Source organism: Pseudophryne corroboree, chromosome 2 (genome assembly GCF_028390025.1).
Source record: "Pseudophryne corroboree isolate aPseCor3 chromosome 2, aPseCor3.hap2, whole genome shotgun sequence".
Taxonomy (NCBI): Eukaryota; Metazoa; Chordata; class Amphibia; order Anura; family Myobatrachidae; genus Pseudophryne; species Pseudophryne corroboree.
Window position 1 is genome coordinate 537,528,921 of NC_086445.1, and position 288,358 is coordinate 537,817,278.

Consider the following 288,358-nt stretch of genomic DNA (forward strand, 5'->3'; position numbering starts at 1 on the left):
TCCTCGCACCGCCGCTGATGTGAGGGAAGGAGAGCGCAGCCTGTGCCTCTCCTTCCCCTCAGTCTCCGGCGGGTGTCATAGTTTAATTCAGCGCCGATCCGTGAGCCAATCAGAGCTCGCGGTGCGAGCTCTGATTGGCTCACGGATCGGCGCTGAATTAAACTGTGAGACACCCGCCGGAGACTGAGGGGAAGGAGAGGCACAGGCTGCGCTCTCCTTCCCTCACACAGGACGGCAGCGGCCAGCGGCAGCGGTGAGCAGGGAAGGGGGGGCATGTTATACCTGGCACTGGGGGATATCTGGCACTGGGGGGGCATTTCTATCTGGCACTGGGGGATATCTGGCACTGGGGGGGCATTTCTATCTGGCACTGGGGGATATCTGGCACTGGGGGGGCATATATACCTGGCGCACTGGGGGATATCTGGCACTGGGGGGCATATATACCTGGCACTGGGGGATATCTGGCACAGGGGGGCATGTATACCTGGCACTGGGGGATATCTGGCACAGGGGGGCATGTATACCTGGCACTGGGGGATATCTGGCACTGGGGGGGCATGTATACCTGGCACTGGGGGATATCTGGCACTGGGGGCATATCTGGCACTGTAGGGGCATTTCTGTATCTGGCACGGGGGGCAATGTATATCTGACACAGTGGGAGCATTTGTGTATCTGGCACTGTGGGGCAATGTGTATCTGGCACTGTGGGGCAATGTATATCTGGCACTGTGGGGCAATGTATATCTGGCACTGTGGGGCAACGTGTATCTGACACTGCGAGGCAATGTATATCTGGCACTCTGGGGGCATTTCTGTATCTGGCACTGTGGGGCAATGTGTATCTGGCACTGTTAGTCAATGTGTATCTGGCACTGTGGGGCAATGTATATCTGGCACTGTGGGGCAACGTGTATCTGGCACTATTGGGGTCATACGTGTATCTGCCCCTCCCCCATATGTGTATCACGCCCCCATTTTCATTGGCCACGCCCCATGTGGCATTTGGCCACACCCATTGCACACAGTACCCGTAAGACATTTTTTCTACTTGCACCACTGGGAGGCAGTAAATCTATGATCCCCCGCCAGAAGCTGCATGAGGAAAACGCTGGCTCCCTGGTCTCTCCCCTGCTGAACTCACAGGCTGGAAAAAAGAGGAGGGGGGCACATTAGCGACGCAGTGAGTGGGAATTGGCATAATATATATAAAAAAGCGCTATCTGGACATATTTTTTCCAGTGTTTTTAAGCGCTGGTGTGTGCTGGCATACTCTTTCTCTGTCTCTCCTTAGAACCTGGTTGGGGTTTTGTCCCCTTATAGGTTAATCCCTGTGTGTGTGGGGTGTCGGTACGTGTGTGTCGACATGTCTGAGGCGGAAGGCTTCTCCAAGGAGGAGGTGGAGCAAATGAGTGGTGTGTCCCCGTCGGTTGTGCCGACTCCAGATTGGATGGACATGTGGCATATGTTGAATGCAAGTGTGGCATCTTTACATATAAAGGCTTGATAAGGCTGACTTAGGGGGGACATCAGGGGGTCAATCCTCAGATTGGACCGACTCACAGGGCCCGTCGGGGTCTCAAAAGCGTCCCTTAACGCAAGACACTACTACCGACACGGATTCTGATTCCAGTGTCGACTATGACGAAGTAAAATTGCACCCTAGGGTGACTAAAACCATTCAGTGTATGATTGCGGCAATAAGGGATGTGTTGCATATTGTGGATGAACCCTTGGTCCCCGACACAAGGGTACACATGTTTAAGGAAAAGAAACAGATTATTAACTTTCCCACATCTCATTAATTAAATTAATTCTTTGGAAAAGCTTGGGAGACTCCGGATAAGAGACCGCAGATCCCCAAAAGAATTTATATGGCATACCCTTTCCCTAAGCAGGACAGGGAGATTTGGGAATCACCCCCCACTGTGGACAAGGCCCTGACGCGCTTGTCCAAGAAAGTGGCGCTACCGTCTCCTGACACAGCGGCCCTTAAGGACCCTGCAGATCGCAGGCAAGAAACTACCTTAAAGTGTATTTATTCTCATACGGGTGCTGTACTAAGACCGACAATTGCGTCGGCATGGGTGTGTAGCGCAATTGCAGCTTGGACAGATGAGCTGACAGATCAATTTGATAATATGGATAAGGATACTATATTCCTAACTCTAGCCCATATTAAAGACGCAGTCTTATTTATGAGGGATGCTCAAAGGGACATTGGATTGCTAGCTTCTAGGGCCAATGCCATGTCTGTCTCAGCGAGAAGATCTTTATGGACTCGCCAATGGACGGGTGATGCGGATTCCAAGAAACATATGGAAGTACTACCCTATAAGGGGGATGTATTGTTTGGGGATGGGCTGACGGACCTGGTTTCCACAGCTACAGCAGGTTAATCAAATTTTTTACCATATATTCCCCAACAGCAAAAGAAAGTAACACCCTATCAGATGCAGTCCTTTTGGTCGCACAAGTCCAAAAGAGGTCGGGGATCCTCTGTCCTCGCCAGTGGTAAGGGCAGAGGCAAGAGAGCACCTGCTGCGGCAGGTGCCCAGGAACAAAAGTCCTCCCCGGCTGCTCCAAAACCCACAGCATGACGCTGAGGCTCCCCTGAGGGAGTCTGCACCGGTGGGGGCACATCTTCGACTTTTCAGTCAGGCCTGGGTCAGTTCGGACCTGAATCCCTGGGTGTTGGAAATAGTTTCCCAGGGTTACAAATTGGAATTCGAGGAGATGCCCCCGCGCCGATTTTTCAAATCGGCCCTACCAGCTTCCACATCGGAAAGGGATGTAGTGTTAGCTGCAATTCAAACGCTGTGTATACAGCAAGTGATAATCAAGGTTCCCCTGCACCAGCAGGGAAGAGGTTACTACTCAACCCTATTTGTGGTCCCGAAACCGGACGGTTCGGTCAGACCTATTTTAAATCTGAAATCCCTAAACCTGTACATAAATAGATTCAAATTCAAAATGGAATCTCTCAGAGCGATAATAGCCAACATGGAGGAGGGGGAGTTTATGATGTCTCTGGACATAAATTATGCTTACCTTCATGTCCCTATATATGCCCCCCATCAGGAATACCTGAGATTCGCTGTACAGGATTGTCATTACCAATTTCAGACGTTGCCGTTTGGACTCTCCCCGGCCCCGAGGATTTTCACCAAGATAATGGCGGAAATGATGGTGGTCCTGCGCAAGCATGGAGTCACAATTATCCCATACTTGGACGATCTCCTGATAAAAGCGAGATCAAGGGAGAAATTGCTGAGCAGTGTGGCGCTCTCTCTGAGAGTGCTCCAGCAACACGGTTGGATTCTAAATCTACCGAAGTCACAGTTGATTCCGACAACTTGACTACCGTTCCTAGGTATGATACTGGATACGGAACAAATGAAGGTCTTCCTCCCAATAGAGAAAGCCCAAGACATCCAGAACATGGTCAGAGACCTGCTAAAACCGAAAAGGGTGTCAGTTCACCAATGCACTCGAGTTCTGGGGAAAATGGTGGCGGCCTACGAGGCCATTCCCTTCGGAAGGTTCCATGCAAGGACTTTTCAATGGGACCTTCTGGACAAGTGGTCCGGGTCCCATCTGCACTTACATCGGAAAATAACTCTGTCCCCAGGGACCAGAGTGTCCCTCCTGTGGTGGTTGTTACAAAGTGCTCACCTCCTGGAGGGTCGCAGGTTCGGAATTCAGGATTGGATCCTGGTTACCACGGACGCGAGCCTCCGAGGATGGGGAGCGGTCACACAGGGAAAAAATGTTCAGGGTCTTTGGTTAGACCAGGAGTCCTGTCTACACATCAATGTGTTGGAACTCAGGGCCATTTACAACGACCTTCGACAAGCGGAGAGTTTTCTTCGAAACCTACCGGTTCTGATTCAATCAGACAATGTCACAGCAGTGGCTCATGTGAACCGCCAAGGCGGGACAAGAAGCAGAGTCGCGATGGCGGAAGCCACAAGGATCCTTCGCTGGGCGGAAAATCATGTAAGCGCTCTGTCGGCTGTCTTCATTCCGGGAGTGGACAACTGGGAAGCAGACTTCCTCAGCAGACACGATCTCCATCCAGGAGAGTGGGGACTTCATCAAGAAGTCTTTGCAGACGTAACACGTCTTTGGGGAACTCCTCAAATAGACATGATGGCGTCACGCCTCAACAAAAAACTTCGGAGGCTTTGCGCCAGGTCTCGGGACCCTCAGGCAGTAGCAGTAGACGCTCTGGTAACACCGTGGGTGTTCAAAACGGTCTACGTGTTTCCTCCTCTCCCTCTCATCACCAAAGTGTTTTGGATCATAAGACGAAGAAGAGTACAGACGATACTCATTGTCCCAGACTGGCCTCGAAGGGCCTGGTACTCGGATCTACAAGAGATGCTCACAGGAGATCCCTGGCCTCTTCCTCTGAGGGAAGACCTGTTGCAGCAGGGGCCCTGTGTATTTCAAGACTTACCGCGGTTACGTTTGACGGCATGGCGGTTGAACGCCGAATCCTAGCGAAAAAGGGGATTCCGGAAGAGGTCATCCCTACTTTAATAAAGGCTAGGAAGGAGGTGACGGTAAAACATTATCACCGTATCTGGCGAAAGTATGTGTCTTGGTGTGAGACCAAGAATGCACCTACGGAAGATTTTCATCTGGGTCGTCTTCTCCACTTCCTACAGACAGGAGTGGATATGGGCCTGAAATTAGGCTCTGTTAAGGTACAGATTTCGGCCCTCTCGATTTTCTTTCAGAAGGAATTGGCTTCTCTTCCAGAAGTCCAGACGTTTGTAAAGGGAGTGCTGCACATCCAGCCCCCTTATGTGCCTCCAGTGGCACCATGGGACGTGAACGTGGTGTTGCAGTTCCTAAAATCACACTGGTTTGAACCGCTTAACAAGGTTGAGTTGAAATTTCTTACCTGGAAGGTGGTCATGTTGTTGGCCTTAGCATCAGCAAGGCGAGTGTCAGAATTGGCGGCTTTGTCACACAAGAGCCCCTACTTGATTTTTCATGTGGATCGAGCTGAATTGAGGACACGTCCGCAATTTTTGCTTAAGGTGGTTTCTTCATTCCATGTGAATCAACCTATTGTGGTGCCTGTGGCTACAAGTGACCTGGAGGATTCCAGATCCCTGGACGTAGTCAGGGCCTTAAAGATTTATGTAGCCAGGACGGCTAGAATTAGGAAAACAGAGGCTCTGTTTGTCCTGTATGCGGCCAATAAGATTGGCGCTCCTACTTCGAAGCAGACTATTGCTCGCTGGATCTGTAATACGATTCAGCAGGCTCACTCTACGGCTGGACTGCCGGTACCAAATTCGGTTAAGGCCCATTCCACTAGGAAGGTGGGCTCTTCTTGGGCGGCTGCCCGAGGTGTCTCGGCATTACAACTTTGCCGAGCGGCGACTTGATCGGGGTCAAACACTTTTGCTAAATTCTACAAGTTTGATACCCTGGCTGATGAGGACCTAGTGTTTGCTCAGTCGGTGCTGCAGAGTCATACGCACTCTCCTGCCCGATTGGATGCTTTGGTATAAACCCCATGGTCCTTACGGAGTCCCCAGCATCCTCTAGGACGTAAGAGAAAATAAGATTTTAAACCTACCGGTAAATCTATTTCTCCTAGTCCGTAGAGGATGCTGGGCGCCCGTCCCAGTGCGGAAACTCTGCAAGACTTGTATATAGTTGTTGCTTACATAAGGTTTATGTTACAGTTGACATCGGTCTTGGACCGTTACTGTAGTTTGTTCAAACTGTTAACTGGTTATGTATGTTCCAGGTTACATGGTATGATTGGTGTGGGCTGGTATGAATCTTGCCCTTGGATTGCTAAATCCTGCCTTGTATTGTCCATCTCCTCTGGGCACAGTTCTCTAACTGAGGTCTGGAGGAGGGGCATAGAGGGAGGAGCCAGTGCACACCCATAGTCAAAGTTCTTTTTAGGTGCCCTATCTCCTGCGGAGCCCGTCTATACCCCATGGTCCTTACGGAGTCCCCAGCATCCTCTACGGACTAGGAGAAATAGATTTACCGGTAGGTTTAAAATCTTATTTTCTGCTGCGGGGTACACTGGGCTCCACAAGGAATGACATAGGGGTGTAGAGTAGGATCTTGATCCGAGGCACCAACAGGCTCAAAGCTTTGACTGTTCCCAGAATGCATAGCGCAGCTTCCTCTATAACCCCGCCTCCCTGCACAGGAGGTCAGTTTTGTAGTTGGTACTGCAGATAGCAGGCACATAACAGTGGCTTACATAAATCATCAAGGCGGCACTCAAAGTCGTTTGGCAGTAAAGGAAGTCTCACGGATTCTACGTTGGTCGGAACGCCATCTACCGGCCATATCGGCAATATTCATTCCGGGAGTCCTGAATTGGGAAACGGACTTTCTCAGTCGTCAGGACGTACACGCCGGAGAGTGGGGCCTCCATCCAGAAGTGTTTCAACTCCTAGTGGAAAAGTGGGGCCTTCCAGACGTAGATCTGATGGCGTCTCGACACAATCACAAGGTTCCGGTCTTCGGAGCAAGGACGAGGGATCCTCAAGCAGCATTCGTGGATCCGCTGGCGGTGCCGTGGAGGTTTTGGCTGCCGTACGTGTTCCCTCCGGTGTCACTCCTGCCCATGGTAATTCGTAAGTTCAAGCAAGAAAGTGGAATTCTGCTTCTCATAGCTCCAGCGTGGCCCAGAAGGCACTGGTTCTCAGACCTGCAGGGCCTATTGTCAGAGCGTCCAATTCTACTTCCACAACGCCCAGACCTCTTCGTTCAGGGCCCCTGTGTCTACCAGGACCTAGCCCGGCTGTCTTTGACGGCGTGGCTCTTGAAGCTTCCATCTTAAGGGCTAAAGGGTTTTCTGAGGCGGTCATTCAAACTATGCTGCGGGCCCGGAAACCGGCTTCTGCTCGGATTTACTATAGGGTCTGGCATTCTTACTTTGTTTGGTGCGCATCTAACGATTATGACGCTTCCAAGTTTAGTATAGCCAAGTTGTTGGCCTTTCTTCAGCAGGGCCTGGACTTAGGCCTGCGTCTGGCATCCCTCAAGGTTCAAATATCTGCCTTGTCGGTGTGGTTTCAGAGAAAGATTGCGACCTTACCTGATGTGCATACCTTTACTCAGGGTGTGTTGCGTATCCAACCTCCCTATGTCCCGCCTGTGGCTCCTTGGGACTTGTCAGTGGTTTTGGAGGCGTTACAAGAGTCTCCGTTTGAACCTCTTGGTTCAGCTGATCTTAAGTGGCTTTCCCTTAAGGCGGTGTTTCTGCTGGCTATTGCTTCAGCTAGAAGAGTGTCGGATTTGGGTGCCTTGTCTTGTAGTTCCCCATATCTGATATTTCACCGTGACCGGGCGGTTCTTAGGACTCGTCCCGGATATTTACCCAAGGTGGTTTCTTCGTTCCACCTTAACCAGGAGATTGTGGTTCCGGCACTTGTTTCTCCTGATCTGTCTCCCAAAGAGCGGCCTATGGATGTGGTACGGGCTCTCCGTATCTATGTGAAGAGAACTGCTTCTCTTAGGAAATCTGATTCTCTCTTTGTGCTGTTTGGATTTCACAAACGTGGCTGGCCTGCTCACAAGCAAAACTTTGGCCAGATGGATTAGAATGGTGATTGCACATGCTTATGTGAGGGCTGGTCTATCAGCTCCTGCTCACATTACAGCCCATTCTACTCGGTCTGTTGGACCTTCTTGGGCGGCACGCCGTGGTGCGACCCTTGAACAATTGTGCAAGGCGGCTACGTGGTCCTCCGTGAACACGTTCATAAGGTTCTATGCCTTCGATACTGCCGATTCCCAGGATGCTTCATTTGGACGCTGGGTTCTTGTGCCCGCTACAGTGCGTCCCCTCCCATAAGGAACTGCTTTAGGACATCCCCTATGTCTTTCCTTGTGGAGCCCAGTGTACCCCGCAGCAGAAAACGAGTTTTATGGTAAGAACCTACCTTTGTTAAAACTCTTTCTGCGAGGTACACTGGGCTCCACAAGGCGCCCACCCTGACGCACTTAGCTTCTTTGGGTTGGTATGGCATTAGCCGCTGACACTTCTCCTGTCGTGAGAGAGTGGTGTATGTGGCTACTAACCGTTGTCGTCTCTTTTCCTGCTACTGCATTGGGCTGGTTAACTAAAAACTAAGCTCCTGTGCGGGGAGGCGGGGTTATAGCGGAGGAGGCGCTATGCATTCTGGGAAGTCAAAGCTTTGAGCCTGTTGGTGCCTCGGATCAAGATCCCACTCTACACACCTATGTCTTTCCTTGTGGAGCCCAGTGTACCTCGTAGAAAGAGTTTTAACAAAGGTAAGTTCTTATCATAAAACTCGTTTTTCCGGTGCGAGAGCAGCTTTCTTGACTGCAGATCTCTCCAGTTCCTCGAAATAGATTTCTTAGCATTCAATGGGATAAAAAACAAACAAAAACAAAATAAACTATCAGGAGGTGCTGGGGACTTGGGGATCAGAGCTCAGGAGCCAGAGCAACCCACTGACGAAAATGTAAAACTGCATACCAGGCATGTGGAGCTGGAGCAGGAACCAGCTGCTGGAAGGCCAATATCTCTGGTAGAGCCAAGATGCCAGTGTCCACCGAAAGGGGAGAGTCACCGCTTTTGCAGTATACTCTCAGAAAAACTTAAAGTTAGACAGAACTCGGGCTATCTGGATGGGGACCACTGCTTTGAAGGCATGTACCCTAGGGACGATTTTCAAATATCTGGTTCCCCTGGAAAAAGGGGACCCTCAGCTATCAGTCTAGAGCCCTTATTCTCCTGGAGCCCTTTTTTAACTGCCCATTGAGCCCATACGAAAAGACGGCCATGCGGTGCCTCTCCTGTAGTGTACATACATAATGTAGTCTGTGATGCTAGTGGGTGTGTGTATAATGAGGAGAGCTTCTCTCCTGTAGTGTACATACATAATGTAGCCTGTGACGCTGGTGGGTGTGTGTATAATGAGGCGAGCTCCTCCTGTAGTGTACATACATAATGTAGCCTGTGATGCTAGTGGGTGTGTGTATAATGAGGCGAGCGCCTCTCCTGTAGTGTACATACATAATGTAGCCTGTGATGCTAGTGGGTGTGTGTATAATGAGGTGAGCTCCTCTCCTGTAGTGTATATACATAATGTAGTCTGTGATGCTAGTGGGTGTGTGTATAATGAGGAGAGCTCCTCTCCTGTAGTGTATATACATAATGTAGCCTGTGACGCTGGTGGGTGTGTGTATAATGAGGTGAGCTCCTCTCCTGTAGTGTATATACATAATGTAGTCTGTGATGCTAGTGGGTGTGTGTATAATGAGGAGAGCTCCTCTCCTGTAGTGTACATACATAATGTAGCCTGTGATGCTAGTGGGTGTGTGTATAATGAGGCGAGCTCCTCTCCTGTAGTGTACATACATAATGTAGCCTGTGATGCTGGTGGGTGTGTGCACAATGAGGCGAGCTCCTCTCCTGTAATGTACATACATAATGTAGCCTGGGATGCTGGTGGGTGTGCGTATGAGGCGAGGTCCTCTCCTGTAGTGTACATACATAATGTAGCCTGTGATGCTAGTGGGTGTGTGCACAATGAGGCGAGCTCCTCTCCTGTAGTGTACATACATAATGTAGCCTGTGACGCTAGTGGGTGTGTGTATAATGAGGTGAGCTCCTCTCCTGTAGTGTACATACATAATGTAGCCTGTGATGCTAGTGGGTGTGTGCACAATGAGGCGAGCTCCTCTCCTGTAGTGTACATACATAATGTAGCCTGTGATGCTAGTGGGTGTGTGCACAATGAGGCGAGCGCCTCTCCTGTAGTGTACATACATAAATGTAGTCTGGGATGCTGGTGGGTGTGCGTATAATGAGGCGAGCTCCTCTCCTGTAGTGTACATACATAATGTAGCCTGGGATGCTGGTGGGTGTGCGTATAATGAGGCGAGCTCCTCTCCTGTAGTGTACATACATAATGTAGCCTGGTATGCTGGTGGGTGTGCGTATAATGAGGAGAGCTCCTCTCCTGTAGTGTACATACATAATGTAGTCTGTGACGCTAGTGGGTGTGCGTATAATGAGGCGAGCTCCTCTCCTGTAGTGTACATACATAATGTAGCCTGTGACGCTGGTGGGTGTGTGCATAATGAGGCGAGCTCCTCTCCTGTAGTGTACATACATAATGTAGCCTGTGATGCTAGTGGGTGTGTGTATAATGAGGCGAGCTCCTCTCCTGTAGTGTACATACATAATGTAGCCTGTGATGCAAGTGGGTGTGTGTATAATGAGGTGAGCTACTTCTGTAGTGTACATACATAATGTAGTCTGTGACGCTGGTGGGTGTGCGCATAATGAGGTGAGCTCCTCTCCTGTAGTGTACATACATAATGTAGCCTGTGATGCTAGTGGGTGTGTGTGCATAGTGAGGTGAGCTCTTCTCCTGTAGTGTACATACATAATGTAGCCTGTGATGCTAGTGGGTGTGTGTATAATGAGGCGAGCTCCTCTGCTGTAGTGTACATACATAATGTAGCCTGTGATTCTAGTGGGTGTGTGCATAATGAGGCGAGCTCCTCTCCTGTAGTGTATATACATAATGTAGTCTGTGATGCTAGTGGATGTGTGTATAATGAGGTGAGCTCCTCTCCTGTAGTGTACATACATAATGTAGTCTGTGATGCTAGTGGGTGTGTGTATAATGAGGTGAGCTCCTCTCCTGTAGTGTACATACATAATGTAGCCTGGGATGCTGGTGGGTGTGTGTATAATGAGGCGAGCTCCCCCTGTAAATGTACATACATAATGTAGCCTGTGACGCTGGTGGGTGTGTGCATAATGAGGCGAGCTCCTCTCCTGTAGTGTACATACATAATGTAGCCTGTGATGCTAGTGGGTGTGTGCATAGTGAGGCGAGCTCCTCTCCTGTAGTGTACATACATAATGTAGCCTGTGATGCTAGTGGGTGTGTGTGTATAATGAGGTGAGCTCCTCTCCTGTAGTGTACATACATAATGTAGTCTGTGGCGCTGGTGGGTGTGTGCATAATGAGGCGAGCTCCTCTCCTGTAGTGTACATACATAATGTAGTCTGTGATGCTAGTGGGTGTGTGTATAATAAGGTGAGCTCCTCTCCTGTAGTGTACATACATAACGTAGCCTGGGATGCTGGTGGGTGTGTGTATAATGAGGCGAGCTCCTCCTGTAGTGTACATACATAATGTAGCCTGTGACGCTGGTGGGTGTGTGCATAATGAGGCGAGCTCCTCTCCTGTAGTGTACATACATAATGTAGTCTGTGATGCTAGTGGGTGTGTGTATAATGAAGTGAGCTCCTCTCCTGTAGTGTACATACATAATGTAGTCTGTGATGCTAGTGGGTGTGTGCATAATGAGGCGAGCTCCTCTCCTGCAGTGTACATACATAATGTAGCCTGTGACGCTAGTGGGTGTGTGCATAATGAGGCGAGCTCCTCCTGTAGTGTACATACATAATGTAGCCTGTGACGCTGGTGGGTGTGTGCATAATGAGGCGAGCTCCTCTCCTGTAGTGTACATACATAATGTAGTCTGTGATGCTAGTGGGTGTGTGTATAATGAAGTGAGCTCCTCTCCTGTAGTGTACATACATAATGTAGTCTGTGATGCTGGTGGGTGTGTGCATAATGAGGCGAGCTCCTCTCCTGTAGTGTACATACATAATGTAGCCTGTGACGCTAGTGGGTGTGTGCATAATGAGGCGAGCTCCTCTCCTGTAGTGTACATACATAATGTAGCCTGTGACGCTGGTGGGTGTGTGCATAATGAGGCAAGCTCCTCTCCTGTGGTGTACATACATAATGTAGTCTGTGATGCTAGTGGGTGTGTGCATAATGAGGCGGGCTCCTCTCCTGTAGTGTACATACATAATGTAGCCTGTGACGCTAGTGGGTGTGTGCATAATGAGGCGAGCTCCTCTCCTGTAGTGTACATACATAATGTAGCCTGTGACGCTGGTGGGTGTGTGCATAATGAGGCGAGCTCCTCTCCTGTAGTGTACATACATATTGTAGTCTGTGATGCTAGTGGGTGTGTGTATAATGAGGTGAGCTCCTCTCCTGTAGTGTACATACATAATGTAGTCTGTGACGCTGGTGGGTGTGTGCATAATGAGGCGAGATCCTCTCCTGTAGTGTACATACATAATGTAGCCTGTGATGCTAGTGGGTGTGTGCATAATGAGGCGAGCTCCTCCTGTAGTGTACATACATAATGTAGTCTGTGATGCTAGTGGGTGTGTGTATAATGAGGTGAGTTCCTCCTGTAGTGTACATACATAATATAGCCTGTGATGCTAGTGGGTGTGTGTATAATGAGGCGAGCTCCTCTCCTGTAGTGTACATACATAATGTAGTCTGTGATGCTGGTGGGTGTGTGCATAATGAGGCGAGCTCCTCTCCTGTAGTGTACATACATAATGTAGCCTGTGACGCTAGTGGGTGTGTGCATAATGAGGCGAGCTCCTCTCCTGTAGTGTACATACATAATGTAGCCTGTGATGCTGGTGGGTGTGTGTATAATGAGGCGAGCTCCTCTCCTGTAGTGTACATACATAATGTAGCCTGTGATGCAAGTGGGTGTGTGTATAATGAGGTGAGCTACTTCTGTAGTGTACATACATAATGTAGTCTGTGACGCTGGTGGGTGTGCGCATAATGAGGTGAGCTCCTCTCCTGTAGTGTACATACATAATGTAGCCTGGGATGCTGGTGGGTGTGTGTATAATGAGGAGAGCTCCTCTCCTGTAGTGTACATACATAATGTAGCCTGTGACGCTAGTGGGTGTGTGTATAATGAGGCGAGCTCCTCTCCTGTAGTGTACATACATAATGTATCCTGTGATGCTAGTGGGTGTGTGTATAATGAGGCGAGCTCCTCTCCTGTAGTGTACATACATAATGTAGCCTGTGATGCTAGTGGGTGTGTGTATAATGAGGCGAGCTCCTCTCCTGTAGTGTACATACATAATGTAGCCTGTGATGCTAGTGGGTGTGTATAATGAGGCGAGCTCCTCTCCTGTAGCGTACATACATAATGTAGCCTGTGATGCTAGTGGGTGTGTGCATAATGAGGTGAGCTCCTCCTGTAGTGTATATACATAATGTAGTCTGTGATTCTAGTGGGTGTGTGTATAATGAGGTGAGCTCCTCTCCTGTAGTGTACATACATAATGTAGCCTGTGATGCTAGTGGGTGTGTGCATAATGAGGTGAGCTCCTCCTGTAGTGTATATACATAATGTAGTCTGTGATGCTAGTGGGTGTGTGTATAATGAGGTGAGCTCCTCTCCTGTAGTGTATATACATAATGTAGTCTGTGATGCTAGTGGGTGTGTGTATAATGAGGTGAGCTCCTCCTGTAGTGTACATACATAATGTAGTCTGTGACGCTGGTGGGTGTGTGCATAATGAGGCGAGCTCCTCTCCTGTAGTGTACATACATAATGTAGCCTGGGATGCTGGTGGGTGTGTGCATAATGAGGTGAGCTCCTCCTGTAGTGTACATACATAATGTAGCCTGTGATGCTGGTGGGTGTGTGTATAATGAGGCGAGCTCCTCTCCTGTAGTGTACATACATAATGTAGCCTGGGATGCTGGTGGGTGTGTGCATAATGAGGTGAGCTCCTCCTGTAGTGTACATACATAATGTAGCCTGTGATGCTAGTGGGTGTGTGTATAATGAGATGAGCTCCTCCTGTAGGGTACATACATAATGTAGTCTGTGACGCTGGTGGGTGTGTGCATAATGAGGCGAGCTCCTCTCCTGTAGTGTACATACATAATGTAGCCTGGGATGCTGGTGGGTGTGTGCATAATGAGGTGAGCTCCTCCTGTAGTGTACATACATAATGTAGCCTGTGATGCTGGTGGGTGTGTGTATAATGAGGCGAGCTCCTCTCCTGTAGTGTACATACATAATGTAGCCTGTGATGCTGGAGGGTGTGTGTATAATGAGGTGAGCTTCTCCTGTAGTGTACATACATAATGTAGCCTGTGACGCTGGTGGGTGTGTGTATAATGAGGTGAGCTCCTCTCCTGTAGTGTATATACATAATGTAGTCTGTGATGCTAGTGGGTGTGTGTATAATGAGGTGAGCTCCTCTCCTGTAGTGTACATACATAATGTAGCCTGGGATGCTAGTGGGTGTGTGTATAATGAAGTGAGCTCCTCTCCTGTAGTGTACATACATAATGTAGTCTGTGATGCTAGTGGGTGTGTGCATAATGAGGCGAGCTCCTCTCCTGTAGTGTACATACATAATGTAGCCTGTGATGCTAGTGGGTGTGTGCATAATGAGGCGAGCTCCTCCTGTAGTGTACATACATAATGTAGCCTGTGATGCTAGTGGGTGTGTATAATGAGGCGAGCTCCTCTCCTGTAGTGTACATACATAATGTAGCCTGTGATGCTAGTGGGTGTGTGCATAATGAGGCGAGCTCCTCCTGTAGTGTACATACATAATGTAGCCTGTGATGCTAGTGGGTGTGTATAATGAGGCGAGCTCCTCTCCTGTAGTGTACATACATAATGTAGCCTGTGATGCTAGTGGGTGTGTGCATAATGAGGTGAGCTCCTCCTGTAGTGTATATACATAATGTAGTCTGTGATGCTAGTGGGTGTGTGTATAATGAGGTGAGCTCCTCTCCTGTAGTGTACATACATAATGTAGCCTGTGATGCTAGTGGGTGTGTGCATAATGAGGTGAGCTCCTCCTGTAGTGTATATACATAATGTAGTCTGTGATGCTAGTGGGTGTGTGTATAATGAGGTGAGCTCCTCTCCTGTAGTGTATATACATAATGTAGTCTGTGATGCTAGTGGGTGTGTGTATAATGAGGTGAGCTCCTCCTGTAGTGTACATAAATAATGTAGTCTGTGACGCTGGTGGGTGTGTGCATAATGAGGCGAGCTCCTCTCCTGTAGTGTACATACATAATGTAGCCTGGGATGCTGGTGGGTGTGTGCATAATGAGGTGAGCTCCTCTCCTGTAGTGTACATACATAATGTAGCATGTGATGCTAGTGGGTGTGTGCATAATGAGGTGAGCTCCTCCTGTAGTGTACATACATAATGTAGCCTGTGATGCTGGTGGGTGTGTGTATAATGAGGCGAGCTCCTCTCCTGTAGTGTACATACATAATGTAGCCTGTGATGCTAGTGGGTGTGTGCATAATGAGGTGAGCTCCTCCTGTAGTGTACATACATAATGTAGCCTGTGATGCTAGTGGGTGTGTGTATAATGAGGTGAGCTCCTCCTGTAGTGTACATACATAATGTAGTCTGTGACACTGGTGGGTGGGTGCATAATGAGGCGAGCTCCTCTCCTGTAGTGTACATACATAATGTAGCCTGTGATGCTGGTGGGTGTGCGCATAATGAGGAGAGCTCCTCTCCTGTAGTGTACATACATAATGTAGCCTGTGATGCTGGTGGGTGTGTGTATAATGAGGCGAGCTCCTCTCCTGTAGTGTACATACATAATGTAGCCTGTGATGCTGGTGGGTGTGTGTATAATGAGGTGAGCTTCTCCTGTAGTGTACATACATAATGTAGCCTGTGACGCTGGTGGGTGTGTGTATAATGAGGTGAGCTCCTCTCCTGTAGTGTACATACATAATGTAGTCTGTGATGCTAGTGGGTGTGTGTATAATGAAGTGAGCTCCTCTCCTGTAGTGTACATACATAATGTAGTCTGTGATGCTGGTGGGTGTGTGCATAATGAGGCGGGCTCCTCTCCTGTAGTGTACATACATAATGTAGCCTGTGACGCTAGTGGGTGTGTGCATAATGAGGCGAGCTCCTCTCCTGTAGTGTACATACATAATGTAGCCTGTGACGCTGGTGGGTGTGTGCATAATGAGGCGAGCTCCTCTCCTGTAGTGTACATACATAATGTAGTCTGTGACGCTGGTGGGTGTGTGCATAATGAGGCGAGCTCCTCTCCTGTAGTGTACATACATAATGTAGCCTGTGATGCTGGTGGGTGTGTGTATAATGAGGCGAGCTCCTCTCCTGTAGTGTACATACATAATGTAGCCTGTGATGCAAGTGGGTGTGTGTATAATGAGGTGAGCTCCTCCTGTAGTGTACATACATAATGTAGTCTGTGACGCTGGTGGGTGTGCGCATAATGAGGTGAGCTCCTCTCCTGTAGTGAACATACATAATGTAGCCTGGGATGCTGGTGGGTGTGTGTATAATGAGGAGAGCTCCTCTCCTGTAGTGTACATACATAATGTAGCCTGTGATGCTAGTGGGTGTGTGTATAATGAGGCGAGCTCCTCTCCTGTAGTGTACATACATAATGTAGCCTGGGATGCTGGTGGGTGTGTATAGAGGCGAGCTCCTCTCCTGTAGTGTACATACATAATGTAGCCTGTGATGCTAGTGGGTGTGTGCATAATGAGGTGAGCTCCTCCTGTAGTGTATATACATAATGTAGTCTGTGATGCTAGTGGGTGTGTGTATAATGAGGTGAGCTCCTCTCCTGTAGTGTACATACATAATGTAGCCTGTGATGCTAGTGGGTGTGTGCATAATGAGGTGAGCTCCTCCTGTAGTGTATATACATAATGTAGTCTGTGATGCTAGTGGGTGTGTGTATAATGAGGTGAGCTCCTCCTGTAGTGTACATACATAATGTAGTCTGTGACGCTGGTGGGTGTGTGCATAATGAGGCGAGCTCCTCTCCTGTAGTGTACATACATAATGTAGCCTGGGATGCTGGTGGGTGTGTGCATAATGAGGTGAGCTCCTCTCCTGTAGTGTACATACATAATGTAGCCTGTGATGCTAGTGGGTGTGTGCATAATGAGGTGAGCTCCTCCTGTAGTGTACATACATAATGTAGCCTGTGATGCTGGTGGGTGTGTGTATAATGAGGCGAGCTCCTCTCCTGTAGTGTACATACATAATGTAGCCTGTGATGCTAGTGGGTGTGTGCATAATGAGGTGAGCTCCTCCTGTAGTGTACATACATAATGTAGCCTGTGATGCTGGTGGGTGTGCGCATAATGAGGAGAGCTCCTCTCCTGTAGTGTACATACATAATGTAGCCTGTGATGCTGGTGGGTGTGTGTATAATGAGGCGAGCTCCTCTCCTGTAGTGTACATACATAATGTAGCCTGTGATGCTGGTGGGTGTGTGTATAATGAGGTGAGCTCCTCCTGTAGTGTACATACATAATGTAGCCTGTGACGCTGGTGGGTGTGTGTATAATGAGGTGAGCCCCTCTCCTGTAGTGTACATACATAATGTAGCCTGGGATGCTGGTGGGTGTGTGCATAATGAGGCGAGCTCCTCTCCTGTAGTGTACATACATAATGTAGCCTGGGATGCTGGTGGGTGTGTGTATAATGAGGTGAGTTCCTCCTGTAGTGTACATACATAATGTAGCCTGTGGGTGTGTGTATAATGAGGCGAGCTCCTCTCCTGTAGTGTACATACATAATGTAGCCTGTGATGCTAGTGGGTGTGTGCATAATGAGGTTAGCTCCTCCTGTAGTGTACATACATAATGTAGCCTGTGATGCTAGTGGGTGTGTGTATAATGAGGTGAGCTCCTCCTGTAGTGTACATACATAATGTAGTCTGTGACACTGGTGGGTGTGTGCATATTGAGGCGAGCTCCTCTCCTGTAGTGTACATACATAATGTAGCCTGTGATGCTGGTGGGTGTGCGCATAATGAGGAGAGCTCCTCTCCTGTAGTGTACATACATAATGTAGCCTGTGATGCTGGTGGGTGTGTGTATAATGAGGCGAGCTCCTCTCCTGTAGTGTACATACATAATGTAGCCTGTGATGCTAGTGGGTGTGTGTATAATGAGGCGAGCTCCTCTCCTGTAGTGTATATACATAATGTAGCCTGTGATGCTAGTGGGTGTGTGTATAATGAGGAGAGCTCCTCTCCTGTAGTGTACATACATAATGTAGCCTGTGACGCTAGTCGGTGTGTGTATAATGAGGCGAGCTCCTCTCCTGTAGTGTACATACATAATGTAGCCTGTGATGCTGGTGGGTGTGTGTATAATGAGGCGAGCTCCTCTCCTGTAGTGTACATGCATAATGTAGCCTGTGATGCTAGTGGGTGTGTGCATAATGAGGTGAGCTCCTCCTGTAGTGTACATACATAATGTAGCCTGTGATGCTAGTGGGTGTGTGTATAATGAGGTGAGCTCCTCCTGTAGTGTACATACATAATGTAGCCTGGGATGCTGGTGGGTGTGTGCATAATGAGGTGAGCTCCTCTCCTGTAGTGTACATACATAATGTAGCCTGTGATGCTAGTGGGTGTGTGCATAATGAGGTGAGCTCCTCCTGTAGTGTACATACATAATGTAGCCTGTGATGCTGGTGGGTGTGTGTATAATGAGGCGAGCTCCTCTCCTGTAGTGTACATACATAATGTAGCCTGTGATGCTAGTGGGTGTGTGCATAATGAGGTGAGCTCCTCCTGTAGTGTACATACATAATGTAGCCTGTGATGCTGGTGGGTGTGCGCATAATGAGGAGAGCTCCTCTCCTGTAGTGTACATACATAATGTAGCCTGTGATGCTGGTGGGTGTGTGTATAATGAGGCGAGCTCCTCTCCTGTAGTGTACATACATAATGTAGCCTGTGATGCTGGTGGGTGTGTGTATAATGAGGTGAGCTCCTCCTGTAGTGTACATACATAATGTAGCCTGTGACGCTGGTGGGTGTGTGTATAATGAGGTGAGCCCCTCTCCTGTAGTGTACATACATAATGTAGCCTGGGATGCTGGTGGGTGTGTGCATAATGAGGCGAGCTCCTCTCCTGTAGTGTACATACATAATGTAGCCTGGGATGCTGGTGGGTGTGTGTATAATGAGGTGAGTTCCTCCTGTAGTGTACATACATAATGTAGCCTGTGGGTGTGTGTATAATGAGGCGAGCTCCTCTCCTGTAGTGTACATACATAATGTAGCCTGTGATGCTAGTGGGTGTGTGCATAATGAGGTGAGCTCCTCCTGTAGTGTATATACATAATGTAGTCTGTGATGCTAGTGGGTGTGTGTATAATGAGGTGAGCTCCTCTCCTGTAGTGTATATACATAATGTAGTCTGTGATGCTAGTGGGTGTGTGTATAATGAGGTGAGCTCCTCCTGTAGTGTACATACATAATGTAGTCTGTGACGCTGGTGGGTGTGTGCATAATGAGGCGAGCTCCTCTCCTGTAGTGTACATACATAATGTAGCCTGGGATGCTGGTGGGTGTGTGCATAATGAGGTGAGCTCCTCTCCTGTAGTGTACATACATAATGTAGCATGTGATGCTAGTGGGTGTGTGCATAATGAGGTGAGCTCCTCCTGTAGTGTACATACATAATGTAGCCTGTGATGCTGGTGGGTGTGTGTATAATGAGGCGAGCTCCTCTCCTGTAGTGTACATACATAATGTAGCCTGTGATGCTAGTGGGTGTGTGCATAATGAGGTGAGCTCCTCCTGTAGTGTACATACATAATGTAGCCTGTGATGCTAGTGGGTGTGTGTATAATGAGGTGAGCTCCTCCTGTAGTGTACATACATAATGTAGTCTGTGACACTGGTGGGTGTGTGCATAATGAGGCGAGCTCCTCTCCTGTAGTGTACATACATAATGTAGCCTGTGATGCTGGTGGGTGTGCGCATAATGAGGAGAGCTCCTCTCCTGTAGTGTACATACATAATGTAGCCTGTGATGCTGGTGGGTGTGTGTATAATGAGGCGAGCTCCTCTCCTGTAGTGTACATACATAATGTAGCCTGTGATGCTGGTGGGTGTGTGTATAATGAGGTGAGCTTCTCCTGTAGTGTACATACATAATGTAGCCTGTGACGCTGGTGGGTGTGTGTATAATGAGGTGAGCTCCTCTCCTGTAGTGTACATACATAATGTAGTCTGTGATGCTAGTGGGTGTGTGTATAATGAAGTGAGCTCCTCTCCTGTAGTGTACATACATAATGTAGTCTGTGATGCTGGTGGGTGTGTGCATAATGAGGCGGGCTCCTCTCCTGTAGTGTACATACATAATGTAGCCTGTGACGCTAGTGGGTGTGTGCATAATGAGGCGAGCTCCTCTCCTGTAGTGTACATACATAATGTAGCCTGTGACGCTGGTGGGTGTGTGCATAATGAGGCGAGCTCCTCTCCTGTAGTGTACATACATAATGTAGTCTGTGACGCTGGTGGGTGTGTGCATAATGAGGCGAGCTCCTCTCCTGTAGTGTACATACATAATGTAGCCTGTGATGCTGGTGGGTGTGTGTATAATGAGGCGAGCTCCTCTCCTGTAGTGTACATACATAATGTAGCCTGTGATGCAAGTGGGTGTGTGTATAATGAGGTGAGCTCCTCCTGTAGTGTACATACATAATGTAGTCTGTGACGCTGGTGGGTGTGCGCATAATGAGGTGAGCTCCTCTCCTGTAGTGAACATACATAATGTAGCCTGGGATGCTGGTGGGTGTGTGTATAATGAGGAGAGCTCCTCTCCTGTAGTGTACATACATAATGTAGCCTGTGATGCTAGTGGGTGTGTGTATAATGAGGCGAGCTCCTCTCCTGTAGTGTACATACATAATGTAGCCTGGGATGCTGGTGGGTGTGTATAGAGGCGAGCTCCTCTCCTGTAGTGTACATACATAATGTAGCCTGTGATGCTAGTGGGTGTGTGCATAATGAGGTGAGCTCCTCCTGTAGTGTATATACATAATGTAGTTTGTGATGCTAGTGGGTGTGTGTATAATGAGGTGAGCTCCTCTCCTGTAGTGTACATACATAATGTAGCCTGTGATGCTAGTGGGTGTGTGCATAATGAGGTGAGCTCCTCCTGTAGTGTATATACATAATGTAGTCTGTGATGCTAGTGGGTGTGTGTATAATGAGGTGAGCTCCTCCTGTAGTGTACATACATAATGTAGTCTGTGACGCTGGTGGGTGTGTGCATAATGAGGCGAGCTCCTCTCCTGTAGTGTACATACATAATGTAGCCTGGGATGCTGGTGGGTGTGTGCATAATGAGGTGAGCTCCTCTCCTGTAGTGTACATACATAATGTAGCCTGTGATGCTAGTGGGTGTGTGCATAATGAGGTGAGCTCCTCCTGTAGTGTACATACATAATGTAGCCTGTGATGCTGGTGGGTGTGTGTATAATGAGGCGAGCTCCTCTCCTGTAGTGTACATACATAATGTAGCCTGTGATGCTAGTGGGTGTGTGCATAATGAGGTGAGCTCCTCCTGTAGTGTACATACATAATGTAGCCTGTGATGCTGGTGGGTGTGCGCATAATGAGGAGAGCTCCTCTCCTGTAGTGTACATACATAATGTAGCCTGTGATGCTGGTGGGTGTGTGTATAATGAGGCGAGCTCCTCTCCTGTAGTGTACATACATAATGTAGCCTGTGATGCTGGTGGGTGTGTGTATAATGAGGTGAGCTCCTCCTGTAGTGTACATACATAATGTAGCCTGTGACGCTGGTGGGTGTGTGTATAATGAGGTGAGCCCCTCTCCTGTAGTGTACATACATAATGTAGCCTGGGATGCTGGTGGGTGTGTGCATAATGAGGCGAGCTCCTCTCCTGTAGTGTACATACATAATGTAGCCTGGGATGCTGGTGGGTGTGTGTATAATGAGGTGAGTTCCTCCTGTAGTGTACATACATAATGTAGCCTGTGGGTGTGTGTATAATGAGGCGAGCTCCTCTCCTGTAGTGTACATACATAATGTAGCCTGTGATGCTAGTGGGTGTGTGCATAATGAGGTTAGCTCCTCCTGTAGTGTACATACATAATGTAGCCTGTGATGCTAGTGGGTGTGTGTATAATGAGGTGAGCTCCTCCTGTAGTGTACATACATAATGTAGTCTGTGACACTTGTGGGTGTGTGCATATTGAGGCGAGCTCCTCTCCTGTAGTGTACATACATAATGTAGCCTGTGATGCTGGTGGGTGTGCGCATAATGAGGAGAGCTCCTCTCCTGTAGTGTACATACATAATGTAGCCTGTGATGCTGGTGGGTGTGTGTATAATGAGGCGAGCTCCTCTCCTGTAGTGTACATACATAATGTAGCCTGTGATGCTAGTGGGTGTGTGTATAATGAGGCGAGCTCCTCTCCTGTAGTGTATATACATAATGTAGCCTGTGATGCTAGTGGGTGTGTGTATAATGAGGAGAGCTCCTCTCCTGTAGTGTACATACATAATGTAGCCTGTGACGCTAGTCGGTGTGTGTATAATGAGGCGAGCTCCTCTCCTGTAGTGTACATACATAATGTAGCCTGTGATGCTGGTGGGTGTGTGTATAATGAGGCGAGCTCCTCTCCTGTAGTGTACATGCATAATGTAGCCTGTGATGCTAGTGGGTGTGTGCATAATGAGGTGAGCTCCTCCTGTAGTGTACATACATAATGTAGCCTGTGATGCTAGTGGGTGTGTGTATAATGAGGTGAGCTCCTCCTGTAGTGTACATACATAATGTAGCCTGGGATGCTGGTGGGTGTGTGCATAATGAGGTGAGCTCCTCTCCTGTAGTGTACATACATAATGTAGCCTGTGATGCTAGTGGGTGTGTGCATAATGAGGTGAGCTCCTCCTGTAGTGTACATACATAATGTAGCCTGTGATGCTGGTGGGTGTGTGTATAATGAGGCGAGCTCCTCTCCTGTAGTGTACATACATAATGTAGCCTGTGATGCTAGTGGGTGTGTGCATAATGAGGTGAGCTCCTCCTGTAGTGTACATACATAATGTAGCCTGTGATGCTAGTGGGTGTGTGTATAATGAGGTGAGCTCCTCCTGTAGTGTACATACATAATGTAGCCTGTGATGCTGGTGGGTGTGCGCATAATGAGGAGAGCTCCTCTCCTGTAGTGTACATACATAATGTAGCCTGTGATGCTGGTGGGTGTGTGTATAATGAGGCGAGCTCCTCTCCTGTAGTGTACATACATAATGTAGCCTGTGATGCTGGTGGGTGTGTGTATAATGAGGTGAGCTCCTCCTGTAGTGTACATACATAATGTAGCCTGTGACGCTGGTGGGTGTGTGTATAATGAGGTGAGCCCCTCTCCTGTAGTGTACATACATAATGTAGCCTGGGATGCTGGTGGGTGTGTGCATAATGAGGCGAGCTCCTCTCCTGTAGTGTACATACATAATGTAGCCTGGGATGCTGGTGGGTGTGTGTATAATGAGGTGAGTTCCTCCTGTAGTGTACATACATAATGTAGCCTGTGGGTGTGTGTATAATGAGGCGAGCTCCTCTCCTGTAGTGTACATACATAATGTAGCCTGTGATGCTAGTGGGTGTGTGCATAATGAGGTTAGCTCCTCCTGTAGTGTACATACATAATGTAGCCTGTGATGCTAGTGGGTGTGTGTATAATGAGGTGAGCTCCTCCTGTAGTGTACATACATAATGTAGTCTGTGACACTGGTGGGTGTGTGCATATTGAGGCGAGCTCCTCTCCTGTAGTGTACATACATAATGTAGCCTGTGATGCTGGTGGGTGTGCGCATAATGAGGAGAGCTCCTCTCCTGTAGTGTACATACATAATGTAGCCTGTGATGCTGGTGGGTGTGCGCATAATGAGGAGAGCTCCTCTCCTGTAGTGTACATACATAATGTAGCCTGTGATGCTGGTGGGTGTGTGTATAATGAGGCGAGCTCCTCTCCTGTAGTGTACATACATAATGTAGCCTGTGATGCTAGTGGGTGTGTGTATAATGAGGCGAGCTCCTCTCCTGTAGTGTATATACATAATGTAGCCTGTGATGCTAGTGGGTGTGTGTATAATGAGGAGAGCTCCTCTCCTGTAGTGTACATACATAATGTAGCCTGTGACGCTAGTCGGTGTGTGTATAATGAGGCGAGCTCCTCTCCTGTAGTGTACATACATAATGTAGCCTGTGATGCTGGTGGGTGTGTGTATAATGAGGCGAGCTCCTCTCCTGTAGTGTACATGCATAATGTAGCCTGTGATGCTAGTGGGTGTGTGCATAATGAGGTGAGCTCCTCCTGTAGTGTACATACATAATGTAGCCTGTGATGCTAGTGGGTGTGTGTATAATGAGGTGAGCTCCTCCTGTAGTGTACATACATAATGTAGCCTGGGATGCTGGTGGGTGTGTGCATAATGAGGTGAGCTCCTCTCCTGTAGTGTACATACATAATGTAGCCTGTGATGCTAGTGGGTGTGTGCATAATGAGGTGAGCTCCTCCTGTAGTGTACATACATAATGTAGCCTGTGATGCTGGTGGGTGTGTGTATAATGAGGCGAGCTCCTCTCCTGTAGTGTACATACATAATGTAGCCTGTGATGCTAGTGGGTGTGTGCATAATGAGGTGAGCTCCTCCTGTAGTGTACATACATAATGTAGCCTGTGATGCTAGTGGGTGTGTGTATAATGAGGTGAGCTCCTCCTGTAGTGTACATACATAATGTAGCCTGTGATGCTGGTGGGTGTGCGCATAATGAGGAGAGCTCCTCTCCTGTAGTGTACATACATAATGTAGCCTGTGATGCTGGTGGGTGTGTGTATAATGAGGCGAGCTCCTCTCCTGTAGTGTACATACATAATGTAGCCTGTGATGCTGGTGGGTGTGTGTATAATGAGGTGAGCTCCTCCTGTAGTGTACATACATAATGTAGCCTGTGACGCTGGTGGGTGTGTGTATAATGAGGTGAGCCCCTCTCCTGTAGTGTACATACATAATGTAGCCTGGGATGCTGGTGGGTGTGTGCATAATGAGGCGAGCTCCTCTCCTGTAGTGTACATACATAATGTAGCCTGGGATGCTGGTGGGTGTGTGTATAATGAGGTGAGTTCCTCCTGTAGTGTACATACATAATGTAGCCTGTGGGTGTGTGTATAATGAGGCGAGCTCCTCTCCTGTAGTGTACATACATAATGTAGCCTGTGATGCTAGTGGGTGTGTGCATAATGAGGTTAGCTCCTCCTGTAGTGTACATACATAATGTAGCCTGTGATGCTAGTGGGTGTGTGTATAATGAGGTGAGCTCCTCCTGTAGTGTACATACATAATGTAGTCTGTGACACTGGTGGGTGTGTGCATATTGAGGCGAGCTCCTCTCCTGTAGTGTACATACATAATGTAGCCTGTGATGCTGGTGGGTGTGCGCATAATGAGGAGAGCTCCTCTCCTGTAGTGTACATACATAATGTAGCCTGTGATGCTGGTGGGTGTGTGTATAATGAGGCGAGCTCCTCTCCTGTAATGTACATACATAATGTAGCCTGTGATGCTAGTGGGTGTGTGTATAATGAGGCGAGCTCCTCTCCTGTAGTGTATATACATAATGTAGCCTGTGATGCTAGTGGGTGTGTGTATAATGAGGAGAGCTCCTCTCCTGTAGTGTACATACATAATGTAGCCTGTGACGCTAGTCGGTGTGTGTATAATGAGGCGAGCTCCTCTCCTGTAGTGTACATACATAATGTAGCCTGTGATGCTGGTGGGTGTGTGTATGAGGCGAGGTCCTCTCCTGTAGTGTACATACATAATGTAGCCTGTGATGCTAGTGGGTGTGTGTATAATGAGGCGAGCTCCTCTCCTGTAGTGTACATACATAATGTAGCCTGTGATGCTAGTGGGTGTGTGTATAATGAGGTGAGCTCCTCCTGTAGTGTACATACATAATGTAGTCTGTGACGCTGGTGGGTGTGTGCATAATGAGGCGAGCTCCTCTCCTGTAGTGTACATACATAATGTAGCCTGGGATGCTGGTGGGTGTGTGCATAATGAGGCGAGCTCCTCTCCTGTAGTGTACATACATAATGTAGCCTGGGATGCTGGTGGGTGTGTGTATAATGAGGCGAGCTCCTCTCCTGTAGTGTACATACATAATGTAGCCTGTGACGCTAGTGGGTGTGTGCATAGTGAGGCGAGCTCCTCTCCTGTAGTGTACATACATAATGTAGCCTGTGACGCTAGTGGGTGTGTGCATAGTGAGGCGAGCTCCTCTCCTGTAGTGTACATACATAATGTAGCCTGTGATGCTGGTGGGTGTGTGTATGAGGCGAGCTCCTCTCCTGTAGTGTACATACATAATGTAGCCTGTGATGCTGGTGGGTGTGTGTATGAGGCGAGCTCCTCTCCTGTAGTGTACATACATAATGTAGCCTGTGATGCTAGTGTGTGTGTGCATAGTGAGGCGAGCTCCTCTCCTGTAGTGTACATACATAATGTAGCCTGTGATGCTAGTGGGTGTGTGTATGAGGCGAGCTCCTCTCCTGTAGTGTAAATACATAATGTAGCCTGTGATGCTGGTGGGTGTGTGTGAGGCGAGCTCCTCTCCTGTAGTGTACATACATAATGTAGCCTGTGACGCTAGTGGGTGTGTGTATAATGAGGCGAGCTCCTCTCCTGTAGTGTACATACATAATGTAGTCTGTGACGCTGGTGGGTGTGTGCATAATGAGGCGAGCTCCTCTCCTGTAGTGTACATACATAATGTAGCCTGGGATGCTGGTGGGTGTGTGCATAATGAGGCGAGCTCCTCTCCTGTAGTGTATATACATAATGTAGTCTGTGATGCTAGTGGGTGTGTGTATAATGAGGCGAGCTCCTCTCCTGTAGTGTACATACATAATGTAGCCTGTGATGCTAGTTGGTGTGTGCATAATGAGGTGAGCTCCTCCTGTAGTGTACATACATAATGTAGCCTGTGATGCTAGTGGGTGTGTGTATAATGAAGTGAGCTCCTCCTGTAGTGTACATACATAATGTAGTCTGTGACGCTGGTGGGTGTGTGCATAATGATGCGAGCTCCTCTCCTGTAGTGTACATACATAATGTATCCTGTGATGCTAGTGGGTGTGTGCATAATGAGGCGAGCGCCTCTCCTGTAGTGTACATACATAATGTAGCCTGTGATGCTGGTGGGTGTGTGCATAATGAGGAGAGCTCCTCTCCTGTAGTGTACATACATAATGTAGCCTGTGATGCTAGTGGGTGTGTGTATAATGAGGTGAGCTCCTCCTGTAGTGTACATACATCCTTGTTAATATAAACCAACACAAGAAAAAGTATTACAGTAGGTACACTATTGACCACTTAGTATAAAACGTTAAACCTTTATTGATATGTCTTAAAAATATCTATTGATATCAAATCAAACACATGTTGAAATATAAAATATATTTAGAAATTGTGACTAAAGATAGAAATGTGACTAAGACCAATAACCAATGGCTGCCGTCTGTTATTTCTTTGACGTTTAGTCTATATTACCTTTCTCCAATCTGTATCTTTAAAGTCACTTTGCATAAATTATATCGGTGTTAAATAACCGATAACCACAGTGGAGAAGATAACAGCAGCAAGCATTACGTTGTACAACAAGTGTTTTATCTGTTGGAACACTTAGCAGCACGTTCTCCATTTAATCACAAAAGATGCAGCACAGTTTTCTACCAACTGCACAGTTTTCCAGCATCTCACAGAGATAAATTGGTAAGGCTTGTGGTAGACATTCTGGCTTCCATATTTGTTCTGGGATGAGGTACAATGACCTAATCAGTTCTGGGTCTCCAGCTTTTGTCTTACCATTAGATACTGCAAGGAAGAGAAGATGATGTGTTACACAGGCTACAGAAATTACTAAACACCAATATGTTGAGGCTTTGGGGTTATAAACATATATTTCCGTTTAAAATGAATGCTTGAGCAAATATAAATAAAAAACAAGAAACTTTTCTTTTGCTATTTACAAGAACACAATCTATGTGGCACGGGATGGACGGGGTGTCGGCGGTCATGGGACCAACACCAAAATCCTGACATCGGGGGGTTGGAGTTAGGCATTAGGGTGGGCTTAGCCCTAGCCGCCACCACCCAAGGGTTAGCCCCAGCCGCAATCCCATGAGGGTTAGGATAGGGGAGTAAAATCACTTACCCCCTCAGATGTCGGGCTTTTTAATGTCGGGATGTCAGCCATGTTACCGCCGGCATCCCAATGACTGGGATAACATAACCCGTGGGGTGTTTGTATTTTCTCCCACTATTTTTTACATGTGCTCCAGCTTGCTCCCACAGTCCTCAAAAACATCCTGGCAAGTTAACGGACTGCTGACACAGTGGACCACAGTGTGCGTATGTGTGGTAGGGAATTTGAATTAAACTCTTTGGACAAGGACAGATATGAATGAATCAATATTATCTATTTATTATCCACTGCATAAAATTGTGGCAATACAGAAATATTAAAATTGTATGTATCCTTATTAACATGAATTTCAGCTGCCACATTGACTTTATTAAGCCAAGATGCAATGTCATACATAACTCCATCTTGATGGACACCGACATCATCCAAGGGCCTTTAATAAGAAATAGTTTACTAAAGAATAATTATATACAGACTCCAATATTGCCATTAAACAATGGTCCCTAAAACGAGTTTTATGGTAAGAACTTACCCTTGTTAAAACTCTTTCTGCAAGGTAGACTGGGCTCCACAAGTCTGGACAATGCGGTGTAGAGTAGGATCTTGATCAGAGGCACCAACAGGCTCAAAGCTTTGACTGTTCCCAGAATGCACAGCGCCACCTCCTCTATAACCCCGCCTCCCAGCACAGGAGCTCAGTTTAGATAACCAGCCCAATGCAGTAGCAGGAAAAGAGACAACGGTTAGAAGCCACATACACCACACTCTCACGACAAGAGAAGTGTCAGCGGCTAATGCCATATCAACCCAAAGAAGCTAAGTGTGTCAGGGTGGGCGCCTTGTGGAGCCCAGTGTACCTCGCAGAAAGAGTTTTTACAAGGGTAAGTTCTTACCATAAAACTCGTTTTCTGCTGCGGGGTACACTGGGCTCCACAAGTCTGGACAATGGGGATGTCCCAAAGCAGTTCCTTATGGGAGGGGACGCACTGTAGCGGGCACAAGAACCCGGCGTCCAAAGGAAGCATCCTGGGAAGCGGCAGTAGCGAAGGCATAGAACCTTATGAACGTGTTCCCGGAGGACCACGTAGCCGCCTTGCACAATTGGTCAAGGGTCGCACCACGTTGGGCCGCCCAAGAAGGTCCAACAGACCGAGTAGAATGGGCCGTAATGTGAACAGGAGCTGACAGACCAGCCTTCACATAAGCATGCGCAATCACCATTCTAATCCACCTGGCCAGGGTCTGCTTGTGAGCAGGCCAGCCACGTTTGTGAAATCCAAACAAAACAAAGAGAGAATCAGACTTTCGAATAGAAGCAGTTCTCTTCACATAGATACGGAGAGCCCGTACCACATCCAAAGACCGTTCTTTGGGAGACAAATCAGGAGAAACAAAAGCTGGAACCACAATCTCCTGATTAAGGTGGAACGAAGAAACCACCTTAGGTAAATATCCGGGACGAGTCCTAAGAACCGCCCGGTCACGGTGAAAAATCAGATATGGGGAACTACAAGACAAGGCACCCAAATCCGACACTCTTCTAGCAGAGGCAATAGCCAGCAAGAACACCACCTTAAGGGAAAGCCACTTAAGGTCAGCTTGAACCAAGAGGATCAAATGGAGGCTCCTGCAACGCCTCCAAAACCACCGACAAGTCCCAAGGAGCCACAGGCGGGACATAGGGAGGTTGGATACGCAACACACCCTGAGTGAAAGTATGAACATCAGGTAAAGTCGCAATTTTTCTCTGAAACTACACCGACAAGGCAGAAATATGAACCTTGAGGGAGGCCAGACGCAGGCCTAAATCTAGACCCTGCTGTAGAAAAGCCAAAAGTTTGGCTGTACTAAACTTGGAAGCGTCATAATGGTTAGATGCGCACCAAACAAAGTAGGAATGCCAGACCCGATGGTAAATCCGAGCAGAGGCCGGTTTCCGGGCCCGCAACATAGTTTTAATGACCTCTTCAGAAAAACCCTTAGCTTTTAAGACGGAAGCTTCAAGAGCCACGCCGTCAAAGACAGCCGGGCTAGGTCCTGGTAGACACAGGGGCCCTGAACGAGGAGGTCTGGGCGTTGTGGAAGTAGAAGTGGACGCTCTGACGATAGGCCTTGCAGGTCTGAGAACCAGTGCCGTCTGGGCCACGCCGGAGCTATGAGAAGCAGATTTCCTTTTTCTTGCTTGAACTTCCGAATTACCCTGGGCAGGAGTGACACCGGAGGGAACACGTACGGCAGCCGAAACCTCCACGGCACTGCCAGCGCATCCACGAATGCTGCTTGAGGATCCCTTGTCCTTGCTCCGAAGACCGGAACCTTGTGATTGTGTCGAGACGCCATCAGATCCACATCTGGAAGACCCCACCTTTCCACGAGGAGTTGAAACACTTCTGGATGGAGGCCCCACTCGCCGGCATGCACGTCCTGGCGACTGAGAAAGTCCGCTTCCCAATTCAGGACTCCTGGAATGAATATTGCCGGTAGATAGCGTTCTGCCCAACGTAGAATCCGTGAGGCTTCCTTCATTGCCAAACGGCTTCGAGTGCCGCCTTGATGATTTATGTAAGCCACTGTGGTGGCGTTGTCCGACTGTACTTGAACAGGACGGTTCTGAATCAAATGCTGGGCTAGGTTCAACGCATTGAAGACCGCCCGCAATTCCAGAGTGTTGATTGAGAGGAGAGATTCCTCCTTGGTCCACCGACCCTGCAAGGAGTGCTGCTCCAGCACCGCGCCCCAACCTCTTAGACTGGCATCTGTCGTCAACAGGACCCAGTTGGATATCCAGAAGGGACGGCCTCTGAACAATTGTCGGTCCAGGAGCCACCAGAGCAGCGACAGACGGACCTCCGGAATCAAAGAGATCATGTGAGACCTGATACGGTGAGGCAGGCCGTCCCACTTGGCTAGAATCAGCTTCTGAAGGGGGCGAGAATGGAATTGAGCATACTCCACCATGTCGAATGCTGACATCATGAGGCCCAGAACCTGCATTGCCGAATGTGTCGACACTTGCGGACGAGAAAGGAAGCAACGAATCCTGTCCTGAAGTTTCAGGACTTTCTCCTGAGATAAGAATAACCTCTGGTTGTGAGTGTCCAACAGCGCTCCCAGATGCACCATGCTCTGAGCAGGGACCAGGGAGGATTTCTTCCAGTTGATGAGCCACCCGTGGGCTTGTAGAAACCGGACCGTCATATCCAGATGACGCAGGAGAAGATCTGGGGAATTTGCCAGGATTAACAAGTCGTCCAGATACGGCAGTATCCTGACCCCTTGACGGCGGAGTACCACCGTCATCACCGCCATAACTTTGGTGAAGACTCGCGGAGCCGTTGTTAAACCAAACGCCCGAAACTGGTAATGGAGGTTGCCAATAGCGAACCTCAGGTATTGTTGATGTGACACTGCTATAGGAATATGCAGGTAAGCATCCTGTATGTCCAGGGAGACCATGTAGTCCCCCGGTTCCAAGGCCAGAACTATAGAGCGAAGGGTTTCCATGCGGAACTTGGAAACCTTCACAAATTTGTTCAGTGCCTTGAGGTTGAGAATGGGCCGGGAGGACCCATTCGGTTTCGGGACTAGAAACAGCGGAGAATAGTACCCCCGGCCCCTCTGAACAAGAGGCACCTGTACTACGACTCCTGTATCCAGGAGGGTCTGTACCACCGAATGCAGAGTGTTTGCCTTTGTCTGGTCCGACGGGACGTCTGTCTGGCAAAATCGATGAGGGGGTCGGTTTTTGAATGCTATGGCGTAACCTCGAGTGACGACTTCCCGTACCCAGGCATCTGAAGTGGTCTTCAACCATTCCTGGGTATACCCTAGAAGCCAGCCCCCCACCCTGGGATCCCCCAGGGGGAGGCCCGCCCGTCATGCGGCAAGCTTATCGGTCTTGGCTGCTGGCTGACGGGCAGCCCAGGCTCTTTTGGGCTTCGGCTTACCAGGTTTGAAAGTGCGGGCCTGCTTATGGTACGCCTGACCTTTTGCTTTACCTGAAGGACGAAAGGGGCGAAAGGACGTGCCTTTGACCTTCGACACAGAAGGAGCTGTATTAGGCAGACAGGCAGTTTTGGCAGTAGCCAAGTCAGCCACTATCTTATTTAAGTCCTCCCCAAACAGAATATCTCCCTTGAAAGGGAGTACCTCCAGGGTTTTTCTAGAGTCCAGATCCACAGACCAGGATCTCAGCCGCAATATCCTGCGAGCCAGGACTGACGTAGTAGAGGCCTTGGCTGCTAGGATACCGGCATCAGAAGCCGCCTCTTTAATATAGCGAGAAGCTGTGACAATATATGACAAGCATTGTCTAGCATGGTCAGAGGAGATTTCAGCCTCTAACTCCAAGGCTCATGCTTCAATAGCCTCTGCTTCGCCCATGTAGCTGCAATAGTGGGCCTTTGTGCAGCACCCGTAAGGGTGTAAATCGCTTTTAGACAACCCTCGACATGTTTATCCGTAGGCTCTTTTAGAGACGTGACGGTAGTGACAGGTAGAGCTGAAGAAACCACCATCCTAGCCACATGTGAGTCTACTGGAGGAGGCGTTTCCCAATTCTTAGACAGCTCTGCGGCGAGGGGATAGCGAGCCAGCATCTTCTTTTGAGGCAGAAACTTCGTACCCGGGCTTTACCAGGGTTCCTGACGTATATCCACTAGGAGGTCAGAGTGAGGTAAAACTTGTTTAATCACCTTCTGACGCTTGAACCTATCTGGTTTCTTAGGAGGAACGGATGGCTCGGGATCATCCGTAATCTGCAGAATTAACTTAATAGCCTCCAAAAGATCAGGAACATCCACATGTGAACTACCCTCCCCATCAGCCGTATCTGAGTCAGAACCTGTGGGGTCAGTGTATGTGCTATCTTCATCAGACAAGGGGGTAAATTTACTAACATTCGTAATTTTCGGAAAAAGGTCAAAGTTCAATCACGAATGACATCGAAAGTGTAAAACTGCAACTTTTTGAATTTATTACGCCTAATTTACTAAGCTGTCGTATTCGGATTTTTCATTTGTTCCGATGTCGATGTCATTCGTGTTTTTTCCCCGTTTTTTACGGCAGTGATTAGCCAAACACTGCCGACTTTATCACAATGAATCTCGGCCGGATCTGTGTGATCCGTGCTGGGGTTCATTTTTTTTTTTTTTTTTAAATAAACACTGTAAAACTTAAAAAAAAATTGCGTGGGGTCCCCCCTCCTAAGCATAACCAGCCTCGGGCTCTTTGAGCCGATCCTGGTTGCAGAAATATGGGGGAAAAAATGACATGGGTTCCCCCATATTTAAGCAACCAGCATCGGGCTCTGCGCCTGGTCCTGGTTCCAAAAATACGGGGGACAAAAAGAGTAGGGGTCCCCCGTATTTCTAAAACCAGCACCGGGCTCCACTAGCTGGACAGATAATGCCACAGCCGGGGGTCACTTTTATATAGTGCCCTGCGGCCGTGGCATCAAAAATCCAACTAGTCACCCCTGGCCGGGGTACCCTGGGGGAGTGGGGACCCCTTCAATCAAGGGGTCCCCCCCCCAGCCACCCAAGGGCCAGGGGTGAAACCCGAGGCTGTCCCCCCCCATCCAATGGGCTGCGGATGGGGAGGCTGATAGCCTTTTGTGATAATGAAAAGATATTGTTTTTTGTAGCAGTACTACAAGGCCCAGCAAGCCTCCCCCGCATGCTGGTACTTGGAGAACCACAAGTACCAGCATGCGACGGAAAAACGGGCCCGCTGGTACCTGTAGTAGTACTACTACTAAAAAAATACCCAAAAAAAGACAAGACACACACACCGTGAAAGTAAAGATTTATTACATACATGCACACAAACATACATACATACTTACCTTATGTTCACACGAGGGTCTGTCCTCTTCTCCAGTAGAATCCAAGGGGTACCTGTTGAATAAATTCTACTCACCAGATCCAGGGTCCCAGGGTCCGAGGGGCAACCATTTGTAATCCAGGTACTTGAATAAAATAACAAAACGGATACCCGAGCCACGCACTGAAAGGGGCCCCATGTTTTCACATGGGACTCCTTTCCCCGAATGCCAGAAACCCACTCTGACTTCTGTCTAAGTGGGTTTCTTCAGCCAATCAGGGAGCGCCACGTTGTAGCACTCTCCTGATCGGCTGTGTGCTCCTGTACTGAGTGACAGGCGGCACACGGCAGTGTTACAATGTAGCGCCTATGCGCTCCATTGTAACCAATGGTGGGAACTTTCTGCCCTGCGGTTGACCTAAAGTGACGTCACCGCTGAGCAGAAAGTTCCCACCATTGGTTACAATGGAGCGCATAGGCGCTACATTGTAACACTGCCGTGTGCCGCCTGTCACTCAGTACAGGAGCACACAGCCGATCAGGAGAGTGCTACAACGTGGCGCTCCCTGATTGGCTGAAGAAACCCACTTAGACAGAAGTCAGAGTGGGTTTCTGGCATTCGGGGAAAGGAGTCCCATGTGAAAACATGGGGCCCCTTTCAGTGCGTGGCTCGGGTATCCGTTTTGTTATTTTATTCAAGTACCTGGATTACAAATGGTTGCCCCTCGGACCCTGGATCTGGTGAGTAGAATTTATTCAACAGGTACCCCTTGGATTCTACTGGAGAAGAGGACCGACCTGCGTGTGAACATAAGGTAAGTATGTATGTATGTTTGTGTGCATGTATGTAATAAATCTTTACTTTCACGGTGTGTGTGTCTTGTCTTTTTTTGGGTATTTTTTTAGTAATAGTACTACAGGTGCCAGCGGGCCCGTTTTTCCGCCGCATGCTGGTACTTGTGGTTCTCCAAGTACCAGCATGCGGGGGAGGCTTACTGGGCCTTGTAGTACTGCTACTAAAAACAATATCTTTTCATTATCACAAAAGGCTATCAGCTCCCCCATCCGCAGCCCATTGGATGGGGGGGGACAGCCTCGGGCTTCACCCCTGGCCCTTGGGTGGCTGGGGGGGGGGGACCCCTTGATTGAAGGGGTCCCCACTCCCCCAGGGTACCCCGGCCAGGGGTGACTAGTTGGATTTTTGATGCCACGGCCGCAGGGCACTATATAAAAGTGACCCCCGGCTGTGGCATTATCTGTCCAGCTAGTGGAGCCCGGTGCTGGTTTTAAAAATACGGGGGACCCCTACTCTTTTTGTCCCCCGTATTTTTGGAACCAGGACCAGGCGCAGAGCCCGATGCTGGTTGCTTAAATATGGGGGAACCCCTGTCAATTTTTCCCCCATATTTCTGCAACCAGGATCGGCTCAAAGAGCCGAGGCTGGTTATGCTTAAGAGGGGGGACCCCACGCAATTTTTTTTGAGAAAATAATCACTTTCCCACCCCTTCCCACTGATATACATGCACGGATCTCATGGATCCGTGCATGCCTATCCAATCACGGGAAAAAAAAGCAGGTCTGTTTTTTTTAAGCACTTTTTTACGAGTTGTAATTTTTCACGGCAGTGTTTTGTTTTTTTTTGCTTTGCACTTCTTAGTAAATGACCGAGATTCATACTTAAACAGCCGCGTTTTGACCGATGGTGTATTCATTTGTATTTTTTTTGTTGGACTTCCATAAAATTACGAATGCCCTCATCACTGCCGTGATTATTGCTTAGTAAATTACCGAGATGACACTTTGATGAAAAAACGGCATCTCGGTCAAAATCGGGACCTTAGTAAATTTACCCCAAGGTGTCAGTGACAGCAGTGGATTGTGAGGAGACGAGCACTCGCTTAGAGGGCCTCTTGGACTTAGGCGAGCATTGGTCAGACTTTTTAGTAGTCAGGGACTGGTTCAACTTCTTTAATTGAGCAGATAAATCGTCCGCCCACGGCGGGTTAGCTGCAGGGACCACATACGGTTGTACCGGCATTGGGGGTCCCATAGGGGGTGTTAGTTTATGAACTAGCGTATGCAGAAGCAAGGAAAAAGCGGCCCACGGAGGGTCAGTATGTGCCTCCGTTGCCACAGTCCCACTGGGGGGCAAGGAGCCCCCAGAACCAGAGCCCACAGCTGCTATATTCTCCCCATATGTGCCTGTGGCTTCAGCAACACCAGCAGTGTGTTCCGCCCCAGAACCGTTACCCTCAGAAGCAGACATGATATAACTTGCAGTATGAGGTAACACAGTACAATTATTAGCAGCACTATATCCCTAAACCCAAACCCCTGTGCAGTGTAGTCAGCACCAGCAGAGATAAAGGAGAGATATGGTGACTAAATCACAGAGAAAAATACGTAATACAGTATATCTTTGTGAAAATAAGAATTTACTTACCGATAATTCTATTTCTCATAGTCCGTAGTGGATGCTGGGGACTCCGTAAGGACCATGGGGAATAGCGGCTCCGCAGGAGACTGGGCACATCTAAAGAAAGCTTTAGGACTATCTGGTGTGCACTGGCTCCTCCCCCCATGACCCTCCTCCAAGCCTCAGTTAGGATACTGTGCCCGGACGAGCGTACACAATAAGGAAGGATTTTGAATCCCGGGTAAGACTCAAACCAGCCACACCAATCACACCGTATAACCTGTGATCTGAACCCAGTTAACAGCATGATAACAGAGGAGCCTCTGAAAGATGGCTCACAACAATAATAACCCGATTTTTGTAACAATAACTATGTACAAGTATTGCAGACAATCCGCACTTGGGATGGGCGCCCAGCATCCACTACGGACTATGAGAAATAGAATTATCGGTAAGTAAATTCTTATTTTCTCTAACGTCCTAAGTGGATGCTGGGGACTCCGTAAGGACCATGGGGATTATACCAAAGCTCCCAAACGGGCGGGAGAGTGCGGATGACTCTGCAGCACCAAATGAGAGAACTCCAGGTCCTCCTCAGCCAGGATATCAATTTTGTATAATTTTATAAACGCATTTGCTCCTGACCAAGTAGCTGCTCGGCAAAGTTGTAAAGCCGAGACCCCTCGGGCAGCCGCCCAAGATGAGCCCACCTTCCTTGTGGAGTGGGCATTTACAGATTTTTGGCTGTGGCAGGCCTGCCACAGAATGTGCAAGCTGAATTGTACTACAAATCCAACGAGCAATAGTCTGCTTAGAAGCAGGAGCACCCACAGCTTGTTGGGTGCATACAGGATAAACAGCGAGTCAGATTTCCTGACTCCAGCCCTCCTGGAAACATATATTTTCAGGGCCCTGACAACGTCTAGCAACTTGGAGTCCTCCAAGTCCCTAGTAGCCGCAGGCACCACAAATAGGTTGGTTCAGGTGAAACGCTGAAACCACCTTAGGGAGAAACTGAGGACGAGTCCTCAATTCCGCCCTGTCCGAATGGAACATCAGATAAGGGCTTTTTTAGGATAAAGCCGCCAATTCTGACACGCGCCTGGCCCAGGCCAGGGCCAACAGCATGACCACTTTCCATGTGAGATATTTTAACTCCACAGATTTAAGTGGTTCAAACCAATGTGACTTTTGGAACCCAAAACTACATTGAGATCCCAAAGTGCCACTGGAGGCACAAAAGGAGGCTGTATATGCAGTACCCCTTTTACAAACGTCTGAACTTCAGGGACTGAAGCTAGTTCTTTTTGGAAGAAAATTGACAGGGCCGAAATTTGAACCTTAATGGACCCCAATTTCAGGCCCATAGACACTCCTGTTTGCAGGAAATGTAGGAATCGACCCAGTTGAATTTCCACCGTCGGGCCTTACTGGCCTCGCACCACGCAACATATTTTCGCCAATTGCGGTGATAATGTTTTTGCGGTTACATCCTTCCTGGCTTTGATCAGGATAGGGATGACTTCATCCGGAATGCCTTTTTTCCTTCAGGATCCGGCGTTCAACCGCCATGCCGTCAAACGCAGCCGCGGTAAGTCTTGGAACAGACAGGGTCCCTGGAGCAGGTCCCTTCTTAGAGGTAGAGGCCACGGATCCTCCGTGAGCATCTCTTGAAGTTCCGGTTACCAAATCCTTCTTGGCCAATCCGGAGCCACGAATATAGTGCTTACTCTTCTCCATCTTATCAATCTCAGTACCTTGGGTATGAGAGGCAGAGGAGGGAACACATACCCTGACTGGTACACCCACGGTGTTACCAGAGCGTCTACAGCTATTGCCTGAGGGTCCCTGGACCTGGCGCAATACCTGTCGAGTTTTTCCCAACGGTTTATAATCATGTGGAAGACTTCTGGGTGAAGTCCCCACTCTCCCGGGTGGAGGTCGTGCTGAGGAAGTCTGCTTCCCAGTTGTCCACTCCCGGAATGAATACTGCTGACAGTGCTATCACATGATTTTCCGCCCAGCGAAGAATCCTTGCGGCTTCTGCCATTGCCCTCCTGCTTCTTGTGCCACCCTGTCTGTTTACGTGGGTGACTGCCGTGATGTTGTCCGACTGGATCAACACCGGCTGACCTTGAAGCAGAGGTCTTGCTAAGCTTAGAGCATTGTAAATGTCCCTTAGCTTCAGGATATTTATGTGAAGTGATGTCTCCAGGCTTGACCATAAGTCCTGGATATTCCTTCCCTGTGTGACTGCTCCCCAGCCTCGCAGGCTGGCATCCGTGGTTACCAGGACCCAGTCCTGAATGCCGAATCTGCGGCCCTCTAGAAGATGAGCACTCTGCAACCACCACAGGAGGGACACCCTTGTCCTTGGTGACAGGGTTATCCGCTGATGCATCTGAAGATGCGACCCGGACCATTTGTCCAGCAGGTCCCACTGGAAAGTTCTTGCGTGGAATCTGCCGAATGGGATTGCTTCGTAGGAAGCCACCATTTTACCCAGAACCCTTGTGCATTGATGCACTGAGACTTGGCTCGGTTTTAGGAGGTTCCTGACTAGCTCGGATAACTCCCTGGCTTTCTCCTCCGGGAGAAACACCTTTTTCTGGACTGTGTCCAGGATCATCCCTAGGAACAGAAGACAAGTCGTCGGAACCAGCTGCGATTTTGGAATATTGAGAATCCAACCGTGCTGCAGCAACACTACCTGAGATAGTGTTACACCGACCTCCAACTGTTCCCTGGATCTTACCCTTATCAGGGAATTGTCCAAGTAAGGGATAACTAAAATTCCCTTCCTTTGAAGGAATATCATAATTTCGGCCATTACCTTGGTAAAGACCCGGGGTGCCGTGGACCATCCATACGGCAGCGTCTGAACTGATAGTGACAGTTCTGTACCATAAACCTGAGGTACCCTTGGTGAGAAGGGTAAATTTTGACATGAAGGTAAGCATCCTTGATGTCCCGAGACATCATGTAGTCCCCTTCTTCCAGGTTCGCAATCACTGCTCTGAGTGACTCAATCTTGAATTTGAACCTCTGTATGTAAGTGTTCAAAGATTTTAGATTTAGAATCGGTCTCACCGAGCCGTCCGGCTTCGGTACCACAACAGTGTGGAATAATACCCCGTTCCCTGTTGCAGGAGGGGTATCTTGATTATCACCTGCTGGGAATACAGCTTGTGAATGGCTTCCAAAACTGTCTCCCTGTCAGAAGGAGACATCGGTAAAGCCGACTTTAGGAAACGGCGAGGGGGAGACGTCTCGAATTCTAATTTGTACCCCTGAGATATCACCTGAAGGATCCAGGGGTCTACTTGCGAGTGAGCCCACTGCGCGCTGAAATTCATTGAGACGGGCCCCCCACCGTGCCTGATTCTGCTTGTAAAGCCCCAGCGTATACTGAGGGCTTGGCAGAGGCGGGAGAGGGTTTCTGTTCCTGGGAACTGGCTGATTTCTGCAGCCTTTTTCCTCTCCCTCTGTCACGGGGCAGAAATGAGGAACCTTTTGCCCGCTTATCCACGAAAAGACTGCGCCTGATAATACGGCGTCTTCTCATGTTGAGAGGCGACCTGGGGTACAAACGTGGATTTCCCAGCTGTTGCCGTGGCCACCAGGTCTGAAAGACCGACCTCAAATAACTCCTCCCCTTAATAAGGCAATACTTCCAAATGCCGTTTGGAATACGCATCACCTGACCACTGACGTGTCCATAACCCTCTACTGGTAGAAATGGACAACGCACTTAGACTTGATGCCAGTCGGCAAATATTCCGCTGTGCATCACGCATATATAGAAATGCATCTTTCAAATGCTCTATAGGCAAAAATATACTGTCCCTATCTAGGGTATCAATATTTTCAGTCAGGGAATCCGACCACGCCAACCCAGCACTGTACATCCAGGCTGAGGCGATTGCTGGTCGCAGTATAACACCAGTATGTGTGTAAATACATTTTAGGATACCCTCCTGCTTTCTATCAGCAGGATCCTTAAGGGCGGCCATCTCAGGAGAGGATAGAACCCTTACAAGCGTGTGAGCGCTTTATCCACCCTAGGGGGTGTTTCCCAACGCACCCTAACCTCTGGCGGGAAAGGATATAATGCCAATAACATTTTAGAAATTATCAGTTGTTATCGGGGGAAACCCACGCATCATCACACACCTCATTTAATTTCTCAGATTCAGGAAAACTACAGGTAGTTTTTCCTCACCGAACATAATACCCCTTTTTGGTGGTACTCGTATTATCAGAAATGTGTAAAACATTTTTCATTGCCTCAATCATGTAACGTGTGGCCCTACTGGAAGTCACATTTGTCTCTTCACCGTCGACACTGGAGTCAGTATCCGTGTCGGCGTCTATATCTGCCATCTGAGGTAACGGGCGCTTTAGAGCCCCTGACGGCCTATGAGACGTCTGGACAGGCACAAGCTGAGTAGCCGGCTGTCTCATGTCAACCACTGTCTTTTATACAGAGCTGACACTGTCACGTAATTTCTTCCAACAGTTCATCCACTCAGGTGTCGACCCCCTAGGGGGTGACATCACTATTACAGGCAATCTGCTCCGTCTCCACTCATTTTTCTCCTCATACATGTCGACACAAAAGTACCGACATACAGCACACACACAGGGAATGCTCTGATAGAGGACAGGACCCCACTAGCCCTTTGGGGAGACAGAGGGAGAGTTTGCCAGCACACACCAGAGCGCTATATATATACACAGGGATAACCTTATATAAGTGTTTTTCCCCTTATAGCTGCTGTATAGTTAATACTGCGCCTAATTTGTGCCCCCTTCTCTTTTTTAACCCTTTCTGTAGTGTAGTGACTGCAGGGGAGAGCCAGGGAGCTTCCCTCCAACGGAGCTGTGAGGGAAAATGGCGCCAGTGTGCTGAGGAGATAGGCTCCGCCCCCTTATCGGCGGCCTTATCACCCGTTTTTTTATGTATTTTGGCAGGGGTTAAATGCATCCATATAGCCCAGGAGCTATATGTGATGCATTTTTTTGCCATCCAACGTGTTTATTATTGCGTCTCAGGGCGCCCCCCCCAGCGCCCTGCACCCTCAGTGACCGGAGTGTGAAGTGTGCTGAGAGCAATGGCGCACAGCTGCAGTGCTGTGCGCTACCTTGTTGAAGACAGGACGTCTTCTGCCGCCGATTTTCCGGACCTCTTCTGCCTTCTGGCTCTGTAAGGGGGCCGGCGGCGCGGCTCTGGGACCCATCCAAGCTGGGCCTGTGATCGTCCCTCTGGAGCTAATGTCCAGTAGCCTAAGAAGCCCAATCCACTCTGCACGCAGGTGAGTTCGCTTCTTCTCCCCTTAGTCCCTCGATGCAGTGAGCCTGTTGCCAGCAGGTCTCACTGAAAATAAAAAACCTAAACTAAAACTTTCACTAAGAAGCTCAGGAGAGCCCCTAGTGTGCACCCTTCTCGTTCGGGCACAGAGATCTAACTGAGGCTTGGAGGAGGGTCATGGGGGGAGGAGCCAGTGCACACCAGATAGTCCTAAAGCTTTCTTTAGATGTGCCCAGTCTCCTGCGGAGCCGCTATTCCCCATGGTCCTTACGGAGTCCCCAGCATCCACTTAGGACGTTAGAGAAAATCCTATATTAAATAACACCTGACGCACCAAGCCCCCTCAGGTTATAGAATATAGGGATAGCAAGTTGTGTGAAAGACACGAGATGGACACCACTCAGCTATCAATGCACACACAAATAGTCACAGTTTGTACAATGCAGGGGTTATTACAGACAATAATACTGCACTGGACTAGCTTACACAGCTATATAGTCAATAGATATAACACTACACAGTAAGAAACTGGATGTATATCACAGGGTAATTGTACTATAATCCCCTGACTAAATGCACTCTTTCTTACTAACCCTGACTAAAAAGGCAGGTAGAATACTTAAGTGTCATGTAAAGTCACAGCACTGACAACCAGGCGACTTTACATAGGAGGATTTGCCCAAGCAGTCCCAGGAACAGTGAGCTGAGGAGTAATGGCGCCGCAGACACTGACAGGGAGTGAGAAAAGACAGATGCAGCTCCAGGGCGGGAACACTTGCTGGAAATGGCGCCCTGGTGCTGGGGGAGGGGCTTCAGGTCTAAGCCTTATCCCCCTTGCTGGCAAAACCACCGGGTACTGTGGGCGATATTAAAATCGGTTTTAAGAGAAAACCTGACCTGCGCCCATGCCCTGGTGATCTAGTGGGATCGCCTGTATCCACAGTGTCCACCGCCACTGACCGCACCGGATCGCGAGCGGGACCCACTTACCACCTCCCGAAGCGCGGCCACGCGATCCTGGAGAGCCCCAGCCGTGTGTGCCGAACGTGAAGTAAACCGGAGCCTCCGCTGTAGGTACCCGGCAACCAGAGCTCGGGAGTGTACAGCGCCGCTGGGGAGAGCTGGAGCTGCAGCAGTGAATGTCACAAGACATTTACCACCGCTGCTGTCCTTGAAGTCTTCACTTTTTACCTCATAAAAAGCTTTTCTCAGGGCTGCTTGGAGCAGCCCCTCTGTTAAGTGCCTGCTTACTGCAGCACCAACTGACAAACTGACCTCCTGTGCTGGGAGGCGGGGTGATAGAGGAGGCGGCGCTGTGCATTCTGGAAACAGTCAAAGCTTTGAGCCTGTTGGTGCCTCGGATCAAGATCCTACTCTACACACCATTGTCCAGACTTGTGGAGCCCAGTGTACCCCGCAGCAGAAATATGTATTACACTGCAATAAGAAAGGTAACTGGGCTCATTGGGAGACAAGCCAGATACAGATGTGTCCTCATACATTTAGCCTCAATACGCCATGCAACACAAGATGCTTGGGGTGAGTGAGCCGCCAGGTCCTGTGCAAATCTGCTAACATCGGGCGTCTTTTTTGCTGTAAATGCGTCACAATTAAATGGGCCTAGAACGCACAAGGAGACTGTGCTGAGTAACTGATATATGACCGTTGCATAATGTGTGTGTGACTGAGTCTGTATACGGAGCAGAAAAGAACTTGTATTGGACAATAGCTGCTACACCCCAACAGAGTTGCCACGGACATTTAACTTATTTCTGCGCTCTTTTTCCCCCTCTACAAAATGCAGCCTGGCTAAATGCTTTGAGACTTCAGCAAGGAAAGGGTTAAGAACATTTTCTATGCTATAGCTGTCATGCGCTTGGAAAGTTAACAGCCGTGTGCCGAGTCTGTTGGCAGTTGGGCGGCGGCCATTTTAGGAGGATGGGCAGAGTGGAACAAGACCTAGAAGCAGAAGGTGCTGAGCTGATTTGGTGGTGTACATGGTGACCAAAGGAGACTCCTTACCTGATCTTCAATAAATCAGAGTCCAGCAGCTGACAAAGAGAGTGTCTATGGAGTGGTTACGTCAGGCCTTAGGCAAAATAGCCACTTCTAGTGAGATCCAGGAGCCCCATTGCAGATTATACATTCTCACACTCCATAGTAGCAGTCTCAGTAATTGCTGAATGATCTAATTGACTGTCACAAACTCCCTGCTGAAATACCCTGGTATACTAGAGATCACAGTTTCATACAGTAAATTAGCCAGTTTCTATAGTACCAACACCCTTTATGAGACTGATAAGAGCCATCAAATAGCAGTAAGCACCTCTGCGCAGAAGCGGACAGTCAAGTGCTGCAGTTTTCTCAGCACACAGCCAGATCTTTGTAGCGCAGTAAGGAACAATACTGTCTTAGTTACACAGACAGCTTAAAGGATTCAGGACTCAATATCACAGGGGCCTGCAGCTAATGTACTGCTCTCAGTCAGACAGTGTAAATGTAACAATTGAGTACAGTATCCTTTCTCTATCGTCCTAGTGGATGCTGGGGTTCCTGAAAGGACCATGGGGGAATAGCGGCTCCGCAGGAGACAGGGCACAAAAAGTAAAGCTTTTTCCCGATCAGGTGGTGTGCACTGGCTCCTCCCCCTATGACCCTCCTCCAGACTCCAGTTAGATTTTTGTGCCCGGCCGAGAAGGGTGCAATCTAGGTGGCTCTCCTAAAGAGCTGCTTAGAGAAAGTTTAGCTAGGTTTTTTATTTTACAGTGATTCCTGCTGGCAACAGGATCACTGCAGCGAGGGACTGAGGGGAGAAGGAGTCAACTCACCTGCGTGCAGGATGGATTGGTTTCTTGGCTACTGGACATCAAGCTCCAGAGGGACGATCACAGGTACAGCCTGGATGGTCACCGGAGCCACGCCGCCGGCCCCCTTGCAGATGCTGAAATCAGAAGAGGTCCAGAATCGGCGGCTGAAGACTCCTGCAGTCTTCTAAAGGTAGCGCACAGCACTGCAGCTGTGCGCCATTTTCCTCTCAGCACACTTCACACGGCAGTCACTGAGGGTGCAGGGCGCTGGGAGGGGGGCGCCCTGGGAGGCAAATGAGTACCTATAAAGGCTAAAAATACCTCACATATAGCCCTAGAGGCTATATGGAGATATTTAACCCCTGCCTAATTTTTCTAAATAGCGGGAGACGAGCCCGCCGGAAAAGGGGCGGGGCCTATCTCCTCAGCACACGGCGCCATTTCCTCTCACAGCTCCGCTGGTCAGGACGGCTCCCAAGTCTCTCCCCTGCACTGCACTACAGAAACAGGGTAAAACAGAGAGGGGGGGGCACATTTATGGCGATATTTTGATATAACAAAGCAGCTATAAGGGAGCACTTATTATAAGGCTATCCCTGATATATATATAGCGCTTTTGGTGTGTGCTGGCAAACTCTCCCTCTGTCTCCCCAAAGGGCTAGTGGGTCCTGTCTTCGTTAGGAGCATTCCCTGTGTGTCTGCTGTGTGTCGGTACGTGTGTGTCGACATGTATGAGGACGATATTGGTGTGGAGGCGGAGCAATTGCCAAATATGAGGATGTCACCCCCTAGGGAGTCGACACCAGAATGGATGCCTTTATTTATGGAACTACGGGATAGTGTCAACACGCTAAAGCAGTCGTTTGACGACATGAGACGGCCGGACAATCAATTAGTGCCTGTCCAGGCGACTCAAACACCGTCAGGGGCTGTGAAACGCCCTTTGCCTCAGTCGGTCGACACAGACCCAGACACAGGCGATGACTCCAGTGGTGACGGTGACGAATCAACCGTATTTTCCAGTAGGGCCACACGTTATATGATTTTGGCAATGAAGGAGGCGTTACATTTAGCTGATACTACAGGTACCACTAAACAGGGTATTATGTGGGGTATGAAAAAACTACCTATAGTTTTTCCTGAATCAGAAGAACTAAATGACGTGTGTAATGAAGCGTGGGTTGCCCCTGATAAAAAGCTGATAATTTCAAAGAAATTATTGGCATTATACCCTTTCCCGCCAGAGGTTAGGGAGCGCTGGGAAACACCTCCTAGGGTGGACAAGGCGCTAACACGCTTATCTAAACAAGTGGCGTTACCCTCTCCTGAGACGGCCGCACTTAAAGATCCATCAGATAGGAGGATGGAAAATATCCAAAAAAGTATATACACACATGCAGGTGTTATACTACGACCAGCTGTAGCGACTGCCTGGATGGGCAGTGCGGGGGTAGTTTGGTCAGAATCCCTGATTGAAAATATTGATACCCTGGACAGGGACAATATTTTACTGTCGTTAGAACAAATAAAGGATGCATTTCTTTATATGCGTGATGCACAGAGGGATATATGCACACTGGCATCACGGGTAAGTGCTATGTCCATTTCGGCCAGAAGAGCTTTATGGACGCGACAGTGGACAGGCGATGCGGATTCAAAACGGCATATGGAAGTTTTGCCGTATAAAGGGGAGGAGTTATTTGGAGTCGGTCTATCAGATTTGGTGGCCACGGCTACAGCCGGGAAATCCACCTTTCTACCTCAAGTCACTCCCCAACAGAAAAAGGCACCGACTTTTCAACCGCAGCCCTTTCGTTCCTTTAAAAATAAGAGAGCAAAGGGCTATTCATATCTGCCACGAGGCAAAGGTCGAGGGAAGAGACAGCAACACGCAGCTCCTTCCCAGGATCAGAAGCCCTCCCCGGCTTCTACAAAAGCCTCAGCATGACGCTGGGGCTTCTCAAGCGGACTCGGGGACCGTGGGGGGTCGTCTCAAAAATTACAGCGCGCAGTGGGCTCACTCGCAAGTAGATCCCTGGATCCTGCAGATAATATCTCAGGGATACAGGTTGGAATTAGAGACAGATCCACCTCGCCGTTTCCTGAAGTCTGCTTTACCAACGTCCCCCTCCGAAAGGGAGACGGTGTTGGAAGCCATTCACAAGCTGTACTCTCAGCAGGTGATAGTCAAGGTACCTCTTCTGCAACAAGGGAAGGGGTATTATTCCACTCTTTTTGTGGTACCGAAGCCGGATGGCTCGGTAAGGCCTATTCTAAATCTGAAGTCCTTGAACCTGTACATAAAGAAGTTCAAGTTCAAAATGGAGTCACTCAGAGCAGTGATAGCGAACCTGGAAGAGGGGGACTTTATGGTATCCTTGGACATCAAGGATGCGTATCTCCACGTTCCAATTTACCCCTCACACCAGGGGTACCTCAGGTTCGTTGTACAAAACTGTCACTATCAGTTTCAGACGCTGCCGTTCGGATTGTCCACGGCACCTCGGATCTTTACAAAGGTAATGGCCGAGATGATGATTCTTCTTCGAAGAAAAGGCGTATTAATTATCCCATACTTGGACGATCTCCTAATAAGGGCGAGGTCCAGAGAACAGCTAGAGATGGGATTAGCACTGTCTCAGGAAGTGCTAAAACAGCACGGGTGGATTCTGAATATTCCAAAATCCCAGTTAATGCCGACAACTCGTCTGCTGTTCCTAGGGATGATTCTGGACACGGTTCAGAAAAAGGTTTTTCTCCCGGAGGAAAAAGCCAAGGAGTTATCCGAGCTTGTCAGGAACCTCCTAAAACCAGGAAAGGTGTCTGTACATCAATGCACAAGAGTCCTGGGAAAAATGGTGGCTTCTTACGAAGCAATTCCATTCGGCAGATTCCACGCAAGAATTTTCCAAAGGGATCTGTTGAACAAATGGTCAGGGTCGCATCTTCAGATGCACCTGCGGATAACCCTGTCTCCAAGGACAAGGGTGTCTCTTCTGTGGTGGTTGCAGAGTGCTCATCTATTGGAGGGCCGCAGATTCGGCATACAGGATTGGATCCTGGTGACCACGGACGCCAGCCTGAGAGGCTGGGGAGCAGTCACACAAGGAAGAAACTTCCAGGGAGTATGGACGAGCCTGGAAACGTCTCTTCACATAAACATTCTGGAACTAAGAGCAATATACAATGCTCTAAGCCAGGCAGAACCTCTGCTTCAGGGAAAACCGGTGTTGATCCAGTCGGACAACATCACGGCAGTCGCCCATGTGAACAGACAGGGCGGCACAAGAAGCAGGAGTGCAATGGCAGAAGCTGCAAGGATTCTTCGCTGGGCAGAGAATCATGTGATAGCACTGTCAGCAGTGTTCATCCCGGGAGTGGACAACTGGGAAGCAGACTTCCTCAGCAGACACGATCTTCACCCGGGAGAGTGGGGACTTCATCCAGAAGTCTTCCACATGCTGGTAACCCGTTGGGAAAGACCAATGGTGGACATGATGGCGTCTCGCCTCAACAAAAAACTGGACAGGTATTGCGCCAGGTCAAGAGATCCGCAGGCAATAGCTGTGGACGCGCTGGTAACGCCTTGGGTGTACCAGTCGGTGTATGTGTTTCCTCCTCTGCCTCTCATAACAAAAGTATTGAGAATTATACGGCAAAGAGGCGTAAGAACGATACTAGTGGTTCCGGATTGGCCAAGAAGGACTTGGTACCCGGAACTTCAAGAGATGATCACGGAAGATCCGTGGCCTCTACCTCTAAGGAGGGACTTGCTTCAGCAGGGTCCCTGTCTGTTTCAAGACTTACCGCGGCTGCGTTTGACGGCATGGCGGTTGAACGCCGGATCCTAAAGGAAAAAGGCATGCCGGAAGAAGTCATTCCTACTTTGATTAAAGCAAGGAAGGAAGTAACCGTGCAACATTATCACCGAATTTGGCGAAAATATGTTGCGTGGTGCGAAGATCGGAGTGCTCCGACGGAGGAATTTCAACTGGGTCGATTCCTACATTTCCTGCAATCAGGATTGTCAATGGGTCTCAAATTGGGATCTATTAAGGTTCAAATTTCGGCCCTGTCGATTTTCTTTCAAAAAGAATTGGCTTCAGTCCCTGAAGTCCAGACCTTTGTTAAGGGAGTGCTGCATATACAGCCTCCTGTGGTGCCTCCAGTGGCACCGTGGGATCTCAATGTGGTTTTGGATTTCCTAAAATCTCATTGGTTTGAACCACTAAAAAAGGTGGATTTGAAATATCTCACATGGAAAGTGACCATGCTTATAGCCCTGGCTTCTGCCAGGAGAGTGTCAGAATTGGCAGCTTTATCTTACAAAAGCCCATATCTGATTTTCCATTCGGACAGGGCAGAACTGCGGACTCGTCCGCATTTTCTCCCTAAGGTGGTGTCAGCATTTCATCTGAACCAGCCTATTGTAGTGCCTGCGGCTACAAGTGACTTGGAGGACTCCAAGTTACTGGACGTTGTCAGAGCATTAAAAATATATATTGCAAGGACAGCTGGAGTCAGAAAATCTGACTCGTTGTTTATATTGTATGCACCCAACAAGATGGGTGCTCCGGCGTCTAAGCAGACGATTGCTCGTTGGATCTGTAGCACAATCCAACTTGCACATTCTGTGGCAGGCCTGCCACAGCCTAAATCTGTAAAGGCCCACTCCACAAGGAAGGTGGGCTCATCTTGGGCGGCTGCCCGAGGGGTCTCGGCATTACAACTTTGCCGAGCAGCTACGTGGTCAGGGGAGAACACGTTTGTAAAATTTTACAAATTTGATACTCTGGCTAAGGAGGACCTGGAGTTCTCTCATTCGGTGCTGCAGAGTCATCCGCACTCTCCCGCCCGTTTGGGAGCTTTGGTATAATCCCCATGGTCCTTTCAGGAACCCCAGCATCCACTAGGACGATAGAGAAAATAAGATTTTACTTACCGATAAATCTATTTCTCGGAGTCCGTAGTGGATGCTGGGCGCCCATCCCAAGTGCGGATTATCTGCATAAATTGTACATAGTTATTGTTAACTAATTCGGGTTATTGTTGAAGGAAGCCATCTTTCAGAGGCTCCGCTGTTATCATACTGTTAACTGGGTTTAGATCACAAGTTGTACGGTGTGATTGGTGTGGCTGGTATGAGTCTTACCCGGGATTCAAAATCCTCCCTTATTGTGTACGCTCGTCCGGGCACAGTACCTAACTGGAGTCTGGAGGAGGGTCATAGGGGGAGGAGCCAGTGCACACCACCTGATCGGGAAAAAGCTTTACTTTTTGTGCCCTGTCTCCTGCGGAGCCGCTATTCCCCCATGGTCCTTTCAGGAACCCCAGCATCCACTACGGACTCCGAGAAATAGATTTATCGGTAAGTAAAATCTTATTTTTTGGAGTCCAGGTCAGTAACCCTGTTTCACCAACTACTCATCGCAAAACCTTCCAGAGATAGAGACTGCTCATAACAGGGACAGAGACACCTTAGCTGCCTACATTGCGTTTAAGGACGAGTCAGGATCAAGTGGCACAGTTGTAAACCTAGTTATTGCCTGACACAGCCATGTGGATATCGCAGAGAGCCTCCTTTAAGAAAATAGCACCTACAGTACAATCAGTTAATATTACATCCAGACTAGCAAGATAGACTCACAGTTGCCTAGAAATAGTGTGCTGCATCATATTAGAAGTTGCAAAACTGCCTGGTTGGACAGAACCAGCTACACTTCATTTGTTGTAATCCATCCATTGTTACATTAACTATTCTCAGGATATAACTTTCCTAGAAAGGTGCACTATACTCAATGTAGCTAGCTACAAAACTAAAGGTTTTTACGAGGCCCCAATTACAGGTTGAGTATCCCATATCCATATATTCCGAAATACGGAATATTCCGAAATACGGACTTTTTGGAGTGAGAGTGAGATAGTGAAACCTTTGTTTTTTGATGTCTCAATGTACACAAACTTTGTTTAATACACAAAGTTATTAAAAATATTGTATTAAATGACCTTCAGGCTGTGTGTATAAGGTGTATATGAAACATAAATAAATTGTGTGAATGTAGACACACTTTGTTTAATGCACAAAGTTATAAAAAATATTGGCTAAAATGACCTTCAGGCTGTGTATATAAGGTGTATATATAACATAAATGCATTCTGTGCTTAGATTTAGGTCCCATCACCATGATTTCTCTATCGTCCTAGTGGATGCTGGGGTTCCTGAAAGGACCATGGGGAATAGCGGCTCCGCAGGAGACAGGGCACAAAAAGTAAAGCTTTTCCAGATCAGGTGGTGTGCACTGGCTCCTCCCCCTATGACCCTCCTCCAGACTCCAGTTAGATTTTTGTGCCCGGCCGAGAAGGGTGCAATTCTAGGTGGCTCTCATAAAGAGCTGCTTAGAGAAAGTTTAGCTTAGGTTTTTTATTTTACAGTGATTCCTGCTGGCAACAGGATCACTGCAACGAGGGACAGAGGGGAGAAGAAGTGAACTCACCTGCGTGCAGGATGGATTGGCTTCTTGGCTACTGGACATCAGCTCCAGAGGGACGATCACAGGTACAGCCTGGATGGTCACCGGAGCCGCGCCGCCGGCCCCCTTGCAGATGCTGAAGTAAGAAGAGGTCCAGAATCGGCGGCTGAAGACTCCTGCAGTCTTCTAAAGGTAGCGCACAGCACTGCAGCTGTGCGCCATTTTCCTCTCAGCACACTTCACACGCAGTCACTGAGGGTGCAGGGCGCTGGGGGGGGGCGCCCTGGGAGGCAAATGAAAACCTATTAAAAGGCTAAAAATACCTCACATATAGCCCCCAGAGGCTATATGGAGATATTTAACCCCTGCCTGGATTCACAAAATAGCGGGAGACGAGCCCGCCGGAAAAGGGGCGGGGCCTATCTCCTCAGCACACGGCGCCATTTCCTCTCACAGCTCCGCTGGTCAGGACGGCTCCCAGGTCTCTCCCCTGCACTGCACTACAGAAACAGGGTAAAACAGAGAGGGGGGGCAAATTTAATGGCAATATTTTGATATATATAAAGCAGCTATAAGGGAGCACTTATTATAAGGCTATCCCTGTCATATATAGCGCTTTTTTGGTGTGTGCTGGCAGACTCTCCCTCTGTCTCCCCAAAGGGCTAGTGGGTCCTGTCTTCGTGTAGAGCATTCCCTGTGTGTCTGCTGTGTGTCGGTACGTGTGTGTCGACATGTATGAGGACGATATTGGTGTGGAGGCGGAGCAATTGCCAAATATGGGGATGTCACCTCCTAGGGGGTCGACACCAGAATGGATGCCTTTATTTGTGGAATTACGGGATAGCGTCAACTCGCTTAAGCAGTCGTTTGACGACATGAGGCGGCCGGACAATCAATTAGTGCCTGTCCAGGCGCCTCAAACACCGTCAGGGGCTGTGAAACGCCCTTTGCCTCAGTCGGTCGACACAGACCCAGACACAGGCACTGATTCCAGTGGTGACGGTGACGAATCAACCGTATTTTCCAGTAGGGCCACACGTTATATGATTTTGGCAATGAAGGAGGCGTTACATTTAGCTGATACTACAGGTACCACTAAACAGGGTATTATGTGGGGTGTGAAAAAACTACCTATAGTTTTTCCTGAATCAGAAGAATTAAATGACGTGTGTGATGAAGCGTGGGTTGCCCCTGATAAAAAGCTGATAATTTCAAAGAAATTATTGGCATTATACCCTTTCCCGCCAGAGGTTAGGGAGCGCTGGGAAACACCTCCTAGGGTGGACAAGGCGCTAACACGCTTATCTAAACAAGTGGCGTTACCCTCTCCTGAGACGGCCGCACTTAAAGATCCATCAGATAGGAGGATGGAAAATATCCAAAAAAGTATATACACACATGCAGGTGTTATACTACGACCAGCTATAGCGACTGCCTGGATGTGCAGTGCTGGGGTAGTTTGGTCAGAGTCCCTGATTGAAAATATTGATACCCTGGACAGGGACAATATTTTACTGTCGTTAGAACAAATAAAGGATGCATTTCTTTATATGCGTGATGCACAGAGGGATATCTGCACACTGGCATCACGGGTAAGTGCTATGTCCATTTCGGCCAGAAGAGCTTTATGGACGCGACAGTGGACAGGCGATGCGGATTCAAAACGGCATATGGAAGTTTTGCCGTATAAAGGGGAGGAGTTATTTGGAGTCGGTCTATCAGATTTGGTGGCCACGGCTACAGCCGGGAAATCCACCTTTCTACCTCAAGTCACTCCCCAACAGAAAAAGGCACCGACTTTTCAACCGCAGCCCTTTCGTTCCTTTAAAAATAAGAGAGCAAAGGGCATTCATATCTGCCACGAGGCAGAGGTCGAGGGAAGAGACAGCAACAGGCAGCTCCTTCCCAGGAACAGAAGCCCTCCCCGGCTTCTACAAAAGCCTCAGCATGACGCTGGGGCTTCTCAAGCGGACTCGGGGACGGTGGGCGGCCGTCTCAAAAATTACAGCGCGCAGTGGGCTCACTCGCAGGTAGATCCCTGGATCCTGCAGATAATATCTCAGGGGTACAGGTTGGAATTAGAGACAGATCCACCTCGCCGTTTCCTGAAGTCTGCTTTACCAACGTCCCCCTCCGAAAGGGAGACGGTTTTGGAAGCCATTCACAAGCTGTACTCTCAGCAGGTGATAGTCAAGGTACCTCTTCTACAACAAGGGAAGGGGTATTATTCCACTCTATTTGTGGTACCGAAGCCGGATGGCTCGGTAAGGCCTATTCTAAATCTGAAGTCCTTGAACCTGTACATAAAGAAGTTCAAGTTCAAGATGGAGTCACTCAGAGCAGTGATAGCGAACCTGGAAGAAGGGGACTTTATGGTATCCTTGGACATCAAGGATGCGTATCTCCACGTTCCAATTTACCCCTCACACCAGGGGTACCTCAGGTTCGTTGTACAAAACTGTCACTATCAGTTTCAGACGCTGCCGTTTGGTTTGTCCACGGCACCTCGGGTCTTTACAAAGGTAATGGCCGAGATGATGATTCTTCTTCGAAGAAAAGGCGTATTAATTATCCCATACTTGGACGATCTCCTAATAAGGGCAAGGTCCAGAGAACAGCTAGAGATGGGATGAGCACTATCTCAAGAGGTGCTAAAGCAGCACGGATGGATTCTGAATATTCCAAAATCCCAATTAATGCCGACAACTCGTCTGCTGTTCCTAGGGATGATTCTGGACACGGTTCAGAAAAAGGTTTTTCTTCCCGAGGAAAAAGCCAAGGAGTTATCCGACCTGGTCAGGAACCTCCTAAAACCAGGAAAGGTGTCTGTGCATCAATGCACAAGAGTCCTGGGAAAAATGGTGGCTTCTTACGAAGCAATTCCATTCGGCAGATTCCATGCAAGAATTTTCCAAAGGGATCTGTTGGACAAATGGTCAGGGTCGCATCTTCAGATGCACCTGCGGATAACCCTGTCTCCAAGGACAAGGGTATCTCTTCTGTGGTGGTTGCAGAGGGCTCATCTATTGGAGGTCGAGCCTGGAAAAGTCTCTTCACATAAACATTCTGGAACTAAGAGCAATCTACAATGCTCTAAGCCAGGCGGAACCTCTGCTTCAAGGAAGACCGGTGTTGATCCAGTCGGACAACATCACGGCAGTCGCCCATGTAAACAGACAGGGCGGCACAAGAAGCAGGAGTGCAATGGCAGAAGCTGCCAGGATCCTTCGCTGGGCGGAGAATCACGTGATAGCACTGTCAGCAGTGTTCATCCCGGGCGTGGACAACTGGGAAGCAGACTTCCTCAGCAGACACGATCTTCACCCGGGAGAGTGGGGACTTCATCCAGAAGTTTTCCACATGCTAATAAACCGTTGGGAAAGACCAATGGTGGACATGATGGCGTCTCGCCTCAACAAAAAACTGGACAGGTATTGCGCCAGGTCAAAAGATCCGCAGGCAATAGCTGTGGACGCGCTGGTAACACCTTGGGTGTACCAGTCGGTGTATGTGTTTCCTCCTCTGCCTCTCATACCAAAGGTATTGAGAATCATACGGCAAAGCGGAGTAAGAACGATACTAGTGGCTCCGGATTGGCCAAGAAGGTCTTGGTACCCGGAACTTCAAGAGATGGTCACGGACGATCCGTGGCCTCTACCTCTGAGAAGGGACCTGCTTCAACAGGGTCCCTGCCTCTTTCAAGACTTACCGCGGCTGCGTTTGACGGCATGGCGGTTGAACGCCAGATCCTAAAAGGAAAAGGCATTCCAGAAGAAGTCATTCCTACCTTGATTAAGGCAAGAAAGGAAGTCACCGCGAAGCATTATCACCGCATTTGGCGGAAATATGTTGCGTGGTGCGAGGATCGGAGTGCTCCGACGGAGGAATTTCAACTGGGTCGTTTCCTACATTTCCTGCAATCAGGATTGTCTATGGGTCTCAAATTGGGATCTATTAAGGTTCAAATTTCGGCCCTGTCAATATTCTTCCAAAAAGAATTGGCCTCAGTCCCTGAGGTCCAGACTTTTGTCAAAGGAGTACTGCATATACAGCCTCCTGTGGTGCCTCCGGTGGCACCGTGGGATCTAAATGTAGTTTTAGATTTCCTCAAATCCCATTGGTTTGAACCACTAAAAAATGTGGATTTGAAATATCTCACATGGAAAGTGACTATGTTACTGGCCCTGGCTTCCGCCAGGAGAGTATCTGAACTGGCGGCTTTATCTTATAAAAGCCCTTATTTAATTTTCCATTCAGATAGGGCAGAGCTGCGGACGCGTCCGCATTTTCTCCCTAAGGTGGTATCAGCGTTTCACCTGAACCAGCCTATTGTAGTGCCTGCGGCTACAAGCGACTTGGAGGACTCCAAGTTGTTGGACGTTGTCAGAGCTTTAAAAATATACATTTCAAGGACGGCTGGAGTCAGAAAATCTGACTCGCTGTTTATACTGTATGCACCCAACAAGTTGGGTGCGCCTGCTTCTAAGCAGTCGATTGCTCGTTGGATTTGTAACACAATTCAACTTGCACATTCTGTGGCAGGCCTGCCACAGCCTAAATCTGTTAAGGCCCATTCCACAAGGAAGGTGGGCTCATCTTGGGCGGCTGCCCGAGGGGTCTCGGCATTACAACTCTGCCGAGCAGCTACGTGGTCAGGGGAGAACACGTTTGTAAAATTCTACAAATTTGATACCCTGGCAAAAGAGGACCTGGAGTTCTCTCATTCGGTGCTGCAGAGTCATCCGCACTCTCCCGCCCGTTTGGGAGCTTTGGTATAATCCCCATGGTCCTTTCAGGAACCCCAGCATCCACTAGGACGATAGAGAAAATAAGAATTTACTTACCGATAATTCTATTTCTCGGAGTCCGTAGTGGATGCTGGGCGCCCATCCCAAGTGCGGATTATCTGCAATACTTGTACATAGTTATTGTTAACTAATTCGGGTTATTGTTTAGGGAGCCATCTTTCAGAGGCTCCTCTGTTATCATACTGTTAACTGGGTTTAGATCACAAGTTGTACGGTGTGATTGGTGTGGCTGGTATGAGTCTTACCCGGGATTCAAAATCCTCCCTTATTGTGTACGCTCGTCCGGGCACAGTACCTAACTGGAGTCTGGAGGAGGGTCATAGGGGGAGGAGCCAGTGCACACCACCTGATCTGGAAAAGCTTTACTTTTTGTGCCCTGTCTCCTGCGGAGCCGCTATTCCCCATGGTCCTTTCAGGAACCCCAGCATCCACTACGGACTCCGAGAAATAGAATTATCGGTAAGTAAATTCTTATTATCTCACTATGGTATGCAATTATTCCAAAATACAGAAAAATCCCATATCCAAAGTACCTCTGGTCCCAAGCATTTTGGATAAGGGAGACTCAACCTGTATAAGAGTATTTTCAGGTGATTGCTTAAAACTTTATATTAGTGTGTAAGGATTGTCAAATGTGGATATTGTTTCTTGTTCTTTATTGTTCTTTGCATGAAAATGGTATGTGACAAGCATACGCATTGAGGTTAATCTAAATTGCCATGATATGAGATAATCTCAAATTTCTACAGCTGAGAAAAATTTATAGCAGTGTTTCAGTAGAATAAAAAATTCATATAGAGAAATTGTGTAATTAATGTCTGTGTGCCATATATCCTGAACTATATTGCGAGTTGCTGGTGAAACTTATGCCTGTTAGAAGCTACAGACACTAGGTTCAGGTGAGGAACACCAGAAAAGATAAAGTAACACATTAAAACAGAGGGTTAGACTTCCTAATACTTACCTGTAAATTGTTGACTTAAGTGATACCTACTTTAGGGTGTCACACTGCTACATTACAGCAATTCATGTACAAGATTCAGAGACTCAGACGTACACAGATATACAAGTGTCATATCAAAATAATCAGCACAGTCTCTCAGTGCATCCTAGTCACATTTCATTGCGAATAAGTAGGATATTAGCGCTGTATAACTGGCTCCTTGGAGAGGTATACAGGGAGACTGAACCCAGTGTTTCCGGAGACCTGTAGCTGCGCTGAAGATAGCTGCCCTGGGTCGCTGAGGGGGAGGAGGGCAGAGGAGGAGCAGCTCAGCAGCGGGAAGACCGCATGGAATGGTGCCCTGAGATGGGGGAGGGACCACAGGCAGAGTGCTGGCCTCCCCTACATTATAGCAATTCATGCACAAGATTCAGAGACTCAGACACACACAAATATACAAATGTCATATCAAAATAATCAGCAGTCTCTCCGTGCATCCTAGTCACATTTCATTGCGAATAAGATGCATTTTCAGCAAAAAAATATGCCAAGCGCTAAAAGAATCTTGCGCAACCTGACGTGCCAAGAGTGTCTGTTTGGTGCGACTGCAGCAAAGATATATGAGGACACATATACAGTATATGCCTGGTGACAAAAGCTCCAAGAATATACTGATGCTGGCGATACCCATCTGGCCCCATTAATGATTGCTGTGGCAGTGAAGACACCGGTGGTTTAGTGGAGTCCTGGTGCACCAGTGTCCACACCAGCAGGACTGATAAGAAGCTGCCTTACCTAGCCCCCGGTGTCTGCTCGCAGGCCTGGGGTCCCCAGAATGAGCAGCGCTAGCCTCCACTCCCCTTGCCCCGCAGGAAGTACCTGGCCTGCAGCCGGAGTTTTGGCACCAGCGGGGAGTGATGGAACAGCAGTGCTGGCATCCATTGGACAGCCTAGCGCTGCTACTCAGATGTCAAACTGAAAATAAAATAAACCATAAAATAAAAGCCTGGGGCTGCATAGAAGCAGCCCCACTGTTTAAAACGGTGATTTGGCTCTTGCTGGCACCAAATTGAAATAAATCTGCCCGAGCATGGAGGCGGGGTTTAGGGGAGGGAAATCTTAACTGTTTGGTGCCCAGTCCTTTACCACCACCTACACCCCATTGACTCCCCTGCGGAGCCTATGGAACCCAAAGTAGTATTGTATTTTCTTCTTTTTTTTTTTTTTTTTACGGGCATACGAATAGGATAGCTTGAAAAAACAAAACAAAAAAGTCAGCGAAAAATCAGGATACAAACTGCAAAAACTTCAGTTTTTCACTCCTGAATATATTTTCTTCTAACTGGATACCCCCCTAAGCACGTTAGTGAAATAAACTAAATTCCATCTTGCAGGATGTGAATACATAAGAGCTACAGGGAGGAGAAGATTCGGTTAGGAAGGCATTCTCGATGTTTTTGGTTAGGCACACAGCCACTTTCCGCTCTGTAAAAGGATATGAATTCTAAGGAAATCCCACCCAATCTCTAGAATTTTAAAATTGGATGCATTTAACATTTTCTACAATCACTTTGATAAGCACTTTAAAGCACAGAAATATGACACACGTAATTAAGATAGTCACTATTACTCTTGTCCCAAAGGGGTGTAGTATGGTTTGCCGGCGGTCGGCATACCGACAGCTGGGTGAGCGCAAATGAGCCCCTTGCGGGCTCACTGCGCTCACCACTCTGCGGGTACATATTCTCCCTCCAGGGGGGTCGTGGACCCCCAAGAGGGAGAAAAGATGTCGGTATGCCGGCGGTCGGGATTCTGGCGCCGGTATGGTGGTCACCGGGAGGCTGGCCGCCGGCAACCTGAAGACCACCCGTCCCAAAGGACATACAGAATATCAAATTAGAAGAAAAAATAAAAATAAGAATTTACTTACCGATAATTCTATTTCTCGGAGTCCGTAGTGGATGCTGGGGTTCCTGAAAGGACCATGGGGAATAGCGGCTCCGCAGGAGACAGGGCACAAAAGTAAAGCTTTTACAGGTCAGGTGGTGTGTACTGGCTCCTCCCCCTATGACCCTCCTCCAGACTCCAGTTAGGTACTGTGCCCGGACGAGCGTACACAATAAGGGAGGATTTTGAATCCCGGGTAAGACTCATACCAGCCACACCAATCACACCGTACAACTTGTGATCTAAACCCAGTTAACAGTATGATAACAGAGGAGCCTCTGAAAGATGGCTTCCTAAACAATAACCCGAATTAGTTAACAATAACTATGTACAAGTATTGCAGATAATCCGCACTTGGGATGGGCGCCCAGCATCCACTACGGACTCCGAGAAATAGAATTATCGGTAAGTAAATTCTTATTTTCTCTATCGTCCTAAGTGGATGCTGGGGTTCCTGAAAGGACCATGGGGATTATACCAAAGCTCCCAAACGGGCGGGAGAGTGCGGATGACTCTGCAGCACCGAATGAGAGAACTCCAGGTCCTCCTTTTCCAGGGTATCAAATTTGTAAAAATTTACAAACGTGTTCTCCCCTGACCACGTAGCTGCTCGGCAGAGTTGTAATGTCGAGACCCCTCGGGCAGCCGCCCAAGATGAGCCCACCTTCCTTGCGGAATGGGCCTTAACAGATTTAGGCTGTGGCAGGCCTGCCACAGAATGTACAAGTTGAATTTTGTTACAAATCCAACGAGCAATCGACTGCTTAGAAGCAGGTGCACCCAACTTGTTGGGTGCATACAGTATAAACAGCGAGTCAGATTTTCTGACTCCAGCCGTCCTTTAAATGTATATTTTTAAGGCTCTGACAACGTCCAACAACTTGGAGTCCTTCAAGTCGTCTGTAACCGCAGGCACTACAATAGGCTGGTTCAGGTGAAACGCTGATACCACCTTAGGGAGAAAATGCGGACGCGTCCGCAGCTCTGCCCTATGTCGAATGGAAAATTAAATAAGGGCTTTTATAAAACAAAGCCGCCAGTTCAGATACTCTCCCGGCCGAAGCCAGGGCCAGTAACATAGTCACTTTCCATGTGAGATATTTCAAATCCACATTCTTTAGTGGTTCAAACCAATTGGATTTGAGGAAATCTAAAACTACATTTAGATCCCACGGTGCCACCTTAGGCACCACAGGAGGCTGTATATGCAGTACTCCTTTGATAAAAATCTGGACCTCAGGGACTGAGGCCAATTCTTTTTGGAAGAATATTGATAGGGCCGAAATTTGAACCTTAATAGATCCCAATTTGAGACCCATAGACAATCCTGATTGCAGGAAATGTAGGAAAACGACCCAGTTGAAATTCCTCCATCGGAGCACTCCGCTGCTCGCACCACGCAACATATTTTCGCCAAATACGGCGATAATGCTTCGCGGTGACTTCCTTCCTTGCCTTTATCAAGGTAGGAATGACTTCTTCTGGAATGCCTTTTCCTTTTAGGATCTGGCATTCAAACGCCATGCCGTCAAACGCAGCCGCGGTAAGTCTTGAAAAAGACAAGGACCCTGCTGAAGCAGGTCCCTTCTCAGAAGTAGAGGCCACGGATCGTCCGTGACCATCTCTTGAAGTTCCGGGTACCAAGTCCTTCTTGGCCAATCCGGAGCCACTAGTCTTACTCCTCTTTGCCGTATAATCCTCAATACCTTTGGTAGGAGAGGCAGAGGAGGAAACACATATACCGACTGGTACACCCAAGGTGTTACCAGCGCGTCCACAGCTATTGCCTGCGGATCTCTTGACCTGGCGCAATACCTGTCCAGTGTTTTGTTGAGGCGAGACGCCATCATGTCCACCATTGGTTTTACCCAACGGTTTAATAGCATGTGGAAAACTTCTGGATGAAGTACCCACTCTCCCGGGTGAAGGTCGTGTCTGCTGAGGAAGTCTGCTTCCCAGTTGTCCACGCCCGGGATGAATACTGCTGACAGTGCTATCACGTGATTCTCCGCCCAGCGAAGGATCCTGGCAGCTTCTGCCATTGCCCTCCTGCTTCTTGTGCCGCCCTGTCTGTTTACATGGGCGACTGCCGTGATGTTGTCCGACTGGATCAACACCGGTCTTCCTTGAAGCAGAGGTTCCGCCTGGCTTAGAGCATTGTAGATTGCTCTTAGTTCCAGAATGCTTATGTGAAGAGACTTTTTCAGGCTCGACCACACTCCTTGGAAATTTCTTCCCTGTGTGACTGCTCCCCAGCCTCTCAGGCTGGCATCCGTGGTCACCAGGATCCAATCCTGCATGCCGAATCTGCGGCCCTCCAATAGATGAGCCTCCTGCAACCACCACAGAAGGGATACCCTTGTCCTCGGCGACAGGGTTATCCGCAGGTGCATCTGAAGATGCGACCCTGACCATTTGTCCAACAGATCCCTTTGCATGGAATCTGCCGAAAGGGATTGCTTCGTAAGAAGCTACCATTTTTTCCCAGGACTCTTGTGCATTGATGTACAGACACCTTTCCTGGTTTTAGGAGGTTCCTGACCAGGTCAGATAACTCCTTGGCTTTTTCTTCGGGAAGAAAAACCTTTTTCTGAACTGTGTCCAGAATCATCCCCAGGAACAGCAGACGAGTTGTCGGCATTAATTGGGATTTTGGAATATTCAGAATCCATCCGTGCTGCTTTAGCACCTCTTGAGATAGTGCTAAACCCATCTCTAGCTGTTCTCTGGTCCTTGCCCTTATTAGGAGATCGTCCAAGTATGGGATAATTAATACGCCTTTTCTTCGAAGAAGAAATATTATCTCGGCCATTACCTTTGTAAAGACCCGAGGTGCCGTGGACAATCCGAACGGCAGCGTCTGAAACTGATAGTGACAGTTTTGTACAACGAACCTGAGGTACCCCTGGTGTGAGGGGTAAATTGGAACGTGGAGATACGCATCCTTGATGTCCAAGGATACCATAAAGTCCCCCTCTTCCAGGTTCGCTATCACTGCTCTGAGTGACTCCATCTTGAACTTGAACTTCTTTATGTACAGGTTCAAGGACTTCAGATTTAGAATAGGCCTTACCGAGCCATCCGGCTTCGGTACCACAAAAAGAGTGGAATAATACCCCTTCCCTTGTTGTAGAAGAGGTACCTTGACTATCACCTGCTGAGAATACAGCATTGTGAATGGCTTCCAAAACCGTCTCCCTTTCTGAGGGGGACGTTGGTAAAGCAGACTTCAGGAAACGGCGAGGTGGCTCTGTCTCTAATTTCAACCTGTACCCCTGAGATATTATCTGCAGGATCCAGGGATTTACCTGCGAGTGAGCCCACTGCGCGCTGTAATTCTTGAGACGACCGCCTACCGCCCCCGAGTCCGCTTGCGAAGCCCCAGCGTCATGCTGAGGCTTTTGTAGAAGCCGGGGAGGGCTTCTGTTCCTGGGAAGGAGCTGCCTGTTGCTGTCTCTTCCCTCGTCCTCTGCCTCGTGGCAGATATGAATAGCCCTTTGCTCTCTTATTTTTAAAGGAACGAAAGGGCTGCGGTTGAAAAGTCGGTGCCTTTTTCTGTTGGGGAGTGACTTGAGGTAGAAAGGTGGATTTCCCGGCCGTAGCCGTGGCCACCAAATCCGATAGACCGACCCCAAATAACTCCTCTACGCATCGCCTGTCCACTGTCGTGTCCATAAAGCTCTTCTGGCCGAAATGGACATAGCACTTACCCGTGATGCCAGTGTGCAGATATCTCTCTGTGCATCACGCATATAAAGAAATGCATCCTTTATTTGTTCTAACGACAGTAAAATATTGTCCCTGTCCAGGGTATCAATATTTTCGATCAGGGACTCTGACCAAACTACCCCAGCACTGCACATCCAGGCAGTCGCAATAGCTGGTCGTAGTATAACACCTGCATGTGTGTATATACCTTTTTGGATATTTTCCATCCTCCTATCTGATGGATCTTTAAGTGCGGCCGTCTCAGGAGAGGGTAACGCCACTTGTTTTGATAAGCGTGTTAGCGCTTTGTCCACCCTAGGAGGTGTTTCCCAGCGCTCCCTAACCTCTGGCGGGAAAGGGTATAAAGCCAATAACTTCTTTGAAATTAGCAGTTTTTTATCGGGGCACCCCACGCTTCATCACACACGTCATTTAATTCTTCTGATTCGGTAAAAACTACTGGTAGTTTTTTCACACCCCACATAATACCCTGTTTAGTGGTACCTGTAGTATCAGCTAAATGTAACATCTCCTTTATTGCCAAAATCATATAACGTGTGGCCCTACTGGAAAATACGGTTGATTCGTCACCTTCCCCACCGGAATCAGTGCCTGTGTCTGGGTCTGTGTCGACCGACTGAGGCAAGGGGCGTTTTACAGCCCCTGACGGTGTTTGAGGCGCCTGGACAGGCACTAATTGAGTGTCCGGCCGCCTCATGTCGGCAAACGACTGCTTAAGCGAGTTGACGCTATCCCGTAATTCCACAAATAAAGGCATCCATTCTGGTGTCGACCCCCTAGGAGGTGACATCCTCATATTTGGCAATTGCTCCGCCTCCACACCAATAACGTCCTCATACATGTCGACACACACGTACCGACACACAGCAGACACACAGGGAATGCTCTATACGAAGACAGGACCCACTAGCCCTTTGGGGAGACAGAGGGAGAGTCTGCCAGCACACACCAAAAAGCGCTATATATGACAGGGATAGCCTTATGATTAAGTGCTCCCTTATAGCTGCTTTTATATTAATATATTGCCATTTATTTTGCCCCCCCTCTCTGTTATACCCTGTTTCTGTAGTGCAGTGCAGGGGAGAGACCTGGGAGCCTTCCTGACCAGCGGAGCTGTGACAGAAAATGGCGCCGTGTGCTGAGGAGATAGGCCCCGCCCCTTTTTCGGCGGGCTCGTCTCCCGCTATTTAGTACATTTAGGCAGGGGTAAATATCTCCATATAGCCTCTGGGGCTATATGTGAGGTATTTTTAGCCTTTTTAAAGGTTTTCATTTGCCTCCCAGGGCGCCCCCCTCCCAGCGCCCTGCACCCTCAGTGACTGCCGTGTGAAGTGTGCTGAGAGGAAAATGGCGCACAGCTGCAGTGCTGTGCGCTACCTTAAGAAGACTGCAGGAGTCTTCAGCCGCCGATTCTGGACCTCTTCTTGCTTCAGCATCTGTGAGGGGGCCGGCGGCGTGGCTCCGGTGACCATCCAGGCTGTACCTGTGATCGTCCCTCTGGAGCTTCATGTCCAGTAGCCAAGAAGCCAATCCATCCTGCACGCAGGTGAGTTCACTTCTTCTCCCCTCTGTCCCTCGTTGCAGTGATCCTGTTGCCAGCAGGAATCACTGTAAAATAAAAAACCTAAGCTAAACTCTCTAAGCAGCTCTTTATGAGAGCCACCTAGAATTGCACCCTTCTCGGCCGGGCACAAAAATCTAACTGGAGTCTGGAGGAGGGTCATAGGGGGAGGAGCCAGTACACACCACCTGACCTGTAAAAGCTTTACTTTTGTGCCCTGTCTCCTGCGGAGCCGCTATTCCCCATGGTCCTTTCAGGAACCCCAGCATCCACTTAGGACGATAGAGAAAAAGGTGTAATGTAGATCTTAATTTGCATTTTATTTTATTGTCCTATGTATAACTGTACTCCCTACTCATCAGCGCTGAGAGATTTATACTGGATCTAACTGCGCTGAGTCTATCAGATCCAGTTTCTATGGATCTAGCTTCTAGGCAGAAGGCAGCAGCAGGTCTGCAGACTGGACTCACATTCTTCCTGCTGGCAATTGCTTGTTGCACCCACAGCATCTCCATAGCTAAATGGCTCCTGTGCTTTTGAAGCTCATTCACATTCTTCAAAGACAATTCTAAAAAGTAAATAAAATGGCACAGAATTACATTCCAACAAACATTTACATGTGATTTGTATACAGATTAGATGCAATAAAAAGGTATAAAAATTTTCATTACACCAGTGTCTTATTTTTATTACAACTATGTACCGGTAATGAACAGAAACATTGTAAGGGAGAAAATAAAACTCCTTTAAATGGGCACTGGGCAACATGTAGCCATTATGGTCACAGTATCAGAGCACTCAGTCTTCTAGTATCTGGACTTCAAGTTGCTGCAAGGAGAGCCCAAGACCTATTCACTTTGGTTCTGCATGTCCGCATGTTAAGAGGGTGCAGTTAACCAGCATTCTGGAAAATCCAGGGTAAATACACCCTCTGGTGTTTAACTGCCAGGGAAGACCATAGATTCCAGCACTATGGTGGTCATTCAGAGTTGATCGCTCGCTAGCTGCTTTTAGCAGCAGTGCAAATGCTAAGCCGCCGCCCACTGGGAGTGTGAACAAATTACAGCGGTCACTTCATCAAACTCACTTAGTGGATATTTGGCTGATACATTTCCAATACTGTGCTAAGTGATTTAAACATCTGAGAAAGTTTGAAGGGAACACTTTTCATATATTCATGGCATCAAAGTCGTGAAATTTATTGCTACCAATGTTTTCTTACATAACTGTCTCATGACACTGTCATGATTATGTAATGGATCACAAGATATTGGGCAACAATGTGGATTAAATGTACAGTATAATACTTTTACTTTACTGACAGCAGCATCGCGTCTGCCGGAATCCCAGCAGCGAGTCCCCTCACGTGCTAGCTGTGCTCTTCATGCATCGGGCCCAGTGGTTCGCTTCGCTCGCCATAGTTCTATTTACCACTCGGATGTTGGCATGGACCCACCAACCGAGTGGGAATACCCAGCGTGTGTCGGGATTCCAGGCATCGGTATTTCACCGACTGTCGGGATTCCTGCATTAATCTCTTGAACGCTGGGATCCCGACAGCCAGTATATTGTCTGCATCCCATTTCTTCTATTTGGGAGTAGGTCGAGGCAAAGCCCTGAAATTACTGATCACTTGGACTAACCTATAATAAAACAATTCCTATGAGAGAATGAGCTTTTCTATCAGCCCGAGTGCAATTTTCTTGGTTCTGTTTGTGTATAATCAGAGAGGGGCAACATATAATGAAATAAAAGGTTAATGCACTTTGGTAACAAGGGTGTCAGGAGCACTGAACCTTTATCCAAAGTGTCTGATCACATCTGCTCACTCTTTGTAGATCTAGCACTCACATTGATATACTAAACTAATATGTTGGATCAGTCATTCGACAGTTCACTAGCAATTCTGGATACAATAGAGTCTCATTCCCTTTGTTGCTCTCCAGCCCAAAAGTACTTTACAACCTCATGTCCCATCTGCCTCTCCAGCCATTTGCCCTGCCCGTGTTTCTCCAGCCTCATGCCTCCCCCTGTGTCTCTCCAGTCTCATGCCCTCCATGGGTCTATTTCGTCTGTTCCCATCATCGGTCACCAACCAACTTTCATCACTTTTGCCCTGTCTACCTTATCTTTCAGGGGGGAAATTTGTGGTGCCACAGCAGGGAGATATTGTAAGGGGCATTGCCAGCTCCAAGCACTGACAAGTGCCTTCCCATCTTTGCCCCCACATCAACCCATCTCACACCTATCTGTCCTTTTTTCCACCAACTTTCTACTCTGTCCTCTGCGCCTCCTCTATCAGCTGCACCCCCATCTTTCATCCGTGGCCCCCATCCTCCCATTTCTCTCATCTGCTCACCTGCTCCCCCGCAATCTCTCACTTCTTTTTGCAAGTGGGGGGCTTAGCCCCACAGGTGCCACAAGGAGGGAGAGGCGTCACGAGCGCTGAGAGTGGGAAATGGAGATCACAGCTGATGCCGCGAGTGGGAGTTGGACTGAAGAGGGGACGGCGACGGCTCCATGTACTAACATAACTCAGTGCAGGCATTGCTGGCTGTGTCTGCGAGGCGGGGCGGGGCTTGGCCTCGAGCCCAACCCCCACCCACAGCACCAGCAACTGTGCGCACCATTTCCCACTTGCGAGACCTCCACCGGCTGTCTATTAGCCATAGAGAGCCTGGAGTGGGACAGGGCCCCCAACTGTGTAGAGCAGTTCAGCTATTCACTTGTACAAAGGACTTTTACGGGACACTCAAATTATTAGATTTCTTCATTTATAAAATGGTATTTTATATCTTAAAGTCCATGCCAAGTTTGATTTATAAAAGGTGTCAGTTAAACTGGGCATAACCATTTTATTAACTGAAGTAACCAAATGTTAATAGGCTTTTTATACAGAACAAATAGCCTATTTTTTAGGATTCTACCACTTCTCCCTTGGAGCAATGCGATGACCTTAAAAGTTGCTGGATCCTTGATGTATATTACAATACAAAATCTTTCTTACATTACCCCTCTTCAGCTGGAGTAATCATTCCAGACTCTCATGCCCATGTTTGCTCTCTAGGTTTTTGTCTATCATGTCTTAGAAGAAAATCTGTAGTTTATTTCCAGGACGTGGACTGCACCCACACCTCCAGCCCATCTTTCTTTGGTTTGAAAAATTAGAAATTGAATGTTGTTAAAAGCACTGCAGATTTGTTCAATCATTAGTTCTTCCTCGTGTCTTTTATGCAACTAATTGTTATTATATAAAGTATTCAATATTTCCTTTAGACTGGCAAATTGTATCAGCAACTCCGCTATATTGTAATGTATTTCTACCCAACTATGGGGGTCATTCCGAGTAGATCACACACTAGTTGTTTTTAGCAGCCGTGCAAACGCATAGTCGCCGCCCACGGGGGAGTGTATTTTTGCTTTGCAAGTGTGTGAACGCATGTGCAGCCGAGCTCTGCAAAAACATTTTGTGCAGTTTCAGAGTAGGTCTGAACTTAGCCCTTGTGATCACTTCAGTCTTTCTGGTGCCGGAATTGACGTCATACACCCGACCTCCAAACGCCCGGACACGCCTGCGTTTTCCCTACCACTACCAGAAAACGGTCAGTTGACACCCATAAACACCCTCTTTCTGTCAATCTTCTTGCGATCGGCTGTGCGTATGGTTTCTTCATTAAATCCATAGCTCAGCAATGATCCGCATTGTACCCATACGATGCACGTGCGCATTGCGGTGCATACGCATGCGCAGTAGAGACCTGATCGCAGCGCAGCGAAAATCGTCAGCATGCGATCAACTCGGAATGACTCCCATAGTTCAATATGTACTATATTTGCCAATTGCATAACCTGTTAAGATGCATATGCTTTAATAAAAATATAATACTAATATAAGAAGTGGCTATTGTAGGTAAAAGCCGGTGTATAATACCACATTTTGTACAAATCAACATGACCACTCATAAGGGGTAGTTAACCTGTGGTAGTCCAGCTACTGTGAAACTACTGAGCCCAGCATGCCTTACTACAATTTTGCTCTTAAGGTATACTGGAATGTGCAGTTCCACAGCTGGAGTGCCAGAGGTTGACTACCCTAGCTTCATAAGCAAAGTGCATGGAGAAGAAGCCACGATCCAACTAAATGGTGGCTATATGGACATTTTTTTAGATACAAAATGTACGTATACAATTTAGAAATTTCAGCCTATTAGATAAAACACGTTAGTGACTCTACCACCAAACATCTCCAGATGCCATCAGTTGCTGCAGTGTCTTCACGGCCGCACAACTAAAGGGCCCTACAGACACGGCGATCCGGCAGACGGGCGACCCGGCGGCGGGAAGGGGGGGGCAGTTTCTTCACTCCGCCCGTCACTCGGCTCCATACAAGTGCCGGCAATTATGGACGAGATCGTCCATATTGGCCTGCATGCACAGCCGACGGAGCACCAGCGATGAACGAGCCCAGGGGCCGCGCATCACTCATCGCTGGTGACTCCACACTCAAAGATATGAACGTTATCGCGTTCAATAATTAACAAGATCGTTCATATCTTTGAGGATTGTCGGCCAGTGTGTAGGGCCTATAAGTATTTTTAGCTTTCAGATGTCTCTTACTTCATCTACTGCGGCAGCAAGTCAGAGACCAGTAAGACTCCCTGCAAGGGAACTTGGCCCAGTTTCTTTCAAACCAGGTAGGGTGGCCAGACCTATGCAGGTAATTACTGTATTCACCTGGCCTGCTAACAATTTACCATTGCCTTTACATACCACCTCTACTTATTACCTACGGGCTGATCACCTGTTCGTTTTAATATTGGGGGGTAATTCTGAGTTGATTGCAGCAGGATTTTTGTTAGCAGTTGGGCAAAACCATGTGCACTGCAGGGGAGGCAGATATAACATTTGCAGAGAGAGTTAGATTTGGGTGGGTTATTTTGTTTCTGTTCAGGGTAAATACTGGCGGCTTTATTTTACACTGCAATTTAGATTGCAGATTGAACACACCACACCCAAATCTAACTCTCTCTGCACATGTTAAAGGCCCATACACACTGGCCGATATATCGACCGTTCTCTTGAACGGGCGATATATCGCGGGTCCGTCTGCCAGTGTGTACGTTCACAGACGTTATCGAATCGGCCCCGCAGCACAGCCGATGGGCAATTATATCTAGCAGTATATTGGCGCGTCGCTGTGTGTGTACAGCGGTCGGCCGACTGCCCGTACACATGCGGCGGCGGCCGGCGGCGATTGACCGCTGAACTGGGCATCAGTCACAGACGGATCGGGCAGTGTGTATGCTCAACACACTGCCCGATCCATCCATAGATATATCTACAGCTCAATTGATCGGCAGATATATCTTCCAGTGTGTACCCACCTTAAGAGATGAGATTGATTATGATAACCTACAGTCTGGGTTGCCGCAATGGCAGCAACATTTTCCTGACATAACAATGGATATGTTTATTGGTTTAAAGGCCACTACAGTTTATTCCACAGGTCACCCAGAGAAACATACAGCTACTATGAGGACGTAAATCTTACATTAAGGCTGTTTCTATTGTGATTGTAACTCATTGGGGTTCCATTAAACACAAGCACTGCTTGAGCTGGTGAGATGGGATAACACTGCAGTACTGAAAGTGTCTGCAGTTTATCATTTAACCTACCTAATTGTAGTTCACCAGAACATATCTAATTTTTTCAAGTTAATCTTATTTTATTTGATTTGGAATACTGCTTTTTCTTATGTACCGGATGTATTAAAAGTTAAGTTTTAATTCACGAGACATTATACACTATCACTTTTATTATACTAAAGAGTGCGCCCACACAAGAGAGTCTTCTTTTTCTCTTTTATTTTGTTTGTAACTAACACTGACTCAGGGCGCACCACCAGGTGGGTCTTATATAGGATACAATCCTTAGAAATCACCCAATTCTGTCTTCAATCTTTGACCAGTGCTGAATCAACAAACCTTCTGTTGCGAAATCCACTCACTGACCCTGGGTCAGTTTCTGATTCTTGCACGGTCTCAATATACTTAATTATAATTTTCATAGGAGCTCTTTTCCTAGTACATTTCAGCAAACTCTACCACGTTTTAAATAATACTGTTCTAGTATTTTCCTGCTAGCCTACTGGCACTGCATCTTTTTACCTATTATGACCACCTTCTCCTTAAAGAATGAACTCTCTCGCCGTCGTAATGTAGATCCCTTTGAGGATCTCCTTTCAGATCAGTCCGAAATAGGAAGTACCTCAGATTTTAAAACATCCCTCTCCAAGTTACAGAAGACCCTACAAAGAAGAATCCGCTTAACTTGGGACATCACAACCATAGAAAATTACATTAAACACAAAATTGCTCCCAGAGGTGTTAGACCCAGAATATTTCCCTCTTTCCCATTAGCCACAGACAACCTAAAAACCGAATGGGAAACCACATTATTAAAATATTCCCATGATTTACTTCACATCCTCATTAAACACGACACTTTAATTCTAGATCAGGTAGAAATAGAAAATCGAGGACCTGGGCAAGACTTTGGAGAAATGGTAGAAAGACTCCACATTTCAAAACACCTTTGAAAAGTACAAACAGGACCTAGAATCCTATGAAAGGACCATTATTGATCGGAAACGTACCAAACTTCAAAGAGATAAACGGGATTTCGCTCAAGGAAACGTATTCAGATGGAACACATTTTTTCCGGAATCGCGATAGGAGATCAAGGGAGGATCCCACTTTTTCTGAGTTTGAGTCATCCAATAGTGAGGATTCTTCTAACGACCTGAGTGAAGTCCCGCGAGGGACGTACAATCAAGGAGACCGTGAGAATTCTCCTTATTTTTTAGGGAGAGGTCAGAGAACCAGGGGCAGAGTAAGATCCACAGGCCGACAAGGAGGGGGGGCAAGAGGAGAAACCGGAAGGGAAACCGAATGGGATACCTCGCGAACATCAAAATACCCCGCTCGCCAGAGGAAAGCCCGGTAGAAATCCCCGCATCTAACCATCTTAAAAATTATCAACCTTACCAATCGAGTCATTTCTCCGTTACAGGGAGAAGTATTGGGGAAAGATCTGTCATTCTCTCCAACGAGGCCCTTCAACAGATTCCTCTGGGAGAAAGATTTAACAATTATTTGGGAGAAAATTACTCCTGAAAAAATTCTTCGCCAGAAGAAATCCCTCCCAGACAACCACAGTTGAGCAACCAGATTGGGATCAGGAGGACATGAACATGTTAGCGATTTTGGAAGATCTGCAATCAGAAACTGACTCCACGACTCTGCACAAACCACGTCCGGTATGCAGACCTAAATCAACTTTCGTTCCCACCAGACAACGATAGCCCAGAGATTCAAGTCTTCATGAGCATGGTCTCTAAGGAATTCAACCTAATCAAGATCAATACTCGGAAGAGACTTCATCACTTCCCACCCAATCTTACCAAAGGGGAGAAGGAAGCACTCATGGAGATTCAAACATGGAAGGATACAATTATAAAACCTTCCGACAAAGGCGGTAACATTGTCCTTTGGCCAGTGGAAATGTACGTGACTGAAGCCCTACGCCAACTCAGACAAGTGTCCTGTTATAAGAAAGTCCTAAGCAATCCCAAGTAACGATTTCAGAAGGAATATAATCATCTTATTCTGGAGGCTTTTACTCAAGGTACGATTACCAAACAAGAGAAATTGTATCTGACGACAGATGACCCTAAGACTCCCACTTTCTACCTTCTTCCGAAGGTGTATAATAACATCCTCAGGCCTCCAGGTAGGCCGATAATGTCGGGGAATTGTGGCCTCCTGGAGTAACCCAGCCGCTTTTTAGACCTGCACCTTCGTGAACACATGTTATGCCTCCCTTCCTATTTGAAGGATACCTCAGATCTTTTGCGCAAAATTCATGGAATCACCTTTGAAGAGAATTTCCTTCTGGCCACACTGGATGTGGAGGCCCTGTATACCAGTATTGATCATCTATCTGGTATACAGGCCACCAAATATTTCCTAGACCAGGATGGTGAGTGATTTTACCAACTTATTGCTGAACCTTTTGACCTTTGTGTTACAGAAAAATTACTTCACTTTTCAAGACCAATTTTACTTGCAGATCAGAGGTACAGCAATGGGGGCGGCATGCGCACCAACTTATGCTAACTTGTTCTTAGGCTGGTGGGAGGAAGTACATGTATTTAATGACAACAACACAGGGTACACAGAACATGTCATTTTGTGGTTGAGATACGTAGATGACATCCTCATTGTCTGGAATGGTGATCCTGAACTTCTAATAGACTTTATCTCACTTCTCAACAAAAACGATCTTAACATAAACCTGACCCATACCATCAGCCAGGAGGTGGTATCCTTTTTGGATGTCAATATTTATGAATCACATGTGGGTACTCTTGAAACTGAGCTGTATTGAAAAAACACCGCAACCAACAGCATTCTGTTTCAAACTAGTGCACATTTCCCGTCTACAGTGAAAAGTATTCCTAAGGGAGAATTTCTTAGGCTGCGACTGAATTGCTCAGAAGAGGGTACCTTTAAAGTTAAGAGTCAGGAATTAACCTCCCGCCTCCTAGAGAGAGGATACAGCAAACGATCATTGAAGAAGGCCTACAAGGAAGTAACCAAGATCAACAGGGAGACATTAATCTTTCAGGACAAGACCAAATCCAAAATCAAAACCAAAATGGTTGAAGATGGCCCCATCAGATTTATAGGGACCTTCTGCCCCGAATGGAAACTCCTCAAGCGAGCCATTGAAAAGCATCTTCCCATATTACATCTGGACAAAGAATTAACACCGCATATTGAAGAAAAAGTAGAAATGAGTTGACGGAGATCCGGTAACCTCAAAGATCTGCATGTACACAGCCATTTCCAGGGTGGGAACACCAAACTAAAATCCAAATCGCAAGAGATTACAGGATCCTTCCCTTGCGGACAATGCAAGGCATGTCCACAAATACTGAAGACTAACTCCATCTTAGATCGCTATGTGGACACAATCCCCATTAGACACTATTTCAACTGCAACACACAGGCACTAGTTTATTGCCTGTGTAGTTGCAATTTGAAATACGTAGGCATTACCACTCGCAAATTCAAGGAGAGGATCCTTGAACACGTGGGAAATTGCCGAAATGCGGCCACTGACCTCACCCGCATGAGAAAATTAACTACAGTTGCCAGACACTTCCACTTGTGCCACAAGGATTTTGCCAAGGACTTGAAGATTTTTGATCTAGATAGAGTAAATCTTGGGATAAGGGGAGGTGATGTAACTAAGGAATTGCTTAAAAAAAGAGACCAAATGGATTTTTAGACTGAACACACTTCGACCAATGGGTCTCAATGAGAATACCAACTACGGAGCCTTCCTATGAGACAGATTTTCAATACTTAACATAACATTTTTTCTTTAACAACCTTCTTAAAACCTATCAATACCTAGGGTAAATCGACCCCATTTTATCCTCCCTTCCCCTGCTCTCCCCTCTCTTCCTCATCCTCATCTGTTCCAATAGTGCACTCTTCCTTTACACCCTGAATCTATCACCATATGTGTTATGTTTTTAACTAGTGACTTTTTTTTATCACCCCTCACATGTTTGTACCTTTCCCCATCTCTTCTCTGTTACCCACTTTTCCCCCCTTTTCCCTATCCACATATCACCTCATTTAGTCACGTTTGTCTGGTATCCTTTTTCCACACCAAAAAGAGGGGGGGGGGAAACAAACAAAAACAAAAAAAAACCTACTACTACCAGTCCAAAACTCAATTTCTCCGGCTCAGTCATCAACACCTATCACCTTTATTCAATCACAGTCCCATCTATTTATTCATTTTTTATTTTATTTAATGGTCTTGTTATCATCACCCATGTATCCTTTCAGATCATCACTTATTCCATTTTGGCGTTTCCCCTTTTTCACTCTCAATACATCACACTTCATAATATATCCTTCCCCTTACCAATTCACTAATTATTATTATCTTCCCTGACGCATGTCAGCCGAATGTTCCACCTTTTTGCACCACTCTACACTCATATATCAATACCTAATCATGTCACGAAAAGAAAATTACCAAGGTAATAGGCCTGGCGCTATTAAAATGGGATGCTTATCCTAAGCAGCTGTTTGAAGGGATAGTTAGTCCCCGAGAGGAACAAATAGTAAAAAGGTATATACAGCGCTCTAAACTGGATATGGAAAACCAATTGTTTATTACATAAAAATTGTTGCAACAAATAAACAAACAATTAAAAATTAATAAATAAACCATTAGATTATACTGATAGGGCAAGCACAGCAATTTCTTGGTATATTGCCACATATGGAAGCCGGACATATTCCACTATATATAGAGTCCATGGAAATGTGCCACAGTCCTGGGGATGGATTTAGTACCAGCAGATGACAATCCACATAAATTCAGAAGACAGACCTTTGTGTGCTTGATTCCAGACAAAGTTCACTCCTGTTTAGAGGAGCCAGGCACCACAGATTTCATCATTTAAACCTGGAAACCGCCTAGAAGTCTACTGCACAAACAGGGAATTGGCAGATATCCACAAAGGCACGAGACCCAGCTTTTAATTAGTGATGTGCACCGGAAATTTTTCGGGTTTTGTGTTTTGGATTCGGGTCCGCGGCCGTGTTTTGGATTCGGACGCGTTTTGGCAAAACCTCCCTGAAATTTTTTGGTCGGATTCGAGTGTGTTTTGGATTCGGGTGTTTTTTTTACAAAAAACCCTCAAAAACAGCTTAAATCATAGAATTTGAGGTTCATTTTGATCCCATAGTGTTATTAACCTCAATAACCATAATTTCCACTAATTTTCAGTCTATTCTGAACACCTCACAATATTATTTTTAGTCCTAAAATTTGCACCGAGGTCGCTGGATGGCTAAGCTAAGCGACACAAGTGGCCGGCACAAACACCTGGCCCATCTAGGAGTGGCACTGCAGTGTCAGGCAGGATGGCACTTCAAAAAAATAGTCCCCAAACAGCACATGATGCAAAGAAAAAAAAGAGGCGCAATGAGGTAGCTGTGTGACTAAGCTAAGCGACCCAAGTGGCCGACACAAACACCTGGCCCATCTAGGAGTGGCACTGCAGTTTTCTAGCGAGAGGATGAGTGCTTCCATCCTCATGTGAATCTGAACCACTAGCCATGAACATAGACCAGGGCCTCAGCCGTTCCTTGCCACTCCGTGCCGTAAATGGCATATTGGCACGTTTACGCTTCTCATCAGACGCTTTCAATTTTGATTTTTGGGTCATTTTACTGAACTTTTGTTTTTTGGATTTTACATGCTCTCTACTATGACATTGGGCATCGGCCTTGGCAGACGACGTTGATGGCATTTCATCGTCTCGGCCATGACTAGTGGCAGCAGCTTCAGCACGAGGTGGAAGTGGATCTTGATCTTTCCCTATTTTACCCTCCACATTTTTGTTCTCCATTTTTTAATGTGTGGAATTATATGCCAGTATCAATAGCAATGGCCTACTACTATATATACTGCGCATAACTGAAATGCACCACAGGTATGGATGGATAGTATACTTGACGACACAGAGGTAGGTAGAGCAGTGGCCTTCCGTACCGTACTGCTATATATACTGGTGGTCACTGTCAGCAAAACTCTGCACTGTACTCCTCCTATATAATACAGCTGCTCCTCAGTCCCCACAATTAAGCAGTGTGAGCACAGATATATGCAGCACACTGAGCACAGATATGGAGTGTTTTTCAGGCAGACAACGTATACTGGTGGTCACTGGTCAGCAAAACTCTGCACTGTACTCCTCCTATATAATATACTGGTGGTCCCCAGTGCCCACAATAAAGCAGTGTGAGCACAGATATATGCAGCACACTGAGCACAGATATGGAGTGTTTTTCAGGCAGACAACGTATACTGGTGGTCACCGTCAGCAAAACTCTGCACTGTACTCCTCCTATATAATACAGCTGCTCCCCAGTCCCCACAATTAAGGAATAAGCACAAATATTTTTGCATCAAGATTAATAAACGTTGAGGACACCAGCCACGTCCTCTCCCTAACATTTCCAATGCACGAGTGAAAATGGCGGCGACGCGCGGCTGCTTATATAGAATCCGAATCTCGCGAGAATCCGACAGCGGGATGATGACGTTCGGGCGCGCTCGGGTTAACCGAGCCATACGGGAGAATCCGAGTATGCCTCGGACCCGTGTAAAATGGGTGAAGTTCGGGGGGGTTCGGTTTCCGAGGAACCGAACCCGCTCATCACTACTTTTAATAGGACTGAACTTTGTCATAATCTTATAATTTCTATATGGATATGTTCCCATGTCACTAATTTCCTGTCAGTTATTACCTTTCAGTTATTTTCTTTATTAGACTATCCAATCTTAATATGCAATAATCGCTCATAATCCATTTACATGGTTTAGTAAACGGTCCCATTACAACACTAGCATTGTTCGGTCTTATTTTGCCAATATAATACAATAATTTACTAATATTTTACACGATTTATTCCCATGTTCTTAATTGTTCACATTTTATAATCCCCCCTCCCCTATTGTAAATGTACTAATGAATAATCATCCACCTGGCGGCTCATGCGGCTATATTTACTTCCGCCAGCATCGCATTGAGCCCCTCAGTCTTGACGTGCCCACACTTAGGATGTGATTAACACAGCTTCCGCCCGTATCAGCAGCCGAGGTGATATTCACTTCCACCTGCAACTTATGCAGCCTTTACACTCACTCATGCACCCATACCCAGGGTGCAACAGATGCGGTCTCCGCGTCAATATAGTGATGTGAGCGGAAGTTTGTTTACTTCCGCCAGTCACTATACCCTGGCGTGTGCGGCATTTGTTTTTTGTGGATCGTTAACGCGATCCATCCCATATAATGTGTGCATACCTTCTGGAGTTCCCTCTCTCCTTCCCTCCCCCACTCAGGTCCTAACATTATCAATTGATATGCGCGGCGCTTGCCCGAGGTGGTGACGTGGTGGAAGTCTTTGTTTACTTCCACCAGTCACACTATCGCAGTACAAGCTGAGCAGATCACCCTGTGGTCTGCTCTTATGATTATATTTGTTTTAAACTCTCCTCGCTCTCCACTGTGCCCTCATGTGTTTTTATACAGATATGCAGTGCCTATGGCTATCATTGATTTTAATTTCAACTTGCTGGCGGGGTTGAATATCGTCACTTCCGCCAGGAGTTGTGACACACCCCATCTGACCTCATTGATTGGTTGAGTCAGACACCATATTTAAACCTCAAACTGTGCCAGTCACAGCACAATTGGAAGTAAACAAGCCCGGCTATACGGGGGAATACGCGTCTTCCTACACGACATGGACTCAGCATCTTGTGGTTATAGGATTGTGCCTGATCGTCCACTGCAATTTTGAAAGGATTCTTCTTTCAATACCACTCAGGGACCTGGGAGGTATCAGGTACCTCTGTTACCTTCTTTGTCATTATTGGATATTACTATTTTTTACCCTACTAACGTAATATATTTTTACAGCACCTGTATTCAGACATTTGTATTTTGCCTTTTGTCCGTTTCTGATTTAGGGCTGCCTGTCCTGACTCATATTGAATTCTCTTTTTCTAATACGGATTTAGCAAACTTATGCTAGATAGATTTGTGAATACTCTCTACTGTCAGCCTAAGGTACCATTTGGGACCTACACAGTACCAGGTATTATTTACCTCCTCTGCTCTATTATACATTAGTGATATTTAATCAGCTAATCACACCCTATAAAGGGAATTCCGGCAGCAGTTTTACCAATTCAGATATAAGTCTTTCTTTGATTCAGGACTTCAGGTATTAATTAGGCTACAGATTGGCAATACCACAACTATCACCGTTAGGGAGTACACACTAATCGGTATACACGCCCCTAAGGGGGCATCATTTGGTATCTGTATATCTCTTATCTAGTGTGATAATTCCTTTTAAATCTGTCTAGTGCACATAGTCCAGTGATATAAGCCCATTATTCACTGGATACTTTTTCATTGTGACAACAGATAGGTATTAAATTCTACCTCAACTTACACCCTGAATACCTCCATGATATCTTATGTACTGGCCGATTTAACCTATTTATTTAGACTCTGTTATACCTAAGACTCGGGTACTATCTTTCTTTCTGACTTGTGGACTCTCATCCACGATTCAGGGGAATCCCTGTCTAACGTGGACAGCAGATCCACACTTCACAATCTGTGATTCAACCTACTTACTCTTTCTCTCAGTACTATCGGAGGCAATACTTCCTCTTTTTTAGGTGCACTCTCATTAGTGTACAGGGCAGTGTTTTAACTACCATCATACCACATCGCCCATGCCCAATCTCATCTGATCTTGGAAGCCAAACGGTGTGGGCCTGGTCAGTACTTGGAAGGGTGACCCCCAGGGAATACTATGTGTGGTAGTTCTACACTTTTCAAATTCCTGATTTTACACTAACAGCAGGATCACCACTGTCTCTTCCTTCCTACTGGATACTATTGTACTAGGAGTCTCAGGACAATATTTTGCTTATTTATTGGTTTAAAGGCCACTACAGTTTATTTCACAGGTCACCCAGAGAAACATACAGCTACTATGAGGACGTAAATCTTACATTAAGGCTGTTTCTATTGTGATTGTAACCCATTGGGGTTCCATTAAACACAAGCACTGCTTGAGCTGGTGAGATGGGATAACACTGCAGTACTGAAAGTGTCTGCAGTTTATCATTTAACCTACCTAATTGTAGTTCACCAGAACATATCTAATTTTTTCAAGTTAATCTTATTTTATTTGATTTGGAATACTGCTTTTTCTTATGTACCGAATGTATTAAAAGTTAAGTTTTAATTCACGAGACATTATACACTATCACTTTTATTATACTAAAGAGTGCGCCCACACAAGAGAGTCTTCTTTTTCTCTTTTATTTTGTTTGTAACTAACACTGACTCAGGGCGCACCACCAGGTGGGTCTTATATAGGATACAATCCTTAGATATCACCCAATTCTGGCTTCAATCTTTGACCAGTGCTGAATCAACGAACCTTCTATAACAATGGATATGTTGCTGAAGAACTTATCTGATTCATGCCGTATCATTCCTGCTAGCTCATATAGGGAGTTATTCCTGAACACTCATCATCGAACATATATTAGTCTACATAGGGGATATCGGATAGGCTCTTCTTCCTCACTTCGATGTTATAGATGTCAAGAAAATAACGCAGATTTATACCATTGTCTATGGTCCTGGCCAAAAGTTAGGCCCTTCAGGCTTAAAGTTTATAGATATGCCTTAGATAACTTGGTCAATTACATACCATTTACCCCTGAATGGGCTATCTTCGCGATTTTGCATCAAGGTCAACGGGTTTCCCGAGGTTGCCGTAAATTTTTATTAATCTTAAGTTCAGCAGTTAAGAAAACCATCTTGCAAGTATAGAACCAACCAGAAACACCCCAATTTTCCTTATTTAAAGAAAAAGTTTTTTATTTATTTCGAATGGATTGGTTAGAGGCATCAGTAGATAAATAATCCAGAGTGGCTACAATTTTGGAACTCTGGGAAAGCTATATTTCACTCCTTCCCGACCAAACTAAACTTTTACTTGTCAAGTGCTTTTCGACAATTGCATGGTATTTAACAAGATTGGTAGATAACGACCCACCAATATAAAGTGGGGATTTGTTTACCTATTAATTCAGAGGTTCCCAAACGCGGTCCTCAAGGCACCCCCAAAGGTCCAGGTTTTAAGTATTTCCATGGCTCAGCACAGATGGTTAAATCAAATTGACTAGGGGGCTAATTAAGTCACCTGTGGCCAGGCATGGATACATTTAAAACCAGGACCGCTGGGGTGCCTGGAGGACCGAGTTTGGGAACCTCTGTATTAATTTATTCTGTTTGGGGTCTTGCGCGGTGTGTCATATTATTTCTACGTGATTATTCTTAACTTGTTCATGTGTGGACTGGTAAGCACGATGGAATGTTATACTTTTCTTTGGTAATCCACTGCTGGTATTATACGCGATGAATTGTATTTATATGCACATCTTTGTTACGCATACAATGGAAATATTTGTTATACGTGATGTACGCTACTAAGTCTCTAATAGAAATATAAAAAAAGAAAAAGAGCACAGAGAAGCTATGACCCAACTGATTGGCGACTACATGACCATTTTATAGATAGAGTATGTATCTATTTGAGGGCCCTGCGGACCATACCAGCACATGTACAGCAGTACTGCAAGTTTTTTATTGTAGCTGGAAGAGGGCTTCTCCAAACCAAGATGCTTAAAGATCTATTCATACTCTAAAATAATTCTAGAAAGACAATTATGTATTGGACAATATTAAAGGCAAAAAAAAAACAACACAAAAAAAAAACACTTAATGAGGATCCCATGACATCTGTCTAAATATATTGCACTTTCCCATTTGCATCACCTGGGGAGCTGTACTGATTCTTATAGTTAGTCTTCCTATGGCGTAAAAGTTCTTCAGCCTGGGTTCCAAATGAATAGAGTATACAAAGGAAAAATAGGATTTTAGTACCTACCGGTAAATCCTTTTCTCCTAGTCCGTAGAGGATGCTGGGGACTCCAAAAAGGACCATGGGGTATAGACGGATCCGCAGGAGCTTGGGCACACTATAAAGACTTAAACTGGGTGTGAACTGGCTCCTCCCTCTATGCCCCTCCTCCAGACCTCAGTTAGAAAACTGTGCCCAGGAGAGACGGACATTTCGAGGAAAGAATTTATAATTTAAACACCGTGAGTGTCATACCAGCTCACACCACGAACATACCGCAAGACATGGCCTTCAACAGAATACCAGCCCACGGTATGAAAACCATACAGCCATACGCTGAGAGAATATGTAACACAACCTGTGTGTCAACCCAACCAATAATAATAAACCACATGCCATAGCATGAATAACGTCAGCGAAAGCCTGACAGAGAAGAAACACCACAAAGTGCAACCAAAATCAATAACTGCAGACACAGTACGCACTGGGACGGGCGCCCAGCATCTTCTACGGACTAGGAGAAAATAAGAATTTACTCACCGGTAATTCTATTTCTCGTAGTCCGTAGTGGATGCTGGGAACTCCGTAAGGACCATGGGGAATAGACGGGCTCCGCAGGAGACTGGGCACTCTAAGAAAGAATTAGGACTACTGGTGTGCACTGGCTCCTCCCTCTATGCCCCTCCTCCAGACCTCAGTTAGGGAAACTGTGCCCGGAAGAGCTGACACTACAAGGAAGGATTTGGAATCCCGGTTAAGACTCATACCAGCCACACCAATCACACCGTACAACTCGTGATAACTATACCCAGTTAACAGTATGAATAACAACTGAGCCTCACTGAACAGATGGCTCATACCAATAACCCTTTAGTTAAGCAATAACTATATACAAGTATTGCAGACAATCCGCACTTGGGACGGACGCCCAGCATCCACTACGGACTACGAGAAATAGAATTACCGGTGAGTAAATTCTTATTTTCTCTGACGTCCTAGTGGATGCTGGGAACTCCGTAAGGACCATGGGGATTATACCAAAGCTCCCAAACGGGCGGGAGAGTGCGGATGACTCTGCAGCACCGTATGAGCAAACTTAAGGTCCTCCTCGGCCAGGGTATCAAACTTGTAGAATTTTGCAAACGTGTTTGATCCAGACCAGGTAGCAGCTCGGCAAAGTCGTAAAGCCGAGACCCCTCGGGCAGCCGCCCAAGAAGAGCCCACCTTCCTCGTGGAATGGGCTTTTACTGATTTAGGATGCGGCAGTCCAGCCGCAGAATGTGCAAGTTGAATCGTGGAGCAGATCCAGCGAGCAATAGTCTGCTTAGACGCAGGAGCACCCAGCTTGTTGGGTGCATGCAGGATAAACAGCGAGTCAGTCTTTCTGACTCTAGCCGTCCTGGAAACATAGATTTTCAGGGCCCGGACTACGTCCAGCAACTTGGAAGCCTCCAAGTCCTGAGTAGCCGCAGGCACCACAATAGGTTGGTTCAAATGAAACGCTGATACCACCTTAGGGAGAAATTGGGGACGAGTCCTCAATTCTGCTCTGTCGATATGGAAGATCAGATAAGGGCTTTTACAGGACAAAGCCGCCAATTCTGACACCCGCCTAGCCGAAGCCAAGGCCAAAAGCATGACCACCTTCCACTTGAGATATTTTAATTCCACGGTCTGAAGTGGCTCAAACCAATGTGATTTTAGGAAATCCAACACAACGTTGAGATCCCAAGGTGCCACTGGGGGCACAAAAGGGGGCTGAATATGCAGCACTCCCTTAACAAACGTCTGAACTTCAGGCAGTGAAGCCAGTTCTTTTTGAAAGAAAATAGACAGGGCCGAAATATGGACTTTAATGGATCCCAATTTTAGGCCCATAGTTACTCCTGACTGTAGGAAGTGCAGAAATCGACCCAGCTGCAATTCTTCTGTGGGGGCCTTCATAGCCTCACACCAAGCAACATATTTTCGCCATATGCGGTGATAAAGTTTTGCGGTCACATCCTTCCTAGCTTTTATCAGCGTAGGAATGACTTCAACCGGAATGCCCTTTTCCATCAGGATCCGGCGTTCAACCGCCATGCCGTCAAACGCAGCCGCGGTAAGTCTTGGAACAGACAGGGCCCCTGCTGTAGCAGGTCCTGTCTGAGAGGCAGAGGCCAAGGGTCCTCTGAGATCATTTCTTGTAGTTCCGGGTACCAAGACCTTCTTGGCCAATCCGGAACGATGAGTATAGTTCTTACTCCTCTCTTTCTTATTATCCTCAGCACCTTTGGTATGAGAGGAAGAGGAAGGAACACATAAACCGACTGGTAGACCCACGGTGTCACTAGAGCGTCCACAGCTATCGCCTGAGGGTCCCTTGACCTGGCGCAATATCTTTTTAGCTTTTTGTTGAGGCGGGATGCCATCATGTCCACCTGTGGCCTTTCCCAACGATTTACAATCAGCTGGAAGACTTCTGGATGAAGTCCCCACTCTCCCGGGTGGAGGTCGTGCCTGCTGAGGAAGTCTGCTTCCCAGTTGTCCACTCCCGGAATGAACACTGCTGACAGTGCTATAACGTGATTTTCCGCCCATCGGAGAATCCTTGTGGCTTCTGCCATCGCCATCCTGCTTCTTGTGCCGCCCTGTCGGTTTACATGGGCGACCGCCGTGATGTTGTCTGACTGAATCAGCACCGGCTGGTTTTGAAGCAGGGGTTCTTGCCTGACTTAGGGCATTGTAAATGGCCCTTAGTTCCAGAATATTTATGTGTAGGGAAGCCTCCTGACTCGACCATTGTCCTTGGAAGTTTCTTCCCTGAGTGACTGCCCCCCAACCTCAGAGGCTTGCATCCGTGGTCACCAGGACCCAGTCCTGTATGCCGAATCTGCGGCCCTCGAGAAGATGAGCACTCTGCAGCCACCACAGCAGAGACACCCTGGCCCTCGGGGACAGGGTGATCAGCCGATGCATCTGAAGATGCGATCCGGACCACTTGTCTAACAGATCCCACTGAAAGATCCTTGCATGGAACCTGCCGAATGGAATTGCCTCGTAAGAAGCTACCATCTTTCCCAGGACTCGCGTGCAGTGATGCACCGACACCTGTTTTGGTTTCAGGAGGTCTCTGACCAGAGATGACAACTCCTTGGCCTTCTCCTCCGGGAGAAACACCTTCTTCTGTTCTGTGTCCAGAATCATACCCAGGAACAGCAGACGCGTCGTAGGAACCAGCTGCGACTTTGGAATATTCAGAATCCAGCCATGCTGTTGTAGCACTTCCTGAGATAGTGCTACTCCGACCAACAACTGCTCCCTGGACCTCGCCTTTATAAGGAGATCGTCCAAGTACGGGATAATTATAACTCCCTTCTTTCGAAGGAGTATCATCACTTCGGCCATTACTTTGGTAAATACCCTCGGTGCCGTGGACAGACCAAACGGCAACGTCTGGAATTGGTAATGGCATTCCTGTACCACAAAACGGAGGTACACCTGGTGAGGTGGGTAAATGGGGACATGTAGGTAAGCATCCTTGATGTCCAGTGATACCATGTAATCCCCCTCTTCCAGGCTTGCAATAACCGCCCTGAGCGATTCCATTTTGAACTTGAACTTCCTTATATAAGTGTTCAAGGATTTCAAATTTAGAATGGGTCTCACCGAACCGTCTGGTTTCGGTACCACAAACATTGTGGAATAGTAACCCCGTCCCTGTTGAAGGAGGGGAACTTTTATTATCACCTGCTGGAGGTACAGCTTGTGAATTGCCGCCAGCACTACCTCCCTGTCCTGGGGAGTAGCTGGCAAGGCTGATTTGAGGTAACGGCGAGGGGGAGACGTCTCGAATTCCAGCTTGTATCCCTGAGATACCACTTGTAGAACCCAGGGATCCACCTGTGAGCGAACCCACCGGTCACTGAAGTTCCGGAGACGGGCCCCCACCGCACCTGGCTCCACCAGTGGAGCCCCAGCGTCATGCGTTGGATTTAGTGGAAGCAGAGGAGGATTTTTGTTCTTTGGAACTGGCTGTATGGTGCAGCTTTTTCCCTCTACCCCTGCCTCTGGGCAGAAAGGACGCGCCTTTAACCCGCTTGCCTTTCTGGGGCCGAAAGGACTGTACCTGATAATACGGTGCTTTCTTAGGCTGTGAGGGAACCAGAGGTAAAAATGTCGACTTCCCAGCTGTTGCTGTGGAAACGAGGTCCGAGAGACCATCCCCAAACAATTCCTCACCCTTGTAAGGCAAAACCTCCATGTGCCTTTTAGAATCCGCATCACCTGTCCACTGCCGAGTCCATAACACTCTCCTGGCAGAAATGGACATTGCATTAATTCTAGATGCCAGCCGGCAAATATCCCTCTGTGCATCTCTCATATATAAGACTACGTCTTTAATATGCTCTATGGTTAGCAATATAGTGTCCCTGTCAAGGGAATCAATGTTATCAGACAGGGAATCAGACCATGCTGCTGCAGCACTGCACATCCATGCTGAAGCAATAGCAGGTCTCAGTATAGTACCTGAGTGTGTATATACAGACTTCAGGATAGCCTCCTGCTTTCTATCCGTAGGCTCCGTATCCTGAGACGGCAGTGCCACCCTTTTTGACAAGCGTGTGAGCGCTTTATCCACCCTCGGGGATGTCTCCCAACGTAACCTGTCCTCTGGCGGGAAAGGGTACGCCATCAGTAACTTTTTAGAAAATCACTAGTTTCTTATCAGGGGAAGCCCACGCTTCTTCACACACTTCATTCAACTCATCTGATGGGGGAAAAACCACTGGTTGCTTTTTCTCCCCAAACATAATACCCTTTTTAGTGGTACCTGGGTTAATGTCAGAAATGTGTAACACATTTTTCATTGCCGTAATCATGCAACGGATGGCCCTAGTGGAATGTACATTAGTCTCATCCTCGTCGACACTGGAGTCAGACTCCGTGTCGACATCTGTGTCTGCCATCTGAGGTAGCGGGCGTTTTTGAGCCCCTGATGGCCTTTGAGACGCCTGGGCAGGCACTGGCTGAGAAGCCGGCTGTCCCACAGCTGTTATGTCATCGAACCTTTTATGTAAGGCGTTGACACTGTCGTGTAAAACCTTCCACATATCCATCCACTCTGGTGTCTGTCGACCCCGCAGGGGGTGACATCACATTTATCGGCACCTGCTCCGCCTCCACATAAGCCTCCTCATTAAACATGTCGATACAGCCGTACCGACACACCGCATACACACAGGGAATGCTCTGACTGAGGACAGGACCCCACAAAGTCCTTTGGGGAGATAGAGAGAGAGTATGCCAGTACACACCACAGCGCTATATAGTCAGGGATTTACACTAACACAAAGTGATTTTCCCTATAGCAGCTATACAAATACAGTTTGCGCCTAAATTTAGTGCCCCCCCTCTCTTTTTTACCCTTTGAGCCTGGAAACTGTAGGGGAGAGCCTGGGGAGCTGTCTTCCAGCGGAGCTGTGAAGAGGAAATGGCACCAGTGTGCTGAGGGAGATAGCCCCGCCCCCTTTTCGGCGGGCTTCTCCCGCTCTTATATTAATATTATGGCAGGGGATTTTTGAACATATATAGTTTATTAGACTATATTATGTGCTGTTTGCCAATGTAAGGTACTCTAATTGCAGCCCAGGGCGCCCCCCCCAGCGCCCTGCACCCATCAGTGACCGGAGTATGTGGTGTGCATAGGGAGCAATGGCGCACAGCTGCAGTGCTGTGCGCTACCTTAATGAAGACCGGAGTCTTCAGCCGCCGATTTCCAGGACGTTCTTCTTGCTTCTGGCTCTGCAAGGGGGACGGCGGCGTGGCTCCGGGACCGGACGACCGAGGCTGGGCCTGTGTTCGATCCCTCTGGAGCTAATGGTGTCCAGTAGCCTAGAAGCCCAAGCTAGCTGCAAGCAGGTAGGTTCGCTTCTCTCCCCCAAGTCCCTCGTAGCAGTGAGTCTGTTGCCAGCAGATCTCACTGAAAATAAAAAACCTAATAAATACTTTCTTTACTAGAAGCTCAGGAGAGCCCCTAGTGTGCAACCAGCTCGAGCCGGGCACAGATTCTAACTGAGGTCTGGAGGAGGGGCATAGAGGGAGGAGCCAGTGCACACCAGTAGTCCTAATTCTTTCTTAGAGTGCCCAGTCTCCTGCGGAGCCCGTCTATTCCCCATGGTCCTTACAGAGTTCCAAGCATCCACTAGGAAGTCAGAGAAAAGGATTTACCGGTAGGTACTAAAATCCTATTTTCTCTTACGTCCTAGAGGATGCTGGGGACTCCAAAAGGACCATGGGGTCTATACCAAAGCTCCAGAACGGGCGGGAGAGTGCGGACGACTCTGCAGCACCGATTGAGCAAACATGAGGTCCCCATCATCCAGGGTATCAAACTTGTAGAGCTTAGCATAGGTGTTTGAAACCCGACCAATTAGCCGCTCGGCAAAGTTAACCCGCCGAGACACCTCGTGCATCCGCCCAAGAAGAGTCCATCTTCCTAGTAGAATGGGTCTCCCCCAACTCTGGTAACGGCAATCCAGCCGTAGAACCAGCACACCGAATCGTATCACAGATCCAGCGTGTAACGGACTGCAGAAACGCAGGCGCCGCAAGCACGCTGAGAGCATTCCGGACAAACAGAGCCTCTGTTACCCCAAACTGAGCCCAATTGGCGACATAAATCTTCAAAGCCCTGACTACATCGAGAGACATTGAATCAGCCAATGCTGAAATTACCACAGGCATCAAACTAGGCAGGATTTTGATAAACCCTGCAAACCCTTTTAGGCAGAACTGCTATCAGAGTTCTCAATTCTATCCACTTGGAAAATCAAACAGGGGCTCTTGTGAGACAAAGCCGCTACTTCAGACAACCGCCTTGCGGTCACCCAAAAAGCAAAAGCATGACCACTCTCCAAGAGAGAAATTTTAACACAACCTGTAATAAAGGTCCCAATCAGTGAGACACAAGAAACGCAACACCACGTCAAGATCCCACTGTGCCAACGGGGCACAAATGGAGGTTGGATGTGCAGTACTCCTTTAACGAAAGTCTGAACTTCCGGAAAGGTGGCCAACTCTTTATTTTTATTTTTTTAAGAAAATTTACAAGGCCAAAACTGCCCTGAAACGGAGCCTAACTGTAGGCCCGCATCCACAATTGCTTGCACAGAATGGAGAAGAACGACTCAGCTGAAACTCCGCCGTAGGAAGCTTCTTAGATTTACACCAAGACACATATTTACGCCAAATACGGTGTTAAGGCTTCGCCGTTACTTCATTTTTAGCCTGAAGAAGTGTGGAAATGACCTCACTTGGAATACCCGATCGGACTAGGATATGGTGTTCAACCGCCACGCCATCAAACGCAGCCGCGGTAAGTCCTGAAACATGCCCGGATCTTGCTGTAACAGTTCCTCCCGTAGAGGAAGAGGCCAGGGATCTTCTACAAATAAATCTTGAAGAACTGGATACCAAGCCCTCCTTGGCTATACTGGAACAATGAGGATCGCCAGAACCTCTGTTCTTCTTACGTTTATCACCTTCAGCAGAGTTAAAACGGAGGGGACACATAGGCCGACTGAAAACACCCAAGGTGTCACGAGGGCGTCCACTGCTATAGCTTGAGAGTCCCTTGACCTGGAACCATATTCCTGAGGTCTCTCGTTGAGGCGAGACGCCAACATGCCCAATTGAGGCACTCCTCAAAGACTTGTCACATCTGTAAAACTTCTCGATGAAGACAGTATTTCTCCCGGATGGAGAGCGCGTCTGCAGAGGAAAACTATTTCTCCGTCGTTTACGTCCGGAACTAAGACTGCTAATATAACGTTCACCAGTCTTTCCACCCAGCGGAAAACTATTTCTGCTTCTGCCATTGTCGCTTTGCTCCTTGTTCCGCCCTAGCGGCTCACTTACGCCACTGCTGTCAAGCCCTCCGACAGAATTAATATGGGCAGATCACGAAGAATATGTTAGTTGAAAATAGCTCTTAATTCAAGAAAGCTCAGTGTAGACAAGCTTCGCAGCTTGACCTTTTACTCTGGAAATACTTCCCATGCAAGGACTGCTCCCCAGCCTCGGAGATCTGCATACATGGACACCAGGATCTAATCCTGGATCCCGAACCTTCGTCCCTCTAGGAGGTGAGAACTGAGCAGACACCACAGGACCGATATCCTGGCCATTAAAATTATATTCCGGTGCATGTGCCGGTGAGACCCGGACCACATTCCCAACAGGTCCCGTGAAAACCACTTTGGCAATCGACCTGCTCACCGAAAAGGCCTCTTAGGCCCCACCCAACTTCTTCATCAACGGAACATATAGATGGATTGGCACTGCAAACCTGATCCGACTCAGGATCCTCAGACCTCTTTCCACAGGAAACCACAGAACCTCAACCGTTCAGTATCTACCTTGATACCACCTCCGACATCTGCGTCGTTGGGAACAGCCCTTCCCTGTGTTGAAGAACAGTCAGAGAAAAAAAAATTCAATGATTTGCACCACTTGTTTCTTGACCTCGCCTTAATCAGGCGAACATCTCAGTACATAATAACAATGGCTCTTACTATTGAAAGAAAACCATCATACTACCATCACCCCAGTGAAATGGCAAAGACCATCCTGGCTATCCCTCCAGGTAATCTGAATGCGTAGAACAACGCATGTAAAACTTTTTTTTTTTTTTTTTTTTTTAATAACCGGAACAGGAGGACAAGGCCCTGAACCTGACGCACCTCTGGTGTGGGGTCGCGTATTACCTCCCCTTCCAGAGGGGAAACGGTAAGATCGATCAGAAAATCAGTGAGGGGAAACATCTGTAACGCCAGACAGTCTCCCTCTGGATTGTATAACTAACTCACGGGTCCTGGTCTATTCCCAGACTAACTGAAAGGTAGCAGACGAGTCCCCACGGGAGTGGGGTCCAGGCAGGTAGACTCAGCACCATGTGGTGGATGTGTGAGAAACAGAAAACGACATCCGCTTCTGCGAACCTAACAAGGCTGCAGAACACTTACCTTTTCACCTTCCATCTGCACAGAAAAGGAAAAATAAGATTTTAAACCTACCGGTAAATCTTTTTCTCCTAGTCCGTAGAGGATGCTGGGGACTCCGTAAGGACCATGGGGTATAGACGGGCTCCGCAGGAGACATGGGCACTATAAAGAACTTTTGAATGGGTGTGCACTGGCTCCTCCCTCTATGCCCCTCCTCCAGACCTCAGTAAGAGAAACTGTGCCCAGAGGAGACGGACAGTACGAGGAAAGGATTTATGTTAATCTAAGGGCAAGACTCATACCAGTCCACACCATCCACACCGTATAACCTGGAATATACGCAACCAGTTAACAGAATGAACAAACAGTATCAATCAACGACTGATCTTAACTGTAACATAACCCTTATGTAAGCAAGAACTATATACAAGTCATGCAGAAATATGTCCGCACTGGGACGGGCGCCCAGCATCCTCTACGGACTAGAAGAAAAAGATTTACCGGTAGGTTTAAAATCTTATTTTCTCTTACGTCCTAGAGGATGCTGGGGACTCCGTAAGGACCATGGGGATTATACCAAAGCTCCAGACCGGGCGGGAGAGTGCAGATGACTCTGCAGCACCGATTGAGAAAACATGAGGTCCTCCTCAGCCAAGGTATCAAACTTGTAGAATTTAGCAAAAGTGTTTGAACCCGACCAAGTAGCTGCTCGGCAAAGCTGTAAGGCCGAGACGCCTCGGGCAGCCGCCCAAGAAGAACCCATCTTCCTGGTGGAATGGGCCTTTACAGAATTTGGTAACGGCAATCCAGCCGTAGAATGAGCCTGCTGAATCGTGTTACAGATCCAGCAAGCAATAGTCTGTTTAGAAGCAGGAGTGCCAACCTTGTTGGCTGCATACAGGACAAACAGTGCCTCTGTTTTCCTAACCCGAGCCGTCTTGGCTACGTATATTTTTAAGGCCCTGACCACATCAAGGGATTTGGAATCCTCCAAGTCTCCAAGTCTCCCGCAGCCACAGGCACCACAATAGGTTGGTTCATATGAAACGATGACACCACCTTAGGCAAAAATTGAGGACGAGTCCTCAACTCTGCTCAATCCTCATGGAAAATGAGATAGGGGCTCTTATGAGATAAGGCCGCCAATTCGGACACCCGCCTTGCCGATGCAAAGGCCAACAACATGACCACTTTCCAAGTGAGAAACTTGAATTCAACTGTTTGAAGAGGTTCAAACAAGTGAGATTTTAGGAACTGTAACACCACGTTAAGGTCCCATGGTGTCACTGGGGGCACAAAAGGAGGTTGGATGTGTAGCACTCCCTTTACAAAAGTTTGGACTTCTGGGAGAGAAGCCAATTCCTTCTGGAAGAATATAGATAGGGACGAAATCTGTACCTTAATGGAGCCTAGCTTTAGGCCCATATCCACTCCTGTCTGCAGAAAGTGGAGTAAACGGCCCAAGTGGAAACCTTCCGTAGGAGCATTCTCGGCTTCACACCAAGATATCTATTTCCTCCAGATACGGTGATAATGTTTCGCCGTCACTTCCTTCCTAGCCTTCATCAGAGTAGGTATGACTTCTTCCGGAATACCCTTCCCCGCTAGGATTCGGTGTTCAACCGCCATGCCATCAAACGTAACCGCGGTAAGTCTTGGAACACGCGGGGTCCCTGCTGCAACAGGTCCTCCCTGAGAGGAAGAGGCCACGGATCTTCTGTGAGCATCTCCTGAAGATCTGAATACCAGGCCCTTCGAGGCCAATCTGGAACAATGAGTATTGTCTGTACTCTTTTTCGTCTTATGATTCTCAATATTTTTGAGATGAGAGTAAGAGGAGGGAACACATAGACCGACTGAAACACCCATGGTGTCACCAGGGTGTCCACCGCTACTGCCTGAGGGTCCCTTGACCTGGCACAATACCTCCGAAGTTTCTTGTTGAGGCGTGATGCCATCACGTCTATTTGAGGAAGTCCCCAAAGACTTGTTATCTCTGCAAAGACTTCTCGATGAAGTCCCCACTCTACTGGATGGAGATCGTGTCTGCTGAGGACCCCGCCTTCTGCACACCTGGTCCAGGTGAATTACTCTCTGTGCAATCCATACAGCTACATCTCCATCAAAGCTGACCGGCTGACCGCGGTGAGAGGCCGTTTTTCACTTCATCACAGCAGCTTGCTATTACCGCCGGCCAGCGACCACGAGAACAGGAGACGGCCGCACATTCCTCCATAGCGGCAGGTGCTCAGCATTGGGCAACCGATCTCCCCGCTCCGCTGTGCATTACATCGGGCATCGCAGCAGCTTGCCATCACCGCCGGCCGGCGACCAGGAGACGACCGCACACTCCTTCACAGCGGCAGGTGCTCAGAATTGGGCACCGGATTTCTCCTCTCCGCTGTGCACAACATCGGGCAACGCAGGACTTACTAGCCGGGGACGTTCGGCTAGTTTATACCAGCCCCTGTCGGAGAGGTAGTATACGCTCTTAATATCTATCCAGTGAATGATAGAAACTTACCATCTGGAATTGCAATTTCAAATCCTCCTGTTTCCACTATAGTGCACAATAGGAAGTATTCCTTTGGATAGCCACTTTCACTATATGGCTGAACTCTTATATCACCTGAGACAGATATAGGTGTACTGTCAATTTACATGTTTTAAATTGTTTCAATTATGAGAATAAACACTTAATATTTTACACGTTGTGCTCTCTACTTTTATATAGCTGCTGATACACAGCGCAGCCACTTTTTGTTGTTTCTTAGTTTGTTAATCCATCTCACATAGTGGTTGTGGCAAGCGCGGTGTCTCAGGAGCCTGTTTTATACCTGCTTGGTTTTATCAATTGATTCATTTGGATGAGGCGCTGTAAAAGTAGTTTTCTTTGTTGTTCTGTCTGCTGAGGAAGTCTGCTTCCCAGTTGTCCACTCCCGGAATGAATACCGCTGACAGAGCGCTTAATTGATTTTCTGCCCAGCGCAGAATCCTGTTGGCTTCCGCCATTGCCACTCTGCTCCTGGTCCCGCCTTGGCGGTTTACATGAGCCACGGCTGTGACGTTGTCTGATTGAATCAGACCCGGTAAGTCGCGAAGAAGATTCTCCGCTTGCCGTAGGCCGTTGTATATGGCCCTTAATTCCAGTAGGTTGATGTGTAGACAAGCCTCCTGGCTTGACCACAGTCCCTGAAAATTCCTTCCTTGCGTGACTGCTCCCCATCCTCGGAGGCTCGCTTCCGTGGTTATCAGAACCCAGTCTTGAATGCCGAATCTGCGACCCTCTAGAAGGTGAGCACTCTGCAGCCACCACAGGAGCGACACCCTGGCCCTGGGGGACAGGCTTATCTTCTGATGTATTTGTAGATGGGACCCAGACCCCTTGTCCAGAAGGTCCCACTGAAATGTCCTCGCATGAAACCTGCCGAAGGGGATGGCCTCGTAGGTCGCCACCATTTTTCCCAGAACTCGAGTGCATTGATGAACAGACACTCTTTTTGGTTTTAGCAGGTCTCTGACCATGTTCTGGAGGTCCTGGGCTTTTTCCATTGGGAGAAAAACCCTCTTCTGTTCCGTTTCCAGAAGCATGCCTAGGAATGAGAGTCGAGTCGTTGGAATCAATTGCGACTTTGGCCGATTTAGAATCCAACCGTGCTGTTGTAGCACTCTCAGGGAGAGTGACACGCTTTTTAGCAATTGATCTCTCGATCTCGCTTTTATCAGGAGATCGTCCAAGTACGGAATAATTGTGACTCCCTGCCTGCGCAGGAGCACCATCATCTCCACCATCACCTTGGTGAAAATCCTCGGGGCAGTAAAAAGCCCAAACGGCAACGTCTGAAACTGGTAATGACAGTCCTGTACAGCGAACCTCAGGTACTCCTGATGAGGATATATGGGGACATGAAGGTATGCATCCTTTATGTCCAGTGACACCATAAAATCCCCCCCTTCCAGACTGGAGATCACTGCCCGGAGCGATTCCATCTTGAATTTTAACCTTTTCAAAGTACAGGTTTAGGGATTTCAGATTTAAAATGGGTCTAACCGAGCCATCCGGCTTCGGGACCACGAACAGGGTTGAATAGTACCCTTTTCCCTGTTGGGCTAGGGGAACCGTGACAATCACTTGCTGTTACACAGCTTTTGAATTGCAGCCAACACTACTGCCCTCTCTGGGGGAGAAGCTGGCAAGGCCGATTTGAAAAATCGGTGAGGGGGCACCTCTTCGAATTCTAGTTTGTAGCCCTGGGATACAATTTCCATCGCCCAAGGATCCACGTCTGACAGAACCCAGACCTGGCTGAAGAGTCGAAGACGTGCCCCCACCGGTGCTGACTCCCTCAGTGGAGCCCCAGCGTCATGCGGTGGATTTAAAAGAAACCGGGGAGGACTTCTGTTCCTGGGAGCTAGCCAAAGCAGGCGTTCTTTTCCCTCTACCCTTACCTCTGGCGAGGAAGGATGAGCCCCGACCTCTTCTGGACTTATGCGACTGAAAGGACTGCATCTGATATTGTGGAGTTTTCTTTTGCTGTGGGGGAACAAAAGGCAAAAAAGTAGATTTACCTGCGGTAGGTGTGGAAACCAGGTCCGCGAGACCTTCCCCAAAAAAAACTTCACCTTTGTAAGGTAAAACCTCCATATGCTTCTTTGAGTCGGCATCCCCCGTCCATTGGCGGGTCCACAGGGCTCGCCTAGCAGAAATCGCCATGGCGTTGGCTCTTGAACCTAGCAGCCCCACGTCTCTCTGAGCGTCTCTCAATAAGACTGCGTCTTTAATGTGACCTAAGGTCAATAAAATGGTATCCCTATCTAGGGTCTCAATGTCAGCGGACAAGGTATCTGTCCAAGCTGCAACCGCGCTACGTACCCATGCCGATGCTATCGCCGGTCTGAGTAAAGCAGGATCCTTGAGGGCTGCAGTGTCGGGAGACGGTAGCGCCACCTTCTTGGACAAGCGCATTAAAGCCTTGTCTACCCTGGGCGAGGATTCCCATCGTACCCTGTCCTGTGCAGGGAAAGGATACGCCATAAGAATCCTCTTGGGAATCTGCAGTTTTTTTGTCTGGAGTTTCCCAAGCTTTTTCAAATAACTCGTTCAGCTCATGAGATGGGGGAAAGGTTACCTCAGGTTTCTTTTCCTTATACATGCGCACCCTCGTGTCAGGGACAGAGGGGTCATCTGTGATATGCAAAACATCTTTTATTGCAATAATCATGTAATGAATACTTTTGTCCACCCTTGGGTGTAACTTCGCATCATCGTAGTCGACACTGGAGTCAGAATCCGTGTCGGAATCAGTGTCTGCTATTTGGGATAGAGAACGTTTTTGAGACCCTGAAGGGCCCTGTGACACATGTAAAGCCATAGACTGACTCCCTGTTTTTTCCCTGGACTCTGCTTTGTCCAACCTCTTATGCAATAAGGTCACATTTGCATTTAAAACATTCCACATGTCCAACCAATCAGGTGTCGGCGTTGCCGACGGAGACACCACAATCATCTGCTCCACCTCCTCCTTAGATGAGCCTTCCGCTTCAGACATGCCGACACACTCGTACCGACACCCCCACACACACACAGGGATATTTATCTGGAGATAGTCCCCCAATAAGGCCCTTAGGAGAGACAGAGAGAGAGTATGCCAGCACACACCCAGCGCCAACTGACACTGGAAAACAAATTCCCAGAATATATAGCGCTTTTTTATATAATTATGTACAATACACTCGCTGCACCTCACAAGTGCCCCCCCCCCTCCCTCTTTTTTGCCCTGTGTCACCGTGTTCAGCAGGGGAGAGTCCGGGGAGCCAGCGTCTCTGCAGAGCTCTGTGGAGAAAATGGCGCTGGTTAGTGCTGTGGGACCAAGCTCCGCCCCATCCAGCGGCGGGCTTCGGTCCCGCTCAATTTTATAATACTGGCGGGGGATTTATATAACTACTGCCTATAATACTCCTATGCCAGCCTTAGAGGTTTATATTGCTGCCCAGGGCGTCCCCCCCTGCGCCCTGCACCCATCCGTGCCTGCTAGTGTGTGTTGTGTGGGAGCAATGGCGCGCAGCGGCTTACCTCAGGGAAGATATGAAGTCTTCTGCCGCCTTGAAGTCTTCTTTTCTTCTTATACTCACCCGGCTTCTATCTTCCGGCTCTGCGAGGAGGACGGCGGCGCGGCTCTGGGACGAACAGCGAGGGGAGACCTGCGTTCCGACTCCCTCTGGAGCTAATGGTGTCCAGTAGCCTAAGAAGCAGAGCCTATCACTTAAGTAGGCTGCTTCTCTCTCCTCAGTCCCACGATGCAGGGAGCCTGTTGCCAACAGTGCTCCCTGAAAATAAAAAACCTAACAAAATTCTTTTTTCAGAGAAACTCAGGAGAGCTCCCTGTAATGCACCCAGTCTCCTCTGGGCACAGGATCTAACTGAGGTCTGGAGGAGGGGCATAGAGGGAGGAGCCAGCGCACACCCATTCAAAAGTTCTTTATAGTGCCCATGTCTCCTGCGGAGCCCGTCTATACCCCATGGTCCTTACGGAGTCCCCAGCATCCTCTACGACGTAAGAGAAAAGAACGGTATCGACTAGTTAAAGGGACTGCATCCCACAAAGGAATGCGTCACCAACCGTTGTGAGGGAATCTAACTCACTAAGTTAGATTTACCAGCAGTATCCGCCGAGATTGACTGAACTAAGGCATCCCCAAACAGTGGCGCACCGCCCCAGGGAAACAACTCCAGTATCTCAGCCTCAGCATTTCCCCGGTCACCTCCTGCATACGCACTGCAGCCTGCCGCTATGTATAGAGAAGACACAACATAAGGAAAATCCCCCATCTCTGCAGGATAATTTTATCGGATGTCCTTCCGAATATAAACACTCCCTCATGTGCATGTAATGCCAATAAGACCAAATAATAGAAATAAAATATCACTTAGCTTCCTGTAGCCGATCCCTTGTGACAGGACCCCGTGTCGACCAGGAGTTGACTTTCACAGTATTCTATCCGCCGCGGGAAAAGAATAAACATTTGGACTCCTTGAGAGGACGGGAGACCCACTCGTCACGGTCGACCTAGAGCTTTATCAACAGAGCGACCAGCACATAAGAAAGAATACAATTACTGCAGCATTCATTCTAAATCATAAGATGAATGCACATGATGTAATACACATATACACACACATATCCTACCTATATATACATATAACATACATATAAGCGGATTGTCCGGAACCTTCGGGACCCAAATGACATTAATGTGTTCTGAGTGTGTATGACCATATACTGAATACCGCAGTTGTGGATCTACCAGGAAGCATTATAGTCGACAGAAAACCTAGTAATCGTCGACAGCAGGGAGGGGTAACCAGCAAAATAACATTGTTGCGACCCCAAGGGGTCCGAGGGAATTATACATATATAATTTTAACAACATTCCCCCACAGATATAACCATGTCAGTGCTCGAGCTACAGGCTCATGGAAGCGAATCATATAAATACCCATAAATAAATATATATATATATATACACATACAGGTATAAGTTAGTTACAGCATGTCAATTTACACCCGGTAATAACAGTTGGTGCCAACAGGGTCACCCACAGACTACTGTGTCTCCCATACCGTGTTTACTATGAACAAATATAACACAACCGATCTGTTGACTCAGTATCTACAGTAACAAGCACCAAACAGGCGTCGGCGATGCAGACAATGAACCCCAGAGGCGTTTGTGACAGAACATTCACACATGTCGACACAAGTGTATATCTGACAGGTAGCACACAGCGATTATACTCAACCATGAGTACATGCTTATTTCCAAACCAAATAGTGTTATACATTCCTACATAACACTAACAGTATGTGCCCCCCCTTGTTTGTGCTGTACACTGTTTTGGCGGGGACATTGAGGAAAAATGGCGCTGTATCTAGCTGTGAGGGCTAAGCCCCGCCCCTTATCGGCGCGCGGTAGCCCGTTATATTATAACCCGTATTTGCAGGCAGGGGACCATATACAGTGGCTACCCACTGTGTATGTGCTCTGGAAGTAAAACATACTGTAAAACATACTGCCCAGGGCGCCCCCCCCCCCCACCCCGTGCCCTGCACCCGATACCAGCCGTTGGTGTGTGGGAGCAATGGCACGCAGCAGGACCGCTGCGATATGCTGGCGGGGGTAGCGGACACGGTGCCCAGGCACCGAAGAACAATTTAAGCCAACCTAAAAAAGAGCCTCAGTAACTTGCTGCCCAGGGCGCTCCCCCCCCCCCCCCCCCTCCCAGCACCCTGTGAGTGCGATGGTGTGGGAGCACGGAGCGCAGCGCGACCGCTGCCTGTTACCTCCGTTGCTGAAGTCTTCTGCTGTCACTGAAGTCTTCTTCTCTTCTAATACTCACCCGGCTTCTTTCTTCTGGCTTCTGTGAGGGGGATGACGGCGCGGCTCCGGGAACAAGCAGCTAGGCGAACCAAGTGATCGAACCCTCTGGAGCTAATGGTGTCCAGTAGCCGAGAAGCAGAGCCCTTAAACTAAGAAGAAGTAGGTCCTGCTTCTCTCCCCTCACTCCCACGCTGCAGGGGGCCTGTAGCCAGCAGGTCTGCCTGAAAATAAAAAACCTAACATAAGAGTCTTTTAGAGAAACTCAGTAGAGCTCCCCTAGTGTGTGACCCATCACTCCTGGGCACAAAGTCTAACTGAGGTCTGGAGGAGGGGCATAGAGGGAGGAGCCAGTTCACACCCAGTTTAAGTCTTTATAGTGTGCCCAAGCTCCTGCGGATCCGTCTATACCCCCATGGTCCTTTTGGAGTCCCCAGCATCCTCTAGGACGTAAGAGAAAAATAAATAGCCTATTGCTAGAGGGAATCATGCCAAAGCAGCCATAAGTGGCATGTCCTTTTCAAAAGCTTGTAAGTGCCTCTCATTAAATACATATAATATAGATATACTGCATAGCCTTAGCTCTTTCTTTCTCACCTGTATATAAAAGTTTGTCACTCCATAGTAAGTTGTCTCTTGTCCATTGCACACTTTGATCTGTGCTCACTGACATCTCAGAATAAGGAGCGCAGCGCTCCTGTCCCAGACCAACAGGCTCTAGAGGGCAGTACTCCCTCATCAGGTCGGCCGTGTCTAGACAGCAGGGCTCATTTTCTATGCCAACAGTCTCTGGAGGGCATCGCTCACTCTCCGGGCCAACAGCCTCTTGGGGGCAACTCTCCAAATCTGGGCCAATAGCCTCTGGGGGGCAGCGCTTATTTAATAGGCTCTGTACATCTGTTTCTTCTTCGTGACGACCTCCACGTCCTCCTGCAGTCACAATGACAGGTTCTTTTCGGTTTTGGAATTCTACAGAGTCTGCAGACCTTGTGAGCATGTGGTGGGGGCAGCCATACTGCTTACAGCCACAAGACTTTTCTTGGACTCCATCCTGAAAAACAAAAATTTGCAGTCTTAAAGCAGGTCAGGTCATATAGCAGAACCTTTTAAATGAATCGTACTACTCACCACCAGCGCTGTAAATTTTGGGGGGGAGAGGAGCCATTTGCCACAGTGCAGCACAAACTCCTCTCCCTCTACCTGCCGCACCACCTCCACATAGTCCTGCAGCAACCTCTGCAGCTTACGTCGGGTCAGCAGGCCGCGGATGTGTTTCTAGGGGAAGAGAGCAGCAGGGTCAGATAGAGCATGAATATGGCAGTAACAGCAGCGCGGCTATGAATCTCACGGCCGCCGTTGCCGCTCGCCCGTCTATACGATGATTTCATTAATTTCCACCACCAATACTGATGCCCCGCTCTTACCTGCAGGAGCCCAGCTGACACTTTCGCCTCCTCCATCAATCAATCGCCGTTCTTTTGGCAACTGTCCAAGGCACCGTCTAATCTGTTCATTAATGGTGTTTCTATTGAAGGAGTGAAAACTTGTATTTAAATGTGTGTCACAGGCGCAGCAAACATTTTGTAGAAAGAAGATAAATACAAAACTCGCACAAAAACATAGTAATACAGTGACTGATTCATGGTTATTTTCACATATTTGGTGCGCCTTTGGAAATGTCCGTAAATGTGTTTGATGTTGCTCCCGTTTATTTTAATACTTCTATTTTATTTTGTCTGGCTTAGGAAAGTTATAGAGGCAGAACTGGGATGTTTGTAACACGTTAAAAAAAAACAAAAAAAAAAAACACAATCTTAAAATTTAATTTTACTTTTATTACTTGATTAATAATTTACCCCAGTGTTGCTAGAATAAACCTTAGGGGGACATCACAAATAAAACCTTTTTTCAGCAATTGTTTGATATTGCTTCTTCATGTCATAAGGCCTCTGCCTACGATGCCGTAATTCCCGGTATTATCTCCCAATCCTGTCCACTTCACTGAAAAGTGGACAGATATGCCGGGGGTGAGGTTAGGGGAGCCTTTGATCACCGCTGCTCTGCCAAGGCAGCTGGTGATCCCTGAATAGATGCCATGTGCACGGCATCTAAACAGTGCAAGGAGGTAACTTGGGGGCTTGCCCATCTGCTCAGGGAGTGGTGAGCACGATCCCAAAAACGTGCCCACTTCTGTCCATGGCTATGCACCCTCCCGTCTGAAGTCGCACCCCTTTTTTGTTGGGCGAGGGTCCAGAGTCCATGGCAGCCAAAGTTGGGAGGTATGGTACGGAGGACTCCCAAAAAAATCATTGAGTCTCCCACATCTTAAGAGAGAGTAGGCAAGTATGCAGAGGTGCTACCATGCTGAGAAATGTAGTGCCATGCAGAAAGAAGAACAAGCAGGTGCACACTCAAAGCACCAAGAATACAGATAGTCAAGACAATCATCTTCGTGCTTAGAGTGTGTCTTACTGCATTTTATTTTCCTTGCATAGCACTACAAGTCTCAGTATGGTAGCACCTCTTAATATGTTAGCATTAAGGGTGTGCAGTCCAAGCAGTACCCCTTTTCCTCTGTATTAGAGTGTATAAAATACACTTGAAGGTAAAGATTTTTTCAGCATTGTACTAGCATTCAAGACATCTGCCCATAGGTGATTTTAATCAGCACATGTTCCAGCATCGCTGTCTACCAGGGGCAGATTGGGATCGAACACCAGCCCGGGAAATTTATGGAAGCAGACCTAATGGGGGCAGAGCCTGTTGAGGGGGGAGGGGCCTGTCTAGAGGGCGGGGTCACTCCTCAGAGGTCCTGATTCTGAGATACACAGTTGCTTTACGTTATGTTAATGTTTACCTGTGACTTTATGCATATGCTGCTACAATGCCCTTCCCTGATGTACATCTGCACGTCTGAATATACAAGGACTGATATGCCCACTTTCTGTGTCTACTGACACTGCAGTCATGCCTTTAATCTACTTCTGATTTTATGGATTTTTCATTATACAAACTTTTTTTTTAAACCTTATATATTTCAAAGTACAAGGAGGGGGAGCACACGCTACATGCAGCACAGTACAGGGAGGGAGCACACGCTACACACAGCACAGTACATGGAGGGGGAGCACACGCTACATACAGCACAGTACAGGGAGGGAGCACACGCTACATACAGCACAGTACAGGGAGGGAGCACACGCTACATACAGCACAGTACAGGAGGGAGGAGCACACACTACATACAGCACAGTACAGGGAGGGAGAGCACACACTACATACAGCACAGTACAGGGAGGGGGAGCACACACTACATACAGCACAGTACAGGGAGGGGGAGCACACGCTACATACAGCACAGTACAGGGAGGGAGAGCACACGCTACATACAGCACAGTACAGGGAGGGAGCACACGCTACATACAGCACAGTACAGGGAGGGAGCACACACTACATACAGCACAGTACAGGGAGGGAGCACACGCTACATACAGCACAGTACAGGGAGGGAGCACACACACTACATACAGCACAGTACAGGGAGGGAGCACACACTACATACAGCACAGTAGAGGGAGGGGAGCACACACTACATACAGCACAGTACAGGGAGGGAGCACACACACACTACATACAGCACAGTACAGGGAGGGAGCACACACACTACATACAGCACAGTACAGGGAGGGAGCACACACACTACATACAGCACAGTACAGGGAGGGAGCACACACTACATACAGCACAGTAGAGGGAGGGGAGCACACACTACATACAGCACAGTACAGGGAGGGAGCACACACACTACATACAGCACAGTACAGGGAGGGAGCACACACACTACATACAGCACAGTACAGGGAGGGAGCACACACTACATACAGCACAGTACATGGAGGGGGAGCACACGCTACATACAGCACAGTACATGGAGCATTGCACACAGTACATGGAGCACACGCTACATACAGCACAGTCACAGACACAGGGGACCAGCGCAGCGGAATCTGTCCCAGTGGCCAATCCGCCCCTGATTACATACACAGCCAACACATTATTACACAAATAATAAGAATTTACTTACCGATAATTCTATTTCTCGGAGTCCGTAGTGGATGCTGGGGTTCCTGAAAGGACCATGGGGAATAGCGGCTCCGCAGGAGACAGGGCACAAAAGTAAAGCTTTCCGATCAGGTGGTGTGCACTGGCTCCTCCCCCTATGACCCTCCTCCAAGCCAGTTAGGTACTGTGCCCGGACGAGCGTACACAATAAGGGAGGAATTTTGAATCCCGGGTAAGACTCATACCAGCCACACCAATCACACCGTACAACTTGTGATCTAAACCCAGTTAACAGTATGATAACAGCGGAGCCTCTGAAAAGATGGCTCACAACAATAATAACCCGATTTTTGTAACTATGTACAAGTATTGCAGATAATCCGCACTTGGGATGGGCGCCCAGCATCCACTACGGACTCCGAGAAATAGAATTATCGGTAAGTAAATTCTTATTTTCTCTATCGTCCTAGTGGATGCTGGGGTTCCTGAAAGGACCATGGGGATTATACCAAAGCTCCCAAACGGGCGGGAGAGTGCGGATGACTCTGCAGCACCGAATGAGAGAACTCCAGGTCCTCCTTAGCCAGGGTATCAAATTTGTAGAATTTAGCAAACGTGTTTGCCCCTGACCAAGTAGCTGCTCGGCAAAGTTGTAAAGCCGAGACCCCTCGGGCAGCCGCCCAAGATGAGCCCACCTTCCTTGTGGAATGGGCCTTTACATATTTTGGCTGTGGCAGGCCTGCCACAGAATGTGTAAGCTGAATTGTATTACACATCCAACTAGCAATAGTCTGCTTAGAAGCAAGAGCACCCAGTTTGTTGGGTGCATACAGGATAACAGCAAGTCAGTTTCCCTGACTACAGCCGTCCTGGAACATATTTTCAGGGCCCTGACAACATCTAGCAACTTGGAGTCCTCCAAGTCCCTAGTAGGTGCAAGGCACCACAATAAGCTGGTTCAGGTGAAACACTGACACCACCTTAGGGAGAGAACTGGGGACGAGTCCGCAGCTCTGCCCTGTCCGAATGGACAAACAGATATGGGCTTTTTTGAGAAAAAACCACCAATTTGACACTCGCCTGGTCCAGGCCAGGGCCAAGAGCATGGTCACTTTTCATGTGAGATGCTTCAAATCCACAGATTTGACTGGTTGTAAACCAATGTGATTTTGAGGAATCCCAGAACTACGTTGAGATCCCACAGTGCCACTGGAGGCACAAAAGGGGGTTGTATATGCAATACTCCCTTGACAAACTTCTGGACTTCAAGAACTGAAGCCAATTCTTTCTGGAAGAAAATCGACAGGGCCGAAATTTGAACCATAATGGACCCCAATTTGAGGCCCATAGACACTCCTGTTTGCAGGAAATGCAGGAAACGACCGAGTTGAAATTTCTTTGTGGGGCCTTCCTGGCCTCACACCACGCAACATATTTTCGCCACATTTGGTGATAATGTTGTGCGGTCACCTCCTTTCTGGCTTTGACCAGGGTAGGAATGACCTCTTCCGGAATGCCTTTTTCCCTTAGGATCCGGCTTTCCACCGCCATGCCGACAAACGCAGCTGCGGTAAGTCTTGGAACAGACATGGTACTTGCTGAAGCAAGTCCCTTCTTAGCGGCAGAGGCCATAAGACCTCTGTAAGCATCTCTTGAAGTTCCGGGTACCAAGTCCTTCTTGGCCAATCCGGAGCCATGAGTATAGTTCTTACTCCTCTACGTCTTATAATTCTCAGCACCTTAGGTATGAGAAGCAGAGGAGGGAACACATACACCGACTGGTACACCCACGGTGTTACCAGAACGTCCACAGCTATTGCCTGAGGGTCTCTTGACCTGGCGCAATACCTGTCCCGTTTTTTGTTCAGACGGGACGCCATCATGTCCACCTTTGGTATTTCCCAACGGTTTACAATCATGTGGAAAAAACTTCCCGATGAAGTTTCCACACTCCCGGGTGGAGGTCGTGCCTGCTGAGGAAGTCTGCTTTCCAGTTTCCATTCCCGGGATGAAACACTGCTGACAGTGCTATCACATGATTTTCCGCCCAGCGAAAAGTCCTTGCAGTTTTTGCCATTGCCCTCCTGCTTCTTGTGTCGCCCTGTCTGTTTACGTGGGCGACTGCCGTGATGTTTTTCCCACTGGATCAATACCGGCTGACCTTGAAGCAGAGGTTTTGCTAAGCTTAGAGCATTATAAATTTACCCTTAGCTCCAGTATATTTATGTGGAGAAAAGTCTCCAGACTTGATCACACTCCCTGGAAATTTTTTCCTTGTGTGACTGCTCCCCAGCCTCTCGGGCTGGGCTCCGTGGTCACCAGCATCCAATCCTGAATGCCGAATCTGCGGCCCTCTAGAAGATGAGCACTCTATAACTACCACAGGAGAGACACCCTTGTCCTTGGATATAGTGTTATCCGCTGATGCATCTGAAGATGCGATCCGGACCATTTGTCCAGCAGATCCCACTGAAAAGTTCTTGCGTGAAATCTGCCGAATGGAATTGCTTCGTAGGAAGCCACCATTTTTACCAGGACCCTTGTGCAATGATGCACTGTTTTTAGGAGGTTCCTGACTAGCTCGGATAACTCCCTGGCTTTCTCTTCCGGGAGAAACACCTTTTTCTGGACTGTGTCCAGAATCATCCCTAGGCACAGCAGACGTGTCGTCGGGATCAGCTGCGATTTTGGAATATTTAGAATCCACCCGTGCTGTTGTAGCAGTATCCGAGATAGTGCTACTCCGACCTCCAACAGTTCCCTGGACTATGCCCTTATCAGGAGATCGTCCAAGTAAGGGATAATTAAGACGCCTTTTCTTCGAAGAAGAATCATCATTTCGGCCATTACCTTGGTAAAGACCCGGGGTGCCGTGGACAATCCAAACGGCAGCGTCTGAAACTGATAGTGACAGTTCTGCACCACGAACCTGAGGTACCCTTAGTGAGAAGGGCAAATTTGGGACATAGAGGTAAGCATCCCTGATGTCCCGGGACACTATATAGTCCCCTTCTTCCTGGTTCGTTATCACTGCTCTGAGTGACTCCATCTTGATTTGAACCTTTGTAAGTGTTCAAAAAAAAATTTTTAGAATAAGTCTCACCTAGCCATCTGGCTTCAGTACCACAATATAGTGTGGAATAATACCCCTTTTCTTGTAGTAGGAGGGGTAATTTAATTATCACCTGCTGGGAATACAGCTTGTGAATTTTTTCCCATACTGCCTCCTTGTCGGAGGGAGACCTTGGTAAAGCAGACTTCAGGAGCCTGCGAAGGGGAAACGTCTCGACATTCCAATCTGTACCCCCGGGATACTACTTGTAGTATCCAGGGGTCCTGTACGGTCTCAGCGCCATGCTGAGAACTTGTCAGAAGCGGTGGAACGCTTCTGTTCCTGGGAATGGGCTGCCTGCTGCAGTCTTCTCCCCTTTCCTCTATCCCTGGGCAGATATGATCTTATAGGGACGAGAGGACTGAGGCTGAAAAGACGGTGTCTTTTTCTGCAGAGATGTGACTTAGGGTAAAAAACGGTGGATTTTCCAGCAGTTGCCGTGGCCACCAGGTCCGATGGACCGACCCCAAATAACTCCTCTTCCTTTATACGGCAATACACCTTTGTGCCGTTTGGAATCTGCATCACCTGACCACTGTCGTGTCCATAACATCTTCTGGCAGTTATGGACATCGCATTTACTCATGATGCCAGAGTGCAAATATTCCTCTGTGCATCTCGCATATATAGAAATGCATCCTTTAAATGCTCTATAGTCAATAAAATACTGTCCCTGTCAAGGGTATCAATATTTTTAGTCAGGGAATCCGACCAAGCCACCCCAGCTCTGCACATCCAGGCTGAGGCGATCGCTGGTCGCAGTATAACACCAGTATGTGTGTATATACTTTTTATGATATTTTCCAGCCTCCTGTCAGCTGGTCCTTGAGGACGGCCCTATCTATAGACGGTACCGCCACTTGTTTTGATAAGCGTGTGAGCGCCTTATCCACCTTAAGGGGTGTTTCCCAACGCGCCCTAACTTCTGGCGGGAAAGGGTATACCGCCCATCATTTTCTATCGGGGGGAACCCACGCATCATCACACACTTTATTTAATTTATCTGATTCAGGAAAAACTATGGTAGTTTTTTCACATCCCACATAATACCCTCTTTTGTGGTACTTGTAGTATCAGAAATATGTAACACCTCCTTCATTGCCCTTAACGTGTGGCCCTAATAAGGAATACGTTTGTTTATTCACCGTCGGCACTGGATTCAGTGTCCCTGTCTGTGTCTGTGTCGACCGACTAAAGTAAACGGGCGTTTTAAAAACCCCTGACGGTGTTTTTGAGACGTCTGGACCGGTACTAATTGTTTGTCGGCCGTCTCATGTCGTCAACCGACCTTGCAGCGTGTTGACATTATCACGTAATTTCCTAAATAAGCCATCCATTCCGGTGTCGACTCCCTAGAGAGTGACATCACCATTACAGGCAATTGCTCCGCCTCCTCACCAACATCGTCCTCATACATGTCGACACACACGTACCGACACACAGCACACACACACAGGGAATGCTCTGATAGAGGACAGGACCCACTAGCCCTTTGGAGAGACAGAGGGAGAGTTTGCCAGCACACACCAAAAACGCTATAATTATATAGGGACAACCTTTTATAAGTGTTTTCCCTTATAGCATCTTAATATATATAAGCATATCGCCAAATTAGTGCCCCCCCTCTCTGTTTTAACCCTGTTTCTGTAGTGCAGTGCAGGGGAGAGCCTGGGAGCCTTCCCTCCAGCCTTTCTGTGAGGGAAAATGGCGCTGTGTGCTGAGGAGATAGGCCCCGCCCCTTTTTCGGCGGCCTCGTCTCCCGCTCTTAACGGATTCTGGCAGGGGTTAAATATCTCCATATAGCCTCGGGAGGCTATATGTGAGGTATTTTTAGCCAAACTAGGTATTCATTTGCCTCCCAGGGCGCCCCCCTCCCAGCGCCCTGCACCCTCAGTGACTGCCGTGTGAAGTGTGCTGAGAGGAAAATGGCGCACAGCTGCAGTGCTGTGCGCTACCTTTAGAAGACTGAGGAGTCTTCTGCCGCCGATTCTGGACCTCTTCTTACTTCAGCATCTGCAAGGGGGCCGGCGGCAAGGCTCCGGTGACCATCCAGGCTGTACCTGTGATCGTCCCTCTGGAGCTAATGTCCAGTAGCCAAGAAGCCAATCCATCCTGCACGCAGGTGAGTTCACTTCTTCTCCCCTAAGTCCCTCGTTGCAGTGATCCTGTTGCCAGCAGGACTCACTGTAAAATAAAAAACCTAAGCTAAACTTTTCTAAGCAGCTCTTTAGGAGAGCCACCTAGATTGCACCCTTCTCGGCCGGGCACAAAAATCTAACTGGCTTGGAGGAGGGTCATAGGGGGAGGAGCCAGTGCACACCACCTGATCGGAAAGCTTTACTTTTGTGCCCTGTCTCCTGCGGAGCCGCTATTCCCCATGGTCCTTTCAGGAACCCCAGCATCCACTAGGACGATAGAGAAAGTACTGTATTACACGTATAGCACTGCATTCTGTGTTTAGCACCGCACTACATGTATAGCATTGCATTACGCAAATAGCACCACATAACACAAATAGCACCACATTACAGGTTGAGTATCCCATATCCAAATATTCCGAAATACGGAATTTTCCGAAATACGGAATTTTTTGAGTGAGATAGTGAAACCTTTGTTTTCTGATGGCTCAATGTACGCAAACTTTGTTTAATACACAAAGTTATTAAAAATATTGTATTAAATGACCTTCAGGCTGTGTGTATAAGGTGTATATGAAACATAAATGAATTGTGTGAATGTACACACACTTTGTTTAATGCACAAAGTTATAAAAAATATTGGCTAAAATTACCTTCAGGCTGTGTGTATAAGGTGTATATGTAACATAAATGCATTCTGTGCTTAGACTTAGGTCCCATCACCATTATATCTCACTATGGTATGCAATTATTCCAAAATACGGAAAAATAAGAATTTACTTACCGATAATTCTATTTCTCGGAGTCCGTAGTGGATGCTGGGGTTCCTGAAAGGACCATGGGGGATAGCGGCTCCGCAGGAGACAGGGCACAAAAGTAAAGCTTTTACAGGTCAGGTGGTGTGTACTGGCTCCTCCCCCTATGACCCTCCTCCAGACTCCAGTTAGGTACTGTGCCCGGACGAGCGTACACAATAAGGGAGGATTTTGAATCCCGGGTAAGACTCATACCAGCCACACCAATCACACCGTACAACTTGTGATCTAAACCCAGTTAACAGTATGATAACAGAGGAGCCTCTGAAAGATGGCTTCCTAAACAATAACCCGAATTAGTTAACAATAACTATGTACAAGTATTGCAGATAATCCGCACTTGGGATGGGCGCCCAGCATCCACTACGGACTCCGAGAAATAGAATTATCGGTAAGTAAATTCTTATTTTCTCTATCGTCCTAAGTGGATGCTGGGGTTCCTGAAAGGACCATGGGGATTATACCAAAGCTCCCAAACGGGCGGGAGAGTGCGGATGACTCTGCAGCACCGAATGAGAGAACTCCAGGTCCTCCTTTGCCAGGGTATCAAATTTGTAAAAATTTACAAACGTGTTCTCCCCTGACCACGTAGCTGCTCGGCAGAGTTGTAATGCCGAGACCCCTCGGGCAGCCGCCCAAGATGAGCCCACCTTCCTTGCGGAATGGGCCTTAACAGATTTAGGCTGTGGCAGGCCTGCCACAGAATGTACAAGTTGAATTTTGTTACAAATCCAACGAGCAATCGACTGCTTAGAAGCAGGTGCACCCAACTTGTTGGGTGCATACAGTATAAACAGCGAGTCAGATTTTCTGACTCCAGCCGTCCTTTAAATGTATATTTTTAAGGCTCTGACAACGTCCAACAACTTGGAGTCCTTCAAGTCGTCTGTAGCCGCAGGCACTACAATAGGCTGGTTCAGGTGAAACGCTGATACCACCTTAGGGAGAAAATGCGGACGCGTCCGCAGCTCTGCCCTATGTCGAATGGAAAATTAAATCAGGGCTTTTATAAAACAAAGCCGCCAGTTCAGATACTCTCCCGGCCGAAGCCAGGGCCAGTAACATAGTCACTTTCCATGTGAGATATTTCAAATCCACATTCTTTAGTGGTTCAAACCAATTGGATTTGAGGAAATCTAAAACTACATTTAGATCCCACGGTGCCACCTTAGGCACCACAGGAGGCTGTATATGCAGTACTCCTTTGATAAAAATCTGGACCTCAGGGACTGAGGCCAATTCTTTTTGGAAGAATATTGATAGGGCCGAAATTTGAACCTTAATAGATCCCAATTTGAGACCCACAGACAATCCTGATTGCAGGAAATGTAGGAAAACGACCCAGTTGAAATTCCTCCATCGGAGCACTCCGCTGCTCGCACCACGCAACATATTTTCGCCAAATACGGCGATAATGCTTCGCGGTGACTTCCTTCCTTGCCTTTATCAAGGTAGGAATGACTTCTTCTGGAATGCCTTTTCCTTTTAGGATCTGGCATTCAAACGCCATGCCGTCAAACGCAGCCGCGGTAAGTCTTGAAAAAGACAAGGACCCTGCTGAAGCAGGTCCCTTCTCAGAAGTAGAGGCCACGGATCGTCCGTGACCATCTCTTGAAGTTCCGGGTACCAAGTCCTTCTTGGCCAATCCGGAGCCACTAGTCTTACTCCTCTTTGCCGTATAATCCTCAATACCTTTGGTATGAGAGGCAGAGGAGGAAAAACATATACCGACTGGTACACCCAAGGTGTTACCAGCGCGTCCACAGCTATTGCCTGCGGATCTCTTGACCTGGCGCAATACCTGTCCAGTGTTTTGTTGAGGCGAGACGCCATCATGTCCACCATTGGTTTTACCCAACGGTTTAATAGCATGTGGAAAACTTCTGGATGAAGTCCCCACTCTCCCGGGTGAAGGTCGTGTCTGCTGAGGAATTCTGCTTCCCAGTTGTCCACGCCCGGGATGAATACTGCTGACAGTGCTATCACGTGATTCTCCGCCCAGCGAAGGATCCTGGCAGCTTCTGCCATTGCCCTCCTGCTTCTTGTGCCGCCCTGTCTGTTTACATGGGCGATTGCCGTGATGTTGTCCGACTGGATCAACACCGGTCTTCCTTGAAGCAGAGGTTCCGCCTGGCTTAGAGCATTGTAGATTGCTCTTAGTTCCAGAATGCTTATGTGAAGAGACTTTTTCAGGCTCGACCACACTCCCTGGAAATTTCTTCCCTGTGTGACTGCTCCCCAGCCTCTCAGGCTGGCATCCGTGGTCACCAGGATCCAATCCTGCATGCCGAATCTGCGGCCCTCCAATAGATGAGCCTCCTGCAACCACCACAGACGGGATACCCTTGTCCTCGGCGACAGGGTTATCCGCAGGTGCATCTGAAGATGCGACCCTGACCATTTGTCCAACAGATCCCTTTGCATGGAATCTGCCGAAAGGGATTGCTTCGTAAGAAGCTACCATTTTTTCCCAGGACTCTTGTGCATTGATGTACAGACACCTTTCCTGGTTTTAGGAGGTTCCTGACCAGGTCAGATAACTCCTTGGCTTTTTCTTCGGGAAGAAAAACCTTTTTCTGAACTGTGTCCAGAATCATCCCCAGGAACAGCAGACGAGTTGTCGGCATTAATTGGGATTTTGGAATATTCAGAATCCATCCGTGCTGCTTTAGCACCTCTTGAGATAGTGCTAAACCCATCTCTAGCTGTTCTCTGGACCTTGCCCTTATTAGGAGATCGTCCAAGTATGGGATAATTAATACGCCTTTTCTTCGAAGAAGAAATATTATCTCGGCCATTACCTTTGTAAAGACCCGAGGTGCCGTGGACAAACCAAACGGCAGCGTCTGAAACTGATAGTGACAGTTTTGTACAACGAACCTGAGGTACCCCTGGTGTGAGGGGTAATTGGAACGTGGAGATACGCATCCTTGATGTCCAAGGATACCATAAAGTCCCCTTCTTCCAGGTTCGCTATCACTGCTCTGAGTGACTCCATCTTGAACTTGAACTTCTTTATGTACAGGTTCAAGGACTTCGGATTTAGAATAGGCCTTACCGAGCCATCCGGCTTCGGTACCACAAAAAGAGTGGAATAATACCCCTTCCCTTGTTGTAGAAGAGGTACCTTGACTATCACCTGCTGAGAATACAGCTTGTGAATGTCTTCCAAAACCGTCTCCCTTTCTGAGGGGGACGTTGGTAAAGCAGACTTCAGGAAACGGCGAGGTGGCTCTGTCTCTAATTTCAACCTGTACCCCTGAGATATTATCTGCAGGATCCAGGGATTTACCTGCGAGTGAGCCCACTGCGCGCTGTAATTCTTGAGACGACCGCCTATCGCCCCCGAGTCCGCTTGCGAAGCCCCAGCGTCATGCTGAGGCTTTTGTAGAAGCCGGGGAGGGCTTCTGTTCCTGGGAAGGAGCTGCCTGTTGCTGTCTCTTCCCTCGTCCTCTGCCTCGTGGCAGATATGAATAGCCCTTTGCTCTCTTATTTTTAAAGGAACGAAAGGGCTGCGGTTGAAAGGTCGGTGCCTTTTTCTGTTGGGGAGTGACTTGAGGTAGAAAGGTGGATTTCCCGGCCGTAGCCGTGGCCACCAAATCCGATAGACCGACCCCAAATAACTCCTCTACGCATCGCCTGTCCACTGTCGTGTCCATAAAGCTCTTCTGGCCGAAATGGACATAGCACTTACCCGTGATGCCAGTGTGCAGATATCTCTCTGTGCATCACGCATATAAAGAAATGCATCCTTTATTTGTTCTAACGACAGTAAAATATTGTCCCTGTCCAGGGTATCAATATTTTCGATCAGGGACTCTGACCAAACTACCCCAGCACTGCACATCCAGGCAGTCGCAATAGCTGGTCGTAGTATAACACCTGCATGTGTGTATATACCTTTTTGGATATTTTCCATCCTCCTATCTGATGGATCTTTAAGTGCGGCCGTCTCAGGAGAGGGTAACGCCACTTGTTTTGATAAGCGTGTTAGCGCTTTGTCCACCCTAGGAGGTGTTTCCCAGCGCTCCCTAACCTCTGGCGGGAAAGGGTATAAAGCCAATAACTTCTTTGAAATTAGCAGTTTTTTATCGGGGCACCCCACGCTTCATCACACACGTCATTTAATTCTTCTGATTCGGTAAAAACTACTGGTAGTTTTTTCACACCCCACATAATACCCTGTTTAGTGGTACCTGTAGTATCAGCTAAATGTAACATCTCCTTTATTGCCAAAATCATATAACGTGTGGCCCTACTGGAAAATACGGTTGATTCGTCACCTTCACCACCGGAATCAGTGCCTGTGTCTGGGTCTGTGTCGACCGACTGAGGCAAGGGGCGTTTTACAGCCCCTGACGGTGTTTGAGGCGCCTGGACAGGCACTAATTGAGTGTCCGGCCGCCTCATGTCGGCAAACGACTGCTTAAGCGAGTTGACGCTATCCCGTAATTCCACAAATAAAGGCATCCATTCTGGTGTCGACCCCCTAGGAGGTGACATCCTCATATTTGGCAATTGCTCCGCCTCCACACCAATAACGTCCTCATACATGTCGACACACACGTACCGACACACAGCAGACACACAGGGAATGCTCTATACGAAGACAGGACCCACTAGCCCTTTGGGGAGACAGAGGGAGAGTCTGCCAGCACACACCAAAAAGCGCTATATATGACAGGGATAGCCTTATGATTAAGTGCTCCCTTATAGCTGCTTTTATATTAATATATTGCCATTTATTTTGCCCCCCCTCTCTGTTATACCCTGTTTCTGTAGTGCAGTGCAGGGGAGAGACCTGGGAGCCTTCCTGACCAGCGGAGCTGTGACAGAAAATGGCGCCGTGTGCTGAGGAGATAGGCCCCGCCCCTTTTTCGGCGGGCTCGTCTCCCGCTATTTAGTACATTTAGGCAGGGGTAAATATCTCCATATAGCCTCTGGGGCTATATGTGAGGTATTTTTAGCCTTTTTAAAGGTTTTCATTTGCCTCCCAGGGCGCCCCCCCCCCAGCGCCCTGCACCCTCAGTGACTGCCGTGTGAAGTGTGCCGAGAGGAAAATGGCGCACAGCTGCAGTGCTGTGCGCTACCTTAAGAAGACTGCAGGAGTCTTCAGCCGCCGATTCTGGACCTCTTCTTGCTTCAGCATCTGTGAGGGGGCCGGCGGCGTGGCTCCGGTGACCATCCAGGCTGTACCTGTGATCGTCCCTCTGGAGCTTCATGTCCAGTAGCCAAGAAGCCAATCCATCCTGCACGCAGGTGAGTTCACTTCTTCTCCCCTCTGTCCCTCGTTGCAGTGATCCTGTTGCCAGCAGGAATCACTGTAAAATAAAAAACCTAAGCTAAACTCTCTAAGCAGCTCTTTATGAGAGCCACCTAGAATTGCACCCTTCTCGGCCGGGCACAAAAATCTAACTGGAGTCTGGAGGAGGGTCATAGGGGGAGGAGCCAGTACACACCACCTGACCTGTAAAAGCTTTACTTTTGTGCCCTGTCTCCTGCGGAGCCGCTATCCCCCATGGTCCTTTCAGGAACCCCAGCATCCACTTAGGACGATAGAGAAAATCCCATATCCAAAATACCTCTGGTCCCAAGCATTTTGGATAAGGGAGACTCAACCTGTACATGTATAGCACCGGACTACACGTATTAGTGTTCCTTCTAGGCTGTTTCAGCAGGGTGCTGCACCCTGCCCATTTTTGAAATGTGAAAAAGCACCCTGCCCTTTTTCAGTGCACCCTGCAGGACCATAAATCGCCCCCTTGTATACAGAATGAAACAGTCAGAGTGCATGTTACAAGGTTGTCGTCTACTCCTTGCCCATCTCTGAAATTGGAACACAATTTCTATCCTTAGCAACTGGATGGCAGAGGAGGCACTGTAAATAACACAGCACTCTGATAAAGAGTGAAAGAACAGGGTAAGCAGTGAGCATGTACTGCTTACAGTATTTCCCTAGTAGAACAGACTTATTTTTTTCCTATATATTTTAACCCATTGTTTAACTATTCTGTTTTAGAACACATACGGATTATAACTACTTCAGCGCTGGAAAAGACATTTATAATTATCTACTTATGTATATGCTACAGCCGATCTTTCAAGAAGACTGGACATATACAGTATGTTTCTCAGTACGGGTGTAGTACTGCTGACCGGCGGTCTCCTGACCGCAGGTCAGCTTACCGACGCCGGGATCCCGGCGGGGAGGGGCGAGTGCAGCAAGCCCCTTGTGGGCTCGCTGCGCTCGCCACGCTGCGGGCTCGGTGGCGACCTGCGGTCACCACGGGTTCTATTCCCACTCTATGGGTGTCGTGGACACCCACGAGTGGAAATAGTCCCTGTTGGTCGGCATGCCAACCATCGGGATAGTGACCCGTCGGGCTGGTGGAGGAGGTCATGTGACTGCCGGTCAGCTGACCGGCGGTCACATGAATACCACCCCTCAGTACAGATGTTAGGTGTCTTATATGTATGCATGGGTATATGATTTACTAAGGGCAAAATGTATGTACAAAAACTATAACCATATGCGCTATGCTTTGTGCGCAAAGCGTCACATCAAAAATGTGCCTTTCAAAATAAAAATGTGCTCTCTTCAATGCTCAGCACCCTACCCTAAACAAATCCTAAAGTGAACACTACGTATAGCAGCATTACACGTGTAGCACCTCATTACATACGCAGACACCGCATTACTTACGTAGACACCGCATTACATAAATAGGCCCATCATCATGGACAGACATTGGGCAGCTATAGGGCTGAAGGACTTTGCATTAGAGATTGTCCCAGGGATGGCTGTGAGTGCTGCCTGATCAGCTGACATACTGAGACCAAGGTACATCCTGCTCCTGTCCTGTCCCCAATCCATACACTGTGACCAGGGATGCCCTAACCCTTACACCATCATGATAATGCAAATAATGTAATTTTCTCTGACGTCCTAGTGGTTGCTGGGAACTCCGTAAGGACCATGGGGAATAGCGGCTCCGCAGGAGACTGGGCACAACTAAAAGAAAGCTTTTAGACTACCTGGTGTGCACTGGCTCCTCCCACCATGACCCTCCTCCAAGCCTCAGTTAGATTTCTGTGCCCGGCCGAGCTGGATGCACACTAGGGGCTCTCCTGAGCTCCTAGAAAGAAAGTTTATTTTAGGTTTTTTATTTTACAGTGAGACCTGCTGGCAACAGGCTCACTGCATCGAGGGACTAAGGGGAGAAGAAGCGAACCTACCTGCTTGCAGCTAGCTTGGGCTTCTTAGGCTACTGGACACCATTAGCTCCAGAGGGATCGACCGCATGGAACTGGCCTTGGTGTTCGTTCCCGGAGCCGCGCCGCCGTCCCCCTTACAGAGCCAGAAGCAAGAAGAGGTCCGGAAAATCGGCGGCAGAAGACATCAGTCTTCACCAAGGTAGCGCACAGCACTGCAGCTGTGCGCCATTGCTCCTCATACACACCTCACACTCCGGTCACTGAGGGTGCAGGGTGCTGGGCGCCCTGAGCAGCAATAAAAACACCTTGGCTGGCAAATATATCACAATATATAGCCCCAGAGGCTATATATGTGATAAATACCCCTGCCAGAATCCATAAAAAAGCGGGAGAAAAGTCCGCGAAAAAGGGGCGGAGCTATCTCCCTCAGCACACTGGCGCCATTTTCTCTTCACAGTGCAGCTGGAAGACAGCTCCCCAGGCTCTCCCCTGTAGTTTGCAGGCTCAAAGGGTTAAAAAGAGAGGGGGGGCACTAAATTTAGGCGCAATATTGTATATACAAGCAGCTGTTGGGAAAAATTCACTCAATATAGTGTTAATCCCTAAATTATATAGCGCTCTGGTGTGTGCTGGCATACTCTCTCTCTGTCTCCCCAAAGGGCTGTGTGGGGTCCTGTCCTCAGTCAGAGCATTCCCTGTGTGTGTGCGGTGTGTCGGTACGGCTGTGTCGACACGTTTGATGAGGAGGCTTATGTGGTGGCAGAGCAGATGCCGATAAATGTGATGTCGCCCCCTGTGGGGCCGACACCAGAGTGGATGGTTAGGTGGAAGGTATAAACCGACAGTGTCAACTCCTTACATAAAAGGCTGGATGACGTAACAGCTGTGGGACAGCCGGCTTCTCAGCCGCGCCTGCCCAGGCGTCTCAAAGGCCATCAGGGGCTCAAAAACGCCCGCTCCCTCAGATGGCAGACACAGATGTCGACACGGAGTCTGACTCCAGTGTCGACGAGGTTGAGACATATACACAATCCACTAGGAACATCCGTTACATGATCCCAGCAATAAAAAATGTGTTACACATTTCTGACATTAACCCAAGAACCACTAAAAAAGGGTTTTATGTGTGGGGAGAAAAAGCAGACAGTGTTTTGTTCCCCCATCAAATGAGTGAATGAAGTGTGAAAAAGCGTGGGTTCCCCCGATAAGAAACTGGTAATTTCTAAAAAGTTACTGATGGCGTACCCTTTCCCGCCAGAGGATAAGTTACACTAGGAGATATCCCCTAGGGTGGATAAGGCGCTCACACGTTTGTCAAAAAAGGTGGCACTGCCGTCTTAGGATACGGCCACTTTGAAGGTACCTGCTGATAAAAAGCAGGAGGCTATCCTGAAGTCTGTATTTACACACTCAGGTACTAGACTGAGACCTGCAGATAGTGCTGCTGCAGCGTGGTATGTGACCCTGTCAAACAGGGATACTATTTTGCGAACATAAGAGTATATTAAAGACGTTGTCTTATATATGAGGGATGCACAGAGGGATATTTTGCCGGCTGGCATCCAGAATTAATGCAATGTCCATTCTGTCAGGAGGGTATTAGAGACCCGACACTGGACAGGTGATGCTGACTTTAAAAGGCACATAGAGCCTTATAAGGGTGAGGAATTGTTTGGGGATGGTCTCTGGGACCTCGTATCCACAGCAACAGCTGGGAAGAAAATTTTTTACCTCAGGTTTCTTCACAGCCTAAGAAAGCACTGTATTATCAGGTACGGTCCTTTCGGCTTCAGAAAAGCAAGCGGGTCAAAGGCGCTTCCTTTCTGCACAGAGACGAGGGAAGAGGGAAAAAGCTGCACCAGTCAGCCAGTTCCCAGAATCAAAATTATTCCCCCGCTTCTTCTGAGTCCACCGCATGACGCGGGGGCTCCACAGGCGTAGCCAGTTACGGTGGGGGGCCGCCTCAAAAATTTCAGCGATCAGTGGGCTCGCTCACAGGTGGATCCCTGGATCCTTCAAGTAGTATCTCAGGGGTACAAGCTGGAATTCGAGGCGTCTCCCCCCCGCCGTTTCCTCAAATCTGCCTTGCCGACAACTCCCTCAGGCAGGGAGGCTGTGCTAGAGGCAATTCACAAGCTGTATTCCCAGCAGGTGATAGTCAAGGTGCCCCTACTTCAACAAGGACGGGGTTACTATTCCACACTGTTTGTGGTACCGAAACCGGACGGTTCGGTGAGACCCATGTTAAATTTGAAATACTTGAACACATACATAAAAAAATTCAAGTTCAAGATGGAATCGCTCAGGGCGGTTATTGCAAGCCTGGAGGAGGGGGATTACATGGTATCCCTGGACATCAAGGATGCTTACCTACATGTCCCCATTTACCATCCTCACCAGGAGTACCTCAGATTTGTGGTACAGGATTGCCATTACCAATTCCAAACACTGCCGTTTGGACTGTCCACGGCACCGAGGGTCTTTACCAAGGTAATGGCAGAAAATAAGATTTTACTTACCGATAAATCTATTTCTCGGAGTCCGTAGTGGATGCTGGGGTTCCTGAAAGGACCATGGAGGGGGATAGCGGCTCCGCAGGAGACAGGGCACAAAAAGTAAAGCTTTTCCAGATCAGGTGGTGTGCACTGGCTCCTCCCCCTATGACCCTCCTCCAGACTCCAGTTAGGTACTGTGCCCGGACGAGCGTACACAATAAGGGAGGATTTTGAATCCCGGGTAAGACTCATACCAGCCACACCAATCACACCGTACAACTTGTGATCTAAACCCAGTTAACAGTATGATAACAGCGGAGCCTCTGAAAGATGGCTTCCTTCAACAATAACCCGAATTTGTTAACAATAACTATGTACAATTATTGCAGATAATCCGCACTTGGGATGGGCGCCCAGCATCCACTACGGACTCCGAGAAATAGATTTATCGGTAAGTAAAATCTTATTTTCTCTATCGTCCTAGTGGATGCTGGGGTTCCTGAAAGGACCATGGGGATTATACCAAAGCTCCCAAACGGGCGGGAGAGTGCGGATGACTCTGCAGCACCGAATGAGAGAACTCCAGGTCCTCCTTAGCCAGAGTATCAAATTTGTAAAATTTTACAAACGTGTTCTCCCCTGACCACGTAGCTGCTCGGCAAAGTTGTAATGCCGAGACCCCTCGGGCAGCCGCCCAAGATGAGCCCACCTTCCTTGTGGAGTGGGCCTTTACAGATTTAGGCTGTGGCAGGCCTGCCACAGAATGTGCAAGTTGGATTGTGCTACAGATCCAACGAGCAATCGTCTGCTTAGACGCAGGAGCACCCATCTTGTTGGGTGCATACAATATAAACAACGAGTCAGATTTTCTGACTCCAGCTGTCCTTGCAATATATATTTTTAATGCTCTGACAACGTCCAGTAACTTGGAGTCCTCCAAGTCACTTGTAGCCGCAGGCACTACAATAGGCTGGTTCAGATGAAATGCTGACACCACCTTAGGGAGAAAATGCAGACGAGTCCGCAGTTCTGCCCTGTCCGAATGGAAAATCAGATATGGGCTTTTGTAAGATAAAGCTGCCAGTTCTGACACTCTCCTGGCCGAAGCCAGGGCTAGAAGCATGGTCACTTTCCATGTGAGATATTTCAAATCCACCTTTTTTTAGTGGTTCAAACCAATGAGATTTGAGAAAGTCCAAAACCACATTGAGATCCCACGGTGCCACTGGAGGCACCACAGGAGGCTGTATATGCAGCACTCCCTTAACAAAAGTCTGGACTTCAGGGACTGAAGCCAATTCTTTTCGAAAGAAAATCGACAGGGCCGAAATTTGAACCTTACTAGATCCCAATTTGAGACCCATAGACAATCCTGATTGCAGGAAATGTAGGAATCGACCCAGTTGAAATTCCTCCGTCGGAGCACTCCGATCTTCGCACCACGCAACATATTTTCGCCAAATTCGGTGATAATGTTGCACGGTTACTTCCTTCCTTGCTTTAATCAAAGTAGGAATGACTTCTTCCGGCATGCCTTTTTCCTTTAGGATCCGGCGTTCAACCGCCATGCCGTCAAACGCAGCCGCGGTAAGTCTTGAAACAGACAGGGACCCTGCTGAAGCAAGTCCCTCCTTAGAGGTAGAGGCCACGGATCTTCCGTGATCATCTCTTGAAGTTCCGGGTACCAAGTCCTTCTTGGCCAATCCGGAACCACTAGTATCGTTCTTACGCCTCTTTGCCGTATAATTCTCAATACTTTTGGTATGAGAGGCAGAGGAGGAAACACATACACCGACTGGTACACCCAAGGCGTTACCAGCGCGTCCACAGCTATTGCCTGCGGATCTCTTGACCTGGCGCAATACCTGTCCAGTTTTTTGTTGAGGCGAGACGCCATCATGTCCACCATTGGTCTTTCCCAACGGGTTACCAGCATGTGGAAGACTTCTGGATGAAGTCCCCACTCTCCCGGGTGAAGATCGTGTCTGCTGAGGAAGTCTGCTTCCCAGTTGTCCACTCCCGGGATGAACACTGCTGACAGTGCTATCACATGATTCTCTGCCCAGCGAAGAATCCTTGCAGCTTCTGCCATTGCACTCCTGCTTCTTGTGCCGCCCTGTCTGTTCACATGGGCGACTGCCGTGATGTTGTCCGACTGGATCAACACCGGTTTTCCCTGAAGCAGAGGTTCTGCCTGGCTTAGAGCATTGTAGATTGCTCTTAGTTCCAGAATGTTTATGTGAAGAGACGTTTCCAGGCTCGTCCATACTCCCTGGAAGTTTCTTCCTTGTGTGACTGCTCCCCAGCCTCTCAGGCTGGCGTCCGTGGTCACCAGGATCCAATCCTGTATGCCGAATCTGCGGCCCTCCAATAGATGAGCACTCTGCAACCACCACAGAAGAGACACCCTTGTCCTTGGAGACAGGGTTATCCGCAGGTGCATCTGAAGATGCGACCCTGACCATTTGTCCAACAGATCCCTTTGGAAAATTCTTGCGTGGAATCTGCCGAATGGAATTGCTTCGTAAGAAGCCACCATTTTTCCCAGGACTCTTGTGCATTGATGTACAGACACCTTTCCTGGTTTTAGGAGGTTCCTGACAAGCTCGGATAACTCCTTGGCTTTTTCCTCCGGGAGAAAAACCTTTTTCTGAACCGTGTCCAGAATCATCCCTAGGAACAGCAGACGAGTTGTCGGCATTAACTGGGATTTTGGAATATTCAGAATCCACCCGTGCTGTTTTAGCACTTCTTGACACAGTGCTAAACCCATCTCTAGCTGTTCTCTGGACCTTGCTCTTATTAGGAGATCGTCCAAGTATGGGATAATTAATATGCCTTTTCTTCGAAGAAGAATCATCATCTCGGCCATTACCTTTGTAAAGACCCGAGGTGCCGTGGACAATCCGAACGGCAGCGTCTGAAACTGATAGTGACAGTTTTGTACAACGAACCTGAGGTACCCCTGGTGTAAGGGGTAAATTGGAACGTGGAGATACGCATCCTTGATGTCCAAGGATACCATAAAATCCCCCTCTTCCAGGTTCGCTATCACTGCTCTGAGTGACTCCATTTTGAACTTGAACTTCTTTATGTACAGGTTCAAGGACTTCAGATTTAGAATAGGCCTTACCGAGCCATCCGGCTTCGGTACCACAAAAAGAGTGGAATAATACCCCTTCCCTTGTTGTAGAAGAGGTACCTTGACTATCACCTGCTGAGAGTACAGCTTGTGAATGGCTTCCAAAACCGTCTCCCTTTCGGAGGGGGACGTTGGTAAAGCAGACTTCAGGAAACGGCGAGGTGGGTCTGTCTCTAATTCCAACCTGTACCCCTGAGATATTATCTGCAGGATCCAGGGATCTACTTGCGAGTGAGCCCACTGCGCGCTGTAATTTTTGAGACGACCGCCCACCGTCCCCGAGTCCGCTTGAGAAGCCCCAGCGTCATGCTGAGGCTTTTGTAGAAGCCGGGGAGGGCTTCTGTTCCTGGGAAGGAGCTGCCTGTTGCTGTCTCTTCCCTCGACCTCTGCCTCGTGGCAGATATGAATAGCCCTTTGCTCTCTTATTTTTAAAGGAACGAAAGGGCTGCGGTTGAAAAGTCGGTGCCTTTTTCTGTTGGGGAGTGACTTGAGGTAGAAAGGTGGATTTCCCGGCTGTAGCCGTGGCCACCAAATCTGATAGACCGACTCCAAATAACTCCTCCCCTTTATACGGCAAAACTTCCATATGCCGTTTTGAATCCGCATCGCCTGTCCACTGTCGCGTCCATAAAGCTCTTCTGGCCGAAATGGACATAGCACTTACCCGTGATGCCAGTGTGCAGATATCCCTCTGTGCATCACGCATATAAAGAAATGCATCCTTTATTTGTTCTAACGACAGTAAAATATTGTCCCTGTCCAGGGTATCAATATTTTCAATCAGGGACTCTGACCAAACTACCCCAGCACTGCACATCCAGGCAGTCGCTATAGCTGGTCGTAGTATAACACCTGCATGTGTGTATATACTTTTTTGGATATTTTCCATCCTCCTATCTGATGGATCTTTAAGTGCGGCCGTCTCAGGAGAGGGTAACGCCACTTGTTTAGATAAGCGTGTTAGCGCCTTGTCCACCCTAGGAGATGTTTCCCAGCGCTCCCTAACCTCTGGCGGGAAAGGGTATAATGCCAATAATTTCTTTGAAATTTTCAGCTTTTTATCAGGAGCAACCCACGCTTCATTACACACGTCATTTAATTCTTCTGATTCAGGAAAAACTATAGGTAGTTTTTTCACACCCCACATAATACCCTGTTTAGTGGTACCTGTAGTATCAGCTAAATGTAACGCCTCCTTCATTGCCAAAATCATATAACGTGTGGCCCTACTGGAAAATACGGTTGATTCGTCACCGTCACCACTGGAGTCAGTGCCTGTGTCTGGGTCTGTGTCGACCGACTGAGGCAAAGGGCGTTTTACAGCCCCTGACGGTGTTTGAGTCGCCTGGACAGGCACTAATTGATTGTCCGGCCGTCTCATGTCGTCAAACGACTGCTTTAGCGTGTTGACACTATCCCGTAGTTCCATAAATAAAGGCATCCATTCTGGTGTCGACTCCCTAGGGGGTGACATCCTCATATTTGGCAATTGCTCCGCCTCCACACCAATATCGTCCTCATACATGTCGACACACACGTACCGACACACAGCAGACACACAGGGAATGCTCCTAACGAAGACAGGACCCACTAGCCCTTTGGGGAGACAGAGGGAGAGTTTGCCAGCACACACCAAAAGCGCTATATATAGCAGGGATAGCCTTATAATAAGTGCTCCCTTATAGCTGCTTTATATATATAAAAATATCGCCATAAATTTGCCCCCCCTCTCTGTTTTACCCTGTTTCTGTAGTGCAGTGCAGGGGAGAGACCTGGGAGCCGTCCTGACCAGCGGAGCTGTGAGAGGAAATGGCGCCGTGTGCTGAGGAGATAGGCCCCGCCCCTTTTCCGGCGGGCTCGTCTCCCGCTATTTTGTGAATCCAGGCAGGGGTTAAATATCTCCATATAGCCTCTGGGGGCTATATGTGAGGTATTTTTAGCCTTTATATAGGTTACATTTGCCTCCCAGGGCGCCCCCCCCCAGCGCCCTGCACCCTCAGTGACTGCGTGTGAAGTGTGCTGAGAGGAAAATGGCGCACAGCTGCAGTGCTGTGCGCTACCTTTAGAAGACTGCAGGAGTCTTCAGCCGCCGATTTTGGACCTCTTCTGACTTCAGCATCTGCAAGGGGGCCGGCGGCGCGGCTCCGGTGACCATCCAGGCTGTACCTGTGATCGTCCCTCTGGAGCTGATGTCCAGTAGCCAAGAAGCCAATCCATCCTGCACGCAGGTGAGTTCACTTCTTCTCCCCTCAGTCCCTCGTTGCAGTGATCCTGTTGCCAGCAGGACTCACTGTAAAATAAAAAACCTAAGCTAAACTTTTTCTAAGCAGCTCTTTAGGAGAGCCACCTAGATTGCACCCTTCTCGGCCGGGCACAAAAATCTAACTGGAGTCTGGAGGAGGGTCATAGGGGGAGGAGCCAGTGCACACCACCTGATCTGGAAAAGCTTTACTTTTTGTGCCCTGTCTCCTGCGGAGCCGCTATCCCCCTCCATGGTCCTTTCAGGAACCCCAGCATCCACTAGGACGATAGAGAAATGATGATACTCCTTCAAAAAAAAAAAAAAGGGAGTTTTAATTATCCCGTACTTGGACGATCTCCTTATAAAGGCGAGGTCCAAGGAGCAGTTGTTGGTCGGAGTAGCACTATCTCGGGAAGTGCTACAACAGCACGGATGGATTCTATACATTCCAAAGTCACAGCTGGTTCCTACCACACGCCTACTGTTCCTGGGGATGGTTCTGGACACAGAACAGAAAAAAGTGTTTCTCCCGCAGGAGAAAGCCAAGGAGCTGTCATCTCTAGTCAGAGACCTCCCGAAACCAAAACAGGTATCGGTGCATCACTGCACACGAGTCCTGGGAAAAATGATAGCTTCTTACGTAGCAGAATTCCATTCGGCAGGTTCCATGCAAGAACCTTTCAGTGGGCCCTTTTGGACAAGTGGTCGGGATCGCATCTTCAGATGCATCGGCTGATACCCTGGTCCTTGGAGACAGGGTTATCTCTACTGTGGTGGCTGCAGAGTGCTCATCTTCAAGAGGGCCGCAGAGTCGGCATACAGGACTGGGTCCTGGTAACCACGGATGCCAGCCTTCGAGGCTGGGGGGCAGTCACACAGGGAAGAAATTTCCAAGGACTTTGGTCAAGTCAGGAGTCGTCCCTACACATAAATATTCTGGAACTGAGGGCCATTTACAATGCCCTAAGTCTGGCAAGGCCTCTGCTTCAAAACCAGCCGGAACTGATCTAATCAGACAACATCACGGCAGTCGCCCATTTAAACCGACAGGGCGGCACAAGAAGCAGGATGGCGATGGCAGAAGACACAAGGATTCTCCGATGGGCGGAAAATCACGTCTTAGCACTGTCAGCAGTGTTCATTCCGTGAGTGGTCAACTGGGAAGCAGACTTCCTCAGCAGACACAACCTACACCCGGGAGAGTGGGGACTTCATCCAGAAGTCTTCCAACTGTTGGTAAACTGTTGGGAAAGACCACAGGTGGACATGATGGCGTCCCGCCTAAACAAAAAACTAGATATTGCGCCAGGTCAAGGGACCCTCAGGCGATAGCTGTGGACGCTCTAGTGACACCGTGGGTGTACCAGTCGGTTTATGTATTCCCTCCTCTGCCTCTCATACCAAAGGTATTGAGAATAATAAGAAGACGAGGAGTAAGAACGATACTCGTGGTTCCGGATGGGCCAAGAAGAGCTTGGTACCCAGAACTTCAAGAAATGATATCAGAGGACCCATGGCCTCTACCGCTCAGACAGGATCTGCTACAGCAGGGGCCCTGTCTGTTCCAAGACTTACCGCGGCTGTGTTTGACGGCATGGCGGTTGAATTCCGGATCCTAAAGGAAAAGGGCATTCCGGAGGAAGTCATTCCTACGCTGATAAAAGCCAGGAAAGAAGTAACCGCAAACCATTATCACCGTATTTGGCGAAAATATGTTGCGTGGTGTGAGGTCAGGAAGGCCCCAACAGAGGAATTTCAGCTGGGTCGTTTTCTGCACTTCCTACAGTCAGGAGTGACTGTGGGCCTAAACTTAGGTTCCATTAAGGTCCAGATTTCGGCTCTGTCGATTTTCTTCCAGAAAGAACTGGCTTCACTGCCTGGAGTTCAGACATTTGTAAAGGGAGTGCTACATATTCAGCCCCCTTTTGTGCCTCCTGTGGCACCTTGGGATCTCAACGTGGTGTTGAGTTTCCTAAAATCACATTGGTTTGAGCCACTTAAAACTGTGGATTTGAAATATCTCACGTGGAAAGTGGTCATGTTATTGGCCTTGGCTTCGGCCAGGCGTGTGTCAGAATTGGCGGCTTTGTCATGTAAAAGCCCTTATCTGATTTTCCATATGGATAGGGCAGAATTGAGGACTCGTCCCCAGTTTCTCCCTAAGGTGGTATCAGCTTTTCACTTGAACCAACCTATTGTAGTGCCTGCGGCTACTAGGGACTTGGAAGATTCCAAGTTACTGGACGTAGTCAGGGCCTTAAAAATAAGAATTTACTTACCGATAATTCTATTTCTCATAGTCCGTAGTGGATGCTGGGGACTCCGTCAGGACCATGGGGAACAGCGGCTCCGCAGGAGACAGGGCACATCTAAAGAAAGCTTTTAGGATCACATGGTGTGCACTGGCTCCTCCCCCCATGACCCTCCTCCAAGCCCCAGCCAGGTACTGTGCCCGGACGAGCGTACACAATAAGGAAGGATCTTGAATCCCGGGTAAGACTCATACCAGCCACACCAATCACACTGTACAACTTGTGATCTGAACCCAGTTAACAGTATGATAACAAACGAAGTAGCCTCTGAAAAGATGGCTCACAACAATAATAATAACCCGATTTTTGTAACAATAACTATGTACAAGTATTGCAGACAATCCGCACTTGGGATGGGCGCCCAGCATCCACTACGGACTATGAGAAATAGAATTATCGGTAAGTAAATTCTTATTTTCTCTAACGTCCTAGTGGATGCTGGGGACTCCGTCAGGACCATGGGGATTATACCAAAGCTCCCAAACGGGCGGGAGAGTGCGGATGACTCTGCAGCACCGAATGAGAGAACTCCAGGTCCTCCTTAGCCAGAGTATCAAATTTGTAAAATTTTACAAACGTGTTCTCCCCTGACCACGTAGCTGCTCGGCAAAGTTGTAATGCCGAGACCCCTCGGGCAGCCGCCCAAGATGAGCCCACCTTCCTTGTGGAGTGGGCCTTTACAGATTTAGGCTGTGGCAGGCCTGCCACAGAATGTGCAAGTTGGATTGTGCTACAGATCCAACGCGCAATCGTCTGCTTAGACGCAGGAGCACCCATCTTGTTGGGTGCATACAATATAAACAACGAGTCAGATTTTCTGACTCCAGCTGTCCTTGAAATATATATTTTTAATGCTCTGACAACGTCCAGTAACTTGGAGTCCTCCAAGTCGCTAGTAGCCGCAGGCACCACAATAGGCTGGTTCAAGTGAAAAGCCGAAACCACCTTAGGGAGAAAATGAGGACGTGTCCGCAGTTCTGCCCTGTCCGAATGGAAAATCAGATATGGGCTTTTGTACGATAAAGCCGCCAACTCTGAAACTCTCCTGGCTGAAGCCAGGGCCAGTAGCATGGTTACTTTCCATGTAAGATACTTCAAATCTACAGATTTGAGAGGCTCAAACCAATGAGATTTGAGAAAATCCAAAACTACGTTTAGATCCCACGGTGCCACTGGGGGCACAATCGGGGGCTGTATATGTAGTACACCCTTGACAAAAGTTTGTACTTCAGGCACTGAAGCCAATTCCTTCTGGAAGAAGATTGATAAGGCCGAAATTTGAACTTTAATAGACCCCAATTTGAGGCCCATAGACAATCCTGCCTGCAGGAAATGTAAGAATCGACCCAATTGAAATTCTTCCGTTGGGGCCTTCTTGGCTTCACACCACGCAACATATTTTCTCCAAATGCGGTGATAATGTTGTGCGGTCACTTCCTTCCTAGCCTTAATCAAGGTAGGAATAACTTCCTCTGGAATGCCCTTTTCTTTTAGAATCCGGCGTTCAACCGCCATGCCGTCAAACGCAGTCGCGGTAAGTCTTGGAACATACAAGGTCCCTGCTGAAGCAGATCCCTTCTTAGAGGTAGAGGCCACGGATCCTCCGTGAGCATCTCTTGAAGTTCCGGATACCAAGTTCTTCTTGGCCAATCAGGAGCCACTAGTATTGTTCTTACTCCCCTTTTCCGAATAATTCTCAGTACCTTTGGTATGGGAGGCAGAGGAGGAAACGCATACACTGACTGGTACACCCATGGTGTTACCAGAGCGTCCACAGCTATTGCCTGAGGGTCTCTTGACCTGGCGCAATATCTGTCCAGTTTTTTGTTGAGGCGAGACGCCATCATATCCACCTTTGGTTTTTCCCAACGGTTCACAATCATGTGGAAAACTTCCGGATGAAGTCCCCACTCTCCCGGGTGAAGGTCGTGTCTGCTGAGGAAGTCTGCTTCCCAGTTGTCCACTCCCGGGATGAACACTGCTGACAGTGCTATGACATGATTTTCCGCCCAGCGAAGAATCCTTGCAGCTTCTGTCATTGCTCTTCTGCTTCTCGTGCCGCCTTGTCTGTTTACGTGGGCGACTGCCGTGATGTTGTCCGACTGGATCAACACCGGCTGACCCTGAAGCAGCGGTTTTGCCAAGCTTAGAGCATTGTATATCGCTCTTAGCTCCAGTATATTTATGTGAAGAGACGTCTCCAGGTCTGACCATACACCCTGGAAGTTTCTTCCCTGTGTGACTGCTCCCCAGCCCCGTAGGCTGGCATCCGTAGTCACCAGGACCCAGTCCTGTATGCCGAACCTGCGGCCCTCTAACAGAAGGGCACTCTGCAACCACCACATGAGAGACAACCTTGTTCTTGGTGACAGTGTTATCCGCTGATGCATGTGCAGATGCGATTCGGACCATTTGTCCAGCAGATCCCACTGAAATGTTCGTGCATGGAATCTGCCGAATGGAATTGCTTCGTAAGAAGCCACCATCTTTCCCAGGACTCTTGTGCATTGATGTACTGACACAGTTCCTGGTTTTAGGAGGTTCCTGACCAGTTCGGATAACTGCCTTGCTTTCTCCTCCGGGAGAAACACCTTTTTCTGAACCGTGTCCAGAATCATTCCCAGGAACAGCAGACGTGTTGTCGGGGTCAATTGAGATTTTGGAAGATTCAGAATCCACCCGTGTTGCTGAAGCACTACTTGGGTTAGTGCTACACCGACTTCCAGCTGTTCTCTGGACTTTGCCCTTATCAGGAGATCGTCCAAGTAAGGGATAATTAATACGCCTTTTCTTCGTAGAAGAACCATCATTTCGGTCATTACCTTGGTAAAGACCCGAGGGGCCGTGGACAAACCAAACGGCAGCGTTTGAAACTGATAATGACAGTCTTGTATCACGAACCTGAGATACCCTTGGTGTGAGGGGTAAATTGGGACATGCAGATAAGCATCTTTTATGTCCAGGGACACCATGAAGTCCCCTTCTTCCAGATTCGCTATCACTGCTCTGAGTGACTCCATCTTGAACTTGAATTTCTGTATGTACAGGTTCAAGGATTTCAGATTTAGAATAGGTCTTACCGAACCGTCCGGCTTCGGTACCACAAATAGTGTGGAATAATACCCCTTTCCCTGTTGTAGGAGGGGTACCTTGACTATCACCTGCCGAGAATACAGCTTGTGAATGGCTTCCAATACCGTCGTCCTTTCTGAGGGAGACGTTGGTAAAGCAGACTTTAGGAACCGGCGAGGGGGAGACCTTTCGAACTCCAACATGTAACCCTGAGATACTATCTGCAGGATCCACGGGTCCACCTGTGAGCGAGCCCACTGATTGCTGAAAATCTTTAGTCGACCCCCCACCGCTCCTGAGTCCGCTTGTAAAGCCCCAGCGTCATGCTGATGGCTTTGTAGAACCCGGGGCGGGCTTCTGGTCCTGGGCAGGGGCTGCTTGCTGCCCTCTCTTACCCTTTCCTCTGCCTCGCGGCAGATAAGACTGTCCTTTTGCTCGCTTGTTTTTATAGGAGCGAAAGGACTGCGGCTAAAAAGACGGTGTCTTTTTCTGTTGGGAGGGGGTCTGAGGTAAAAAAGTGGATTTGCCGGCAGTTGCCGTGGCCACCAGATCCGATAGACCGACCCCAAATAATTCCTCTCCTTTATATGGCAACACTTCCATATGCCTTTTGGAATCCGCATCACCTGACCACTGTCGCGTCCATAAACTTCTTCTGGCAGATATGGACATCGCACTTACTCTTGATGCTAGAGTACAAATATCCCTCTGAGCATCTCGCATATAAAGAAACGCATCCTTTAATTGCTCTAGAGTCAATAAAATACTGTCCCTATCCAGGGTATCAATATTTTCAGTCAGGGAATCCAACCACACTACCCCAGCACTGCACATCCAGGCTGAGGCTATTGCCGGTCGCAGTATAACACCAGTATGAGTGTATATACTTTTCAGGTTAGTTTCCAGCCTCCTATCCGCTGGATCCTCGAGGGCGGCCGTATCAGGAGACGGCAACGCCACTTGCTTTGATAAACGTGTGAGCGCCTTATCCACCCTAGGGGGTGTTTCCCAGCGCGTCCTAACCTCTGGTGGGAAAGGGTATAATGCCAATAACTTCTTAGAAATTAGCAGTTTTCTATCTGGGTTAACCCACGCTTCATCACACACGTCATTCAATTCCTCTGATTCTGGAAAAGCTACAGGTGGTTTTTTCACCCCCCACATAATACCCCTTTTTGAGGTACCAGCAGTATCAGAGATCTGCAAAGCCTCCTTCATTGCCGTGATCATATAACGTGTGGCCCTGTTGGAAAATACGTTTGTTTCTTCACTGTCGACACTAGATTCATCTGTGTCGGTACCCGTGTCGACTGACTGAGGTAAGGGACGTTTTACAGCCCCTGACGGTGTCTGAGACGCCTGAGCCGGTACTGACTGGTTTTCCGGCCGTCTCATTTCGTCCACTGACTTTTGTAATGTACTAACATTATCACGTAATTCCATAACTAAAGCCATCCATTCCGGTGTCGACTCCCTAGGGGGTGACATCACCATTACCGGCAATTGCTCTGCCTCCACACCAACATCGTCCTCATACATGTCGACACACACGTACCGACACACAGCAGCCACACAGGGAATGCTCTAATCGAAGACAGGACCCCCTTAGCCCTTTGGGGAGACAGAGGGAGAGTTTGCCAGCACACACCAAAAGCGCTATAAATGTATATAAACAACCCTAAAAGGTGTTGTTTTTGTTATAAGCGCTTTTAATATATAAATATCGCCAATTTATGCCCCCCTTCTCTTTGTTACCCTGTTTCTGTAGTGCAGTGCAGGGGAGAGTCCTGGGAGCCTTCCTCACAGCGGAGCTGAGCAGGAAAATGGCGCTGAGTGCTGAGGAGAATAAGCTCCGCCCCTTTTCCGGCGGGCTTTTCTCCCGGGTTTTGAGAAATCTGGCCTGGGTTAAATACATACATATAGCCTTAATGGCTATATGTGATGTATTCTTTGCCACTAAAGGTATTTAATATTGCTGCCCAGGGCGCCCCCAGCAGCGCCCTGCACCCTCCGTGACTGGTCAGTGAGAAGTGTGTAGCAACAATGGCGCACAGCTGCCGTGCTGTGCGCTACCTTCATGAAAACTGAAGAGTCTTCTGCCGCCTGTTTCCGGACCTCCGATCTTCAGCATCTGTAAGGGGGGTCGGCGGCGCGGCTCCGGGACGAACCCCAGGATGACCTGTGTTCCGACTCCCTCTGAAGCTATGACCAGTAGCCTAAGACTCCAATCCATCCTGCACGCAGGTGAGTTGAAAATCTGTTGCCAGCAGGACTCACTGAGATTTAAAACCTAAAAAAAACTTTTTCTAAGCAGCTCTTTAGGAGAGCCACCTAGATTGCACCCTGCTCGGACGGGCACAAAAACCTAACTGGGGCTTGGAGGAGGGTCATGGGGGGAGGAGCCAGTGCACACCATGTGATCCTAAAAGCTTTCTTTAGATGTGCCCTGTCTCCTGCGGAGCCGCTGTTCCCCATGGTCCTGACGGAGTCCCCAGCATCCACTAGGACGTTAGAGAAAATTTATGTTTCCAGGACGGCTGGAGTCAGGGAAATTGACTCGCTTTTTATCCTGTAGGCACCCAACAAAATAGGTGCTCCTGCTTCTAAGCAGACTATTGCTCGCTGAATTTGTAGCACATTTCAGCTGGAGCATTCTGCGGCTGGATTGCCGCATCCTAAATCAGTAAAAGCCCATTCCACGAGGAAAGTGGGCTCATCTTGGGCGGCTGCCCGAGGGGTCTCGGCTTTACAACTTGCCGAGCTGCAACTTGGTCAGGGGCAAACACGTTTGCAAAAGTCTACAAATTTGATACCCTGGCTGAGGAGGACCTTGAGTTCTCTCATTCGGTGCTGCAGAGTCATCCGCACTCTCCCGCCCGTTTGGGAGCTTTGGTATAATCCCCATGGTCCTTACGGAGTTCCCAGCATCCACTAGGACGTCAGAGAAAATAAGATTTTACTCACCGGTAAATCTATTTCTCGTAGTCCGTAGTGGATGCTGGGCGCCCATCCCAAGTGCGGATTGTCTGCAATACTTGTATGTAGTTATTGCCTAACTAAGGGTTATTGTTGAGCCATCTGTTGAGAGGCTCAGTTATATTTCATACTGTTAACTGGGTATAGTATCACGAGTTATACGGTGTGATTGGTGTGGCTGGTATGAGTCTTACCCGGGATTCAAAATCCTTCCTTATTGTGTCAGCTCTTCCGGGCACAGTATCCTAACTGAGGCTTGGAGGAGGGTCATGGTGGGAGGAGCCAGTGCACACCAGGTAGTCTAAAAGCTTTCTTTTAGTTGTGCCCAGTCTCCTGCGGAGCCGCTATTCCCCATGGTCCTTACGGAGTTCCCAGCATCCACTACGGACTACGAGAAATAGATTTACCGGTGAGTAAAATCTTATTAAAAATAACCTCTCTGCCTGTCATGATCTGGGTTATTAGCCCCCATTATTTACCTGCTAAGTGCCTCCTGTGACTGGCCCGGTGTTCCAGGCCTGGATTCCACCTGCGCTGTCTGCGGGCAGCGCACTGCAGGTCTGTGTATCAAGGTTCTCTTCAGTGATCGCGGCAGCGCTGGCATGGCAATATTATACAAAATATCCATTTGTTTAAAGTATGGCGTCTCCTGCACTCCGCGGCCTCTACTACCGATTCCCACATGTAAAGCACAAATAGACTTTCCCTCCAGTTTCAAACATGGGTGCAGCCATGTTGGTTTTTCATCACATGTTTTCAGCCTATCCGCTGCAGTCAGGACTCTGCCTTAATTATCCAGCCAATCCTTGCTCACCAGCTGGTATAAATATCCTGCTCCAGGGCTGGATAATAGTCAGTGCTTTGGCTTGCATATAATAAGAATTTACTTACCGATAATTCTATTTCTCGGAGTCCGTAGTGGATGCTGGGGTTCCTGAAAGGACCATGGGGAATAGCGGCTCCGCAGGAGACAGGGCACAAAAAGTAAAGCTTTAGGATCAGGTGGTGTGCACTGGCTCCTCCCCCTATGACCCTCCTCCAAGCCTCAGTTAGGTACTGTGCCCGGATGAGCGTACACAATAAGGAAGGATTTATGAATCCCGGGTAAGACTCATACCAGCCACACCAATCACACTGTACAACCTGTGATCTGAACCCAGTTAACAGTATGATAACAGCGGAGCCTCTGAAAGGATGGCTCACAACAATAATAACCCGATTTTTGTAACTATGTACAAGTAATGCAGATAATCCGCACTTGGGATGGGCGCCCAGCATCCACTACGGACTCCGAGAAATAGAATTATCGGTAAGTAAATTCTTATTTTCTCTATCGTCCTAGTGGATGCTGGGGTTCCTGAAAGGACCATGGGGATTATACCAAAGCTCCCAAACGGGCGGGAGAGTGCGGATGACTCTGCAGCACCGAATGAGAGAACTCCAGGTCCTCCTTAGCCAGGGTATCAAATTTGTGGGATTTTACAAACGTGTTTGCCCCTGACTAAATAGCCGCTCGGCAAAGTTGTAAAGCCGAGACCCCTCGGGCAGCCGCCCAAGATGAGCCCACCTTCCTTGTGGAATGGGCATTTACATATTTTGGCTGTGGCAGGCCTGCCACAGAATGTGCAAGCTGAATTGTATTACACATCCAACTAGCAAAAGTCTGCTTAAAAGCAAGAGCACCCAGTTTGTTGGGTGCATACAGGATAACAGCAAGTCAGTTTTCCTGACTCCAGCCGTCCTGGAACCTATATTTTCAGGGCCCTGACCACATCTAGCAACTTGGAGTCCTCCAAGTCCCTAGTAGGCGCAAGACACCCCAATAAGCTGGTTCAGGTGAAACACTGACACCACCTTAGGGAGAGAACTGGGGACGAGTCCGCAGCTCTGCCCTGTCCGAATGGACAAACAGATATGGGCTTTTTTGAGAAAAAAACCACCAATTTGACACTCGCCTGGTCCAGGCCAGGTCCAAGAGCATGTTCACTTTTCATGTGAGATGCTTCAAATCCACAGATTTGACTGGTTTTAAACCAATGTGTTTTGAGGAATCCCAGAACTACGTTGAGATCCCACAGTGCCACTGGAGGCACAAAAGGGGGTTGTATATGCAATACTCCCTTGACAAACTTCTGGACTTCAGGAACTGAAGCCAATTCTTTCTGGAAGAAAAATCGACAGGGCCGAAATTTGAACCTTAATGGACCCCAATTTGAGGCCCATAGACACTCCTGTTTGCAAGAAATGCAGGAATCGACCGAGTTGAAATTTCTTCGTGGGGCCTTCCTGGCCTCACACCACGCAACTTATTTTCGCCACATGTGGTGATAATGTTGTGCGGTCACCTCCTTTCTGGCTTTGACCAGGGTAGGAATGACCTCTTCCTGAATGCCTTTTCCCTTAGGATCCGGCGTTCCACCGCCATGCCGTCAAACGCAGCTGCGGTAAGTCTTGGAACAGACATGGTACTTGCTGAAACAAGTCCCTTCTTAGCGGCAGAGGCCATAAGTCCTCTGTGAGCATCTCTTGAAGTTCCGGGTACCAAGTCCTTCTTGGCCAATCCGGAGCCATGAGTATAGTTCTTACTCCTCTACGTCTTATAATTCTCAGTACCTTAGGTATGAAAAGCAGAGGATGGAACACATACACCGACTGGTACACCCACGGTGTTACCAGAACGTCCACAGCTATTGCCTGAGGGTCTCTTAACCTGGCGCAATACCTGTCCCGTTTTTTGTTCAGACGGGACGCCATCATGTCCACCTTTGGTAATTCCCAACGGTTTACAATTATGTGGAAAACTTCCCCATGAAGTTCCCACTCTGCCGGGTGGAGGTCGTGCCTACTGAGGAAGTCTGCTTCCCAGTTTCCATTCCCGGAATGAAACACTGCTGACAGTGCTATCACATGATTTTCCGCCCAGCGAAAAGTCCTTGCAGTTTTTGCCACTGCCCTCCTGCTTCTTGTGCCGCCCTGTCTATTTACGTGGGCGACTGCCGTGATGTTTTATCCCACTGGATCAATACCGGCTGACCTTGAAGCAGAGGTCTTGCTAAGCTTAGAGCATTATAATTTTACCCTTAGCTATATTTATGTGGAGAAAAATCTCCAGACTTGATCACACTCCCTGGAAATTTTTTCCTTGTGTGACTGCTCCCCAGCCTCTCGGGCTGGCCTCCGTGGTCACCAACATCCAAAACTGAATGCCGAATCTGCGGCCCTCTAGAAGATGAGCACTCTGTAACCACCACAGGAGAGACACCCTTGTCCTTGGATATAGGGTTATCCGCTGATGCATCTGAAGATGCGATCCGGACCATTTGTCCAGCAGATCCCACTGAAAAGTTCTTGCATGAAATCTGCCGACTGGAATTGCTTCGAAGGAAGTCACCATTTTTTTACCATGGCCCTTGTGCAATGATGCACTGATTTTAGGAGGTTCCTGACTAGCTCGGATAACTCCCTGGCTTTCTCTTCCGGGAGAAACACCTTTTTCTGGACTGTGTCCAGAATCATCCCTAAGCACAGGAGACTTGTTGTCGGGATCAGCTGCGATTTTGGAATATTTAGAATCCACCCCTGCTGTTGTAACAGTATCCGAGATAGTGCTACTCCGACCTCCAACTGTTCCCTGGACTTTGCCCTTATCAGGAGATCGTCCAAGTAAGGGATAATTAAGACGCCTTTTCTTCGAAGAAGAACCATCATTTCGGCCATTACCTTGGTAAAGACCCGGGGTGCCGTAGACAATCCAAACGGCAGCGTCTGAAACTGATAGTGACAGTTCTGTACCACGAACCTGAGGTACCCTTAGTGATAAGAGCAAATTTGGTACATGGAGGTAAGCATCCCTGATGTCTCGGAACACCAGATAGTCCCCTTCTTCCCGGTTCGTTATCACTGCTCTGAGTGACTCCATCTTGATTTGAACCTTTGTAAGTGTTCAAATTTTTTTAGATTTAGAATAGGTCTCACCTAGCCTTCTGGCTTCAGTACCACAATATAGTGTGGAATAATACCCCTTTTCTTGTTGTAGGAGGGGTAATTTAATTATCACCTGCTGGGAATACAGCTCGTGAATTTTTTCCCATACTGCCTCCTTGTCGGAGGGAGACCTTGGTAAAGCAGACTTCAGGAGCCTGCGCAGGGGAAACGTCTCGACATTCCAAACTGTACCCCTGGGATACTACTTGTAGGATCCAGGGGTCCTGTACGGTCTCAGCGTCATGCTGAGAGCTTGTCAGAAGCGGTGGAACGCTTCTGTTCCTGGGAATGGGCTGCCTGCTGCAGTCTTCTTCCCTTTCCTCTATCCCTGGGCAGATATGACTCTTATAGGGACGAAAGGACTGAAGCTGAAAAGACGGTGTCTTTTTCTGCAGAGATGTGACTTAGGGTAAAAACGGTGGATTTTCCAGCAGTTGCCGTGGCCACCAGGTCCGATGGACCGACCCCAAATAACTCCTCTTCCTTTATACGGCAATACACCTTTGTGCCGTTTGGAATCTGCATCACCTGACCACTGTCGTGTCCATAAACATCTTCTGGCAGATATGGACATCGCACTTACTCTTGATGCCAGAGTGCAAATATCCCTCTGTGCATCTCGCATATATAGAAATACATCCTTTAAATGCTCTATAGTCAATAAAATACTGTCCCTGTCAAGGGTATCAATATTTTTAGTCAGGGAATCCGACCAAGCCACCCCAGCTCTGCACATCCAGGCTGAGGCGATCGCTGGTCGCAGTAAAACACCAGTATGTGTGTATATACTTTTTATGATATTTTTCCAGCCTCCTGTCAGCTGGCTCCTTGAGGACGGCCCTATCTATAGACGGTACCGCCACTTGTTCTGATAAGCGTGTGAGCGCCTTATCCACCCTAAGGGGTGTTTCCCAACGCGCCCTAACTTCTGGCGGGAAAGGGTATACCGCCCATATTTTCTATCGGGGGGAACCCACGCATCATCACACACTTCATTTAATTTATCTGATTCAGGAAAAACTATGGTAGTTTTTTTACATCCCACATAATACCCTCTTTTGTGGTACTTGTAGTATCAGAAATATGTAACACCTCCTTCATTGCCCTTAACGTGTGGCCCTAATAAGGAATACGTTTGTTTATTCACCGTCGACACTGGATTCAGTGTCCCTGTCTGTGTCTGTGTCGACCGACTAAAGTAAACGGGCGTTTTAAAACCCCTGACGGTGTTTTTGAGACGTCTGGACCGGTACTAATTGTTTGTCGGCCGTCTCATGTCGTCAACCGACCTTGGCGCGTGTTGACATTATCACGTAATTCCCTAAATAAGCCATCCATTCCGGTGTCGACTCCCTAGAGAGTGACATCACCATTACAGGCAATTGCTCCGCCTCCTCACCAACATCGTCCTCATACATGTCGACACACACGTACCGACACACAGCACACACACAGGGAATGCTCTGATAGAGGACAGGACCTACTAGCCCTTTGGAGAGACAGAGGGAGAGTTTGCCAGCACACACCAAAAACGCTATAATTATATAGGGACAACCTTATATAAGTGTTTTCCCTTATAGCATCTTTTTTATATATTTCTAACGCCAAATTAGTGCCCCCCCTCTCTGTTTTAACCCTGTTTCTGTAGTGCAGTGCAGGGGAGAGCCTGGGAGCCTTCCCTCCAGCCTTTCTGTGAGGGAAAATGGCGCTGTGTGCTGAGGAGATAGGCCCCGCCCCTTTTTCGGCGGCCTTGTCTCCCGCTCTTAACGGATTCTGTCAGGGGTTAAATATCTCCATATAGCCCCCGGAGGCTATATGTGAGGTATTTTTAGCCAAAAAAGGTTTTCATTTGCCTCCCAGGGCGCCCCCCTCCCAGCGCCCTGCACCCTCAGTGACTGCCGTGTGAAGTGTGCTGAGAGGAAAATGGCGCACAGCTGCAGTGCTGTGCGCTACCTTAAGAAGACTGAGGAGTCTTCTGCCGCCGATTCTGGACCTCTTCTCGTTTCAGCATCTGCAAGGGGGCCGGCGGCGAGGCTCCGGTGACCATCCAGGCTGTACCTGTGATCGTCCCTCTGGAGCTAATGTCCAGTAGCCAAAGAAGCCAATCCATCCTGCACGCAGGTGAGTTCACTTCTTCTCCCCTAAGTCCCTCGTTGCAGTGATCCTGTTGCCAGCAGGACTCACTGTAAAATAAAAAACCTAAGCTAAACTTTTCTAAGCAGCTCAGGAGAGCCACCTAGATTGCACCCTTCTCGGCCGGGCACAAAAATCTAACTGAGGCTTGGAGGAGGGTCATAGGGGGAGGAGCCAGTGCACACCACCTGATCCTAAAGCTTTACTTTTTGTGCCCTGTCTCCTGCGGAGCCGCTATTCCCCATGGTCCTTTCAGGAACCCCAGCATCCACTAGGACGATAGAGAAATGTCTCTCCTGTTTGGTGAATTTACAGATTGACTTTACAGGTATTCCAGCTCCTGTGATTCAGCTTCTCCTAGAGACCGGCACCAATTCCCACCCTGCGGTGCAGCCCGACTCCTGCAGTGTTCCAGCTCTGCTTCCTGGCTATCTACTGCGATCCTGACATCGGCTTCCAGCTTTGGACCTACTCTGCTCCCAGCGGTGTTCTGGTATCGTTTCTACTTCCATTACCTACAGCATCGCTCACTAGCCTCTATGGTAAAGTTGTCACTGGCTTCCAGCGTTCCATTCATATCACTTCCAGCAGTGCTTGGTTTTACCATCTGCCTACAGCGGTGCTTCACGTCATCTCTAGCGGTATTCATATATCGCTCTGCATATCCATATTCTACACAACATCAGACCACAGTATTCATCGATGCTCACCATCAAACTTTTGCTCCAGCGGTGAGTTCAGCACATCTTTCCTCACACCGGTTCCGTCCGGTAGTCTCTGGCAATTCTAATTCCATCTCTTCAACATCAGTGTATCAGTGCCTATCCCAGTCTCCTGTCAACCACCTACTGGGCAGTACTTGTTTGTTCCTCATTACAGCGGCTAGCTGTGGCCACGGACTTTTCAACTCTGGAGTTTGGCAAGGACTTCTACTCATCTTGTTCTGCATAGCCACAGTCTCAAATACCTTTTGCATTATCAGGAACTGTACTGCATTTTTCTCTGCACTTAACTGTTGAAGATATATCATTGCCAAGATACATACAATGTATTAAATAAATGTACTTTTATATTTTACTTCACAGTTGTGGTCACGCCTTCAGGTTGATGGTGTTCAAACATCCTGTATGTCTAGGAACCTAATCCTACCTCCTCGGTTCACCTACACTCCAGCCCTACATCTGAGGCTTCCTTAAGTCAGCCTCAGCCCTCAGTTGTGACACTGCCGGGTACTCTTCAGTGCTCAGTTGCAGCTCTGGCCAATTCAGTGTGGTGCAGGAGCTAGGGTGGCGGTGGGTGTAGTGAACGCAACTCCGACCATAGCTATGCTGCTGCTCCCGGGCTCGTTGAAGAGACCTTTGGCCGAGGTCAGAGAGAGTATGCTGCTGGGCTGGTTACATTTTTTGAGGTCCCCCGTTGGTAGAACAGCTTCACCACTTTTCACAGCTAGCGGCACCTGGAAGTGCCCGCTAGCCTAACTTCCAGATTGCCTTCCAATCAACCGCAAGTACTGGAAGCAGTGTGAGCCAACCCAGCCTAAGTGTGAATCAGCCTGGCTGAGGGTGACATGGGACCAGCCCATTGGAATCTGTCATGGTGTCCTGGTGGGCCAATCCGCCCCTACTGTCTACCTATTAGATTGGGTACTAATATGTTAAGTCTGAACTATGGCTACCATGTACCTAATTATGATATTTACTTGCACACAGTTTCATACATAGGTCCTTCTTTATAAAATTTCCCTATAGCAGCTACATTGTGGACAGCTGTTATTTTCCATTCACTGGGCACGATTCAATTCAAAGACAGTTGAACAGCGCCGGAAATTAGTTCCTGGTGCAATTCAATACATTGCCATGTGCCATCCAACGATGGGATTTATTCAGGGGTGCGAGCAGAAATTCGACAAAAGTGCCGGCGCAATGTTGATTTCTTCCCTTAGCATGGTGGAAACAATGTCTCGCCGGGCACTTAAGTCGGAGATTGCCCGTTATCCCGACAAAACACACTGTTTAGTCCAGGAGAACGGGCATTTTCTGACTTACCACTGCGCTGTATTGAACAGCATTCGGAGCCAATTCCTGACGCTAGTCAACTATCATTTAACTGAATGTGCATTATCCACATAGCCACTAACCCATCTATAATACATAACAAATGCCTGTGTCCGCTATTGTGCTATTCATTTAGCACGTTTTTTTGCACCTAGAGCCTGCTGAGGTCCTGAAAACAAATCCCCAATAGTAGCTGCCATTGGCCACACTTCAGGGCTAATTGTATCTCCCCATGGGATCACTTAGCCCACGGTAATTACCGCGGATAAACTCCCCACATCATCTGAGAATAAGTATAAAGAAATGTGTTTCACATAAAATAAGGCAATCTGCTCTGAAATGCTTACATACTCCCTGGAATACTACTGACTTAGGGCCTAATTCAAGGTTGATTGCAAAATAACATTTTCCCCTAATGGGCAAAGCCATGTAGACTGCAGGGGGGGGGGGGGGCAGATATAACATGTGCAGAGAGAGTTAAGGGGGGTACACAAGGAGCGACGATCACTTTCTAAGCATTCGCCGGCGGTGAAATCAGCGGTCCCCCTCCCTCACTCAGCACACATCGCGCTGTGCTGAGCGGGGGGAGAGATGTGTGCTGAGCGGTCTGTGATAGATCACTCAGCATGTGTACCCCCCTTTAGATTTGGGTGGGGTGTGTTCATACTGAAATATAAATTGCAGTGTAAAAATAAAGCAACCAGTATTTACCCTGCACAGAAAAAATATAACCCACCCAAATCCAACTCTCTGCACATGTTACATCTGCCCCACCTGCAGTGCACATGGTTTTGCCCATTAGGGGAAAATTTTATTTTGAAATCAACCTTGATTTAGGCCCACAGGTTCTTAATCAGAGTAATGCGCCCTACACACTGGGCGAGAATACTGAAAGATATGAACGATCTCGTTCATTAATGAACGAGATAATGTTCATATCTTTTAATGTGGAGGCAGCAACGATGAACGATGCGCGGCCCCACGCTCGTTCATAGCTGGGGCCCCGTCGCTTGTGCATGCAGGCCAATATAGACGATCTCGTCCATATTTGACTGCACTGCTATGGAGCCAGGTGACGGGGTAAATTAAGAAACTTCACTCCCCCCGTCACCGGGTCGCCCGTACCCGCCGTCGGCCAGCTTGGCGGCGGATCGCAAGTGTGTAGGGCCCATTAGTTGCAATGCAATCTGAGACTTTTTTTTGTGTCTCAAATTGTGATTTATAGCAGGTTACTTTTCAAAATGTGAATTTTTTTTGTTACAAGTCTTTAGACTTGCAGCGCCTAAGGGGCAGAGGCTAGGGCTGGACTGGGCGTGAACATATAAAAAGTGGGTGTCAGTGCAACAAAAGTACAGTGTGGGTGTGTAATTGCAAACTGCGACAAACATGGCTGCTGAACAGTCTCTAATGCAGCCTTCTGAGGATATCTCAGCTGTGTCAGCTCAGAACTTGGTATACTGTAAGTGCGAAAGTTGATAGTGATGACTGCAAAGATACTAATGACTGACTGGTCACACCTGTAAATAACAGACCCAAATATTCCAATTTACTAAAGCAGCCAAGAGCACTGTTTGAAAATGTTACGCTGCACGTAGCACTCACTCGTGTTTCACAAATAGAGACTGATTCATGCACGGTCAGGTAACGGCAGGGGCGTCGGAATGGGGGAGCAAGGGGGCAGCTCGCTCCCCCCAAACATGAAAGGCGCCATCCACCCTGATCAATCCCCTGTGTGTTCATGCCGCCACCAGTTGCAACGGAACCCTCTGTACTGGTCAGCAGAGTCTGCAAAGCAGGGAGGCGCTCTCCCCGCTTTGCAACTATACTGTATTCCGCATCTGCTGCTAGACACTGACAGCGCCACTGCCTGTCATACCATTTGACAAGTGCAGCGCCTGTCAAATGGTATGACAGGCAGCGGCGCTGTCATCGTCTAGCATGCCTTCCCAGCCCCAGCACACTGCACTCCCTGTTAAGGACAACAATCGATACGCGCTAGCCGCGGCGGGAAAGAACGCGTGCGCACAGGGGGTGAATATCCGGCAACCCCGACCCGCCACGACTGCTGCCTACAGCGGCACAGTCCGTGATGATTGCCGCAGCCCACGGGACGCCGCCGGCGGTACCCAGCCTACTACCCTCCGCGCCGCCGAGTATCATATGACATACAGTATATACGGCCGCACAGAGGGGGACAGACGTTACACTCTGACTGGCACTGTTGATGCCACACTGCATGTCTGCCCTGCCAGTGCGCTCCAATCCACGTGTGCCCTGCCACTGCTGCCACACGCTAACACCACAGGCCCAGGCCAGGTAACCATAAAAGTGCATATAGAGGTTTTTTTCAAAGACCTTTAACTTCTTTACCTACATGGGGGATGCTGTCAAGATCCCGCCGGACGGAATCCCGGTGGTCAAAATACCGACGCCGGAATCCCGACCGGCACAATCCCGACATATTCTCCCTCCGTGGGTGTCCACGACACCCATAGAGGGAGAATAAATTAGTGTGCAGAGCGTGGCGAGCCCACAAGGGGCTGCGTACCGCTCGCCACCCCTGTCGGGATTGTGTGGTCGGGATTCCGGCGTCTGTATTTTGACCACCGGGATCCCGTCCGGCGGGATTTAGTACTGATCCCCTACATGGTACTGTATATATTTGTCTGCAGTATCAATTGCTTGGAATCTGTTTAGGGTTATAAACCACTGAGAAATCTTGTGGAACATAGTAGTTTAATAGAATGCAAGTTATGCAAATGTCATATGGTTCTACAAATTTAATGAGGCCATTTTACCTTCATCTAGACTATCAGTGATCCTGTTAGGTCAGTAATAACATTGCTTTACCTGAAAAATATGGGCAATCTTTCCTTTCACATCCGTACTGTAGCCTAGACCTCCTTCTGACTAGTCAAGAGGTTGAACTGCACAGCAATATGAGACACATTCAGTGGTATCACTACCCAGGTGTCACCCGCAAAGGAGTGACGCCAAAACGCCAGCTCCTATTCAGTGACAGGAGCCGGTACTGACAGTCTTTGCGGGGCAGCTCAGCATCTTCGGTACACTTGGAGTAATGAAAAGTGATGATACGCATACCGTGTGCTGTAATGTGAATTTCAGTTCATACTGTGTGGCGTAATGTGAATTTCGGCTCATACTGTGTGCCGTAATGTGAATTTTGGCTCATACTGTGTGCCGTAATGTGAATTTTGGCTCATACTGTGTGGCGTAATGTGAATTTTGGCTCATACTGTGTGGCGTAATGTGAATTTTGGCTCCTACTGTGTGGCGTAATGTGAATTTTGGCTCATACTGTGTGGCGTAATATGAATTTTGGCTCATACTGTGTGGCGTAATGTGAATTTCTGCTCATACTGTGTGGCGTAATATGAATTTCTGCTCATACTGTGTGGCGCAATGTGAATTTTGGCTCATACTGTGTGGCGTAATATGAATTTCTGCTCATACTGTGTGCCGTAATGTGAATTTTGGCTCATACTGTGTGGCGTAATGTGAATTTTGGCTCATACTGTGTGGCGTAATATGAATTTCTGCTCATACTGTGTGGCGTAATGTGAATTTTGGATCATACTGTGTGGTGTAATGTGAATTTCGGATCATACAGTGTTGGGTAATGTGAATTTTGGCTCACACTGTGTGGCGCAATATACATTTTTGCTCATATTGTGTGGCATAATATGCATTTTGACTCATACTGTGTGGCGTAATGTGAATAAGGAGCGCTACTGTCAGTAGCTGGTGATCATGGGGTCATGTGACAAATGCTGGTGTCCTGCAGCAGAGGAGGGGCCTGATGGTATAGAAAGAGGCAGATATGGCTTTGATGACACATGTGTACATTTTAAACTTTAGTTGTGTTATATTAAAACTTAAATGTTTGGCCCCCTAAATCTCCATACTTTTCAGAGTGGCCCACCCAAAATAGGCTGTAGGTGCTGGCGGGTGCAAGGGGTATGGGGGGTGGGTAAGAACCTAGGCCCACCACTCTCTAGTAGTATATGCACCTAGGCCCACCACTCTAGTTCCACCACTGGGTTAGGGATAGTTTGGGGAAGTGTAAGCAGCGATAGGGTGCAGCGGCAGCTAGGACTCAGGGTTATGCAGTACCGGCTGATATGTCGCATCATTATGTTGTCATTTTATTTCTCTCGGGTGTATTATATCTACTTTATTATTAGGAACCTGGGAGAAATTATATTAAGTCATGTGATTTTACTGAGAGAATGTAAAATAGTGCGAGACATGTACCTGGGCGGTGTTAGACACGTCCAAAAGGCGGTGCTATACATGACCAAAAGGTGATGCTAGACACGCCCCTCCTGCAGTGCACCCCGTAATAAAATTAGCTGTGCATGCCTATGGAAAGGAGCAACAGCCGCGTCTAGCTCTGCAGCCGTGCCTATTCACCGCCTGCTCCTGGTAAGTGGAAGGTGGGCACCCTTCGATCCCAAAACAGGGTTTTTTTGGGTGTTGGGAATAGTGAGCACCTGCTGAATGTTTTCACACTAGACCAACAGGGAAAACAGAGTTATTGGAAAATATAAATTAACTGTACTGATTTTAAAATAAGATTTTACTCACCGGTAAATCTATTTCTCGTAGTCCGTAGTGGATGCTGGGAACTCCGAAAGGACCATGGGGAATAGCGGCTCCGCAGGAGACTGGGCACAAATAACGAAAGCTTTTAGGTCACCTGGTGTGCACTGGCTCCTCCCACTATGACCCCCCTCCAAGCCTCAGTTAGGACACTGTGCCCGGACGAGCTGACATAATAAGGAAGGATTTTGAATCCCGGGTAAGACTCTTACCAGCCACACCAATCACACCGTATAACTCGTGATACCATACCCAGTTTAACAGCATGAAAACAACTGAGCCTCTCAACAGATGGCTCAACAATAACCCTTTAGTTAACAATAACTATGTACAAGTATTGCAGACAATCCGCACTTGGGACGGGCGCCCAGCATCCACTACGGACTACGAGAAATAGATTTACCGGTGAGTAAAATCTTATTTTCTCTGACGTCCTAGTGGATGCTGGGAACTCCGAAAGGACCATGGGGATTATACCAAAGCTCCCAAACGGGCGGGAGAGTGCGGATGACTCTGCAGCACCGAATGAGAGAACTCAAGGTCCTCCTCAGCCAGGGTATCAAATTTGTAGAATTTTGCTAACGTGTTTGCCCCTGACCAAGTAGCAGCTCGGCAAAGTTGTAAAGCCGAGACCCCTCAGGCAGCCGCCCAAGATGAGCCCACCTTCCTTGTGGAATGGGCTTATACTGATTTAGGATGCGGCAGTCCAGCCGCAGAATACGCCAGCTGAATTGTGCTACAAATCCAGCGAGCAATAGTCTGCTTAGAAGCAGGAGCACCCAGCTTGTTGGGTGCATACAGGATAAATAGCGAGTCAGTTTTCCTGACTCTAGCCGTCCTGGAAACATAAATTTTCAAGGCCCTGACTACGTCCAGCAACTTGGAATCCTCCAAGTCCCTAGTAGCCGCAGGCACCACAATAGGTTGGTTCAAGTGAAAAGCTGATACCACCTTAGGGAGAAACTGCGGACGAGTCCTCAATTCTGCCCTATCCATATCGAAAATCAAATAAGGGCTTTTACATGACAAAGCCGCCAATTCTGACACACGCCTGGCTGAAGCCAAGGCCAATAACATGACCACTTTCCACGTGAGATATTTTAGATCCACGGTTTTAAGTGGCGCAAACCAATGTGATTTTAAGAAACTCAACACCACGTTGAGATCCTAAGGTGCCACTGGAGGCACAAAAGGGGGCTGAATATGCAGCACTCCCTTAACAAACGTCTGAACTTCAGGTAGTGAAGCTAGTTCTTTCTGGAAGAAAATCGACAGAACCGAGATCTGTACCTTAATGGAGCCTAATTTCAGGCCCATAGTCACTCCTGCTTGTAGGAAATGCAGAAATCGACCCAGTTGAAATTCCTCTGTTGGGGCCTTCCTGGCCTCACACCAAGCAACATACATCCGCCATATGCGGTGATAATGCTTTGCAGTTACATCTTTCCTGGCTTTAATCAGCGTAGGAATGACTTCCTCCGGAATGCCCTTTTCCTTCAGGATCCGGCGTTCAACCGCCATGCCGTCAAACGCAGCCGCGATAAGTCTTGGAACAGACAGGGCCCCTGCTGCAGCAGGTCCTGTCTGAGCGGCAGAGGCCATGGGTCCTCTGAGATCATCTCTTGAAGTTCCGGGTACCACGCTCGTCTTGGCCAATCCGGAACCACGAGTATTGTTCTTACTCCTCGTTTTCTTATTATTCTCAGTACCCTTGGTATGAGAGGCAGAGGAGGGAACACATAAACCTGACTGGTACACCCACGGTGTCACTAGAGCGTCCACAGCTATCGCCTGAGGGTCCCTTGACCTGGCGCAATATCTCTCTAGTTTTTTGTTTAGGCGGGACGCCATCATGTCCACCTGTGGCCTTTCCCAACGGTTTACCAACAGTTGGAAGACTTCTGGATGAAGTCCCCACTCTCCCGGGTGTAGGTCGTGTCCGCTGAGGAAGTCTGCTTCCCAGTTGTCCACTCCCGGAATGAACACTGCTGACAGTGCTAAGACGTGATTTTCCGCCCATCGGAGAATCCTTGTGGCTTCTGCCATCGCCATCCTGTTTCTTGTGCCGCCCTGTCGGTTTACATGGGCGACTGCCGTGATGTTGTCTGATTGGATCAGTACCGGCTGGTTTTGAAGCAGAGGCCTTGCCAGACTTAGGGCATTGTAAATGGCCCTCAGTTCCAGAATATTTATGTGTAGGGACGACTCCTGACTTAACCAAAGTCCTTGGAAATTTCTTCCCTGTGTGACTGCCCCCCAGCCTCGAAGGCTGGCATCCGTGGTTACCAGGACCCAGTCCTGTATGCCGAATCTGCGGCCCTCTTGAAGATGAGCACTCTGCAACCACCACAGTAGAGATACCCTGGTCCTTGGAGACAGGGTTATCAGCCGATGCATCTGAAGATGCGATCCCGACCACTTGTCCAAGAGGTCCCACTGAAAGGTTCTTGCATGGAACCTGCCGAATGGAATTTTGCTTCGTAAGAAGCTACCATTTTTCCCAGGACTCGTGTGCAGTGATGCACCGATACCTGTTTTGGTTTCAGGAGGTCTCTGACTAGAGATGACAGCTCCTTGGCTTTCTCCTGCGGGAGAAACACTTTTTTCTGTTCTGTGTCCAGAACCATCCCCAGGAACAGTAGGCGTGTGGTAGGAACCAGCTGTGACTTTGGAATGTATAGAATCCATCCGTGCTGTTGTAGCACTTCCCGAGATAGTGCTACTCCGACCAACAACTGCTCCTTGGACCTCGCCTTTATAAGGAGATCGTCCAAGTACGGGATAATTAAAACTTCCTTTCTCGAAGGAGTATAATCATTTCTGCCATTACCTTGGTAAAGACCCTCGGTGCCGTGGACAGTCCAAACGGCAGTGTTTGGAATTGGTAATGGCAATCCTGTACCACAAATCTGAGGTACTCCTGGTGAGGATGGTAAATGGGGACATGTAGGTAAGCCTCCTTGATGTCCAGGGATACCATGTAATCCCCCTCCTCCAGGCTTGCAATAATCGCCCTGAGCGATTCCATCTTGAACTTGAATTTTTTTATGTATGTGTTCAAGGATTTCAAATATAAAATGGGTCTCACCGAACCGTCCGGTTTCGGTACCACAAACAGTGTGGAATAGTAACCCCGTCCTTGTTGAAGTAGGGGCACCTTGACTATCACCTGCTGGGAATACAGCTTGTGAATTGCCTCTAGCACAGTCTCCCTGCCTGAGGGAGTTGTCGGCAAGGCAGATTTGAGGAAACGGCGGGGGGGAGACGCCTCGAATTCCAGCTTGTACCCCTGAGATACTACTTGAAGGATCCATGGATCCACCTGTGAGCGAGCCCACTGATCGCTGAAATTTTTGAGGCGGCCCCCCACCGTACCTTTCTGAAGCCGAAAGGACTGTACCTGATAATACAGTGCTTTCTGAGGCTGTGAGGAAACCTGAGGTAAAAAAAATGTTTTTCTTTCTTCCCAGCTGTTGCTGTGGATACGAGGTCCCAGAGACCATCCCCAAACAATTCCTCACCCTTATAAGGCTCTATGTGCCTTTTAAAGTCAGCATCACCTGTCCAGTGTCGGGTCTCTAATAACCTCCTGACCGAATGGACATTGCACTAATTCTGGATGCCAGCCGGCAAAATATCCCTCTGTGCATCCCTCATATATAAGACGACGTCTTATGTTCGCAAAATAGTATCCCTGTTTGACAGGGTTACAGACCACGCTGCAGCAGCACTATCTGCAGGTCTCAGTCTAGTACCCGAGTGTGTAAATACAGACTTCAGGATAGCCTCCTGCTTTTTATCAGCAGGTACCTTCAAAGTGGCCGTATCCTAAGACGGCAGTGCCACCTTTTTTGACAAACGTGTGAGCGCCTTATCTACCCTAGGGGATATCTCCCAGCGTAACTTATCCTCTGGCGGGAAAGGGTACGCCATCAGTAACTTTTTAGAAATTACCAGTTTCTTATCGGGGGAACCCACGCTTTTTCACACTTCATTCACTCATTTGATGGGGGAACAAAACACTGCCTGCTTTTTCTCCCCAAACATAAAACCCCTTTTTAGTGGTACTTGGGTTAATGTCAGAAATGTGTAACACATTTTTTATTGCTGGGATCATGTAACGGATGTTCCTAGTGGATTGTGTATATGTCTCAACCTCGTCGACACTGGAGTCAGACTCCGTGTCGACATCTGTGTCTGCCATCTGAGGGAGCGGGCGTTTGAGCCCCTGATGGCCTTTGAGACGCCTGGGCAGTCGCGGGCTGAGAAGCCGGCTGTCCCATAGCTGTTACGTCATCCAGCCTTTTATGTAAGGAGTTGACACTGTCGGTTTATACCTTCCACCTATCCATCCCCACAGGGGGCGACATCACATTTATCGGCATCTGCTCTGCCATCACATAAGCCTCCTCATCAAACGTGTCGACACAGCCGTACCGACACACCGCACACACACAGGGAATGCTCTGACTGAAGACAGGACCCCACACAGCCCTTTGGGGAGACAGAGAGAGAGTATGCCAGCACACACCAGAGCGCTATATAATTTAGGGATTAACACTATATTGAGTGAATTTTTCCCAATAGCTGCTTGTATATACAATATTGCGCCTAAATTTAGTGCCCCCCTCTCTTTTTAACCCTTTGAGCCTGAAAACTACAGGGGAGAGCCTGGGGAGCTGTCTTCCAGTTGCACTGTGAAGAGAAAATGGCGCCAGTGTGCTGAGAGAGATAGCTCCGCCCCTTTTTCGCAGACTTTTCTCCCGCTTTTTTATGGATTCTGGCAGGGGTATTTATCACATATATAGCCTCTGGGGCTATATATTGTGATATATATGCCAGCCAAGGTGTTTTTATTGCTGCTCAGGGCGCCCCCCCCCAGCGCCCTGCACCCTCAGTGACCGGAGTGTGAAGTGTGCATGAGGAGCAATGGCGCACAGCTGCAGTGCTGTGCGCTACCTTGGTGAAGACTGATGTCTTCTGCCGCCGATTTTCCGGACCTCTTCTTGCTTCTGGCTCTGTAAGGGGGACGGCGGCGCGGCTCCGGGACCGAACACCAAGGCCAGTTCCATGCGGTCGATCCCTCTGGAGCTAATGGTGTCCAGTAGCCTAAGAAGCCCAAGCTAGCTGCAAGCAGGTAGGTTCGCTTCTTCTCCCCTTAGTCCCTCGCTGCAGTGAGCCTGTTGCCAGCAGGTCTCACTGTAAAATAAAAAACCTAATTATATACTTTCTTTCTAGAAGCTCAGGAGAGCCCCTAGTGTGCATCCAACCTCGGCCGGGCACAAAATCTAACTGAGGCTTGGAGGGGGGTCATAGTGGGAGGAGCCAGTGCACACCAGGTGACCTAAAAGCTTTCTTTAGTTGTGCCCAGTCTCCTGCGGAGCCGCTATTCCCCATGGTCCTTTCGGAGTTCCCAGCATCCACTAGGACGTCAGAGAAAAGCAATTTAATAGGAATCAGTATCAATGTGAATAAGTATTTAATGAATAAAGGTAGGAGGGTGGGTTTGGTTGCAGGTAGGAGGTGTTTGGGCTGTACCTGGCATAATGTGTTTAAGCAGCTCTACCTGGCATTACATGTATAAGGTGCTCTACTGTAGCATAATGTGTATAAGGTGCTCTGCTGTGGTGTAATGATGTATAAGCGGTTCTTCTGTGTGGTGTGACGTGTATAAGGAGCTTTACTGTGTGATATACTGTGTATAAGGGTACTACTGTGCGTTATACTGTGACTAATGGATGCCACTGTGTGTTGTAATGTGACTAACGGACGCTACTGTGCACTGAAAAGTGATGTATGCTACTGTGCACTATAATGTGACTAATGGATGCTACCGTGTGCTGTAATGTGAGTAACGGACGCCACTGTGCGGTGAAATGTAACTAACAGATGCTACTGTGCGGTGTAATGTGAGTAACGGACGCTACTGTGCGGTGTAATGTGAGTAACGGACGCTACTGTGCGGTGTAATGTGAGTAATGGACGCTACTGTGCGGTGTAATGTGAGTAATGGACGCTACTGTGCGGTGTAATGTGAGTAATGGACGCTACTGTGCGGTGTAATGTGAGTAATGGACGCTACTGTGCGGTGTAATGTGAGTAATGGACGCTACTGTGCGGTGTAATGTGAGTAATGGACGCTACTGTGCGGTGTAATGTGAGTAATGGACGCTACTGTGCGGTGTAATGTGAGTAATGGACGCTACTGTGCGGTGTAATGCGAGTAATGGACGCTACTGTGCGGTGTAATGCGAGTAATGGACGCTACTGTGCGGTGTAATGTGAGTAATGGACGCTACTGTGCGGTGTAATGTGAGCAATGGACGCTACTGTGCGGTGTAATGTGAGTAATGGACACTACTGTGCGGTGTAATGTGAGTAATGGACACTACTGTGCGGTGTAATGTGAGTAATGGACACTACTGTGCGGTGTAATGTGAGTAATGGACACTACTGTGCGGTGTAATGTGAGTAATGGACACTACTGTGCGGTGTAATGTGAGTAAAGGACATAGAGTTCCGTACAGGTACAAGTGACCTGTCTAAGGTGGCCAGAAGTTAGGGGCGCCAAACTGAGATGTTATCTTGCGCCCCCCCCCCCCCCAACCAAAAAACGTTCTGACATCCCTGGGTAACGGTAAACCTGTACTTAAAAAATAAAATAATAGTATTATATTTCTCTGACGTCCTAGTGGATGCTGGGACTCCGTCAGGACCATGGGGATTAGCGGCTCCGCAGGAGACAGGGCACAAAAATAAAAGCTTTAGGACTAGGTGGTGTGCACTGGCTCCTCCCCCTATGACCCTCCTCCAAGCCTCAGTTAGGTTTTTGTGCCCGTCCGAGCAGGGTGCAATCTAGGTGGCTCTCCTAAAGAGCTGCTTAGAAAAAGTTATTAGGTTTTTTATTTTCAGTGAGTCCTGCTGGCAACAGGCTCACTGCAACGAGGGACTTAGGGGAGAAGAAGTGAACTCACCTGCGTGCAGGATGGATTGGCTTCTTAGGCTACTGGACACCATTAGCTCCAGAGGGATCGAACACAGGCCCAGCCATGGAGTCCGGTCCCGAAGCCGCGCCGCCGACCCCCTTGCAGATGCCGAAAAGTGAAGAGGTCCAGAAACCGGCGGCAGAAGACTTTTCAGTCTTCATGAGGTAGCGCACAGCACTGCAGCTGTGCGCCATTGTTGTCAGCACACTTCACACCAGCGGTCACTGAGGGTGCAGGGCGCTGGGGGGGGGGCGCCCTGGGCAGCAATGATAATACCTTGTTCTGGCTAAAAATACATCACATATAGCCCCTGGGGCTATATGGATGTATTTAACCCCTGCCAGGTCTCACAAACACCGGGAGAAGAGCCCGCCGAGATAGGGGGCGGGGCCTATCTCCTCAGCACACAGCGCCATTTTCCTGCACAGCTCCGCTGCGAGGAAGGCTCCCAGGACTCTCCCCTGCACTGCACTACAGAAACAGGGTAAAAAGACAGAGAGGGGGGGCACTTTTTTGGCGATATTGATATATTAAGCTGCTATAAAAGGAAACAACACTTCTGTAGGGTTGTTCCTATATATTTATAGCGCTTGGGTGTGTGCTGGCAAACTCTCCCTCTGTCTCCCCAAAGGGCTAGTGGGGTCCTGTCTTCGATAAGAGCATTCCCTGTGTGTCTGCTGTGTGTCGGTACGTGTGTGTCGACATGTATGAGGACGATGTTGGTGTGGAGGCGGAGCAATTGCCGGTAATGGTGATGTCACCCCCTAGGGAGTCGACACCGGAATGGATGGCTTTGTTTATGGAATTACGTGATAATGTCAGCACGTTACAAAAATCAGTTGACGACATGAGACGGCCGGCAAACCAGTTAGTACCTGTCCAGGCGTCTCAGACACCGTCAGGGGCTGTAAAACGCCCTTTACCTCAGTCGGTCGACACAGACCCAGACACGGACACCGAATCTAGTGTCGACGGTGAAGAAACAAACGTATTTTCCAGTAGGGCCACACGTTATATGATCACGGCAATGAAGGAGGCTTTGCATATCTCTGATACTGCAAGTACCACAAAAAGGGGTATTATGTGGGGTCTGAAAAAACTACCTGTAGTTTTTCCTGAATCAGAGGAATTGAATGAAGTGTGTGATGAAGCGTGGGTTAACCCCGATAGAAAACTGCTAATTTCAAAGAAGTTATTGGCATTATATCCTTTCCCGTCAGAGGTTAGGGCGCGCTGGGAAACACCCCCTAGGGTGGATAAGGCACTCACACGCTTATCAAAACAAGTGGCGTTACCGTCTCCTGAAACGGCCGCCCTCAAGGATCCAGCTGATAGGAGGCTGGAAACTACCCTGAAAAGTATATACACTCATACTGGTGTTATACTGCGACCAGCCATCGCCTCAGCATGGATGTGCAGTGCTGGGGTGGTTTGGTCGGATTCCCTGACTGAAAATATTGATACCCTGGATAGGGACAGTATTTTATGGACTATAGAGCAATTAAAGGATGCTTTTCTTTATATGCGAGATGCTCAGAGGGTTATTTGCACTCTGGCATCGAGAGTAAGTGCGATGTCCATATCTGCCAGAAGAAGTTTATGGACGCGACAGTGGTCAGGTGATGCGGATTCCAAACGGCATATGGAAGTATTGCCGTATAAAGGGGAGGAATTATTTGGGGTCGGTCTATCGGATTTGGTGGCCACGGCAACAGCCGGGAAATCCACCTTTTTACCTCAGGTCCCCTCCCAACAGAAAAAGACACCGTCTTTTCAGCCGCAGTCCTTTCGTTCCTATAAGAACAAGCGGGCAAAAGGACAGTCATATCTGCCCCGAGGCAAAGGAAAGGGTAAGAGAGTGCACCAAGCAGCTCCCTCCCAGGAGCAGAAGCCCTCCCCGGCTTCTGCAAAGCCCTCAGCATGACGTTGGGGCTTTACAAGCGGACTCAGGGGCGGTGGGGGGTCGACTCAAGAATTTCAGCGCACAGTGGGCTCACTCACAGGTGGACCCCTGGATCCTGCAGGTAGTATCTCAGGGTTACAGGTTGGAATTCGAGAAGTCTCCCCCTCGCCGGTTCCTAAAGTCTGCTCTGCCAACGTCTCCCTCAGACAGGGCGACGGTATTGGAAGCCATTCACAAGCTGTATTCTCAGCAGGTGATAGTCAAGGTACCCCTCCTACAACAGGGAAAGGGGTATTATTCCACACTATTTGTGGTACCGAAGCCGGACGGCTCGGTAAGACCTATTCTAAATCTGAAATCTTTGAACCTGTACATACAAAAATTCAAGTTCAAGATGGAGTCACTCAGAGCAGTGATAGCGAATCTGGAAGAAGGGGACTTTATGGTGTCCCTGGACATCAAGGATGCTTACCTGCATGTCCCAATTTGCCCTTCACATCAAGGGTACCTCAGGTTCGTGGTGCAAAACTGTCATTATCAGTTTCAGACGCTGCCGTTTGGATTGTCCACGGCACCTCGGGTCTTTACCAAGGTAATGGCCGAAATGATGTTTCTTCTGCGAAGAAAAGGCGTATTAATTATCCCTTACTTGGACGATCTCCTGATAAGGGCAAGGTCCAGAGAACAGCTGGAGGACGTAGTAGCACTAACCCAAGTAGTGCTGCAACAGCACGGGTGGATTCTGAATTTTCCAAAATCTCAATTGACCCCGATGACACGTCTGCTGTTCCTGGGAATGATTCTGGACACGGTTCAGAAAAAGGTGTTTCTTCCGGTGGAGAAAGCCAGGGAGTTATCCGAACTTGTCAGGAACCTCCTAAAACCAGGAAAAGTGTCTGTGCATCAATGCACAAGAGTCCTGGGAAAAATGGTGGCTTCTTACGAAGCGATTCCATTCGGCAGATTCCACGCACTAACTTTTCAGTGGGATCGGCTGGACAAATGGTCCGGATCGCATCTGCAGATGCATCAGCGGATAACTTTGTCTCCACGGACAAGGGTGTCTCTTCTGTGGTGGTTGCAGAGTGCTCATCTGTTAGAGGGCCGCAGATTCGGCATACAGGACTGGGTCCTGGTGACCACGGATGCCAGTCTGAGAGGCTGGGGAGCGGTCACACAGGGAAGAAACTTCCAGGGAGTGTGGTCAAGCCTGGAGATGTCTCTTCACATAAATATACTGGAGCTAAGAGCGATTTACAATGCTCTAAGCCTGGCAAAACCCCTGCTTCAGGGTCAGCCGGTGTTGATCCAGTCGGACAACATCACGGCAGTCGCCCACGTAAACAGACAGGGCGGCACAAGAAGCAGGAGGGCAATGGCAGAAGCTGCAAGGATTCTTCGCTGGGCGGAAGATCATGTGATAGCACTGTCAGCAGTGTTCATTCCGGGAGTGGACAACTGGGAAGCGGACTTCCTCAGCAGACACGATCTACACCCGGGAGAGTGGGGACTTCGTCCAGAAGTCTTCCACATGATTGTGAACCGTTGGGAAAAACCAAAGGTGGATATGATGGCGTCCCGCCTCAACAAAAAACTGGACAGGTATTGCGCCAGGTCAAGAGACCCTCAGGCAATAGCTGTGGACGCTCTGGTAACACCGTGGGTGTTCCAGTCAGTGTATGTGTTTCCTCCTCTGCCTCTCATACCAAAAGTACTGAGAATTATACGGCAAAGGGGAGTAAGAACGATACGCGTGGCTCCGGATTGGCCAAGAAGAACTTGGTACCCGGAACTTCAGGAGATGCTCACGGAAGATCCGTGGCCTCTACCTCTAAGACGGGACCTGCTTCAGCAGGGACCGTGTCTATTCCAAGACTTACCGCGGTTGCGTTTGACGGCATGGCGGTTGAACGCCGAATTCTAAGGGAAAAAGGCATTCCGGAAGAGGTCATCCCTACCCTGGTAAAAGCCAGGAAGGAGGTGACTGCACAACATTATCACCGCATTTGGAGAAAATATGTTGCGTGGTGTGAGGCCAGGAAGGCCCCGACGGAGGAATTTCAACTGGGTCGATTCCTACATTTCCTGCAAACAGGATTGTCTATGGGCCTCAAATTAGGGTCCATTAAGGTTCAAATTTCGGCCCTGTCGATTTTCTTCCAGAAAGAATTGGCTTCAGTTCCTGAAGTCCAGACTTTTGTAAAAGGAGTACTACATATACAGCCCCCGGTTGTGCCCCCAGTGGCTCCGTGGGATCTTAATGTAGTTTTGGATTTTCTCAAATCCCATTGGTTTGAGCCACTCAAATCGGTGGATTTGAAATATCTTACATGGAAAGTAACCATGCTACTGGCCCTGGCTTCAGCCAGGAGAGTGTCAGAATTGGCGGCTTTATCGTATAAAAGCCCATATCTGATTTTCCATTCGGACAGGGCAGAACTGCGGACGCGTCCTCAGTTTCTGCCTAAGGTGGTTTCAGCGTTTCACCTGAACCAGCCTATTGTGGTGCCTGCGGCTACTAGCGATTTGGAGGATTCCAAGTTGCTAGACGTTGTCAGGGCATTGAAAATATATATTTCAAGGACGGCTGGAGTCAGAAAATCTGACTCGCTGTTTATACTGTATGCACCCAACAAGCTGGGTGCTCCTGCTTCTAAGCAGACGATTGCTCGTTGGATTTGTAGCACAATTCAACTTGCACATTCTGTGGCAGGCCTGCCACAGCCTAAATCTATCAAGGCCCATTCCACAAGGAAGGTGGGCTCATCTTGGGCGGCTTCCCGAGGGGTCTCGGCATTACAACTCTGCCGAGCAGCTACGTGGTCGGGGGAGAACACGTTTGTAAAATTCTACAAATTTGATACCCTGGCTAAAGAGGACCTGGAGTTTTCTCATTCGGTGCTGCAGAGTCATCCGCACTCTCCCGCCCGTTTGGGAGCTTTGGTATAATCCCCATGGTCCTGACGGAGTCCCAGCATCCACTAGGACGTCAGAGAAAATAAGATTTTACTTACCGATAAATCTATTTCTCGTAGTCCGTAGTGGATGCTGGGCGCCAATCCCAAGTGCGGATTGTCTGCAATACTTGTACATAGTTATTGTTACAAAAAAAATCGGGTTGTTATTGTTGTGAGCCGTCTGTTCAGAGGCTCCTACGTTTGTCATACTGTTAACTGGGTTCAGATCACAGGTTGTACGGTGTGATTGGTGTGGCTGGTATGAGTCTTACCCGGGATTCAAAATCCTTCCTTATTGTGTACGCTCGTCCGGGCACAGTATCCTAACTGAGGCTTGGAGGAGGGTCATAGGGGGAGGAGCCAGTGCACACCACCTAGTCCTAAAGCTTTTATTTTTGTGCCCTGTCTCCTGCGGAGCCGCTAATCCCCATGGTCCTGACGGAGTCCCAGCATCCACTACGGACTACGAGAAATAGATTTATCGGTAAGTAAAATCTTATTATTTGCATCTGACTAATGGAACAATTCAGATAAACCAAGCAACATGGATCATCTGAATTAGCTGTACAGTCTGGCCATTCATTATAATGTATTTCTACTGTGTGCTGCAAGTTTTAGCATTGTGTGTACTGTCCTGAAGTCATGCCTCCAGTCACAATCCAGTTAGGCGAGTACTACAAGGGGAGGGAGGTCACATCTCCGGTTTTGTAGATGCAACTGATGGAATAGGTTGCAGAGAAACAACTTTAAAAAAGAACAAAAAAAGAACAAATTGTGATTACGTTTCAGACTTATTCTGAATAAGGCCCTTTGTGATGAGTGAAAAGCAGATCAGCCTATGCTTCTACTTGTAACTGGAGTCCTGATAAATTGTTGCATACAGTATGGATTAGGAGAACATAGCAAAGGAATAAAGTTGGTCACATGTTTGAATCAATCTAACTATATAGCTGACCAGTGCAGTCACATTTAGATGGTCAAGTTGATCAATACTCTTGGGGGTAGCAAGGCGTTTCAAAAGCCGCTACAATTTCACCCACTGGATTTAAAGGAGCACTAATATCAAATATAAAACACGCCTGGCTTGTATTTATTATTATTGCCCCATTAAATCTAGTGGCCAAAACCTCAGAAGAAGTAGCAGCAGCTATGAAAAACGCGGCTTAGTAAATATACCTGAGCGACTTTGAGGGAATATGTCCAACTGAAAGTGAATGTACTAAAGTCGTTTTAAAAGTTTACTTTGTGCAAGTAAAATCATTTCACTCTCACACTGAGAATGTCTTCCTGGTCCAAATTGTAATGGATGAAGAAAATGACTTACTCATTGACAAAAATGTTCTGCCAAAAACAAACCGAATAAGAATCAGATTGTAACATATGTACCTTAAATATATTGATGTATTATATAATGCAGTTGTTTGTAATAGTTAGTTTGTGGTCAGCTCAACAGTAGGAGGAATAGTGAGTAATGTTGGTCCTCTCTATGGGTCCGATACAAAGGTGAATGCAGTGTCGATGCCGCACGCAAACAGCAAATGCTTTAAGTCTGCGCATTCTTCGGAGTTGCACAGCGCGTGCATCCTGACTGTCTGCACAGAAACACAGCACAGAATCAGATGCACATTATGAGAATTCTAGTGGGTGTTCTTGACAAGTAACGGGGTGGTGAAGCTGACGCTGGAGTGTCACTGAAAGAGGCTGCGTTCAAAGACACACAGCCACTCACACAGGAGGCCTTAAGCCGCGTACACGCGGCGCGATGCGCTGTTTGCCTGACACTGACTATTCGACCTGCACCGCCGATATAGCCAATGTTGGGCTGCCTGCACAGTCTATTTTTCTTTGCGATGCCGATCCCGCGGGACCGCGTATCGACATCGCAAGCTGTGTACACACGGTGCAATATGCACTAATTTTCCTTACGATTCTGATTTTATTGTCTAAATCTTAAGGAAAGTTAAGTGCATATCGTACAGTGGGGGTCATTCCGAGTTGTTCGCTCGTTATTTTTTTCTCGCAACGGAGCGATTAGTCGTTAATGCGCATGCGCAATGTCCGCAGTGCGACTGCGCCAAGTAAATTTGCTATGCAGTTTGGTATTTTACTCACGGCATTACGAGGTGTTTTCTTCGTTCTGGTGATCGTAGTGTGATTGACAGGAAATGGGTGTTACTGGGCGGAAACTGGCCGTTTTATGGGTGTGTGCGAAAAAACGCTACCGTTTCTGGGAAAAACGCGGGAGTGGCTGGAGAAACGGAGGAGTGTCTGGCCGAACGCTGGGTGTGTTTGTGACGTCAAACCAGGAACGAAACTGACTGAACTGATCGCAGATGCCGAGTAAGTGTGGAGCTACTCAAACTGCTAAGAAGTGTCTATTCGCAATTCTGCTAATCTTTCGTTCGCAATTTTGATAAGCTAAAATTCACTCCCAGTAGGCGGCGGCTTAGCGTGTGCAAAGCTGCTAAAAGCAGCTTGCGAGCGAACAACTCGGAATGACCCCCCGTGTGCACACCTTTACTCAGACGGTGAAACTGCACCTGCCGTGGGGCAATCTTAAGACAATGCAAGAGGGCATCTCACTTATTTACACATCGAATGCAGCATTAGCATAAAGATGCAGACGCAGCATAATGCCTGCATCCACCTTAGAATCAGGCCTTATAAGTGTACATACGTGAAATGCTCATGATCTGAATGACTTGTGATAGCCAGACACTACTATTTAACATAGTATTCAGCAAAATGAGTAGTTGTAGAAGGATGTAAGACACGGCCTCATCACTTCTTTTGTTTCTAACTTCTACTGGATTTAAAATTACTAGTTGGCAAACCAGCTATTTGGATGTAGTGTGACATAAACTAATGGCCTGTCATTCTCTGCCTGTGCGCTTCTCTAGGTACAGCCAAATGACAGACAAACAAGTTCAGTATTCCATACATTTCCAAGAACTGCTAATGAGAAAAATACTTGCACTCTTTATAATGACATTAACACTGTGAGGAAAATGTTAGAGTTACTGTAGTTTTTACAAAACTAGGAAATGCATTCACTGCATTTCCGTGATGCGGACACTAGATGGCACTATTGTCTCTTCCTAAATGTGTAGGGCACAGTTCAGAAGGGAGAGCACAACGTAAAGTAGAGGTACAGCGCTGCTGAATATGCCCCCAGCAGCACAGGTAGCGCTCTCCTCCTCCCGCCATGAGCAGCCCGGGCGCAGCGGCCACACAGCTGCAGACACCGCGCCGGGATACACCACTCCCCTCACGGGAGGGGGGATACGTGCGGGCGGGAGCCCCGGGGGCGGCTGGGTCAGCTGGCTCGCTTCTTACCCACGGGCGTGTCTCGCTCTGTAGCCCCTGACCGCCACACATGACGCCGGCTATCACCTGCCTGTGCGGTCACTGGGCCAAACGACGCCCGTAATATCGCCCACGGCGGGCGAGATGGGCCGGTGCTACGGGGAAGGAAATGGGGGTGGCCCAGGTACTCACAGGCGAGCTGTTCATTGAAGATCAGATATCATTGCCCCGCTTCGTTGTTGACGGTTCCGTCCATGGTGACAACATTAACATAACGCAACGACTGGCACCGCCCACTCATCATCAGTCCAGCCAATCAAAGGACGGGAAGAAGGGGTGTCCCAGCGTATCTAAATTGGCTGAGCTCTAAGGAGACGGGACAGGATGCATCTCCTCCTCCGTTTCCGCCATCGATGGCAATACAAACCATCGATGACAGGAAACTATTCCGTCTTTTACCATCGGTGTTTATGCGCAAGCGCGGCTGCTGGCTATACTGCTTGGATCCTGCAGCTGCATAAACTACATGTTGCTGAGCAACTCCCCATTGAAGAATTGAAATTCAGGCTGTATCATAAATTAGCTGAAATACAAAATGAATTGTAGTGCCAAGTGAAATTATTATTGTATTCCAAAGTTAATGAAGTGTCCAGTTTTGCATTCCAATTATTTACTGTGGCACCTTACAGGGGTAAACGCAGGAATTATAAGTGTGTGTGTGTGTGTGTGTGTGTGTGTGTGTGTGTGTGTGTGTGTGTGTTGCTATGTTGTTGCTGCATATAGCAATGTTTAATAGCAGCACTGCGATGCGTATGCATCACGGTACGCTGCGCTCAGTCGCAGTTAGCGGATAGTGGGAACATGCGTCCCATGTTATGAATGATGTGATGTGGCAACAACATAGCAGAACACATCTACATACAGCATATATATCAGGGACGTGCAGTCAGGGGAGGCAGTGCCTCCCCTGTCATTAATGGTTAAAATAATACTAAGAAGATATTTATTACACATATTCTGTGTCATAAGTATCTTCGTTATATTATTCTAATCATTTTACTACATTTAATTAGTTTAGGAGGCACTGATGACAGTGCCTCCCGTTGACAACGGGAATGGGGATAATGCGGGGTGCGTGGCCAAGCACTGGGCTGTAAAATCCCATAGAAAAAATTGGAGAAAGCGGCTCTAATATAAGTGCCTCGTTGACAGGGACAGATCTGATTGGACAGCGGATCCAGTGCTGGATCCACTGGTCCAATCACCCATACCCAGCGGCATCAGTAATCACCTCCCTCTCCTCATTCCCCTTGTCTCTGCACTGCTAGTGGTGGGAGCCTGACCCAGTGGCGGAAGTCTCTGAGACGGTTGCCGTCTCTGTTATATCTGCCTCCCCTGCCGTGCACATGGTTTTGCCCAACTGCTAACAAAATTCCTGCTGCGATCAACTTGGAATTACCCCCCATATGTGACACTACCCAGCTAAGTAATGGTTTGTAAGTGGTAGTACCATACCTTTTGCTGATATATATATATATATAAAGTCAAGAATCCGGCACTAGCTGTTATCTAATAAGGTATCTTGCTCCGGTGCCCTCCAGGGGATTGCTGTCCCAATGTATGCTGGCAGCATGGCGGCACTCAAAGACTTCCAATAGGTGCAAAACGTGTGTCAGGTCTCTGGTTTTGTCTGTCCCCGGCGGGGGCGCTAGTGGGTCAGTGTTGGTGCGATGTACTAAGCGGGGAGGCAGTATAAAAGTTCTGCGCATAGGCGCTGATATTTATTAATGCAAAGCAGATGGTATAATACTGAATACAATGGAAACCGGTAATATGGAAAACTGTGACAGGTAACTGAATCCAAATAACATAAAAATCTCTTGCAGCAGAACGTAAAATAACTTGATAATGAATGCAGGTGAAATAACAGAACTCCAGTAGTATTTGGAAATACACAGTCTCTGAATAACACAGGGTAAACTGATAATGGTTAGGAAAGCAGAACTCCGGAATATATGAGTAACTCACAGTCTCTGTAAAGCACAAGTCCATATAGCCACACTTAGGCTAAAGCAGGAGACAGTCTCTAAGCCAGTAGATGTTATACGGCTGAGTTGCACAGATGGTATGCTGACAATTAGTGCACAGGTAAGTAATGAGAAAGAACACCTGAGGAGAGTCTCTTACTGCTGATGGGTTTGAAGCTGGATGTAGCTGAAGTCCGGAGTAACAGGAGAGCTGTAGAAATAGAAGCTGGAACAAATGAAGTATCCACAGGGGAACGCTGGAAACAGGAACGCAGGAACTGGGATAACTAGACACAGGGTATGTGACTCGTTGTCCGAGGCGATGAGAGTGAGCCCCGGACAGGAACTTATACCCCTTGCTCTGCAGTGATTGGTCGCAGTGTTCTGGCTGGAAACACAGGGCTGGATTAAATGAGTGCAGGAGACATAGCAGCATCCACACGGACCGGATGCCGACACACAGCGGAACACAAACGCAGGACCAGACTCAGGGGTACTCAGCGACACGGGAGATGACGCTCGTGGTCAGCGTATCCATACAGCCGCGACTGGGGCCATGACCTCCGGAGGCCTGCACACCAGCGCGCTGGTAGGTGAGACGCAGCTGACCGCCGATTCCTGACAACGTGCTTTTTATTATCATAGTTTTGGGCCCATGCCCATCGTCAGATTGTTATCCTGATGACGGACACGGGCCCGAACCATTGATAATAATATATATATATATATATATATATATATACAGTCCTAGGCAAGCAGCGGCACTCGGAGACTTGAACAAAGTGAATGCAGTGGAATTTAATAAGTCACATCACATTAAAAAAAAATCCATAATTTCGGGGTGATGACACCCGTTTATCAAGGTGAACTTTCTGTTTGGTTCACCTTGATAAAGGGGTGTCATCACCCCGAAACGTTGGTTGGCCCCACTTAACCTCGCGGTCTACCGCAGACCCCAAAGTTCCCACCACTGGATATAATGTAGTGCCGCTGCGCTACATTGTATCCACAGTGCGCCGCTGACTGACAGTGCAGGAGCGCACAGCCAATCAGGAGAGTGCTATGATGTGGCGCTCCCTGATTGGCTGAAGGGACCCTCTTTGACAGGAGTCACGGGGGGTCCCGACATTCGGGGAAAGGGGTTCCATGTGTAAACATGGGACCCCTTTCAGTGCGTGGAGCGGGTATTTTGTTTTTTTATTTTACCAAGTACGTGGATTATAACTTTTAAGAAGAGGACCGATCTACCCCGGATTCTTTGTAAGTATAATTTTATTTACAGGTACTCCTGGATTCTACTGGAGAAGAGGACCGAGTGCTTTGTGTCAACATAGGTAAGTATGTATGTATGTAAGTGTGCATGTATGTTTAATAAAATTTTACTTTCTCTATCGTCCTAGTGGATGCTGGGGTTCCTGAAAGGACCATGGGGAATAGCGGCTCCGCAGGAGACAGGGCACAAAAGTAAAGCTTTCCGATCAGGTGGTGTGCACTGGCTCCTCCCCCTATGACCCTCCTCCAAGCCAGTTAGATTTTTGTGCCCGGCCGAGAAGGGTGCAATCTAGGTGGCTCTCCTAAAGAGCTGCTTAGAAAAGTTTAGCTTAGGTTTTTTATTTTACAGTGAGTCCTGCTGGCAACAGGATCACTGCAACGAGGGACTTAGGGGAGAAGAAGTGAACTCACCTGCGTGCAGGATGGATTGGCTTCTTGGCTACTGGACATTAGCTCCAGAGGGACGATCACAGGTACAGCCTGGATGGTCACCGGAGCCTTGCCGCCGGCCCCCTTGCAGATGCTGAAGTAAGAAGAGGTCCAGAATCGGCGGCAGAAGACTCCTCAGTCTTCTAAAGGTAGCGCACAGCACTGCAGCTGTGCGCCATTTTCCTCTCAGCACACTTCACACGGCAGTCACTGAGGGTGCAGGGCGCTGGGAGGGGGGCGCCCTGGGAGGCAAATGAATACCTATTTTGGCTAAAAATACCGCACATATAGCCTCCGGAGGCTATATGGAGATATTTAACCCCTGCCAGAATCCGTTAAGAGCGGGAGACGAGGCCGCCGAAAAAGGGGCGGGGCCTATCTCCTCAGCACACAGCGCCATTTTCCCTCACAGAAAGGCTGGAGGGAAGGCTCCCAGGCTCTCCCCTGCACTGCACTACAGAAACAGGGTTAAAACAGAGAGGGGGGGCACTAATTTGGCGATATGCTTATATATATTAAGATGCTATAAGGGAAAACACTTATATAAGGTTGTCCCTATATAATTATAGCGTTTTTGGTGTGTGCTGGCAAACTCTCCCTCTGTCTCTCCAAAGGGCTATTGGGTCCTGTCCTCTATCAGAGCATTCCCTGTGTGTGTGCTGTGTGTCGGTACGTGTGTGTCGACATGTAGGAGGACGATGTTGGTGAGGAGGCGGAGCAATTGCCTGTAATGGTGATGTCACTCTCTAGGGAGTCGACACCGGAATGGATGGCTTATTTAGGAAATTACGTGATAATGTCAACACGCTGCAAGGTCGGTTGACGACATGAGACGGCCGACAAACAATTAGTACCGGTCCAGACGTCTCAAAAACACCGTCAGGGGTTTTTAAAACGCCCGTTTACTTTAGTCGGTCGACACAGACACAGACAGGGACACTGAATCCAGTGTCGACGGTGAATAAACAAACGTATTCCTTATTAGGGCCACACGTTAAAGGCAATGAAGGAGGTGTTACATATTTCTGATACTACAAGTACCACAAAAGAGGGTATTATGTGGGATGTGAAAAAACTACCATAGTTTTTCCTGAATCAGATAAATTAAATAAAGTGTGTGATGATGCGTGGGTTCCCCCCGATAGAAAATTATGGGCGGTATACCCTTTCCCGCCAGAAGTTAGGGCGCGTTGGGAAACACCCCTTAGGGTGGATAAGGCGCTCACACGCTTATCAAAACAAGTGGCGGTACCGTCTATAGATAGGGCCGTCCTCAAGGACCAGCTGACAGGAGGCTGGAAAATATAATAAAAAGTATATACACACATACTGGTGTTATACTGCGACCAGCGATCGCCTCAGCCTGGATGTGCAGAGCTAGGGTGGCTTGGTCGGATTCCCTGACTAAAAATATTGATACCCTTGACAGGGACAGTATTTTATTGACTATAGAGCATTTAAAGGATGCATTTTCTATATATGCGAGATGCACAGAGGGATATTTGCACTCTGGCATCATGAGTAAATGCGATGTCCATAACTGCCAGAAGATGTTATGGACACGACAGTGGTCAGGTGATGCAGATTCCAAACGGCACAAAGGTGTATGGCCGTATAAAGGAAGAGGAGTTATTTGGGGTCGGTCCATCGGACCTGGTGGCCACGGCAACTGCTGGAAAATCCACCGTTTTTTACCCTAAGTCACATCTCTGCAGAAAAAGACACCGTCTTTTCAGCCTCAGTCCTCTCGTCCCTATAAGATCATATCTGCCCAGGGATAGAGGAAAGGGAAGAAGACTGCAGCAGGCAGCCCATTCCCAGGAACAGAAGCGTTCCACCGCTTCTGACAAGTTCTCAGCATGGCGCTGAGACCGTACAGGACCCCTGGATCCTACAAGTAGTATCCCGGGGGTACAGATTGGACGTTTCCCCTTCGCAGACTCCTGAAGTCTGCTTTACCAAGGTCTCCCTCCGACAAGGAGGCAGTATGGGAAAAAATTCACAAGCTGTATTCCCAGCAGGTGATAATTAAATTACCCCTCCTACTACAAGAAAAGGGGTATTATTCCACACTATATTGTGGTACTGAAGCCAGAAGGCTAGGTGAGACTTATTCTAAAAAATTTTTTGAACACTTACAAAGGTTCAAATCAAGATGAAGTCACTCAGAGCAGTGATAACGAACCAGGAAGAAGGGGACTATATAGTGTCCCGGGACATCAGGGATGCTTACCTCTATGTCCCAAATTTGCCCTTCTCACTAAGGGTACCTCAGGTTCGTGGTGCAGAACTGTCACTATCAGTTTCAGACGCTGCCGTTTGGATTGTCCACGGCACCCCGGGTCTTTACCAAGGTAATGGCCGAAATGATGATTCTTCTTTGAAGAAAAGGCGTCTTAATTATCCCTTACTTGGACGATCTCCTGATAAGGGCATAGTCCAGGGAACAGTTGGAGGTCGGAGTAGCACTATCTCGGATACTGCTACAACAGCACAGGTGGATTCTAAATATTCCAAAATCGCAGCTGATCCCGACGACACGTCTGCTGTGCCTAGGGATGATTCTGGACACAGTCCAGAAAAAGGTGTTTCTCCCGGAAGAGAAAGCCAGGGAGTTATCCAAGCTAGTCAGGAACCTCCTAAAAACAGTGCATCATTGCACAAGGGTCCTGGTAAAAATGGTGGCTTCCTACGAAGCAATTCCATTCGGCAGATTTCACGCAAGAACTTTTCAGTGGGATCTGCTGGACAAATGGTCCGGATCGCATCTTCAGATGCATCAGAGGATAACCCTATATCCAAGGACAAGGGTGTCTCTCCTGTGGTGGTTATAGAGTGCTCATCTTCTAGAGGGCCGCAGATTCGGCATTCAGGATTGGATGCTGGTGACCACGGAGCCCAGCCCGAGAGGCTGGGGAGCAGTCACACAAGAAAAAAAAAAAAAAAATTTCCAGGGAGTGTGATCAAGTCTGGAGACTTTTCTCCACATAAATATACTGGAGCTAAGGGTAAATTTATAATGCTCTAAGCTTAGCAAGACCTCTGCTTCAAGGTCAGCCGGTATTGATCCAGTGGGAAAAACATCACGGCAGTCGCCCACGTAAACAGACAGGGCGACACAAGAAGCAGGAGGGCAATGGCAAAAACTGCAAGGACTTTTCGCTGGGCGGAAAATCATGTGATAACACTGTCAGCAGTGTTTCATCCCGGGAATGGAAACTGGGAAGCAGACTTCCTCAGCACGACCTCCACCCGGGAGAGTGGAAACTTCATCGGGAAGTTTTTTCCACATGATTGTAAACCGTTGGAAAATACCAAAGGTGGACATGATGGCGTCCCGTCTGAACAAAAAACGGGACAGGTATTGCGCCAGGTCAAGAGACCCTCAGGCAATAGCTGTGGACGTTCTGGTAACACCGTGGGTGTACCAGTCAGTGTATGTGTTCCCTCCTCTGCTTCTCATACCTAAGGTGCTGAGAATTATAAGACGTAGAGGAGTAAGAACTATACTCATGGCTCCGGATTGGCCAAGAAGGACTTGGTAACCGGAACTTCAAGAGATGCTTACAGAGGTCTTATGGCCTCTGCCGCTAAGAAGGGACTTGCTTCAGCAAGTACCATGTCTGTTCCAAGTCTTACCGCAGCTGCGTTTGTCGGCATGGCGGTGGAAAGCCGGATCCTAAGGGAAAAAGGCATTCCGGAAGAGGTCATTCCTACCCTGGTCAAAGCCAGAAAGGAGGTGACCGCACAACATTATCACCACATGTGGCGAAAATATGTTGCGTGGTGTGAGGCCAGGAAGGCCCCACAAAGAAATTTCAACTCGGTCGTTTCCTGCATTTCCTGCAAACAGGAGTGTCTATGGGCCTCAAATTGGGGTCCATTAAGGTTCAAATTTCGGCCCTGTCGATTTTCTTCCAGAAAGAATTGGCTTCAGTTCCTGAAGTCCAGAAGTTTGTCAAGGGAGTATTGCATATACAACCCCCTTTTGTGCCTCCAGTGGCACTGTGGGATCTCAACGTAGTTCTGGGATTCCTCAAATCACATTGGTTTAAAACCAGTCAAATCTGTGGATTTGAAGCATCTCACATGAAAAGTGACCATGCTCTTGGCCCTGGCCTGGACCAGGCGAGTGTCAAATTGGTGGTTTTTTCTCAAAAAAGCCCATATCTGTTTGTCCATTCGGACAGGGCAGAGCTGCGGACTCGTCCCCAGTTCTCTCCCTAAGGTGGTGTCAGTGTTTCACCTGAACCAGCTTATTGTGGTGCCTTGCACCTACTAGGGACTTGGAGGACTCCAAGTTGCTAGATGTTGTCAGGGCCCTGAAAATATGTTCCAGGACGGCTGGAGTCAGGAAAACTGACTTGCTGTTATCCTGTATGCACCCAACAAACTGGGTGCTCTTGCTTCTAAGCAGACTATTGCTAGTTGGATGTGTAATACATTTCAGCTTGCACATTCTGTGGCAGGCCTGCCACAGCCAAAATATGTAAATGCCCATTCCACAAGGAAGGTGGGCTCATCTTGGGCGGCTGCCCGAGGGGTCTCGGCTTTACAACTTTGCCGAGCAGCTACTTGGTCAGGGGCAAACACGTTTGCTAAATTCTACAAATTTGATACCCTGGCTAAGGAGGACCTGGAGTTCTCTCATTCGGTGCTGCAGAGTCATCCGCACTCTCCCGCCCGTTTGGGAGCTTTGGTATAATCCCCATGGTCCTTTCAGGAACCCCAGCATCCACTAGGACGATAGAGAAAATAAGAATTTACTTACCGATAATTCTATTTCTCGGAGTCCGTAGTGGATGCTGGGCGCCCATCCCAAGTGCGGATTATCTGCAATACTTGTACATAGTTACAAAAATCGGGTTATTATTGTTGTGAGCCATCTTTTCAGAGGCTCCGCTGTTATCATACTGTTAACTGGGTTTAGATCACAAGTTGTACGGTGTGATTGGTGTGGCTGGTATGAGTCTTACCCGGGATTCAAAATTCCTCCCTTATTGTGTACGCTCGTCCGGGCACAGTACCTAACTGGCTTGGAGGAGGGTCATAGGGGGAGGAGCCAGTGCACACCACCTGATCGGAAAGCTTTACTTTTGTGCCCTGTCTCCTGCGGAGCCGCTATTCCCCATGGTCCTTTCAGGAACCCCAGCATCCACTACGGACTCCGAGAAATAGAATTATCGGTAAGTAAATTCTTATTTTCACGGTGTGTGTGTTTTGTTTTTATTTGGGTATTTTTTTTGTAGTAGAACTACAGGTACCAGTGGGCCCATTTTCCCCCTGCGTGCTGGTACTTGTGGTTCTCCAAGAGCCAGCTTGCGGGGGAGGCTTGCTGGGACTTGTAGTTCTGCTACAAAAAACAATTCTTTTTTTTTTTACACAAAAGGCTATAGCCTCCCATCCACCGCCCTTGGATGGGGGGGACAGCCTCCGGCTTCACCCCTGGTCCTTGGGTGGCTGGAGGATTTTTTTGGGGATTTTTAACTCTTCACTTCTCTGAATATACACAATGAAGCCCTGCACGGATCTCACAGATCCGTCCGGGATTCATTGGGGTATATTTACAAAGAATCGTGTTTTGGCCGTTTTGTAGGGTGTTTGAACTCGAATGGTATCGGGTGCATTTTACTGCAACTTTTTGAATCCTGATACGATCATTCACTAAGCTGCCGAGTTTTGCACATTCGTTTTTTCCGATGTCGATGTGATTCGTAATATCAGGCAGTGTTTTACGGGAGTGATGAGTAAAACACTGCCTGACAAAACACAAGGAATCCCGGCCGGATCTGTGAGATCCGTGCAGGGCTTCATTGTGTACCTTAAAAAGTTGATTAAAGTCTTAAAAAATCTGAAAACATTTGCGTGGGGTCCCCCTCCTAAGCACAACCAGCCTCGGGCTCTTTGAGCCGGTCCTGGTTGAAAAAATATGGAGGGGAAAATGACAGGGGTTCCCCCATATTTAATCAACCAGCACCGGGCTCTGCGCCTGGTCCTGGTTCCAAAAATACGGGGGACAAAAAGCGTAGGGGTCCCCCGTATTTTTGAAACCAGCACCTGGCTCCACTAGCCAGGTACATAATGCCACAGCCGGGGGACACTTTTATAGTGGTCCCTGCGCATTACATACCCAACTAGTCACCCCTGGTCGGGGTACCCTGGAGGAGTGGGAACCCCTTAAATCAAGGGGTCCCCCCCTCCAGCCACCCAAGGGCCAGGGGTGAAGCCCAAGGCTGTCCCCCCCATCCAAGGGCGGCGGATGGGGGTCTGATAGCCTTTTGAAAAAATGTGAATATTGTTTTTAGTAGCAGTACTACAAGTCCCAGCAAGCCTCCCCCGCAAGCTGGTACTTGGAGAACCACAAGTACCAGCATGCGGTGGAAAACCGGGCCCGCTGGTACCTGTAGTACTACTACTAAAAAAATACCCCCAAAAAAACAGGACACACACACCGTGAAAGTATAATTTTATTACATACATGCACACCTCCAAACATACATACTTACCTATGTTCACATGAGGCTCTGTCCTCTTGTCCCTGTAGAATCCTTGGGGTACCTGTGAAAAAAATTATACTCACATAATCCAGTGTAGAATCAGACCTTTGTATAATCCACGTACTTGGCAAAATAATAAAATGGAAACCCGACCACGCACTGAAAGGGGTCCCATGTTTACACATGGGACCCCTTTCCCCGACTGCCAGGACCCCCCTGACTCCTGTCAAAGAGGGTCCCTTCAGCCAATCAGGGAGCGCCACGTCGTGGCACTCTCCTGATTGGCTGTGTGCTCCTGTAGTGTCTGTCAGGCTGCACACGGCAGAGATACAATGTAGCGCCTATGCGCTCCATTGTATCCAATGGTGGGAACTTTGCGGTCAGCGGTGAGGTTACTGGTCAACCGCTGACCGAAATACGTTGGAAAGACCAAAAGAGTTTTGAAAACTAGAATACTGGAGTACGGTAGAAATATAAAGAATCGTGTTATGAATCACAGCGTTCCACTGCATTTTTTAGAACGACATAATGCTGATCCGTCTCTTTTAAGATTTGCCGGCATTGAACATGTGGCATTTAATAAAGAGGGAGGGAACAGAGAGGAATTTCTACTGAAAAGGGAGACATTCTGGATATTAACACTCAACACACTGATCCCTCATGGTCTCAATGAAAACTATGAGATCACTCCATTTATTAGAGACAGATAATATACTCTGTTTGGATCTTGTTTTTTCATAGATCTCCTTAAATAAGGTGTGTAGTATTCTAGTTTTGGGCTCCAGGTGTTGGTTATTATATATAATGTCCATTAACAACACATAGTATATTGGTATTGATACCTTGTTACATTTTATTTTCTTGTTTTTAGAAAATGGGGTCTTTTAAACCTAACAGTATTGTGTAATGGAAGTGATTTATGAATTTTTAGCACTAGTTGTGTCGGTTAATGGGAATAATCCGACAATATGCCGTGAGCAATCTGAAATCGATATATATGTTTACAGCAATACTGTCTAGTATACTTATAATTGTATATTCTTTCACAATACATTTAGCCGCATGTCATTTTTGATTGTAACCGGCTGTTTTTTGGACACTCTGTAAAACTCTGTGTGATTTGTAAAAATTCCTAACTATGGGTAAATGTAGGGTCAGACCCTAAGTATATACTTTTTAGCTGTATAATCAGCGCAGACGGGCGTTAGTATATCCCTGCATGAATTTTGCATTGGCACTTTATGTAGTAGACACGTAATGTTTGAAAAATAAATGTGGAAATTAACGAGTGTAACTGGGGGTAGATCACCTTGTTTCATTGATACATATCGTATAATACATTTTTAAAATGTTTTTAAATATGTGGTTTAGTAAGTACTTATTGATATATGCCTGTCTAGTAGATGTTTATTTATCTATGTATTCCCGTTGTATGTTAAGACTGCAGTAATGGAGGAGAACTAATACAAGTGCCGCTAATTAGTGGATTCAGCTTGTAAAATATTCTGTTGTGGTTTATATAGCTCCCATCACGTCTGACAAGCCAGCCTCCTGACGAAGTAACTACGAAACGCGTAGAGGCGGGGCTTGCCAGACGTGCGTCTTCTCCCACCCGGCTCACACATCCCGGCTGCTTCATTGTGAGTGACCTGACGGGTTCGGCTTTCACCGGCGCGGTGCATGGTCCGGTCTTTGATCACAGCAGGTTTGGTGGATTGCCTGGTGGATTGTTTTATGTGCTCAAACTGGCCCAGAGAGTGGGTCATTTATGGTACGAGTCTTTTATAATCCATGGAATGTCCTGTTTTTATTCTGTGTTTGTAATAAATTTATCTGCACTATGGGCGCATTCTTCTGATTTTTTCCAGACATATATATATATATAACTGATTTCTATTTACATGGGGTCTGCCTGTCGAACTATTATCGGGAACGGATGCTACCACGGGGGTTTCGTATCCGGAATACTCCCACCATAGGCAGATATAACCCTGAGTTTTGCCGTAAATGGGCCGCCGTGCTCAACAAAGCTTCTTTTGATCTTGTCCTCCTGGTGGTGGAGGAAGCCACAAGAGAGTTAGAAATTCTACGGTCAAAGATACGGGACTTGGAGCTTACCACTCTACCCATCCTGAGTGCGAACACCAGTTGTGACTGGTTTGCCAAGTTGACATCACAAATAGAGAAGTATAAATCAGACTTGGTGAAATTCAAATCTAAAAAATTTGCCACGGTCAAAAAAGACTATGCAGAAAACAAAGTGTACTTTTGGGTTAATAATACAACATCTAAACCCAGAGCATATCGGCCGAGGACCAATAAAGGACCACGCCATTTCCAATTGGAGACGGATTCTTCCAGCGGCACCTCTAATAGTGAGATGGATCGTGCTACTTCTAGACGACGCCCCACCGCACCTTCAGCCCCTTTGGGGGTACAAACCCGAGCCCAGCGAGACACTCCAGCAGAGCAAGAACCCGACGTGGCGGGCAGTGCGAAAGGGAAGGGCGCAAAAGGCACAAAAAACGAAGAAGTGATTTACAATCTATCTTCAAGATCCCTCACTCAGGATGAGATCAGCGTACTCTCTAAAGGTCTCAATTTTGTGCCTACTAAGGGACATAGCGATTTGGACAGTAGAATTGACCTATGTCGATTTAATAGACAGTTACGTCTGAAAGAGTTCTTTAACACCAAAGCCGTTAGTACACAAAATGCTGTTGATTGCCCAATTAGAGCCAGATCTTCTTTCGATCCGTATTCCACTAATTCAGCGATCAAAGTATTTACTAGGACTGTATCCCAATGCATTGATGAATGTGGTAAAAATCATGATCCATTTGTTACCAATCTTACTAATTCTGAATATCAGGCTCTGCGGGATTTGTCGACATATCCTGATATCATGGTGCGCCCTGCCGACAAGGGTGGCGGCATCGTGATTCAGGATTTGATTGACTATAAGTCAGAGGCCTACCGCCAGCTTGATGAGCAATCAGTATACTGTAGGTTGCCTGTGGATCCTACTCCTGAATATACCGGTGAGCTTAATCTTTTATTACAACAGGCTGAGGACAACGGTATCATTTCTGGTACCACTAGAAAGGCACTGGTTGTTAACACACCGTATGTGCCAGTCTTCTATACGATCCCTAAGCTCCATAAAAACCCCGTACAGCCACCGGGGGGTCCTATTATTGCAGCTTGGGATTCGTTATACTCCAAGATTGCACAATACATTGATTACTTTTTGCAACCGGTAATTCAGCAGCAGGATACCTATTTGAAAGACACCGCTACTTTTCTACAGAAGTTGAGAGACATAGATGTGTCCGCTGGCGAATGCTGGTTGTGTGCAGCTGATGTTGTCAGTTTATACACCAGCATTCCCCACGAACGTGGTTTGGCAGCCGTCAAATCATTAATAGAATCTAGCTCGTATTACACAGGTCCTGATATCACTTTCTTTTTGTCATTATTGGATCTAACGCTTCATAGGAATTATTTTTTGTTTAACAACGAGTTTTTCAGACAAGTGCAGGGCTGCGCTATGGGTTCTTGCGCAGCACCGGCATATGCCAACTCATTTATGTTCGGTGTTGAGCAGAACCTATTTTTTTCTAGAGACAACTTCAGGTCTTACATAGCCATGTTTACACGGTACATAGATGACGTGTTCATCCTATGGACTGGTACACGAGAGAGTTTTATAGAGATGATGCAAGTGGTCAATCAGAGTGATGAATCAATTAAGTTCACTTTTGACATTCAGCCTGTCAGCATCAATTTTTTGGACGTTAGGATTACTCTGACCGGAGGTAGGTTTAAGACCTCGGTTTACAGTAAACCTACAGACGTTAATAGCCTTTTGTTGTCCTCGAGTCACCACCCTAAGGCATTGAGGAATGGTTTGCATATTCCCAATTTCTGCGCGTTCATCGCATTTGCAGTGATTTGGAAGATGAAAAGACCCAAATGGACCTCATGACCAAGCGATTCTTGGAGAGAGGGTATAAGAACAAATTGCTCCAGTCAGCCAGGGCCAAAGCTATGTCACAGCCCAGAGTTCCTGTACCTAGGAATAGTCACAATGACACCTCTACTAATATGGTTACCTGTGTGACCAATTTCACCACAGTTAGTCATAATCTGACTAGAACGGCCAAGAGAATATGGCCGGTTATCCAGTCAGATCCTGACTTGACAAGTTTGAAATCCAGTAGATTCATGCCTTGTTATAGGCGAGGGACCAACATCAGGGATATGGTAGTACATAGTGATATCTCCTCATTGGCAACAGCTAATGCCAGTACTTTTCTATCAAGAAAACCAGGCAATTATAAGTGCACAGGATGCACTACTTGCCTATACCTCGAGACTGGTGATTATGTGATACATCCTCACACAGGTAAAAGGATTAAAATCAAACAAATCCTGACATGTACTAGTAAATTTGTCGTATACTGCATTAGGTGTCCATGTGGCCTATTTTATATAGGTAAAACTAGTTGTCAATTTAAAGAACGTATGTCACAGCACAGAAGTGCAATTAAGCAAATCCTGGAAGGGAAGAATATTGATCAGCCAGTGGCAAAGCACTTTAAATTGCATCACCATGGGCTAGCCACTCTTAGATATAAAATGTTAGAGCAAGTTCCATTTTCCAAGCGTGGAGGTGACCGACATAGGGCACTATTACAAAAAGAGGCCCGCTGGATTCACATATTGAATACGGTGTCTCTAAACGGCCTGAATGAGACCTTATCTCTGACATGCTTTTTGTAACATGCATTTATAGCATTCTATTCTTTTTAGAACGTTTACTAGTTCAGTGATCATGAAATGGATCTGATTGTATATTCTGCCATGTCTATATTCATGTTAATATCTATGTCTGTGTTCGTTACACAGCGGTATGCACATGTCGGTTACTCAGCTCCTCCTGTCTTGTTTTGTTTTTAAGATTGTCATGGTGATGGGTAGAGCACGTTAGCCGGCATTGCGCCGTCGTCAGGGCAACAGTGTCCCAGTATGATGACGCAACCGGAAGGTGGTCCCGGCGGGTGCGCCGAGGACGTGACACTGGCGGTGTTTGTAGCATGTATAAAGGTAAGACTGTGTTATAATGTATTTTTTACTTCTGAGGACGGTTTAATAAACCGAAACGTTAAGCATCAATCCTTGAGTGATCTCGAGTGTTGTTTCTGAGAAGTCCGTGAGTGCCGCCTACTTGTTCATTTGTATACTATTTCACATTTGGAGGGCACCCGGCAGGCTGATGGACTTTACTATATAGGAGTGCCGAATATCCTCTTTCCTATATATATATATATATATATATATACAGGTTGAGTATCCTTTATCCAAAATGCTTGGGACCAGAGGCATTTTGGATAATGGATTTTTCTGTATTTTGGAATAATTGCATACCATAATGAGATATCATGGTGATGGGACCTAAATCTAAGCACAGAATTCATTTATGTTACATATACACTTTATACACACAGCCTGAAGGTAATTTTAGCCAATATTTTTTATAACTTTGTGCATTAAACAAAGTGTGTCTACATTCACACAATTCATTTATGTTTCATATACACCTTATACACACAGCCTGAAGGTCATTTAATACAGTATTTTTAATAACTTTGTGTATTAAACAAAGTTTGTGTACATTGAGCCATCAAAAAACAAGGGTTTCCCTCTCTCACTCAAAAAAGTCCGTATTTAGGAATATTCCGTATTTCGGAATATTTGGATATGGGATACTCAACCTGTATATGTGTGTGTGTCATTTGTACATATAGCTATATACACACACACACATTGCCACTGACCTGAGTTCGGAGTGTGGAGAACTCGGTGGTTCTTCCGATGATCGGAAGGAGGAACCACAGCTGGGCCAGAGCAGGTATGGCCGGATGTAGGTTTCCCTCATGCAGAACTGGCCGTAGTAACTGGCGTATAATGCTGAAGAATTAAATGATGATTTGAGAACGATGGTGAAGCACACAGAAGAATGAAGAACTTGTGAGCGATGCTGAAGAGATGAATGAGGATTTGAGAACGATGGTTAAGCACACAGAAGAATGAAGAACTTGTGAGCGTTGCTGAAGAAATGAATGAGGATTTGAGAACGATGGTGAAGCACACAGAAGAATGAAGAACTTGTGAGCGATGTTTGAAGAATGAGAAGCTTGTGAGAGATGTTGAAGAAATGAAATGAGGATTTAAGATTCAGTGTAACTCTGGAAGTATGGAAGGCGTTCCACTTGGAGATATCATGTAATACAGGAAACACAGGAGGTGTCCCCCTAAGAGAAACACTGTAACTCAGAGAATGTCCCACTGAGTGATACACTGTAACGCTGGTAGCACAGTGAATGTTCCACTGAGGGATACACTGTAACGCTGGTAGCACAGTGAATGTTCCACGGAGTGATACACTGTAACGCTGGTAGCACAGTGAATGTTCCACTGAGTGATACATTGTAACGCTGGTAGCACAGTGAATGTTCCACTAGGTGATACACTGTAACGCTGGTAGCACAGTGATTGTTCCACTGAGTGATACTCTGCAAACGCTGGAAGCACAAGGAATGTTCCACTGAGAGATACTCTGCAAACGCTGGTACACAGGAGACGTTCAGTTTAGAGAACTCACTGAACGCTGCTAGCACTGGTGATCATAGAAGAGACGATACTCAGGCGCTGGAGCTCTGCACAGCGTCTTCCTTTGAACTTCCCGCTCTCTCCCAATTGGCGGAAGGGGCCGATGACGTCACTCGCCCACCACGCTCCCGTGAACGCCAGGCGCAATGGCGGCGCCCACACCCCGGGAACCCGCCGGAGGCAGCGGAAGCAAGACGCAACAACCCGGTGCCCACCGGGAGCGGCGACCGCCGAGAAACCCAGCGCACCCGGAGCAGTAAGTGCGGCAGCCGCAGCGCCGCGAGTGTGACTGTACTCCCTCCTCTAGGAGTGGCCCCTGGATACTTTCCTGGTTTCGTGGGATGCTTAGAATGAAAGATCCGGACTAGTCGGGGAGCAGTGACTTTAGAAGCTTTGACCCAGCTCCTCTCCTCAGGACCATAACTTTTCCATTCTACCAGATACTGTAAATTCTTGTGAAGATAACGAGAGTCAAGAATAGCTTTGATTTCAAATTCTGTTCCAGCTTCAGTCTCTACCGAGGTCGGCCTAGGAGACTTTGAATGGAACCGATTTAAGATGAGGGGACGAAGAAGAGAAACATGGAACAAATTTGGTACCCGAAAGTGGGAAGGCAACCCCAATTTGCAGACAACCGGGTTCAGGACTTGCAAAACAGGGTAAGGACCGATGAACCTCGGAGCAAACTTCATAACGGGCACTCTTTAACGAAGATTGCGGATAGAGAGCCATACCCTGTCACCAACTTTGTACTGAGGAGCTGCTCGCCGTTTTCTATCCGCAAAGAATTTGTAGCGGCCAGAGATTTTTTTGAGATTAGCATGAACCTTACTCCAGATTTGACTCAAGTGCTGGAGAGTAGAAGCTGCAGCAGGAACATCCTCCGAAGGAGAGATGGGTAATTCTGGGACTCGTGGATGGAATCCATAATTAATGAAGAATGGAGACTCACCAGTGGAAGAGTGATACAGATGGTTATGGGCAAACTCGGCCCAGGGTAACCGTTCCACCCAATCGTCCTGCGAAGGAGAAAGATAAACGCGGAGAAAAGTCTCTAAATCTTGATTGACGCGTTCAGTCTGCCCATTGGTTTGTGGATGGTAAGCAGATGAGAACTTGAGTTTTATTTGTAAAGCTGAACAGAGGGCCCTCCAGAATCTAGCAGTGAACTGTACCCCTCGATCAGAGACTATCTCCTGAGGTAACCTGTGCAGGCAGAAGTGTTCACGAATAAATAGTAAAGCCAACTTGGGAGCCATTGGTAACCCGGACAACGGAACAAAATGTGCCATTTTAGAAAAGCGGTCAATAATCACCCAGATGGTATTGTAACCCTTGGAGAGGGGTAATTCGGTAACAAAGTCCATGGAAATATGGGTCCAGGGTTTCTTAGGAATGGACAGTGGACGAAGCAACCCCGCAGGAGGCAGACGAAGAGTTTTGTGCTGAGCACATTGAGGACACGAGTTGACATAATCTTGTATATCCTTCTTCATGGTGTCCCACCAATATGACCTTCGTAGAAATTCACACATTTTTTGAACACCAGGATGACCGGAAAACTTGGAGATATGAGCCCACTGCAGCAACTTTGGACGAAATTCAACTGGTACAGACATTCTCCCAGGAGGAGGACCCAGAGTAGTGGGAGCTGCTGAAATAGAGACTGGACTGAGAATCAAACTCTTTTCAAAGGAATTCTCCTCATCCGAGGCCGTTAAAGAACGAGACAGAGCATCAGCCTTAGCATTGAGAGTCCCGGCCCGGTACTTAATAACGAACGAGAATCGAGTGAAAAAGAGCGCCCATCTAGCTTGACGGGAATTCAAGCACTGGGCCGTCTTGATATACAACAAGTTCTTGTGATCGGTATAGATCGTAATTAGGTGTTTAGCACCTTCCAATAAGTACCTCCATTCTTCTAGGGCAGATTTTATTGCTAAAAGCTCCTGATCTCCAATGGTGTAGTTTCGTTTAGCAGGAGAGAACTTACGAGAATGGAAACCACATGGAAGTAACTTCCCATCAGAGGAGTACTGTGAAAAAACGGCACTGATGCCTACTGAAGAAGCATCGACTTCCAAGAAGAATGGTTTAGAAAAATTTGGTTGTTGGAGTACCGGAGCAGACATGAAGGCTGATTTCAACCGGGCAAACGCTACTTCAGCTTCTGAAGACCCGATGAAATTGGTGTAACTGGAAACCAAAGGGTCAGATCGCTCCCACAACGGAGACACCCAATCAAATGCTGAACCTTCAAGCAAGGAAATTATGTATGCCACTTTGGCCCGATCCGTGGGGAAGTTGTGTGAGAGAAGTTCAAAATGCACCTCTCATTGATTGAGAAAACCACGGCAATTCTTTGGATTCCCATTATAGCGAGAGGGAGTGGGAAGCTGAAGGCGTGACTTGGTTCCGGACAAGGATTGAACATTACTGGTGGCAACCACTGGAGCGGGTACTGGAACTGGAGCCGGAACTACAGAAGCCAGGGAAGCCTGAATTTGATCCAGCCGGCCGGATAATTCCTGGAGATACTGCATCACCTGGCCCTGTGCCGCCTCCTGACTCTGAACTCGGGAAACTAAGTTTTGGATGGCACTTGATTCTGGGTTCCGATCCCCCGAGTCCATGTGGCCTGAGTATACTGTCACTGACCTGAGTTCGGAGTGTTGAGAACTTGGGGGTTCTTCCGATGATCGGAAGGAGGAACCACAGCTGGGCCGGAGCAGGTATGGCCGGATGTAGGTTTCCCTCATGCAGAACTGGCCGTAGTAACTGGCGTATAATGCTGAAGAATTAATATAAGATTTTACTCACCGGTAAATCTATTTCTCGTAGTCCGTAGTGGATGCTGAGGACTCCGTAAGGACCATGGGGAATAGCGGCTCCGCAGGAGACTGGGCACAGCTAAGAAAGATTTAGGACTACCTGGTGTGCACTGGCTCCTCCCACTATGACCCTCCTCCAGACCTCAGTTAGGATACTGTGCCCGGAAGAGCTGACACAATAAGGAAGGATTTTGAATCCCGGGTAAGACTCATACCAGCCACACCAATCACACCGTATAACTCGTGATATGATACCCAGTTAACAGTATGAACATAACAGAGCCTCTCAACAGATGGCTCAACAATAACCCTTTTAGTTAACGATAACTATATACAAGTATTGCAGACAGTCCGCACTTGGGACGGGCTCCCAGCATCCACTACGGACTACGAGAAATAGATTTATTGGTGAGTAAAATCTTATTTTCTCTGACGTCCTAGTGGATGCTGGGGACTCCGTAAGGACCATGGGGATTATACCAAAGCTCCCAAATGGGCGGGAGAGTGCGGATGACTCTGCAGCACCGAATGAGAGAACTCAAGGTCCTCCTCAGCCAGGGTATCAAATTTGTAGAATTTTGCAAACGTGTTTGCCCCTGACCAAGTAGCAGCTCGGCAAAGTTGTAAAGCCGAGACCCCTCGGGCAGCCGCCCAAGAAGAGCCCACTTTCCTCGTGGAATGGGCTTTTACAGATTTAGGGTGCGGCAGTCCAGCCGCAGAATGTGCAAGTTGAATCGTGCTACAGATCCAGCGAGCAATCGTCTGCTTAGAAGCAGGAGCATCCAGCTTGTTGGGTGCATACAGGATAAATAGCGAGTCAGTCTTCCTGACTCCAGCTGTCCTGGAAACATATACTTTTCAGGGCCCTGACTACGTGCAGGAACTTGGAATCCTCCAAGTCCCAAGTAGCCGCAGGCACCACAATAGGTTGGTTCACATGAAAAACTGATACCACCTTAGGAAGGAATTGGGAACGAGTCCTCAATTCCGCCTTTCCCATATAAAATACAGATAAGGGCTTTTGTATGACAAAACCGCCAATTCTGATACACGCCTGGCCGACGCCAAGGCCCACAGAATGACTACTTTCCACGTGAGGTATTATAGCTCCACGGATTTAAGTGGCTCAACCCAATGCGACTTCAGGAAATCCAACACCACGTTGAGATCCCACGGTGCCACTGGAGGCACAAACGGGGGCTGACTATGCAGCACTCCCTTAACAAAAGTCTGAACTTCAGGCAGTGAAGCCAGTTCCATTTTGGAAGAAAATCGATAGAGCCGAAATCTGGACCTTAATGGAACCCAATTTTAGGCCCATAGTCACCTCTGACTGTAGGAAGTGCAGAAATCGACCTAGCTGAAATTTCTCCTTTGGGGCCTTCCTGGCCTCACAGTACGCAACATATTTCCGCCATATGCGGTGATAATGGTTAGCGTTCACTTCTTTCCTAGCTTTAAATAGAGTAGGGATAACTTCCTCCGGAATTCCCTTTTCCTTCAGGATCCGGCGTTCAACCGCCATGCCGTCCAACGCAGCCGCGGTACGTCTTGGAACAGACAGGCCCCCTGCTGCAGCAGGTCCTGTCTGAGCGGCAGAGGCCATGGGTCCTCTGAGATCATTTCTTGGAGTTCTGGTTACCAAGCTCTTCTTGGCCAACCCGGAACAATGAGTATAGTTCTTACTCCTCTCCTTCTTATTATTCTCATTACTCTGGGTAAGAGAGGCAGAGAAGGGAACACATACTCCGACTGGTACACCCACGGTGTTACCAGAGCGTCCACAGCTATCGCCTGAGGGTCCTTGACCTGGCGCAATATCTTTGTAACTTTTAGTTGAGGCGGGACGCCATCATGTCCACCTGTGGCCTTTCCCAACGATGTACAATCATTTGGAAGACTTCTGGATGAAGTCCCCACTCTCCCGGGTGGAGGTCGTGTCTTCTGAGAAAGTCTGCTTCTCAGTTGTCCACTCCGGAAATGAACACTGCTGACAGTGCTAACACATGATTTTCCGCCCATCGGAGAATCCTTGTGGCTTCTGCCATCGCCCTCCTGCTTCTTGTGCCGCCCTGTCGTTTACATGAGCGACCGCCGTGATGTTGTCTGACTGGATCAGCACCGGCCGGTGTTGAAGCAGGGGTCTAGCCTGACTTAGGGCATTGTAAATGGCCCTTAGTTCCAGAATATTTATGTGTAGGGAAGTCTCCTGACTTTTCCATAGCCTTGGAAGTTTCTTCCCTGTGTGACTGCCCCCCAGCCTCGAAGGCTGGCATCCGTGGTCACCAGGACCCAGTCCTGTATGCCGAATCTGCGGCCCCCTAGAAGATGAGCACTCTGCAGCCACCACAACAGCGACACCCTGGCCCTTGGAGACAGGGTTATCCGCCGATGCATCTGAAGATGCGACCCGGACCACATGTCCAACAGATCCCACTGGAAAATCCTTGCATGGGACCTGGCGAATGGAATTTCTTCGTAAGAAGCTACCATCCTTCCCAGGGCTCGCGTGCATTGATGCACCGACACCTGTATACGTATTAGGAGGTCTCTGTCTAGAGACGACAACTCCTTGGACTTCTCCTCCGGGAGAAACCCTTTTTATCCTGTTCTGTGTCCAGAACCATACCCAGGAACAGTAGACGTGTCGTAGGAACCAGCTGCGACTTTGGAATATTCAGAATCCAGCCGTGCTGTTGTAGCACTTCCCGAGATAGTGCTACTCCGCCGAACAACTGCTCCCTGGACCTCGCCTTTATAAGGAGATCGTCCAAGTACGGGATAATTATTTCGGCCATTACCTTGGTAAATACCTCGGTGCCGGGGACAGACCAACGGCAACGTCTGGAATTGGTAATGACAATCCTGTACCACAATTTTGAGGTACTCCTGGTGAAGAGGGTAAATAGGGACATGCAGGTAAGCATCCTTGATGTCCAGTGATACCATGAAATTCTCCAGGTTTGCAATAATCGCCCTGAGCGATTCCATTTTGAACTTGAACCTTCGTATATAAGTGTTCAAGGCTTTCAATTTTAAAATGGGTCTCACCGAACCGTCTGGTTTCGGTACCACAACATTTTGGAATAGTAACCCCGGCCTTGTTGAAGGAGGGGTACCTTGATTTCACCTGCTGGAAGTACAGCTTGTGAATTGCCGCCAGTACTACCTTTCTCCGAGGGCAGCAGGCAAGGCTGATGTGAGGTAACGGCGAGGGGGAGTCGCCTCGAACTCCAGCCTGTATCCCTGTGATACTATTTGCAGAACCTAGGGATCCACCTGTGGGCAAACCCACTGGTCCCTGAAGTTCCCGAGACGCGCCCCTACCGCACCTGTCTCCACCTGTGGAGCCCCAACGTCATGCGGTGGACTCAGAGGAAGCGGTGGAAGATTTTTGATCCTGGGAACTGGCTGCTGGTGCAGCTTTTTCCTTCTTCCCTTGTCTCTGTGCAGAAAGGAAGCGCCTTTGACCCGCTTGCTTTTCTGAAGCCGAAAGGACTGTACCTGAAAATACGGTGCTTTCTTAGGCTGTGAGGAAACCTGAGGTAAAAAAAATTCTTCCCAGCTGTTGCTGTGGATACGAGGTCCCAGAGACCATCCCCAAACAATTCCTCACCCTTATAAGGCAGAATCTCCATGTGCCTTTTATAGGCAGCATCACCTGTCCACTGCCGGGTTTCTAATACCCTCCTGGCAGAATGGACATTGCATTAATTCTGGATGCCAGCCGGCAAATATCCCTCTGTGCATCCTTTATATATAAGACGACGTCTTTAATATGCTCTATGTTAGCAAACTATTATCCCTGTCTTAGAGTATTAATATTATCTGACAGGGTATCAGACCACGCTGCAGCAGCACTATTTATGCTGAGGCAATTGCAGGTCTCAGTATATAACCTGAGTGTGTATATACAGACTTCAGGATAGCCTCCTGCTTTTTATCAGCAGGCTCCTTCAAGGTGGCCGTATCCTAAGACGGCAGTGCCACCTTTTTTGACAAACGTGTGAGCGCCTTATCCACCCTAAGGGATATCTCCCAACGTGACCTATCCTCTGGCGGGAAAGGGTACGCCATCAGTAACTTTTTAGAAATTACCAGTTTCTTATTGGGGGAACCCACGCTACTTTACACACTTCATTCATTCATCTGATGGGGGAACAAAACACTGGCTGCTTTTTCTCCCCAAAAATAAAACCCCTTTTATGTGGTACTTGAGTTCATGTCAGAAATGCGTAACACATTTTTCATTGCCGAGATCATGTAACGGATGTTCCTAGTGTATTGTGTATATGTCTCAACCTCGTCGACACTGGAGTCAGACTCCGTGTCGACATCTGTGTCTGCCATCTGAGGTAACGGGCGCTTTTTTGAGCCCCTGATGGCCTTTGAGACGCCTGGGCAGGCGCGGGCTGAGAAGCCGGCTGTCCCACAGCTGTTTTACGTCATCCAGCCTTCTATGTAAGGAGTTGACATTGTCGGTTAATACCTTCCACCTATCCATCCACTCTGGTGTCGGCCCCACAGGGGACGACATCCCATTTATCGGCCTCTGCTCCACCTCCACGTAACCTTCCTTATCCCACATGTCGACACAGCCGAACCCACACAGCACACACACAGGGAATGCTCTGACTGAGGACAGGACCCCACAAAGTCCTTTGGGGAGACAGAGAGAGAGTATGCCAGCACACACCAGAGCGCTATATAATGCAGGGATTAACACTATGGGGGTCATTCCGAGTTGTTCGCTCGGTAAATTTCTTCGCATCGCAGCGTTTTTCCGCTTAGTGCGCATGCGCAATGTTCGCACTGCGACTGCGCCAAGTAAATTTGCTATGCAGTTAGGAATTTTACTCACGGCTTTTTCTTCATTCTGGTGATCGTAATGTGATTGACAGGAAGTGGGTGTTTCTGGGCGGAAACTGGCCGTTTTATGGGAGTGTGTGAAAAAACGCTACCGTTTCTGGGAAAAACGCGGGAGTGGCCGGAGAAACAGAGGAGTGTCTGGGCGAACGCTGGGTGTGTTTGTGACGTCAAACCAGGAACGACAAGCACTGAACTGATCGCAGATGCCGAGTAAGTCTCGAGTTACTCAGAAACTGCACAGAGATGTCTTATCGCAATATTGCGAATCTTTCGTTCGCAATTTTAAGAAGCTAAGATTCACTCCCAGTAGGCGGCGGCTTAGCGTGTGCAAAGCTGCTAAAAGCAGCTTGCGAGCGAACAACTCGGAATGAGGGCCCATAACTGAGTGATTTTTCCCCCAATAGCTGCTTGTATAAACAATATTTGCACCTAAATTTAGTGCCCCCCCTCTCTTTTTAACCCCTTGAGCCTGAAAACTACAGGGGAGAGCCTGGGGAGCTGTCTTCCAGCTGCACTGTGAAGAGAAAATGGCGCCAGTGTGCTGAGGGAGATAGCTCCGCCCCTTTTTTGCGGACTTTTCTCCTGCTTTTTTATGGATTCTGGCAGGGGTATTTATCACATATATAGCCTCTGGGGCTATATATTGTGATATATTTGCCAGCCAAGGTGTTTTTATTGCTGCTCAGGGCGCCCCCCCCCAGCGCCCTGCACCCTTTAGTGACCGGAGTGTGAAGTGTGTATGAGGAGCAATGGCGCACAGCTGCAGTGCTGTGCGCTACCTTGGTGAAGACTGATGTCTTCTGCCGCCGATTTTCCGGACTCTTCTAGCTTCTGGCTCTGTAAGGGGGCCGGCGGCGCGGCTCTGGGACCGAACATCAATGGCCGGTTCCATGCTGTCGATCCCTCTGGAGCTAATGGTGTCCAGTAGCCTAAGAAGCCCAAGCTACCACCAGTTAGGTAGGTTCGCTTCTTCTCCCCTTAGTCCCTCGCTGCAGTGAGTCTGTTGCCAGCAGATCTCACTGTAAAATAAAAAACCTAAAATATACTTTCTCTCTAGGAGCTCAGGAGAGCCCCTAGTGTGCATCCAGCTCAGCCGGGCACAGGATTCCAACTGAGGTCTGGAGGAGGGTCATAGTGGGAGGAGCCAGTGCACACCAGGTAGTCCTAAATCTTTCTTAGCTGTGCCCAGTCTCCTGCGGAGCCGCTATTCCCCATGGTCCTTACGGAGTCCCCAGCATCCACTAGGACGTCAGAGAAATGAAGATTTGAGAACGATGGTGAAGCACACAGAAGAATGAAGAACTTGTGAGCGATGCTGAAGAGATGAATGAGGATTTGAGAACGATGGTGAAGCACACAGAAGAATGAAGAACTTGTGAGCGATGCTGAATAAATGAATGAGGATTTGAGAACGATGGTGAAGCACACAGAAGAATGAAGAACTTGTGAGCGTTGCTGAAGAAATGAATGAGGATTTGAGAACGATGGTGAAGCACACAGAAGAATGAAGAACTTGTGAGCGATGTTTGAAGAATGAGAAGCTTGTGAGCGATGTTGAAGAAATGAAATGAGGATTTAAGATTCAGTGTAACTCTGGAAGTATGGAAGGCGTTCCACTTGGAGATATCATGTAATACAGGAAACACAGGAGGTGTCCCCCTAAGAGAAACTCTGTAACTCAGAGAATGTCCCACTGAGTGATACACTGTAACGCTGGTAGCACAGTGAATGTTCCACTGAGTGATACACTGTAACGCTGGTAGCACAGTGAATGTTCCACTGAGTGATACACTGTAACGCTGGTAGCACAGTGATTGTTCCACTGAGTGATACACTGTAACGCTGGTAGCACAGTGAATGTTCCACTGAGTGATACACTGTAACGCTGGTAGCACAGTGAATGTTCCACTGAGTGATACATTGTAACGCAGGTAGCACAGTGATTGTTCCACTGAGTGATTTGCTGTTAGCACAGTGAATGTTCCACTGAGTGATACACTGTAACGCAGGCAGCACAGTGATTGTTCCACTGAGTGATACACTGTAACGCAGGCAGCACAGTGATTGTTCCACTGAGTGATACACTGTAACGCTGGTAGCACAGTGAATGTTCCACTGAGTGATACATTGTAACGCAGGTAGCACAGTGATTGTTCCACTGAGTGATACACTGTAACGCTGGTAGCACAGTGATTGTTCCACTGAGTGGTTCTCTGCAAACGCTGGAAGCACAAGGAATGTTCCACTGAGAGATACTCTGCAAACGCTGGAAGCACAAGGAATGTTCCACTGAGAGATACTCTGCAAACGCTGGTACACAGGAGACGTTCAGTTTAGAGAACTCACTGAACGCTGCTAGCACTGGTGATCATAGAAGAGACAATACTCAGGCGCCGGAGCTCTGCACGGCGTCTTCCTTTGAACTTCCCGCTCTCTCCCAATTGGCGGAAGGGGCCGATGACGTCACTCACCCACCACGCTCCCGTGAACGCCAGGCACAATAGCGGCGCCCACACCCCGGGAACCCGCCGGAGGCAGCGCCAGCAAGACGCAACAACCCGGTGCCCACCGGGACCGGCGACCGCCGAGAGACCCAGCGCACCCGGAGCGGTAAGCGCGGCAGCCACAGCGCCGCGAGTGTGACACACATACACACACACATATATATATATATTTATATATATATATATATACCCATACACATATACTGTATATAAATACACGCCCTTCGGCTGTCAATTTTAGCACAGCTACGATCATCTTCCCTGACATGCGGGGGAACACCCAGCACAGGGCTAGTCCGCCCCGCATGTCGGCAAATGTTATATTTGCGCCTTCCCCCCCGTGCAGTTCACATGGTTTTGCACATTAGCTAACAAATTTGCTGCTGCGATCAGATCTGAATTAGGCCCAGTGTTATGTAGTTTTGTATTTTAATAGATATTAATTAATTAGTATTTTATTGTGGATATTTACATCTATGAATGTTTATATAGATATATTATTACACTCTTGGCACTTTATATACAGTACATGCATGTATGTGGTGATAACATATTTCACTTTTGTTACAGATGACGGGTTGCTGGGACAACTGGGGCAGTGAGTTTATGGAGCCAGAGTCGGGGAAATCCTGGAAGTCCCACATGCACTGCCGGAGGACTACACTTGGGGGGGAATGTAATAGGGTGTGAGAATCAGAAAGTGAGAGTGGCAATCATTTACATGGCAAAACCAGGTTGATTATGCCATATAAATGATCGCCACTTTAAAGAAACAGGAGAACTCTCACAAAATCTCTCAGTTCCTGATTCTCCCACCCTATTACATTCCCCGCCACCCGGTGTTGTTATATAAGGTAGGATTTTATTATTTACTATTTGTATGTTGCCTGAAGTTGGGTAATAAAATCCAAAATGTTGCAAATGGCATGACGTGAAAATGTTCTTTTTTTTATTGGAGCCTAGACTGTTGAGCCCCGCACTCCGGAGATGCATTGATGTTTTGGTAGCGTGCACCCCAGTAGTTGCATACAATGTGGAGAGTGCCGGCTGATCACATTGTCTATCGATCGATCTATCCTGTATAAAATAAATATATATATATATATATATATATATACACGTAGCTAGTAATTAACTAATTGTGGGGGTCATTCCGACTTGATCGCTCCCTAGCTATTTTTTGCAGTGCTGCGATCAGATAGTCGCCGCCTATGGGGGAGTGTATTTTCGCTTTGCAAGTGTGCGAATGCTTGTGCTGCCGAGTGGTACAAAATAGTTTTGTGCAGTTTCTGAGTAGGTCTGAACTTACTCAGCCGTTGCGATCACTTCAGTCTGTCCGGGGACGGAACTGACGTCAGACACCCGCCCTGCAAATGCTTGGACACGCCTGCGTTTTTCCAACCACTCCCTGAAAATGGTCATTTGACACCCATAAACGCCTTCTTCCTGTCAATCTTCTTGCGATCGGCTGTGCGAATGGATTCTTTGTTAAATCCTTCGCCCAGCACTGATCCGCTTTGTACCCTTACGACTGCTCATTGCGGTGCATACGCATGTGCAGTTTTGCCGAGTTTTGACCTGATCGCAGCGCTGCAAAAAATAGCTAGCATGCGATCAGGTCAGAATGACCGCCTAACTTTAAAACAAAACATGGCACTACAGGACTAAATGCTGAAATTTTTAAATCCAAAAAAATCACATTATATTATCCATAGCCACTGGGCATAAATCAGTCGTGCTAGAAAACATGTCAACACATGTCAATGGGAACATATCAAGGCAAAACTGCTAGCACATGCAAAACGTCTATGCAGCATTTCGGGACCACAGCGGGACCCTTCCTCGGGACATGCAGGTGCCCAGTATACACCGTAAGAGAGATATGACTCTCCTATGATGTGTATACTGGGCACCTGCATGTCCATTGACATGTGTTCACATGTTTTCTAGCATGACTGATTTATGCCCATTGGCTATGGGTAATATTATGTGATTTTTTTTGGATATAAAAACTTCAGCATTTAGTCCTGTAGTGCCGTGTTTTATTTTAAAGTTAGGGGGTCATTCTGACCTGATCGCATGCTAGCTATTTTTTGCAGCGCTGCGATCGGGTCAAAACTCGGCAATTACTAGCTACGTATATTTTATATAACAAGGGCACCCAGGCAATTGAACATTTTATATGGAGTGTATATATATATATATATATATATATATATATATATGCAAACATGAACGAGCGGCACTCACAGGACTTACATAAATGAATGGGACCTCAACCCATCAATTGCAACGTTTCGGTATTTATTACAACCGTCATCAGGCTATACAAACATGAACAGTACATTCTTACCTTTATAGCAAACAAACAACCACATGTGCAAAACGGTCACAGGATGTCCAGAGCCCTGGACTTCCACTGACATCAGTCAGAACAGACCACACCAATTAACCCTTCACCGTGTCAAAACATTTACAGAAATCTGGAATACATGATTCAAGATTCAAAAATCACCACTTGCAATTTTGTTAAAAAGGTTGACACAAATAGCTACCTGCATGATAGAAGCTGTCACCAAAAGAATTGGAAGCAAAATATTCCATATTCACAATTCCATCGGATACAAAGAAATTGCAGCCTAAAAGAGGATCAGGACCATCAACTACAGATGTATGCCAACAGATTTAAGGAAAGGGATTATCCGGAAGAAACCATATCAAAAGCCCTGGAAAAAATCAAGGAGAATCCACAACAGAATAAACAAGTTAACAATTACCAGGCTCCTTCACGTGTTTCCATTCCCTTCGTCACAACCTATAGTTGCCATGAAACCATAATTAAACAATCATTAAATAAACACTGGAACATTCTCATGATGGACCCTATCCTTAAGGACATTCTCCCCTCTCGACCACAAATTGTGTATAGAAAAAGCAGCAATCTAAAAGAAATCTTAGCACCGAGTCTACTGAAGTCCAAAACATTGATCTCAACATTGAAATGTCAGGGGAGTTACAAATGTGGTAATTGCATCATCTGCAAACTGGTCCATAGGAACAGGAAAACATTCTCCAATAATGACAATTCACGAGAATATATCATTAAAACCTTCATTAATTGCAACTCTACCATGGTGATTTATCTTTTGGAATGTACCTGTGGCCTAAAATACGTCGGAAAGACTAAGAGATGCCTGAATATACGTATCCAAGAGCACGTAAGAAATATAAAAAATAAAATCTCAACGCATGCAATATACAGACATTTTCATGAAACACACAACTCCAACCCTGAGAATCTCACTTTTAAAGGTATAGAAAATGTGAGCCTTGGAGAAAGGGGCGGAGATATCCTGAATAAATTATCGCAAAGAGAAATGTTCTGGATATTTGAATTGAGAACTATGGCACCCTTAGGATTCAATGAGGGATTCGAGATTGCCCCCTTTTTATGAGTCCCCATTACTTCTTATATGTCTTAATTATTATATCTTTCAATAAAAAAACTTTTTTTGCTGGACACTTAAATATTTTGAATATTATCAGTAGTCACCACACTCTTTCTTATAAACGTATATTTGAATCTTGACTTTTACTGTCAATATTATATTATAATTTTTTAATCTAAGAGGTATATAAATATAAATCTAATTCCCGAAATATTTCACCAATCACTTTAATGCCAATATTTCACTTCATTCCTTAAGCACCTTATTATTTGTCACCCTAGGACACCATTTTTTGCAATTATATATCTCACATAATCTCTATACTAATTGTTTATGGAAATATGACTGTGCGTTCCAACATCCACAGAAAAACTTAATGGGCAAAGATGGCCGTGTGTTCCAACAACAGGACATGACGTTGGACAACGCGGGCGGAAGTAGACTGTGCGGTTCCCCCTCCATTACTGTCTAAGCCGGAAATGACGTCGCACCACAGCGGCGCCTGTGTGATATACTGTGACCACAACATTACGGACATTTGCGCCGCAATGAGCGCCTCATCTGCCCCACAATAAACTGGTCGTCGTCCCCTTAGACACTATTTTGGAATCGTTTACCACTGGTGGTAATGACGCAATGCGTTCCACCGCTGTAAGCGGAAGTGACGCATTTGCGTTCCACTATCACTCCCGAACACCCGTTTTCTCTTCTGATTCTTCTTTCTATTTTTTCCTATCTCTTCCTTGTTAGTCATTTGCATAAGTAGGTTGTATATATAAACTTTATAGATTTAATGTTGTGATTATACACATACTAGCCACATCCAGAAGGATGCACAGGAAGTGATGTCACTTCCTTATACCCACATGTGACTACCCACTATAGTACAAAAATCCTGTATTGCTCACAATGATTATCCCCTTGAAGAAGTCCTCATACCAGGACGAAACGCATTGGGACAGGGACTGGATGCTCACCCCTCTGACTTCTCATTCGTGGACAGATAAGCCATGTTTTAACATTTAATCTTGTACGTTTGATACCTGCATTTACGGATAAATTCTTTCCTGAAGTCTCTATATACGGACAGATAAGCTGGCTATACTCTATAATCTTGTACCGTTAATACCTACACTTACAAACAGACGAGCTGCTATTTATGTCCTTATGCCTCTTTTTTTTTTTTTTATTGTTTCTATATGTGACCTGCATGTGTGGCAGGATTGTGTTTATTAAATTGTTACTGTTTTTAATTGATGTTGTCTTCCTACCAAAAATTGGAACTAGCACAGTTCCTAAATTTTTACGCATCTGTGATAATTCAAAAACAGTACACACTATGTCGTATTTATCTCTCTTTTACATGTCCTGTTCCTAAGAGTCATCTACCTGAAACTGTTTGCAGCTAAGTTGTTAAATTTTGTTCTTTTTTATCACTACACCTAAATTCACAAAGAGTGTTTCACTGACACTATTAGGCGCTTTTTTTACTTAATTTGTTTAATATATATATATATATATATATATATATATATATATATACAGTGGGGCAAAAAAGAACTTGGACAGCCACTGATTGCAAGTTGACCCACTTAAAAAGATGAGAGAGGTCTGTAATTTCCATCATAGGTACACTTCAACTATGAGAGACAGAATCTGAAGAAAAAAAGACAGGAAATCACATTGTATGATTTTTAAACAATTTATTTCTATATTCTTGCTGAAAATAAATATTTGGACAATCAAAAAGTTTAACTCAATACTTTGTAATATACAGTAACCTCGGTTGGCAATTACAGAGGTCAAACATTTCCTGTAGTTCTTGACCAGGTTTGCACACACTGTAGCAGGTATTTTGGCCCACTCTTCCATGCAGATCTTCTCTAGATCTGTCATGTTTTGGGGCCGTCGCCGGGCAACACGGACTTTCAACTCCACAGATTTTCTATTGGGTTGAGGTCTGGAGACTGGCTAGGCCACTCCAGGACCTTGAAAAGCTTCTTACGGAGCCACTCCTTAGTTGCCCAGGTGGTGTGTTTGAGGTCATTGTCATGCTGGAAGACCCAGCCACATTCCATCTTCAATGCTCTTACTGAGGGAAGGAGGTTTTTGCCAAAAATCTCTCGATACATGGCCCCATTCATCCTCTCCTTAATACGGATCAGTTGTCCTGTCCCCTTTGCAGAAAAGCAGCCCCAAAGCTTGATGTTTCCACCCCCATGCTTCACAGTGGGTATGGTGTTCTTGGGATGCCATTAATCATTCTTCGCCCTCCAAACATGGCGAGTGGAGTTTATACCAAAAAGTTACATTTTGCTCTCATCTGACCACATTAGATTCTCCCAATCCTCCTCTGGATCATCCAGCTGGTCACTGGCAAACTTTAGACGGGCCTGGACATCTGCTGGCTTAAGCAGGGGGACCTTTCGGACGCTGCAGGATTTCAATCCATGAAGACATAGTGTGTTAATAATGGTAACCTTTGTGACTGTGGTCCCAGCTCTCGAGGTCATTGACCAGGTCCCCCCGTGTAGTTCTGGGCTGATTCCTCACCGTTCTCAAGATCATTGATACCCCACGAGGTGAGATCTTGCATGGAGCCCCAGGTCGAGGAAGATTGTCAGTGATCTTATATTTCTTCCATTTTTTTAATGCAAATTGTGTTTTATTGACAAAGAGATAACAACACACAGCACAAAAAAGTTGCATATAACAGGTGCTGACATTTTAAACGTAGACTGAGAATACAAAAAAAAAAAAAAATACAACGAAAGTAATGTTTGACATCTGTAGTCTACGTGACTTAAGGTAATAAACTGCGTTATCTTCAAGTAGTAATAACAAGAAAAAATAGAACACATAGGAAACGGAAAGAATAGACAAGATAAGGGAAAGAGAGAGAAAAGAGGAAGAGGAAAGAACCGCTATCACCATCGCGACCCTAAGATGTTGTAGGGGAGTCGCATAAAGGTTTTGTATTCCTGCGTACCCTTGAATTCCAGCCATTCAAACCAGACGGCTGCAAATCGAGAGGCAGACTGTCCGGAAGAAGATGTCAAGTCTTCCATTGCCATATAGTAATCGATTCTTTGGAACCACTTGGCAATGTGAGGTTGTGTCTGGGATCTCAAGAAGCACGAATGGTCGCCCTAGCGGCATTCATTAAGTGTCGCAATAGAGAATTTTTAAACTGGGATAGAGGAAGGTCAATTAAGTTAAGTAGCCAAAACTCAGGTGTCTCTGGTATAGGGAACCCCGTGATATGCCTAGTAATAGAGTGAACCTGTTTCCAGAACGAAGCCAGTCCCGGCACCTCCACCAAATATGGCAAGGAGTGCCACGAGACCGGCCACACCTCCAGCAGACATCTGGAACACTCGGAAACATGGTGAACTCGGTTCCGGCACCTATACCATCTCGATACCACTTTGTATTGCGTCTCTAAAACTTGAAGTGAAGGAGAACTGGCAAATGTGAACTGAAAAATGCGAGACCATTGGTCAGAGGTCAGCTCTCTACCCAAGTCCTCATGCCACGCCGTTACGAATGCCAGGGGTCTAGTGGGAGTGCTCGCGAGGCATTGTCTGTACAACAAAGATATTATGTGTCGTGGCAGGTTCTCAGAGAGGCACAACGATTCGAAAACCGTCGGCCTCCATCCCACCGCACAAGCCGGTGTTGCAGCAACATAATGCCGAATTTGTAGATAAGCCCCAAAAGAATTTGGCGGTAGACTACAAGATCGTTGAAAGTCTGCGAAGGGATGGAATCCTGTTGGCCCAATCAGGTGACTCAACCGAGAAATGCCAGCTTTAGCCCATACTGATGTCGGAGACATAGAGAGAGGATTCGTGGGTAGGTCTGGATTGAACAATAAAGGCGTTGGCAAGGAGGGGCTCGGGCTGAAAGAATCTAAGTACCTAAATTTCTTCCATATTTTAAGGGTCGGGTCTAGGGTGGGATGTTTTATGCGTGGAATTTTTTTATGCCAGGGGAGGATAAGTAAAGGAGTCCCCGCGGACGATTCAGCTATTAGCGGCTACTGCTTAGTGTAGGGGGATCTGGACATATCAAGGACTCTGGACAGGTGAACAGCATGATAATAGCTAATAAAGTGAGGTAATTGTAGGCCACCTTCCTTATGAGTATGTGTCAGTGTGAATTGGGAGAGTCAGTGCCCTCTCTGCCCCCAAATAAAACGGCCAACAGATGACTGCAAAGTAGTGAAAAAGGAAGTAGGCACTGTTATGGGCACTGTTTGCAGGAGATACAAGACCTTAGGGAGAATTGTCATTTTCACTGTGTTAATCCTCCCCAGCCAAGTAAGTTGGAGTGTAGACCGTTTATGAAGGTCCGTAGTAATCTTATGCAGTAGGGGAAGAAAGTTTACCCGGTATAAATCAGTAAGGTCTTTAGTCAAGAGAACTCCCAGATATTTTAGCTGAGTAGGATGCCACTGAAACGGGAACGAATCTCGAATACTCGTGAGGGCGTTGAAATATTCAAGGCCACAGACTTAGTGAAATTTACCTTGAAATTGGAAAGCAAGTTGAACTTATCGAATTCTTGCATAAGGGCTGGGAGGTAAGTCACCGGGTCCTTCAGAGTAGCTAAAAGGTCATCCGCATACAGTGCTAATTTGTGCTCCCACTTTCCATCCCATACACCGTGGATATTCGGGTTAGCCCAAATTGCACTCGCGCGTGCCTCCATGCAGAGAACAAATATGAGCGGGGACAAGGGGCATCCCTGTCTCGTTCCATTTTGTATCAAAAAGGGAGCAGAGAGGGCACCATTCACTCGGACCCTAGCTGAAGGTAACTTATAAAGAGCTAATATACGACTAAGACAGGTCGGACCCAGAACCATGTGCTCAAGCAAACCAACCATGAACTGCCAATCAATTCTGTCAAAGGCCTTCTCCGCGTCAGTGGACAAGAGGACCATATGGGAGGATACGCTGTGAGCAAGGTGGATAAGATCTATAACTTTGGAAGTATTATCCTTAGCCTCAAGTCCCAATATAAAACCCACCTGGTCCCCATGAACCACTGAAGAGAGAAGGCGAACCAAACGACCCGCAAGCAGATTAGCAAAAAGTTTAATGTCGCAATTCAGGAGGGAAATAGGTCGGTAGCTCGAGAACTGGGTGGGATCCTTACCCTCTTTTGGGATCACAGTTATATGTGCTTCCAGGGTCTGTGGAGAAAAGCCTTTCTCGGCAGAGATGGAATTGCACGCCTTCAAGAAGAGAGGTAATAGGGATTGTTTAAAGATTTTATAGTATCCGACCGGTAAGCCATCCAAGCCCGGACTCTTCCCAGCCGGTGTGGCCGCCAGTGCTGTTTCCAGCTCCTCTATGGTAAAGGGGTGATCCAAAGCATCCAGATTCGATGCAGGAAGTCTTGGAAAATCAACCTCCGCTAGATACCTCTGTATCAGTACCTTCAGATCAGAGGTGGCTTGAGGAGTTTGATCCTTCCGAAGATTATAGAGAGATTCATAATCATTTTGGAAGGAGTGAGCAATCTGAGGCAATGTATATGCAGTGTGGCCCCCCGACTCCTTGATAGAATGAACAGAACACTGCAGCCTTTGTGCCCTTAACGCCCTAGCGAGTATAGCGCCCGGTTTGTTACCCCACAAATAAAATTTATGGCGACATTTAGTCATTCCCAATTTTGTTTTATCCCATAAGAATGTGTTTAGGGCTTGACGGGCCTCAGTTAGTTCCAGAAAAACCCCTTCATCAAGGGAGGACTGGTGCGAGGCCTCTAAAGTCGCTATACGATCAATGAGCTGCAGCCTTCGTGCCATTCGCTCCTTCTTCAGTTGAGAGTCGAGCTGTATACATCTACCCCGAATTACACATTTGTGTGCTTCCCAAATCGTGACTGCACTAACATCTGGGGTGTCATTTGTCGTAATATACTCCGAAATGGCGGAGGTAAGCTTAGCCTTTAAACAGGGATCCTGCGTCAATGAACTGTTAAACCTCCACGACCATGGCGTGGGGGAGGTGGATGAAAACGCAACAGAGATGTACACCGGAGCGTGATCCGACCATGTAATGTGTCCAATGGTGCTTGAGGGAAATAGGTGTAGAGATCTATGTTCAACTAAGAAGTAGTCAGGACGTGAATACATAGTGTGAGGAGAAGAAAAGAAAGTAATCTTTCCCCGTCGGATGCTGAGTTCTCCATAAGTCCATCAACTGAAACTCACGAAGAAGGCGGCACACACGACGATAATCGCGTATTGACCATCTAGTCAAGGGAGGAAAACAATCCATTCCAGGATCCAAGGACCAGTTAAAGTCACCCCCTATAATTAGATGCCCTTCTTTGATGGCTTCTATCTGTCGCAGTATTTTAGTAAAGAACTGTCTCTGACGTTGATTAGGAGCATATATGTTAACAAGAGTATAAACCTCGTTGTAAATTGTGCATTTTACAACCTAGCATCGACCTTCTTCCAGAATTAGGTGGGAGACATCTGAAATCGGGACCCGACGTGCCAATAGGATCGCTACCCCTAAAGATTTATTGACGGAATTATTGTTACAAAAAACCTGCCGGTAATAATAAGAATTTACTTACCGATAATTCTATTTCTCGTAGTCCGTAGTGGATGCTGGGGACTCCGTCAGGACCATGGGGTTTAGCGGCTCCGCAGGAGACAGGGCACAATAATAAAAGCTTTAGGATCAGGTGGTGTGCACTGGCTCCTCCCCCCATGACCCTCCTCCAAGCCTCAGTTAGGATACTGTGCCCGGACGAGCGTGCATAATAAGGAAGGATATTGAATCCCGGGTAAGACTCATACCAGCCACACCAATCACACCGTACAACCTGTGATCTGAACCCAGTTAACAGTATGATAACAACGAAGGAGCCTCTGAAAAGATGGCTCACAACAAGAATAACCCGATTTTTGTAACAATAACTATGTACAAGTATTGCAGACAATCCGCACTTGGGATGGGCGCCCAGCATCCACTACGGACTACGAGAAATAGAATTATCGGTAAGTAAATTCTTATTTTCTCTAACGTCCTAAGTGGATGCTGGGGACTCCGTCAGGACCATGGGGATTATACCAAAGCTCCCAAACGGGCGGGAGAGTGCGGATGACTCTGCAGCACCGAATGAGAGAACTCCAGGTCCTCCTCAGTCAGGGTGTGCCCCTGACCAAGTAGCAGCTCGGCAAAGTTGTAAAGCCGAGACCCCTCGGGCAGCCGCCCAAGATGAGCCCACTTCCTTGTGGAATGGGCTTTTACTGATTTTGGCTGTGGCAAGCCTGCCACAGAATGTGCAAGCTGAATTGTACTACAAATCCAGCGAGCAATCGTCTGCTTAGAAGCAGGAACACCCATCTTGTTGGGTGCATACAGGCTAAACAGCGAGTCAGATTTTCTGACTCCAGTCGTCCTGGAAACATATATTTTCAGGGCCCTGACAACGTCAAGTAACTTGGAGTCCTCCAAGTCCCTAGTAGCCGCAGGTACCACAATAGGTTGGTTCATGTGAAAAACAGAAAACACCTTAAGGAGAAATTGAGGACGAGTCCTCAATTCTGCCCTGTCAGAATGAAAAATTAAGTAAGGGCTTTTATATGATAAAGCCGCCCATTCTGACACACGCCTGGCTGAAGCCAGGGCTAATAGAATCTTCACCTTCCATGTGAAATATTTTAATTCCACAGTGGTGAGTGGATCAAACCAATGTGACTTTAGGAAACTCAAAACAACATTGAGATCCCAAGGTGCCACTGGGGGCACAAAAGGAGGCTGTATATGCAGTACCCCTTTTACAAATGTCTGAACTTCAGGCACTGAAGCCAGTTCTTTCTGGAAGAAATTTGACAGGGTCGAAATTTGAACCTTAATGGACCCTAATTTTAGGCCCATAGACAGTCCTGTTTTCAGGAAATGTAGGAAACGACCCAGTTGGAATTCCTCTGTAGGGACCTTCTTGGCCTCACACCACGCAACATATTTTCGCCAAATGCGGTGAAAATGTTTTGCGGTTACATCCTTCCTGGCTTCGACCAGGGTAGGGATGACTTCATCTGGAATGCCCTTTCAGGATCCGGCGTTCAACTGCCATGCCGTCAAACGCAGCCGCGGTAAGTCTTGGAACAGACAAGGCCCCTGCTGGAGCAGGTCCTTTCTTAAAGGTAGAGGCCACGGTTCTTCCGTGAGCATCTCTTGAAGTTCCGGGTACCAAGTCCTTCTTGACCCATCCGGAACCACGAGTATCGTTCTTACTCATCTCCTTCTTATGATTCTCAGTACTTTTGGTATGAGATGCATAGGAGGGAACACATACCCTGACTGGTACACCCACAGTGTTACCAGAGCGTCCACCGCTATTGCCTGAGGGTCCCTTGACCTGGCGCAATATTTGTCTAGTTTTTTGTTCAGGCGGGACGCCATCATGTCCACCTTTGGTTTTTCCCAACGGTTTACAATCATGTGGAAGACTTCCCGCTGAAGTCCCCACTCTCCCGGGTGGAGGTTATGCCTGCTGAGGAAGTTTGCTTCCCAGTTTTCCACTCCCGGAATTAACACTGCTGAGAGTGTTATCACATGATTTTTCGCCCAGCGAAGAATCCTTGCAGTTTCTGCCATTTCCCTCCTGCTTCATGTGCCGCCCTGTCTGTTTACGTGGGCGACTGCCGTGATGTTGTCCCACTGGATCAATACCGGCTGACCTTGAAGCAGAGGTCTTGCTAAGCTTAGAGCCTTGTAAATTGCCCTTAGCTCCAGTATATTTATGTGGAGAGAAGTCTCCAGACTTGATCACACTCCCTGGAAATTTTTTCCTTGTGTGACTGCTCCCCAGCCACTCAGGCTGGCATCCGTGGTCACCAGGACCCAGTCTTGAATGTCGAATCTGCGGCCCTTTCATAGATGAGCACTCTGCAGCCACCGCAGAAGAAAACACCCTTGTCCTTGGAGACAGGGTTATCCGCTGATGCATCTGAAGATGCGATCCGGACCATTTTCCCAGCAGATTCCACTGAAAGGTTCTTGCGTGAAATCTACCGAATGGGATCGCTTTGTAAGAAACCACCATTTTTCACAGGACCTTTGTGCAATGATGCACTGATACTTTTCCTGGTTTTAGGAGGTTCCTGACTAGCTCGGATAACTCCCTGGTCTTCTTCTCCGGGAGAAAACATCCTTTTCTGGACTGTGTCCAGAATCATTCCTAGGAACATTAGAGATTAGACGTGTCGTCGGAAAAAGCTGCGATTTTGGAATATTTAGAATCCACTCGTGCTGTCGTAGAACTACTTGAGATAGTGCTACTCCGACCGCCAACTGTTCTCTGGACCTTGCCCTTATCAGGAAAGCGTCCATATTTCTTTTAGGAAGAATCATCATTTCGGCCATTACCATGGTAAAGACCCGGGGTGCCGTGGACAATCCAAACGGCAGCGTCTGAACTGATAGTGACAGTTCTGTACCACGAACCTGAGATACCCTTGGTGAGAAGGGCAAAATTTGGACATGTAGGTAAGCGTCCCTGATATCCAGTGACACCATATCGTCCTGGTTCGCTATCACTGCTCTGAGTGACTCCATCTTGATTTGAACCCTTGTATGTAATTGTTCAAATCTTTTAGATCTCACCGAGCCGTTTGGCTTCAGTACCACAATATAGTGTGGAATAATACCCCTTCCCTTGTTGTAGGAGGGGTACTTTGATTATCACCTGCTGGGAATACAGCCTGTGAATTTTTTTCCAATACTGCCTCCCTGTCGGAGGGAGACGTTGGTAAAGCAGACTTCAGGAACTTGTGAGGGGAAGACGTCTCGAATTTCCAATGTACACCTGGGATACTACGTGTAGGATTCAGGAGTCCACTTGCGAGTGAGCCCACTGCGTGCTGAAACTCTTGAGATGACCCCCCACCGCACCTGAGTCCGCTTGTATGGCCCCAGCGTCATGCTGCGGACTTGGCAGAAGCTGTGGAGGACTTCTGTTCCTGGGAATGGGCTGCCTGCTGCAGTCTTCTTCCCTTTCCTCTAACCCTGGGCAGATATGACTGGCCTTTTGCCCGCCTGCCTTTATGGGTACGAAAGGACTGAGACTGAAAAGACTGTGTCCTTTTCTGCTGAGATGTGACTTGGGGTAACAAAAGTGGATTTTCCAGCTGTTGCCATGGCCACCAGGTCCGATGGACCGCCCCTTTATACGGCAATACTTCCATGTGCCGTCTGGAATCTGCATCACCTGACCACTGTCGTGTCTATAAACATCGTCTGGCAGATATGGACATCACATCTACTCTTGATGCCAGAATGCAAATATCCCTCTGCGCATCTCGCATATATAGAAATGCATCCTTAAAATGCTCTATAGTCAATAAAATATTGTTCCTGTCAAGGGTATCAATATTTTCAGTCAGGAAATCCGACCAAGCCCCCCCAGCGCTGCACATCCAGGCTGAGGCGATTGCTGGTCGTAGTATAACACCAGTATGTGTGTATATACTTTTTAGGATATTTTTCAGCTTCCTATCAGCTGGCTCTTTGAGGGCGGCCGTATCTGGAGACGGTAACGCCACTTGTTTTTATAAGCGTGTGAGCGCCTTATCCACCCTAAGGTGTGTTTCCCAACTCGCCCTCACTTCTGGCGGGAAAGGGTATACCTCCAATAATTTTCTATCGGAGGAAACCCACGTATCATCACACACTTTAATTTATCTGATTCAGGAAAAACTACAAGTAGATTATTCCCACCCTACATAATACCCTTATTTGTGGTACTTGTAGTATCAGAAATATGTAACACCTCCTTCATTGCCCTTAACATGTAACGTGTGGCCCTAAAGGAAAATACGTTTGTTTCTTCACCGTCGACACTGAAGTCAGTGTCCGTGTCTGTGTGTGTGTCGACCAACTGAGGTAAATGGGCGTTTTTACAAGCCCCTGACGGTGTCTGAGACGCCTGGACAGGTACTAATTTGTTTGCCGGCCGTCTCATGTCGTCAACCGACCTTGCATCGTGTTGACATTATCACGTAATTCCTAAATAAGCCATCCATTCCGGTGTCGACTCCCTAGAGAGTGACATCACCAATACAGGCAATTTGCTCCGCCTCCTCACCAACATCGTCCTCCTACATGTCGACACACACGTACCGACACACAGCACACACACAGGGAATGCTCTGATAGAGGACAGGACCCCACTAGCCCTTTGGGGAGACAGAGGGAGAGTTTGCCAGCACACACCAAAAACGCTATAATTATACAGGGACAACCCCTTACACAAGTGTTTTCCCTTATAGCATTTTCACATATGTAATCATATCGCCAAATAAGTGCCCCCCCTCTCTGTTTTAACCCTGTTTCTGTAGTGCAGTGCAGGGGAGAGCCTGGGAGCCTTCCTCACAGCAGAGCTGAGCAGGAAAATGGCGCCGTGTGCTGAGGAGAATAGGCCCCGCCCCCTAAAACGGCGGGCTCTTCTCCCGGAGTTTGTGAGATCTGGCAGGGGTTAAATACATCCATATAGCCTCAAGGGCTATATGTGATGTATTTTAGCCATAAAAAAGGTATAATACATTGCTGCCCAGGGCGCCCCCCCCAGCGCCCTGCACCCTCAGTGACCGCTGGTATGAAGTGTGCTGACAACAATGGCGCACAGCTGCAGTGCTGTGCGCTACCTTATGAAGACTGAAAGTCTTCTGCCGCCTGTTTCTGGACCTCTGGACCTCTTCAACTTCGGCATCTGCAAGGGGGGTCGGCGGCACGGCTCCGGGACGAACCCCAGGGTGAGACCTGTGTTCCGACTCCCTCTGGAGCTAATGGTGTCCAGTAGCCTAAGAAGCAAATCCATCCTGCACGCAGGTGAGTTCACTTCTCTCCCCTAAGTCCCTCGTAGCAGTGAGCCTGTTGCCAGCAGGACTCACTGAAAATAAAAAACCTAACTTAAACTTTTATTCTAAGCAGCTCAGGAGAGCCACCTAGATTGCACCCTTCTCGGCCGGGCACAAAAATCTAACTGAGGCTTGGAGGAGGGTCATGGGGGGAGGAGCCAGTGCACACCACCTGATCCTAAAGCTTTTATTATTGTGCCCTGTCTCCTGCGGAGCCGCTAAACCCCATGGTCCTGACGGAGTCCCCAGCATCCACTTAGGACGTTAGAGAAAATAATTTCCTAACTTAGGGGAGGCTTGACTTTTAAAATGGGTCTCCTGAAGGAAAGCAACATCTATGCGCTCTGTCCACAACTCCCGTAACAAAGTAGACCTCTTTTCCGGGATGTTAAGTCCCTTCACGTTGAAGGAACATAGCCTAAGGTCAGAATGCAAAAGACTAGGTTTGAGTTCTATAAAGAGCAAGAAAGGTAACATAGACTTACCGAAGAAGCGGGGAAGGCACAGTGTCCAGCCACATTGGGTACATCGAGTCGCAATGGTGATAAGCGGAGAAACCAAGAGAAGAAAGGAATGGAAAGAGAGCAAGAAAAAGAAGAACAGAAGAAAAAGCAATACAGAGAACATATAACCATATGACAATAGCAATACGTCCTGTAAACTGGCAATTACACAACCGTTAAGTCACAGGGAGGTCATACCCACGACCTAAGAGCCAAAACAGGCAGGCGGCCTGACCCAACTGGGGCGTAGTAGAATTGACACAACCCAGGGACGGTAATAGAACATTACATAACTAAGGAGACTCAAGAAAAGATCATCTAACTGTAGTATTATAGCAAACACAGTACCCCATATAGTAATAAACGCAACGGGAACAAATATCTTTACATGAACAAATTAAAATAAACTTGTAAAGAGCCGTGGAATGCAACAATTCCAAACAGGAAGGTCATCGGGGGAAGGGAAGTGGTGCATGCAAAAAAAAAGGCAATATCATTAAGTGATTGAACTTTAAAGCAGAATCTCTGGTGCGTTGGAGGAGCAATGTCCTTGCGCAGAACTCCAGGGATGGCTCGACCAGACATCCAATGACCGGACAGTGCCAATATGTACCAGACTGCGACTAGCAATTCCATATCAAAGAATAGGAAAATATCATAAATCAGGTCCCAACTGCTTCATGATTCGGAGATGACCGAGTCGATCCCTGTTTCCTGTTGCTGACCGGGGTCCAAGATGACCGAGAGGCTGGAGGCGTCGGAGGATTGAAACGATGATAAGAACGGATCCACTCCGTCAAGGCTGGTTTAGGTATAGACAGTGCAGAGCAAAAATTGTCCAAGTCGTCTGGCGTGTGCAAGACAACCTGTCTTCCCTCGAAGGTGGCCTGAATACTTAAGGGAAAGCCCCAGCGGAATCTTATGCCTTTCTCTTTAAGAGCCTCTGTCAGGGGCTTGAGAGATCTACGTTGCTGGAGTGTATACCATGACAAATCTGGGAATATCTGGATCACAGAATTATCAAATTCCAGTCGGTCCAACTTGTGGGCTTTAGTAAGTATCTCCTCCTTTACATGATAATAGTGAAGACGACATATCACATCTCTGGGAGCTTCAGAAGAAAGACCTTTCGGGCGCAATGCTCTGTGGGCCCAATCAAACAGTATGGTGTTGTCCGGTTTCGCATCCTAGATCTCATTGAATATCTTAGTAAGGGCATCCATTATACCCGGACCCTGTACATCTTCCGGCAACCCTCTGACACGTAAGTTGTTTCTCCGGCCTCTGTTGTCAAGGTCGTCTTGCCGACACCATAGTGCCTTCAGTCCCTGAGCCTGAAGAGCAACAGTGTCGCAGAGTTTCCGTTGAAATGAGGAGACTTCATCGACGTGATCTTCCATATCTGAAACTCGATGGGCTATTTGGGAGACATCTGCCTGAAGTATGGAGATCTCAGACTTAACCGTGTCGCGTATCTTTTGTTCCAAATCCAAGAAGTCCCGTTTAGTAGGCAGATCTTTTTTAGTAGGAAGTGCACGCAAATAGGTCAGAACATCAGCCATAGAAGCTTCGGGCCCCTTGTCCAATGGTGAAGAGTCGGCTCCCGCCATCGCTCCGGTGTTGGCAGGAGAGCCCGGAACAGAGGATGATGAACAAGTGTCCTCACACACTATGTCCGGTTAAAGATAATGAAATAAGTTAGGTTGTAGGGACTTGTCACCGAATTTCTCAGCCGCAGATGATCGCCCACCTTTCTTAGTTTTCCCCATCAGCAGATGCGACACATAAAAAATATACACTGAAACAGAGGAAAGTCACATAATTACATCAGAAGCATTCCATATCCGGCTCACTAAGTTCCCGCTGCGTTACGAATGTCCCGGGCTATGTCATCAGCCACCAAGCCCCATTGTATACGGGTGATTCAGGGGGTCATGACATGGAGCAAGAGCAGAATTCAAGGCATTAAAGCTGCAGTGGGGAGTTCTGAATAGACTGCGAGACAAACGGGCAGATATCAATCAGAGGTTGCACATAAACAGCAAGCACTACAGGGAGTAGCAGGGATAAATGCAGCCCAAGTATTACAGCAGCGCTGAGAGTGCAGTGAATATGCTGGGGTGAGAGTGAAGTAATCACTGCTGTGGAGGCGTGCAGGGAATCACTGGAGTGTACCTGGGGGCTGCAGGTCTGTAGAAGGAGCCCCTCCTGAGGTGAGGTGTCCAGAAATCCCAAGCAAGTCCCCAACCACGAGAAGAGTGTGGCTCTGTTTCCCCCAGCCCTGTTACCTACAATGTGGGCATGCAGCCCTTATCCAAGATGGCGCCTCCACCCTCACTTGCAGGGCCTAGGTAGCTGGGAGTCCTGGGGCCAGCCAAGCGGGTCCAGACTTTGGTGGAAGCGGTGGATCAGTGTCCCAGTCGCAGCCGCGGCTCACTAGCGTGGGGGAGAGGCGGGTCCAGCGTGCCGTGCCCCGGGCACCGGCGCGTCGTGGACGCGTTTGCCACGAGCAGCGGGTCCCCGCTCCGTGTAATGCCGCCACAAAGGCGGGGGGATGAGCGGGGGAGCTGCAGAGGAGGCCAACATTTTCCGTAGCGCCCACCGGCGCCGAGCGCCCCACTTCCGGTCCGGGTCAGGTGGGAAATCTAGGCCCAGGCTTCAGGTGTATGGGTGGGCCGTACCCGCACGGGAGCAGGAGGCCCCCGCCGGCTCCGCAGACCACACCACCCAGCACAGGTACGTTGTATGGGCCTATCGGTAAGCAGGCTGCAGCAGTAGTGACCCCAAACTGGCCAGTTAAACGGGTGTCAGGCAGGAGCTCCAAGACACCACAGCCTTCCAGCTCTTCTTCCATTTTTTAATAATTGCACCAACAGTTGATCTCTTCTCACCAAGCTGCTTGCCTATTGTCGAGTAGCGCATCCCAGCCTTGTGCAGCTCTACAATTTTGTCCCTGGTGTCCTTATACAGCTCTCTGGTCTTGGCCATGGTGGAGAGATAGCAGTCTGACTGTTTGGGGGTGTGGACAGGTGTCTTTTATACAGATAACCAGTTCAAACAGGTGCCATTAATACAGGTAACGAGTGGAGGATAGAAGAGCTTCTTAAAGAAGAAGTAACAGGTCTGTGAGAGCCAGAAATCTTGCTGCTTGGTAGGTGTCCAAATATTTATTTTCCACAAGAATACACAAATAAATTGTTTAAAAATCATATAATGTGATTTCTTGGTTTTTTTTTTCAGACTCTGTCTCTCACAGTTGAAGTGTACCTATGATGGAAATTACAGACCTCTCATTTTTTTAAGTGGGTCAACTTGCACAATCGGTGGCTGTCCAAATACTTTTTTGCCCCACTGTGTATATATATATATATATATATATATATATATATGTGCGTTGGGTATGGGATCCTGGCAGTCAGCATGCCGACACAGGGATTCTGGCCGCCAGAATGCCAGCAGAGGGGTGAGCTGCCCTCGCCATGCTGTGGCTCACCACAGGTTCTATTCCTACTCTATGGGTGTCGTGGACACCCACAAGTAGGAATAGCCCTTGGCCCCCTGTCGGTATTCTGGTGGCCGGGATCCTGGCGTTGGTATTCTGACCGCCGGGATCCCAACCGCCGGGATCATAACTACATCCCATATATAGATAGCTATATTACTATTTAGTAAAACATGCAGCAGGAGTTTGAAATATTTCAAAACTATTATTGTACTATTTATATATAACTTAAAGGTCTGTCATTGCAAAGTTGTACTAATGGTCATGTGATGTTAGACCCAGCTGGAGAGGTACGAGATTGCTTGGCAGGACCTGCTACATCAGGCATTCCCAACCACGGTCCTCAAGGCACACTAACAGTGCAGGTTTTAGTGATATCCAGGCTTCAGCACAGGTGACTTAATTAGTAGCTCAGTTATTTTTATTTAACCATCTGTGCTGAAGCCTGGATATCACTAAAACCTGCACTGTTGGTGTGCCTTGAGGACCGTGGTTGGGAATGCCTGTGCTACATTAAGGCAATTAATGGGTCCTGCTGCTGCATCTCTCCCCTCAATTCCTAGTGGATAATATAGAAAATGTAAGTGTAGGAGAATTTGTAAAAGGCCAAAGGTATAAGCCCTGCCAGTGCATTTCTTAGGAATATATATGTAGATGTACAGTAACATTTAGCTTTACTACGTAGATATAAAAAAAACTCTTCCTCTCCCTCCTACCCTCTGCCCTTCTACTGTACCATTTCTAATACTCACCCTCTTCCATTTCTGGTCAACTTTATGTGCATGGTGTGCATAGTCATAGACAGGGTACAGGTACGCACGTACGATGACATAATTAAAATGAGGGTCCAGTTATATATGTATAGCCATTATACATATATACGTGTATATATATATATATATATATATATATACTGTATATATATTATATATACACATTATTTACTAATATAAATATATATATATATATATATATATATATACATATACAGTATATATATATATATATACATACATACATTATAATTATATATATATATATATATATATATATGCAGCTGAACCCAGTGCCCTCACATAAATAGTCACATATTAAGCAGGGATGGTGCGGTACTCACAGCTGTGTTGGAGAAAATAAACACATAGATCCACTATGGTTATCAACGTTTCAATCTTACTGTAGATTTTGTATGATATACTGAAGAAAATCTACATTAAGATTGAAACGTTGATAACCATGGTGGTTCTGTGAGTTTACTTTTTCCTATACAGCCGTGAGTGCCACACCATTCCTGCTTAATAAATATATATATATTTATATATATATATATACATATTAAAATAAATAATGGACCCTCAGTCCTTAGTCCTCTTAAGTCCCATAGCTAAGGTTGTGGTGCGTGTACACATCTCACCAAAGTTGTTTTTGTCAGCCTGTCCAATAATTGTGCGTTTTTCAGCTTTCTCCCACCATAACACTACAGTGGGGATCGAAAGTTTGGGTACCCCAGGCAAAAATTCATTTTAATGTGCAAAAAGAAGCCAAGGAAAGATGGAAAAATCTTCAAAAGGCATCAAATTACAGATTAGACATTCTTTTAACATGTCAAAAAAAGTTTGATTTTATTTCCATTATTTACACTTTCAAAAGAACAGAAAACAAAAAATGGTGTCTGCAAAAGTTTGGGCACCCTGCAGAGTTAATACCTTGTACTGCCCCCTTTGGCAAGTATCACAGCTTGTAAACACTTTTTGTAGCCAGCCAAGAGTCTTTCCATTCTTGTTTGAGGTATCTTCGCCCATTCTTCCTTACAAAAGTCTTCCAGTTCTTTGAGATTCCTGGGCTGTCTGTGACGCACTGCTCTTTTAAGGTCTATCCATAGATTTTCAATTATGTTGAGGTCAGGAGATTGTGAAGGCTATGGCAAAACCTTCAGTTTACGCCTCTTGATGTAATCCACCATGGATTTTGAGGTGTGCTTAGGATCATTATCCATTTGTAGAAGCCAGCCTCTCTTTAACTTCAGCTTTTTCACAGATGGCATCAATCAAGTTAGCGTCCAAAATTTGCTGGAATCTTATTGAATCCATTTTTCCTTCTACTCATAGAATGTTCCCTGTGCCACTGGCTGCAATACAACCCCAAAGCATGATTGATCCACCCCCATGCTTAACAATTGGACAGAGGTTCTTTTCATTAAATTCTGTGCCCTTCCTTCTCCAAACGTACCTTCGCTCATTCCGGCCAAAAAGTTCTATTTTGACCTCATCGGTCCACAGAACTTTATTCCAAAATACATCAGGCTTGTCTATATGTTCATTTGCAAACTTCAAATGCTGATTTTTGTGGTGAGGATGTAGAAGAGGTTTTCTTCCATGAAGACCATATTTGTACAAGTATCTCTTTATAGTGGAATAGTGTACCACAACTCCAGTGTCTGCCAGATCTTCCTGGAGGGATCGTGCAGTCAAACGTGGATTTTGACTTGCTTTTCTCACAATCCTGCGAGATGTTCTGTCTGATATTTTTCTTGGTCTTCCAGATCTTGCTTTAACTTCCACTGTTCCTGATGACTGCCATTTCTTAATTACATTCCGAACAGAGGATATGGGCATCTGATAACGCTTTGCTGTCTTCTTATAGCCTTCTCCTGCTTTGTGAGCATCAACTATTCTCAGCTTCAGTGTTCTACACAACTGCTTAGAGGAACCCATGGTGCTGATTGTTGGAGCAAGGTCAGATGAGTCTGGGCTTTTAAAACCTTTGAGATTGACATCACCTGGTCTTTCCAGACGATGATTGAGAACAATCCATGACACTGCCAGGTCTTAGCTGTCCAAAGGGGGCAGTACAAGGTATTAACTCTGCAGGGTGCCCAAACTTTTGCACACGCCATTTTTTGTTTTCTGTTCTTTTGATAGTGTAAATGATGGAAATAAAATCAAACTTTTTTTGACATGTTATAAGAATGTCTAATCTGTAATTTGATGCCTTTTGGAGATTTTTCCATCTTTCCTTGGCTTCTTTTTGCACATTAAAATGAATTTTTGCCTGGGGTGCCCAAACTTTTGATCCCCACTGTATATATAAATAGTTTTAATTTTTGATGAAAATTTTGGGGGAAAAAGTTTAATAACCAGCATAACTGATAACTCCCCATTAAATGATATGGGGGCTTCAGCAATACATGACAGCCAGTACAGGGGGCATGCAGCTGGTCTCACGGCCACTGCCATCCCAGGATTCCATGAGCCAGAATGACAGTTGGTTTTACCTGACCGAGCTGAGCAGCCAGCGATGGAGCACAGTAAAGGAAAGTGGCGACCCCAACCCCAAAAAGCGATGAAAGAAGAGAAGAAAAGCATAGCGAAGAGGCGTGGAGTGAAGAGGAGTGCACAGGAGAGGTGCAGAGAGAAGAGGAGTGTGAGTGGAGAGAAGAGCAGAGACAGAAAGATTGGAGGAGCAAATAGAGATGCTGTACCATCCAGCAGTCCTCAAGATCCCAACGGGGAAGATGTTATCGAGTTCCAGCTCATTACAATCAACGAGCTTGGCGAGTATGAGAACCGCCCAACTGGAGCAGGCAACAGGCCGAGTCTCACTGCAGAGAGTCATCTGTACAAAAGGGAGAAACCATCTTCCCCTGAGGCTGTGACTGGCAAGAAAAAGAGGAAACGTCAGATAAAAGAAGGGACAGGACTGCAGAAGAGGGTGAAACACCAAGATGATGAGCATAGAAAGCAGAAAAGGAGACATCTGGATGTGGCCGTGGTCCAAGAGAAGGTCAAGGGCAGTGATTTCACTCCTCCATTGGACAGACCAGGTAAGGAGGTATTAATGGTTTTCACAGAAAACTCTTTCTTAATATGGAGAACTTGCTCCACTGCTACTAACTATAGATCAAACTGTAGCTGACTGTTCATTTATTTCAGTGTTTCTTTCACATAGAGGGGCAGATGTACTAAGCGTAGAAGGGTGATAAAGTACCAACCAATCAGCTCCTAATTGTCATTTTTCAAAAACAGCCTATAACATGGCAGTTAGGATCTGATTGGCTGGTACTTTATCTCTCTCTACTTTATCACTCCCCAAGGCTTAGTACATAAGACCCAGAGTGTGGTATTGTGGTATCCATAAATTAGATGAGAGATTGAAGTACATTGTTTGAATTGGATTCAATCTGCCAGATAAATGGGCATTAGAGGCCTGGAAGCTTGGAGCGATCCCCACTACAGTCAGCTATCAAATGTGCTACATAATAGTGCCAAATTCTCATATAGAGCATATTTCATCACATCTAAAATAACAAATCTACTTCTTTTGCGGTACTTTCTCAGTGTACCAGTGATGGGGGCTGTTACACTATTGGGTACTTAGCTGCTAGAGGCCCTGCCTGGGATTACCTGTGATCGGCCTTTTATATTAAACGCAGATAATGATCCCTGCTGCTTCCCTGGGGCACGGAAATGACAGTTGGTCGGTTGTGCTGCCTAGCCCCGCCCCCTCCCCCCAGCTGTTACCTGGAACCTGCCTGTGGCCAAGTTATACCAAGCACTACTTAGGGGGGTATCCATCACCTCTAATGTTATCACACCTATCGCCGCCAAAATCCACTTATCACACCTTGTGCACTCCCGAAAACGGGATCCACGCAATAATTCAAGCCGGCAAAAGCAGAGATAAGTATAGGAGAAAATGGGGAAATCTGCCTGTACCCTGCAAAAAGCCAAACTAACATAGGAAACATTATAGAAGTCTATTAGTGGCCATACAAAAACTATTTGGTGTAATTAAATTAGGTGTAATGGCTGTTATATGAATTTTTTTTTATGTGAAAAAATGTTATAAAGCAATTTGTGTGTATATATATATATATATATATATATATATATATCCAGCGATTCCTAGCATGCAGTGGCACTCAGGGACAGACTCGTGGATAATTCAAACCAAACAGTGTTTAATCCATATCAAAGCAGAAAAGTTCCATCCAATGTTTCGGGCTGCGAACACCTCTTTGTCAAGGTGAACATGTAAGAAGTGTTCTTACATGTTCACCTTGACAAAGGGGTGTTCGCACCCCGAAACGTTGGATGGAACTTTTCTGCTTTGATATGGATTAAACACTGTTTGGTTTGAATTATCCACGAGTCTGTCCCTGAGTGCCACTGCATGCTAGGAATCGCTGGATGTGTTACTGTTTCCAGAAGGCACCGGGGCTCCATTCACAAGGAAGGGTGAGTGCCTATCCGATATTGCATATATATATATATATATATATATATATATATATATAAAGCAGTCAGCGGCACTCACGGCTCCCCAGCAGGGAAAGAACGAGACACAGTCACCGCACATAGGGGGTAATTCCAAGTTGATCGCAGCAGGATTTTTGATAGCAATTGGGCAAAACCATGTGCACTGCAGGGGAGGCAGATATAACATGTGCAGAGAGAGTTAGATTTGGGTGGGGTGTGTTCAATCTGCAATCTAATTTGCAGTGTAAAAATAAAGCAGCCAGTATTTACCCTGCACAGAAATAAAATAACCCACCCAAATCTAACTCTTTCTGCACATGTTATATCTGCCTCCCCTGCAGTGCACATAGTTTTGCTCAATTGCTATCAAAAATCCTGCTGCGATCAACTTGGAATTACCCCCATTGACTGTGTCTCGTTCTTTCCCTGCAGGGGAGCCGTGAGTGCCGCTGACTGCTTTATATATTCATGGACACCCACTTCGATGTTGTCACCTCGAAGCCACCGGCCTAATTAAAATTTATTTGACCTGAATGGAGTGCTGCTGATCTTTACAGTGTATATATATATATATATATATATATATATATATATATATTGTGTGTGTATAACATGCAGGTCCCGTGCACCTCACTACTGATTACTCCTCATCATTATTTTATCACTGAGTTGAAGTCCTAAAATAATCATTTATAGCATGGGTCTTCAACCTGTGGCCCTCCAGCTCCTGTGAAACTACACATCCCAGCATGCCCTGTCATAGTTTTGCTATTAAGGTATGCTAAGACTGAGGCAGGGCATGCTAGGATATGTAGTTCCACAGCAGCTGGAGAGCCGCAGGTTGAAGACCCATGATTTATAGTATATAGTGGAATATAACTCGTATCTCTCAGGTAGATGAATCAGGCTTTTCCTGTTATACACTGAATGAAAAAAACCCAGGCAGGATATATAACCACAGAGGATATAATAGTCACCTGTAATAATTAAGATATGTCTACACCAGAAAAATCAGTGAATAATATGGAGTAAGAGACTGTGCTAAGTGACTGAGCTCTGTGTTATAAACCCCATAGAGCCCTGTATGTATAATACACCCTAATAGTTGTTAGGAATTGGGCGCGTGTTACACATCACAGTGACAATATGTTGCTGTAAGTGACTGTGAATTGGGGACTTTTGTTGTTAATGATGTAAAGATGTCTGTAGCTGCACTAAAGCTAAAATACAAATTGTATTTAATAAAATAAAAGAACTAATAACACATGTAAATGTGTGGAAATTATATGTGTGGCACTTTTAGAAAACAAAAACAACTTGTATTTGGTTTAAATATCCTTTACAATGGGCCTTAAAATACAAGATGCCATAGGCCACGATGCAGCAGCTGAATACTGATTTGTATAATATCCACTGTCTGACTCATCATTTATATAAAGAGTAAATGTATAACCTCTTCCTTTATTACCCCAATAGGAGGCAGCAGAGTCTCCTCAGCCGGCCCCGGCTGCAGAACCCCATTATCCATCGGGCGGTTCATTTACCACCAAGAGCTCGGCCGGGGCAGCTACGGAAGAGTAAGATTTGTGTTGTCTGTCTGATTTCTCATGTTGTCACCATTATGCTAACTGTATATACACACAGCTATATATAATAACAAACCTGCCATAGTGACATTGGTTACACAATAGTCATTTATATAGGTTTGTGTCCAAATCCCATTTGTGTTTGTGTGTAACTGCAGCCTATCTTTATTGATGTGAATAGTGTTACATTTGGAAAAGGGGTTCAGCATGATTTACCGACAGACACAATACTGACAGTCATAATCCCGACAGCCATTGACCGACAGTCAAAATACCGACACAGTCAAAATACCGACATCCATGATGCCGACATAATGAAAATGCCAACATAGTCAGAATACCGACATTTGAAATATCGACATGCCACAATACAGACATGAGTTTTTCTGGGGGGTTTTGTATGTCAATGTTGACATAGGTCGACATGGACACTGTGTTCCGTGTCCCCTCGCATAGATCACTCTTCGGGCATGACACTATTATATTCCCCCTCCAGGTCCACTGGGATGGTAAAGTATGAACAAGTCTGTTTTGGGGCAAAAATTCCTTAAAAATGCATGTCAGCATTTTGACATGTCGGTATTCTGACTATGTTGGCATTTTGAACATGTCGGCATAATGAATCTCGGTATTTTGACCGTGATGGTATTTTGACTGTCGGTCAATGGCTGTCGGGATTATGACCATCGGTATTGTGTCCGTCGGTAAATCAACTGCTACCCGTGGAAAAGGTGGTGTGTGTGTGTGTGTGTGTGTGTGTGTGTGTGTGAGTGGGGGGGTTTGTATTTTCTACAGGGAGGATTTGGGCAGGTTTGGGGGGTCTGTATTGATATCTCTGCTGATATACCTGTAGGATATACGCTCAGTCAAACAATATTATAGGAGAATGCAATATAGAAAATGTTATGTTTATATTAATGATGGGGTAGTAGGTTGGACACTGAAGTGACATTGGTGTCTCCCACATGCCTATCAGTCATACTTGCCTACTCTCCCGGAATGGCTGGGAGGCTCCTGAAAATCGGGTGACCCTCCCAGCCCTCCAGAAGAGCAGGCAAGTCTCCTGATTTTTGTGGTCCCCATGCCCGGCTGCCCACTTAGTGAGTAAAGTGGGTGGTCCGGGTAGTCAGTGACGTGATTCTTGTTGAATTGCATCATCATAGCGAAGCTCCCTACAGTATAATGCCAGCAATATCGGCATTTCAGAGTGGGGGCATGGCTTAAATGACGCAATGCAGCAACCATGCCCCTGTACTTCTTCCACCCCACCCCCTCTGCTTATCATTGCCCTGCCCCACCCCCCCTGCTCAGCCGACCTGGCTGCACTCTCCCGGAGAGAGCAGTCAGAAAGTCAGTAAGTATGCTATCAGTTCTGTATAAGCAGCCACACTGCCTATTTACAGAGACAGCTACTGGGTAAGGGAAGTGGGCAGCACCTTGATAATGACATTTCACCGATCCTCAGCACCAGTGGCAGGTGTGTGCAGCGCCCATTCACCTCTGCTACACAGAACAGCAGTGACCAGACCTCCCCAATTACCCCACAACATGGACAATGCAATGTAATCAAGACCAACATATCTTACTTTATTCATTCCAGGCATTTGTGCTTCCATTCTCTTATCTCCTGACACAGAATGTTATCATTAGTTACTGTATGAGCCATACCTCTTTCCTCCGGCTTCTGTAACGTCTCTCTGTACCGTACAGGTGTTACTGGCATCTGACACTGTCACCAGAAGGCAGCTTGCAGTGAAGGTCATTAAGAAAAGAGTTGTGGTGGAGGAAGATATGATAAGATCTGTGCTGGTGGAGAGAGAGGCACTGCAGGCTGTCAGGACGCCCTTTGTCGTCCGAGGGCTTTTTGCCTTCCAGACTGAGGTAAGTTTGTGTATATTTCTACTAACTCTCTTGGTCTTGGGGGGAACTCAGACTAGATCGCTGCAGCGGCAGCCATCGTAGTCTTAATGTCTTTGTGGAGTGCACACACGCAGGGGGCGCACAGCGCGTCCACACCCCCCCGGGAGCCCAATGAGATGCTAAAAGCATCTCTGGGCTGCTATTGCCTCTGCCTGATTAACAGGCAGAGACGGTCACAGGGCGGGAGGGGGCGTGCCAATGGCATTAGAACGCCGTTGGCTGGGCACGGTCCGGACAACGTAGTTGTGCCCAGGCCGTTATGGCGGCGGCCCGCAGCGGCTGCATGACGTCACATGCAGCCGCTGCATGAGGTCACATGCAGCCGCTGCGACCTGGGACTTTTGTTTCTTCCTGTGAATCCTCACGTACTGGAGCAGATGCTATTTCTGGGCATTTTTCCATGTATAATAATAATACTAAGATGACTTTTATGTAGAAAACTATTTTATATGGTACTTTTATTATCTTATCATGCCACTACTCTATTACACACTGCATCTGTAATTCAGCAAATTTGTTTAACCTGACTAAAAAAATCTCACCCTGTATTTTGCGGTTGGATTTGATGCAGACAATGCACAACCCACAGGAAATTCAGATATTCTGTCTCTATCCATCGCATCAAATAATTTACTCATTAGCCCATTTATTAATTATACTTGATAATTATATTTATCGCCGCAATAAGAAATTGAAGACTGGCGGCATGTAATAAATATCACTAGCAACTATAGGGGCTCTGATAGGTGTCTGTTCTAGTGATGTGTAATAGTATAGAGATCACTAATACGATCTCTTTACTTTCATGTTGTAGGGCCGGACACGCTGCTCTGTATGTGCGGTCTACTGACTGCACATGTGTGAGCGGGGAGTGTCAGGGAGGGATCCTATAGATCCCCTCCTAGTACCTTTTGTGGAATATAGCCAATAGGCTACAACGGCTAACCTACTGGGGCCAAGATGGTGTTACCTACCGGGGCCAAGATGGTGTTACCTACCAGGGCCAAGATGGTGTTACCTACTGGGGCCAAGATGGTGTTACCTACTGGGGCCAAGGTGGTGTTACCTACTGGGGCCAAGATGGTGTTACCTACCGGGGCCAAGATGGTGTTACCTACCAGGGCCAAGATGGTGTTACCTACCAGGGCCAAGATGGTGTTACCTACTGGGGCCAAGATGGTGTTACCTACCGGGGCCAAGATGGTGCTACCTACCGGGGCCAAGATGGGGTTACCTACCAGGGAAAAGATGGTGTTAGTTACCGGGGCCAAACGATGTCATGCTTTACATTCTGGGACTTGGTAAATTTGGCATTGAAGCAATCGCCACAGAAATCTATGGAGGCTGTTTTTGCAATTGAAAACTGGGAATCACAGTGAGTTATGTGCTGTCTGTAGATGCCAATGATTAGGAACATAAATATATCATAATATGTCTTCTAACAGGAGCTCCTCTTCCTGGGAATGGAGTATGCCAATGGAGGAGACCTTTATGACCTATTGGAAAGAACTGGTGCCTTGGACCTAAACACGGCAACGTAAGAGCTGAAAGGAGACTGAGTGGATGAGAGTCTGGCCACAGAATACATTCAGGGTTATAGGGATTGGTGGATGGAGTCATTGTATTAATATAATATATGTAATATGTAAAAGTCAGACACGTAATGATGGATTCTGGATCAGCATTGGCTGAATGACATTCATATGGTGGCCCATACACATCACATTTGTGTCATGGTCATGCATGAAAGCCTCCACTGGTATTGGTGTGTGCACTAATATCCTCATGTCAGCATTACATCTCTGCACTGACTGGTACAAAGGCCTATTCTGCCTTCTATTGTCAGACACAAACAGGTGACATCTGAATGTGGGATCTCCCATAAGACAGGGGCCCATGTATCAAACAATATTAGCGGCTGTGTCCGTGAAAACACTCATTTCTCTGACGTCCTAGTGGATGCTGGGGACTCCGTCAGGACCATGGGGATATAGCGGCTCCGCAGGAGACAGGGCACAATAATAAAAGCTTTAGGATCAGGTGGTGTGCACTGGCTCCTCCCCCTATGACCCTCCTCCAAGCCTCAGTTAGATTTTTGTGCCCGACGAGAAGGGTGCAATCTAGGTGGCTCTCCTGAGCTGCTTAGAATAAAAGTTTAAGTTAGGTTTTTTATTTTCAGTGAGTCCTGCTGGCAACAGGCTCACTGCTACGAGGGACTTAGGGGAGAGAAGAAAACTCACCTGCGTGCAGGATGGATTTGCTTCTTAGGCTACTGGACACCATTAGCTCCAGAGGGAGTCGGAACACAGGTCTCACCCTGCGGTTCGTCCCGGAGCCGTGCCGCCGACCCCCCTTGCAGATGCCGAAGTTGCAGAGGTCCAGAAACAGGCGGCAGAAGACTTTCAGTCTTCATAAGGTAGCGCACAGCACTGCAGCTGTGCGCCATTGTTGTCAGCACACTTCACCAACAGTCACCAACTGTCACTGAGGGTGCAGGGCGCTGGGGGGGGCGCCCTGGGCAGCAATGTATAATACCTTTTTATGGCTAAAATACATCACATATAGCCCTTGAGGCTATATGGATGTATTTAACCCCTGCCAGATCTCACAAACTCCGGGAGAAGAGCCCGCCGAAAAGGGGGCGGGGCCTATTCTCCTCAGCACACGGCGCCATTTTCCTGCTCAGCTCTGCTGTGAGGAAGGCTCCCAGGCTCTCCCCTGCACTGCACTACAGAAACAGGGTTAAAACAGAGAGGGGGGGCACTTATTTGGCGATATGATTACATATATAAAAATGCTATAAGGGAAAACACTTGTATAAGGGGTTGTCCCTGTATAATTATAGCGTTTTTGGTGTGTGCTGGCAAACTCTCCCTCTGTCTCCCCAAAGGGCTAGTGGGGTCCTGTCCTCTGTCAGAGCATTCCCTGTGTGTGTGCTGTGTGTCGGTACGTGTGTGTCGACATGTAGGAGGACGATGTTGGTGAGGAGGCGGAGCAAATTGCCTGTATTGGTAATGTCACTCTCTAGAGAGTCGACACTGGAATGGATGGCTTATTTAGGAATTACGTGATAATGTCAACACGCTGCAAGGTCGGTTGACGACATGAGACGGCCGGCAAACAAATTAGTACCTGTCCAGGCGTCTCAGACACCGTCAGGGGCTTGTAAAAACGCCCATTTACCTCAGTCGGTCGACACAGACACGGACACTGACTCCAGTGTCGACGGTGAAGAAACAAACGTATTTTCCTTTAGGGCCACACGTTTCATGTTAAGGGCAATGAAGGAGGTGTTACATATTTCTCTATCGTCCTAAGTGGATGCTGGGGTTCCTGAAAGGACCATGGGGAATAGCGGCTCCGCAGGAGACAGGGCACAAAAAAGTAAAGCTTTACTAGGTCAGGTGGTGTGCACTGGCTCCTCCCCCTATGACCCTCCTCCAGACTCCAGTTAGATTTTGTGCCCGAACGAGAAGGGTGCAATCTAGGTGGCTCTCCTAAAGAGCTGCTTAGAGAAAGTTTAGTTTAGGTTTTTTTTCTTTACAGTGAGTCCTGCTGGCAACAGGATCACTGCAACGTGGGACTTAGGGGGAAAGTAGTAAACTCACCTGCATGCAGAGTGGATTTGCTGCTTGGCTACTGGACACCATTAGCTCCAGAGGGATCGAACACAGGCCCAGCCGTGGAGTCCGGTCCCGGAGCCGCGCCGCCGACCCCCTTGCAGATGCTGAAGCGTGAAGAGGTCCGGAAACCGGCGGCTGAAGACTCCTCAGTCTTCATAAGGTAGCGCACAGCACTGCAGCTGTGCGCCATTTTCCTCTCAGCACACTTCACTGGGCAGTCACTGAGGGTGCAGAGCGCTGGGGGGGGCGCTCTGAGAGGCAAATATAAACCTTATACAAGGCTAAAAATACCTCACATATAGCCCATAGGGGCTATATGGAGATATTTAACCCCTGCCTGACTGGAAAAATAGCGGGAGAAGAACCCGCCGAAAAAGGGGCGGGGCCTATCTCCTCAGCACACGGCGCCATTTTCTGTCACAGCTCCGCTGGTCAGAACGGCTCCCAGGTCTCTCCCCTGCACTGCACTACAGAAACAGGGTAAAACAGAGAGGGGGGGCACATTAATGGCTATATATATATATATATTAAAGCAGCTATAAGGGAGCACTTAATATAAGGATATCCCTTGTATATATAGCGCTTTGTGGTGTGTGCTGGCAGACTCTCCCTCTGTCTCCCCAAAAGGGCTAGTGGGTCCTGTCTTCATTAGAGCATTCCCTGTGAGTTTGCGGTGTGTGTCGGTACGTGGTGTCGACATGTATGAGGACGATATTGGTGTGGAGGCGGAGCAATTGCCAAATATGCAGATGTCACCCCCCAGGGGGTCGACACCAGAATGGATGCCTTTATTTGTGGAATTACGTGATGGTTTATCTTCCCTTAAACAGTCAGTTGAGGACATGAGGCGGCCGGACAATCAATTAATGCCTGTCCAGGCGCCTCAAACACCGTCAGGGGCTGTAAAACGCCCTTTGCCTCAGTCGGTCGACACAGACCCAGACACGGGCACTGATTCCAGTGACGACGGTAGAAATTCAAACGTATTTTCCAGTAGGGCCACACGTTATATGATTTTGGCAATGAAGGAGACGTTACATTTAGCTGATACTACAGATACCGTAAAACAGGGTATTATGTATGGTGTGAAAAAACTACAAACAGTTTTTCCTGAATCAGAAGAATTAAATGACGTGTGTGATGAAGCGTGGGTTGCTCCTGATAAAAAGTTGATAATTTCAAAAAAGTTATTGGCATTATACCCTTTCCCGCCAGAGGTTAGGGCGCGCTGGGAAACACCCCCTAAGGTGGACAAGGCGCTCACACGCTTATCCAAACAAGTGGCGTTACCCTCTCCTGAGACGGCCGCACTTAAGGATCCATCAGATAGAAAGATGGAAGTTATTCAAAAGAATATATACACACATGCAGGTGTTATACTACGACCAGCTATAGCAACTGCCTGGATGTGCAGTGCTGGAGTAGTTTGGTCAGAATCCCTGATTGAAAATATTGATACCCTAGATAGGGACAATGTTTTACTGTCGTTAGAACAAATAAAGGATGCATTTATCTATATGCGTGATGCACAGAGGGATATTTGCACACTGGCATCTCGGGTGAGTGCTATGTCCATTTCAGCCAGAAGAGCCTTATGGACACGACAGTGGACAGGCGATGCGGATTCAAAACGTCACATGGAGGTTTTGCCGTATAAAGGGGAGGAGTTATTTGGAGTTGGTCTATCAGACTTGGTGGCCACGGCTACTGCCGGGAAATCCACTTTTTTACCTCAAGTCACTCCCCAACAGAGAAAGGCACCGACCTTTCAACCGCAGCCTTTTCGCTCCTACAAAAATAAGAGAGCAAAGGGCTTGTCGTACCTGCCACGAGGCAGAGGAAGAGGGAAGAGACACCAACAGGCAGCTCCTTCCCAGGAACAGAAGCCCTCCCCGGCTCCTGCAAAAACCTCAGCATGACGCTGGGGCCTCTCAAGCGGACTCGGGGACAGTGGGGGGCCGTCTCAAAAATTACAGCGCGCAGTGGGCTCACTCGCAGGTAGACCCCTGGATCCTGCAGATAATATCTCAGGGGTACAGGTTGGAATTAGAGACGGATCCTCCTCATCGTTTCCTGAAGTCTGCCTTACCAACCGTCTCTTCCGAAAGGGAGAGGGTGTTGGAAGCCATTCACAAGCTGTACGCTCAGCAGGTGATAGTCAAAGTACCCCTATTACAACAAGGAAAGGGGTATTATTCCACTCTATTTGTGGTACCGAAGCCGGATGGCTCGGTAAGGCCTATTCTAAATCTGAAGTCCTTGAACCTCTACATAAAAAAGTTCAAGTTCAAGATGGAGTCACTCAGAGCAGTGATAGCGAACCTGGAAGAAGGGGACTTTATGGTATCCTTGGACATCAAGGATGCGTATCTACACGTTCCGATTTACCCCGCACACCAGGGGTACCTCAGGTTCATTGTTCAAAACTGTCACTATCAGTTTCAGACGCTGCCGTTCGGATTGTCCACGGCGCCTCGGGTCTTTACCAAGGTAATGGCCGAGATGATGATTCTTCTTCGAAGAAAAGGCGTATTAGTTATCCCATACTTGGACGATCTCCTAATAAGGGCAAGGTCCAGAGAACAGCTGGAGACAGCTTTAGCACTATCTCAAGAGGTGCTAAGACAACACGGGTGGATTCTGAATATTCCAAAATCCCATTTAATCCCGACAACTCGTCTGCTGTTCCTAGGAATGATTCTGGACACGGTTCAGAAAAAGGTTTTCCTTCCAGAGGAAAAAGCCAAGGAGTTATCCGATCTGGTCAGGAACCTCCTAAAACCAGGAAAAGTGTCAGTACATCAATGCACAAGAGTCCTGGGAAAAATGGTGGCTTCTTACGAAGCAATTCCATTCGGCAGATTCCATGCAAGAATATTCCAAAGGGATCTGTTGGACAAATGGTCAGGGTCGCATCTGCAGATGCACCTGCGAATAACCCTGTCACCAAAGACAAGGGTGTCACTTCTGTGGTGGTTGCAGAAGGCTCACCTATTAGAAGGCCGCAGATTCGGCATTCAGGATTGGATCCTGGTGACCACGGACGCCAGCCTGAGAGGCTGGGGAGCAGTCACACAAGGAAGAAACTTCCAGGGAGTATGGACGAGTCTGGAAAAGTCTCTTCACATAAACATTCTGGAACTAAGAGCAATCTACAATGCTCTAAGCCAGGCGGAACTTCTCCTGCAAGGAAAGCCGGTGTTGATTCAGTCGGACAACATCACGGCGGTCGCCCATGTAAACAGGCAGGGCGGCACAAGAAGCAGGAGTGCAATGGCAGAAGCTGCCAAGATTCTTCGCTGGGCGGAGAATCACGTGATAGCACTGTCAGCAGTGTTCATCCCGGGCGTGGACAACTGGGAAGCAGACTTCCTCAGCAGACACGATCTTCATCCGGGAGAGTGGGGTCTACATCCAGAAGTCTTCAACATGTTAATAGACCGTTGGGAAAGACCAATTGTAGACATGATGGCGTCTCGCCTCAACAAGAAACTGGACAAATATTGCGCCAGGTCAAGAGATCCACAGGCAATAGCTGTGGACGCACTGGTAACTCCTTGGGTGTACCAGTCAGTGTATGTGTTTCCTCCTCTGCCGCTCATACCAAAGGTATTGAAGATCATACGGCAAAGAAGAGTAAGAACAATACTAGTGGTTCCGGATTGGCCGAGAAGGACTTGGTATCCGGAACTTCAAGAGATGCTCACGGACGAACCGTGGCCTCTACCTCTGAGAAGGGACCTGCTACAGCAGGGTCCCTGTCTTTTTCAAGACTTACCGCGGCTGCGTTTGACGGCATGGCGGTTGAACGCCAGATCCTAAAAGGGAAAGGCATTCCAGAAGAAGTCATTCCTACCTTGATTAAGGCACGGAAGGAAGTCACCGTGAAACATTATCACCGCATTTGGCGAAAATATGTAGCGTGGTGCGAGGATCGGAGGGTTCCGACGGAGGAATTCCAACTGGGTCGTTTCCTACATTTCCTGCAATCAGGATTATCTATGGGTCTCAAATTGGGATCCATTAAGGTTCAAATTTCGGCCCTGTCAATATTCTTCCAAAAAGAATTGGCCTCTGTCCCTGAGGTCCAGACTTTTGTCAAGGGAGTACTGCATATACAGCCTCCTGTGGTGCCTCCGGTGGCACCGTGGGATCTAAATGTAGTTTTAGATTTCCTCAAATCCCATTGGTTTGAACCATTGAAAAAGGTGGATTTGAAATATCTCACATTGAAAGTGACTATGTTACTAGCCCTGGCCTCTGCCAGGAGAGTATCTGAATTGGCGGCTTTATCTTATAAAAGTCCTTATCTAATCTTCCATTCGGATAGGGCAGAACTGCGGACTCGTCCGCATTTTCTCCCTAAAGTGGTATCAGCATTTCATCTGAACCAACCTATTGTGGTGCCTGCGGCCACTAGCGACTTGGAGGACTCCAAGTTGTTGGACGTTGTCAGAGCCTTAAAAATATACATTGCAAGGACGGCTGGAGTCAGAAAATCTGACTCGCTGTTTATATTGTATGCACCCAACAAGTTGGGCGCACCTGCTTCTAAGCAGTCGATTGCTCGTTGGATTTGTAACACAATTCAACTTGCACATTCTGTGGCAGGCCTGCCACAGCCTAAAACTGTAAAAGCCCACTCCACAAGGAAGGTGGGCTCATCTTGGGCGGCTGCCCGAGGGGTCTCGGCATTACAACTCTGCCGAGCAGCTACGTGGTCGGGGGAGAACACGTTTGTAAAATTTTACAAATTTGATACCCTGGCAAAGGAGGACCTGGAGTTCTCTCATTCGGTGCTGCAGAGTCATCCGCACTCTCCCGCCCGTTTGGGAGCTTTGGTATAATCCCCATGGTCCTTTCAGGAACCCCAGCATCCACTTAGGACGATAGAGAAAATAAGAATTTACTTACCGATAATTCTATTTCTCGGAGTCCGTAGTGGATGCTGGGCGCCCATCCCAAGTGCGGATTATCTGCAATACTTGTACATAGTTATTGTTAACTAATTCGGGTTATTGTTAAGGAGCCATCTTTAAGAGGCCCTTTCTGTTGTCATACTGTTAACTGGGTTTAGATCACAAGTTGTACGGTGTGATTGGTGTGGCTGGTATGAGTCTTACCCGGGATTCAAAATGCCTCCCTTATTGTGTATGCTCGTCCGGGCACAGTACCTAACTGGAGTCTGGAGGAGGGTCATAGGGGGAGGAGCCAGTGCACACCACCTGACCTAGTAAAGCTTTACTTTTTTGTGCCCTGTCTCCTGCGGAGCCGCTATTCCCCATGGTCCTTTCAGGAACCCCAGCATCCACTACGGACTCCGAGAAATAGAATTATCGGTAAGTAAATTCTTATTTTCTGATACTACAAGTACCACAAATAAGGGTATTATGTAGGGTGTGAATAAACTACTTGTAGTTTTTCCTGAATCAGATAAATTAAATGAAGTGTGTGATGATACGTGGGTTTCCTCCGATAGAAAATTATTGGCGGTATACCCTTTCCCGCCAGAAGTTAGGGCGAGTTGGGAAACACACCTTAGGGTGAATAAGGCGCTCACACGCTTATAAAAACAAGTGGCGTTACCGTCTCCAGATACGGCAGCCCTCAAGGAGCCAGCTGATAGGAAGCTGAAAAATATCCTAAAAGTATATACACATATACTGGTGTTATACTACGACCAGCAATCGCCTCAGCCTGGATGTGCAGCGCTGAGGGGGCTTGGTCGGATTTCCTGACTGAAAATATTGATACCCTTGACAGGGACAAGATTTTATTGACTATAGAGCATTTTAAGGATGCATTTCTATATATGCGAGATGCGCAGAGGGATATTTGCATTCTGGCATCAAGAGTAAATGTGATGTCCATATCTGCCAGACGACAGTGGTCAGGTGATGCAGATTCCAGACGGCACATGGAAGTATTGCCGTATAAAGGGGCGGTCCATCGGACCTGGTGGCCATGGCAACAGCTGAAAAATCCACCTTTTGTTACCCCAAGTCACATCTCAGCAGAAAAGGACACAGTCTTTTCAGTCTCAGTCCTTTCGTCCCCATAAGGGCAGGCGGGCAAAAGGGCCAGTCATATCTGCCCAGGGGTAGAGGAAAGGGAAGAAGACTGCAGCAGGCAGCCCATTCCCAGGAACAGAAGCCCTCCACAGCTTCTGCCAAGTCCGCAGCATGACGCTGGGGCCGTACAAGCGGACTCAGGTGCGGTAGGGGGTCATCTCAAGAGTTTCAGCACGCAGTGGGCTCACTCACAAGTGGACTCCTGGATCCTACACGTAGTATCCCAGGTGTACATTGGAAATTCGAGACGTCTCCCCCTCACAAGTTCCTGAAGTCTGCTTTACCAACGTCTCCCTCCGACAGGGAGGCAGTATTGGGAACAATTCACAGGCTGTATTCCCAGCAGGTGATAATCAAAGTACCCCTTCTACAACAAGGGAAGGGGTATTATTCCACACTATATTGTGGTACTGAAGCCAGACGGCTAGGTGAGATCTGAAATATTTGAACACTTACATACAAGCGTTCAAATCAAGATGGAGTCACTCAGAGCAGTGATAGCGAACCAGGAAGAAGGGGACGATATGGTGTCACTGGATATCAGGGACGCTTACCTACATGTCCAAATTTGCCCTTCTCACCAAGGGTACCTCAGGTTCGTGGTACAGAACTGTCACTATCAGTTCAGACGCTGCCGTTTGGATTGTCCATGGCACCCCGGGTCTTTACCAAGGTAATGGCCGAAATGATGATTCTTCTTAAAAGAAATATGGACGCTTTCCTGATAAGGGCAAGGTCCAGAGAACAGTTGGAGGTCGGAGTAGCACTATCTTAAGTAGTTCTACGACAGCACGAGTGGATTCTAAATATTCCAAAATCACAGTTTTTTCCGACGACACGTCTACTGTTCCTAGGGATGATTCTGGACACAGTCCAGAAAAGGATGTTTTCTCCCGGAGAAGAAAGCCAGGGAGTTATCCGAGCTAGTCAGGAACCTCCTAAAACCAGGAAAAGTATCAGTGCATCATTGCACAAGGATCCTGTGAAAAATGGTGGTTTCTTACAAAGCGATCCCATTCGGTAGATTTCACGCAAGAACCTTTACGTGGGATTTGCTGGAAAAATGGTCCGGATCGCATCTTCAGATGCATCAGCGGATAACCCTGTCTCCAAGGACAAGGGTGTTTCTTCTGCGGTGGCTGCAGAGTGCTCATCTATGAAAGGGCCGCAGATTCGGCATTCAGGACTGGGTCCTGGTGACCACGGATGCCAGCCTGAGTGGCTGGGGAGCAGTCACACAAGGAAAAAATTTCCAGAGAGTGTGATCGAGTCTGGAGACTTCTCTCCACATAAATATACTGGAGCTAAGGGCAATTTACAATGCTCTAAGCTTAGCAAGACCTCTGCTTCAAGGTCAGCCGGTATTGATCCAGTGGGACAACATCACGGCAGTCGCCCACGTAAACAGACAGGGCGGCACAAGAAGCAGGAGGGAAATGGCGAGAAACTGCAAGGATTCTTCGCTGGGCGAAAAATCATGTGATAACACTCTCAGCAGTGTTCATTCCGGGAGTGGAAAACTGGGAAGCAGACTTCCTCAGCAGGCATGACCTCCACCCGGGAGAGTGGGGACTTCATCGGGAAGTCTTCCACATGATTGTAAACCGTTGTGAAAAACCAAAGGTGGACATGATGGCGTCCCGCCTGAACAAAAAACTAGATATTGCGCCAGGTCAAGGGACCCTCAGGCAATAGCGGTGGACGCTCTGGTAACACTGTGGATGTACCAGTCAGAGTATGTGTTCCCTCCTATGCCTCTCATACAAAAAGTACTGAGAATCATAAGAGGGAGATGAGTAAGAATGATAATCGTGGTTCCGGATTGGCCAAGAAGGACTTGGTACCCGAAACTTCAAGAGATGTTCACGGAAGACCCGTGGCCTCTACCTTTAAGAAAGGACCTGCTCCAGCAGGGGCCTTGTCTGTTCCAAGACTTACCGCGGCCGCGTTTGACGGCATGGCGTTTGAACGCCGGATCCTGAAAGGGCATTCCAGAGGAAGTCATCCCTACCCTGGTCGAAGACAGGAAGGATGTAACCGCAAAACATTTTCACCGCATTTGGCGAAGATATGTTGCGTGGTGTGAGGCCAAGAAGGCCCCTACAGAGGAATTCCAACTGGGTCGTTTCCTACATTTCCTGAAAACAGGACTGTCTATGGGCCTAAAATTAGGGTCCATTAAGGTTCAAATTTCGGCCCTGTCGAATTTCTTCCAGAAAGAACTGGCTTTAGTGCCTGACGTTCAGATGTTTGTAAAAGGGGTACTGCATATACAGCCTCCTTTTGTGCCCCAGTGGCACCTTGGGATCTCAATGTTGTTTTGAGTTTCCTAAAGTCACATTGGTTTGAACCACTCACCACTGTGGACTTAAAATATCTCACATGGAAGGTGACGATGCTATTAGCCCTGGCTTCAGCCAGGCGTGTGTCAGAATTGGCGGCTTTATCATATATAAAGCCCTTACTTAATTTTTCATTCTGACAGGGCAGAATTGAGGACTCGTCCTCAATTTTTCCTTAAGGTGTTTTCTGTTTTTCACATGAACCAACCTATTGTGGTACCTGCGGGTACTAGGGACTTGGAGGACTCCAAGTTACTTGACGTTGTCAGGGCCCTGAAAAATATGTTTCCAGGAAGGCTGGAGTCAGAAAATCTGACTCGCTGTTTAGCCTGTATGCACCCAACAAGATGGGTGCTCCTGCTTCTAAGCAGACGATTGCTCGCTGGATTTGTAATACAATTCAGTTTACACATTCTGTGGCAGGCCTGCCACAGCCAAAATCGGTAAAAGCCCATTCCAAAAGGAAGGGGGCTCATCTTGGGCGACTGCCCGAGGGGTCTCGGCTTTACAACTTTGCCGAGCAGTTACTTGGTCAGGGGAAAACACGTTTGCTAAATTCTACAAATTTGATACCCTGGCTGAGGAGGACATGGAGTTCTCTCATTCGGTGCTGCAGGGTCATCCGCACTCTCCCGCCCGTTTGGGAGCTTTGGTATAATCCCCATGGTCCTGACGGAGTCCCCAGCATCCACTAGGACGTCAGAGAAAATAAGATTTTACTTACCGATAAATCTATTTCTCGTAGTCCGTAGTGGATGCTGGGCGCCCATCCCAAGTGCGGATTGTCTGCAATACTTGTACATAGTTATTGTTACAAAAATCGGGTTATTCTTGTTGTGAGCCATCTTTTCAGAGGCTCCTTCGTTGTTATCATACTGTTAACTGGGTTCAGATCACAGGTTGTACGGTGTGATTGGTGTGGCTGGTATGAGTCTTACCCGGGATTCAATATCCTTCCTTATTATGCACGCTCGTCCGGGCACAGTATCCTAACTGAGGCTTGGAGGAGGGTCATAGGGGGAGGAGCCAGTGCACACCACCTGATCCTAAAGCTTTTATTATTGTGCCCTGTCTCCTGCGGAGCCGCTATATCCCCATGGTCCTGACGGAGTCCCCAGCATCCACTACGGACTACGAGAAATAGATTTATCGGTAAGTAAAATCTTATTTTTCTGGGGCTAGCCACAAATATTATGTACCCCAGCAATGTAAGAAGGAGGGATCGCAGCAGGTATCTCCCTGGAAGTGGCCGCTGTGTGATCTTAGCTGACCGCGCATGCGCAGGAGCCCCGGCAGCCATCACAGCAGATGGCAGGCATGAGATCCTTTCGGAGCCCTTGTTCCTGCAGGTGCTGATTGATACAACAGCTCATTGTGATCACATATTGCAATGTGATCCTGGGAGGTAAGATCCCGCTCAGATCACATTGAATATGCAATCTATGATAAATGGCCCCCAGTGTGCTATACCGTCCTGAGCAGTAGGGAGAGGTGTTATATCAGTGTGTTATGTATTTATGTAGTGAGTTGTACATCCCAGTGTCACATGGTACAGGTGTAATTCTGTGTGTAGCCTCTTTCTGAGCATGTTACATATGGTTACAGCGGTTTCCTTTCTTTCTCTGCCAGTTTCTATGCAGCGGAGATTGTGTGTGGACTGGAACATCTGCATTCCAAGGGCTACATCCATCGGTAAGTACATCTGTCCTCTCATTGTAGTAGATCATTGTTTCCTGTCTCAGTTCTGACGCTATTATTATATGTCTTTGTACACTTGTGTCTTATTTACAATGATGAGTGCAGGAGACTGACCATACACAGATAGGGCCGATGCTGGGTTGTATGGAAATCACCCTGAGCTGCGTGCATGGAAGACGTGTGTATATTCCCCATATGCAGAGCTGTAGGCGTCTTGCTGTGCGCCCGCCTCCTATGTGTATGATTGGTTTACTTCTAGTCACTGCTATCAGTGCACACTTGTACCTACCCTATACTAGGTGTAATAGATACACCTGTCACAGCCATATTTACTCTGACACCTAGAATAGCCGCAGTGATACACCCTCCCTGAGCTTGGTCTATAGGAGACATACGTCCCAACATCGTCACTGTCCAAGTAGGGACACTGCTGCGCGCCAAAGGCACACACCCATGAAAAGGGGCAGTGGCCTTATGAAAAGGGGGTGTGGCTTTGTGGGAATGCCCATGATCGCGAGCCACGAGCCCATTTTCGCCACTATGGGGGCATACCCAGTGCTCTGTGAGCTGCAGGCCATGCCCCCAGCCTCTCTGCTTCCTGTGAATAGACGCTGTGCACATTGATTATGGGAAAACCCTTTGAAGTGTTTAATTGCATTTTGAAAGATGTAATTGTAAGTTATGTCACGTGCTGGTCCATCTCAGCAGCTTGTTTTACTTAGAGAAACTTCCTTTTTACAGAGACATCAAACCAGAGAATATTCTCATCCATGGAGACGGCCATATTAAGATTGCAGATTTGGGCCTTGCATTAAACAACATGCATGATGGAGACGTCGCCACTGAATATGCAGGAACAACAGGCTATATTGCCCCCGAGGTGAGTTATAAAGGATATTAGTGGATTTCTCATATATAGGACTAAATGTAATAGTCTCCCGAGTTGACTGAGGGGGTTATTCAGATTTGTTACCAAATAAAAAAAACACACTAATTGGCAAAACCATGTTACACTGTAGGTGGGGCAGATGTAACATGTGCAGAGAAATTTAGATTTGGGTGGATTATATTGTTTCTGTGCAGGGTAAATACTGGCTGCTTTATTTTTACACTGCAATCTCGATTTCAGTTTGAACACACCTCACCCAAATCTAACTCTCTCTGCACGTGTTACATCTGCTCCACCTGCAGTGCAACGTGGTTTTACCCATTAGTGTGAGTCTGTCCAATTTTTTAAATCAACAATCATTTTAAAGTCAAAACCAGTTTGGTTTTACCATGTAAATGGTTGTCGCTTTAAAAAACGGGCAGACTCACACAAAGTCCAGCAACTCGGAGGCTATTACATTTAGCCCATAATTTATCCTAAATAGCAAGTACGCTTGTACAGATAATTATATCTTCCTCAGGGTGACCTAAGTACAAGTAGAAGGCCACGTTGTAGGACAACATATCTCAGCTATTTAGCTTGAGAATATATACAATAATAAAGCACAAAATGATGCTGCAGTCACGGGAGGTTTACGAGAGGAGGGATCCCATGTGCAGACTCTGTGGTATTACGGTACAGTAGCCTCTGGCAATGTGGATCTCCGGGAACATATTGCCCGTGCCCTGTTCCCAGAGACTTTTCTACTGCACATGCGCATATCTCCGGGAACATGATGCAGTGGGGATTTGTGCTGCGACTGCAGCACCAACGCTGGACATCAGAGAGGTAAGTATATAAACATGGGTGCAGGGTATGAATATGTCAGTGGTTGCTGTCTATTTCTTATTTTTTTATCTATTGATAGACATAGAGAAAGGGAGGCAGAGAGGCAGATCTCCACTTTTTGGTTTTCAAGAGACCAGGAAATGATGTTATAACATTTGAGGGCTTATTGGTCAGGCCCTTTAGTCCCCGTAGTCACGTGGAAACAGGGCTAAATGCCACAAATTTAAGTAAAAAGGCTACTAAGTCTCTGTGATATCTCCAGCATTCCTATAGGTAATAGCGCACACTGCAGTCCCCCTACAATGTGCGGGAATGTAATGGTTGTGCTACTTATCAAGCTCAGAAAAGTAAATGTTTGTGGAGTTTGACAGCGTTAGTAAACACCATCTTCATATGGTGTTAGCTCTGTTATCAATTGAAAGAGGATTCAGAGTGTGTAGAATGATCCCCTTGGTTGTAAATGTTTGAGTAAAGCTGGTACCACTAAGGGTTACTACTATCATCCCCACCAACATGTAGGAGGAGGGATCTTCAGGATCTGGGCGCACTATTGCACATGCGCGGTCTGCTGACTGTGCCAGGACAAGTGGGGTGTGCCAGTATCGGAGATATCTGCTGCGGCCTCCCATCTTTGCTCACAAACGCAGCTCATATAGGTCTCTAATTTGTACTGATCCATAGGTTTATGATGTATAGGTATCCATAGGATCCCTCTCCAGTTACTCTTGATATGGCATGAGATATGGGGCCAAGGAGCTTGGTAAATTCAGCAAAACACCAGTCCGTATAGAAACTTATGGGGCTGCTATTGTGAGTGAAAACAGGGAACCACAGCAGGCACTGTATCTCCAATATCTGCTGTGCTCCCCTGCACATATATTATTAAGAAAGGAAAGGGTTTGTGGGCGCTCAGAGGGAGGAGTAAATCAATTGCTGCTGGTTTTGCAAAAAATAAAAATTATTTATTGATACAGATTTTTTCGTGAATACAAATAGATAGTTTAAAATGCTATTAGCAGTATATAATTATAATCACATAAAAGTAATTTACTGAAATCACAACATAAAATAAACTACTGACTGTGTCCAGGGCCTCAGGACTAAGAGTTGGGTACCCACCCTTAATGTATTGATTAATTTATTTGCATGCAAGAAGCTTATTTGTTAGTTGCAGTTAGGGTTAGTGCATAGTTGTGTTCAGATTGCACTTTGCGGAAAAAGAGGCTCTATATTGTTTAGTAAAAGCCTGTTCACGTATCACCTGAAAGCTGGTAGTTAGAAAGTCAAAGATAGGCTGAATGTTCAATAAGCCAATACCGCAACTATCTCCTGTGTAGCCAGATAGTTTGTGTCACTCACTGTTCCGATGGCTGACCGCTCTGCGGCGGTTGACTTAGATGTCACTCAATGCTCTGCACTGTCCTTGGGTTCCGTACTCGGACAGGAGCGGGGACAGGGATGCACGTGTCCAGGTCCTGGATGGCAGGGGACGCTGAGACGCCGCGATGCGCGGCTTCCGGGTTCGGGGCTTCCGGCTTCCGGTTGCGGTCCACCTGCGTTCCACAGTCGTAGCGAGTCACCTGACGCGTTTCTCCGCCTCCAAAGTGGGCGGTTTCATCAGAGGTATATATATACCTCTGATGAAACCGCCCACTTTGGAGGCGGAGAAACGCGTCAGGTGACTCGCTACGACTGTGGAACGCAGGTGGACCGCAACCGGAAGCCGGAAGCCCCGAACCCGGAAGCCGCGCATCGCGGCGTCTCAGCGTCCCCTGCCATCCAGGACCTGGACACGTGCATCCCTGTCCCCGCTCCTGTCCGAGTACGGAACCCAAGGACAGTGCAGAGCATTGAGTGACATCTAAGTCAACCGCCGCAGAGCGGTCAGCCATCGGAACAGTGAGTGACACAAACTATCTGGCTACACAGGAGATAGTTGCGGTATTGGCTTATTGAACATTCAGCCTATCTTTGACTTTCTAACTACCAGCTTTCAGGTGATACGTGAACAGGCTTTTACTAAACAATATAGAGCCTCTTTTTCCGCAAAGTGCAATCTGAACACAACTATGCACTAACCCTAACTGCAACTAACAAATAAGCTTCTTGCATGCAAATAAATTAATCAATACATTAAGGGTGGGTACCCAACTCTTAGTCCTGAGGCCCTGGACACAGTCAGTAGTTTATTTTATGTTGTGATTTCAGTAAATTACTTTTATGTGATTATAATTATATACTGCTAATAGCATTTTAAACTATCTATTTGTATTCACGAAAAAATCTGTATCAATAAATAATTTTTATTTTTTGCAAAACCAGCAGCAATTGATTTACTCCTCCCTCTGAGCGCCCACAAACCCTTTCCTTTCTTACAAGTTGCTCTTGCTATACGGTGAACAGCCAGGTTCACTTTTGTGGGCAGCCAGAAGGGTTAGAGTTAATATTATTCTATAAACGTACTAATATAGCATTCTAAGTATTCAACTTAGTAGCTTACCTTATTCTGAAGTTAACTAACATAATCAGCGCCCACTGTTGTCCTAGAGACTTCTCTTTTATTCACATATATTATTAGAATACTTATTACTTACAGGTACCTCATGACAACATGTGTTTTGGGAGGATTTCCCACACATATTTTTATTGATAAATAGGCCCCGTAAAGTGATAAAATCAGTAAATAAAATATATTACTTTTTATGTTTATAACATTTACCAGTATAATTATTCTAATCAGTTATGCGTTACATGTATGTATTATTTCCTTTGATACATGTGCATTCCCCAATGGAAACAGTGTATACTGTTCAGACTTATATTATCATTATTGAATAAACCTATAGCATATAGTAAATGATGTCATTCTTTTGGCAGATGGAAGATTTCCTCGGGTATAACACCTCGGCAGACTGGTTCTCATTTGGAGTTGTCCTATTCCAAATGCTGACCGGACAATCCCCGGAAGATAGCAGGCTAGTTGACATACAGGACTTTTCATTAGACCCTGATGCTGAAAACATCATTGAAAAGGTGAGTGTGAGTAAGTGCTGAGTATGCAGCTCAGGTTGCCAGATCACTCTTTGACTTTGTTGCAGGATAGAAAACAGAGAGTTGTAGTAAATGGAGTGCATTCACAGGAGGGAAATGTTACCATTGGAGTACCCCAGAGATCTGTACTTGGGCCAGTGCATTTTAATATCTTTATTGGTGACATTACTAATGGCATTAAAGGGAAAATATGCCTTTTTGCAGATGACACAAAGGTATACAACAGGGTAGACACACCAGGAGGGGTAAAACAAATGATTGAGGATTTAGGTAGACTAGAGGAATGGTCAAGAGCGTGGCACTTACAGTTGAATGCCAAAAAATGAAAAATCATGCACTTGGGTCTCAAAAGTCCAACGCTAAATATAGTACTAATAACACTATACTGGAAACTACTGAGGAGGAAAGGGATCTAGGAGTCACTATTTCAGGTGACTTAAAGGCAGGTAAGCAATGTAACAAAGCAATGAGGAAGGCTAGTCAAATGCTTAGTTGCATAGGGAGAGGAATCAGCAGCAGAAAGAAAGAAGTAATAATGCTGTCATGATCCATGCAGTTTCTCCTCCATGCCTGGGGTGGCGCTCTCTGCTCTGGTGCTCAGCACTCTGCTTTGTATCTGCAGCTTGGTAATTAGCTGTTACCACAGCTGTGAGCAGCACCTGAACTCACTATATAGGCCAGCCACACAGGCTCTCAGTTGCCAGTTCATCGTGTCAAGGTTGTCTCAGTTCCTGTTCCTGGTTATGCTGGTCTCTACTGCTAAAATCATCCATAGTACTGCCAGGCTCCAACAGCTATCCTGTGTAGCTACTCTGCAACAGTCCAATCCCGTTATCCTGCTACATTGCATACTCTATCACAGTGCTATCCTGTGATCCTGCTACAGTGCAATCCTGTTATCCTGGTATGTTGCATACTCTACCACAGTGCTATCATGTGATCCTGCTACAGTGCAATCCTGTTATCCTGCTATGTTGCATACTCTACCACAGTGCTATCCTGTGATCCTGCTAAAGTACAATCCTGGTATCCTGGTATGTTGCATACTCTACCACAGTGCTATTCTGTGATCCTGCTACAGTGCAATCCTGTTATCCTGGTATTTTGCATACTTTACCACGGTGCTATCCTGTGATCCTGCTACAGTGCAATCCTGCAACCCTGCATTCTCTTCTCAAGTGCATCCTGCTACGGTGCTAACCTGCTACAGTGCAATCCTGCAGATTTTAACTATGAGAGATTTTGACTGAGCGTTTTCTCTTGAACTGGCAGTAGAAGATTTTGACTAACTTTTCCAGCGATTTTGGCTATGGGTGATTTTGGCTAACTCATTCAAGCATGGGGATGCTTTTTCTTTTCCAGTGACCTAGCCAAAATTGACTTGCCTGCACAGTCTATTTTTAGCAGCGATAGCGACCTGGCGGGGACGCGCATCGCTATCGCTGGCTGTGTACACACAGAGCGATATGCACTAACTTTCTGAGCGATTTTGACTATATAGTCAAAATCTCTCAGCTATATCGCTCCGTGTGTATGGACCTTTACTCTTGTTACTCTGATCCAGGGACGTGAGGTGAGCTAAATGGCTCAGGAGGCACTGGCTAGCACCAGAGCCAGGTTTATATTCAATTATATGAGCAAAAGGGTGCATCTGGGCATTATACAGAAGTGCAGCATTATAAACTCCTGGAAATTTGGTGAGTTTTGATCAGAGATGTGCGGAAGAGGTAGGCAGGGGAGGCACTGCCTCATCTGCCATAGACTTTTTACTTCAGAGTTTTGGCTATAAAAATAATTAGAATAATGCAAAGAAGATATTTCAAACATATTCTTTGTATTTATCATACTTTACACAGTAAAACTCTGGCACAAACGTTAGTATGACAGGAAAGGCTCTGCCTCACCCCACTGCACGTCACTGCTCTGATCCCTCCTGAAGGTCAGGCATGGAGCATTTCCTATCTGATACCCAGTAAGAGCAGAGAGGGAGGAGCAGGCGGAATCGGCCTTGTCTGTTTTTTTTTAACTTATCTCCACATTTACTGATGGGAGCCCTGGTTACTGCTACGTGTGTTATGCATTATGTGTGGGGGTAACCCCAGCGCAGACACGCAGCATGTGTATTTCTCTAACGTCCTAGTGGATGCTGGGGACTCCGTCAGGACCATGGGGATTAGCGGCTCCGCAGGAGACAGGGCACAAAAAGTAAGCTTTTAGGATCACATGGTGTGTACTGGCTCCTCCCCCGATGACCCTCCTCCAAGCCTCAGTTAGGTTTTTGTGCCCGTCCGAGCAGGGTGCAATCTAGGTGGCTCTCCTAAAGAGCTGCTTAGAAAAAGTTTTTAGGTTCTTTATTTTCAGTGAGTCCTGCTGGCAACAGGCTCACTGCTACGAGGGACTTAGGGGAGAGAAGTGAACTCACCTGCGTGCAGGATGGATTGGCTTCTTAGGCTACTGGACACCATTAGCTCCAGAGGGAGTCGGAACACAGGTCTCGCCCTGGGGTTCGTCCCGGAGCCGCGCCGCCGACCCCCCTTGCAGATGCTGAAGATTGAAGAGGTCCAGAACCAGGCGGCAGAAGACTTTCAGTCTTCATCAGGTAGCGCACAGCACTGCAGCTGTGCGCCATTGTTGTCAGCACACTTCACACAGCGGTCACGGAGGGTGCAGGGCGCGGGGGGGGCGCCCTGGGCAGCAATGTATAATACCTGTATGGCGAAAAATACATCACATATAGCCCTTGAGGCTATATGGATGTATTTAACCCCTGCCAGATATCACAAACTCCGGAGAAGAAGCCCGCCGAAAAGGGGGCGGGGCCTATTCTCCTCAGCACACAGCGCCATTTTCCCTCACAGAAATGCTGGTGGGAAGGCTCCCATGCTCTCCCCTGCACTGCACTACAGAAACAGGGTTAAAACAGAGAGGGGGGGCACTTATTTGGCGATATGAATATATATTAAATGCTATAAGGGAGGAACACTTATATAAAGGTTGTCCCTGTATAATTATAGCGTTTTGGTGTGTGCTGGCAAACTCTCCCTCTGTCTCCCCAAAGGGCTAGTGGGTCCTGTCCTTTATCAGAGCATTCCCTATGTGTGTGCTGTATGTCGGTACGTGTGTGTCGACATGTATGAGGAAAATGTTGGTGAGGAGGCGGAGCAAATTGCCTGTAATGGTGATGTCACTCTCTAGGGAGTCGACACCGGAATGGATGGCTTATTTATGGAATTACGTGATAATGTCAACACGCTGCAAGCCGGTTGACGACATGAGACGGCCGGCGATCAAATTAGTACCTGTCCAGGCATCTCAAACACCGTCAGGGGCTGTAAAACGCCCATTTACCTCAGTCGGTCGACACAGACCCAGACACGGACACTGATTTCAGTGTCGACGGTGAAGAAACAAACGTATTTTCCTTTAGGGCCACACGTTAAGGGCAATGAAGGAGGTGTTACATATTTCTGATACTACAAGTACCACAAAAAAGGGTATTATGTGGGATGTGAAAAAACTACCTGTAGTTTTTCCTGAATCAGATAAATTAAATGAAGTGTGTGATGATGCGTGGGTTTCCCCCGATAGAAAATTATTGGCGGTATACCCTTTCCCGCCAGAAGTTAGGGCGCGTTGGGAAACACCCCTTAGGGTGGATAAGGCGCTCACATGCTTATCAGAACAAGTGGCGGTACCATCTACAGATAGGGCCGTACTTAAGGAGCCAGCTGATAGGAGGCTGGAAAATATCCTAAAAAGTATACACACACATGCTGGTGTTATACTGCGACCAGCGATCGCCTCAGCCTGGATGTGCAGAGCTGAGGTGGCTTGGTCGGATTCCCTGACTAAAAATATTGATACCCTTGACAGGGACAGTATTTTATTGACTATAGAGCATTTAAAGGATGCATTTCTATATATGCGAGATGCGCAGAGGGATATTTGCACTCTGGCATCAAGAGTAAATGCGATGTCCATATCTGCAAGAAGATGTTTATGGACACGACAGTGGTCAGGTGATGCAGATTCCAAACGGCACAAAGATGTATTGCCGTATAAAGGGGAGGAGTTATTTGGGGTCGGTCCATGGGACCTGGTGGCCACGGCAACTGCTGGAAAATCCACCGGTTTTTACCCTAAGTCACATCTCTGCAGAAAAAGACACCGTCTTTTCAGCCTCAGTCCTTTCGTCCCTATAAGAGTCATATCTGCCCAGGGATAGAGGAAAGGGAAGAAGACTGCAGCAGGCAGCCCATTCCCAGGAACAGAAGCCCTCCACCGCTTCTACCAAGTTCTCAGCATGACGCTAGGACCGTACAGGACCCCTGGATCCTACAAGTAGTATCCAAGGGGTACAGATTGGAATGTCGAGACGTTTCCCCCTCGCAGGTTCCTGTAGTCTGCTGTACCAATGTCTCCCTCCGACAGGGAGGCAGTATTGAAAACAATTCACAAGCTGTATTCCCAGCAGGTGATAATAAAATTACGTCAAGGAAATTACCCAACTGCGCCTGCATGCATATAAAATAAATAAATGGGTGATTTGAATAAAGGGGAAATCACAGTACTGTATTGGTAAAATTAATTTGACATTTATTCTTGCGAAAAAAGAAAAATATATATATAAATTGAAACGAAGGAAGATGCAAAAACAAAAAACACCTTTTATTACAGGTAAAATATATGTCAGAATGATAACAGGTCAGAAAAAATCTTCCTGCACCTGTACAATGTTGGAAAAAAAAACTTTGGAAAAAACGTAGTAAAAAGATTTGAAAAATATATATAGTAAAGTTCCAAATGTCTGGTGTGAAATAGAGTGTGGCGTCCCACCTCTTTTCCACCTTGTTGTGACTGGTTATGTGGTATACTACAGATAAGGTAGATTATCCGGAAAACAAGGGAATGTTCAATTTCCAAGTATAGCCCAGTGGTAATATTAATTGTGAATCCCAGTGGAGGCAAGGTCTTAATTTATAACTGCTGTGGTGCTGCGGGGTACCCCAACGTCGGTATAAGTGGGATAAGGTATTCAGGGATAAAGGTATAAAGAAACCCCGGACTCCCCGCTAGTTCTCCCCGTTATAGTCAGCCGGAGGCGCCTGCACTCACAGGTGTCTGCCGACCGCTATTGACGGGGGGACGCGGTCATGCCACTGGGGGGAAGGTAACACTGACTTCGGGACCCACAAGGGGACTGTCCGTCGTGAACCTTCCCTCCTGCGGGGTCAGATACCTTTTTCTCCTGCGCTTGATCCCGTTCTGTTCTTTCTTCCTCCGGTCTGTTCTCTAGGTGTTCTGCTTGTAGGTCTGTTCCCTCTCAGCCGCGCGGCTTCGTTCTATCTTCACGGGATCACTGATCTGTGCGGTTATGTTCCGTCCGGATATTCTTCTCGGTCTTGTAGCTTTTTGCAGGAGAATAGTCTATTAATAGGGTGATGATGTGATGATATGCTTTTTTTCTCCAACGCGTATCGACCCGTCTGGGTCTTCCTCAGGGAGTCCGTGTCTACCATCTTAATTGAGGGCTTTTTATGCCCATAGTTCGTGACATCATAATGAGAGTGTCCATTTTTGTCTCTGTGGTGCTGGATACAATTATGTCTATGGAGTTGTTACATAACCCAATTGATTCTAGTCTAAGTGATTATAGATACTAAATGGCTATATGTAATAACATAGTGATTAGGAAATGTATATAGCAGGGAAACCACCGTTTTGCTCCTATATTCTGGTATTGAATATGGATGGTAAAGAAATACAATATAAATTAATTATACTAAATGGATAAGATAAAAAGTGGGAGGAGCTAGATGAATTGAAAATGAAAAGAAAAAGGCTTTAAATTATTGTATCTGATAATACAGAAATAGTAGTATATGATGGTATTTTATATTTTAAATGGCAAGACAGTTGCTAGGTTTTAGTTTCTGTTACGGGTTGTGATAATAATTAAACTATTTGGAAAGAATAATAAAGCGGAAAATTGAAAATAAATGAAAAAGATGAAAATATTCATAGAGTGATAATAGTAATAGTGAAAATAAAAAATAATAAAAAAAAGAGCACCAGACCTAAAATCTAGATTGTCACACAGCCATATGAGAAGAGTAGAAAAAACACAGACTACCATGTTAGGACAAAAACTAAACAAAGGTTTTTTTCACTGCGGTTCTTGCAACTACTGCAAAACACAGAGAGTCAGCACAAAAAAGGTCACCAACTTTACCTCCAATAAAACAGGAGAAGTCTTCGAAATACAGGAACACATCTCGTGTCACAGTAAAGGGGTCATTTACTTAGCCGAATGTCCATGCAAACTACAATATGTAGGAAGAACCATAAGACCCCTCAAAACGAGAATAGCTGAACATGTAAGAAACGTAAAACACGGTCTAGAGACACACAATTTGTCACAACATTTTAAAGACCTACACGAAAGCAACCCGACAGGCTTGAAAATAATAGGAATCAAGTTAGTTCCACCGAATTGGAGAGGAGGAGATTTTCTGAAGAAAATCAACAAAGAAGAACTAAGGTGGATGTACACATTGAAAACACTGAGACCGCTAGGCCTAAACCTAGATAATGAAGTTAGGTCAATAATTATGAACTGACTAACATATAGAATCCGACCTTTCCTCTATTTTCCTTCATCAATGTGTATATATATATGCATATATATATATAATTGTGTATGTGTGTATGTATGCATATATATATATACATAGACAACAAAATGAGATATTCCATTTAAAGGAATATACAGTTTGGAATACAAATAATTTAAATGAGTATTGCTAGTATTACAACACAGTACTTTAATTATTTAGCAGCACTCCATGTACAATTGAGTATCTATAATCAATACAATATGATCATTTATTAAAAACCGACTATATCACCATCCTTATAAATAATGTTCATCAACCACCAAAAGCCCCATAAGGGTTAACCATGATAGTAAGAAATAGTTCTATAGCTAAAAAAATTATTTTCCATTATGAGAATCATTTTCTATCACTACACTGTGAAAACATAATCATTTTTCATTATTCAAATTTTTCTTATTAATTATTAGTTATCTATTTACCAACAATGTATATTTATTTTAATTTTTATATTTAATCTTCAATTGTATTATTAATTTTATTTACTTTATTTTATTTTATTTTAAATTTTTTTATTATTTTTTATTTTCACTATTACTATTATCACTCTATGAATATTTTCATCTTTTTCATTTATTTTCAATTTTCCGCTTTATTATTCTTTCCAAATAGTTTAATTATTATCACAACCCGTAACAGAAACTAAAACCTAGCAACTGTCTTGCCATTTAAAATATAAAATACCATCATATACTACTATTTCTGTATTATCAGATACAATAATTTAAAGCCTTTTTCTTTTCATTTTCAATTCATCTAGCTCCTCCCACTTTTTATCTTATCCATTTAGTATAATTAATTTATATTGTATTTCTTTACCATCCATATTCAATACCAGAATATAGGAGCAAAACGGTGGTTTCCCTGCTATATACATTTCCTAATCACTATGTTATTACATATAGCCATTTAGTATCTATAATCACTTAGACTAGAATCAATTGGGTTATGTAACAACTCCATAGACATAATTGTATCCAGCACCACAGAGACAAAAATGGACACTCTCATTATGATGTCACGAACTATGGGCATAAAAAGCCCTCAATTAAGATGGTAGACACGGACTCCCTGAGGAAGACCCAGACGGGTCGATACGCGTTGGAGAAAAAAAGCATATCATCACATCATCACCCTATTAATAGACTATTCTCCTGCAAAAAGCTACAAGACCGAGAAGAATATCCGGACGGAACATAACCGCACAGATCAGTGATCCCGTGAAGATAGAACGAAGCCGCGCGGCTGAGAGGGAACAGACCTACAAGCAGAACACCTAGAGAACAGACCGGAGGAAGAAAGAACAGAACGGGATCAAGCGCAGGAGAAAAAGGTATCTGACCCCGCAGGAGGGAAGGTTCACGACGGACAGTCCCCTTGTGGGTCCCGAAGTCAGTGTTACCTTCCCCCCAGTGGCATGACCGCGTCCCCCCGTCAATAGCGGTCGGCAGACACCTGTGAGTGCAGGCGCCTCCGGCTGACTATAACGGGGAGAACTAGCGGGGAGTCCGGGGTTTCTTTATACCTTTATCCCTGAATACCTTATCCCACTTATACCGACGTTGGGGTACCCCGCAGCATCACAGCAGTTATAAATTAAGACCTTGCCTCCACTGGGATTCACAATTAATATTACCACTGGGCTATACTTGGAAATTGAACATTCCCTTGTTTTCCGGATAATCTACCTTATCTGTAGTATACCACATAACCAGTCACAACAAGGTGGAAAAGAGGTGGGACGCCACACTCTATTTCACACCAGACATTTGGAACTTTACTATATATATTTTTCAAATCTTTTTACTACGTTTTTTCCAAAGTTTTTTTTTTCCAACATTGTACAGGTGCAGGAAGATTTTTTCTGACCTGTTATCATTCTGACATATATTTTACCTGTAATAAAAGGTGTTTTTTGTTTTTGCATCTTCCTTCGTTTCAATTTATATATATATTTTTCTTTTTTCACAAGAATAAATGTCAAATTAATTTTACCAATACAGTACTGTGATTTCCCCTTTATTCAAATCACCCATTTATTTATTTTATATGCATGCAGGCGCAGTTGGGTAATTTCCTTGACATATGCTAATCCTTGGAGGCATTTGGGTTTAGCCTCTCACTCGTACTGCTGCCACCCCCGTACTACCCATATAAGTGGAGCGTTGATCACATTTGCGAGAAACAGATAATAAAATTACCCCTCCTACAACAGGGAAAGGGGTATTATTCCACACTATATTGTGGTGCTGAAGCCAGAAGGCTAGGTGAGACCTATTCTAAATCTGAAATATTTGAACACTTACAAAGGTTCAAATCCAGATGGAGTCACTCAGAGCAGTGATAGCGAACCGGGAAGAAGGGGACTATATGATGTCCCGGGACATCAGGGATGCTTACCTCCATGTCCCAAAATTTGCCTTTCTCACCAAGGGTATCTCAGGTTCGTGGTACAGAACTGTCACTATCAGTTTCAGACGATGCCGTTGGATTGTCCAAGGCACCCCGGGTCCTTACCAAGGTAATGACCGAAATGAGGATTCGTCTTCAAAGAAAATGGACGACCTCCTGATAAGAACAAGGTCCAGAGAACAGTTGGAGGTCGGAGTAGCACTATCTCAAGTAGTTCTACGACAACACGGGTGGATTCTAAATATTCCAAAACCGCAGTTGTTCCGACGACACGTCTGCTGGTCCTAGGGATGATTCTGGACACAGTCCAGAAAAAGGTGTTTCTCCCAGAGGAGAAAGCCAGGGAGTTATCCGAGCTAATCGGGATCCTCCTAAAACCAGGAAAAGTGTCAGTGCATCATTGCACAAGAGTCCTGGTAAAAATGGTGGCTTATTACGAAGCGATTCCATTCGGCAGATTTCACGCAAGAACTCTTCAGTGGGATCTGCTGGACAAATGGTCCGGATCGCATCTTCAGATGCATCAGCGGATAACCCTATATCCAAGGACAAGGGTGTCTCTCCTGTGGTGATTACAGAGTGCTCATCTTCTAGAGGGCCGTAGATTCGGCATTCAGGATTGGATGCTGGTGACCACGGAGGCCAGCCTGAGAGGCTGGGGAGCAGTCACACAGGGAAAAAATTTCCAGGGAGTGTGATCAAGTCTGGAGAATTCTCTCCACATAAATATACTGGAGCTAAGAGCAAATTTATAATGCTCTAAACTTAGCAAGACCTCTGCTTCAAGGTCAGCCGGTATTGATCCAGTGGGATAACATCACGGCAGTCGCCCACGTAAACAGAAAGGGCGGCACAAGAAGCAGGAGGGCAGTGGCAAAACTGCAAGGATTTTTCGCTAGGCGGAAAATCATGTGATAGCACTGTCAGCAGTGTTCATTCCGGGAGTGGACGACTGGGAAGCAGACTTCCTCAGCAGGCACGACCTCCACCCGGGAGAGTGGGAACTTCATAGGGAAGTTTTCCGCATGATTGTGAACCGTTGGGAAAGACCAAAGGTGGACATGATGGCGTCCCGCCCGAACAAAAAACGGGACAGGTATTGCGCCAGGTCACGAGACCTTCAGGCGATAGCTGTGGATGTCCTGGTAACACCGTGGGTGTAACAGTCGTTGTATGTGTTCCCTCCTCTGCTTCTCATAACCAAGGTATTGAGAATTATAAGACGTAGAGGAGTAAGAACTATACTCGTGGCTCCGGATTGGCCAAGAGGGACTTGGTACCCGGAACTTCAAGAGATGCTCATAGAGGACTAATGGCCTCAGGAGCTAAGAAGGGACTTGCTTCAGCAAGTACCATGTCTGTTCCAAGACTTACCGCGGCTGCGTTTGACGGCATGGCGGTTGAACGCCGGATTCTAAGGGAAAAGGCATTCCGGAAGAGGTCATACCTACCCTGGTCAAAGCCAGGAAGGAGGTGACCGCACAACGTTATCACCACATGTGGTGAAAATATGTTGCGTGGGTGAGGCCAGGAAGGCCCCACGAAGAAATTTCAACTAGGTCGATTTCTGCACTTCCTGAAAACAGGAGTGTCTATGAGCCTCAAATTGGGGTCCATTAAGGTTCAAGTTTCGGCCCTGTAGATTTTCTTCCAGAAAGAATTGGCTTCAGTTCCTGAAGTCCAGACATTTGTCAAGGGAGTATTGCATATACAGCCCCTTTTGTGCCTCCAGTGGCACCGTGGGATCTCAAAGTAGTGTTGGGATTCCTCAAATCATATTGGTTTGAACCGCTCAAATCTGTGGATTTGAAATATCTCACATGGAAAGTGACCATGCTGTTGGCCCTTGCCTCGGCCAGGCGATTGTCAGAATTGGCGGCTTTGTCTTACAAAAGCCCATATTTGATTTTCCATTCGGACGGGGCAGAACTGGGACTCGTCCCCAGTTTCTTCTTAAGGTGGTGTCAGCGTTTCACCTGAAACAACCTATTGTGGTGCCTGCGGCTACTAGGGACTTGGAGGCCTCCAAGTTGCTAGACGTTGTCAGGGCCCTGAAAATATATTTATATATATATATATATATATATATATATATATATAATTCCAGGACGGCTGGAGTCAGAAAGTCTGACTTGCTGTTTATATTGTATGCACCCAAAAAGCTGGGTGCTCCTGCTTCTAAGCAGACTATTGCTCGTTGGATTTGTAGTACAATTCAACTTGCACATTCTGTGGCAGGCCTGCCACAGCCAAAATCTGTAAATGCCCATTCCACAAGGAAGGTGGGCTCATCTTGGGCGGCTGCCCGAGGGGTCTCGGCTTTACAACTTTGCCGAGCAGCTACGTGGTCAGGCGGGAACACATTTGTAAAATTCTACAAATTTGATACCCTGGCTGAGGAGGACCTGGAGTTCTCTCATTCGGTGCTGCAGAGTCATCCGCACTCTCCCGCCCGTTTGGGAGCTTTGGTATAATCCCCATGGTCCTGACGGAGTCCCCAGCATCCACTAGGACGTCAGAGAAAATAAGATTTTACTTACCGATAAATCTATTTCTCATAGTCCGTAGTGGATGCTGGGCGCCCATCCCAAGTGCGGATTGTCTGCATTACTTGTACATAATTATTGTTACAAAAATCGGGTTATTATTGTTGTGGGCCATCTTTTCAGAGGCTCCTTCGTTGTTATCATACTGTTAACTGGGTTCAAATCACAGGTTGTACGGTGTGATTGGTGTGGCTGGTATGAGTCTTACCCGGGATTCAAGATCCTTCCTTATTGTGTACGCTCGTCCGGGCACAGTACCTAACTGAGGCTTGGAGGAGGGTCATAGGGGGAGGAGCCAGTACACACCATGTGATCCTAAAAGCTTACTTTTTGTGCCCTGTCTCCTGCGGAGCCGCTAATCCCCATGGTCCTGACGGAGTCCCCAGCATCCACTACGGACTATGAGAAATAGATTTATCGGTAAGTAAAATCTTATTTTCATATCTGCGCCATGTATTAAATGACTGACCTGAGAACCCAACATACATCATTTAAAACACAGATATCATATACACATTTCTTTTGAAGTCTAAAAAATATTCAGTGTAAATGGCCTTTTACCTATCACACATTTATTCTTGAATATGATGTGGCAAAAGTCTCACTTGTTTGATGCTGCAAGTAAATAATATCTAATGAATGTCTAGCTATACATGGGTCACAATTTCATTTGCAGCTCAGCTGTTAAATAATGATGGTCTTGTTGCTCTTTTCAGCTCCTGTGTGAAGATCCTGATAAGCGTCTGGGTGTGGATGGTGTAATTAGAGACCATCCCTTCTTCTGGAGTATGGATTGGGAGAGGCTAGAGGCCCGCAAGATACCACCCCCATTCATACCCAGCAAAGTAAGTGCACTGTTATACCCCTTTTACACCGCCTGAGGCGGGTCGCACACTGGTTCCTGACACGGGTGCTTCCTGCACGCGACCTGCCTCAGGCCCCTCGTGACGCAGCAGGGGTGTCACTTAGAGATGACATGATCCCCAAACGCTGCCTGTCCACACAGAGTGAACAGGAAATGGGTCGCATTGATCCGGCTTCCCGTTCACACAGCACAGTGAGTCGAGTTGAACACGTGTTCAACCCTGCTCGCTACCCGAGTTAGAATACCGGGTAGCTCAGCCTGGTTTATTCCAACTGGGCCCTTTCAGACCACACAGCAACACGGGTTATGCGCGCTCATGTGCAATAACCCTTGTTAAAAGCTGGCGGTCTAAGAGTCTTGTACTCTGTGTGTCTGTGGTGTATATGTATAAAGCTGCCATGGCTCATTTCTTACTGACATTTGGTGTAGTCGGTATATAGATTGCAGCCAGATGATAATTGGTACAGGTGAATGTGAATTCCCCTGATATGAATACAATATTATTATATACTTGTATTGTCTGACAGGGTTGGGGCTGGCGGTGGGGATCCCGGTCACAGAATGCCGGTAGGGGGGGCCAAGCGCAACAAAGCCCCTTGCAGGCTTGGTGGCTCGCTGCGCTTGCTACAGGTTCTATTCCCACTCTGTGGGTGTTGTGGACACTCACGAGTGGGAATAGTCCCTGTTAGTCGGCATGCCGACTGTAGGGCTTTTGATCGCTCGGGATCCCAGCGTTGGCATGGTGACCGGATCTCGTCTGACATATATACAGTAAAGGCGTTTTCTCTCCCTATTTATATAGAATACATATCTCTTATTTTTTTCTTCTCTGCAGCCACCTAAGAAGTCGCTTCCACACCTGGCGTTCTCAGATCTTCTGTCAGCTACACCATCAGCCTGTGAGTCACCAATTAGTTCCGTCCACCAGGAACTCTTCCGGGGATTCTCATTTGAGACCAGGATATAGCTGTCCTGCTGCAGATTACATCGGGGACCCTTCATGAGCTCTGCTGCACTTGATATGGCATAACATCACCCATCCATTCTCTGAGGCCCTTGTAACCAGTAACTATATCATCTGACGTTTCCTCAATGAAGATAAGATCTTTAAACATCCTTGCCATCCTTGCCATAATATCATTTATTTAAATGTACACTGCTCTGAGCTTCTGAGCCTCTACGTCCCAAGCTCCAGTATCCATCAGAGGATGATAGAGAAGTAAGATCTAAGGAGTGTGATTGGCCGGCTATGGGGAAGGTGGAGGCCGGACTTTTTTTTTTTCTATATCATCCTCCCACAAAGGAGAGGGATATAATAAGTCATCCAACTTTTATAACATAATTTATGTGAAAATTAACACTCTGCGTGAGCTTGTGAGCCTCTACATCCAAAGCTCCAATATCCCACTCCCCTTATACTGTATATACATGTAATGGCTGCGCACCCCTGTAAAGTTGTCACACGTCACTACCATTTCCAGTATTCCACCTACTGGTTCTGAGCTCTCATATCCCTATTGTATTCTAGACCTAGTTACTCCTGTCTTGTCCTCGATCACAGACTCTAGTGTTTACCTCTTTGGATCTCCCCGTTTTTCCCTGGCACTATAGTACCACCCTCTTTCTCTTGTTTTCTGTCTTTGAGCAGCTCCTCTCTTTGAGTCTTTCATTCTATCGGCATTGACTCGGGTCACTCAGTCAAAGGTTAAGCTCATACTACCACCAGTGGCGTAAGTCCTGATGGCATCCCAGTACCGGTAGGCACTTAAAGCCTTATGGGAAAAGCGGCTATTATAGGCAAGAAGACCTGCTGGTGAGTTCTACGAGTCTTAACCCAGGGTGTACAAGGGTCACTGTCCAGAAGATCTTCAGGGGCAACAAACCCTTCTGAGAGAAGATTCTTCAGTTATAACAAAATGTTGTATACAAATAAATTTTAACTTATATACCTGTATATTTATTACAGCTCTGCCTATTATTACAGAATTAATATATCAATTGCATATTTTTATATCAGAAAAGTTTTTATTAAAACACTACATGTCATACAATAAAGACATTGTAAATACAACATTTTCAGTGTACAGTCTCTTCATTGTAGGGAGATAAGATACAATGGGCTCGAATCAATTAGGGGAGATGTTCTCGCCCCCGCAAGTACTGTAAGTGCAGGTATATGCCGCACCTTTAAGCACAAGAGTGGAGCACCTCTCCAATGCGCGGAACTGGCTGCCTTAACTGTGTGAACTAGATTATGGGCGTAACTCACTCCCAATGGACACAATTTACAAAAGAAGATAAGTACACACTATATGGGGCGCCAAATGACAATGTTAAACAATCAAGCATATGAAAAATATTTCAGATATATTGAAAGAACGTCCCTTCCAAATACTTGCAATCAGGCATATACAAGGTTCTCTGATTTCGTCATAAGGAGGCAGATGATTTCATCAATGATCCAATTCGTGACGTCATATAAAAAATAGAAAGAAGGAAATACCTAGTGCAACACCTTTTTATTCCTTCACAGAGTGATAGCACAAATAATCCACATAAATAGCTTTTGATATAAAAATATTTTTAAAAAATTCTCTATGGAGCACATACAACGTAGCAAGTACTGGTTGAGCTGTGTGAAAAAAGGTTGCAATTACCAGATAGTAGGAGGATAATTATCCTCAGACAAGCGTATAATAAGTCACCAGACAGCCTCCCGGGAAATGGCACTCTGGATTATCCGGCAGCGGCTCCCTCCACACACAGCAGACCACGTAGTTACAGGTTGTGCCAACGCGTTTCAGGCCTTACTAGACCCTTTCTCAAGGCTGATATGTTTGATTGCTTGATTGTTTAACATTGTCATTTGGCGCCCCATATAGTGTGTACTTATCTTCTTTTGTAAATTATATGCCGCACCTACAGTACCGCTGGATTTGCAGGTTTTCCCCTGCAATACACCATGTAATTAAAGTAGCCAGGGAGGTAACTAGACCTTTATGGGTCCCCACTACAAAACTCTGATGGGGCCCCCAATGCTTCTGGAGACACACCTCCATCCGAAATGCTCCACCAGAGCTTTCTATGATACATGCATACTGAATTAAAATGTTTTTTTTTTTTTTATTAATATATTCTATATTAGCCAACCCAGGGCTGCAGCACATTACAACACTAGCAAAGGGGAGTCACGTAAAACATAGCCACTAACTGTGTGTGTGGTGGGGAAGGAAAAGGAAGCAGTTTGTTTGGGAATGGGGAAGAATGGCAGTATGGGGACTGTGTATGACAGGATGCTGGGGTGTCTGACAATATGGGGAGATTATGTAAGTCTGGGGGGAAACTATCAGTATGGGGGAGAAGTAAGAGGCACTATGCGGGTGGGAGGAGGATTACAACATGGAGGGTGGTATGGCATTATGGGTAGCAGCAAGAAGAGGGGTCTGGCAACAGGAAAAAGGGTTGTGTGGTAAAAGATATTGATCACATCTGGTAGCAGAGAGAGGTACCATACATGGTACTGGTAACAGGAGGGATGTTCTGGAAGCAAGGATGGGCGGCAAAGGGGTGTCTTGAGGTAAGGAGAGTGGGTGGTATTAGGAGGCAGGAAGGGAGGAAAGGCTAGTGCCTGGAAGCAAGGGCTCTGGTAACATGGGAGAGGTAGGTGGCGTCTGAAGGCAGGGTGTGTGGTGGGGGGGCATTTTGTTTTGGGAGCAGGGCTGTGAGGTGTCTGATGACAGGACACATACTCCATCATCCAAGCAATGGAACATGGCGGCCACCACATGGAGTCGCATCTACATCCTGCGTCCCGCTATCCAGTGCCCACCCCACACACTGTACATGTATGGGGTAGGTACTGCTTTACCCAGTGTTGGGGTTTATGTATACACTCACACCTGCCACTGTTACTGCACAGTTTACACTGAGCACAGGAGAGCACATGTCTCATACAGCACTATAGTTATTATTTCCACTTCCATTCCATGTCCTCCCCAACCCCTTGCCCTAATTCTGTTCCTGCTAGCACCAGTAGCTGCCTGTTTCCAGACCACCTGTGCGATGATATGTAATACAAGAGCCAGTCTAATACACGGGCCTATTAAGAGTAATTCCATTGTTGCTATTTCTGCAGCGGGGTACACTGTGTTCCACAGGGAATACATTGTGGTGTAGAGCGGGAGCTTGGATCCAGAGGCACCATTAGGCAAAGCTTTGACTGTCCCAGGATGTATTGGGGCCTACTCTATAACCCAGCCACCAGGGCTGGATTAACAATGGGGCGGATGGAGCTGCAGCTCCAGGACTCCCCATCAAAATAAGGCCAAGGCATCTGGTGTGTGGCCGCTGTAGACAGGAAAACATTATTCCTTGCTACAGCAGCCAGCAACAAGCCATCCGTGCCCCCTCCCCATGGCCGCGACCCCCCCCCCCCTTCACCCGCTCCCACAGCGCCACAGGCATAAACTGTATATTTATGCCGGCACAATGGAATGCCCTTGCCTGGCCCTCCCCCTGCGCCGCACACATAATGATGTCAGGACAAGCAACATCAGAGAGGTGCTGCTCTGCCGTCACCAGTGCGCTCGGCCTCAAGGAAGCAGCAGTACAGTCAGTGACTGCAAGCAGATACTGTAACTACAGTATGTAAACCTGGACTGATCATCCTCATGAGGTGAGGTGTCAGTTCTGGTGAATTTTGCGCTGTTACTATGATAAGTTTCATGTACACCTAACTTGACATTGATTTTTAATGTATGGCATATATAGTATTTGTATTTGGCACTCATGAAATAAACATCGCAGTCAGCTTGCCCGGTGCCCTTTAAATCAACTTTGCAGGTTGAAGATATAAGCACAATGAAGCGGCACTCCAGGACTTAATTCAAATAAACGGGTCCAGTCTCCCGATTTTGATGTGCAACGTTTCGGTTTTAATCACAAACCCGACGAAGGTTTGTGATTAAAACCGAAACGTTGCACATCAAAATCGGGAGACTGGACCCGTTTATTTGAATTAAGTATGGAGGTCCGCTTCATTATGCTTACATATATTTTTAATACACTTGTTTTTACATACTTAAATATATCTGTATATGTGCATGATATATATATATATATATATATAATAAGATTTTACTTACCGGTAAATCTATTTCTCGTAGTCCGTAGTGGATGCTGGGGACTCCGTAAGGACCATGGGGATAGACGGGCCCAGAAGAGCTGACAGTACAAGGAAAGGATTTTGGTAATCCAGGGCAAGATACATACCAGCCACACCAATCACACCGTATAACATGTGATAACAACCCAGTTAACAGTATGATAATGAACAGAGCATCAGGTCATGCCCAATGCAACAATAACTTAACCCTTATTGAAGCAATAACTATATACAAGCATTGCAGAAGAAGTCCGCACTAGGGACGGGCGCCCAGCATCCACTACGGACTACGAGAAATAGATTTACCGGTAAGTAAAATCTTATTTTCTCTAACGTCCTAGTGGATGCTGGGGACTCCGTAAGGACCATGGGGATTATACCAAAGCTCCCAAACGGGCGGGAGAGTGCGGATGACTCTGCAGCACCGATTGAGCAAACAAGAGGTCCTCCTCAGCCAGGGTATCAAACTTGTAGGACTTCGCAAAAGTGTTTGAACCCGACCACGTAGCCGCTCGGCATAGCTGTAATACTGAGACCCCTCGGGCAGCCGCCCAAGAAGAGCCCACCTTCCTAGTGGAATGGGCCTTAACCGATTTTGGTAACGGCAATCCAGCCGTAGAATGAGCCTGCTGAATCGTGTTACAGATCCAGCGAGCAATAGTTTGCTTTGAAGCAGGAGCACCAATCTTGTTGGATGCATACAGGACAAACAGCGACTCTGTTTTCCTGACCCTGGCCGTTCTGGCCACATAAATTTTCAAAGCCCTGACCACATCAAGTGACTCGGAATCCTCCAAGTCACGTGTAGCCACAGGCACCACAATAGGTTGGTTCATATGAAAAGATGACACCACTTTTGGCAGAAATTGTGGACGGGTCCGCAATTCCGCTCTATCCATATGGAAAACCAGATAGGGGCTTTTATGTGACAAAGCCGCTAATTCTGACACACGCCTAGCTGAAGCCAAGGCTAATAACATGACCACCTTCCACGTGAGATATTTCAACTCCACCGTTTTAAGTGGTTCACACCAGTGTGACTTTAGGAAACTTAACACCACGTTAAGATCCCAGGGTGCCACCGGAGGCACAAAAGGAGGCTGAATATGTACAGTGGCGTAAGTTTGACCCAGTTGCCCGGAGGCAAGGAAAATATCGGTGCCCCCCTATATACACACACACACACACACACACACACACACACACACACTTGTTCCTGCATAGCAAGCCTACAGATTCTAACTATATGAAGCTACTACAAAACCATTGCAACTAGGCAGATCTATGTAGGGGTCCAGCCACACCCTACTTAGATCTGCTCAGTCACTCCCAATGCTGATTATTTCTCTGACAATTAATTTGCAAGTGTCCTATCCAGGATTAGAACCCACAACCTATTACACTGGAAGCATGCACCTTACTGGTGGAGATATCTGCTCTTGCACAGGAAGTGTGAGAATTCTTACTATATGAAGTTACTTGTAATTGTCAGAGAAATAACTTCATATAGTTAGAATTCTCATGCTTCCTTTATAGGAGCAAATAGCTTCATCAGTAAGTTGTCTGCTTCCAGTGTATATATAATAAAGAGGGTGTGATTTGTAATGTGTAGTGACTAGTGGGGAAGTCGGCTACTGAAGAGATACCGGCTGCTGTCAATTAACTTAATTGATTAATGTCGCTGAACACATAGAACAGGAGGAGAGGTGCCCTCCTTCAAAGCAGGAGCCCGGCGGCAGCTGACTCCGTTGCCTCCCAGAGTTCTGCCTCTGAATATGCAGCACTCCTTTTACAAATGTCTGAACTTCAGGTAGAGAAGCCAACTCCTTTTGAAAGAAAATGGATAGGGCCGAAATCTGGACCTTAATGGAGCCTAATTTTAGGCCCAAATTCACTCCGGACTGTAGGAAGTGAAGAAAACGGCCCAGCTGGAATTCCTCCGTAGGAGCATTCCTGGCCTCACACCAAGAAACATATTTTCGCCATATACGGTGATAATGTTTAGATGTCACATCCTTCCTAGCCTTTATTAGCGTAGGAATGACCTCAGCCGGAATGCCTTTCTCTGCTAGGATCTGGCGTTCAACCGCCATGCCGTCAAACGCAACCGCGGTAAGTCTTGGAACAGACAGGGCCCCTGTTGCAACAGGTCCTGTCTTAGAGGAAGAGGCCACGGTTCTTCTGTGAGCATTTCTTGCAGATCTGGATACCAAGTCCTTCGTGGCCAATCTGGAACAATGAGGATTGTTCTCACTCCTCTTTTTCTTATTATCCACAGCACCTTGGGTATGAGAGGAAGAGGAGGAAATACATAGACCGACTGGAACACCCATGGTGTCACCAGGGCGTCTACAGCTACTGCCTGCGGGTCTCTTGACCTGGCGCAATACCTCTGTAGCTTCTTGTTGAGGCGGGATGCCATCATGTCCACCTGTGGCAGTTCCCACCGACTTGCAACCTGAAGACTTCTTGATGAAGTCCCCACTCGCCCGGGTGGAGGTCGTGTCTGCTGAGGAAGTCTGCTTCCCAGCTGTCCACTCCCGGAATGAACACTGCTGACAGTGCGCTTACATGATTCTCCGCCCAGCGAAGAATTCTGGTGGCTTCCGCCATCGCCACTCTGCTCCTTGTGCCGCCTTGGCGGTTTACATGAGCTACTGCGGTGACGTTGTCTGACTGGATCAGAACCGGTTGGCCGGGAAGCAAGGTCTCCGCTTGACACAGGGCGTTGTATATGGCCCTTAGTTCCAGGATGTTGATGTGAAGGCAAGTCTCTTGACTTGACCACAGACCTTGGAAATTTCTTCCCTGTGTGACTGCTCCCCAACCTCGGAGGCTTGCGTCCGTGGTCACCAGGACCCAGTCCTGAATGCCGAATCTGCGGCCTTCGAGAAGGTGAGAACTCTGCAGCCACCATAGCAGTGACACCCTGGCCCTGGGGGACAGGGTGATTAACCGATGCATCTGAAGATGTAACCCGGACCACTTGTCCAGTAAGTCCCATTGGAAAGTCCTTGCATGGAACCTGCCGAAGGGAATGGCCTCGTATGATGCCACCATCTTTCCCAGGACTCGAGTGCAGTGATGCACCGACACCTGTTTTGGTTTCAATAGGTTCCTGACCAGGGTCATGAGTTCCTGGGTTTTTTCTATCCGGAGATAAACCCTTTTCTGGTCTGTGTCCAGAATCATGCCCAAGAAAGGCAGACGAGTCGTAGGAACCAACTGCAACTTTGGAATATTGAGAATCCAGCCGTGTTGCCGTAACACTTCCCGTGAAAGTGATACGCTGTTCAGTAACTGCTCTCTTGATCTCGCTTTTATGAGGAGATCGTCCAAGTACGGGATAATTGTGACACCTTGCTTCCGCAGGAGCACCATCATTTCCGCCATTACCTTGGTGAATATTCTCGGTGCCGTGGAGAGACCAAACGGCAACGACTGAAATTGGTAATGACAATCCTGTACCGCAAATCTCAGGTACGCCTGATGAGGTAGATAAATGGGGACATGAAGGTATGCATCCTTTATGTCCAGAGACACCATAAAAAAAAACCCTTCCAGGCTTGCAATGACCGCTCTTAGCGATTCCATCTTGAACTTGAACCTTTTGAGGTATAGGTTCAGGGATTTTAAATTCAATATGGGTCTGACCGAACCGTCCGGTTTCGGGACTACAAACATGGTCGAATAATAACCCCTTCCCTGTTGAAGGAGGGGAACCTTGACCACCACCTGTTGAAGATACAATTTTTGAATTGCTTTTAACACTATTTCCCTCTCTTGGGGGGAAGCTGGTAGAGCCGATTTTAAATATCGGTGAGGAGGCATCTCTTTGAATTCCAGCTTGTATCCCTGAGACACAATTTCTATTGCCCAGGGATCCACCTGGGAGTGAACCCACATGTGGTTGAAACTTCGAAGACGTGCCCCCACCGGGCCCAGCTCCGCCATTGGAGCCCAAGCGTCATGCGGTGGATTTCTTAGAGGCCGGGGAGGACTTCTGTTCTTGGGAACTAGCTGTGTTGTGCAGCTTTTTTTCTCTGCCTCTACCTCTGGCAAGAAAGGACGCACCTCGGACTTTCTTGTTTCTATGTGATCGAAAGGACTGAATTTGATAATGCGGTGCTCTCTTAGGCTGTGAGGGAATATAAGGCAAAAAACTTGACTTTCCAGCTGTAGCTGTGGAGACCAGGTCCGAGAGACCCTCCCCGAACAATTCCTCACCCCTGTAAGGTAAAACCTCCATATGCCTTTTTGAGTCGGCATCACCTGTCCATTGCCGAGTCCACAGGACCCTTCTGGCCGAAATCGACATAGCGCTTATTCTAGAACCCAAAAGACTAATGTCTCTTTGAGCATCTCTCATATATAGGACAGCGTCTTTAATATGCCCCAGGGTCAATAATACAGTATCCTTATCTAGGGCACCAATCTCCTCAGATAAGGTATCCGTCCATGCTGCTACAGCACTACATACCCAGGCCGACACGATTGCCGGTCTTAGTAAGGTACCCGAATGTGTATAAATGGACTTCAGGGTAACCTCCTGCTTGCGATCAGCAGCATCTTTGAGGGTAGCCATATCCTGTGACGGCAGGGCTACCTTCTTGGATAAGCGTGTTAAAGCTTTTTCCACCCTAGGGGAGGATTCCCATCGTAACCTGTCCGTTGGCGGGAAAGGATACGCCATAAGAATCCGTTTGGAAATCTGCAGTTTTTTATCTGGAGATTCCCAAGCCTTTTCACATAACTCATTCAGTTCGTGTGAGGGGGAAAAGGTTACCTCAGGCTTCTTTCCCTTATACATATGCACCCCCTTGTCCGGGACAGGGGTTTCCTCCGTGATGTGCAAAACATCTTTTATTGCTATAATCATATATCGAAGAGACTTAGCCAATTTTGGCTGTAACTTTGCATCATCGTAATCGACACTGGAGTCAGAATCCGTGTCGGTATCTGTGTCAACAATCTGGGATAGTGGACGCTTTTGAGACCCTGACGGTCCCTGCAACATAGGGTCATGCACGGGTTGAGACCCTGACTGCCCCAATGCCTCAGCCTTGTCAAATCTTTTATGCAAGGAATTAACATTATCATCAAAACCTTCCACATATCCATCCAATCAGGTGTCGGCGCCGTCGGCGGAGACACCACATTCATTTGCTCCCGCTCCTCTCCCACATAGCCTTCCTCCTCAGACATGTCGACACAAGCGTACCGACACACCACACACACAAGGAATGTTCTTTCTGGAGACAGTTCCCCCACCAGGCCCTTTGGAGAGACAGAGAGAGAGTATGCCAGCACACACCCCAGCGCTATAAATCCCAGGAATAACACAGTAACTTAATGTTAACCCAGTAGCTGCTGTAAGTATAGTTTTTGCGCCTAATTATGTGCCCCCCCCCTCTCTTTCCGACCCTCTTCTACCGTGTATCAGCAGGGGAGAGCCTGGGGAGCTTCCTCTCAGCGGTGCTGTGGAGAAAAAATGGCGCTGGTGAGTGCTGAGGGAGAAGCCCCGCCCCCTCGGCGGCGGGCTTCTGTCCCGCTTAAAATGTAATTTCTGGCGGGGGCTCTTTCATATATACAGTGCCCAGCTGTATATATGCTTATTTTGCCATATGAGGTCCCAAATGCTGCCCAGGGTGCCCCCCCCCCCCCCGCGCCCTGCACCCTAACAGTGACCGGAGTATGTGTAGGTGTGTGTGGAGCAATGGCGCACAGCTGCAGTGCTGTGCGTTACCTCCTGTGAAGTACACGAAGTCTTCTGCCGCCTGAAGTCTTCTTTGCTTCTCATACTCACCCGGCTTCTGTCTTCCGGCTCTGCGAGGGGGACGGCGGCGCGGCTCTGGGACCGGACGGCGAGGGTGAGATCCTGCGTACCGATCCCTCTGGAGCTAATGGTGTCCAGTATCCTAAGAAGCAGGACTTAGCTTCAGAGAGTAGGGCTGCTTCTCTCCCCTCTGTCCCATGATGCAGGGAGTCTGTTGCCAGCAGATCTCCCTGAAAATAAAAAACCTAACAAAATACTTTCTCTCAGCAAGCTCAGGAGAGCTCACTGAAAAGCATATATATATTAGAGATGAGCGCCTGAAATTTTTCGGGTTTTGTGTTTTGGTTTTGGGTTCGGTTCCGCGGCCGTGTTTTGGGTTCGAACGCGTTTTGGCAAAACCTCACCGAATTATTTTTGTCGGATTCGGGTGTGTTTTGGATTCGGGTGTTTTTTTCCAAAAACACTAAAAAACAGCTTAAATCATAGAATTTGGGGGTCATTTTGATCCCAAAGTATTATTAACCTCAAAAACCATAATTTACACTCATTTTCAGTCTATTCTGAATACCTCACACCTCACAATATTATTTTTAGTCCTAAAATTTGCACCGAGGTCGCTGTGTGAGTAAGATAAGCGACCCTAGTGGCCGACACAAACACCGGGCCCATCTAGGAGTGGCACTGCAGTGTCACGCAGGATGTCCCTTCCAAAAAACCCTCCCCAAACAGCACATGACGCAAAGAAAAAAAGAGGCGCAATGAGGTAGCTGTGTGAGTAAGATTAGCGACCCTAGTGGCCGACACAAACACCGGGCCCATCTAGGAGTGGCACTGCAGTGTCACGCAGGATGGCCCTTCCAAAAAACCCTCCCCAAACAGCACATGACGCAAAGAAAAAAAGAGGCGCAATGAGGTAGCTGACTGTGTGAGTAAGATTAGCGACCCTAGTGGCCGACACAAACACCGGGCCCATCTAGGAGTGGCACTGCAGTGTCACGCAGGATGGCCCTTCCAAAAAACCCTCCCCAAACAGCACATGACGCAAAGAAAAAAAGAGGCGCAATGAGGTAGCTGACTGTGTGAGTAAGATTAGCGACCCTAGTGGCCGACACAAACACCGGGCCCATCTAGGAGTGGCACTGCAGTGTCACGCAGGATGTCCCTTCCAAAAAACCCTCCCCAATCAGCACATGATGCAAAGAAAAAGAAAAGAAAAAAGAGGTGCAAGATGGAATTATCCTTGGGCCCTCCCACCCACCCTTATGTTGTATAAACAAAACAGGACATGCACACTTTAACCAACCCATCATTTCAGTGACAGGGTCTGCCACACGACTGTGACTGATATGACGGGTTGGTTTGGACCCCCCCCAAAAAAGAAGCAATTAATCTCTCCTTGCACAAACTGGCTCTACAGAGGCAAGATGTCCACCTCATCTTCACCCTCCGATATATCACCGTGTACATCCCCCTCCTCACAGATTATCAATTCGTCCCCACTGGAATCCACCATCTCAGCTCCCTGTGTACTTTGTGGAGGCAATTGCTGCTGGTCAATGTCTCCGCGGAGGAATTGATTATAATTCATTTTAATGAACATCATCTTCTCCACATTTTCTGGATGTAACCTCGTACGCCGATTGCTGACAAGGTGAGCGGCGGCACTAAACACTCTTTCGGAGTACACACTTGTGGGAGGGCAACTTAGGTAGAATAAAGCCAGTTTGTGCAAGGGCCTCCAAATTGCCTCTTTTTCCTGCCAGTATAAGTACGGACTGTGTGACGTGCCTACTTGGATGCGGTCACTCATATAATCCTCCACCATTCTATCAATGTTGAGAGAATCATATGCAGTGACAGTAGACGACATGTCCGTAATCGTTGTCAGGTCCTTCAGTCCGGACCAGATGTCAGCATCAGCAGTCGCTCCAGACTGCCCTGCATCACCGCCAGCGGGTGGGCTCGGAATTCTGAGCCTTTTCCTCGCACCCCCAGTTGCGGGAGAATGTGAAGGAGGAGATGTTGACAGGTCGCGTTCCGCTTGACTTGACAATTTTGTCACCAGCAGGTCTTTCAACCCCAGCAGACCTGTGTCTGCCGGAAAGAGAGATCCAAGGTAGGCTTTAAATCTAGGATCGAGCACGGTGGCCAAAATGTAGTGCTCTGATTTCAACAGATTGACCACCCGTGAATCCTTGTTAAGCGAATTAAGGGCTGCATCCACAAGTCCCACATGCCTAGCGGAATCGCTCCCTTTTAGCTCCTTCTTCAATGCCTCCAGCTTCTTCTGCAAAAGCCTGATGAGGGGAATGACCTGACTCAGGCTGGCAGTGTCTGAACTGACTTCACGTGTGGCAAGTTCAAAGGGCATCAGAACCTTGCACAACGTTGAAATCATTCTCCACTGCACTTGAGACAGGTGCATTCCATCTCCTATATCGTGCTCAATTGTATAGGCTTGAATGGCCTTTTGCTGCTCCTCCAACCTCTGAAGCATATAGAGGGTTGAATTCCACCTCGTTACCACTTCTTGCTTCAGATGATGGCAGGGCAGGTTCAGTAGTTTTTGGTGGTGCTCCAGTCTTCTGTACGTGGTGCCTGTACGCCGAAAGTGTCCCGCAATTTTTCTGGCCACCGACAGCATCTCTTGCACGCCCCTGTCGTTTTTAAAAAAATTCTGCACCACCAAATTCAAGGTATGTGCAAAACATGGGACGTGCTGGAATTTGCCCATATTTAATGCACACACAATATTGCTGGCGTTGTCCGATGCCACAAATCCACAGGAGAGTCCAATTGGGGTAAGCCATTCCGCGATGATCTTCCTCAGTTGCCGTAAGAGGTTTTCAGCTGTGTGCGTATTCTGGAAAGCGGTGATACAAAGCGTAGCCTGCCTAGGAAAGAGTTGGCGTTTGCGAGATGCTGCTACTGGTGCCGCCGCTGCTGTTCTTGCGGCGGGAGTCCATACATCTACCCAGTGGGCTGTCACAGTCATATAGTCCTGACCCTGCCCTGCTCCACTTGTCCACATGTCCGTGGTTAAGTGGACATTGGGTACAACTGCATTTTTTAGGAGACTGGTGAGTCTTTTTCTGACGTCCGTGTACATTCTCGGTATCGCCTGCCTAGAGAAGTGGAACCTAGATGGTATTTGGTAACGGGGGCACACTGCCTCAATAAATTGTCTAGTTCCCTGTGAACTAACGGCGGATACCGGACGCACGTCTAACACCAACATAGTTGTCAAGGACTCAGTTATCCGCTTTGCAGTAGGATGACTGCTGTGATATTTCATCTTCCTCGCAAAGGACTGTTGAACAGTCAATTGCTTACTGGAAGTAGTACAAGTGGGCTTACGACTTCCCCTCTGGGATGACCATCGACTCCCAGCGGCAACAACAGCAGCGCCAGCAGCAGTAGGCGTTACACGCAAGGATGCATCGGAGGAATCCCAGGCAGGAGAGGACTCGTCAGACTTGCCAGTGACATGGCCTGCAGGACTATTGGCATTCCTGGGGAAGGAGGAAATTGACACTGAGGGAGTTGGTGGGGTGGTTTGCGTGAGCTTGGTTACAAGAGGAAGGGATTTACTGGTCAGTGGACTGCTTCCGCTGTCACCCAAAGTTTTTGAACTTGTCACTGACTTATTATGAATGCGCTGCAGGTGACGTATAAGGGAGGATGTTCCGAGGTGGTTAACGTCCTTACCCCTACTTATTACAGCTTGACAAAGGGAACACACGGCTTGACACCTGTTGTCCGCATTTCTGGTGAAATACCTCCACACCGAAGAGCTGATTTTTTTGGTATTTTCACCTGGCATGTCAACGGCCATATTCCTCCCACGGACAACAGGTGTCTCCCCGGGTGCCTGACTTAAACAAACCACCTCACCATCAGAATCCTCCTGGTCAATTTCCTCCCCAGCGCCAGCAACACCCATATCCTCCTCATCCTGGTGTACTTCAACACTGACATCTTCAATCTGACTATCAGGAACTGGACTGCGGGTGCTCCTTCCAGCACTTGCAGGGGGCGTGCAAATGGTGGAAGGCGCATGCTCTTCACGTCCAGTGTTGGGAAGGTCAGGCATCGCAACCGACACAATTGGACTCTCCTTGTGGATTTGGGATTTCAAAGAACGCACAGTTCTTTGCGGTGCTTTTGCCAGCTTGAGTCTTTTCAGTTTTCTAGCGAGAGGCTGAGTGCTTCCATCCTCATGTGAAGCTGAACCACTAGCCATGAACATAGGCCAGGGCCTCAGCCGTTCCTTGCCACTCCGTGTGGTAAATGGCATATTGGCAAGTTTACGCTTCTCCTCCGACAATTTTATTTTAGGTTTTGGAGTCCTTTTTTTACTGATATTTGGTGTTTTGGTTTTGACATGCTCTGTACTATGCCATTGGGCATCGGCCTTGGCAGACGACGTTGCTGGCATTTCATCGTCTCGGCCATGACTAGTGGCAGCAGCTTCAGCACGAGGTGGAAGTGGATCTTGATCTTTCCCTAATTTTGGAACCTCAACATTTTTGTTCTCCATATTTTAATAGGCACAACTAAAAGGCACCTCAGGTAAACAATGCAGATGGATGGATTGGATACTAGTATACAATTATGGACGGGCTGCCGAGTGCCGACACAGAGGTAGCCACAGCCGTGAACTACCGCACTGTACTGTGTCTGCTGCTAATATATAGACTGGTTGATAAAGAGATAGTATACTCGTAACTAGTATGTATGTATAAAGAAAGAAAAAAAAACCACGGTTAGGTCACTGGTATATACAATTATGGACGGGCTGCCGAGTGCCGACACAGAGGTAGCCACAGCCGTGAACTACCGCACTGTACTGTGTCTGCTGCTAATATATAGACTGGTTGATAAAGAGATAGTATACTCGTAACTAGTATGTATGTATAAAGAAAGAAAAAAAAACCACGGTTAGGTCACTGGTATATACAATTATGGACGGGCTGCCGAGTGCCGACACAGAGGTAGCCACAGCCGTGAACTACCGCACTGTACTGTGTCTGCTGCTAATATATAGACTGGTTGATAAAGAGATAGTATACTCGTAACTAGTATGTATGTATAAAGAAAGAAAAAAAAACCACGGTTAGGTCACTGGTATATACAATTATGGACGGGCTGCCGAGTGCCGACACAGAGGTAGCCACAGCCGTGAACTACCGCACTGTACTGTGTCTGCTGCTAATATATAGACTGGTTGATAAAGAGATAGTATACTCGTAACTAGTATGTATGTATAAAGAAAGAAAAAAAAACCACGGTTAGGTGGTTTATACAATTATGGACGGGCTGCCGAGTGCCGACACAGAGGTAGCCACAGCCGTGAACTACCGCACTGTACTGTGTCTGCTGCTAATATATAGACTGGTTGATAAAGAGATAGTATACTCGTAACTAGTATGTATGTATAAAGAAAGAAAAAAAAACCACGGTTAGGTCACTGGTATATACAATTATGGACGGGCTGCCGAGTGCCGACACAGAGGTAGCCACAGCCGTGAACTACCGCACTGTACACTGGTTGATAAAGAGATAGTAGTATACTCGTAACAACTAGTATGACGACGGTATAAAGAATGAAAAAAAACCCACGGTTAGGTGGTATATAATACAATTATGGTTGGACGGACTGCCTGCCGAGTGCCGACACAGAGGTAGCCACAGCCGTGAACTACCGCACTGTACACTGGTTGATAAAGAGATAGTAGTATACTCGTAACAACTAGTATGACGACGGTATAAAGAATGAAAAAAAAACCACGGTTAGGTGGTATATAATACAATTATGGTTGGACGGACTGCCTGCCGAGTGCCGACACAGAGGTAGCCACAGCCGTGAACTACCGCACTGTACACTGGTTGATAAAGAGATAGTAGTATACTCGTAACAACTAGTATGACGACGGTATAAAGAACGAAAAAAAAACCACGGTTAGGTGGTATATATTATAATACAATTATGGATGGACGGACTGCCTGCCGAGTTCCGACACAGAGGTAGCCACAGCCGTGAACTACCGCACTGTACACTGGTTGATAAAGAGATAGTAGTATACTCGTAACAACTAGTATGACGACGGTATAAAGAACGAAAAAAAAACCACGGTTAGGTGGTATATATTATAATACAATTATGGATGGACGGACTGCCTGCCGAGTTCCGACACAGAGGTAGCCACAGCCGTGAACTACCGCACTGTACACTGGTTGATAAAGAGATAGTAGTATACTCGTAACAACTAGTATGACTATGACGACGGTATAAAGAAAGAAAAAAAAAACCACGGTTAGGTGGTATATAATACAATTATGGATGGACGGACTGCCTGCCGAGTGCCGACACAGAGGTAGCCACAGCCGTGAACTACCGCACTGTACTGTGTCTGCTGCTAATATAGACTGGTTGATAAAGAGATAGTATACAATACTACTAATATACTGGTGGTCAGGCACTGGTCACCACTAGTCACACTGGCAGTGGCACTCCTGCAGCAAAAGTGTGCACTGTTTAATTTTAATATAATATTATTTATCATGTACTCCTGGCTCCTGCTATAACAACCTGCAGTGCTCCCCAGTCTCCCCCACAATTATAAGCTTTATATACAATACATTGATGTGCAGCACACTGGGCTGAGCAGTGCACACAGACTGAGTCACTGTGTGACTGTGTATCGTTTTTTTCAGGCAGAGAACGGATATATTAAATAAAACAAACAACTGCACTGTCTCTGGTGGTCACTGGTCACTGTGGTCGTCAGTCACTAAACTCTGTCTGCACTCTGCACTCTCTTCTAATCTACAGTATCACAGCAATCTCTCTCTCTCTCTCTCTTCTAAATCTAATCTAAATGGAGAGGACGCCAGCCACGTCCTCTCCCTATCAATCTCAATGCACGTGTGAAAATGGCGGCGACGCGCGGCTCCTTATATAGAATCCGAGTCTCGCGAGAATCCGACAGCGTCATGATGACGTTCGGGCGCGCTCGGGTTAACCGAGCAAGGCGGGAAGATCCGAGTCGCTCGGACCCGTGAAAAAAAAAGTGAAGTTCGTGCGGGTTCGGATTCAAAGAAACCGAACCCGCTCATCTCTAATATATATAGTGTGAATTAGAGATGAGCGGGTTCGGTTTCTCTGAATCCGAACCCGCCAGAACTTCATGTTTTTTTTCACGGGTCCGAGCGACTCGGATCTTCCCGCCTTGCTCGGTTAACCCGAGCGCGCCCGAACGTCATCATGACGCTGTCGGATTCTCGCGAGGCTCGGATTCTATCGCGAGACTCGGATTCTATATAAGGAGCCGCGCGTCGCCGCCATTTTCACACGTGCATTGAGATTGATAGGGAGAGGACGTGGCTGGCGTCCTCTCCGTTTAGAATAGATTAGAGAGACACTTGATTTACTAATTTTGGGGAGCATTAGGAGTACTCAGTACAGTGCAGAGTTTTGCTGATAGTGACCACCAGTTTTATTTATAATCCGTTCTCTGCCTGAAAAAAGCGATACACAGCACACAGTGACTCAGTCACATACCATATCTGTGTGCACTGCTCAGGCTCAGGCCAGTGTGCTGCATCATCTATTATCTATATATAATATTATATATATCTGTCTGACTGCTCAGCTCACACAGCTTATAATTGTGGGGGAGACTGGGGAGCACTACTGCAGTGCCAGTTATAGGTTATAGCAGGAGCCAGGAGTACATAATATATTATATAGTGAGTGACCACCAGACACACAGTGCAGTTTATTTAATATATCCGTTCTCTGCCTGAAAAAAGCGATACACACAGTGACTCAGTCAGTCACATACCATATCTGTGTGCACTGCTCAGGCTCAGGCCAGTGTGCTGCATCATCTATATATATTATATATCTGTCTGACTGCTCAGCTCACACAGCTTATAATTGTGGGGGAGACTGGGGAGCACTACTGCAGTGCCAGTTATAGGTTATAGCAGGAGCCAGGAGTACATAATATTATATTAAAATTAAACAGTGCACACTTTTGCTGCAGGAGTGCCACTGCCAGTGTGACTAGTGACCAGTGACCTGACCACCAGTATATATAATATTAGTAGTATACTATCTCTTTATCAACCAGTCTATATTAGCAGCAGACACAGTACAGTGCGGTAGTTCACGGCTGTGGCTACCTCTGTGTCGGCACTCGGCAGCCCGTCCATAATTGTATATACCACCTAACCGTGGTTTTTTTTTCTTTCTTTATACATACATACTAGTTACGAGTATACTATCTCTTTATCAACCAGTCTATATTAGCAGCAGACACAGTACAGTGCGGTAGTTCACGGCTGTGGCTACCTCTGTGTCGGCACTCGGCAGCCCGTCCATAATTGTATATACCACCTAACCGTGGTTTTTTTTTCTTTCTTTATACATACATACTAGTTACGAGTATACTATCTCTTTATCAACCAGTCTATATATTAGCAGCAGACACAGTACAGTGCGGTAGTTCACGGCTGTGGCTACCTCTGTGTCGGCACTCGGCAGCCCGTCCATAATTGTATATACCACCTAACCGTGGTTTTTTTTTCTTTCTTTATACATACATACTAGTTACGAGTATACTATCTCTTTATCAACCAGTCTATATATTAGCAGCAGACACAGTACAGTGCGGTAGTTCACGGCTGTGGCTACCTCTGTGTCGGCACTCGGCAGCCCGTCCATAATTGTATATACCACCTAACCGTGGTTTTTTTTTCTTTCTTTATACATACATACTAGTTACGAGTATACTATCTCTTTATCAACCAGTCTATATATTAGCAGCAGACACAGTACAGTGCGGTAGTTCACGGCTGTGGCTACCTCTGTGTCGGCACTCGGCAGCCCGTCCATAATTGTATATACCACCTAACCGTGGTTTTTTTTTCTTTCTTTATACATACATACTAGTTACGAGTATACTATCTCTTTATCAACCAGTCTATATATTAGCAGCAGACACAGTACAGTGCGGTAGTTCACGGCTGTGGCTACCTCTGTGTCGGCACTCGGCAGCCCGTCCATAATTGTATATACCACCTAACCGTGGTTTTTTTTTCTTTCTTTATACATACATACTAGTTACGAGTATACTATCTCTTTATCAACCAGTCTATATATTAGCAGCAGACACAGTACAGTGCGGTAGTTCACGGCTGTGGCTACCTCTGTGTCGGCACTCGGCAGCCCGTCCATAATTGTATATACCACCTAACCGTGGTTTTTTTTTCTTTCTTTATACATACATACTAGTTACGAGTATACTATCTCTTTATCAACCAGTCTATATATTAGCAGCAGACACAGTACAGTGCGGTAGTTCACGGCTGTGGCTACCTCTGTGTCGGCACTCGGCAGCCCGTCCATAATTGTATATACCACCTAACCGTGGTTTTTTTTTCTTTCTTTATACATACATACTAGTTACGAGTATACTATCTCTTTATCAACCAGTCTATATTAGCAGCAGACACAGTACAGTGCGGTAGTTCACGGCTGTGGCTACCTCTGTGTCGGCACTCGGCAGCCCGTCCATAATTGTATATACCACCTAACCGTGGTTTTTTTTTCTTTCTTTATACATACATACTAGTTACGAGTATACTATCTCTTTATCAACCAGTCTATATATTAGCAGCAGACACAGTACAGTGCGGTAGTTCACGGCTGTGGCTACCTCTGTGTCGGCACTCGGCAGCCCGTCCATAATTGTATATACCACCTAACCGTGGTTTTTTTTTCTTTCTTTATACATACATACTAGTTACGAGTATACTATCTCTTTATCAACCAGTCTATATATTAGCAGCAGACACAGTACAGTGCGGTAGTTCACGGCTGTGGCTACCTCTGTGTCGGCACTCGGCAGCCCGTCCATAATTGTATACTAGTATCCAATCCATCCATCTCCATTGTTTACCTGAGGTGCCTTTTAGTTGTGCCTATTAAAATATGGAGAACAAAAATGTTGAGGTTCCAAAATTAGGGAAAGATCAAGATCCACTTCCACCTCGTGCTGAAGCTGCTGCCACTAGTCATGGCCGAGACGATGAAATGCCAGCAACGTCGTCTGCCAAGGCCGATGCCCAATGTCATAGTACAGAGCATGTCAAATCCAAAACACCAAATATCAGTAAAAAAAGGACTCCAAAACCTAAAATAAAATTGTCGGAGGAGAAGCGTAAACTTGCCAATATGCCATTTACCACACGGAGTGGCAAGGAACGGCTGAGGCCCTGGCCTATGTTCATGGCTAGTGGTTCAGCTTCACATGAGGATGGAAGCACTCAGCCTCTCGCTAGAAAAATGAAAAGACTCAAGCTGGCAAAAGCAGCACAGCAAAGAACTGTGCATTCTTCGAAATCCCAAATCCACAAGGAGAGTCCAATTGTGTCGGTTGCGATGCCTGACCTTCCCAACACTGGACGTGAAGAGCATGCGCCTTCCACCATTTGCACGCCCCCTGCAAGTGCTGGAAGGAGCACCCGCAGTCCAGTTCCTGATAGTCAGATTGAAGATGTCAGTGTTGAAGTACACCAGGATGAGGAGGATATGGGTGTTGCTGGCGCTGGGGAGGAAATTGACCAGGAGGATTCTGATGGTGAGGTGGTTTGTTTAAGTCAGGCACCCGGGGAGACACCTGTTGTCCGTGGGAGGAATATGGCCGTTGACATGCCAGGTGAAAATACCAAAAAAATCAGCTCTTCGGTGTGGAGGTATTTCACCAGAAATGCGGACAACAGGTGTCAAGCCGTGTGTTCCCTTTGTCAAGCTGTAATAAGTAGGGGTAAGGACGTTAACCACCTCGGAACATCCTCCCTTATACGTCACCTGCAGCGCATTCATAATAAGTCAGTGACAAGTTCAAAAACTTTGGGTGACAGCGGAAGCAGTCCACTGACCAGTAAATCCCTTCCTCTTGTAACCAAGCTCACGCAAACCACCCCACCAACTCCCTCAGTGTCAATTTCCTCCTTCCCCAGGAATGCCAATAGTCCTGCAGGCCATGTCACTGGCAATTCTGACGAGTCCTCTCCTGCCTGGGATTCCTCCGATGCATCCTTGCGTGTAACGCCTACTGCTGCTGGCGCTGCTGTTGTTGCCGCTGGGAGTCGATGGTCATCCCAGAGGGGAAGTCGTAAGCCCACTTGTACTACTTCCAGTAAGCAATTGACTGTTCAACAGTCCTTTGCGAGGAAGATGAAATATCACAGCAGTCATCCTACTGCAAAGCGGATAACTGAGTCCTTGACAACTATGTTGGTGTTAGACGTGCGTCCGGTATCCGCCGTTAGTTCACAGGGAACTAGACAATTTATTGAGGCAGTGTGCCCCCGTTACCAAATACCATCTAGGTTCCACTTCTCTAGGCAGGCGATACCGAGAATGTACACGGACGTCAGAAAAAGACTCACCAGTGTCCTAAAAAATGCAGTTGTACCCAATGTCCACTTAACCACGGACATGTGGACAAGTGGAGCAGGGCAGGGTCAGGACTATATGACTGTGACAGCCCACTGGGTAGATGTATGGACTCCCGCCGCAAGAACAGCAGCGGCGGCACCAGTAGCAGCATCTCGCAAACGCCAACTCTTTCCTAGGCAGGCTACGCTTTGTATCACCGCTTTCCAGAATACGCACACAGCTGAAAACCTCTTACGGCAACTGAGGAAGATCATCGCGGAATGGCTTACCCCAATTGGACTCTCCTGTGGATTTGTGGCATCGGACAACGCCAGCAATATTGTGTGTGCATTAAATATGGGCAAATTCCAGCACGTCCCATGTTTTGCACATACCTTGAATTTGGTGGTGCAGAATTTTTTAAAAAACGACAGGGGCGTGCAAGAGATGCTGTCAGTGGCCAGAAAAATTGCGGGACACTTTCGGCGTACAGGCACCACGTACAGAAGACTGGAGCACCACCAAAAACTACTGAACCTGCCCTGCCATCATCTGAAGCAAGAAGTGGTAACGAGGTGGAATTCAACCCTCTATATGCTTCAGAGGTTGGAGGAGCAGCAAAAGGCCATTCAAGCCTATACAATTGAGCACGATATAGTAGGTGGAATGCACCTGTCTCAAGTGCAGTGGAGAATGATTTCAACGTTGTGCAAGGTTCTGATGCCCTTTGAACTTGCCACACGTGAAGTCAGTTCAGACACTGCCAGCCTGAGTCAGGTCATTCCCCTCATCAGGCTTTTGCAGAAGAAGCTGGAGGCATTGAAGAAGGAGCTAAAAGGGAGCGATTCCGCTAGGCATGTGGGACTTGTGGATGCAGCCCTTAATTCGCTTAACAAGGATTCACGGGTGGTCAATCTGTTGAAATCAGAGCACTACATTTTGGCCACCGTGCTCGATCCTAGATTTAAAGCCTACCTTGGATCTCTCTTTCCGGCAGACACAGGTCTGCTGGGGTTGAAAGACCTGCTGGTGACAAAATTGTCAAGTCAAGCGGAACGCGACCTGTCAACATCTCCTCCTTCACATTCTCCCGCAACTGGGGGTGCGAGGAAAAGGCTCAGAATTCCGAGCCCACCCGCTGGCGGTGATGCAGGGCAGTCTGGAGCGACTGCTGATGCTGACATCTGGTCCGGACTGAAGGACCTGACAACGATTACGGACATGTCGTCTACTGTCACTGCATATGATTCTCTCAACATTGATAGAATGGTGGAGGATTATATGAGTGACCGCATCCAAGTAGGCACGTCACACAGTCCGTACTTATACTGGCAGGAAAAAGAGGCAATTTGGAGGCCCTTGCACAAACTGGCTTTATTCTACCTAAGTTGCCCTCCCACAAGTGTGTACTCCGAAAGAGTGTTTAGTGCCGCCGCTCACCTTGTCAGCAATCGGCGTACGAGGTTACATCCAGAAAATGTGGAGAAGATGATGTTCATTAAAATGAATTATAATCAATTCCTCCGCGGAGACATTGACCAGCAGCAATTGCCTCCACAAAGTACACAGGGAGCTGAGATGGTGGATTCCAGTGGGGACGAATTGATAATCTGTGAGGAGGGGGATGTACACGGTGATATATCGGAGGGTGAAGATGAGGTGGACATCTTGCCTCTGTAGAGCCAGTTTGTGCAAGGAGAGATTAATTGCTTCTTTTTTGGGGGGGGTCCAAACCAACCCGTCATATCAGTCACAGTCGTGTGGCAGACCCTGTCACTGAAATGATGGGTTGGTTAAAGTGTGCATGTCCTGTTTTGTTTATACAACATAAGGGTGGGTGGGAGGGCCCAAGGACAATTCCATCTTGCACCTCTTTTTTCTTTTCTTTTTCTTTGCATCATGTGCTGATTGGGGAGGGTTTTTTGGAAGGGACATCCTGCGTGACACTGCAGTGCCACTCCTAGATGGGCCCGGTGTTTGTGTCGGCCACTAGGGTCGCTAATCTTACTCACACAGTCAGCTACCTCATTGCGCCTCTTTTTTTCTTTGCGTCATGTGCTGTTTGGGGAGGGTTTTTTGGAAGGGACATCCTGCGTGACACTGCAGTGCCACTCCTAGATGGGCCCGGTGTTTGTGTCGGCCACTAGGGTCGCTAATCTTACTCACACAGCTACCTCATTGCGCCTCTTTTTTTCTTTGCGTCATGTGCTGTTTGGGGAGGGTTTTTTGGAAGGGACATCCTGCGTGACACTGCAGTGCCACTCCTAGATGGGCCCGGTGTTTGTGTCGGCCACTAGGGTCGCTTATCTTACTCACACAGCGACCTCGGTGCAAATTTTAGGACTAAAAATAATATTGTGAGGTGTGAGGTATTCAGAATAGACTGAAAATGAGTGTAAATTATGGTTTTTGAGGTTAATAATACTTTGGGATCAAAATGACCCCCAAATTCTATGATTTAAGCTGTTTTTTAGTGTTTTTTGAAAAAAACACCCGAATCCAAAACACACCCGAATCCGACAAAAAAAATTCGGTGAGGTTTTGCCAAAACGCGTTCGAACCCAAAACACGGCCGCGGAACCGAACCCAAAACCAAAACACAAAACCCGAAAAATTTCAGGCGCTCATCTCTAGTGTGAATGCTGATTAACTTACAGGACGAAAAAGCAATACCTTTTACACTAAAGTTCGTGCCGCTGCGGCTGCTGAATATAATCCTTAACCTACGTACTTTTTACCCACTTAGCATACACAGGCCCTTACTGTGTACGCACTTTGCGTACACACGCCGCAACGGACGTACTAAGTACACACGTTGCGTACACACACACCGACACGCTGTAAGCACAATGCAGCTACACGTGTGGCTGAAATACACTTTAAACCTTTAGCAGGAAAGGAACACGACACCAATTGTTGGGATCCGACCCACCAACAGTAGTTTACTCAAAGGGGGTTACAACGATAATACAAATACAATAAGAGAAAAGGCTACAATCAATGATACATACGTTTGTTTCGCCAGCGCCACCCGGTCCTAGTCCTCAGTCAATCAAGATAGATGACCTTCAGAGAATGTGGCTGACCGGCCAGGCAGCGTGGCTTTTATACATTAGTCCAAATCATGATACAATAGAAACTGTAATCTCTTCACCCATAGGTCAAAGGGCATTTACAGTACAGGAGGGGTCATAGGTCAGTTTGAATAGGTGGGCAATGCCTGGTCCAGGTGCACTTGCAGATGGTCTCCACTGGGTTCCCGCCGAATATCAAGAGTACAGTAAATACAGTTAATATTAACATTCTGTCCCTGTGCATATCTGTGCGCAGGAGCATGCTATCTTCTGCAAACTGCTACCGGAATATTGCTCTTAAAATACTGTACATCTGGATACCAAACACCACCTCCTAACCTAATTCTGTCCCCTCATATCCTGTAAAGGTGAATCCCTTTGTTGTTGTACCTTTTAAGCAAGTGTAACTCGCTGGTGTGATGCATGTGGTCTATGTGTAAATTGTGCACTATGTGGATTAAATATGAAATGTGTCTTTGTGGCTTTTCCATGCAAATACATATGCTACCGTAATTACTCATACCACGCGCTAATACGCACTACCGGGTGAGCGGTTTTACGCAACTTGCGGGCATGTGCACGTACGGCAGAGGAAAATATGGTTGAGGAACTTAATGTACTATCTAGCCCTATTCGTTTTACAGCTACATGTTCCGTATCTGAAATCAATTTCCTTGATGTTACATTAATGGTATCAGGCTCTAGATAAATAATAATAACCACACTTTTTCGTAAAACAACAGACCGTAACTCCATGTTACAGGCCACCAGCTTTCACCCGCCAGCATTAAAGGATAGCCTACCAATCTCCCAGTATTTAAGAGCTATGAGGATTAATTCAGAAGCAGGTCTCAGACACGAACAGTGTGCCGAGATTACCTCACGCTTTTTAGAGAGAGGATATTCGGCAGGCACACTTCGTAAATGTCTGGAAAGAGCTACAGGCATATTTTCCGGTACCATCATAAAGAAGAAGACCACTGATAGGATGATTTTTCCTATCCAGTATGATGGGAACTCCTCTATGATTAGCAAAATTGTGCATCATCATTGGCCGATTGTGTCATCGGATGATAACTTACCATTTAAGCACACGAAAGCACCAATGATGGGTATCGAAAGGGGGCTAATTTGAAGCAGTTATTGTTTCCCAGTGAACCCACAGGGAAGCTGACCTCTAATACAGTGATGCAGGCCAAACCAGGCTGTTTCTCCTGTGGTAGTTGTACCACATGTCGATCCATGCAAACTGTGTCTTTTCTCTGACGTCCTAAGTGGATGCTGGGGACTCCGTCAGGACCATGGGGGGGTAGCGGCTCCGCAGGAGACAGGGCACAAAAGTAAAAGCTTTAGGATCAGGTGGTGTGCACTGGCTCCTCCCCCTATGACCCTCCTCCAAGCCTCAGTTAGGTTTTTGTGCCCGGCCGAGAAGGGTGCAATCTAGGTGGCTCTCCTAAAGAGCTGCTTAGAGTAAAAGTTTTGTTAGGTTTTTTATTTTCAGTGAGTCCTGCTGGCAACAGGCTCACTGCAACGAGGGACTTAGGGGAGAAGAAGTGAACTCACCTGCGTGCAGGATGGATTGGCTTCTTAGGCTACTGGACACTAGCTCCAGAGGGACGATCACAGGTACAGCCTGGATGGGTCACCGGAGCCGCGCCGCCGACCCCCTTGCAGATGCTGAAGAGAGAAGAGGTCCAGAAATCGGCGGCTGAAGACTTCCCAGTCTTCTTAAGGTAGCGCACAGCACGGCAGCTGTGCGCCATTGCTCTCAGCACACTTCACACCAACGGTCACTGAGGGTGCAGGGCGCTGGGGGGGGCGCCCTGGGCAGCAATGAAAGTACCTATGCTGGCTAAAAATACATCACATATAGCCTCTGGGGCTATATGGATGTATTTAACCCCTGCCAGGTTGTCAGAAAAACGGGAGAAGAAGCCCGCCGAAAAGGGGGCGGGGCCTATTCTCCTCAGCACACAGCGCCATTTTCCTACACAGCTCCGCTGCTAGGAAGGCTCCCAGGCTCTCCCCTGCACTGCACTACAGAAACAGGGTTAAAACAGAGAGGGGGGGCACTTATTTGGCGATATTATTATATATTAAGATGCTATAAGGGAAAACACTTATATAAGGTTGTCCCTGTATAATTATAGCGTTTTGGTGTGTGCTGGCAAACTCTCCCTCTGTCTCCCCAAAGGGCTAGTGGGGTCCTGTCCTCTATCAGAGCATTCCCTGTGTGTGTGCTGTGTGTCGGTACGTGTGTGTCGACATGTATGAGGACGATGTTGGTGAGGAGGCGGAGCAATTGCCTGTAATGGTGATGTCACTCTCTAGGGAGTCGACACCGGAATGGATGGCTTATTTAGGGAATTACGTGATAATGTCAACACGCTGCAAGGTCGGTTGACGACATGAGACGGCCGGCAAACCAATTAGTACCTGTCCAGGCGTCTCAAACACCGTCAGGGGCTTTAAAACGCCAATTTACCTCAGTCGGTCGACACAGACACAGACACGGACACTGACTCCAGTGTCGACGGTGAAGAAACAAACGTATTTTCCATTAGGGCCACACGTTACATGTTAAGGGCAATGATGAAGGAGGTGTTACATATTTCTGATACTACAAGTACCACAAAAAAGGGTATTATGTGGGGTGTGAAAAAACTACCTGTAGTTTTTCCTGAATCAGATAAATTAAATGAAGTGTGTGATGATGCGTGGGTTTCCCCCGATAGAAAATTATTGGCGTTATACCCTTTCCCGCCAGAAGTTAGGGCGCGTTGGGAAACACCCCTTAGGGTGGATAAGGCGCTCACACGCTTATCAAAACAAGTGGCGTTACCGTCTCCAGATACGGCCGCCCTCAAGGAGCCAGCTGATAGGAGGCTGGAAAATATCCTAAAAAGTATATACACACATACTGGTGTTATACTGCGACCAGCGATCGCCTCAGCCTGGATGTGCAGCGCTGGGGTGGCTTGGTCGGATTCCCTGACTGAAAATATTGATACCCTTGACAGGGACAGTATTTTATTGACTATAGAGCATTTAAAGGATGCATTTCTATATATGCGAGATGCACAGAGGGATATTTGCACTCTGGCATCAAGAGTAAGTGCGATGTCCATATCTGCCAGAAGATGTTTATGGACACGACAGTGGTCAGGTGATGCAGATTCCAAACGGCACATGGAAGTATTGCCGTATAAAGGGGAGGAGTTATTTGGGGTCGGTCCATCGGACCTGGTGGCCACGGCAACAGCTGGAAAATCCACCTTTTTTACCCCAAGTCACATCTCAGCAGAAAAAGACACCGTCTTTTCAGCCTCAGTCCTTTCGTCCCCATAAGGGCAAGCGGGCAAAAGGCCAGTCATATCTGCCCAGGGGTAGAGGAAAGGGAAGAAGACTGCAGCAGGCAGCCCCTTCCCAGGAACAGAAGCCCTCCACCGCTTCTGCCAAGTCCTCAGCATGACGCTGGGGCTGTACAAGCGGACTCAGGTGCGGTGGGGGGTCGTCTCAAGAGTTTCAGCGCGCAGTGGGCTCACTCGCAAGTGGACCCCTGGATCCTACAAGTAGTATCCCAGGGGTACAGATTGGAGATTCGAGACGTCTCCCCCTCGCAGGTTCCTGAAGTCTGCTTTACCAACGTCTCCCTCCGACAGGGAGGCAGTATTGGAAACAATTCACAAGCTGTATTCCCAGCAGGTGATAATCAAAGTACCCCTCCTACAACAAGGAAAGGGGTATTATTCCACACTATATTGTGGTACTGAAGCCAGACGGCTCGGTGAGACCTATTCTAAATCTGAAATCTTTGAACACTTACATACAAAGGTTCAAATCAAGATGGAGTCACTCAGAGCAGTGATAGCGAACCGGGAAGAAGGGTACTATATGGTGTCCCTGGACATCAAGGATGCTTACCTCCATGTCCCAATTTGCCCTTCTCACCAAGGGTACCTCAGGTTCGTGGTACAGAACTGTCACTATCAGTTTCAGACGCTGCCGTTTGGATTGTCCACGGCACCCCGGGTCTTTACCAAGGTAATGGCCGAAATGATGATTCTTCTTCAAAGAAAAGGCGTCTTAATTATCCCTTACTTGGACGATCTCCTGATAAGGGCAAGGTCCAGAGAACAGTTGGAGGTCGGAGTAGCACTATCTCAAGTAGTTCTACGACAGCACGGGTGGATTCTAAATATTCCAAAATCGCAGCTGTTTCCGACGACACGTCTGCTGTTCCTAGGGATGATTCTGGACACAGTCCAGAAAAAGGTGTTTCTCCCGGAGGAGAAAGCCAGGGAGTTATCCGAGCTAGTCAGAAACCTCCTAAAACCAGGCCAAGTGTCAGTGCATCAATGCACAAGAGTCCTGGGAAAAATGGTGGCTTCTTACGAAGCGATTCCATTCGGCAGATTTCACGCAAGAATTTTTCAGTGGGATCTGCTGGACGAATGGTCCAGATCGCATCTTCAGATGCATCAGCGGATAATCCTGTCTCCAAGGACAAGGGTGTCTCTTCTGTGGTGGCTGCAGAGTGCTCATCTACTAGAGGGCAGCACATTCGGCATTCAGGACTGGGTTCTGGTGACCACGGATGCCAGCCTGAGAGGCTGGGGAGCAGTCACACAGGGAAGAAATTTCCAAGGAGTGTGGTCAAGTCTGGAGACTTCTCTCCACATAAATATACTGGAGCTAAGGGCAATTTACAATGCTCTGAGCCTAGGAAGACCTCTGCTTCAAAGTCAACCGGTGCTGATCCAGTCGGACAACATCACGGCAGTCGCCCACGTAAACAGACAGGGCGGCACAAGAAGCAGGAGGGCAATGGCAGCAAGGATTCTTCGCTGGGCGAAAAATCATGTGATAACACTGTCAGCGGTGTTCATTCCGGGAGTGGACAACTGGGAAGCAGACTTCCTCAGCAGGAACGACCTCCACCCGGGAGAGTGGGGACTTCATCTGGAAGTCTTCCACATGATTGTGAACCGTTGGGAAAGACCAAAGGTGGACATGATGGCGTCCCGTCTGAACAAAAAACTGGACAGGTATTGCGCCAGGTCAAGAGACCCTCAGGCAATAGCTGGGACGCTCTGGTAACACCGTGGGCGTACCAGTCGGTGTATGTGTTCCCTCCTTTGCCTCTCATACCCAAGGTACTGAGAATTATAAGACGGAGAGGAGTAAGAACTATACTCGTGGCTCCGGATTGGCCAAGAAGGACTTGGTACCCGGAACTTCAAGAGATACTAAGAAGGGACTTGCTTCAGCAAGGATCATGTCTGTTCCAAGACTTACCGCGGCTGCGTTTGACGGCATGGCGGTTGAACGCCGGATCCTAAGGGAAAAAGACATTCCGGCAGAGGTCATCCCTACCCTGGTCAGAGCCAGGAAGGAGGTGACCGCACAACATTATCACCGCATTTGGCGAAAATATGTTGCATGGTGTGAGGCCAGGAAGGCCCCCACGGAGGAATTTCAACTCGGTCGATTCCTGCATTTCCTACAAACAGGAGTGTCTATGGGCCTCAAATTGGGGTCCATTAAGGTTCAAATTTCGGCCCTGTCGATTTTCTTCCAGAAAGAATTGGCTTCAGTTCCTGAAGTCCAGAAGTTTGTCAAGGGAGTACTGCATATACAACCCCCTTTTGTGCCTCCAGTGGCACTGTGGGATCTCAACGTAGTTCTGGGATTCCTCAAATCACATTGGTTTAAACCGCTCAAATCTGTGGATTTGAAATATCTCACATGGAAAGTGACCATGCTGTTGGCCCTGGCCTCGGCCAGGGCGAGTGTCAGAATTGGCGGCTTTGTCTCACAAAAGCCCATATCTGATTGTCCATTCGGACAGGGCAGAGCTGCGGACTCGTCCCCAGTTTCTCCCTAAGGTGGTGTCAGCGTTTCACCTGAACCAGCTTATTGTGGTACCTGCGGCTACTAGGGACTTGAAGGACTCCAAGTTGCTAGATGTTGTCAGGGCCCTGAAAATATAGGTTTCCAGGACGGCTGGAGTCAGGAAAACTGACTTGCTGTTATCCTGTATGCACCCAACAAACTGGGTGCTCTTGCTTCTAAGCAGACGATTGCTAGTTGGATGTGTAGTACAATTCAGCTTGCACATTCTGTGGCAGGCCTGCGACAGCCAAAATATGTAAATGCCCATTCCACAAGGAAGGTGGGCTCATCTTGGGCGGCTGCCCGAGGGGTCTCGGCTTTACAACTTTGCCGAGCTGCTACTTGGTCAGGGGCAAACACGTTTGAAAAATTCTACAAATTTGATACCCTGGCTGAGGAGGACCTGGAGTTCTCTCATTCGGTGCTGCAGAGTCATCCGCACTCTCCCGCCCGTTTTGGGAGCTTTGGTATAATCCCCATGGTCCTGACGGAGTCCCCAGCATCCACTTAGGACGTCAGAGAAAATAAGAATTTACTTACCGATAATTCTATTTCTTGTAGTCCGTAGTGGATGCTGGGCACCCATCCCAAGTGCGGATTGTCTGCAATACTTGTACATAGTTATTGTTACAAAAATCGGGTTATTATTGTTGTGAGCCATCTTTTCAGAGGCTCCGCTGTTATCATGCTGTTAACTGGGTTCAGATCACAGGTTGTACAGTGTGATTGGTGTGGCTGGTATGAGTCTTACCCGGGATTCAAAATCCTTCCTTATTGTGTACGCTCGTCCGGGCACAGTATCCTAACTGAGGCTTGGAGGAGGGTCATAGGGGGAGGAGCCAGTGCACACCACCTGATCCTAAAGCTTTTACTTTTGTGCCCTGTCTCCTGCGGAGCCGCTACCCCCCCATGGTCCTGACGAAGTCCCCAGCATCCACTACGGACTACGAGAAATAGAATTATCGGTAAGTAAATTCTTATTTTTTCAATCATCCCTACACTGGAAGGGTAATTAAAATCAGGTACCACCTGCACTGCAGACTTGACTATGTGATTTATTTACTCAAATGTCCGTGTGGATTATGCTATGTTGGGCTAACCACACAGACCTTTCGAGACCGTATGGCGAATCACAGGTCTTCCATCCACACAGCATTACAGACCGGGCAGACCGACAAACCGGTGGCTCGACATTTTCTGCAGGCACGACATCAGGTGGCGAGCCTGAAATGTAGGCTCATAGATTGGGTTCCACCGAGATCCACAGGGGGCGATAGAACATTAGCCCTTAAACGTCGAGAAAGCTACTGGATCCATGTATTGGATACTGTGACCCCGAGAGGTCTCAATGAGGGCAATCCCCTCAATATATTCCTATAGGTTCTGTTATGGGTTACCCATATTGTCGAGGGAGGTTCGTAGGTGCTATGCTTTCGATACTAGTGACCGAATCTGGTGGGTGACTACTGTATATCTATGTAACAGCTATGCTGGTGTATTATTATACGTATACCATATATATTTTTGAGTGCACTTCTACTTGACTTCTCATGTGTATTTTCATGTATAATACTTTGAGCATATGTTTGCTTTGTACACCTCTTAACTATGATGCGGCTTCCTGTCTGTGACCCACGGGTCCGTTGCTCACGGTTTTGGACGCTTTTGGGGGGGCCGCGCGACTGATGCTGGCTGGGGATATGACTTTGCTGTCGGGTGCCGTGACTATGGATAATAGTCTCATGTGCTTTGGGGATATGTTTGGAGACATCGTTAATGAGCCTCCGGTAGCGCGTCACTTCCGGTCGGCGCGGTATTTAAACACACTCTGGAGTTAGGGGAGTCATGCAGTCCCACACATGATGTCTCCAGTCCTGAGTAAGTCATTGATTGTATTTTGTTTTGTTGTTTATTGGTAACCCTGACTGTACAAATCTGTCTGATATTGACATTGGATTTTCTCCCTTTGCAGCATTGTGAATGTTTACAGCTTTGGCTGCATCCAAGTGTGATGATGACTGTATACTAGGTAATTTCCATTGCCCCCTTGTTAACACCAATAGGGTTGGTAATGCACCATTTGGTGCTGTTGAAATGGGATTGAGGGGTAATCTTAATCAGGTTTCATGCCCCTTTTGTATCACAGTTTTATGGACAGTGAGTCCTTTGTCGTCTGTTTGAAATGTCCTTATATGATATTACACGAAGCTGATATTGTATGAAGCTTGGCGGTTTGATGGTGCGTGGCAGGTATGGGTCATCAGTAATTTATCAGGTGGAGAATATACACATGGGTGATAATTTAGCATAGTGTACACCTATTTTAATTGGTGACATCTTCTCTATTGTGGTGTGTGGTCTCCCAGGGACCGGTGAGGCTTGTGATTTTAAGTGTGATCATTGTCCTTACAGATATTTGTCTCCTTTCTGTTACTGCAACTGAATCTTTGATCTGCTGTTTCACCGGTCTTGAGAAAGGCCTGTTAACAGGCAGAAACATCGACATTAAAAAATTACGGTTACATTTGATTGTTCCAATTGATTGGTTTCTACACAGCTAGAGTGCATCCCCACTTTGTGGACATTTCCTATATATATATATATATATATATATGTATATAGCAGTTCAGAGGCTTGGCACTCGCTGTATAATGGAGAATAAATTACAGTTCATATATATATATATATATATATATACAGTGGTCGAAGTGGAAATTTTTAAGTGGGGGTATGGAGAAGTTAAGGATGCAATTATGCGCTCGCGCTCCAGAAAAGGGGGCATTGCCACTCAAAAGGGTACGTGTCCAGTGTAGTAGTACCTCTTATACTATCTAGTACTGGTGCCCCTTTCACCTTATAGCACACGGTACAAGCCGCAATTCACATTATAGCACACTGAATAAGCCGAAATTCACATTATAGCACACTGAATGAGCCAAAATTAACATTATAGCACACGGTACGAGCCAAAATTCACATTATAGCACACGGTATGAGCCGAAATTCACATTACAGCACACGGTACGAGACGAAATTCACATTATAGCACACGGTACGAGCCGAAATGCACATTTAAGCACACTGAATAAGCCGAAACTCACATTATGGCACACTGAATGAGCTGAAATTCACATTATAGCACACTGAATGAGCCGAAATTCACATTATAGCACACGGTATGAGCCGAAATTCACATTATAGCACATGGTACGAGCCGAAATTCACATTATAGCACACGGTAGGAGCCGAAATTCACATTATAGCACATGGTACGAGACGAAATTCACATTATAGCACGCGGTACGAGCCGAAATTCACATTATAGCATACAGTACGAGCCAAAATTCACAATATAGCACACTGAATGAGCTGAAATTCAGGGACAGGGACAGACAGAGTGACAGCAGGGACAGACAGAGTGACAGCAGGGACAGCCAGAGTGACAGTAGGGACAGGGAGAGAGAGTGACAGCAGGGACAGGGAGAGTAATGACAGGGAGAGAGAGTGGCAGCAGGAAGAGAGACAGTGACAGCAGGGAGAGAGTGACAGCAGGGACAGAGAGAGTGACAGCATGAAGAGAGTGACAGCAGGGAGAGAGAGAGTGACAGCAGGGACAGGTTCAGGGAGAGTAACGACAGGGAGAGAGAGTGACAGCAGGGAAGCAGGGGAAATTACCTGACTGTGGTCGGCGGAGGCACCCATGGGCAGCAGCGGTGATAAGGAGGCCTTTGGTGTGGTGAGGTCCCTCTGACCGCCATTTGTTGCGGGCGGCTGTGAGCGGGTGAGCGGCTGGCAGCGGTGGGCAGCTGGTGGCGGTAAGCGGCTGGCAGCGGTGAGCTAGTCCAGTGCTCTACATGCCGAGCAGAGACGGGAGCACCATGTGCAGGAGGATGGCCACTTCTCTCGCCTCCTGCTGCACACTCTTTCATTTAATAAAATAAAATAAAAATTCCGGGTCAGTGGAAGAAGCGGCGGTATGCCACATCGCCGTATACCGCCCCACTTTGACCACTGTATATATATATATATATATATATATATATATATGTGTACACTGCTCAAAAAAATAAAGGGAACACTAAAATAACACATCCTAGATCTAAATGAATGAAATATTCTTATTAAATACTTTGTTCTTTACATAGTTGAATGTGCTGACAACAAAATCACACAAAAATTATCAATGGAAATCAAATTTATTAACCCATGGAGGTCTGGATTTGGAGTCACACTCAAAATTAAAGTGGAAAAACACACTACAGGCTGATCCAACTTTGATGTAATGTCCTTAAAACAAGTCAAAATGAGGCTCAGTAGTGTCTGTGGCCTTCTCGTGCCTGTATGACCTCCCTACAACGCCTGGGCATGCTCCTGATGAGGTGGCGGATGGTCTCCTGAGGGATCACCTCCCAGACCTGGACTAAAGCATCCGCCAACTCCTGGACAGTCTGTGGTGCAACGTGGCGTTGGTGGATGGAGCGAGACATGATATCCCAGATGTGCTCAATTGGATTCAGGTTTGGGGAATGGGCGGGCTAGTCCATATAATCAATGCCTTCGTCTTGCAGGAACTGCTGACACACTCCAGCCATATGAGGTCTAGCATTGTCTTGCATTAGGAGGAACCCATGGCCAACAGCACCAGCATATGGTCTCACAAGGGGTCCGAGGATCTCCTCTCGGTACCTAATGGCAGTCAGGCTACCTCTGGCGAGCACATGGAGGGCTGTGCGGCCCCCCAAAGAAATGCTACCCCACACCATTACTGACCCACTGCCAAACCGGTCATGCTGGAGGATGTTGCAGGCAGCAGAACGTTCTCCTTGGCATCTCCAGACTCTGTCACGTCTGTCACATGTGCTCAGTGAGAACCTGCTTTCATCTGTAAAGAGCACAGGGCGCCAGTGGCGAATTTGCCAATCTTGGTGTTCTCTGGCAAATGCCAAACGTCCTGCACGGTGTTGGCCGTAAGCACAAACCCCACCTGTGGATGTCGGGCCCTCATACCACCCTCATGGAGTCTGTTTCTGATCGTTTGAGTAGACACATGCACATTTGTGGCTTGCTGGAGGTCATTTTGCAGGGCTCTGGCAGTGCTCCTCCTGTTCCTCCTTGCACAAAGGCGTAGAAGGCGGTCCTGCTGCTGGGTTGTTGCCCTCCTACGGCCTCCTCCACGTCTCCTGATGTACTGGCCTGTCTCCTGGTAGCGCTTCCATGCTCTGGACACTACGCTGACAGACACAGCAAACCTTCTTGCCACAGCTCGCATTGATGTGCCATCCTGGATGAGCTGCACTACCTGAGCCACTTGTGTGGGTTGTAGACTCCGTCTCATGCTACCACTAGAGTGAAAGCACCGCCAGCTTTCAAAAGTGACCAAAACATTAGCCAGAAAGCATAGGAGCTGAGAAGTGGTCTGTGGTCACCACCTGCAGAACAACTCCTTTATTGGGGGTGTCTTGCTAATTGCCTATAATTTCCACCTGTTGTCTATTCCATATGCACAACAGCAGGTGAAATTGATTGTCAATCAGTGTCTCTTCCTAAGTGGACAGTTTGATTTCACAGAAGTGTGATTGACTTGGAGTTGTCTAAGTGTTCCCTTTATTTTTTTGAGCAGTATATATATATAATAAGATTTTACTCACCGGTAAATCTATTTCTCGTAGTCCGTAGTGGATGCTGGGGACTCCGTAAGGACCATGGGGAATAGACGGCTCCGCAGGAGACTGGGCACATCTAAAGAAAGCTTTAGGACTATCTGGTGTGCACTGGCTCCTCCCCCTATGACCCTCCTCCAAGCCTCAGTTAGGACACTGTGCCCGGAAGAGCTGACACAATAAGGAAGGATTTTGAATCCCGGGTAAGACTCATACCAGCCACACCAATCACACCATATAACTCGTGATAGGAACCCCGGTTAACAGTATGATAACAATGGAACCTCTGAATAGATGGTTCGCAATAACAACCCGATTTTGTGTAACAATAACTATTTACAAGTATTGCAGACAATCCGCACTAGGGATGGGCGCCCAGCATCCACTACGGACTACGAGAAATAGATTTACCGGTGAGTAAAATCTTATTTTCTCTGACGTCCTAGTGGATGCTGGGGACTCCGTAAGGACCATGGGGATTATACCAAAGCTCCCAAGCGGGCGGGAGAGTGCGGATGACTCTGCAGCACCGAATGAGAAAACTCAAGGTCCTTCTCAGCCAGGGTATCAAATTTGTAGAATTTTGCAACGTGTTTGCCCTTGACCAAGTAGCAGCTCGGCCAAGTTGTAAAGCCGAGACCCCTCGGGCAGCCGCCCAAGATGAGCCCCCTTCCATGTGGAATGGGCTTTTACAGATTTAGGCTGCGGTAGTCCCACCGCAGAATGCGCAAGCTGAATAGTGCTACAAATCCAGCGCGCTATAGTCTGCTTAGAAGCAGGAGCACCCAGCATGTTTGGTGCATCTAGGATAAACAGCGAGTCAGTTTTCCTGACTCCAGCCGTCCTGGAAATATAATTTTTCAGGGCCCTGACTACGTCCAGCAACCTGGAATCCTCCAAGTCCCTAGTAGCCGCAGGCACCACACTAGGTTGGTACAAGTGAAAACCCGATACCACCTTCGGGAGAAAGTGAGGACGAGTCCTCAACTCTGCCCTATCCATATGGAAAGTCAGGTAAGTTCTTTTTTATGACAAAGCCGCCAATTCTGACACATGCCTGGCCGAAGCCAGAGCCAACACATGACCACTTTTCATGTGATATATTTCAAATCCACGGTTTTAAGTGGTTCAAATCAATGTGATTCCAGGAACTGCAAAACCACATTGAGATCCCAAGGTGCCACTGGGGCACAAAAAAGGGGCTGAATATGCAGCACTCCCATACAACGTCTGCACTTCAGGCTGACATCCTTCCTGGCTTTGATCAGGATAAGAATGACTTCCTCCGGAATGCCTTTTTCACTCAGGATCCGGTGTTCAACCGCCATGCCGTCAATGCAGCCGCGGTAAGTCTTTGAACAGACAGGGCCCCTGCTGCAGCAGATCCTGTCTGAGTGGCAGAGGCCATGGGTCCTCTGAGATCAACTCCTGAAGTTCCAGGTACCAAGCCTTTCTTGGCCAATCCGGAACAATGAGTATAGTTCTTACTCCTCTTTTCCTTATTATCCTCAGTACCTTGGGTATGAGAGGGAGAGGAGGGAACACATAAACCGACCGGTACGCCCGCGGTGTCACTAGAGCGTCCACAGCGATCGCCTGAGGTTCCCTTGACCTGGCGCAATATCTTTTTTATTGAGGCGGGACGCCATCATGTCCACCTGTGGTCTTTCCCAACGGTTTACCAGCATTTGGAAGACTTCTGGGTGAAGTCCCTATTCTCCCGGGTGGAGTCTGCTGCGGAAGTCTGCTTCCCAGTTGTCCACTCCCGGAATGAACACTGCTGCCAGTGCTACCACATGATTTTTCGCCCAACGGGGAATCCTTGTGGCTTCTGCCATTGCCCTCCTGCTTCTTGTGCCGCCCTGCCTGTTTACATGGGCGAGCGCCGTGATGTTGTCTGATTGGATCAGTACGGCTGGTTTTGAAGCAGGGGCCTTGTTTGGCTTACGGCCTTGTAAAGGGCTCTTAGCTCCAGAAAATTTTATGTGAAGTGAAATCTCCTGTTTGGATCACAGTCCTTGGAATTTTACTCCCTGTGTGACTGCACCCCAGCCCCGAAGGCTGGCATCCGTGTTTACCAGGACCCAGTCCTGTATTCCGAATCTGCGGCCCTCTAGTAGATGAGCCCTCTGCAGCCACCACCGCAGCGACACCCTGGTTCTTGCCGACCGGGTTATCCGCTGCTGTATCTGGAGATGGGACCCGGACCATTTGTCCAACAGGTCCCACTGGAAAATCCTTGCGTGGAACTTTCCGAATGGAATTTCTTCGTACGAAGCTACAATTTTTCCCAGGACTCGTGTGCATTGATGTACCGACACCTGTCCCGGTCTTAGGAGGTTTCTGACTAGAGATGACAACTCCTCGGCTTTTTCCATTGGAAGAAACACTTTTTTCTGGTCTGTTTCCAGAATCATTCCCAGGAACAGAAGACGTGTCGTCGGGACCAGCTGTGACTTTGGAATTGAGAATCCAGTCCTGCTGTTGCAGCACTTCCCGAGAAAGTGCTACCCCCTTACCAACTGTTCCTTGGACCTCGCCTTTATCCGGAGATCGTCCAAGTACGGGATAATTAAAACTCCCTTCTTGCGAAGGAGTATCATCATTTCGGTCATTACCCATGGTAAAGACCCTCGGTGCCGTGGATAATCCAAACGGCAGCGTCTGGAACTGATAGTGACAGTCCGGTACCACAATCTTGAGGTACTCCCGGTGAGGAGGGTAAATGGGGACATGCAGGTAAGTATCCTTGACGTCCAGAGAGACCCTGTAATCCCCCTCGTCCAGGATCGCAATAATCGCCCTGAGCGATTCCATCTTGAACTTGAATCTTTTGTTATATGTGTTCAAGGATTTTAAATTAAAGATGGGTCTCACCGAACCGTCTGGTTTCGGTACCACAAACATTGTGGAAAAGGTAACCCTTTTCCTGTTGAAGGAGGGGTACCTTGATAATCACTTGCTGTGAATACAGTTTTTTGGATAGCCACCAACACTGCCTCCCTGGCAGAGGGAGTTGCCGGTAAGGCAGATTTTAGGAAACGGCGGGGGGGGGGAGACGTCTCGAATTCCAGCCTGTACCTCTGAGATACTGTTTGAAGAACCCAGGGATCCACCTGTGAGAGAGCCCACTGTGAGCTGAAAATTTCTGAGACGGGCCCCCACCGTACCCGGGTCCGCCTGAGCAGCCCCAGCGTCATGCTGTGGACTTACCGGACGCAGGGGAGGACTATTGCTCCCGGGAACTAGCTGTGTGCTGCAGCTTTTTCCCTCTACCTTTTCCTCTTGGCAGAAAAGATGAGCCTCTAGCCCTCTACTTTTCTGGGGCCGAAGGGACTGTACCTGATAATACAGTGCTTACTTTTGCTGTGGGGTAGCTTGTGGCAAAAGTTTTGATTTCCCAGCCGTAGCTGTGGAAACGAGGTCTGAAAGACCATCCCCAAACAGTTCCACCCCCTTCTAGGGCAAACTTCCATGTGCCGTTTTGAATCGGCATCGCCCGACCATTGCCGAGTCCATAACCCCCGTCTGGCGGCAATGGTTTTACATAGCGCTTATTAGTGATGCCAGTCGGCAAATATCCCTCTGTGCATCACGCATGTATAAGACAGCGTCTTTTATATGCTCTATTTTCAGCAAAATATTGTCCCTATCTATAGTATAAATATTATCCGACAGGGAATCTGACCACGCAGCCGCCGCACTGCACATCCATGCCGAGGCAATAGCAGGTCTCAATATAATGCCCGTGTGTGTGTATATAGCTTTAAGGGTAGTTTTCTGCTTTCTATCAGCAGGTCCTTCAGGGCGGCCGTATCCGTGACGGTAGTGCCACCTTTTTTAATAAGCGTGTAACTGCTTTATCTACCCTAGGGGTTATTTCCCAACGTGACCTATCCTCTGGCGGAAAAGGGTACGCTGCTTAGAAATTATCAATTTCTTATCGGGGGAAGTCCACGCTTCCTCACACACCTCATATCAATTCCTCAGATGCAGGAAAACTACTGGTAGTTTTCTGTCACCAAACATAATACCCTTTTTTTGTGGTATCTGGGGTATTATCAGAAATGTGTAATACATTTTTCATTGCCTCAATGATGTAACGGGTGGCCCTATTGGAAGGTACACTAGTCTCATCGTCGTCGACACTGGAGTCGGTATCCGTGTCAACATCTGTGTCTGCCATCTGAGGTAGCGGGCGTTTTAGAGCCCCTGATGACATGTGAGACGCTTGGACAGGCACAAGCTGAGCAGCCGGCTGTCCTATGTCGTCAAACCTTTTATGTAAGGAGTTGACACTGTCACGTAATTCCTTCCATAAGTCCATCCACACCGGTGTCGACCCCGCAGGGGGTGACATCCCATTCACAGGCATTTGCTCCGCCTCCACATCATTATCCTCATCATACATGTCGACACAGCAGTACCGACACACAGCACACACACAGGGAATGCTCTGACAGAGGACAGGACCACACAAAGCCCTTTGGGGAGACAGAGGGAGAGTATGCCAGCACACACCAGAGCGCTATATATCACAGGGATATCACCTATAGAGAGTGTTTTCCCTTATAGCTGCATAATATATATATATATACTGCGCCTAATTTGTGCCCCCCTCTCTTTTTAACCCTTTTCTGTAGTGCAGGACTGCAGGGGAGAGTCAGGGAGCGGTCCTTCCAGCAGAGCTGTGAGGGAAAATGGCGCCAGTGTGCTGAGGGAGATGGCTCCGCCCCTTTTTCGGCTGGCTTTCTCCCGCTATTGTAAAAGTTCTGGCAGGGGTTAATAAACACCTATATAGCCCCTGGGGCTATATATGGTGTCAGTTCGCCAGCCAAGGTGTTAATATTGCTGCTCAGGGCGCCCCCCCCCAGCGCCCTGCACCCATCAGTGACCGCAGTGTGTGGTGTGCATGAGGAGCAATGGCGCACAGCTGCAGTGCTGTGCGCTACCTTGGAGAAGACAGAAGTCTTCAGCCGCCGATTTTCCGGACCACCTTCTTGTTTCTGGCTCTGTAAGGGGGACGGCGGCGCGGCTCCGGGAACGGACGACGAGGTCGGGTCCTGTGTTCGATCCCTCTGGAGCTAATGGTGTCCAGTAGCCTAAGAAGCCCAAGCTACCACCACTTAGGTAGGTTCGCTTCTTCTCCCCTTAGTCCCTCGTTGCAGTGAGCCTGTTGCCAGCAGGTCTCACTGAAAATAAAAAACCTAAACTATACTTTCTTCTAGGAGCTCAGAAGAGCCCCTAGTGTGCATCCAGCTCAGCCGGGCACAGAAATCTAACTGAGGCTTGGAGGAGGGTCATAGGGGGAGGAGCCAGTGCACACCAGATAGTCCTAAAGCTTTCTTTAGATGTGCCCAGTCTCCTGCGGAGCCGTCTATTCCCCATGGTCCTTACGGAGTCCCCAGCATCCACTAGGACGTCAGAGAAATATATGTGTACCATATTAACAATTTAAACCATATATATTAAAAGTCAGTGCCTTTTTGGGGGGTGGTATATAGACATACACATATATTTATACATAGACGTGTGTGTGTGTGTGTGTGTGTGTGTGTGCGTGCGTGCGTGCGTGCGTGCGTGCGTGCGTGTGTGTGTGTGTGTGTGTGTGTAAGAGAATGTGCTGTGCTGTATAAGAAACTCAACAAATGAATGATTGATTTAATAAATAAATAAATACATATATATTGCCCCATATACTCCACAGTCTGTGTCTCCCAATGACTCCATGCTGCATTCCCAGCTCCCCCACCCCATCCCAAAGCCCTGTGTCCCCTCATTAATCCACTCTTACCCCAGGGAGAGACTCACCGCTCAGCAGATATCATCTACCACTCACACCCCACCAGGGTGGCCAGTGCAGTCCACAGGAATCCTGTCCAG

General features: G+C 47.4%; 2 protein-coding genes and 1 pseudogene across 3 annotated transcripts; 2 read left to right on the top strand and 1 right to left on the bottom strand.

Moving 5' to 3' along the window:
* Positions 1–27,087: 27,087 nt before the first annotated feature.
* On the bottom strand, positions 27,088–159,664 carry IQCC (IQ motif containing C). 2 transcript variants are annotated; one of them, XM_063957179.1, is made up of 6 exons: positions 159,434–159,664; positions 99,139–99,239; positions 98,843–98,989; positions 98,312–98,765; positions 64,206–64,303; positions 27,088–27,588 (listed from the first exon to the last, which is right to left on the bottom strand). In XM_063957179.1, exons 2-6 carry the CDS (start codon positions 99,172–99,174, stop codon positions 27,550–27,552), a joined length of 774 nt encoding a protein of 257 aa, XP_063813249.1. In that variant the 5' UTR covers positions 99,175–99,239; positions 159,434–159,664; the 3' UTR covers positions 27,088–27,549. The 2 variants fall into 2 exon arrangements, with proteins under 2 accessions (XP_063813249.1, XP_063813250.1); XM_063957180.1 differs by lacking the exon at positions 159,434–159,664 and adding an exon at positions 159,272–159,356.
* LOC135051926 (5S ribosomal RNA) lies at positions 78,124–78,241 on the top strand (annotated as a pseudogene).
* A 49,264-nt stretch (positions 159,665–208,928) lies between the features above and the next one.
* LOC135034173 (protein kinase C delta type-like) lies at positions 208,929–247,465 on the top strand. Its single transcript, XM_063954240.1, has 9 exons — positions 208,929–209,514; positions 212,426–212,526; positions 214,246–214,416; positions 215,901–215,992; positions 228,121–228,183; positions 228,931–229,069; positions 232,784–232,939; positions 245,306–245,434; positions 246,290–247,465. The coding sequence occupies exons 1-9, from the start codon at positions 208,989–208,991 to the stop codon at positions 246,419–246,421; spliced, it is 1,509 nt and encodes a 502-aa protein (XP_063810310.1). The 5' UTR covers positions 208,929–208,988; the 3' UTR covers positions 246,422–247,465.
* The last annotated feature ends 40,893 nt before the right edge of the window (positions 247,466–288,358 follow it).

What these genes read in the sequence shown, in the direction of transcription:
- IQCC (XM_063957179.1), bottom strand. Translation starts at nt 99,174, where the DNA reads ATGGAGGAGGCGAAAGTGTCAGCTGGGCTCCTGCAG. An exon ending in CAAAATTTACAGCGCTGGTG is followed by an intron (nt 98,766 to 98,842) that starts GTGAGTAGTACG and finishes TTTGTTTTTCAG; the next exon opens with GATGGAGTCCAAGAAAAGTC. An exon ending in CAATTGCCAGCAGGAAGAAT is followed by an intron (nt 27,589 to 64,205) that starts GTGAGTCCAGTC and finishes TCTTCCTTGCAG; the next exon opens with TATCTAATGGTAAGACAAAA.
- LOC135034173 (XM_063954240.1), top strand. Translation starts at nt 208,989, where the DNA reads ATGGAGCACAGTAAAGGAAAGTGGCGACCCCAACCCCAAAAAGCGATG. An exon ending in CTGAAAACATCATTGAAAAG is followed by an intron (nt 232,940 to 245,305) that starts GTGAGTGTGAGT and finishes TGCTCTTTTCAG; the next exon opens with CTCCTGTGTGAAGATCCTGA. An exon ending in CCCCATTCATACCCAGCAAA is followed by an intron (nt 245,435 to 246,289) that starts GTAAGTGCACTG and finishes TCTTCTCTGCAG; the next exon opens with CCACCTAAGAAGTCGCTTCC.